This window comes from Oryza glaberrima, chromosome 12 (assembly GCF_000147395.1).
Source record: "Oryza glaberrima chromosome 12, OglaRS2, whole genome shotgun sequence".
NCBI classification, from domain to species: domain Eukaryota; kingdom Viridiplantae; phylum Streptophyta; class Magnoliopsida; order Poales; family Poaceae; genus Oryza; species Oryza glaberrima.
The window spans coordinates 23,354,601-23,633,774 of NC_068337.1; the positions used below are offsets into that span (position 1 = coordinate 23,354,601).

The window sequence follows — 279,174 nt, forward strand, 5'->3', positions numbered from 1 at the left end:
GAGTTCAGTCATTAGGAAAATAAAAGATTTAGCTTGATTAGGGTGAGTATACTATTTATATGACAGTGACTGTGTTAGCTTGATTGTAAGGTTGGAAAATGGAAGCTAACTTTTTTAGCTGAAAAATAATTAGTAGTAGGATATTTGAGCTACGGTGGATCGTTTGAACTATGGCTGATAAGCCATAAAAAAGAATGAAGCAGAAAAAGGAAAGTTCATAGATAATTTTTTATATTTTTTATTGACGGTTCAAAAAGATAATATTGACAATAAACGATGATTCAAGATAACTTAAAACTAAGTTTAAAAATTTTATTTTTTTGATGTGCTTGATAAGCTAACAAACAAGCAATGAGTAATATGCTAAGTATATGATTGTCAACGGGAGAACAACGGGATTTGCAGAGAGTTCATTTAGTAGCCCTAACCTTAAGTTTTGAGTTACTTGCACGGGATAGTACGGATTATGCATTGCAGTTAATGAGAAAAGAGAGAGATTGGAGTAATTGCAAGTAGTTAGTAGTAGTACTTCTGTATACTGATTAAGAGCATGTTCCTGCCATAATCACAGTCTCTCCTCCCCATTCTTGGCATCTTACTTGTATGGATTATGCTACACCCCACTTGCATCAATTGCAACACACACCTTAGTACAAAAACTAGACAATATTATAATATATCACATGTTGCTTCTTACTTTCTCCAGATAATTTAGACCTTGCTTTTAACAAAGTGGTTTTAGTTCTATAATACTTAATTAATTGTTGCATGTTTGATTCTGGTATATACTAAAACATTTGTTTTGTCCTTGTAAATATAGCTATAGGGCAACATTTTATCCCACTGATAAAAGAAGAGCAGTTCAATAAAGAAACCTAAGATCAGGAAGCTGTCAAAATTCTCAAATATCTCTTCCTATGACTAAAAATATAGTGTGATCATGATATTGTGTGCAAGAGAAAGGGGGAGAGAGAGAGGGGGGGGGGGGCAGTCTGATATCTCTTTTATTCTTTATGACACAATATACTACTGATATGGAGTATAATCTATGAAAAAAGATGAGCATATTAGCCTTTTCTTCCTTTCCTTTTCTTTTTGTACTCTCTCTTTCTCTCTTGCTTGTGGGCCCCACACATATATGCAGCTTGTTTCTCCCATCTTCTTTGTTTTTCCTAAGCCTATTTTGGTGCTTCTACCTTTGAAGAGAACCTGCAAGTGATCAAAAAGGGGAAATTTAGGAAAGAAACTTCAGAGGTTAGCACTCACTTCTTCTTGTTCTTTTTCACTGATCTGGAGGCTCACCTTCATGTTCTTGGTTGTTACAGTTTGGTGTGAAAGTGCTGGCTCAAAGGAGGCAATGGTGTCTGAACCACTGCCAATGTGCCAATGAGGGAGATGAACCACCATAGCTAATATACATCACAAGAAAAAAAGCTCTTCATCTTGTCTTCATCTATCAAATGGGACATGCAAGTATCCTAAAAGTAGTTAGCGGCATATATCATCCTCTCCAGTATTGTTGGTGTAGTAACAGTCACTGACATATGGGTCCAGGTCCACACGTCAGTAGCTACTATTACATCATTAGTAATACAGAAAATCCCAGATTGGTAATCAGCGATATATTGCACTTTCTTGTCCTCCTCACGTTGTTGCAAGCCTGCATTTTTAGAACATTCTTAGACTGCTCCTCCCTTAACTCTTACTAATTCTGAATTTAGCTGTCTAATAATGACATTTCTGGAGGATCAGTCTGCTAAATGAGGTTCTGTCACATGCTAACCACATGCCTAATTATTGGGCAAGGTGCTAACAAATTATAGGTGCTGCATGGTAAAGATAAAAGAGAAGCAGCCTCTCCTAGTTGACCTGTTATGAGAGATTAGAGATGCTACTACTATTAGGTCAAGAAACGTCTGCATGACACTTAGCTGGAGTTTGTTTTTGGCTCAAGCAAAGCAGATTGGCATTTTCTTTTCCTCTTTTCCTCCTTTTTCTTCTCCTTTTCTTTTTTCGCCGCATACTCATCAATGGGGAAGGGGGGTGATGCATCAGAGATTGCATCATGGATCTGAGATCAGATTTAGGATATGGTTTTCTTTGCTTTTGCTTCTCAACAATTGCCATCAGTGTACCATGCCTCAGTATTAGCAACAGAGATGCTGTTGGGATCTTGACTAGGCATTTATATTCTTGCATCCAGATTTGCAGGGGTTTTTTAATCCTTGACTGCAATGGAAGAATTAGTTCACCAAACTAACTTAATGTTAAGTTCCTATCTTGACTTGGTTTCCTTAATTCATATTGTCATTCTATATCATCTCAAAAGGAGAAGGTCAAACCATGCCACATTGACCTCCAACTTGTAGAAATGTTTTTCCTTTTCTTGATCTTGTGCTTGATGTTACTTAATTAGACTAGAGATTAAACATCACTCTCTACTAGTAATATATTTGTTAATTACAACCTCTCCTATTCTTGGCCGAGCCATACTCCCAACTGCCCACTCTTATGATATAATACACAATCATCAACATCACAAAACCGCGTATTTTCGATGTCGAAAAATTCATCTTACAAATAATGCAACCACAGTTGGCAGATCAACTCCAAAAATCCTCTTTTGTTTGTAATCATGTGGTATACAATATTGCATGAGCATTTTGCCAGGTCTCAAATTGTTGGACAAACAAAGCCAGAACATAGCATAACAGCTTAGTTTGATGGACAATGATGGGTAGATGAAAAGAGACAACCACTCCACATGCTATCAGCTTGGCCACACACACTACCTAATCAAGCACTAAAAATTCTCATTCACATATAATCACATCTCTCTAGATCATGTGGTCAAGGAGTTGGCCTAATTGGCAGGTGTAGGAGTCTACTACTGTTGAGTTGCATCATCAATAGATTTGAGAAGATGAGATAGCATCTATAGTGTGACTCCGACATTCCTTTACAGTGACAAGTGTACTTTAATCCTTCCATGTCACATCTGATGATTTTTAACCTTGACCATCTTTTTATCATGGAGGATCAACAAGAGCACGGTTTTCTAAAATGCTTTGATTAAAATCATCAGCCTATCAAATTTACATCATAGACAGCCAAGGGACTAAATAGAGGGAAATATTAGTAGCCTTCAGAAACATGTAGTGATAGTTTCTCATGAAAAATGTCAGTCAGCATAGTGAAGCACTACACCCTTCCTTTTCTTTTTGTGAATACAAATTACTTTTCAGTTCTGAAAAGATCTTTCCTCTGTTTCGATTTTTTCTGGTAACCAAAAAAAAAAAAAGAAACAGTAATCCAGTTGCTAGAAAGCTTGGTAAGGAGGCATTTTCCGTAGAATTTACATGGAGATGATGGACTCATAGGGAGACTAAGAACGTTAAATTTTGTCCCAAAATATAGCCATTTCTCCATATACTTCTGCATCTCAACCAATAACAATCATATCCCATTTAATTTCAGTCTCCTTAATCTTCACAAAAAACTCAAGAAATACTTATATTTTGGGATGAAAGAGTACACAAATTCCATATGATTTGTACATAGAGATGGATTCAGAGTGAGACAAGGACAACCAAAAAAATCACAGGGGGCAACACAGCCCACAGCACTAATAATTAAGCAAGCAAGGTGGCGTGTGGACGGCGGAATAATTTTGGACGCTGCAAAAAGCCCTCCCCTTTGAACCACAATCATATCCCAACACGCCACAAAAAACACAAGTGGCCAAAGAAGATACAATTTTGTACACAAACTACTACAAAGACTCATGTCGACCGTGTAGAGCTTCTCTGGACCACCACCGGTTGCGGACTCGGCGAAAATTATCATCTCACAAACACACAGAAAATGATTGACTTTGCACTATAAAATTCCCAGCTAGGACTCTAGCTAGGAGGCTTAAATCACAAGTGATAAGCTCTGGCTGCTGTGCAGAGGAATTTTGTAATGAGTTGGTTCGCTTGTTTCTGAAGCCAGACCGGATTACCAGGATGTTAGTCTCCTCCTCCAAATGGCAAGGATCTGAAAAGCAGAAGGAAGTGAATAGCGTGGTTAAATGTTGCAAATGTGAGCACAGATTTACCTGGTACAGGAAAGCATTGAGATTGCATAACACAGTTCTGACAAACAATGGTACATTGCCTGGAAATTTTGGATAACTATTTAGAAAAACCTGTAGAAAAGAGTAATGGAGTTGTATGTAAAACCATGCTTGATAATAGGATGACTGCTGTACAGCACATCCTACATATTTTGGTCCTATGATCAGTATACACAAGGGTAGTTTAGGTGCAGGTTCATGCGAACTTTGCCAATGAATCATTGTCACTGCTACTATACTGTCCTCAAATTTTCATCGTGATTATCTGGATAGTGTCATAATTATCATCTTGCAAATAAACTTGTGGTGCATACAATTCTATCGAAGATATTCAGCAACAATAGTGAAAATCAACAAATAACTTATGGGGCGAATTATTGTCTAACAGAAGTTTAGGGGCTATTTCTAGGTATTGATCATGAAAATGTCTAACACAAGTATGTTTAATATCATTACTGCAAGGACAAGCAAGGCATTGAATTCATATTCAGCTCATTACCTAAATTACGACTCAAGACTCAAGAGCAAATGATCAGATAGAGGCTCAGTTATTCAATTCTCCTTCTACATCATTTGCCTTTTCTTGAACAAAGTAGAGAACCTACCCCCCACGTAATTACAGAACAACAAGGACATTAGCCTTTTTCCCAAGCGAGTTGGGATAAGCTTATTTCCCAACTTAATTATTGAACATATTTCAAATGCCAAGTTTGCAGACATAACATATACCTGAATTATATCATCCTAATATGCAAGTCACACCAGAGCTAAAAAGAATTTTATCCAAATATCATCGAACATCCAAGATTTTACACATGAACTGAGGTGGCATAATACTATTGCATTGCAACTAAGTCAGATTTTTTTTTTATGCATGAGTATGTGTATCATTTCATTAAGAAGGAAGAAATGACAGGGGAGTGGCTAAAGCGCCTTCCACCCCCAAACAACAACAGCAGATTGCTACACAAATACAACTCACTTGAACTGACCTTACCCAACTGAAGTAAGCGACTTTCTAAGGAACTCGCCGAGCTTAGAGGCCTCGGCCAGAAATGGCATCATTCTTACCCAAAAAACTGTGGGAACAAAATTGGCATCCAACATTGTCTTGAATCCATGTATTACTGATCATCTGCGATATCCTGTCACAAAACGTTTGATGTCTGCAAAGTCTAAAACTGCTTCAACATCACGAAAAGAAGAATCCCACTTAGTCTGTATGAAATCAACAAGAAACTCTGACTGTTTGTTGCCGTTTGTCTGCATCATAGACAAGAGATCTTTGTCATGTTACATCTTTTGGAGCAACATGTCAAAAACTGAACACCAATGCAAGTCCTTCAGGACTTGCAAAGCAACCAAAGCAAAAAGAACAAGGTACATCTGTCCCATGGAAGGAATGTTAGTCAAGGCTCGCTGGGGTCACTCAGGTGGGATAGACAAGAATCTTAATAGATGTAGGATCAATCCTTTTACTGTTTCATGTCATGTGAGATCATAATGAACACCACTCTCTCTAAGAAAATGTACCAAACACTTGTACTGAGTAACCAATTGCGAGTCATAAGAAACAAATTTTTCCCTTCAGCTTAAGATGAAAGCATCTTGGTAGAAAATTAAAGTTTCAAGTAACCGAAACATCTTGAATTTATCTAGTGATATTTGCAGCGGTAAGGTACAATACCCAGCAGTAAACAAACATATATACATAAGCAATAAAAGACTAACAACACAAAATCTAAGACATGCCATCAATAGATATTTTACCTCAAAAACAAAGAAACCACCAGGCTTAAGTACTGATGACAATCCTTCACAAAGATGAAGCAGATGCTCAAGTCCATCTTTGCCTCCATCAAGTGCCAGCTTTGGTTCATGCCACCCAACTTCAGGTTGCAGGCCAGGTAGATCTTCAGTTGGTATATATGGAGGGTTACTAATCACACCCATGAGCTTTCCCTTCAGATCTTCTAGAGGCTCAAACCATGAGCCATGCCTTATCTCAACTTTATCCTAATTATAAACATGGACAAACTCAAGATCACCAATGAGTGTCTTTGCATTTAAAAATTGAAAACTATCAATTCAATTAATTTTTAAAAGAAAACTTTGTCTGTTTCAATTGCAAAGCTCCTCACCTGCATCCCGTATCTCTGAACGTTGAGCCGACCTACGTCAATGGCGACCTCGCTGACATCCGTGGCGAACACCCTCCCCTCCGGGCCGAGCATCCTCGCCACGGCCACGGCGATGGCGCCGCTGCCCGTCCCGAGGTCGGCCCACCACCCGGCCTCGAACCCTTGCACCTTCGCGACCATGTCCACCACCGCCTCCGTCTCGGGGCGCGGGATGAGCACGCCTTCCCGGACGGCGACCACCAGGTCCCTCCAGTGCTCGTTCCCGACGACGTACTGGAACGGGCGGCGGTCCCGGACGTGGCGGAGCCAGAGGGACTCGAGGTCGCCGAGCGGCGCGCGGAGGAAAGCCGGGTCGGCGCCCGCGTCGCGGGCGGCGGCGTCGGCGAGGAGCCAGCGGAGGTGGCGGTGGAGGTGCGGCGCGGAGTCCGGCACGAGCTCCGCCGCGCGGCGCCGGAACGCGGCGAGGGAGGCCGCCGCGACCGGGTGCGCCGCCGGGCGGAGGAAGAGCGGCGTGGTGTCCGCCTCCGCCTCCACCCCCGCGCCGCCGCTCCGGGGGCTCGGCGGCGTCGACGCGGAGGACGAGGCGGTGGCGAGGCGCTTGAGAAGGCGGGGCGTCGGCTTGGGCTTGAGCCGCCCCGGGAGCAACGCGGCGACGCCAGCGGCGGCGGCGGCGGAGGCGAGCATGGCGGCGGCCAGTGAGGAGTGGCCGCCATGTGCAATATAGATGGGCCTCAATTTGGAACGAAATGGGCCGGCCCAATGCAGTACAGATAGGCCTCCATTTGAAGCAAAATGGGCCGGGGCCAACTGCAAAGTGAGTACTTCAGCAAAGAGCATAAATTTTAATACCTATATAGAAGATATAGATTTGCGTATGAAGAATAGGGAGGCTACTAGGAATCGGACGCCGGATTTTTGGGTGAAAAATCGGACTCCCATGTTAGCATGACGTCATCAAGCATGCACGCATGCAAAACTATTTTAAACTATTTCATCTCTTAAATTATTTATCCAAATCATGATCCAATTGCACTATTAAATTCGTTGCAATTAAATCTTAAAAACAAGACCACGCATGGATATATTCCGATAGAAAAAAGTTAGCTTATTATTAAATTATTTTTAAATGTTGCACGCTGTTCCACCGAGTATATCGAAATTGTTTCACTAGGTAGATAAAAAATGTTTCAATCGTTTAAATTAGGCGTTGTTTCACCTTATATAAAAGTAATGTTTCAGTAAATAGCGAAAAAATGTTTCAAGTCATTGTAACATTTGATCCATACAAAGTTTGATCCATACAAAGTGAAACATTAAAAGTACACTAGGAGAAACATTTTGGTGGAACAAAAAATGAAACGAATTCCCTTAAAAAAGGGTTTCCATAATATGTGGGTGATTCATTGCAAAAGATTGTTTCAATTCACTGTAACATTAGATTTATACATAGTGAAACACTGTGAATACACTAGGTGAAATATTTTTAGTGGAAGAAAAAATGAAATGGATTAGGGTTTATAAAATATGTGGGTGATTTGTTTCAACGGAATATGTGGTAGGGACACGTGGCAGCACGAGGGAGCGCGTGGGAGAGACGTGGACGATACAGTATGCGGCGTGGTGGCCCCTGGAAGCAGCAACCCGGCGGCTGGCATTCTCCGTCCGATTTTTACCTCGGGCCCGACGTCCGACAGAAAGCATTCCCGAACAATTATTGTGTAATTACTCAAAAAGAGTAATAACTAGACTAGTACTCCCTCCATTTTTTAATAGATGACGCCGTTGACTTTTTCTCACATGTTTGACCATTCGTCTTATTTAAAAAATTTACATAATTATAATTTATTTTGTTATGAGTTGTTTTATCACTCATATTACTTTAAGTGTGATTTATATCTTATATATTTGTATAAAATTTTTGAATAAGACGAATGGTCAAACATATGAGAAAAAGTCAACGGCGTCATCTATTAAAAAACAGAGGTAGTATAAATTAAAATGATCGAAGCTTAATAATTTATCTAGCTATAGGTAGTAATAAGCTTGGATTTAGCGTAGAAGGTTTCGGCCAGGTTCTTGATGACTAAAACTGCGAACAAAAGTTCAGGACCAGCTTCTCCAATAGCTCCAACGGCGCCGGCGTAGACGGCGAGCCCACCGACGGCGAAGCCACCGACGGCGGCGGCCGCCGGGATGACACGGTCGATCCGACGGCTAGTATCGTCCCACACGAAGTATCCCGTTCCGATCACCCGCGTCCTGAACTCCCTCGCCGACGAGCGCGACGCCTCGGCCCAGGCCATGGAGAGGAGCGTGCACGACGCGACGACGAACACGCTATGGATCAGCAGCTCGTGGATCAGGCCGGGATCCACCAGCAGCTTCGACGGCGGCGTGACGTAGTAGGCGAGGCCGCCCACCGGGTAGGCAGCGCTGCCGCCGGCGTCCTTCCACCTGCCGAGCAGGTTGACGACGAAGCCGCCTGTGGAGATTATGGATACCCCATATCTACATGACAGTTATAATTTAGTCGGATATACGGTACCCAATATAGATATAATATCTTTATGAGAACTCGGGTTAGATTCTAAACTTGTATGTCAAGGAAATACCCGGGATCCTAGTCGGCTACAATTGTATTTTATCTGTAATCCCACATTCCGTTAGGATATGGACTGTATTTTGTAAAGCGGACCTCTTCCCCTATATAAGGAGGGTTCCGTGTGCCTCTCGGGGCGTGATATTTTTTCCAGTTATACAATCAATAACACACTCGGCGGAATCATCCCCGGACAGGAGTAGGGTATTACTTCTTGAATAAGAAGGCTTGAACCTGTATAAAATTCCTTGTCTCCAAACCCATCCACTTTCCTAGCTTGATAGCCACCCCCTTTTATTATTGCCGAAATCTTGTTTCGACAGTTGGCGCGCCAGGTAGGGGTAGCGTCAAGTTCTTCGCCGATTAGTGCGATGGGTTCCCTCTCCGGCATCGACGACCTCGTCTTCCTCCCCGGGCAGGTGTTTCGGTTCGGCAGCCTCGACTTCATCACCAACGACTTCGGCAAGATTTCTCTCCTCGACTCGGATCCAAACCAGTCGGGAGAGAACTAGGTTTCAGCCCCGTTCGGTATTCTGAACTCGGCCAAGATTTGCTCCAAGCTTATCTTGATCGAGTCGGCTTTAAACCACTCGGACGAGATCCAATCTACTTCAACTTCACCAGATCAAGATGATGGGGCCTACCCGCCAATCCTGATGAAACTCCCCGACGATTTGGCTGCCGTCTTCACTACAAGGGCGTCTTCTCCCCGTAGGCCTAGGCGGAAGTCGGCCTCAACACTGATCCCGCCTAGCTTCAGGGAAGTCGGCGTCATACTCCAGCCACTCGGCACGATTTCGATGGACCAACTCGAAGGCTACCTCAGCTCCCCCGGTGTCAATTCACGACCAACAGAGATCGTGGAATACGACGAATTCGGCTACCGCTACGACAACCGCGACCTCGACGACTTCGACGAAAACTTTGAAGACAATTACACCCCTCTCTACTTCGGCGTCTTCATGGCCGATAATGAGACGGAAGAACAACGCCAAACCCGAGAAGCAGAAGCACAACGTGTACAGCAGGAAGCTGAGCGACGCCGACTGGAGGATGAGCGCCAAGCGCAAGAACAAGAACGGCTGTAGCGAGAGCAACAAGAACGCGAACGGGCTGCGAAGGAAGCCGAAGACCGACGACGACGAGCCTTGGACGTAGGGCGACGAGCGCGAGATCTTATCGGACAACAAGACATTGAGGGGACAGTGGTCTTCCGCACCCCCCAACAAAACGCTGTCGCTGCGATCACCCTTCTCGACACCCTCCTCAAGGAAGACGCATTCAATCAAGCCGATCACGTCGTCAACATTTTGAACCAGACCAAGACCATGATCGCCGCTTCAGTTCCGGTTAACTCCGGCAGCGTTCGCACGCCGACTGGAAGCCGGGTTCCCCATCTCCGATATCATGATTATCATCAGCCAAGTCTCAGCATCATCGGCACAGGATCCAGTCGCAGGAGCAGGGGCCACGACGAACGATCTGTTCACTCGCCTCCCGAACGTCACAGGGAGCGCCGGGTCGAACGGCCTCGCTCTCCACCTCGCCAGCGTCACATCGATCTTTGCGACACGACCAACCAGCGCCGGGCAGCATGAGGTCACCGCCATTCACCAGATCGCTATGACGACGACGTGGATGGAGTAGCTGCCTTCACTAATGACCTGCGTCGAGTGGATTGGCCAGCCGGCTTCAAGCCAACTGGAATCGAGAAGTATGATGGCACCACTAATCTGGAGTCTTGGCTCACCGTCTACGGACTCGCAATCCGTGCAGCAGGAGGAGACAGCAAGGCCATGGCAAACTATCTACCTGTGGCCCTAGCGGATTCCGCCCGATCCAGGCTCCACAGACTACCCCGTGGCACGATCGGATCATGGGCGGAACTTCGTGATCACTTCATCGCCAACTTCCAGGTCACCTTTGAACGCCCCGGCACACAGTTTGATCTCTACAACGTCGTTCAGAAGCCTAGAAAATCCCTTCGAGATTACATCCGACGCTTCTCCGAGCAACGCAACAAGATCTCCGACATCACCGATGACGTCATCATCGCCGCCTTTACTAAAGGCATTCGCCACGACGATCTAGTTGGCAAGTTCGGACGTAAACCTCCCAGGACGGTTAAGCAGATGTTTGAAAAAGCCAACGAGTATGCCAAAGCCGAAGACGCTATTACTGCGTCCAAACAGTCGGGCACCACTTGGAAGCCGAAGAAAGACACGCCGGCCGCAGGAGAGAGGGGAAGTAACAATCACAAGGATCGCAAGCGTAAGCCCGAAGAACTTGTGGCGACAACTACTCCATCTTCCCGACAACGTTCCCGCGTCAACACCTTCGACAAGATAATGAACTCCCAATGTCCGCATCATCCCAACTCCAACCATGTGGCCAAAGATTGCTTCGTCTACAAGCAATTTGCGGAACAATATGCCAAGAACGCACGTACGCCTTCAGACGGAGATCAAGGCACATCAAAGAAGAAAGACGATGAAGACGATGCCCCGACTGGTTTTCAAGACCATCGCAAAGAACTCAATCACATCTTCGGCGGACCTCTGGCTTATGAATCTAAGAGAAAGCAGAAGCTAACAGAACGGGAGATCAATGCGGTTCAACCTAACACGCCCCAATACCTTCGGTGTTCAGAGATAGCAATCAAGTTCGACCGCTCGGATCATCCCGACTGAGTGCTCCACCCGGGGCGGTACCCCCTGGTACTAGACCCAGTGGTTCGCAATGTCAAGCTCCGAAGAACTCTCATCAATGGTGGCAGCGCACTCAACATCCTTTTCGCTAAGACCCTGGACAATATGCAGATTCCTCGCACGGAATTAAAGCCGAGTAATGCACCCTTCCACGGTGTTATCCCAGGATTATCAGCTACACCACTCGGCCAGATCACTGTTCCGGTTACCTTCGGCACTCGGGAGAATTTTCGCACAGAAAACATTTGTTTCGAAGTCGCTGATTTCGAGACAGCGTACCATGCTATACTCGGACGACCGACTCTAGCCAAATTCATGGCCGTCCCACACTACACCTACATGATGATGAAGATGTCTGGTCCTCGAGGAGTCATATCACTACGGAGCGACATCAAGAAAGTTGTGAGATGGCCCAAACCCGCGAGATCACCCTCGCTCGCGAAGAGATCCGACTGGCTGCGACCACGATAAGCGAGGGAGAAGTACCTGCAACCAAGCTGCCGAAGATCGAAGAAAGCGATGCTAAGACAAAAAAGATTCCCTTAGATCCCTCTGATCCTAATAAGACTGCTGTAATAGGCGCTGAGTTAGATTGTAAATAGGAAAGCGCGCTCATCACATTTCTTCAAAATAATAAAGATATCTTTGCATGGAAACCATCTGATATGCCTGGTATTCCTAGAGAGGTGATTGAGCACTCTTTACATGTTAAAGAAAACGCCAAACCCATCAAGCAACGACTCCGCCGTTTTGCACAGGATAGGAAGGATGCGATCAAGGAGGAATTAACCAAGCTGTTAGCAGCAGGCTTTATTAAGGAAGTCCTTCATCCCGACTGGCTGGCTAACCCAGTCTTGGTTCCGAAAAAGACGGGGCAATGGCGCATGTGTGTCGATTACACCGACCTCAACAAGTCTTGCCCTAAAGACCCTTTTGGGTTACCTCGCATTGACCAGGTGGTTGACTCAACGGCCGGCTGCGAGTTACTCAGTTTCTTGGACTGCTACTCGGGATATCATCAGATCCGACTAAAAGAATCCGACTGCTTGAAGACCTCGTTTATTACGCCCTTTGGGGCCTACTGCTACATCACCATGCCCTTTGGATTGAAGAACGCACGAGCAACTTATCAACGCATGATTCAAAGATGTTTCTCAACTCAGATCGACCGTAATGTTGAAGCTTATGTTGATGATGTAGTCGTCAAGACCAAGCAGAAGGATGACCTGATCGCGGATTTAGAAGAAACTTTTGCAAGTATTCGTGCTTTCAGGATGAAACTAAACCCTGAAAAGTGCATCTTCGGAGTACCGTCAGGGAAGTTGCTCGGATTTATGGTATCTCAAAGAGGCATACAGGCCAACCCGGAGAAAATCAACGCCATCCTCAACATGAAACCGCCAAGCTCCCAAAAAGACGTTCAAAAGCTGACTGGTTGCATGGCGGCGCTCAGCCGGTTCGTCTCACGACTCGGCGAGCGGGGGATGCCCTTTTTCAAGCTGCTGAAGAAGACTGACAATTTCCAGTGGGGACCCGAAGCACAAAAAGCCTTTAAAGACTTCAAGAAACTTCGTACTACTCCACCAGTTTTGGCCTCACCACATCCACAAGAGCCGCTACTATTATATGTGTCGGCGACCTCCCAGGTTGTGAGCACGGTCCTGGTTGTCGAGCGTGAAGAGGAAGGCCATATTCAAAAAGTCCAATGACCAATTTATTTGTTAGCGAGGTTTTGGCCGACTCCAAGACAAGATATCCTCAGGTTCAAAAGTTATTATATGGTGTCTTAATTACCGTCAGGAAATTATCTCACTACTTTCAAAGTCACTCAGTCACGGTGGTCACATCGTTTCCACTCGGGGATATACTTCATAACCGCGAAGCAAACGGACGGATTGCGAAGTGGGCCTTAGAATTGATGTCTTTGGACATATCGTTCAAGCCACGAACTTCGATCAAGTCACAAGCTTTAGCTGATTTCCTCGCCGAGTGGACTGAGTGCCAAGAAGACATGCCAGAGGAAAAGATGGAATATTGGACTATGCATTTTGATGGATCGAAGAGGCTTACAGGCACTGGAGCTGGGGTTGTTTTAATCTCCCCGACTGGAAGATGGAATATTGGACTATGCATTTTGATGGATTGTTTTAATCGAAGAGGCTTATTGGACTATGTATTGTGGATACATTTTTCTGCGTCCCATAACGTGGCGGAATACGAGGCGCTACTCCATGGATTAAGGATTGCCATCTCTCTAGGCATTCGCCGATTAATCGTCCGTGGAGACTCTCAGTTGGTTGTTAATCAAGTCATGAAAGAGTGGTCCTGTCTAGATGATAATATGACCGCTTATCGACAAGAGATACGCAGGTTGGAAGATAAATTCGATGGACTCGAGCTCACCCATGTCCTCCGACATAACAATGAGGCAGTCGACAGACTGGCCAATTTTGGTTCAAAACGAGAAGCAGCCCCTTCTGATGTGTTCGTTGAGCATCTTTATGAACCAACCGTGCCCAGAAAAGAAGCAATTGAAGCCATGGATACTCAAGGCGTAAGCATGATTGAAGCCGACTGGGGGGAACCTCTCATAAGATTTTTGACCAAACAAGAACTCCCTCAAGACAAAAACGAAGCCGAGCAGATTTCCAGGCGCAGCAGACTCTATGTCATTCACGAGGCCGAGTTGTACAAGAAAAGTCCATCAGGAATCCTGCAACGCTGCGTATCTTTGGAAGAGGGAAGACAGTTGCTAAAAGATATTCATTCAGGCATCTATGGTAATCACGCTGCTGCACGAACTATTGTTGGCAAGGCTTATCGGCAAGGTTTCTTCTGGCCCACAGCTGTTTCCGACGCTGACAAAATGGTACGAACATGCGAGGGTTGTCAATTCTTTGCCCGACAAACTCACTTACCAGCTCAGGAGTTGCAAACCATCCTGCTGTCGTGGCCGTTCGCGGTTTGGGGGCTTGATATGGTCGGTCCATTCAAAAAGGCAGTCGGCGGTTAAACCCATCTCTTTGTAGCTGTGGATAAGTTTTCCAAGTGGATTGAAGCCAAACCGGTCGTCACAATCACTGCAGACAAAGCTAGAGATTTCTTCATCAATATCGTACATCGGTTTGGGGTACCGAATCGCATCATTACTGATAACGGCACTCAATTCACCGGCGAGGTATTTAAAGACTTTTGTGAAGACTTTGGCATTAAAATTTGTTACGCCTCCGTAGCACACCCCATGAGTAACGGACAAGTCGAGCGCGCTAATGGCATGATACTTCAAGGGATCAAAGCACGAGTTTTCGACCGACTGCGTCCCTATGCGGCAAGTGGGCAGAACAGCTGTCGTCCGTACTTTGGTCTTTGCGCACCACTCCTAGTCGGGCTACTGGCCAGACGCCGTTCTTATTGGTTTACGGCGCAGAAGCAATGCTGCCGAGTGAGGTAGAATTTGAATCGCTACGATTTCGGAACTTCAACGAGGAGCGCTATGAAGATGACATCAACCGACTAGAAGAAGCCCGTGAAGCAGCTTTAATTCAGTCGACTCGGTATTTGCAAGGGTTGCGCCGTTATCACAATCGCAACATTCGATCACGAGCTTTCTTAGTCGGAGAACTGGTTTTGAGGAAAATTCAAACTACACAGGATCGGCACAAGTTATCTCCTTTATGGGAAGGGCCATTTATAATCTCTGAAATCACCCGGCCAGGTTCCTATCGACTAAAGCGTGAAGATGGTACACCTATCGACAATTCTTGGAATATTGAACACCTTCGTCGATTTTATGCTTAGGCATTTCGTTTGTATCTTTCCTCTTTGACTGCTAACTTCAAGTTTTTCCTTGAAGTTTTTAGTCGGGGGGCTACTATGATAATAATGGAGTGTGATTTTTATCAATTTAATTTGCTTACTTGATTTATCATTGCCCTGCTTGGTCTTTCGACTTAGTCAATGAGGACTGAAAGTTTTTAATAGCTTTTGTGGGTTTTAGGCTCAATAAGGCTTGACAAAGGCTTTTAAGAAATCAGAAGCTAAGTATGGAACACCAAGCATAGCATAAATTCATCAGTATTGTACAAATTGTGCCTCCATCATCATTAATCATCAAAATCATCATTACATCAATCAGTATCAGTTTTTTCATCATCGGAATTATCAGACCCAGTCGGCCGAAGGTCGACATCTTGGAATCTCTCAACCACGTCAGCAGCAATCTTGTCAGCGGCTTTTTGCGCATCATTGATGAGGTCGAGGGCTGTTTCTTCACTTGTCCCGTCTGCAAACCCATCAATGGCATTGACATCGATTTTGGGGTATAAAGATTTGGTCATAGCTAATGCCATGCTTGCTCCCATACTCCCAGCTTCCCTGATATTCTTGAAGTAAGTATCCGGAGCGACTCTCAGCTTGTCGAAGATCTCGGAAGCGTCAAGTGTACTCGGACCGGCGTTATTGAAGAACATGGCTTGGATGAGTGGAGTAGCGGCATTAGCGACTTTATCCCTGGCCCCTTCAAGCCTGTTGATCTTGTCAACTAAGACATCAAACTGTGCCTAGGACTTGATCTTGCGGTCTATATTAACAAATTCACATTAATGAATTGGCATATAGAAGATAATGGCTTTTGAGGTATTGATTATTGGTACCTTCAACCTCCTTTAAAGCCGAGTCCCTCTGTCTTGCCAGTTCTGTCTTCTCATTTTCCAGAGTTTGAATCCGCTTCTCCAGTTGAGATATCTTGGCAGCTTGCACTACATTGACTTTGATTAATCAAGATTACAAAGATAACAGCATAAGTCAGTTGGGTAGAGTTTGTGCGTACCTTTTGATGAGCCGCTCAGTTCAAAATTGGATTCCTGGAGCTCAGCAATCCGATCCCTCAGATCATGTTCATTCTTCCTGGCAAGTTCTTTTGTCTCGTGCAGTTGAGTCCTGGTGGCTTCGAGGGTTCCGAGATGAGGAACTAACCTTTCTAAGGTTGTCGTTTTAGCTTCGTTCCTAAGATGAATCCTCTGCAAGATAGTTTGATTAGCGCTTGAACTAAATAGCAAACGAGATGGTTGAGATCAGGCGCCAACGAGCTTACATTTACAATGCGGGTGGCCTGACCAAGCGCCTTTTTCAGTAGGCATAACTCTTCGTCCTCTTTTTGCTTATTTATTATGATTCCTTGAGGCTGCATGTCGTCATCCCACCACTTGACCAGAATAGGAGGGCGCGAATCCTCAGCTGCTCGTATCCGGAAGATCTCTTCTTCATCACCAATCATTGGCCCTAATGTATCCATGAATAAAGATGAAGCAATCAAATAAAGTCTGTTGGATCGAAATGATTTCAAATAGCGTGTTTACCTGTGATGATTCCCGGTCGGGGACGAGTGGACTCTTGTGTCTTCACATGAGATCTGGTTTCTGAGTCATTGCCAGCATCCTTTCCGGGAGGACTGTTTGTTTGAGCTTCAACCTCGGGAATCTTTTGGCTTGGCCCTGTATCCGACTGGTTTCTAGTCGGGGGCTCCTGGTTAACTCCGACTCCAGCTTCGGCCGACTGGCTTGCAGTCGTGGGTTCGTCGCTGGGTTCTACATTGTCGCTAGCCTACGGATTATCACTCGGGTGATCTTTTGCAGTCGGTCCGGTTTCTTTTGAGGAATCCGCTTCCATGTTAGTCGGGTCAGAGTCTTTCTCAGAAGGATCTATGTCAGATGGTTTCCTACAAGTTTTGCCATCGGTGTTATTTTCATGATGGGAGAATATTAATACAAGGAAGGTTGTTATATGATTTGTACCTGGAAGACTTTCTGATTTTTGGTACAGGACGACTGGAGGTTTTCTTCTTCGGATTAGTTGGCTCCGGAGGTTTTCCGGTCGCCCCTTTATCTCTGAGCTTTCCGGTATCATCGCCTTCGTCGTCACTTAGAACCAGCTTTCTCTTGCGAGAATCTGACTGGCCGACTGGATCAGAAGCCTGAACCTGTATAAAATTCCTTGTCTCCAAACCCATCCACTTTCCTAGCTTGATAGCCACCCCTTTTTATTCTTGCCGAAATCTTGTTTCGACATCGCCGCCGCTACCGCCGCCGCCGCCGCCGCTGTGGAGGTGGAGCTGGTGCGAGACGTACGACGCAGAACGCCGAGACGGCGGCAGCGTGCAGCATGATGGGCATCGCGGAGGTGTAGAGCAGCTTGATTGGGACGAACTCGTCGGTGCCGCGGCGCGGTCTGGAGCGGTACAGCCGCCGGAGGTGGGTCTCGTCGAGGCGCACGGCGAGGACGAACATAACGCAGGTGGTCATGTAGTTGGAGAGGTTGGGGAGGTCCAGGAGGAGCAGCGTGAAGAGGAGCGCCCCGGCCTTGTGCCGCCACGACGGCGGCGCGGCGGCCACGCGGTGGGTGACGGCGAACACGGGCCCCTCGAACTCCGGGCCGGCGCCGGCGAGGCGGAGCTTCACGGGGCTGAACAGGTGCGACACCGCACGCTCGCAGGCGTTGGTGGCGATGAGCAAGGAGGCGGCGGAGACGCCCTCCACGCCGTAGCCCGTCTCGTGGAGGAGGTCGGCCAGCACGACGACCACGCCACCTGCGAAGAGCTGGAGCACGACGAGCGCCGCATTGCCCGCTCCGCCGCTCCCGCACATCCCAAGCGCCGCCGCGATCCCGATCACCAACCGCGACGCGTTCCTACGAGAGACCGTGACGTGTGTCAAGCCGGAGAGAACGTAACGTGACGTAAGCGAGGCATCGAGCTAGTAACTCACAGGAGGCCACGGTGGTTGAGGAGTCGGAGTCGAAGAGGAGGGCGGCGAGGAGGCGCACCACCACCCACGACGTGACGACGGGGGCGACGCCGAGCTCCATCATGGTGCCGCGGGGCGCGGCGAGGAGGGGCCGCGCCCAGAACAGCGGGTCGGGGTCGGCGTCGGCGTAGAGCGGGACGTGGCTCAGCGAGAGTAGGAGCAGCAGCGACGCCGCCGTGGTGTTCCGCACCTGGCCGCGGAACGGCACCGCCACCTCCCTCCTCCTCTGCATCCGCGGCCCCAGCACGGCAAGCGGCCGGAGCAGCCGCCACAGCGCCGTGCCGCGAGCCCGTGACTTCTCCTCCGCCATGCGAGCCATATCCGCCGCCGCGATGGCTCGCCGGCGATCTCTTCTGCCTCGTCGTTGATTCGGACTGTTCGATCGATAGGCCAAGTTGATATAACATGACATCCGCGCATGTGCGTAGGCCGAGTTGGGCTGCAATTGGGCCCAAGGAGGGGAATAAGTTCAATTTTTGACCCTCAAAAGTGGTCGAAATCTAATTCGTGACCCCAAACTACAAAACCGGATATCTCGACCCCCTAACTCTTGAAACCGGTGCAATTTGACTCCCTGGGTGGTTTTAGAGCGCGGTTTCACTGACGTGGCACCTACGTAACGGTGTTGACTCGGTCTTCTTTCCACGTGGCGCTTACGTGGCATTAGAAATAAATAATATGTGTGGGACCCATTTGTCATACACACAGAAAAAATGTGGGAGCCACTGTTATGTGGAGCCCACATAATCCTCTCCTCCCGTCTTCCTCCTCCCTTCTCTCCTCTCCACGGACGATGGAGTCTGCGCCGACTCGCCGCCGGCCACCGCCTTGCCCGCTGCCACAGACGGCATCACCAACGCCCCTCCCCCGCGGGTTGTCGTCGGCCTCCCCCACCCCTCCCCGCGGAGCCGTTGCCAGCGCACCCGGCGGCGGGCGGGAGGGTGGGCGCTGGAGCTGCTGCGACGACGACCCCTTCTCTCTTGCTCTCCTTCCTTCTTCAAGCGGTGTGGCGACGAGGAGCAGCCGCGGAGCATGATTCCTGCGGCGGAGATGGCGATGACGCGGTGGAGGCCGGTCGGCCTCGAGGTAGCGCGCCGTGGCGGCGCACGGGGTGAGGCAGGCGTGGAGGACGCGGTGGACCGGGTGGAGGAAGAGGTGGAACGCGTGCGGAGGCGCAGGAGGAAGCGACCGGCATCAATTATCACGACGAGCTGCTTTGGGTGTCCGTCCACGCCGACATCGGCTACTACTTTTCTGACTCGCGCCGCCACAGCCTGCCATAACTCCAATCCAACATCCAGGTACAGCTCTTACTATACAATTAAATTAAATCTGCCATTAGTTAGTAACTAAGCTTGATTATATTTGATAATCAGCGAGATGTATAGCGGATCTTGGCCATCTCCGAGATATACAGCGGTGACGCCTGCATGACAATCACCGGTGAGATGAATCAAGAACTGATATAGAATTTCTCCGGTATCTGCGCCACGGCTCAGAGAAAGGCACCCGCCCACCGCCGCCGGAATCATGCTCCGCGGCTGCTCCTCGTCGCCACACCGCTCCTACTCGTCGTTTCTGTTTCACCGGAACATCTCCGCTGCTGACCCCCGTCCCACGGCCGCCGCTCGCCAACGGAAGAGAGAGAGGGGAGAGGATGATTTACGTGGGCCCCACATATCAGTGGGTTCCACCCATACTTTTGGTGAATGACAAATGAGTCCCACGTATATTTTTTTATTTCTAATGTCACCTAAGCGCCACGTCAACGCCACGTGGAAAGAAATCTGAGTCAATACCACCACGTAGGCTATCAGCGAAACCGCCCTCCAAAACCACCAAGGGAGTCAAATTGCACCGGTTTCGAGAGTTAGGGGGTCGAGATATCCGGTTTTGTGATTTAGGGTCACGGATTAGATTCGATCACTTTTGAGGGTCACGAAGTAAACTTATTCCCCAAGGAGGATGCGACCGTTGGATCCTATTCGCAACCCAGCTCGGCGAAGCAAATGGATTATTTATTTATTTATTTATTTATTTTTATTATTACTACAATAAAAATACCTGTGCGTTGCAATGGATGAATGCTATTTTAATTTTATTATTGTTGTATGGTTTAGCTAGAATGAAATTCACTTTGGCAATTCGCCTGGATATTTGATGAACTGCAAGTATGAGTCTGATTTTTATCTTAAGTTAGCAGTATTTTTAAAGAGATTTCTCATATGACTTCTTTTTATATTTCCAAAAGTAAACGAATTTAAAATCCGACTCAAACACGGATCTGTATTTTTAAAAGCGAACGAAATTAAAAACCGACTCAAATACGGATAACGTACGAAAATACCGGCAAAAACATATTCAATTTTTATAACAGTAGAGATAGAGATTGGATTGTAATGAGAAACGTAAAGCTATTCTTTTGTTATCTGAAAACAACGTATTCGTCTCATATTTTCATTGCTCGTTGGCTTATTAATTGCAGCCCAATTTTAAAATATGAAACTTAATTTTAGAGTTGTTTTTCTCATTGTAATTTGTTTTTCAACGTTGGCTTTAAATTATTAAGAACACGACATAAAATTGTACTAATAAATTATTTTCGATTGATTATCTATTAATTGCCGCCTCCGCCTCCACGCCCTCGGCGAAGCGCTCCACCACCTTCTCCTCCTCCTCGCTGCTGCTCATGTCTTCTTCTTCTTGGCATTCTTCCTCCTCCAGCTGCTGATCTGTGTCCATGGCAGAGATCGCCGGAGAAGAGATCGCTCGACTTGAGGCCCGCGGCGTCGGCGTCAGCGCCGGCTGCGAGGCAGGAGGTGGTGGATCGACAGACATCCGCGCACGTGCGTGGGCCGGTGATAGGCTGAGTTGGGCTGCAACTGGGCCCAAACAAGACACGATTCTATTCGTGGCCGAGATCAGTGAGCAGGACGTAGCACTGAGAAAAGTCTATTTGGGCTCCCTCAACAATGTACTACAATCAGCAAAGGATAATGGTTTAAGCTGAGAGCATAATGAGCCGGTTTTGATAGCTAGAAACGCTTTTGTTTTAGTTTAACGGTCGAGGAATACGAATCACATTCAGCAAATACTTCCTTCAGCTACATATGCATCAACAATGGTTCAGCACGGCATAAACCAACCAAGGTAACTCAATACCGATTGCTCAAAGCATACACACATCACACAATTCATAGCATTAGCATATAGATAGATAGAGATACATAGGTCCTCAAACTTGTTCATCCACACAGCAGCAGAAAAAAAAACCAGGGTTCTAAAATTTTAAGCTTCAAACATGGAGAGACCATACACACAGGTGCTAGCACTAGCTAGGATAAAGCAAGCACCATGCATGTATGGACGCATATGTTTAATACAATACGGTGGTGGTATTCAGGTCTTTGTTCAGTTTGCCACAATGGCACAAAAGCAAAAGCACTAGCTGGAAGCTGGAAACCATGGATGGTGGATCACATGAAGGTCCAGTTGACGAGCATGAAGGCGAGGCAGTGCGGCGCGTCGTCGTCGCTAAGAACCTTCCACGCCACCGCCTGCTCATACGATGCCTGCCGCCCCATGCTCGACTTGCAGACGCCTCCAGGGAGATAGGTGAAACCCTGAAAGAAGATAGACAGACCCCAAACAGGCTTGATCAGGAACATTGCTCATGGTCTGGTAGTACTCTGATGGATGCGTCACCGATTGTCGCGAGGCAGGGACACGGTGGTTTTACCTGCTGCATGATCTTGGGGAACTCCGAGCACAGCGCCTTCCGGCCCTCATCGTCCAGGATCATCTCGAGCGAGATGTCCTGGAGGTTGACCAGCGTCGTCTCGAGGATGTCGAGGCCGGCATTGTTGGCGAAGGTGAACATAGGAGCAGGCTGCCAGTAGATAACCAAACTGACCATTAGCAAGGTTTCCAGAACATGCATGTGATGAAATGAGCATAAAATTAGTGGGCAGCACTACTAACCTTCAGAGAACAGCACAGTATTGCGTCGCTGTGCTTCCACAGGAGCGCCAGGGGAGAATCGGCATCTTCAGTATCAGACCAACGGATATCTGCTCCGGTGTGAGCCCTGAAAGATCCACAGAAATAACTAGTGCATTAACATCATTGATCACAACTTCAGATGTGGCAATGTGTAGGTCGTTCTGATGATGAAGAACCTGAGATAGACTTTTGCTAAAAATAAGGATTTTACTTACCTATAGCTCCTACCAATCCAGCTAGCAAGTGTAAGCGCCTCAGGAGAGGCTGGAGGGTGCTTCATTCCGATCTGGGGTCCAAGTCGAGAAGGAGCTATTGCCACAGCCACCCTCTGCACGGATGCCATCACAGCTCTGACATAACTCCTAGCCATTGCCGCCACGCTCTCACGAAGGTGGTTCTCGTATGAGAATTGGAAGGCAATGGTCAGGACTGATCTGTTGCATGTGCCAGATGCATCAGTTGAAGCACGCGAAGCTCCACCTGGTCCAACCTCAAGGGCGGATGCAAGGTCGAGCGTGCGTGTTGCAGATGGCCCATCCTGCAGGTTTGAGTGCATAACGGTTAATTGGTGAGCCAACATGGGAAAGACAAGGCCTCTGGAATAAGATTATGGACCAGTCATACCATTTTTGTATCTAGTGGTATCACACGGAATCCTGAGGGTAAAAGTGGTGCATCATCAGCAAAAGATTCGTCAATAGGAGCAAAGACAAGCTGTGCAGATGCACTAGTAGCATTCTCATCAACCCCGCTGCAAAGCTGCATAGAAAGCAATCTCTCAGAACCAGGAAAATGCAACAAACAGGTACAACTTAAGGCAATTGTCACGAGCAAGGATTATGTGGAGAAGAATCGGGATGAATGGGGATAGATTGGATTATAGTAGATGAAATAACAAGGAATACGGTCCTGAACCTAAACGGCGCGACGCTCTCCGTCGCACTGAGAAGGCAGGCCGATGGGCACTAAGATAAATCTTGATCTAATGCCTAATTGACCTGAGATAGGATCCCTCCTTATATAGATGGAGGACTCCTTAATCTAATCCTAACAAACCTTATCTAATTCTAACAAACCCTAATCCTATCCAACGGACCTAGGACACCCGGCCCAAAGCCCATGACATTACTCCCCCCTTTTTGAGCAGCTCGTCCTCGAGCTGCAGCACACCCTGCTAGACTTAACGAAGCACCATAACCTAAACTAAGACTCTTAAACCTTTTACATCTCAGCTTTTATTATGAACAAAAATAAAAAATAATTCATGCGCAGGAGGACCTGATCCACCAGAAACCCTGAGCAGAAGGTTAGGCCCATACGGTGGCCAAGAACAGCAGCATGCCTCCCACCGAAGCCCACTTGTCCAGCCCAACAGCAAAGGAATAAATAGTTGACTCGGATGGTCCACAATACCTGTAGAAGGTACATATCCCGTGATAGAAGCACCTCATCATGGCTGAAACCATGTCCTTCGAGCCTAATAACCTCCAAGAACTGCAATTCAGAATGCCAGGTTGATGCATTAATATTTGCCATTCATCGTGGAAAAGGAGCTACAAGCCTACAAGGACTCAATTACAACATTACCTCTTCATGCTCTAAGGTATGAGCAAGGGGTAGTATAACCTGACTGCCCATAAACCCGCTGGTCCTTAAGCCTGGAACTGCATATGGGCTGGCTCGCAAAGAAGAAGCAGAATAAGCATCAACACCAGGATCAGCCCATTCAGAACGATGCTCCCTCAGAAATCGCACAAGTAGAGCAGGAGGTACATTCTACATTATAAAAAAAATGACATTTTGTAAAGCTTAATTCTTTTATTTGGAACAATTTTGGTCAAAGTGAAACAAAGATAGAGACAATCTATAATTAGCTGAGTAACTAAATAGAGCCTATGTCAACCTGAAGTAGCATTGATGCCTTTGCGCACAAGATGCCACCTCCAACAGTAGAAAACAGAGGGTTCGGGCTGACATGGGATCCAACAAGCTTGTTTGGAGACGAGTTTACTGAAATTGTAATGTCCTCACTACCATCACTGCTCAACAAAGACCACCCATCATCTGGAAATCCACTAACAGCATCATTGAAACCTCTGCAAATTAGAGTATGGAGTTCAGATGTGTGAGCAATGAGACATGCATGGAACTGTGTCATATGACAGTATGCCAATTGGTTCTAATACATGGGAACCCTCAAATAGCTACAGACCTGCTGAGCCTTTGACTGAAGGTCCTGAAAACAGCAGGCTGGCGACCAGCACCGTAGGGGATTTCACCGCTTGACTCATGCGCAATTTGCCTAATGTGTCGCAATGCCTGAACAGAATGAACCATGTCATTGGTGATCAGAAAAGTTATGCACTCACAATCACCATGAGGTGACCAAGTGCTCTTCAACAACAGAATAAAACAGTGCACATACTGCAATGGTCATCTTCTGTGCAAGGATCTTTGGAGATTCATAGAGCGGTCGAAGAACCTCAGGCACACTCCAAGCCTGTAAAATACACAGGATTAATAAGATATGTATCTCAAAACTATTCAATATTACACTAGTTAATGTGAAAACACTATTGTTACTTACATCCAAATCAACATGATCAACAATGTAAATCATGGAGCCACCTCCCTCACATGGTCGAATCAGATAACCACTGGGAAGTACCTCGGCTCTGATAAAATTCGGAGTGTTAGGCCCAGATGGGCCACCAGTGGACTGAGTCAATGACCTTTCACAGATCTACAGAACAGGAATGGTGTCAAACAATATTTAATACAACAGAAACTACACTTCAGTTGAAAACCATGATGATGTGGTATGATCCAAACAGAACAAGTCCGATCATAACATGACGAATAGACCATACAAGAAAATGAAAGGAAGCATTTTGTTTAATGAGCTGACAGCATGCAATTAAAGATCAAAGTAATACCACAAGACTCCCATCTTCAAGTCCACTCGTGTAGCGGAGAGTCCAAAAGTCGCGTGGTGCCGCCAAAGTTGTCGGTGCATATGTCTAAGGAATTGAAAAGGGCAATGGTTATTACCAAAAACAAAGAGTAGCTAGTGATGCTTGAGAAAAATGCAACACATGAGTCACGATTGGGTATATTTACCTGCATGTAGATTAGCTCAATGGTTCCGCCGTTACCCGTAGGGATAACATGGATGATATCGACGCATCGGCAATCACGGTACCAAGAGGGGCGATCCTTGAGGATCTCGGCAACCTAAAATGAAGCTTATCAGGGTCTGTAGCATGCCAGTTAATGGGAAATGTAACACAATATCAAGGAAAACAAATCATACCTTTGTGGGCTCAAGGCTCACAAGGCCGCAAGCTCGTGCTGCTACGCCACTGCAATTGTGCGAAACAGCGATGATTCCAATGGAATCCGGACCAGGCTGTAATCAAATTTTCATTTCAGTTGATTTGAAAAAAAAAACATGAATGGAAAGAGAAAATCAACATACTGCACAGTTTTCTTGTACAACGAATACATTACCTTCATCCCAACCATTTGCACCCATTCGACAGCAGTTCCTGTCGCCTTCGACATGAACTCTGCCAAGGTCTCCTCAGCAATAGCGAGAAGACTGCGCAAATAAAAGCATCTCAGCAATCTTTCATACCAAAAAGCACGGCCTAACAAAAGAAGAAAATAGACCAGGTTTTGTGGATACCCTGCTGGGTTGTTCGCATCCCTTTGCGGATGCAGAACTGCTGGGTTTTGCTGTTGATGGTGCTGACCACTTGTCACCACAGACTCACAGCTTGTATCTGTGGTGGCTGCAGAAGGCTACAAAGTACATACAAACATTACTGATTAAGAAAACAGGATGATCAAAATATGAAGCAATTGTAAGAACAAAAGCCTGTAAGCACAGGGAGCTCACATTGTGCAGTTGAGTCCGCATGTAACCGTTCTCGTAGACGAGACGGGACACCTGCTTCTGCAGCCGGTCATTTTCCTCCATCAACAGCTTGTTCATCGCATTCAGCTTCCGGTTCACAGTTTGCAGCCGGGAGGCCTCCTTGCGCTGCTTCTCCCGGCATCTGCCAATTACAAGGAAGCCACAATTTCAGTGGCAAAAGTACATGAATAAACTATCTAAAGGATGGTGTCTTCTAATACACAAGATTCCAATATTTGTTAATGGATACTGATTGGCACAGCCCAAATGAGCACAAAGGAAGTTAGGCAAAGGCATTTTAGCAAATATTCCCCAAGGTTAAAAGGGGGATCATTGAACAGGAACAAGCAAAAGGTCATTTGCAAAAGAGACAAATGACTATATACTATGCAATAACAGTTAGTATTCCATATGTGAAAATCATTGCCTAATTGACAGTGATGTTTCTGTCTGCATCTGTGAACTCAACTCTAAACAAGAGCATCCTCTACCTAAAAAGGATTCTTGATTTATATTTGGCCTTCATGAGTACAGTAATAGTATATACCAAACTTGCTCAAAATGTTGCCCTTCACATTCTTCCACAGTGACACCACTAGTGACAAAACTATTGCCCTACTTGTGATCCACTGAAAAAAGAAAGCGAGATGATAACCAGGAGGTGATGCTTATGGAGGCCTATAGCAAGAAAACATGAACACTACCACAGCCCACAACACAGGGTTAAAAAGATGGCCCTTAAAATGGCAAGCACAGGAAACAAGAAATGACCTAAGGCAATTTTGCTCCAACCAATCATTGGTCACCACAAGCAACAAAACAAACAGAGAGCAAATATTTACAATTTAAACCAAACAAAATTAACTGTAAAGTCTGTACAGAGATCCAGGATATTTGGCTATTCACATCACCACAAAATCCAAGAGGAAACCAACGAATGATGCTGCCATTTCGCTCCCTACCCACCACACAACCCAGCAGAATAATGCAGCGAAGAACAGTGTGGGCACAGGAACTCAAATCATTGCCGCAAAGTTTTATAAAAGAAAATATCCTGATAAATTTCAAGCAAACAGATTGCGCTTCATTACTGCACAGGACGAACTAAAAAAACAAAACCCATCATATAGGATGCAAATCCCAGAAATGAACCTTCTCGTCACCAATCCAACACATTGCAAGCCCTAAAATCAACACCCAAAAAGTTACAGACATCTACAAATCAAACAGAAAAAAAAAAACTCATCTCAAGAACCCAAATATTCCTCACAAAGGATCCCCCATTCCCACAAGAACATGAAAAAAAACTGCAAACAACAAAGCAATCAATCTCATCACATTACACAAAACCAAGAAAAGAAACCGAAGAACACACGCCATGGCTGCTGAACAAACCCGAGCAGAAACAGATCGAAGAGAGAGAAGGAGATGAGACTGACCTGCGATTCTGGAACCAGACCTTGATCTGCTTGGGCTCGATGTTGCTGAGGATGGGGCACTCCCGGATGAGCTGCTGGCGGCGGAGCGAGCTGGGCTTGGGGCACTCGGTGTACACCCGCTCCAGCGCCTCCACCTGCTCGGGCGTGTACCGGACGTACTTCCCGGCGTCCACCTGCGGCGCCGCCGCCGTCGGGGAGGAGGACGACAGCCTCTCCCCCCTTCCCCCCACCGCCGCCGCTGCCATCCCTCCGCCTCCTCCTCCTCTGCTCCCCTCCTCCTCGTCGCTGCTTGTACAACAACAACCCAGCAAGAACTCGCCGCAGTCATGGCCCGTAGCTCGCAGTTGCAGCTCCCTCTGCCGCCGCCATGGTTGCTCGTGCTCGTGCTCGTGGTGGGGGTGGTTTCTTGGAGGAGGAAGTGGTTGGTGGCCTCTCTCTCGCTTGCTGCTGGTTTTAATACTGCTAGTACTTCACTCCACTCCACTGCGATCGCCTCTCGTCTTCTCTCTGGTCTTCACATGAAGATATCCACTCTCTCTCGACCTTTTCTGAGAGAAAGAGAGAGAAAGATTGAATTTTTCTGATCAGAATAGGGTCGTTTCCTTTTTCTGAACTCTCTCTCTTTTCTCTTCTTCAGACTCGGCTTGGTACATCAAGCGTCTCGTTGTTTCTTATTTATATGTTTATCCCAATCGTTTATTATCATGGCCGAGTTTAGGCTGTGTTTAGTTCAGTGTAAAGTTTAGATTTTATTTAAAATTAGAGATAATGTGACTGAAAAATTGTATGTATGACAGGTTGATGTGATCATTGTGATGGAAAAAGGACTGAAGTTTGGATCCAAACTTTGGATCTAAACACAGCCTTAGTTTCAAACTTTTTGTTTAAATTTCCAACTTTTCCATCACATCAAAACTTTCCTATACACACAAACTTTCAACTTTTCCATCACATTGTTTCAATTTCAATCAAACTTCCAATTTTTACGTGAACTAAACACACCCCATATAAAAGATTATTTGTGGGTGAAGTTTTTATATACATGTCATTAGTGTCTAAAAGACAGATACAGTAAAATAAACTACGACGAGAAAACCAAAAGGTCAAATTTAAATTAAGCTGTAAAATTTAAATTTTGACTTATATAAGTATAAGCATTAAGTCAAACAATGAAGTCGGTCTCTTTTTCTGAATCCCTTTGTAAAAAGAAAAGGGTGTTTTTTTAGTTCTTTTTTTTTCTTCAGACTTGGCAAGGTACAGCAAATCTCTTTCCTGAAATGATAGTACTACTTTTTTTCAGAATTGGCTATAGCAAGTTTGAACTGACTGAGTAATTTGCAGGATTTTGCATTAATCTTGAACAGATCACTTCTGCACTTCCAATGCGCATGCACACTCTCTTTTTTAGGTTTAAAACAGGGATGAGCTGTCCAAAACTGAAAGGTTTTTTGGGGGTAAGTGGCAGCTTTGAACAGTGTAAAGCTGTCTCTCAAGAGAGAGAGAGAGAGAGATTCTACTGTAGGCGTGGAGGCAATGCAAGATTAGTTTTTTATTTCTCTGAAATGTACTGCTGCTTTTGAGAACTCTGTGAGGTTTTTTTTTTTTTTAGTTTTCGATTGAAGCATGGTTTCTATTCTTTCCAAGTGTTTGTGTGTGTGTGGCTTTTTCTGCTATAAAAACTATTTTCAGTGCTGGATATACTCCTACATGAACTCTCTGAAAATACAGCGGTGCAGCTGGCCTGCCACCTGCTCAGCTCAGCTCCTCTGTACTCGTGTGGTTGAAAAGTTTATCGCCATTTCAAACTAAACTTAATTATCTTGGTTTTCAAAAATTCCGGACTAATAAAGCTTGAGAGATAACTGAAAAAGAGAGATCTACACAATCTTCAGTCATTTTCTCCCTCAGTAAATGAACAAGATGTCGGTGCTAAAATATTTGAATATTAGTAGTAGGATATATTTGAATATTAGTAGTAGAATAGTGTATGAAACTCTGTGTACACTCCAGTGTCACCCCATCGTCCACGATCGATTATACTCTGGATACAGTCCAGTATCACCCTATAGGCTGGAGAAGATAGTACTTTCTCCGTTTCATAATATAATATAAGTTATTCTAACATTTCTCACATCTAGATTCATTAATATCAATATAAATGTAAAAAATGTTAGAATAACTTATATTGTGAAACGAAGAGAGTAACACTTATTAGCGTTTAGGATAAAGCAATTTTTTAAAATTTCTCTAGAACTTTGACATAGCGTTCTTAGCATCTTAAAAACCAATGCTAAAAATAAACTACCATGATGAACTCTAAAATTAAGTTAAATTTTAATTTTGTTATGGTTGATAAGATGAAGAGCAAACGATAGAGCAATCTGTTTGTAGATAATAAATAATATTTAACCTTTTTATGTCTGAATTATTTAAAATTAAGCCTTGGCTGCAGATAATAAAGCCAACTAAGACAACATTTTTGCACAATGGCTCATTGAAGATGAAGAGGCAAACCACACTAGCTAAGTCCTCCATGTCAAAATAAATCGAACAATCTTAAAATAAAGCAAAAGGCTGATATGATATATATCATATTTCGTATTAGGCCCTGTGTAGTTTCTATTTTTTTCCCAGAAACATCACAACGAATCTTTGGATACATGCGTAAAGTATTAAATATAGATAAAAAGAAAAACTAATTGCACAGTTTGCATAGAAATCGCGAGACGAATCTTTTGAGCCTAATTAGTCTTATAATTAGCTATAAGTGTTACAGTAAAATACAACGTATGCTAATGACGGATTAATTAGGCTTAATAAATTCGTCTCGTAGTTTACATGCGAGTTATGAAATTAGTTTTTTATTCATATCCGAAAACCCCTTCCGATATCCGGTAAAATGTCCGATGTGACACCAAAATTTTTTTTTTCACGAAATAAACATGGACTGAATTTATTTCGAATCGGAGGTAGTACGAAAAATCAAATGATGCGGTAGCTTGCATCACCGATCGCTCAAGCTCAACTTTAGGCCATGTCACTGTTCCTGTGCAGCTTGCAAATCCAAACAGCGTCTCTCTCTCTCTCTCTCACTGTGCCTCACCTCACCAGCTCACCTAGATCTTCTGAGTTCTGTCTGATACACCGCAATGAGTAGCAGCAGCAGCAGGAGTATACTCCAAGTCGATAGCATCACAAGCCAAGCTGCCAAACACAAGCATCCAAACATTACAATCAGATATACTCCTCCTACTACTGGTACGTACTAGTAGTAGAAGTAACATTGCAATATCATTTTCTTTTAGGCCCCTTGATTTGTAGGAAAAATGTAGAAATTTCGATGATTTAGGAAAAGAAAATCCTATGAAGGCATTTGAAACAAAGGATTAAATCATATCTAATCCTTTAAAATTCCTATGGAATGGGTAATCCTATACACATTTTGAAGGAAAGTTAGCAAGAGGTCTAACCTCTTGGAACATTTTCTCTGAGTCTATCTCTCTCATCTGATTTCTGTGTTTTTCCTGTGGTCCAATCAAACGATCATTCCTGTGTTTTGCAATCCTCTGTTTTACAGTTATATTCCTGTTAGAATTCTGTGTTTTTCCTATTCCTCTGTTTTTTTCATTCCTACGATTTAAAGGGGCCCTTACAAAAGAAATATGCTTCGTACATAAAATCAGAAATTTGAAGTTTGTCCAACACATTATAATGTACATCTGCAAATACTCATCGCTACGGCTATTTCATTGTCATGACATGGTTTTCCACCGGTAGGAGCGGTCGACCACAAGGCTAATAACAAATATGTAGATGATGCTACACATTAGCCGTAGCGTCCGAAATAAGCAGACGGGATTGTAGTTTACTTCCTATAAAGAAATTCTATCGTAAATCAATGAACCTTATATTTTCCCTCCTAATATCAATCAAATAAGGTGGAAATTAACTCCTAAAATCCCTGGTGATCAGTCCAAAAAACAACGCTTTCAACTTGTGACCTTTTTGCCAAAAAAAAACATTTATCAGAATGTGTTGCTGCATTCTAAGGGTCTGTTGGCATGCCCTTGTTCTCAACCCCCCTCTCCTTTATTTTCCGCGCGCACGTTTTTCAAACTACTAAACAATGTGTTTTTTACAAAAAATTTTTACACGAAAGTTGCTTAAAAAAATCTAATTAATCTATTTTTGAAAAAAAAAATAGTTAATACTTAATTAATAACGCGCTAATGGACCGCTCTGTTTTTCGTGCAAAGGGAATGAGTTCCCATCCACAACATACAAACACAGCCTAATTTGACAAACTATCAAGCTTCCATTCATCGCAAAATTAAACAATGTCGAATATTTGCAAAAGGTTTAAGTATTTGGGATGTGAAGCTGTTGCTGCTGCTGCAGAGCAGCCACAGAAGATCCGGAGAACAGTGACAGTGGCCGCAGTGCGCGTGCGCCGTACGGTCGAAGAGAGACGGGCTACGTGGACCGGGCAATCGGGCATTGACCGATCGTGAGCCGCAGGATCAGGCGTGGCCGTTAGGGATGGACGGTTCAGATGCGGCCTCGTGTGGGGATTAATTAATATGATAATAATAACTGGGACGCGACGCGATTCGTCCTCCCCGACGGCGGATCTCGCCCGGGATCTCCTCTGTCGCTTTCCTCTTTTCTTCCTTTCCCCGCTACTCCCTCTGTTAATAATACTTGTTATCGTTCTGAATAATGATACGATCTTTAAAATATAACTTTAATTATTATTTTATATTATAATATATATATAATATTAACAAATATATGATTTTATTAAAGTATTTTTAAGACTAACTATACATGTAGTCACAATATTTAAAAGATAAATATTTTAAAAACGATTCACAATCAAAGATTCTAAAGTTTAACATCACTCTTATCTAAGACGACAAGTATTATTAGTTAAGAGGGAGTAGTATTTTTTTCTCAAGTAGGAGTAATGTTATAGTATGTACTATCCAATTTTATAACCCATATATAATTAGAGACATGTACTAAACCATAAATCAATTAAAGAAGAATATGTCATATGCACTGCAACCGTTTACAAATGTTGATCAAATTCAGTTCTACGTGAGATGGATAGTTGGGTCGTATGCATAGTAAATTTCTTTTTTTTCTTTTCTTTCTTGCTCCATGAGTAGCCCAGTGAAAGAAATCATTTTCATATTTTTAAAAGTGTTAGGTAATAAGATATTTAATTAATGACTAAAATGGTTCATAAGGTGTTTGTTTCATTTTTTTTTGTTTCATAGGTAGTACATGTAAGAGATAAATTGTAAGAAAACAATGTTAACATGGTTTCATAAAAAAATACTGGTATGACACTTTATTATTTTTTTATCACATCATCAAAAATACTTTCATGTCACCTAAATACAACTTCATTTTAGTTCTCCATTAAAAAGTCCAACATAACTTGGCTCTTTGTCTCTATTCTCTCCCTGACTCCCTCTTTAATCCATTTAAGCTCTCTTTGATGTATAAATAAGTCGTATGAAATTTGGAGTATTTAATATTGCAAGGAAATTTTGTATGAAATACTTTGAAACAGATGATTGATAGTACTATGAATTTCAAAGTTGAACATGAAGAAATAAAACAAAATAAAAAGCAGCAGCGGCGAAATACTGGTACAGTGGCAGTGCACTGTGCAGCATATGAGAGACAGTATGACAGCACTGTATCCATGTCGTCTCTGCTTTTGCATTGCACTGCATCTGTCTGTTGACGTGACATTCAACTGCACACTCCGCCGTATCATTTCGGGTATACGAGAACTGTTACTGTGGGCTCATCCATCCTGATTCGGTTTGATTCGTACTCCCTCCGTAAAAAAAGAAAAAAAGAAAAAGACAAATCTGTGTTTTTCTGTGTCCAACGTTTGACTGTCCGTCTTATATGAAATTTTTTATAATTATTATTTTATACGTGATTAATACTTTATGCGTGACTTGTCTTTTTATTTTTTTTATATTTTTTTCAAATAAGATGAACGGTCAAACTTTGGACACGAAAGTCTAGGGTTTGTCTTTTTTTAGATGGAGGGAGTACGACTGTGCTTCATGTACATAATGAAAAGTATATATCACATGTAACTATAATTAAGAATTTTGTTAGGTTTTACTCTTAGCAAAATTTCTACTCATAATTAAATCTAAGATTATTAAGAGTGCTCTTAACAAAGAAATCTAAATTTTTTAATCCTTTGATAGATTTTAAGTTTACAAGTCCTCTATACTACATTTCATTTTATAAACTCCACCAGACCGTTTTAGATGGGATTACCATCACCTCACGGTTTGACGGTAAGCGGTTACCATAAAAATCATATGGGTACCATGAGATACGATATGGTTCTAAAAATTGAAAATATTACTGCACGTGGTAACCGTACGTACGGTTTTGTCAACCTACTATATATATGCATTGTAGTGCTCCACCTATATATAGCCCGTGAGCCCTGATTAATCTACATTCACGAGTAATCAACAGCATCATTTTGATTCTGCATATTACTATTGTACTATACAAAAGAACTTCAGATCAGATCGCAGATTAATTGATGGGTAATACGTTTTCTCGGTTGAAAAGTTTATGTTTTGCTCGGGCTCAGGACTTCAACCAAACACAGATCTCATAGGCTTGCCTGGTTAGGCATAAATCATCGAATTCTCAGGCTTGCATTTTTCTCAGACATTACTCAGGGCGCCAATCAAACATGTCGTAGGGTATAATGGTAGTTAATATTCGTTCTTTTTGCTAATGAATGTTTGGATTTGTTGTGCCATACATGCGTATGATTTTCTCAATAGTCTATAGAATTGTATTAATTAACTTTATATTCTACTCCCTCTATCTTTTTTTAAGATGTTCAACTAACCGGCGTCAAAAAAACAACAACATGGAGTATAATATTTAGTAAATTCATGTATTAATTTATCAGCTGATAAGTATAATCAAACGGGACCTCCTGTAGCAAGGTCCCGTTTGATATAGCTGACATTGATGGATAATCTGATTTTGTGTTAGCTAGTAATATTAATCTGGGGATATGCACAAATGAGTAGGAAAGTTGCTTTAGAAAAAGCATTCGGAGAAAAATTAACATAGAAATATTTTTGCATGAAACATGTGGCTTATGCACCCAATTTAGTTCTCCTTTAGTTCTCCTATATGAAGTGTCCCTAACTCTCCATGTAGGAGCCGATCCCCTTTTCGAGTCGGGACCATGGTCTTACGAGGGAGCGCATCGCTCTACGGGGGTCCCCTTGTGCCTCGGCTCCACACATTGGGCGAGCCATGCCTCTACCTTGTGGTAGTCCATCCCCATACCCTCTTGCACAAGCGACAGTTGATCTAAGAGGAAGCGGCAACATGGGACAGGTGAAGAGAACAAGCGCGGTGGAGGAAGACGGGAAGAGGGAGCCTATTGTAATAGATGCAAGCAAGCTCACCCCCCTCATCTGCATGATCGACGGTCGCCATGGCCGTATCCAGTGCTACTCGCGGCAAGCCTATAGGATTGAGGAGTTGCGCTGTGTGTAGACTGCTCGCAGCCCTAGAGCTCGGTGCCGGAGGAGCTAGGAGGGGGCCTTCTCGACCACCATCACAATCGATCGTAGCCTCGTCGACCGAGCTGCATGAAAGAGGAGGAGGAGGATGAGGGGCAGTGGCCACGACCTCCTCGAATGAGCCATTGCCACTCCTGACCCATCCGCCACGAGACGAGCAGATCTGAGGCAGGGTCCGTTTGATCTAACATCGACGGTGTGAAGCTCGTGGTCATCATTGAGTAGAGCTTGAGGTAGAGGGAGGGGAGAGTGCGAGGAGCCCGGGATTGCCATCGTCATTGGGGAGCTTAGGGTTTGCCATCGTTGTCAACCATATAAATTGAAAAAAAAACAATGACTAAAATAAAACAAAACCAAGATCGTACGTAAAGAATTAGGCTTGCCAACTGAAACAACTTGCAATGTGAAAAAAAATAGCCTTTTGCGGGTAGTGTTATCTTATCCTAAATAGCACTTGAGGGTGAGGTAGCCACGTCCTTAGAAGCTTGGGAATCGTGTAAGCGAAAAATGATAAAAGGCGCAATCAACGATTATCTCTGTTTCTAGCGGGAATAGTACTGGGAATAGTGGAATAGGACGTACTAGCCATGTACAGGAAGGAATTATCACAGGGAGGAGCAATATTCAGTTATTGCTCCTCTCCATGAAATGAAGTCAGAGACAATGGGCCTGTTCACTTTGATGCCAAAAAAACCTTACCAAATTTTGGCAAATGCCAAAATTTTAGTATAGTTGCTAAAATTTTGGCAGAATTTCTTATATAATTACCAAAATTTGGCAACAAACTAAATGTAGCCACTTTTTTGGTAACTTTACCAAAATTTGGTAAGGTTGAAAATGGCATCAAAGTGAACATGCCCAATGTTCTCCTTCTGTTAAAAAAAGTTTATTTTTCACCCATACATCCTATACATAACAGTAAAAAGTCATAATACTTCCACTTTATCAATCATAATACAATTAATCCTCGTTTTATTTACTTCCATTGCATTCATCATCTACTTTTATAAATCTGATATTAATAATTATTTAAAAATAGATTTACTTTAAAATAAACGAACGAAGTTAAAACTTAACTTAGAGCTTGTTTGGGGGAGTTTCCAACAACCGAAGATTCTTTTAAAACCTACTGTTGCCAAAAACTCCCCCAAACAGTCTAGATTTTCATACAGGTTTTAAGAAACTCCTCCAAACAGTCCAGATTTTCACACAGGTTTTAAGAGGTTGTTTCTCAAAAAAATTAAGCTTTCCAAACAGCATCTTATTTTAAAATTGAGGAAATACTCCTATATACTGTACGGTACTCGAGAGATGCTCCATGTCAGTACTGTACAGTACTTGTTTAGGCCGTGTTTAGTTTCAAAGTTTTTCTTCAAACTTTTAACTTTTCCATCACATCAAAACTTTTCTACATACATAAACTTCCAACTTTTCCGTCACATCGTTCCAATTTCAACCAAACTTTCAATTTTGGCGTGAACTAAACACAGTCTTAGTTCACACCGAAATTAAAAGTTTGGTTGAAATTGGAACGATGTGACGAAAAAGTTGAAAGTTTGTGTGTGTATGAAAATTTTGATGTGACGAAAAAGTTAGAGGTTTGAAGAAAAATTTTAGAACTAAACACGGCTCAACTACTACTACTTACATGCAAGGCAGGGCAAAGGCAGCAGAGTTAAGCCTGCACAGTAACGTACTCACAAGTAGCAACAGATATGTTGACCACCACCCATAGCCATAGCCATAGCTAAGCTGCATGCGCGCGTGAGCCAATCTGTTTCAGGCTGGAGACACCACCACGACGACGACGACGACGACGACGACGAAGAGCTCGATCACTGCCATAGCCATGGCTGGCTCATGCAGCTACTACTCCGATGCAGACGTATAGATAGGTTGGAGTAGATAGGATAGCATGATAGCAGTGAGCCATGGCTGCTCTGATCTGAATCTTCTGTTGTTCGCAGCTGCTTTTGTGCCTGCGTCGTTGTAACTTCCATCCCTTTTGCCCCCCCTTCTGCTGCTGTCTGAATTCTGATCGATGCCATCAATATATGCTTCTGTCTCGTGATCGATTCATCCTTGTATACACATTGAATGGCTGGCCTGATCGAGGACGATCGACGCATTCATATGCATAGCCCGCTGCTGCAGGGCCATTCCAGTATGCTATGCTCATCGGTCAATTGCTGGTATAGCATGCAGCTGCATATACACTGCTCGACAGATTAAGTCCTGTTTGGATCATTGAAGGGTGTGTTTAGTTCACGCCAAAATTAAAAGTTTGATTAAAATTAAAACGATGTGACGGAAAAATTAGAAGTTTGTGTGTATAGGAAAGTTTTGATGTGATGAAAAAGTTGGAAATTTGAAGAAAAAATTTGGAACTAAACTCGGCTGAATTATACTACTCCCCTTATATTAAAATAGTACCCCTCCATTCTAAACTATAGTGATATGAAAGGTATTAGTAAGACATAAGCTAGTACAATAAATTAATTTAAAATTCTGAACAAAAGTTGCAATAGGTTGCCAGTATATTCTAGGACAGAGGAAAGTACATGAAACTGGTAACTCTATTCGGTTGAACTTTTGAAACTTTAACATCAGTAGATCTAAATCAGAAGTCATAAGTACTTGTAAAATATTATAGAATATTTAGTACTTAAATAGACCAAATAGTTTTGTTATATATTATCGTTATATGCGAATAGGAAAATAGTGATCGAAGTTGCACACCATAGACCAAATGAAGTGAGCAGCATTATTATATATTTAAATACGGAGATAGTAATACAAAGTACTGTAATTTTTTTGGGTAATGTTACGAGGTACTCCTATACGACATGCATAAAAAGTGTGACAAAGTTTTTTGCTGCATTAGAAGCCTGTCAGGACGGGGCTAGCTGTTTGGATGTAGAGCTAGCAAGCAATAATCCCTGCATGTTGGTCTCATTACATCATAATTAGGCTATGCTTAAGCGTGCAGTAGCAATGCACGGCCTGTGCCCTAGCACTTAATTGATCTTTTCCGTAGCTTAATTTTTACACTGCTGCTCCTGCTTAGCTGAACATGCATCAACAGACAGAAAGACAGACAGATCTCACTCTACACATCTCTAGACAACATCAACCTAAATTTCACTCCATGCTTGGTAATCTAATTAACTGTTGGTCTCTCTCCACTATGATACTGACAGTAACCAGTGATTAGCAGTAAGTAAGGGCGTGTTTTGTTCTTTTCCAAACTCAACCATACCAAAATTTTGTCGATAGCAAAGGTTTAGCCACTGCCAAAAAATTGATAAGGTTGATCATTTGATTTCTAATTTCTTGCCAAAATTTTTGAAATGTGTGTGCTTTACTTGGTTTTGGTTGCTAAATTTTTGGCAAAGCCTGTTTTGGCAACAAAGCAAATGGAACCATCATTCATTGTCATTACCATTTTTTTTTGACATGGTTGAATTGGACAATGAACCAGAATCCAAATTCTAAAATTGAATTTTCCATTTGCTCTTCAGCTTATCCGCCACAGCCAAAATTTAAATTTCAAAACTTAATTTTAGATTTGATTCTGATGTTTCTTGCTCAACGTAGTTTATTTATATTACTGCCTTTTTAAGTCGCTAATAGTTGTTTCGGTTTATAATCGGCTATAGGAGAAGCAACGAGGTTCAAACTTCAAACTAACCACAAACTCTTGTGTTGTGTGGTGCATGTAGCCATGTAGGGCAAGTTTGGGGAGTTTCTGGCAGATGCGGTTTCTTTCAGAATCAAAAGTTCCCTAAAATAGTTCGGGTTTTCATTCATATTTCGAGAAGCTAGACTTACATAATTTCAAAAAATAAACTACAAGTCAGGAGTTATGCTTTCTTCTTCAGATTTCAAAAGCCGGCTACCTATCACCCGCTTCTTAAAATCGTAAAGTTCACCAAACAGAATCCATGGTAGCCTGAAGAATGAAAAGAGAGTGAAGAGAGGATGCTGATGCTACAGGCAATGCTTGGATAATTGGATTCCCTTTGGCATTTTATAGCATTAGCGTTGGGAGGAGTGGTGAGGTAGCACCACCATGTGTCGTGCTCGCTGCTGATGCTGATACCAGGGTTCGCCATACCGCGGGTATCCGCGCGGTTACCGCGGTTACGGGTTTACCGTGGGGATACGGTAATGTAAATACCACGGTAACCTCCTTAAATTCAAATAAATTTTAAAAATAATTTAAATTTTTAATGAATTTTGCACGATTTTGTACGGTTTTTCACAGTTACCGTGGTTACCACGCGGTAACCGTGCTTACCGCCGGGGCGCGGTAACCCCGGCCCATCGGTTTGGGAAACCCTGGCTGATACTGCTGCTAGCTTAAGCTAGTAGTACTAGCTGTAGCTGGAATCGATCAGTAGCAGCAAGCAGCATGTAGTAGAGGCGCATCGAGAGGCGAGAGGGTCCAGATGCAGATGAGATGAGGTTTTGGAGCAGAGATGTGTGCATCGGGCGGGCGGGGGTCAGGCTTTGCTACAGCCTCAGGCGACAGGTCGCAGCGCACGCCGCATCTCCCCCCTCCACGTCCCATCCATCGCCCACCATCCACTTCTTCTTCCTCTCATCAGTTTTTGTTTCCACTTTGCATATTTCTGCAGCTCGGATCTTGCAAAAGAGATTCATACCACGGGTGTGTTTAGTTCACGATAAAATTGGAAGTTTGATTGAAATTGGAACGATGTGACGGAAAAGTTGAAAGTTTATGTGTGTAGGAAAGTTTTGATGTAATGAAAAAGTTGGAAGTTTGAAGAAAAAGTTTGGAACTAAACTCGGCCCATTTCTTGTAGTACTACCTAATAATCTACTCTCAGCAGAAGTACAGAGTAGTAGTTACTACCTTGTTAAGATAATTCATTCTCATCAGAAGTTTCAGCAGGATTTTTTACTGCAAGTTCAGTTTCAGCAGAAAATTTTAGTTCAGTTTCATAAGAGAATTTCAGCTCAGTTTCAGCAGAAAATTTTAGTTCAGTTTCATAAGAGAATTTCAGCTCAGTTTCAGCAGAAATTTTTAGCTCAGTTTCAGCAGAGAGTTTTACTTCAGTTTCAGCAGAAAATTTTAGTACAGTTTCATAAGAAGATTTCAGCTCAGTATCAGCAGAAATTTGTAACTCAGTTTCAGAACACATTTTAGTTCAGTTAAGGTTTCAGCACAAGTTTCTAGTTCAGTTTCACTACAAATTCTTAGTTCAGTTTTAGTACAAATTTTTAGTACAATTTTAGCAGAAATTTTTAGTTCAGTCTCAGAAAAAAGTTTAGTTCAGCTTCAACAGAAAATTTTTGGTTCAGTTTCAGAGCAAATTTCGGGAAATAAATCCTGCATTTGAAACGGTGCCTTTGCTGCATATGATCTTGTTGTTGATGGTGTCAGCGAGAGGGGCTGTGAATGCCCGTATGGATGGATTATCCAGAGTTCAGAGAGAGAGAGAGAGAGAGAGAGAAAGAGAGATAGTGTTTGCTGGTGGTATGCGACGATATGGTTTCAGACTTTTGATCCCTTTATTCTTGTGGACTGTGGTGTGGTGCAAATGTGCAATACTTCAGAATGTCAGAATGGGCATGCTCAGGACCACTTGGCAAGAGGAATATTTGCATACAGGGCATCATCATGCTTTCTTGTGGGGTTGCCTCCCTTCATGCTCCTCCCAGTCATTTTCTGTTTCTGTTTTACTATCCATTTTTTCTTTGTTTTACTCACATCCTGCTCTTGTTTGTGCACAATTTATTCAGTTACAAACTTACAATCTAGGTAGCATTCAGCAACAAAGCATACTTCTTATATTGATGCGTAGCTCTCCTACGTGTTCGAGAAAAAAAAAAGAAACAAACCATCCAAACTTCTCAAATTGTTATAGTGTTGAGTGAGATGATGTTCTTCTGGTCTTCCTATCAAAATCCAGTGTGCATTGCAAATGAGACTAGAATACATAAAGTTGTACAAATTCCAAGATGAAATGGTGAGAGAGAAAACAAAACAAGCTTTTTATTAGAGCCTCAAGTGCCAAATGGGGGTAATTAGTGGGGTGCTTCTTGGGATATGATAGTTTTTAATCCACACATTGCAGTTGTCAGTGGAGCACCCAGCCTACTGCCCTGGTGTTAGGGGCAAGGCAATGGCATGCATGATACATGAGTGAGTTTAGTGAGATAATGTTCATCGGGAGAGATTAAATAAAGAGATTAGTATACATTAGCACCTTCCTATTGGGCTTTGCTGGTGTGCCTTGCATCCAAAGTGATGCCACTATCTCCACAAATGCAGGCTTTACCCCATGATCACCAAATATGCTTATGGGAAAAGGAATTAAAGGAGAAGATTTTGGCCAGTTGAATGAGTTTAATTGCACTGTTTATTCTTTCAGTGTTGGAATGAAATGTGAGGTCAAAATTGTTCTGGTGATGTATTCAGTAGTAGAAGATTTTTACTCTGAAATTGACCGTTGTCCTGAAGATAAATGACTGTGAACAGTAAATTTTTTACACTTCTGTAATAACTGTTGCTGACTTGCTGTACCTGTACATCATTAACCTGTCTAAAATTTTTTCAAATCTTTACACAAGCAGAACAATTGATGCTTCGTGGCCGTAAAATTGTCTCTCTTGTCTGATTCCTGCAATCTTTGGACATTCAATCCAGATCTGAAATTCTTGCTGTTTCTACACAAACAAGGAGTATACTATTATGCAGTTGCCAGTGGATTTCACCATCTTAAAATTGTTTGCATTTACATCAGCACAATAGACAGAAACATTTCTATGCTGTACTACAAAGATGACAAGATCTAGCATTGCATCAAGAAGGATCTAGGAAGAACAGAAAACAGGAAACTGTTCTTAGATCTTCTCCTCATCAGGTTTCCTCACTGAAGAAACTTGCAATGCTCATCTCTGCAAAAGGTTGATGCATATGCATTGAAACAGCTCTCCAAAATGCTACAAGCATTATCTATATTGACCAAAGATCTGTTCTTTGCATCTGTACCTCACAGAAGAGATTGCTTGGAACATAAAAAGAGCTAAGGGTGAAATAATTTCCATGGAAAGTGTCATGCTCTTGTTGCTTCAGAATGGCAGGCAAGGGTGGTAAAAGCTGATGGGTGCAAGATCCTGCATTTAAGCACCTGGGTGCAGTTAATGGCATTACTCATGAGATTGTGTAGATGGATGTGAGGCAGTTCAAGTGCCTCTGCTGGGTTTGAAATGGCATGGCAAGCTTCTGGCTGACAGAGTGACAGAGTGCATTCAATTGGTTGTCATTGCTGCATATACTCCTCTCTCTACATGCAGGGTACTAGGGGTTGAAAATGTGCAATTTTTTATAGACTTTGAGATGATGCTAACAATAACAGTAACACCTGATGTTTTTTGGGGTTTTAGGATAGATTCATGATCAAAGAGTTGCAGGCTATTCATTGACTTGAGTTTCAACTGGTTAACCACCAATTGGCATGTGTAGTCACATTCAGAGATATCACTGTCTTTTTATTGTTTTTGAGAACTCATTGAGTTACTTTTGGGTGGTCAGCTTTTTCTTAGAGGGTAACAAAAAGGAGGGACTACTGGCTGGCTGAGTGAGTGGCATGAAAATAAGAGAAAAAAAAGAAAGGCAAAGCATGCACTCCTGCACCTTGCTACTACATTACAAACATAGCCTTTCAAATCCAGAGCAAAAGCAGTGTGTCAAGATCATGCAGTCAGCCAAATGGACATCACATTTCTTCAGTGTTTGTTGATCACACACAGATCTAAGCTAGTGATGGAGTACTATCAACAGCCTTAACCCCTAAAAACCCTAGCAGGACCCCTACTTTGTCCTGAAAGCCACTTTCTTGGCATGAAGAGAGTGAGGCACCAACCTTCACTTTCCAATAAATTTCTTTCTCCTCTCTTTCACTCTCATCTTCCATCTCTTTTTCATTTTTTCTCTTCCATGGGTGACAAGTGAGGATGTTGGCCACCCATCTCCCTTCACTCCCAAGCTTGTCATTGTCTTTATGCATTCATCAAAAGGACATAGGACTAGAGAGAGAAAGAAAAGCACCATACTTTCTATACATGCTTGAGGGCAACATTTTCAGTTTTTTCTTTTCTTTTCTAAGGTTGACATGCACACCATGGCTTTGCTTTTTGTGCCTTTCATAACCCAAAAAAAAATTGCAGTATTTTGTTGCCCCTCTTTCTTCCATAGTTGGGACAATCATGCATGCTCTTCTCAGTACTAGACATACTCTCATGTCTTGTCGCTTTTACAAATGTGTTTGCTTGCAATGGAGTGTAGTAGTACCATGGAACAGAGAAGGACCAAAGCCACATAAACACCGGAGAATGGTACTAGCATTGACATGACTTGAGAGAGATGTTGTAGCCGCTTTAATGCCTTCATTTAGTTACTCTCTCCGTCCTAGTAAAAATCAACGTACGAGGGGATGTAGTACAACCTAGTACAGTAAATCTGGATAAAATGTTACAATTCAGGTTCATTGTACTAGATTATGTTACCTCCCGTTCTAGGTTAGTTATTTTTGGAATAGAGGGAGTACAAATGTTTCATGTCAGATTGTTTAACATTTTATTTGTAATCTACCATTGGTACAGGAGTGTTGTACATATTCACTAATTAGTTAACTGTAAGGTGTTTGGTCTCATTGTTGTCAAACTAAATGATGGCTATGGAGACACTGTTGGAATTGTAGGTGCTGGTGCAGTAGTGCAGTGCAAGAACATGGCAGGCACAAGGGAGGAGAAAAAAAAAAGGAGCCTCTTTGGAGTACTAATCTAATTGATGCAGGAAAGAAAAGAACAAGAATGGTAACTAGTACCAACCATAACAACACAATTAATGGGTCATGATGGATATTGGGTAAGTGTGGGAGGTCAAATGGGCCTAAAGGGCCTGTCTGTCTGTCTTACACCAATGTTGTGTTTCTGTCCCCCTGCCATGGCATGATAAGAGCTCATGTCACTTTTGCCATCCCTCCATGTCCTTCTCTCCTGAATTTCTTCTTGCATGGCTTGTTCTTTCACAACAATTTACAGATGCACCAGTTAGATAATGGAAACAAAATGCACCAGTTAGAAGTCACATTGAATTTTTAAGATAAAATGAAGCTTTATTGATTTCAGCCGATTACATCAAAGTGATAGAATCATACCGAGAACCATATAGATCGCATTTTTAGATAATGAAAGTAATTTCCAGCCTCTGCACCGGTTACGGATGCACGATAGGTTTTTAATTGTGGGCACCAAGATTTGAACTCTGCACGCACAACTTCACAACAACAAATATGCTTCCCACCGTAGAGAGATGCATGGTAGTATAAATAAAAACTATTCTTGTCCATGGAGGAGGAATGGGGCCTGGCTTTGTAGTGCAAGCAAAGCATGTCAAGCATCCCTTTCACTGTTCTCTGAGGAGGTAGCTCATGCATGCCTCCTCCTCCTTTTTGTGTTCTTTTTAGGGGGGGTGTCATCAACATCTTGATCATCCCACTCACTGTTCCATCAAAAGATTAACATGAACTAGATCTTGATTCAGTAACAACACTGAAGCTCACTTCACTTGATCACCCAATTTCTGATTGGTCAGTTGCATTTTGAAGAACAGATTGTTACAAAGATTGCTTCATGTGCAGGCAGATTCAGGCTAATGGATGAAGAATAATTAGCCATCCAAAACTGCTTCATGTGCAGGCAGATTCAAACTAATGCATGAGGAATAATTAGCCATCCAAAACTAGTCTTTATCAAGTTCCTTTTTTGTGCCCTTTTTAAATCTGAATAGATGGATCAATCTAGCCAAGAAATGATTATAAGATTGACCTAAATTTGCATTCCGTAACTACATGCAGGAATACATGATTAATGTTCGGTACGTACACACAGAACCTGTGTGGATTCTGGCAATTCTGCAACTGCAAATATGCAAATACCCTCTGGGTTCTTGTCTGCATGCCTGCTGTGCCTCACTCATAATTCTTCAGAAGAGGGTCCCAATTAACAAGCATTATCATTTGCTTTCTGCCTCAATTGATTATTAATTCGTTCATCTCTCTCTCTATCTCATATCCATGTTTATGTGTGAGCTGATTTGTTTAAGGATTCAGATGAGGAGATCTATGCTTTTGTTAGTAACTTGTGTGCTAAGGGAGAAGAAGTATGGTGACTTGGCAGTGTTGTGTCTGGACTTTGGTAAGCACCTGACATAATCACAGAGTGTTGCCTAAGATAATCACGTGGGTCACCAATGTCTGCAAAAGTTTTCAATTGCAGAGAGGGTGTGCATGCGAGTTTTGGTTCAGATTTTCAGAAAGCTCATGCTTGAGATTAGCTGGATTTATGACACAAAGTTCAGAGCTCAACCAGTCAAAGAAGAAGTTCAGAACTACTGTATCCTTCAGAGAAAAAGTTCAGAAACTATTTTCTAGAAAAACAACGAGAGGAAATTTTGTGCCCAGCTTCCCAGAAGCCAAACAGAAGTTCAGAATTGTTCACGTTAAGTTCAGAACCCTACCATTCAAAGAAGTTCAGAACCTTTGAAGAAAGTTGAGATTCAGAAGTTCAGAATTGTTCACATTAAGTTCAGAACCCTTACCATTCAAAGTAAGTTCAGAACCTTTGAAGAAAGTCGAGATTCAGATTATCCTTTCTTCCTCAGTATTATCCTTTATCCTTGTGGTCTTTCTAAGCAAAAAAGCGAGATGTGCTCGTGCGAGAAAAGGTACAAATTAAAATGTTTCAGTGTTCTCGAGAAAGTATATTCTTCTTGGTAATGGCTGCTAATTTCCATCTTCTCGAGAAAAGCATATGCTCATGTGATGGCAACATGATGGAGAAGACATGCCTGGATTGTAATAGGCCTATCAAAATCAGGTTCAGAGAAATGTTCTTAGTCTCACATAATCATCAGGCAACTCAACGGAGAACATGCATTACAGGTATGCATGCAAGCATCATATCAACAAGCCAAAGAGGCGAAGACATAACCTAAGATCATGGATTGCCATAACAGCTGTTAAGATCACATGAATACATGATATTCCAAGAGAAAGATGGGAATATCATTTGGCATCTGGAGTGTGTGCAGAAGAGATAAAGCTCCAGATGAAGTCACTGCTTGTCCTACATTTAAGGTTTATTGTCATGAACATACACATAGCCAATGTTTTACTCTGTGCACTGCAGATGATGATGCAAAGGCAGTAAGAGACCAATCCAATCCAAAGCAAACAATTGGCAAGCTAATGAACTCTTTAAAACTACAAGACTTCCTGAAGAAATTCAGCTATCCCCATGACAAAGCACAACTGACGAAAACTACTCATTGTACAAGAAGGTAAAGAAACTGAGCAGACCGAACCAAAGGCTGCAAAATCTGTTGCCCTGTCTATATATTCTATATGGAGCATTATCCTACAACACCCAATGACACCATTCTTTGTCGATCACTAGCATGTACTGTACAAAACTGTTTCCATGTTTCACACCATGTGCTTAAATCCCGTTTAGTTACTGGTTTTTGACTTCTTATTTTGTTTAGCTGATGATGCACCCTTTGAAGACGGAGAGGTAGACGGTTGGCCACTATCACGGGGTGCAACTCCATCCTGTTTATCTCTGGAACTGGAATCAGAATGCTCTTCCTTGTCATCCGATTTTGAATTAAGAAATCGGCCTCCAGCTCCCCTAGCCCTTTTCAGGGCATGTTGATGCCGTGACTCATGGAGATATGGCTGCACAGTGCAGACGAATCAAAATCTTTAGAAGATACAGAAACATAGGTACAAGGAACTTGACAGCTGCAAGAACTGTACATTCCTGATAGTGAGAAACACCTATAAGAACACCCAGAGATGGTATAATTTTGTGGAAGTCCTAACTTAACTTCTGACAGAAAGTGCGAACCTTAAACTCTGTCAAGATTAGAACCAATGCAGTGATCCAAGTAACAAGAGTTTGTATTATTTTGGTACAAAAAGAAGTGAAAAAGGAACAGCTTGAACTTACAAATTTACATGGAAATAGAGAGCAAAATCAACCCACATCCATATTTGACACAAATTTCTTGTTGTGTGGTATCCAATTCCCAGATCCTTAATGTTTTACAATGAGCAATAGCCAGAAGACGTTGGAAACTTGGTATGCTAGACATGATAAAAGATTGGATGTATATTCACCATAGGATTTACAGTAGAGCAGATTGATCTTAGTATGGAAGTGGGATATGTAGATTGGAGAATTTAGTCAACTACTTGAAGCAAGTTGTTGTTCACTTGTGCTTCTGACCAACTCGAACTATAATGAAGCATCAGGAAAAGGATAACTAATTAATATTCCATGTTATATGGTTTCGTAGAAGGTGCTAATAAGATTTACCTTACGGCCCTTGACAAGCTTCTTTTCAGACTCAGCTTTGGCTCGAGATTGTCGACGCCTTAATATGGCATTGTACTGTTTTGCATTAACATAGACAGGCTCTTCAATTGCATCGGTAGGCAGTGGTAGTCCAGCTGGATGCATCCCGACCAATGGTGGATGCATCTGAAAAAAGGAACATCACAAAAACATTTTAACAGAGAGTGGAAGTAGCATACAAAGACCCAGAATTACGTAATTGTTTTTTTTTTTTGTCCGGATGCGACGGATCAGGTTATAAAAGGCTATGAGATACTGGCCTACCCTCCCCACGCAAAGTACATGCAGCTATAATAATTTGTACATGAGAGCTTACCATAGGCTGTCCACCATAAGCTGCATAAAGGCTTCCGTAATATGGATCAATATTTGCATAAGCAATTTGGCCCTGCTGAAAAAAAATGCAGAATTAGACAATAAACATTACAAATGGAATTTGGCGTTATGCATGAACTGTGATCAGGAAATCCAAGCAAAGAAGCAACTCATGGTGCAACCACCAACGCTCTCTTTGGTTAAGGTTAGTAACAAAGAAATTTGGCTATCTGTGGTCGTGTGGAGACTTGTGTTATGGACTGGTGAACATTTGTTGACAACGTATCAAGGAAACGTGGCATAGCAGTATAAATGGGATATGGTATAACTGTCATGGAAATCATGTGCACCTGTTTGACAATCAAGGTGTGATGCATGGTTTTCATAAGAGGGTCACCTCAAAAGGAAGTAAATTGGTCCTCCACTATGCAAGAGTTTTTCTCTCTGTATATCTGTTAGTTTTAGTATGAAGAGGTGGTTATCAGCCCAAGAATCCAAATCCAAATTCAAACTTGAATCTCCATAGTGATTCTACAAGCCTGCCATGTTTCTCCCATATTTCACTATGATCAGTTGGCTAAATATCCTTAGACTAGGGCTCAAACTGAAAGAACAGAAGTTATACTACTTGCTCATAACTAAAAAAGGGAAAAAATACATGTAATGTACCATTGCATGGGCCATATCGTGATGGGCATAGGGTGTCGCATAATCTGTTGAAGGTGTTGCTACCATTGTATGGCTATCTGTACTAGTAACTGAGGCTTCTTGCTGGTCCTCAGGTTCACCTTGCCTTTGCTGTTTTTGCCGCTCATCAGCTCCATGGTTGCCTACATAGGAAAGAAAACAAAAATGAAAAGGCTTAAAGTATTGCCATTTTTAAAAAGGGGAAATAACTGAAATTATATCTGCCAGCACTTAGCAAGCATCGATGGATGTTCCATCAACACTTCAGCACGTCCTTTTTACATGTAGTAATTGATCTAAACACTGCAGAGTGTATGCCAACTTAATGGAACAACTAATATTTCCATAATCCCACCAGCTATAAATTCAGTGTGACAGGCTGCATCTGGAATAATAATATACCTTAATAAATTCAAATTGCCTTCTATACCTGGTTACTAATTGTCCACGTAAATGCCACTGTCTGCTAATACAAATGCCACTGTTTGCTTGGAAAAATCCATAACCATCATGCGTGCTCAATACACTCCCAATGGAATTTACAGTTGAGCAATCATTGTTGTGATTACAATTTATAACCAGACACTACCCCACTATTTAAACATGAGTAAATATACAAGGCAAACATTGGTGGATGAAACAGACATACCTGAAACATCATGAACTACAGACGTCATGGCTTGGTTGTTTTTGCAGACAGAAGCAGAATCAGGATGATTGTAGTCAAAAGAAACAGACGTTAATCACCCCAGCTTTCCGTGTGCTTCAGGCATATTTTGGTTTTGAAACCTTGTAGGAGAGACAGGAGCTTGCAGCACACCACACTTCCTGCCAATGAACAAAGTTAAATTGAAGCTTCAGTGATCCTAAGAACCAACATAAACCGCATCATTTGATCCTAAACACAAAAAAACTTCCATTCAAACTACAACAAAGCTGATAAAATAGTCCTTTAAGAAAGGCAGGGATCGTGCATGCATATCTAGGTCTTGAGACTTGAGGCAACACAGTGATGAGTGACACATAACCTCCACCATTATCTATAATTTCGACAAAATTATTCAGACTGCATTAACATTAATGTCTCATTGTAGGTGTGAAAAGTACAGCGACAATTGGTAGGCGAAGATTTTTTTCAGACTCGTGTGAAAATCATTAACGAATACCGGATATATCAAGACAGGATTATCTGATGATTGCTTAGCCCTTTGACCTCCCACCTTCCAAACCTCACCAACGCAAACAAGAACCGCACATCACAGGGATAGATATTGTTTGTCGAATTCTACCCGAAATTCTTGCTGCCGTGGGGAAACGAGTGTGGGTTCACGGATTCGGAGGGGGAAACGGGAATTCTCCTCGCAAACTTCCTCCCTCCAGAAAAGCAAAAGGAGCAGAGCAGAGCAGAACAGAAAGCGAGAGGGAGAAGGCGGGCTTACTGACCGGGAGGAAGAGGCCAGGCGAGCGGAGGTGCGGGATGGTGAGGGAACTGTCCCGGCGAGGCGATCCCGGCGAACTCTATCCCCGCCGGCGGCGAGCGGCGGCGACGGCGACGGCGACGGCGACGGCGAGAGGAGAGGAGAGGGAGATGAGATGAGAAGAGAAGGAGAGGAATTATTTTTTTTTGTTTTTATTTTTTTTGGGTTCGTTTCGGAAAAGGAAAGCGGAGGAGCGCGCGTGATCTGGGCCGTCGGATGGATGGGCTGGGGTGGATTGGATGGCCCGGATGTGGCCCACGCGTTGGGCGTGGTGGGCCCGGGCGCATCCGCGTGTGTGGCTGCCGAGGTGTCTGTCTCTCCCGGCCTCTTGCACACCTCACCCTCTCCTGCCTAACGTCACTACTACTGTTCATGACTTGAAACCGTCAAAATGGCCCATAATTCACTATTACTAAATATATTTATATCATTATAATAAGTAAATTATACTCCCCGTTCATTCTAAGTGTAGTTGTGGGTTTCTATGTCCAACGTTTGACGATCCGCCTTATTTGAATTTTTTTATGATTAATAATAATATTATTATTATTATTAGATAATAAACATTAATAGTATTTTATATATAACTTATCTTTTTAATTTTTTCAAATAAGACGGGACGGCAGTCAAACGTTGGACATAAACCCCCCACAACCGCACTTAAAATAAGTCGAAGGGAGTAAATTTTGGTCATATTTATCGTTTTATTATTCAATGCTTTTTTTATTTGTTCCACACTACAAGACGTTTTGGGTTTTTAATAGATTCATGCATGAATTTATGTGTGTGCTTCATATATGCGTCCAAATTTATAGTTAATCTACACGAGGGATAGAAAGACGAAAATAACTTATAATGTGGAATGGAGCGAGTACCGCCTCCGTCTCAAAATAAATTTATTTTTCATATATCTCACACATACCAATACAAAATCAAAAAGACTATAAAATACATACTTTAATTATCAAATCTCAATGTAACTATTTTTCACTTTATCTACTCTTAATATATTCCATATTTTTATAAACTCTGATGCAATAATTACTCTAAAAATGAACTTGTGTCGGCACAAATGTAAGGAGCTAAATTGAGGGCCTGTTTAGTTCGTGGAAAGAAATTTTTTTAGATGTTACATCGGATATTTGGCCGGATATCAGAAGGGGTTTTTGGACACGAATGAAAAACTAATTTCATAACTCGCCTGGAAACCGCGAGACGAATCTTTTGAGCCTAATTAATCCGTCATTACCACATGTGGGTTACTATAGCATTTATGCTAATCATGGACTAATTAGGCTCAAACGGTTTGTCTCGCGATTTCCCCCCTAACTGTGAAATTAGTTTCTTTTAATCTATATTAATGCTATATGCATGTGTCCAAAGATTCGATAAGATATTTTTGGAAAAATAATTGGGAAACTAAACCAGGCTTGAACTTATTATAGGACAAAGAGAGATTTTACCGCAATCATTGCATCGGGGTTTGTGAAAGTAAAAAATAATTACTGGGAGTACATAAAGTGAGAAATATTTGTATCGGGATTTGATAAAATATGTGTATTTTGTTTTTTTATTGGCATGTGTGGGATAGTAGGATGTGTGAAAAATAAACTGAGATTAGTAAATATTTGGATCTATTTATAGTCTAAGTTGTATAAAATCATAAATTTTTTGATATATGAGTATCACGGTTCTAAAATTTTACAAAACCATACCGTTAACTACACGCAACACAGAGTCTCACAAGCTTCCAGCAGAGTAGCTACGCACTATGTGACCCAACAATCCACCATATAATTCCAAGAACGAGAACGACCTTCTCTATCAATATATAAAAAAAAAAGGGGGTAAAGGGCCTTCTCTTAGGGGGGAAAAAAAGAACGAGGATTTAACCCAACACTGTCTTTTTCTTATCCAAACCGAGAGTCTGGTTAACCTCGATTTCCACATAAAAATTAGATTTCTACAATACGATGGGACCTGAATTATGAAAAAGAAACTGAGCTAGTTATATTCCTTGAATTGGTTCTTGCTAATTTTATTGCATGCAATGACAAGGGTTCCCGGTCATCATATTTCCTGTATTTACAGTCAAATAAACTTATTGGCGGTATGCTGTCGTGGATGTAATACGTTTCTATTGTCTAAAAGTATCTCACATTCTATGTTATCTGTTACTAGTAGGGTATGCAAGGATTTGCAACATAATAATAATAATAATAATAATAATAATAATAATAATAATAATAATAATAATAATAATAATAATAATAATAATAATAATAATAATAAAGCTGCAACATAATATTATTGCGACTATCTTCAATTTAACCAGCCGCAAAGCGCGTGGGTAAAGTGGTAAACAACTAGTTGGAAATAAAGCTTCTGCCAGAAAAAGAGTATCAAACAAACCACAAGCCTGAAACAGTTCAAGCTGTTTTTAAAAAATAAAAAATAAAAAGAAGAAAGGAACAGTTCAAGCTCAGCATCTGTCTACAAACATCTTGGCCCATTATAACGAGCCCATGAACTGTATGGCCCATCATTGAGGCCCCGGCAGGATCAAAACCTAACCTGGAGGCCCAATAACAAAATTTGGTCAACTCTACGGCACATCAGAGAAAAATGTGGTCAAATAGGCTATCACAACAAAAGTCCAGTTTCTTCATCTCGTAATCTCGTCAGGTCCAAATTCCAATAGCACAAATTTCTCCTTTTCATTTATGGCCTGTTTAGTTCACGAAAAGAGAATTTTTAGGTGTTACATCGGATATTTGACCGGATGTCGGAATGGCTTTTCGGATACGAATGAAAAAAATAATTTCATAACTCGCCTGAAAAGCACGAGTCGAATATTTTGAGCATAATTAATCCGTCATTAGCATATGTGGGTTACTATAGCACTTATAACTAATCATGGACTAATTAGGCTCAGAAGATTCGTCTCACGATTCCCCCCTAAATATGACCAATGCGAATTCTTCTGCTACAGTGCTACGTGCCTACGTTAGAGTAAGAGGAGAAAGGAGAAGATATGTAAAACTGGATAAGCTAGGCATTAGCTTATTATTAATTAATTATTAATTACTTTAAATTTGAATAATTAATTAATATGTGTTTTAAAATAATTTTACCATTTAAAAGTTAGAAAGCGTACGTGCAGATAACGAGGGAGCTTTCTACTCAATGTGATAGTATTGCCGAACACAGCTTTTAGACCAGGATATTTAATTTGGATGAAATTACTTATGAACATAAACTAAAGGAAAAGGATAAATCACTCCACAATTTGCCACATGATGACATAAATTACTACTATTAAACTATAAAACCAACCGCAAAAGATAATGGGATAGATCATATTTACATACAGGAGAGATGACAATCACACGAGGGAAAAAAAACAACTGAAAGTAAAAAAATGTAGCGCCATAATTTTAGCAATCCCGATGATAATTAACAATGACAATGCAAATATTACTAATTCTCTATCTACACATAAATAACTTCAGTGGATAGTAATAGTATAATAGTAACTTTTTTTTTTTTCAGTTGCCGGCGGCGCCGCCGACCGCCGGCTTGCTGCCGCCTTCCTCCACCTTGCCGGCGGCGACCTCGGCGGCGAGCGCCTTGGCGGTGTCGTAGGAGGCGTGGAGGCCGAAGAAGAAGTAGTAGGCGAGCAGCGCCGCCGTCCAGACCCCGAACCGCATGAACGACCTGCCGTCGATGGAGCCGAGGAGGAAGATGTTGATGAAGATGGACGCCGACGGCAGCCATGGCACCAGCGGCACCCCCCACTTCTCCGGCGTCCTCGCCATCGGCACCCTCAGCTGCAGGAACAGCGTCGCCGCGAGCCACGCCGGCACGGCCACCGCGTACGCCGCCCACCCGCCGCCGTCGCCGCCCAGCCCCCAGTACGCCGCCGTCGCGACCGACGAAGCCACGATCACGGCGAGGCAGCCGGCGAGCCTGTTCCGGTCTCCGCGCGCCGTCTCGCCGGTGGCGTAGTAGCGGCGGACGAGCAGCGCGACGGCGACGAGCATGAAGATGAAGAGCGTGGAGATGGAGAGGAGGTTGGCGAGGACGCCGAGGTCGGTGAACAGCGCGATGGCCGCCGTCGCGGCGAGCATGGCCACCGTGGCGTTCACCGGCGTCCCCAGCCTCGGGTGCACCCGGGCGAGGCACGGCGGCGCCATGTGCGCCCTCGCGATGTGCGTCAGGTACCTCGCCTGCCCAACGGCGCTGACGAGCAGCACGGTGGTCATCCCCTTGAGCGCGCCGAACGCCACCACGTACCTTGCCCACCCCATGCCGGCGGCGGAGAACGCGACGGAGAAGGGCGCGTCGGGGTCGATCTCGCGGTAGGGCTGCATGAGGCAGAGCGTGGCGGCGAGGGCGCAGTACGCCGCCGTGGTGACCGCCATGGCGCCGACGAGCCCCGCGGGGATGTCCCTCGCCGGGTCCCGGGTCTCCTCCGCCATGGTGCTGACGGCGTCGAACCCCACGTACGCGAAGAAGAGCACCGCCGACGCCGCGAACACGCCGCGGAAGCCGAAGGGGGCGAAGTCGGCGGTGAGGTTGGAGAGCCTGGCCCTGGAGATAGGGGTGCAAGGGGGCCCGACCCGCGAGTTTAAATAAATAATAATTTATGGGTTTTCGCGTCGCGGTCTGGCTTGCCGCATTAAATATAACCGGACCTAAATATATAAGTGGATCAATTTATAAATCTATTTATAAGTCAAATTCATAATTAACCCGCTAGTTCAATCGACGGGTTACACTGTTTTTGTCTATAAACAGGTTCGCGGGTAAACCCTCTTGCACCCCCACCTTGAGAGGCCGGCGGCGACGATGAAGACGAGGACGGCGAGGTGGGCGATGGAGAGGGCGTAGTTGAAGCGGGAGGAGGCCTTGGTGCTGAGGACGGCGATGACGGCGACGACGATGGGGTCGAGGCGGGAGTAGTCGGCGGCGAGGGAGGCGGCGTGGATGCGGAAGTCGTTGGGGCGGTGGTTGAGGAGGGTGGCGAAGTAGGACGTCCACGCGCGCGCCACCGCCGTGCCGCCGATGCAGTACTCGAGGAGGATGTTGCCGGCGGCGATGAACGCCACGAAGTCGCCCAGCTCCACTCGCAGGTAAGCGAACGACCCACCTGTCAAACGTATGTGACACAGTGATATAGTATACACACATCGTGTGTCAATAAATTACTCCATCCATTTCCAAAATATAAGCGTTATTAGGATAATACTAAGTCAAATATTTTTAACTTTAACTATTAATAATAAAAAAAGATCAATCATGTAAAATTAATGTTACTAAATTTATCATTAAAAAATTATCATATTGTGCAACCATTTTCATCTAAAACATATTGTTTTTAGGGCGACTAGCTAAGGTGGTCCTCCAAGTATTATCTGAGGCTCAGTTTAGTCCCTGATGTTTCAATTTATCCATATTAGTCCTTCAAGTTTTTATTTTAGTTCAAACTTATTAATAACCAACAATTCTCTCGATAAATGACACTTATACCCCCTCATCATTCACATATATAAGAGAAAATTGCATGCTTGAATTTTTTTTATAGATAATGCATAGTAAATTAGTAAATTATATAAAACAAAAATAAATTATGTCCTAGCAAGTGTATACGATAGTAATTGCTTAAGTTTTATGTGCACATGTTGAAATAATGGAAAGTACATTTGTAATGTTGTTTATTCATCTTGGGTTTATAGTTGTATACAAATTAAGGGCAAAAGGGACATTTTCTAATAGAAATATTGACTAGAAATAGCTATAAGGCATATTAAGTGGGTCCAAGGATGATTTCAAGCCAAAGCAAATATTTAAAGGAGCTATGTGGACAAAATGAAACGTGAAGGACTAAATTGAGCCTTCGGTAAAACTTGAGGGACTAAATTAGCTATTCACCCTTGTTTTTATAGATATTGTTGGTCAAAATATTATCTCAAAAATTGTGTTAAAGTCCCAAAATGCTTATATTTTGAGATGGACGGAGTAATATAATTAATTTAGTTTCTCACATAAAAAAGTTGTTCTTTATATAAAAAAATGTTTTAGTGTTTACTTGTGATCTAGCATTCTTTTTTATACTCAGATGCATGCCACCTTAAAATATATAGTATTATCATAATTTCCTTATCTCCCCAAGGATAAAACACAAAAAAAAAATCTGATAATTAGAAAGTTTGATGAGAATTAATTCGATTAATTAATGGCCTACAGAAGCAGTGCATGTGAGAGAGAGTATCGATCACGTTCTAAAAAGGCCCTAATTAATTCATCAATCTCCTTTATTCTGTTTGAATATTCACCACCACCAGGACGTATTCCTGACCAGATTAAACATGAATACTAAATCGGATATTACATAGTGTATTAATCAACGTCGTATAATTAAGGCATAATCATCCAGAAATGGTGACGTCATTGCATGCAGAGGCGGAGATGATCATATCACTGACCGGCGTCGGGGATCTCGATGGCGAACTCGGTGTAGCACAAGACGGAGAGCATGGCGGAGACGCCGGAGACGGCGTAGGAGAGCACGACGGCGGGGCCGGCGGCGTCCCTGGCCTCCTGCCCCGTGAGCACGAAGATGCCGGCGCCGATGACGGCGCCGACGCCGAACCAGGCGAGGTCCCACCACGTCAGGTTCCTCTTCATCTCCGCGCCGCTCCGCCCCCTCACCTCGTTCACCTCCACCGCCGCCGCCGACCTCGCCGTCGCCCGCTCCACCAGCCGCGGCCCCGTCTCCATCAGCGCCCTCCCGTACGCGCCCCAGCTCGCGAACGACTCCTCCGGGAACAACCCCCCGCCGCCTCCCCCGCCGCCGCAGCACCCCCCTCGCCGCCGGCCACCGCCTCCGCCATGGCTGCCATTTCAGAGGAAGGTAGCTGCGCGCCTGCGCCTAGGTTTAGCCAGCGAGATCGCGGCTGCGAGTGTGCGTATATATAGCTGATGAGTAGGGAGGGGGGTTTACCTGCGGGAATCTCGGCCGTTCGATTCAGATCCGACGGTCAGGAATCTTCGTCTGCCTGATACCAGTCCACACACAGCCCCGGAGGGAATCTCGGCCGTCCGATTCAGATCTGCACCTGCCTTGATTCCAGGTCAAGTCTGTGGTGAATCTGTTGGGCGTCAAGATTCGTGCTGGGGTGAATATTGAATATTCCCTGGGCCCACCGTTCGCAGCTGTAAAACAGCACAGACGAGACAGGCTAGCAGATTCTGGCACCGGGCGGTTGCATCAGTTTCCTTTTTTGTTTGTTTTTATTTTATTTTGGGTTAATTACGAGGGGAAGACGGGTACAAAATTAGTAAGCAGTTTGTGGGAGAAGCCACACGGCACGGCCAATATTTGAAAAACAGAAGGTTTTTAGGCTGTGTTTAGTTCCACGCTAAAATTAAAAGTTGGAAGAAATTGAAATGATGTGACGGAAAAATTGGAAGTTTGTATATGTAGAAAAGTTCGATGTGACAGAAAATTTGAAATTTAAACATGGCCTTAATCGAGGATTATATTATCAAGGATTATATTTGAAAAACTGGATTTCGCTCATATAATATACGAAAATTTCACTACAATGATTCAGCCTTTTTTTGGGAATAGCTGAATCATTTTGTGATAACTATTCAACGACACAAACGGATAAATTAACTAGAATTAAAAAGTTGTAAAATATATTTAATATATAGTTCTTTATAAGGAATTTATATATAGAATGATTATGTGAAAATCGAACCGTTTACGAACTGAATGGAATAGTTCTACTTCTATGTCCTTAGAAAGAGCACACAGTGGAGATACAGGAATCAGCCGGAGAAACAAAAATATTGCAGTGTAGCTGTGTGCACAATGCGGTCTAAACTTGACTCCAAGTTAACATTGCTGAAAGTCGTAGAAAACCAAGCCTTGTATGCACGGACTGTTTGCACAAGGCCTCGCTACACTTGCATACAACAAAAAGAGAACTGCTTTGGTAACGTGCAACTTATTTTTCCTTCTTTTTCGACTGTCTTTACAATACATCTTCACAAGACAAAAGCACAAAAATTGCATGAATTATATAGACTTCTTTTTTGTTGAAACAATAACGACGACTATTGACTAGTCCATCCTTTCAAAACATAAGAGATTTTGGTTCGATTTCTGTGAAGATTCGTAGTACTATCATGTATTATATCCAATCAAAATATCTTATATCTTGGGATGAAATGAGTAATACTCCTACTTACACATGTCCTTTGTCGCCAAAAAGAATAAAAAATGAGCTATCCGAATGCTATTGACCTAACTATAACCTACGGATAACTTTGAAAAAATAATAACAAATCAGAATTAGCAATGACATAAATATAGCCATGCATATGACGGCCTGCCGGATTCGAACCGACCACCAAAAAGTGATTAGGTGAGCATGGAATTTCACCTCCATCCCATGCATATCCCCTTTGTATGCTCTTCCGACCGAGCACAAGGCCGTTGACACCTTATTGACACACATGAACCATACTTTTCCATTATTATTTTCTCCTTTTATTTTCAATTTAGTAACAAGCATTCACTTGTGATCTCACTGGACATGTATGCTATGGGCTAACACAAACATAGAGAATTTTCTAGTCACCCTTGAACTATTTCGTCAGATCCATTATTAGTTTAAACAGTTTTTTGGACCGCTTTACTATTGACCCACTGAAAATGGCTCATAAGTGGCATTTCCCTTTGTACAAAACACATTTTAAATTTAAATTGTATAACAGTAATTTGACAATGTATTGTAGCCCACTCTAAAAACAAGTACTGCACCGAAGTATATTTGGGCTCATCGTTCTTTTCTGTCCAAGGATTTTGGGCTTAGGAAGAAAGGGTCATAGCTTTGTGCCAATAATACGTTACGTACCCCCAAGTTGGCATTGTAGTGCTTAATATATATGGTTTCTGCGGTCATGAAGTGAGGCATCTTTTCTCTTTCTCACTCTCTAAACACTTCCATTCTTCCACAGTGAAAACCCTTTCTAACATACAGCAACAATTGGTATCAGGTGAACAGCAATATTACCGTGGACTCTCGTGCAGCCAGTTCGCTCGTCCAATCAAGGAGCACTGTTGCCAAAAAAAAACGTGGTAGCTATTCCAAATAGCCAAAAAAAAAAGAATAAAGAAACCGCAAAAAACAGTGAGGGAAGGGATGTTATCGACTGGTGATTTGCTTGGGACGGTCTAGACGCCTAGTTTCCTCCTGAGCTGAAGATGATTATGCGACGTATATCATGCTGGTCTACGAGTGCACCTTCGGTTCCCACTAGGCAAACAAGCTAATAACAATATAGTACTCGCTAACTAATTAACATATCTAAGAATGTGTTCATTTTCTGTCGGTTGATATAACAAAATCCAGGACCTTTGTTTTTTTTTTCTTTTCTTTTTGGAACGGGTTGGTTGTTAGTGGCTTGCTTTTGCCCTGTTGTTAGCCTGCACAAAGTACATATAAGCTGGTAAAATACTTGAATTCATACTTACGATTGTGATATCAGATATTCATGCACGTCTGTATCCACCTGACCTGCCAATGGTAATTCTGTGGCTGATTAATGCATGAGCAGTCCAAATAAAAAAGGCATGGGCGCATGGCCCCGTACTTAACAGTTAAAGAATCCGGACAAGCAAAGTAATGGAACACATACCACATGATTCGGATGCTTTTTTTTTCTGGACGAAATACATACACATACACCACGGATGATAGATTAAATGTATCCATGTACCTGCAGCAACAACAGGAGTAGGTCCATGAACATTGATTGGCTCACACAAACAAGTGTGATTTATAGCATACAAGTGGTGTAAAATCTGCTTGCATGGAAATGTGATTTAGCATGACATTAATTGAAAATGAAATGGTCTCATCAAGAATGGTCTCAAAAGCAGTAGACTTGCCCTGCTGAAACTAAAACCACATCTTGGGTACTGTATGATTATAAATAAATGATATATATACAAACAGAAGCCCAAACTGCACTCATGTTGACTCTGGATGTTGGCACATGCAGAAGAGGCCCATGAAGCAGGACTGCAAATTTCTTATGTGCAAACGAGATGGCTAATCCGGTCGCTATATTCACAGAATGGCAAGGCATCAGAGTGACTTACTTCAGTGCAAACAGCACACATCTCAAAAGGTGAAGACAGATATTATTATGGTCATTGTTATTGTTATAGGGTTTATTTTAACTTTACAGCTAATTAGATGCTTCAAAAAAAATTAAAAATGACCAGGGGTTCATTCAAATGTACCCCCGGGAAGAAATCACCGTGTAAACTCTATATCCTCAATCCAGTCAATGTAATAATGTTGTTGGCCTGTACAAGAAGGGGCAGTATTAACCTTGTCAGCAAGTAAACATGAACCTCGTTCAGGAGACACACTAAGGCAACCAACAAGTCCATCAGTCCACACTTGAGCGCTTTACCTTCCTCTGGATAGCCCGAATTAGTCCATCTAACCTAAATAAATAACGTGTTCAAATTCTTCTGCGCCAGAAAGCTCAGCAACTTTATGATCTTTTTGCAGTACAGTATGTTCCACGATCCCATACCTTGCTACACAATTACCATCCTGAAAAATGGACAAAAGAAAGAATAAAGAACTCCATCTCCATGAAGTCATTTTAAAGTCAACAAGCCGTACAGAATTTTATGATTGAAACAGCATTGAAGGTTGGCCAGAAGATCAGGTATTGTCATGCACAGTACATTTTTCTCATAGTCCTCACATGTTGAAGGAACTGGAGATACCGACATAAGGTTTCTGCAGTAAATTTACATCGCTTTAATAAATCTAAGGTAAATTTATATCCATTACTCATGATTGCTTTAATAAATCTAAGTAAATTTATATCCATTACCCATGATTGTTTTAATAAATCTAACTGTGAGTGCAATAATTTTGTTCTTGAACACCATCGCTATATTAAACCCTGGAATCACTTCTCCATGCCCAAGTGATCAAATTCACTGTATGGATATTAATCTTTAAACAATTTTCTTCAGTTCAATTGATTTGGATAAAATCCACAAAAATCTTAGCAAACAAAAGGTGCTAACCTTCAGCGAAATTTGGATGAAAAATACAGTGTATCTATTTAGGGTAGGTAGCAAATGTTAAGTAAGCAACGACCTAGTAGGGATCTTATGTCACTAGAAACAAACAATAGTAAATTGTGCTTTCGGTTATGTATTCTTGCCAAAGTTTCAATTTGGACCGCCTTGGGAACATTCTTTGGCAAAAGTTGCACTTTGGACTGGGTGGCCCACATGTCAATGAGACTAACCATCTCTGTTGTCCATGTCTCATTTGCATGTGGGTCACCCGGTCCAAAATGTCTGATTAACATTTGCCAACAATACCTAGCCCAAAGTGAAAAAATAACACTTAAGGGTGATCCAAAGTGAAACTTTGGCAAGAATACCTAGCCCAAAGCGCAATTTACTCAACAAATAATGACCTTCAGTTTTTGTTTCCCTTTTGGTGCATAATGATAGCATGAGCTGCAGATTGCACAGGTACCTGTCAGTAAATCCGAGAACATTTCTGCAGTGAACTTCTGCCCAGTACAATCGACAAGCACGCATGACACATACATACTGGGGTAGCACCCAATTGCAGTTACCTCCTGCCAAAGATAACAAGTGATCAGAATACACAATGGAAGGAATTCAACGAATTTTGGTCCATATGAGGCAAATTTACATATGTTGTTTAATGTTGGCAGAATTTTCGCTTACTGTAAAAATGAACACTATAAATTTACTGAACCAAACAACAATTCTAGTTTCCAACACAAGTTTTTTTATGCTCAGATCAGGAGAGACGGACAAGCATATGAAAAGGAATGATCTGAATGCTCATCTATGACTATGAGCTTTACATTGCAAATATTAACTGTAACAATTACCTGACTTATAAACTTTACTTCCTAATTCATTGATCCGCGGCACCTAAACAACCGGAAAATAGTTAGCGGGAGAGGTAAATAAAAATATGTATTGCATCAATAATAGCACAAGTGATTGCATTCGATGAACAAGAAAATGTGTTTATGCAACTCCAAAGATTCAAAATGCTGTACCATGAGAGTAGCAATCTAGGCTAGGCCAAGGCCACAGTTGAGATAATCAATGGTAAATATAAAATATGCAACCTTGGCAACAGCATTTACAAGCTCGTTTCAAACATATATAACAGAATGCTGTCAGCAAAATTTATGAAAAAAGGGGTAACGAACTAAGCATTTAACTTTTAAAAAAAATTGGATTTGGCATGTATGTATACCATAGAAACGTCATACTTCAGACATAGCATAAAATAAAATAACTGTTCTTTCTAAAACTCATTAAGTAGTGACTACTTCAGGACAAGACAACATTATGTTTTGGCACAAGTTTGTCATGCTTGAAAATCTATCACAAGGAGATTTACCTCTGGGAACCACAATGGCATGGAATCTTTTTTTCCTCCAGTGGAAATTTATAATTATAAGTCAATTCCTCGCCAGCATATATACGCCTCTTTGCATAAATGACAATCTTCTTCTGGCCCTCGACAGTAATTACTTTTGTATAGCAATTTGGCTGGTAGGAAAAACAAGACGTCATTTAGCATAGAATAAGCATCACAACTGAAAGTTTCATGTTAAACAGCTTACATCACAAGAATGGTTGATGAATCTTGCTAACCCACCACGCTTAGTAGCATCAACCTTCAAAGATTAAGAAAATAGGCACAATTAATACAGAAGAGCACAAGGTGCACTCATAAAATTTGGTAAAGAAAGAGCACAATATAGAACAGGTTGAGGTTACAAAACAACAGAACTATCCTGACCATACATCAAAACAAACAAAAACCAACTAACTCTGCTGTTGTCTAATAGGCGAACATAAAAAAGAAGTAAAAAAATGTACATAGCATCTTAGATGGATGTAGTTGAAGGAAACTGGCTACACCTACCACATAGTCATCGTCCAAACGGAAAAGGTAACTGCTTCCAATTCCACTTTTCTCGTATTGATCCTCGCGTATGTCCGAGACCTGTGGGATATAAATCAATCTTATAACATGTTGCTCAAATGCAGTAAATCAATGAAGGGATCGTTGTTCATTAAGTCATAATTACCTGTCGGCGGATCAGCTCACCAACATATTCAATTACAAAATCTTCTGCATCAATAGACTCAAGAGCCACCAGACCCCATTCATGGATCTTACTCCTTTGAAAACGTAGCCGCTTCTTCCTTGACTGTATACCATTTTCAAATTTCAAATTTCACAGAATAGAAACATTTGCACTTGACAAAATAAAATATACTGTTTTACCTTCGATTGCATAATTTTTAGTAGGTCAGTGCCTTCAGCGGCTGCTAACAGATTCCGTAGCTTAACCCGGTTTGTTCTTGCAGATGAGCCCTTAACTTGTGAACTTTTCAACACATTATTTTCTGGAGCTGAGAGAATACTCCTCACTCGGTAGCCTCTCACTTGAGCTCTTTCTGATGGAGTGGCATTGCGTGCCCAATCACGCCATTCCCATCCACTCACAGAAGCTCTTGCACAACCATATGATTCAGGACATAAAACCAACGGTTTTTTCTTCAGGTTGGACTCATTGGACAAGTTTTTCTGCTTTCTTTTCTTCGCAGGCATTGTAGATGTAGTTCTATTCTCAATAGGAGCTTCACAAACATACGATTCTGGACTTGTTAACGGTTTTGCCTTCAGTTTGGATTCACCAGACGAGTTTTTCTTTCTTTTGTTTACAGGCATTATAGCTGTAGTTCTTTTCTCAGTAGGCGCTTCACAACCATGTGATTCTGGAGATAAAATTACTGCTTTTGTCTTCAGGTTGGACTCAGTGGCCAAGTTTTTCTGCTTTCTTTTCTTTGCAGGCATTGCTGATGTAGTTCTATCCTCAGTAGGCACTTTGTTACTAACAAGAGGCTTACTGGTAGGATGGGAAGACCTGTTTCCTGGCAACGAAAGATGAATGTTAACTCTGTGAAATGTATTTATATTAAAAAGGAGATGGAGATATGAGGACTGAATGACTCACTCTTTGGCACCTTGTCGGAAAGGAGTTTCAAGTCCTGCTGGATATTCAGATTAATATTATCATTATGTGAAGGTTTGGCACGCTTTTTGGAGGGCTTCTCCACAACAGAAACTCTCTGTGAAATCCCAGCCTTGCTTGATCGATGGATATTTTTCATATTAACCTTGCATTCAACAAGATCACGAAGAGGTCTGGAGAGCTGCTCATCCATTGGTTTTTCTGATGATGATGCTTCACAGTTTTTCCTCAGTTTCCTCTTCCTGTAGTAAGTATATTCTTTGGGTCTCAATGTATCATCCATGGTTTTAGCCACAATATTTTTCCTGGCATACCATGAGTCAAAACAATTGCTGAGAGCACCTGAGAAGAGAGATGCCCACTCTTTCATTACACTCTCATGCAGTATTTGCCTGAAGAATGCCCAACTAGTATATCTATAAATGTCAAGCACTGAGTCTACTGATTTTGAGGGCTGGTATTTGTTTTTCTCCATAATCACCAATGAAGCTAAGCCAGCCTCTGTTCCAGGAGGCACCTCATCAAAACTGTCATCCAATTCAGCTTCTTCATGTGCATCCAACTTTTCAAATATACTTGCATGAGATGCAGAGGGCGATTGATGTTCCACTGCATCCAAATTAAGGAATTAGAATAATTTAATGTTGCTCAGGTAAGGCAATGCAACAGAAGATGTTATTCATTTACCGTAAGGAATGATCAGTTTGTCTGTTGTCACTTCAGGAACAGTTGATGTTCCAGATGCCGCCATATCAGCAGGGCAGGGTATTGTATCTACAGCCATATCCGAAATTTCATCTCGAGCCATTTCAGCCATATCCGAAATTTCATCTCGAGGCATTTCAGCGGTACTGGGCGTTTCATGCACAGATATTCCAGGAGGACTGGATGGTTCTGGTGCGTGAACAGGCGTACGAATTCGTTCCTGCAATACAACACTTAGATGTAAAAATCATGCAAATTCTGAAATATCAACAGCTATCAATAAAAAAGTAGTTATTATTGTCATCTCACTTGATTAATATCATCTTCAAATCCAATGCACAAACAGTTTGTTATCTCCTCTGCAATGACCTCCTCAAAATGCTGGAACAAAGCTTCCTTTGCTGCCACATATAGTTCATTTGCCAGCATTACCTGAACTCGTCCTAAGGGGCCAGAAAACAACGTGATACTTGATCCAGACCTCCCATCTGTTTTTTCAGTAACATACTCAACACACGCAGAGTGGGAATGCTCAGCAGATTCCCGATTTGGTCCAAATCCTGGAGGGAAATCCATGTCACTTTCAGGAGCATCTGAATCACAAATTGCCTGCAAACCATGAAACTGTCAGAAAATCATATCTGCAGCGAAAGAAGGATTTACATCTTAAATGTTAAACCCATCTTTCAAAGAAAGAAATGTGTTTAGTCCTATTGGAGAAACCTTTGGTGACATTTCATCTGTGTCTTGCATCTTTTGGTTATCAGAGGCTCCGGGAACAACTGTAGAGAGAAGATTCGACTCATTTTTTCTTTTAAGCCATGCATCACAGTAGTCCATGACAGGATCATACAGTACTTCATCCCAGATACTCTTCATGGATTTGTTATAAATTGTTTCCCAAACTGCCGATAATATATCAGCAAATTCATACTGCATTGCAGTTGATTGAACAGCCACAGAAGGATCTTCCGGTACTTTATTATTATACGAGTTTAGGCTTTTTGGACGAGTAGATGTTCCATCACCCTTGCCCTTAAGTACCAAAGCATTCTTGTTACTCACATTGTCAGTCTGGAAAAATAAAACCATCTTGGACAGGATTAAAATTTGCAAATGGGTAGGTAATACAAAAGAAGTTCATGTCCCGAAAACCATGACAGATAAAACACACCTTAGCAGCTTGGCTCTTACGTTTTGCAGCCATTTGCTTCTCTGTCTTCCTGCAAGCAATCATTTCTGGAAGTACGCTGCTAAATATTTCATCAATAAAAACTTTGCGGGCTGATTTCATAATTCCAGCATGCAGCTGATGGCTGATATCTTCAACTACATCATCCATTAAAGCGTTCAGTGACCCAGAATCATTGGCTGAAGATTCTGAATGCTCTGTGCCTCCACTCCACCAATCAATTAGTGATACAAGTGTAAATGGGCCAAACTTGCTATCAACATGGTAAATCTGTTAAAAAAAGAAGTGTTATTGTTCAGATCATGTACTAGTGAGAACCAAGAATAATTCACAAATGTAAATCCACTGGAATTGGGGGAGCTGTGTACATAACACGTTATAACTGATCTGTCATCCTGTTACAAGAAGATACTCAAAAAAACCTAACCAACAGAAGTTCCACCATAATCATATATTAGCCTTTACCCATAAGTTGGGTGAACCTAAATGATTTCCATACAGCACATAGCCTATTAATTTATTGATTTATTCCAACTTAATTGAGATACCTTAAAAAAATTCCTCCACCAGGAGGGAAAAAGATATGTATAAGAACAATCACAATATGTATAAGAACAATCACATCAAATATTCTTTTTGTGATGCTATCTACCAAAACCAATAAATGAATTAAGTTTCAAGAGGTTTTTTTTAAAAAAAGAAGACAACAAATCGAATCTAGTCCTAAATGTCAAATAATTAAATTGAATCATAAAAGTTAAACCAACATTTATTATCCATCACTTAAATGATTCCACCAGCTAAAGATTACATGTATTTCATTATTTATGGTGCGGTCAGAAAGTCTTTATTACCTCTTATAGATGGTAATACTAATACTCTTTATTACCTCTTATAGATAGTAATAGTAATACTAACCATTAGATCTCATAGAATGGATGGCTCAATATAGATGTTTGGTTGAAACACCGTAACATTTTCCAATTAAGCTGACAGCTAATGGAAACGGGATGAGGAATAACAAATATTGTTTGGATTGAGTGGGCGATCGCTTTTGCGGTAACACTTTCCAAATGCACTCGATATTCAGTGGTAACGAGATTGTATTGGGCCCGTATTGTATACTGCAGTATCCAATACTAGTGTACGCAAACCAAATAAATTATAACTTAATCAAGTTGCAGTGTTAATGGATTGTGGAGAAAAACAGCCAAACCAAGCAGCACTCTAATTTGGTGCACCGTAAAAATCTCCTGTACTATTTTATCATCTAGTACATAAGAGCATTGTAACAGCCTGATATTCTACATGTAGTGGTTAGTTAGGGCCAAATTGAAACAATATCTTTAATTTATTCTACAACAGCCATTTCATTACTTGTTTAAAAACACTATGCACGTCACATTAATCACATTAACAGTCCAATAAAATAGAACATTTGCAAGCAAAGCGTAAGAGTGGATCCAGAACACATGGTTTCGACTGATGCTTTTCTTACCATTGAAAGGTCATGTAGATAGCTACTGTGATGCCAATAAGAAAGTTCAGCAAGAGAATGCGGCCCATGCCTGCGGCCTTCTGCGTCCTCAAACATCCAACATGATTCTTCACTTGAAAGATTCTGGCAGAGAGAACATGAATCACACAAATAAGGAAGGTAGACAAGCAAGAGGATGATGTGCTAATATGGAAAGAAATAAAAGCCATACATCAGGAAGAATCAATTTGTTAACAGGGGCCATTTTCTTATTCTCCGCCGATTCGTCTCTTGTGGCGACCACAGAATCAGAACTCCATTGTGAAAGAAACTGTTTCAGGGAACCTAAGGAAACAGGGTTGGCCATTTTCCCACCAAAAACGGCATAAATAGCAAGGTCTCGATGCAAGAAACCAGTGGATAATCCATCGTACAGTTGTTCAGGTGGATAAGGGCCGCACATCTGCCCAAGCTGATTCATATACATGCAGCCTTCCAAATTCTGATGCAGCATAGACCCGCCACCACCGTGCGTCCCGTTCTGGCCAGCTGAATACCCTAGCCCGGACTGCGGACACACCACACCTTTGCTGATGGAGCAGGCGTTCTCCTGCATCGCGGCAAACATGCTGGCGCTTTGCGTCTGGTCGCCGCTGCAGGAAGCCACCTGATGCCGGTCCGAACACCTGAGCAACACAACCAACCATGTGAGATGGCGAAGGCCAAAATATCGGTCGATCAACTGTAAAACTGATGACGAATCAGATAAGGAAAGGATCAGTGAAGGCTGTACCATCCAACGAAATCCCCCCGCACATCGCCGCATGCTGGCGCCGAGCACCCCTCCATCCCCGACTCCTCCTCCTCCTCCTCCTCCTCGAGCGTCAACAGCCTCCCGCGCTTCCTCCCACGGCAAGGGTCAGCGCCGCGGGAACCCGACCCCTGAACACCGACAATACCCGCAAAAACAAAATCATCGCGTCAGTACCAGCAGATCTCCTCCTCCTCCACCTCCTCCTCTTCTTAGGGTGAAGAACCAATCAACCCGCGGATCTAAGAGCTCCGATGAACCCTAGAATCTATCTCTGACACGCCGACGACGAGCCGGCCGGAGAGTGTGGGAGGGGAGAGAGGGGGAGCTTACCGAATCGGAGCGCGAGTGCGGCATGGCGACGCCGGGGTCGCGTGGTGCCGGGTCGCCGCGCCCCACCGCCGCCGCCGCCGCCGCCGGTGGGTTGGAGTGGTTGCGTTGGTCGGATTGGCGATGAGCCTCTCTCTCTCTCTCTCTCTTCTCGGGTTCGCGACTCTTGGATGTATGTGTCTTTGATTGGCGTGCGGTTCGCGCTGCATCCACCGTCCATTGCCACCCCAACGGATCCGATCTGGCCTCTAGTAGTAGGAGTACTATACAAGGCAACAATGGATCTGTTTGGAGAGTTTCTATTAGCTGCAGCTTATTCTAAAATCAGAGGCTCTCTTAGATAGTTTAGATTCTAATAATCCATAGTGATAGTATCCATAAAATGAATAGAAACCATAAGTTGAAAAACCCATCTTTTTTATATTTTCAGAAACTGACTACCAACCAGCAGATTATCGTAATATTAAGCTTCCAAGCAAAGCCAAAGTCTGATGAGGCTTCTCTGATTTTGTACAGTTTTGCAGTTGTGCTACTAAGAGCAAGTTTAATACTATCTCTGTCTCATATAATTAATTTTCTATGATTCAAATTTATCCTAAAATAGCTGTCACAATGAAGTATTAATTATCCCATTAATCACTTCTCATTCAAAACTTTCTATGATATATCCTCAACCACCTTTCCACTCTTATCTATACACCATTTAGTGAGGGGCACCATAGTTTTTCTTCCAAAACTTAATATATGCTAAACAAAACTATAATTACTTTGGGACTAAGATAGTAGTAGTATAGTTGGCTACTAGTAGCTCCAAAATGTTTAGAACATTATCTCATAACTTTCTAAGGCCAATCCTAACTCATAAACTTTAAAATAGTTTCCATACTTGCTAAGTCATATAGCACTATGTATGGATAGTGTCATCAAATTAAATTATTATCAATCACCTCTTTTCTCTTTCATTTTTTTACATATTACCTTGTTTTAATTCTTATTTTTTGTGTATAGATGGGTTATTGCATGAGAAATGATTTCTTTATCTATTTACTCCTCTTCTCATTAATTCTCTTACCACATCAGATTTTTACTTATGTAGCAGTGGATTTAATGCTATGGATACTAGTTGAGATGAAGTGTTAAGACTGGCCTAATCTAACCAAGGGTGTGTTTAGTTCACGCTAAAATTGGAAGTTCGATTGAAATTGGAACGATGTGACGGAAAAGTTGGAAGTTTACGTGTGTAGTAGATTTTTGATATGATGGAAAAGTTGGAAGTTTGAAGAAAAAGTTTGAAACTAAACTCGGCCCAACTCTTGCAATTGGCATGGACGGAAAAAAAAATCGAATAAGTCTTATTTTAGACCGGAGGGAGCCTATTTATCGGAACAAACAAGAGTAAATAATAAGTAAACATGCTACTTGTTACGTTAAAATATATTCCCTCCAGATTAATAATACTTGTCGTTTTAGACAAGAGCACGGTCTCCAAAGAGTAACTTTGACAAATATGATTGAAGTATTTTTTTAAGACTAGTCTACACGTATAGTTTTCATATTCTTAAGATATTATTTTAGAAATTATTTATAATCAAATATTTTAAAGTTTGACTTTATCCTTGTTTAAAACGACTAATATTATTAACCTGAAGGGAGTAAAAACTTAGTATAAGATTGGATACTGCAGTATCTGAATTTGGGAGAATAAGAATGGGAGTCATTCGAAATGAAGAACTGTGTACTCCCTGCATGCACGCTTTCAGGAGAAAAGGAGTCAAAGATTGAGAGATGAGAAGTCATTCACAGTCTCACAGGTAAATCACTCGCTCTCACTAGTCACTTAGTCAACTCAAAGAGTTACTTATACTTTTACTAACTACAAACTGATGACGCCATCAATCTCTTCCCTCTTCGGCTCAGTGACACTTCACCTTGACCAACACGATCATGGCGCAGCAACAACAAGAAGAAGAAGAAATCTTTCAGGTTTCAGGCCTCCTCCTTGTCGTCACCGTCGTCCATGGACAGCTGCTTCTTGTTCTTGGCCACCTTCTCCACCTTCTTGTGCTCATTGTTCATCCGCTGCTGCTCGGCGGCGTCATGCTGCGCGCTGCACATCTGCAGCTTCATCATCCTCGGCGTCAGCATCCGCTGCACCCGCGCCGCCCACCCGCCGCCGTCCTTGCCACCGGCGACGATGCCACCACCGCCACGGAGGCGGCGGCGGCCGCGGCCGAGCTTGCGGATGTCCTGGCGCATGTCGGAGCACTCCCGCTCGAGCTCCATCAGCCGCAGCCGCATGCTGTCCATGCCGACCCGGAGCGCCTGGTTCTCCCTCACGGCGGCCGTGGCCCAGCACCCGGCCTCGCCGGACGCCGCCACCGCGCCGCCGCCGCGGAGCGTCCTCGACGAGGCCTCCAGGTTGTCGGAGACGAGCAGGCAGCCGGCCACCGACGTCCTCAGCTGCAGCTGCTCGAAGAAGAGCACCTGCACCACCACCCGCAGCGGCAGCCGCTCGTTCTGCGCGGCGTGGGTGCACGCCTCCAGCGACAGCTTCTGGCAGTCGATCAGCCGGCATAGCTGCTCCCGTTCAGCTTCAGGCAGCGTCGGATGCGACTGCCAACAAAAAAAAAAAATGGAAGCAAACAACATCAGCGCCATTGTTGTTCAAGAAATCCAGAATCAAGACAGTGTGGATGACAAACTGACAATTTGTGTGTGTGGCTAGTTTCAGGTGTAAACAAATGCAAATGATGACTTGTCTGAAGAATTTATGTTAGCACTTAGCACATGGCTTTCAGTATGATATGATATGATCAACTGTAATCAAGAACCTCTATCGCGAATTCGGTAATAGTATACACATAGTGATATAGAGTGTCATTTTTTGCCTTTGGAGAAAAGTATCGGATTCAAGAAATATAGCTTTCATTCATATAAAGAGGAGGAAACCATGTAATAGCGTTTTTGACACAAGAATAGCGGGCTCAGAAGGATGCGACTGCCAAAAAAAAAAGAGGAAGCAAACGCATCAGCGCCATCGTTGTTCAAGAATCAAGACAGTGAGGATGGCAATTTTCATGTGGGTTTCAGGTATGAAAGAATGGAAACAAGTGCAAATGATGACTTGTCTGAAGAACTCATGTTAGCACTTGGCACATGGCTTTTCGGTATGATGATATGATCAATTGTCAGCTCAAGAACTTCTATCGCGAATTTGATGATAGTATACACAGTGACATAGAGTGTCATTTTGTCACTGGACTACTGGAGAAGTATCAGATTCAGAAACTATAGCTTTCATTCATATGAAGAGGATGAAATCGCGCAATGGCATTTTTTATGCAAGAATAGCGGCTCGAAAGTGTACCTTCAGGTATACATCAATGGCGCGGTAAAGACCGTCATCCAGTGGCCGAGCATATTCAGGTAAAGCAGCTGCCAGAGACTGGAATTTCAGTGGCTTTAGGTTGATATCAGGTGCAATCTCTGCAAGGTAGCCATCAATCAGCTTCGCGACAGCGGTGATCGGTGCCAACGAAGGAGATGCCATCACATCATCCAAGCATGGGGAGGCGCCACCGCCACCCATGGTCTGATCCATTGCCAAGAAGTGGTCGAGAATCCTGTGAACGCACTCGACGTTGTAGAGCGTGTCCATGGTGTATGAGAAGTTTGGCAGCAGTAGATCCTCCAATGTGGCTTCGTCCAGCTGCATCCCGACCCTTTTCTCCAAGTTTGAAATGCAAGCGCGGTCGACTTTCAGGATCATGGCAGTCCGGAGCAGCCAGAGCAAAACATTTGTGGATATTAAACCTCTCTGAAGTGGCAACATCCTATCAATCTCTTCAAGCAGGCGCCTCTGTTCTTCATCAGACAGGGTAGCAGCCGGCAGGGGCATTGGTCCGGTGCTTTGACGCCTATTCAACCCTGGGAGAAACTTCTTGGCGTAGTATGTGAGCGAACCCGCAATGATCTCCTGTTTGATGCCTCTTGACTCCATGGAAGAAATAAGCCTCTTGTATGTAGGGAAGCTCAGGGAGGAAGCATCATCATACCACCAGTCCGAACTGCAGTTCCTAACCTTCGCACCCGTGCTTATGCCATTCCACAAGACACTTCCCCCGGGGCTTTGCATGGTACTATGTTCCGAGACTGGCCAGCCGAAGAGGTCCGGATCGATGCTAGCTTTGCCAGCCAATGATTCGATGCATCTCTTCACAATGTGAAGGTCTTCAGCATGAGGGAGAAGGCCATCACATGTCCGAAGCGCTTCCAGGGAATCTTTCCAGCTTCGGAGGACTACTTGGTTAAAGAATGACTCTGTCTGATTAATCAGATTATCCCCAGATGTTTCTTCTGTCATCTCAAGATGTTCAGCAGCGCAGCGTAGGTAGACGACATTTTCTGAAGACAGCTCTATCTTCAGCCCATAACAGAACCTTGCCACTAACTCGAACGATTTTGCGCCACCAGGGATGTCAGACAATTTGATGACACATTCATCGCTGTCTGAATTCTCCTCAATCAATCTTCCCAGGATGGCACTCTTTGAAAGCAGGGGGAACTGCAAGCAGATAAAGAACAATTAGAGGAAAGGACAAATTTTCAAATCTCAAGTTCATACCAAGTACAGAGGAAAAAAATCACTTATAAAAGCATTTTTGCCCCTCTTGAGAATCAGCCAGTAACTGTGACTGTAAGAATAACTTTCATCAAAGTTTCTTGAGTAACTGGGGGTGCAAAAAGTAAGTTGTGGTTGTTCATTAAAGCTCATTTCTTCAAAATTCTCCATAATCACAAGCAAAGTTGTACATATTGCTTCATGCATCTACAAATTTACAATGTGTAGCAATTTACCTTGTGAAGGTGGAAAGACATCTCCCCAACCTCAACAAGAACATCGCTGGGAAGCCCTGTTGTGCAGTACCTATGATGATCACAAGAAGAAGACGATTAGTAAAACGAATCATTAATCGTTTACCTCATACAGTCTAAGTTAACCAAGTGAGAAAATGCATTTGCTACAGTGGTGTAAAGATTCTTTTAAGAAACTATAGATTGTTAAAAAAAAAAAGGAAAACAGAGTGATTGTGCTAAATATTTTGATACAGATTGCTGATGAATTAATTAAACAAACCAGTACAGCTCCTGCATAAGCCAGTAGATTAGAATCAGAACCTTGCTGCATGCTAACAATAAACTATTCAAACTGAGATACTTGCACTATCTTTTCCCAACAAAAAATGTACAACCATCCAATTGAGATCAGAGTGAGGTATCATGTCACGTGTATATTACTATATTTTTCATGCACCATACCGAAATATGTGCTATCAGCCTACCAGCATACTAGCTTATTGGCTGGCACATGTGAGTATAATGCAACTTGAACTGATAGATTAGTTTGAAAATCCAGAATCTTTGACTAATATGATGCACAAGAGACACAAAGGAACCCTCCCCAAGCATTTTAACACTACATACTCAAAACAGTCAACCTTATCTTCGTTATTGATGGAATAGTTAAATCCTTCTTACATTTAATATTAACCACACAGTTCATCAGTGATTAGTATGTAGGTGCCCCAAAGCTTCCATTATCGAAAAAAAAGTATGTAGGTGAGCATAGGCATGAGTCTTGAGGCATCTGACTTGTGAACAAGATGCGACATAAGTATTGCTCGTAAATCCTGGAGCTTCACAATGTCCTTATGCCTAAAATTTAGCAGTTTATTCACTGAAGTGTCTTTTCTTAAAACAACTAGAGGGTCACATTTGACAAACATTCGCGCAAATGTATCATGTATGGCATCTGTAACTTCCAACACAACTATAAAAACTAATTTTGACAAGCAAATTTCAGTAAGTAGATTTGAATTACTCCAAAGATCTTGAGCTCCTCCCTCATGGACACAATAGGTACTAAAGTGGTAAACCAATGACAGGAAAAATGCACAAAAGTAGAATGGGAAATCCCCATAGCTTTCAAAAGCAACACAAACAAATTGTTTGGCAAGTATCACAATGTGCACATTGAAGCAGCATAAGCTGCTCACTCACACCAGATTAGACACATAAACTAGATCAAGAAACAAGGGGGGAAACAACCTTCCATTTCTATCCTCCCAAATCCCCATAAAAATGTGTTCTTTTTCCTTAATTCACCCCCAACAAACTAACCACAACAAGAAGAAGACAAGACCATCAAATTTACCAATTCTTTATCCGGCCAAGAAGCATCCATACATGACACTAACCCTAAACAAAAACCAAACTGAACCTGTAACAAAGAGAGAGAGAGAGAGAGCAAAGAGAAAAACCGTACCATGCTTGCCCTCGCCTTGTGAATGCATCCGGCTTGGAGCTTAGCTTCATGGAACCCATCCTGCAAATGGATCTAGGCTGCCTCTCTCTCTCTCTCTCTCTCCGGAGAGGAGAAGAGGAAGAGCCACCACACACACACACACACCAAGAGAGCACACAAGAACAGAGTACACTCCACTTCACTTCACTCCAAAGCTCAGCAATGGCCACCCCCCCTGGCCATCTAATCAATCTCCCCGGAGCAGCCAAGAAGACACCATCATTTCAATGGGGTCCAGAGACAGAAGAGAAGAACAAACTGGTGTGGGGGCTCTCTTGCTGATGAACAACAAAGCCCTAGCTTCCTCTCTGTGAATGAATGAATGAACTCAGTAAAAAAAAAAGAAAAAACAAGTTAGTAGAAATCTCCTAAGATTCGGGCTAGCAGCTTAGCTGCATTCTTGGCAGTGTGTTCTTGACTGCAATTTGGAGGGTTGTGACTCAAATGCGGCAGCAATGGAGAAGGCAACAAAACGCAATGAAAAGGGGGGTTTGCTTTGCCAAGAAACCGAAAGCCAGCGACTTGCAAGAAAAAGACTAACTGGGGACAAGAGAGTGACGGCGAGTGGCGACGACGACGAGAGCCTGCAAGATTTGTCCGCATGCAGAGAGGGTGAAGAGAAGAAAAAAAAACTGAAAGTGAGAGTGTGGCCGGTTCTTGTAGGGGCTCAAAGCTCAAAAGCTCAAAAAGCTCTGTGTGTGTGTGTGTTCTGGAAATCTGGGGCCAAGTGCACAGAGATCCTCTCCTACTCCTATCCTCTCTACTAGTCCTATCCTGGTTTTCATTTCTCAGTATTTCACCATGGGAGTGAAATAAAATCATGGAGAGTGGCTGAGCTGAGTGAGAGTGTGGGGGACCTGTGCACTTGCGCAGGAGCAAGGACAGTGCATTACTGCATACAGTACAGTACAGTTCCACAGCATTATTTATGCTTAAATCTGAATCCTGTTCTAGTAGTTAACTTTGCTCATTATGAAAAGGGAGTAATTAGCAGCTTCTTTCTCTTCCCTTAGGAGTTAGGACCTCTTTGGCACAGCTCAATGCAGCTAGAGCCCAAATCCAGCTCCATTCAGAGTGAATTGGTTGGAGTTCTCACAAAATACATTAGAGGGGTGAAAATGTGTTTATGCTGCTCCATTTTCACTCCAGACCTAACTTGCTAGAGTTAAATTTGATAAAACCCTACTAAGCATGCTCTTATTTATTGTAGTACTCTATTAGTCCTAAAATATATAAAAAAATGTCTACGGGATTACATGAGCAAAATCTACTTTGGGAGAGGGAGCACTACTACTCTTGGAGAGAGCTTTGGTGAATTGCTGCTACTGCTGTGACTTGTGAGTACATGGAAGTAGTACAGGGAGTGAAGCCAGCATCTGCCATGGCCACATGGTTGAAGCTTTGGGGTTGCAGACTTGCAGTGCTAGAGGCAGCAAAACGGGACAAAAAATTTCTCAGTTTTCATGAAAAACGTTGACTTCCGGTCAGATTTTGTCAACAATTTAGGGTCCCTTTGAATCAAAAGATTTATGTAGAAATTTCATAGGATTTAAATCCTATAGGAAATTTTTTTATTTGGCCTTTTGATTCAAAGGATTGAAGCTTTCCAAATCCTATAAAATTCCTATGGAATGGCACATTGCATGTGGATTTTAGAGGAAATGTAGCAAGAGCTCTAACCTCTTGGGAAATTTACTTTGAGTCTATCTCTCTCATCTGATTCCTGCGTTTTTCCTGCGCTCCAATCAAACGACCATTCATGTGTTTTTCCTGTGTTTTGCAATCCTCTGTTTTACACTCTAATTCCTATCAGAATCTTATGTTTTTCATATTCCTCTATTTTTTCCAACCCTACGATTCAAAGGGGCCTTTAAATTTTAGCTTGGTTTTTAAAAACCTGACTGGAAAACCAAGGGATGTCCGGTTTTGGTTGGTTTTGTAAACCCTATAAACATAGGAGTATACTAGGTCAGAATTATGGAGTACTAGGATGGACACTTGCAGCATCCACCGACAGAAAGACACTTGTTGCAGCAGACCAGTGTTCACATTTTTGCCGCCATGGATGATGATTTCGACAGACCTGCCGAAATTTGTTTATCTTTTTGTACATCCACCATTGATTCCTCTCCCTCCTTTTGGTCAAAGGCATGCGTACCAATCCTAGTACTACTTCTGCACCCAAAAAGTAGGATGCACGGTCCTTTCAACGATTTTGAGTTAAACAGGAGCCAAACAAGATTGAATACATCACGCTGCAGCATTACCATATTATCCATGAGAAAGAGCTTAAAAAAAAAGCCAGTTGATATACACAATGAAGTGAACCAGTCAACCAGACAGACACTGTTACATCTGTACATGCAACAACAACGCAATACTCTGATTATTTGACGCCAAAACCGATTACAAGGTGAATTACAATCACCCAAGGAGGAGGAATGGGGATAACCATGATGTACTTCTACTGGTCACTCCCTGATTATCCCAGCATATGTGGGTTACTACCATGAGCGAGTCAAAAGATGCCGTAGCCGCAATGCCTGTGCAGATCCAGGCGTAACAAAATTGTTGGCAAATTCAGCAGATGCGGTGCAATTCCAGTTTGGGGCTTTGGGCAATTTGGTTCTGTAATAAGCTTGCATAAGTTAAGGATGGAATAGGGTCGTCCCTAGCCCAACTGGAGTAGCAATTGCATTGCATTGGAACGCGGGACAAGTGTACATACAACAAGGTCGGAGGAAACTGATGCTGCACCAGCTCCCACAGGTAGCTTCAAGCTCGAATGATCTGCAAGCGAATGGAGGCATTCAGAATTTGCAGAAAGAAATAAGACAGATAGTCCTACAGTTCTCCACTTCCCCATTCCTAGATAACTTTCTTGATGAGAAGTGTCTACCTGGAATGCTCATAGTCTATGTACATCTATACCTTTCATTAGTATGAAGGACTAACTATTTGTAGAGGGATCTTTAAGGCAGGTATAGACAGTGTACGGTCAAAGTGAATGACTTGTTGAGATTGAAATATACAAAATGAGGAAGCAAGGAATTTAAAGTGCAAATATGCAAAAGTAAAACGTTTGAACCATTTGAAACTAGAACTGAGGTACTTAGAGCAATTACCAATTTTGCTGAACTTCTGTTTTTAAATGTTGCCATTGCTGCCTCCGCGAAAGCTTGTGCAGCTACAGCATCAGCTTCTGCAGCCTCTGCTTCTCTTACTGCGGCTTCGGCTTCAGCCATGATAGCTTCTGCCTCTGCAACTGCACGAGCAGCAGCAGCAGCAGCCTCTTCTGCAGTCATGGTTCTCATCCGAGCTAATTCAGCATCGATTTGAGATTTAGTGAGGACTGCAACATCTTCCCTATCTAACTTTGTTGGTTCTTTTTTTATATCTTCGAGCAGCACTACTTTGGAGCTTCGCCCTTCTGACAAAGATGAACTAGGGGCTATCCTGTACTTTCGATTCACCTAAAATAGTTGAACATGAGTAATGAGTTGCGTGCCATAATGCTATAAAGTCATGATGTGTGTAATGGTAGTCCTAGGATCCTAGCGCCTAGCTATACGTGTCAATGCTTAAATAATAAAGAAAGATTATCCATCTTGGCCCTTACATGCCAACAAAATCCATAATACTTTTTTCTACAGTTTTCATTTAGAACAAAGCCTGTAAGCCGGGGAATTTGAAGGTGGACAAGACAAGAATTTAAGGATTGAGAATACACCATGAGACACCAAAAAGGACTAACAACAACTTAACAAGTACAAAAGAATATTTTTCTACAAAATATGGGATGGCATTTTGGATTCAACTGCTGCGTCCACAGGTGCAGTAGATATGTTACAACACTGAAAGAATGAATGAAGGAGGAATTGCTGCTAGCCTGCTAGAATGTGTTAGTTGGAGGGCGCATTATATTTTAGTACACAACAAAAGTTTAACATGTCATAGCAATGATAATTGGTAACATTTTACTGAATTTGCTACCGTATCAGAGCACAACATCCTGGTTCACCTCTTTGCATGAAAATTGTATCAGCTGCCATTACTCGAAATGAATAATAAAACATGCCCAAACAGAAGGGATTATAACCTTTATCAATTTCCCAGATGCTGTCAGATCATTCAGTTTTGAAGACAGGACATGATCAAAATCAGCAGGAGGCCAGTATTGCTCCTACAAAGGTTAAGGAGGTCGAACAGCAAATTAGATCAAGTGAAACTCAGCTATATTGAAATAGAACCCACTGGTTTTCATGAGATCATTTCAAGGCTATCATTATCACAGAATCTCATATGCACTTGATGCAAAATACCTGAATATCAATGCATTGCGCTCATCAATTTAGGTCTCCAATTCTACGCAATATAGTACCGTAGAAGAGTGTGTGGATCAACAGGATAACAATAACTGACTTTAGATATGTATACACAAATGAAATGTTGGTTCGGCAGAACGTTGCGCAAAGGATGAAAGGAATTTCCAATGATGGGTTATTATTGGTACCTCACAATCATAATACACAGAAAAACTTATAAGATGAAAACAGACCTCTATGTAATTAGCTATGGCTGTCTTGTATGACCCTGTAGGCTCATTCAAGCTCCTTACTGCCTCTACTATGATATTGTCTAGCCTGCAGGAATGCCACACGAAAGTAAACGAACTGGCTTAACAAAAAGAAGGAAATACCACCATTATCCATACATTAGACTGAGGCCAGTACCAGAGCATTGGGGGCATTTACCTCGAGAGGGATCTCTTGGATGAAGTAGACGTTGCAAGAGGCACAGGCTCCGCAACATCATCATCACCATCTGAAGTTACCGCGGCAATAGCTGTAGAGGTAGAGTGGCCTTCATGCTTAGGAGCGGATCTTGGCTTCTTAACGACGGGCGCTTTCACCCTGTCGCGGGCACCGGACGCGTTCACGGTTACGTTCATGTTCCGCCATTTGTCCTGCAACCAAAACCAATCAATCCATCAGGAACAAGTTACTATAAAACTTCGTTTCCCTGAAGCAACCGGACTCATTCAGCTGTAATAAACCTTGAGGTCAACATTGGAGCGGTAGCGCAGGACGTTGCTGAAGTCTGGGTCTTTGAGTATGGTGCGCCATTTCCCAGCCCCGTGCTTTGCGATCCCGGCCTTGAGGGCGGACTCCTCCTCCGCGGTCCATTTCTGCTTCGGGGCACCCATATTATGCTCAAATCAACACTAAGCTACTTCTTCTTCTTCCAGGGGCGGGTCCAGCTTGGGGAATTTTACGGGGAAACAGACAAACGAACTGTTTGTTACTTCCACAGATCTACAAGAGAAGCTAGGGTTCACGCGAGCAAGCAAATTCGAGACAAAACTACTCGATAGAGAGAGAGATGAATCGGAAACAGATGCGGATCCTCCTCACCAGGATGCAGCAGGATGACGGCGGCGACGGCAAGCTCGGCGAGAGAGGAGGAGGGCGAGAGGAGGGGCTTGGCGGAGCAGCCGCTTCGAGCCCCTCTTCACCCGCAACTCGAGCCCCCCGATGGGGAGGACGGGGAAGGCGACGATGGACGGCGGTGCTGGGCGGGCGGCCTGGGAGGACGGCGGCGGCGGCGGCGGCGGCGGCGCTGGGTGGGCGGGAGTACGACGACGGGTCGACGGCGGCGTTGGGCGGGGAGGGATGGGGAGAGGGTGAGAGAGAGAGGGGGCGGGACCCACGCCGATGGCCAGCCGTCCTCCGTCCTCCTCATCTTTTCGATTATAATTATCATCCAAATTTAAATTTTTCAACTTTTAAATTTAGAGGTGATTTTGGAAAAAATTTTTGCCGTAGTTTATTTTTCAGTCAGTACGTTTATAACGTTAAGAATACGTATATAAAACTTTTATTCATAGAATATTTCATTTGCAAAATTGACATTACGGTTTTTTCTCCAATATACCAAATAGTGGGGGCCATTCTATTGAATATGCTACCTAAACATAGCAATTGAATATGAAGTTCACTTAAAGTTTTAAAACAGCCATATGAAATTCCAATTCTTGGGTTCAAAATGGCTTCGGGCAGACATTGTTTAAGTATTTGATCGAACATTTTAGACTATACAACTTGTTGACGTGAAATTCGTCGTTCACGCGAAGGCCTGGGAGATTCGTGGAGCTTCAATAAAGTTCCTATCAATCGAGCGTGCCCATTAGTTCGATCCTACAATTAACAGCATGTAAATAAACTTTTTAGTAACAATCTAAGAGCAAAGCCAATAGCGAAAGTAAGTAGTACGAAATATTGGCTTTAGGGAAGCATGAATAGGTTTAATTGTTGCATACATATGTGATCAAAACTAGACTCCATCTAGTGGCCCATCCTGCTTAAGCATAAAAATAATCCGTGCATGGAGCCACACAGTATGCATATGTACAAAAGATCAACTAAACTAAACTAAAATATTTCATCTTGCCTAGTTTACCGTATCATCATCCGACACTTGCAGAAGCACTTGCTCTGTTATTTCTCATGTTTCCTCCATCCTCCACGTATGACAATACCCATGCGATGATTCTTGTTGCCGACTGAATCAATATTATTATACATGATCTAATAGATCAGATCTAATTGAGACAATATAGGATTGAAGATAATAGGAAAAACCTATTTAGCCGATAGATCTACACAGTTAGATCTATGAAATTGATAAGTAATATCACTTAGTCAGGAAGCAAACCTAACCGAGAAAGTCGTAACTAAGCTAATACGACTCTAAACAATGATGCAGTTAAGGACGAAATCTATATATTAGATAGACAACCCATGCATTAACTTGAATAGAATATTGGAATTCACTGATAAAGTTCTAGCCACACTAATACAAGCGAAGTTAGCGGAACTTAATTCTCGCCGAAGATCGAACTTAACTAATGCAACGTCGCTCGAAACTATGAACTCTCCGGAATAGATGGTAGCGATGCACCGAAAGTTATGTATTAGTCGAGAGATAGATTACAAATATCCCGGGAAATACATATTTATACCCTCGGGTTGATAAAGGCCCTGATCAGACATGAGAATACTTTAACTGTCATCCTTGTCAGCCTCACCGATTTGCTGTTGCTGAGGCTATTTTCAGCAAAAGCCCATCAATTAGCTTATTGGGCTGAATAAGCACTAGCCATTGGTAGCGGACACAATCTTTCCGGACACCTTTCTACGCCTGATGGAAATGCTTATGCTGATAAGCATCAGGCTGCTTATGCTGATAAGCATCATCAGCATAAGCTAATCTATGGATTTACTCCCTCCGTCCCAAAAAGAATCAAACTAGGAGGGGATGTGAGGACCCCTCCTAGGTTGATGTATGTGGACACCCCCATGTCCACATACATTATCGTAGGTTGATTCTTTCTGGGACGGAGGGAGTATACATTATCGAGGTCTTCATGATTCCTCTTTAAATTTAGCTTGATCTAGATATGCTCTTATCTACCAATCAGCTTATTTTCTTAACCGAATCCCCTAGCGAATCGTACCCAATTTTAACGTTTGACACCACTATACCGCAGACACTGACGAGTCTGGGGCCGATCAGTCCATCAATCAGTCGTCTTCTAGCACCTTCCTTCTTCCCCTTCCAGAAGCTTCCACGCCCAGACGAACAGTCAACACCCACACTGCCACTGACAACCGGGCCCCACCACACACCCGGCCCCACATGTCATCCACCCATCCACCCACCTTCTTACCGTAGCCCGCCCCTCGCGGCGTATAAACCCCGACCCCTCCAAACCCTAGCCTCCCCCCCTCTTTATGCTCTTCCTCCCGCGCCAACTCGCCCTCTCCGCCGCCGCCGCCGCCGCCGCCATGGCCAAGGAGGAGTCGAGGAAGGAGAAGAAGGCCAAGACCAAGGCGGCGTCCTCCGCCGCCGCCGTCCCCGACGCGAGGAGGGCCGCCGTGGTGGCCGCGGTCGCCGCCTTCCTCGAGTCCAGCGGCTTCCCCCGCGCGCTCGCCGCGCTCCAGTCCGAGGCCAACCTCGAGGTAACGGCCCCGCAATTGGCTCGTGATGTGCTTGTCATTTCGGATTTTCGGTTGTGTTGGAGTGGGTGAATGAGGATTTTTGCGCGTTCGCAGGCGGGTTCTTGGCGGTCGTCGCCGGTGAGCCTGGAAGAGTTGGTTTCCGGATTCTTGGAGGACTCGAGGTACTCCTACTTAGAATCAACGGCACGATGCTCAAATCTCGTGTTAAGAACTTAAGATAGATTTCGTAGGTGATCCATATCCCTGTGCCATGATTGGTTTCTTATTGGAATTTGGTTGTGGAATGCAGCAATTATGCTCCAGGAGCCAGCATCAATGGGAGTATCGAGCACGGTTAGCGTTGATGTTCATTATTACGTCGCGTAATGATTTGGCGTAGGCTCGCGTAATTGGCGCTGACTTGAAGCTTAATCGTGTGCAGAGAAAACAGCCGCCGTTGTCGCGGAAGATGCTGGCAAGAAGAAGAAAAAGAAAGGCAGTGACACGAAAGTGAGTGAAGCTGAGAACAAGGTGGCTGAGCCTTCTGCCGTGGAAAAGCCCAGTGAAAATGCGGATGTCAAGACCAAAGAAAAGAAACAGAAGAAGAAGAAAAGCAAGAAACAAGAAAACGACGAGGATGTCGAAGCTAGGCTGGAAAAGGCAGAATCGGCTATCATTAACAAATTTGAGACCGTGGACACATTGAAGGAGGATAGCAAGAATGGTTTGGTTGATGTTGCTCCTGTGGAGAAAGGGAAGAAAAAGAAGAAAGGAAAATCAACTCCTGAGACATCAGATAAGGTTGACACAGGAAGTACAGATGCTGGGGCTGATTGTGCCAAGGGAAAGGGTGATGCTGCAGAGATGGAGAAAGACAACAATGAAAAGAAAAGTAAAAAGAAGCTGAAGAAGTCCAAGGAAAACGTTGAGGTGGTTGAAAACAAAGAAGTTGCAGGGAAAGATTCAGCTCCTAAATCAAATGATGAGAACAATAGTGGAATGGAGACTGAGAAGGGGGAAAATGGAATGCCTCCAAGTGATAATGCGGTAGTTGGCAAAAAGCGGAAACTAGAAGAAGTCGAAGGAAGCAACCTCCCTGCTAAAGAAGATAACACAGCTAGCCAGAAGCTCAGCAATGGTTCTTCAGAGGATGATGGTGCCAAACCGAATAAAAGGCAGAAAAAATCATCTGAAGTATGTTATAGTCTGTTTCTTTCGTTGCCTTGTGTTATTTCCTACTTTAGTGCAATTTGTTCCTGTTATGTTTATGAACCACAAAGCCTGTCATCTAGAAATTTTAGGCAAACTATGACATGATCAGTAAGTATATGTTTTGTGTTAGTCATGGATCAACTTCTTTCTTTTCTGACATTTACTAGTATTTCAGAATAACCAAATAATGTTGTATCGGACAGTGGATATTTGTAGTTAGTTTGTTACTATCATTGCGATGGTGATTTCCTCATACGTTCTGGTGATGCCCTGACATTAAGGTGGTTTATCATTTCCATGTCTTGTATATTGACTAACAATAACATCATTTTGATCTTACTATTTAGCATTCACTTCTGATAATAGTTTTATAGATGTCTCGGTTATGGATATCTTTGATGTCTGGGAAATGCTTGTAATCTGATTGTCCATGCCATCTCTGTCCACTGCAGCCCAAAACTGTGAATGCATTTCAACGGGTGAAACTAGAGGATGTTAAATTTGCTGATGATAGGCTTCAGGATAACTCATATTGGGCTAAGGTAATGTACATTTCTTTTGCGTTGCACTGACCATATCTATACTCCTATAAAAGACACCAATGGTGGTGGTGGCACCTACCCACTGTTATATGGGCCCACATACAGTCAATGGTCTTATAATAAAGGACAAAATAAAGATAAATTTGTTTGGACTAGCTGGTAAAAAGATGTTCTTTGATCTTTGTCCATTCTTCATTAGGAGCAACAGTCGTATCTGCACAACTTTATTAGATTAACGTTTGATTTTTAAGAAAAATTACTTAGATATTTTACATGTCCTTTTCGTATTTATGTAAAGAGAACTAGGCTATGAAAGTAAAAAAAATCCATAAGAAAAATTAATATCACCTTAGATTATGATCATGATTAGAAATCATTTTGTACATGATGCCAGCTAACCAATAGAATTTGATTGATGCAAGTATAGTCTCGGGAGTAGACAATGGGGAATGATTTTAGAAAGATGTTCTCTTTTAGAACTCCGTTACAACACACGTCACACGGGCATTTAGCTAGTAATATGTAGAAATTTCAACTGTTCTTGACAATAACCGAGTGGTGAACCCATCTTATGACAGGGTGGTGCAGACTCTGGGTATGGTGCAAAGGCACAAGAGGTTCTTGGGCAAGTTAGAGGAAGGTTAGATGCTCTTCTTTCCTTCTGACCTTCATACTCCTTGCTAATCGAGTCATTTGTTCTTTCCCACTTGTGATCATCTTAGTGCCGAACATAATTTCATCATTGTTCAATTTTGCCTTTGCAGGGGCTTTAGACATGAGAAGACCAAGAAGAAGCGTGGAACCTACAGGGGTGGGCAGATCGATTTACAAACCCACTCGATCAAGTTCAACGATTCAGATGACGAGTGATCGCTTCAATTTTGCGAGTCGCTCACAGTTTACCATTCTTGCCATCGTTTACATGATGATCAGCCTTCAGAAAGAATGAACTGGAGGGAATGCTGCGTGTGTGGCGAATTCAGGAGGAACATGAAATTGCTGTATTATGCCCATTTTGTTAGTGCTGGGTGCCCTGCTAAATCATCAAAATTTTGTATTGATACTGAGATGTATCATTTTGCCACTGCTAATACAAAGTGCAAGAGTATTAGTACATCACATCTTACTTTCTTTTGGGCTTGCTGTTGTGCCTCCAGCTGATAAATATGTCAGCACTAGGCTTCTCCCTTGTTTACTGCTGTACAGTGTGCTCTTCCTTTTGGCCTGTTGCATTGAAAGAATGCATATAGCATGTGTACATAGTACATTGTGATTATATACATACTGGGCTGGGCCAGATTGCTCTCTGCATTTCCAAAGTACATGTCCTATGACTGTGTTTTTCTTGGGCTTTACAGGTGCCCAGTTTGCACAAGGATAGAAGAAGTTCTCAAGGAGCAGCAGGTGCTGCTTTGTGGAGTGCCTTCTGTGACTGCCATCATGATTCATGACCACAGCAACACTTCATGATGATGATGAACAAGATGATGATAGCACCATCATTTTTGAGTGGATGCTCACTCCTTTGAACTTGGTCCATTCAAAATGCAGTCAAAAACATGGACTGATTCCAGTCTGCTACAGGCTACAGCTGCTGCTCCTCCTTCCAACTTTCTTCATGCCTTTGAAGTGGTAGTCAAGATCCTCACAGACCAAAACCAGGCCAGGAGATGTGCCACTGCAGTAACCTAGTAAAGCCTAGGAGTACTATATAACCTAGACAGGTCACTTCCAAGTGATGTGTGTGTATTGTGTATTGACATGTTGCATGCACTGTAGCCATACCTGACCCTTGGAAGAATTGCCTTTCTGGCTGGCTACCTGCATCCATCCATGTTGATGCATGCAATGCATATGTTTGTCTTCTGTATATTTTCGTTCACAAATCACAATGCAGGGGAGGATTTCCTTTTGTTTCGTCAGAGTTTCAGGTTACAGTAGCAGCAGATAATCAACAGGAAGAAAGCATTTGCTTTGTGAAGCATGCATGCAGACTGCAGAGAGGCAGAGAGCTGATGATCATGTCAAAACATGAAAGGAGCGAGACCAGCAGCATCTACAGTGCTTGCTCTGGCTTAGCTGCATCTTGGTCCGTGAGTGCTCCTCGTCTCCTTTCAACTGTTCGAAATCTCCTTTGGTTTTGGCGATGACAATGGCTCATATAGATGGCCACTGTTGGCTGTCAAACTCTGAACATACTATGACAATGACTCAAATCTCCTTTGATTCTCTTGTAGCACAAACAACCAAGTTTAAGGTAATTGCAGGACCACTTGGTAGTAGTACAAATCAATGAACCCAGGAGCAGTAGTAAAAATCAATAGGTATCATCTTTTCGCTTATACTTATCAACCAAAATTTAAAATTTCAAATTAAAATTTGAAGCTAATTTTGGGGTTTTTTCGTCAATTTATTTTCCACACTTTGCTTTTAGGTCGTTAAGAACACGTATATAAAAGTTTTATTTACAAATTATTTTTTGTTTGCAAATATACCATTTGGCTTATTCCATAAATAAGCCAAACGAAACGAAGGGGCTGTGCTCCACTACTTGCATCCATAGCCATGAGTGCACAAACATAACTTTCATTCAAATTCAGGAGGAAGGTATTTTTTTGCAAGAACAAAAAGAAATGGTGATTTGATCATGCTGCTGCCTTGTACTGCCTCACATCACAATAACTGCCACAGTACAATGAGGATGAGCCACCTGCTGCTGCTCTTGCTACCAGTAGATTGGGGTTTCCAAAATGTACAATGAAAGGTGTAGACTTTTGCAGGATCTTTTCCCTTGGATTGCAAGCAAACCAAAACCCTAGCCAGTGGTAGTAGTAGTAGCAGTACTTGCTGGCCAGTGGTGACCCTAGGCATTTTTCTTTCTCATGTGTGATGACTGGTGATAGTACACAAATGATGCATGCTCCCATTGAAAACAACTTTGTGACCCAAAAGTCATGATCACATCTAGTACTATCATTTGTTAGTGTAAAAGGACACCCTTCACATATTAGGGCATGGCACAATTGAAATGATTAACATTCTTAAAAGCATAGCATCCTATATACAAGATCTTTTATAATGATCTATGTATATTCCCCTATAGTGCCATAGTTCCATAGCAGAAGAATCAATTCATGGCACCATTTGGACTTTTGGAGTAGCACTACACAAGAATACAACATTACTATAGTATGTATAGGATAATAGGAGTATCCTCTTATTAATTTTAATTTAAGTATGCAAGTTGCCGCCATCTCTTTTGAAGAAAATTTGCCGCCAAAAAATTTATGCCACAAGACAAACTGGATTCTTCTTGGCACATCAACTGTTGAAGCTAATCACCCTGGCTGAGTTAGACAAGCACATAATTTAGATGTATATTTGCATAAGTGTGACATCAAGCATTGGATAATGTGGCCTCAAAAACCTAAACCAGAACGGTCAGATTAAATTACATGCTGGTGGAACTAACTAGAAACATCAAGACAAGAAATCACCTAAAAAAGGGTAATTAACAAAAATTGGTTTGGTGGACTGATGCTGTGCTTGAGGAACATGAGCTGATGGCATTGCCAAACCCTAGAAGGAAAAAGGGTTTAAGGGGCAGCTGATGGTGTGGCTTTGTGTCCTCTAAGGAGGAGCAAGCTAAACAATTAGGAAATTAAGCAGGGTTATGTCCTTTCTTTTGTTGTGGTGTGCTCCTCCTCTTGTTGGGTTTTGGGCTTTGGAGTCTTCTCTCCCTCCCCTTTCTTTGTGGCTTTATCTTTGGGTGTACATGGGGTCTAGTGTTGGATAGGGCCATAGGGGTTGGGTGAAGAGAAAATTTTTGAAAAATCATTAAACAACTCAGATGTTCTTCGCTTCCTTCTTGCAATGGGCATTTTGAGAGTAGGAAATTTCACTTCTTTCAAAACACAAAGTCAAGGACTTTTGTAAGCTAAAGTATTGTACCATCATGGACTATATGGTTATGCGAAAGCGAGAAAGGCGTAAACGATACCACGCTGAAGAATTATCCAAAATAAATTGTGCTGTGTGGGAGAAGATTAGAAAAGCCTCCATCCTAATTTCACATAACATTTCTCATCACACATTAAAAAAAATTGAAAATAACGAGACTAGAGAAACTTTGGACATGTAATAAAGGATACATGTAATAAAGGATTTGTGTTTGACCTTGGTAAATTTTACAAAACTACATATACTTTGATCAAACTATTATAGAACTACATATTTAAGATGTTTTTAATCATAAAACTAAAAACTTAATAATAATTTTATCATGAAACTACATATTTAGAATAGAGTTTTATAAAACTATAGATTAAGTATTAAATTCATAAAACTATAGGTTTACTGCTAATTTAATCATAAAACTACATCACATTGTCCTTTGCAAAATAAAAGTGAGGGGAAAATTATTTTTTTTCATGCACAAATGTGTAAAATATTGTACTCCAATCAACAGTGTAGTCCTAGAGAACTTTTGGACCAGTTGGGCACAATACAGAAAGGGAGAAAAAGTGTTCAACTACACGTAGCTACTTGCCATAGGCCACTCTGGAATTCACACTGATACTTCTACCAGTACTAGCATATGCAGAGGTAAAAATTTGGTACTAGTGCTCATGCATTCATGTGATGTGGTTTCGTGTGAGGTGAGCTCATCAGCTCATTCAGTTCTCGGGAAGAACAACGAGCAAACAACACACTCGTTTGCCTCTCCTCTCAGAGCAGAGCTTTAAATCTGAATGAAATTCGTAGAATTTTTTTTTTGTTAAAGGCCGAGTTTAGTTTTAAAGTTTTTATTTAAACTTCCAACTTTTCCATCACATCAAAACTTTCCTACACACACAAACTTCCAACTTTTCCGCCACATCATTCCAATTTCAACCAAGCTTTCAATTTTGACGTGACATAAACACACCCAAAACCAAGAAACTTTGTAATAACATAAGGACTTGTTGGTTAGTCCCTTCTCAAATACTACTAAGATTGAATAGGATTTAGAGAGGATAATTAATCCCTTTCAATCTTTTGCATATAGGGATTAACCGAATAAGCCATAACAAAGTTTTTATTATGTTTTAACGGTAAAATTTATCAAAGCCCTGTTTTTGATTAAGATACAATTTTTAGTTTGGTTTCTGTTAGCACGTTTTTTTAAACTGTTAAACGGTGTATTTCATATGAATTTTTTTTATAGAAGTTGCTTTAAAATATCATATAAGTCCATTTTCAAGTTTAAAAATAATTAAAACACCATTAATCATATGCTAATGGTTTTTTCATCTTCATTAAATTCGAACGGGTCAAAACTGTTTAATTTGTTACTAAGTACTACTCCATCCATCTACTTTTGATAGTTATATTTCATCTTGGCATACAGACTAAGGATAAGTAATTCTACTTATCATCCATTTAAACATGCTACTAGTCATTCCTCGTAAACAATCGATTCATTAATATTTACATTTCTCAATGTCCATGTAGCCAATCATGTGTGGAAGAATGGAGAGTCATGCATTAAATCCGAGAAAGTTATTAAGATGATAGGTTGTTGGATTAAAATATGCCTATCAAAAATAAAATTTTCAGATTTGGAAATATGACTATAAAAAATAGAAGGAGTATTTTTGTAGCGGTTATACGAGAGATGCACACCATTATTACACATGCACACACCACAATTACATGCTCGTGAATACGCCTCCTAACACACACGCTAACCTTGATTAGAAAACTTTGATGATGTTTTGTCATGTCTGAATGAAAACAACAAACAAATAGACAATGCCCTGGAAAATTTCATACTTGTACTGCATTAATTTACTTAATTTAGGAGATGCACTTAATAGTATATTAACAAGGAGGGCTTACTTTTTAATCCTGAGATCATGTGTTTAATTCGCAGGATATTCACAACTTCTTCTTAAAATCTTTTTAAAGTATCTCTTCCTCCAAATCTCGTTTATTTAAAGTTGAATTTAGCTCGGATACGTCCCGAAATTTTCGCGCGCTCGCTGTAGAATGCCTTAGCCGAGCCGTTGGGCCCCACCTGCCAGTCGGAGCGATGATATCTCCGCCGTCCGATCAGGCGATCACGCGTGGATCGGACGGCTCGTGGAGCAGCAAGAGGAGCCACACCGATGAGCGCGCCGGCGAGTGGTCCTCCACACGGATTCCACGCACGCACGCCCACCCGCACGCACGATTGCTCGCTCTCTGAATTTCTCTCTCTCTCTTTCTGAATACTAGTATTTCTATCTCTCTCTGAATTTTTCTCTCTTCAGAGTTGCAAGTGCACCAATGCTACAATGCTACGTGTCTCCTTCCTCTAGTATTTATCGTCTTCCCCATCAGAGCCAAAGCAAAGCACAACACTCTCAGCCATTCTGCTTTGCTTTGCTGCTTCTTCCTCCTCCCTCCCTGCTTCTTTGCTTTCTTGCTAATTTGCAGGTAACTAGAGGTAGTACAGTTTAGCAAGCTCAAAGCTGAGAGAGAGAGAGGGGTTATAATCTGTCATGGAGTACGAGAGGATACACAAAGTTCAGGTAACAAACTCACTATCCGAGTATTCCATTACAGTAGTAGTCGTGGTGGTGGTAGTTCATTCCTCCATATGCTTGTTTCTTAGCTACTATTTCAACCTTAGTTTGTTTAGGTTGTGTTTGATTTGTAGAATTAAGTTCATGCTCATGTCTGTAGGTATGTCATTTTCATTTTTCATGTATCATCCAATATCCATGTACTACTATGCTTGATCCATCTCTCTTTTTTAACCCCTTCTTGAAGCTAAGTACTGCTATAATGCAATGTGACTACTCCCCTTTCTCATCTATCATGAACATTTTTGGTGGGTCAAGATAGTAGTGGCATAGTGCCACTAATTATTTTACTTTCCAATATTGAACTCTCTAGCCATGTCCATTTATGGTGCTTTTGATTTATTATTGCTACTACCGCAACAGGGTTCCTATACATGTTTCTCTCTCTCTCTCTCTTGGACTTTTTGGTTGTGGATCCTACCTTGCTCTCTCAAGCTCAAAGTAGCCAACATTCATGGCTGCTCTATTCAAAGCTGTGGCTGCTCTCCAATGGCAACTGCAGTATGAGCAGTTAAAAATCTCTCTCTTCTTTGCAGCAGGAAGCCAGAGTCAATTCTTGTAGTAAATTTTTTGCCCCAATTTACCAAGCCATTAATTAAACTAGTACTACTCCTGAATCTTGGATACTAGTAATGACAGTTTGAAATTTGTCCTGAATCTTGGGTGATTGATTTTCCTTGGAAACCATCAAATTGGTTAAGGTTTACTATGTATTTAGTGATAATTTTGTTGCAATGCAGATGGGAGTGATGTCTCCAACCAAGCTGAGGATGAAGCTGCTGGGATCCCATGGCGGCAGCATCGGCAGGGTTGACGAGGCAAAGAAGTCGCCGCGAGCGTCGCCGGCGAGGCTCGACGCCGACGAGGACGACGACGACCACCCCAAGAACAGCCTCCTGCCCCAAGAACTCGACGAAGGTTCGCTTCCTCTTCGATTCCATTGTGGAGTTTGCAATGGCAATGGTGATGTGTGTTTGATTCCGGTGATTTCTTCGTCAGATTATCCCAAGGACCAGTCGGATTCTTCTCGCTCGCGCTCCGACGCGAGCCATGGGAGAGCTGGCAATGGCTACGACAGCGGCGGCTTCGAGTTCTACAGGGAGGAGAGGCCACCGCCGCCGCCGGCGGTGGCGGTGGTCGGCGGGACGTTCTTCAGGCAGGTGCCGTCAAAGTGGAACGACGCCGAGAAGTGGCTCGCCGGGAGACACGTCGTGCACTCCAACCCAATCTTCTCCAAGAAGGCCGCCGCCGCAGCAGCGGCCGTGTCCGGCCGCGTTGCGCCGGAGGCCTCGGCGTCGTCGTCGCCGCCGTCGGTGGCGAGCAGGCAGCGCCAGCAAAAGAGGCTCCGCGTGTCGTCGGAGGCGGCGGCGGTGTCGATGCGGGACGTGGGGACGGAGATGACGCCGATGGCGAGCAAGGAGCAGTCGCGGAGCGGCACGCCCGCCGGCGCCGCCACGCCGTCGCTGAGCCCGCTCTGCTCGGTGCCGACGAGCCCGAGGGGCGCCGCGTCCGCGTCGTCGGCGTCGTCGGAGCGGGAGCTCCAGATCAGGACGCGCCGCGAGATCGCCGCGCTCGGGCTGCAGCTGGGCAAGATGAACATCGCGTCGTGGGCCAGCAAGGACGACGACGACTTGCTCCCCCACGCCTCGCCGGAGAAGAGACCGAGACCGAGACCGAGACCTCACTCCGGCGACGGCGGCGGCGAGGCCAAGAAGAGGGAGTTCGAGGCGCGCGCCATGGCGTGGCAGGAGACGCACAAGTGCAAGCTCGCGTTGAGGTGCAGCAAATATCACTCTCTTTTTCTTTTTTTGGTTCTCTGAACTTTTGTTTTTTTGTTGTTTTTTTGGTCTGGAATTTGATTATTGAATCGAAAATTTGGACGAGAATTCGTCAGGTTTCAGAGGAAGGAGGTGAAGATTCAGGAATGGGAGAGCTGCCAGAAGGCCAAATTCGAAGCCAAGATGAGGCACGCAGAGGTAAACTTACATCGAATTCAAAAACTTAAACCTTTATTATTGGGCGTTCTAATCAGCTATGAGAATACAGATTATTCGTGCCATGCTTCTAAAAGTATGGTTTTTCATAAATTAAAAATAAAAACTTTCTATACATGCTTAGATATCTTTTCTAAGCTATTTTTAGCCCTATAATATAGTAATCCCTCCGGGCTGATAATATTAGTCGTTTTGGACAAGGGTAAAGTCGAACTTTAAAATCTTTGACTACAAATAATTTCTAAAATATTTATCTTAAAAATATAAAAACCATATGTGTATATTCGCCTTAAAATGTACTTCAATAAAACCATATATTTTTTGATATTTTCATATATATTATAATAGAAAATAGTTGTCAAAGTTACTTTTGGGAAACCGTGCCCTTGTCCAAAACGACAAGTATTATCAACCCGGAGGGAGTATGCATAATGTTTATTCATCCCTCAAGCAATTATGGCTAATTTGTTGAATCATTAGTTAGAAGTATGGCTAAACCCAAACCTATATATAAACTTAGACCGTCTGTCCAAATTCATTATACTATGTGTTACATCCACCCATTATCCTTTATATTATGGAACGGAGGGACGACAAGTTTAGGTTTGCCCGTGTACTTCTGATTTGATGTAGAGGCTGGGTTTTATAAATCTATTATCTAAAAACCAAGTTTGGATAGAATTCTTTAGAGAATGAATGAATGATACAGATGCCTGTATGTTATCATCAGGTGCAGGCAGAGCAGATGAAGGCGAGGGCGAAGCAGAAGCTGAGCAGGAGGCTGTCGGCGTTGAGCCACAAGGCGGAGGGGAAGCAGGCGAGGGTGGAGGCTCGCCGGAGCCGGCAGGCGGCGCGGCTGGCCCGCCAGGTGCACCGCATCCGGGAGACCGGCGCCGCGCCGTCGCGCCTCCGCCGCTGCTGCAGCTGGCTGTTCCTCTGAACATCTGAAGAAAAACAAAAAAGAAAGAAAAAATTCTCAAGATGGATCATGATCATGATCATCATGCTGTCACTCAAAATGCCATGGGAGCTCTGTATATGAAATGGAACTAAGCTGCAATGGTTTGTTTGGAGCAAATGTGCTGTAGACTAGAATTGTTGATGTTTAGCTGCTGCTTGCCTTGTGTGATCTGAATTTGGGTCTGGTAGTATTTGACATTGATCACCTGGATTTGCAGCAACCTTGCTCTGCTGACTTGAAAATCCTACTTGTCTTTTTAACTGATGAACATTTCAAGAGAGGAGAGATTTTTAGTCAGTTGCATTGTTACGAAAAGAACAAAGCTTCAGGCCCCCTTCTGATGCTTGGCTGGCACAGGAAAGCCTCCAAGAAACCCAAAAGGAAAATTTTAGACCACTCTGTTAAAAACAGGCATAATTATGTCTTAAAGTTCATGGCATGGTGAAATCTTTGAATAAGTATGTAATAAGTAGGGAGTCCAACAGTATTAATGTCACCACATGGAGCTACTAGGATTCCTCTAAAAGTTCCTCCTATCAACTATATAGACCACACTTTGGAAATTTGCAGCATGGAATCATGATTTTGTCCAGCAAAATTGATCCTGCGTGAATCATGCACAATGGCATATAAGTAGGCAGGCAGGTCAGAGCCTACAAACCAGGACAAAATGTTGACTCAGTAGCATGAAACAAGATCATCTAGCCACAATTTATGGCAAAAACATGAAGAAGGCGACAAATGATTGATTTTAATATGTTCCGGGCTCCATTTGGAAATTGGAATCATCAGTTCTAGACATCATATTATAGCTACAGAATAAGGTCAATTCTACAGCGACTGCCATCATTCATCATAGAACTGTTCTTGCCTAGTTGCCTGCCATTAGAGATTTAATAGAGCTAAAGCAGCTATCATACAGCATGTCCATGATCAGATGGAATACAACGGATCATCTAGCTATATTATTGACTGAGTTGCTACTGATTCGGACAGGACTAGTGAAGATCGCATGGAATGCAGGCGATCACGAATGGTGACCCTGCAGTCTTAAGGGTGCTTAGTTTGGATTCTGGTCTACATCTCAGTAGTCCAGAGGCGCTACAGATGCAATGTTTCCGGCGATATTCTGCATGTTGTGGCTTGCAGAATAGTCGTCGCAGGCATTGCTCTGCTGCATCCTTGCTCCAGGTGAGGACAGAAGGCCGTCTCCACCACGAACCAACTGCTGCACCTCCTGTGGCGAGAGTATTTTGATGCACCATACGCTATTTGCAAACTCCCTGAAAAAAAAAAGACGGCATAGAATATCATGTTTGTTTGCTTTGAACATTGAAAAATATTGTGTTTGCATACGAAACATTTTAGGTTTGTAAGTGCTTACTGCCATGGATCGTCGCCGACGAGAAGAATGTCATTTTCCCGGTCGACAAATACAAGCTGCCAGCCTGATCTTACAGGGTCCTCCAGTTGGCCTTCAAGACCAAAGAGACGCTCAAGCTCACTACGTAACTCGCAGTAGCTGCTGAATCTGGAGATGTCAAGTGATCTCCCAAGGGACCCTGATTTGTAAACCTATTGAAGAAAATGCAGAAGATATTAGCCAGATCATATAGAATAAATGAGCAGCTCACACTCACAGACATGTTAAGTAGGGTAGTAAAAAGAAGAGAAACAGGCATTTCCAAACTTCATACAAAACTTTAAAAAATAATTGCCTCCTTTGCTACCATCAACCTACTAAAATGTTTGTTATTTATCTACTTAGTAAAGTACTTTTAGCGACCAATGTTCGCAATCAGTGAAAATTGAAAAAAGAAATGCAGAGAGAAGAACTAACACAAGCTAACACACAAGTTGAAAATGCATACCTTCACAAAGGTTGCTCCTTGTGATGGATTTACAGATATGTTATTAAGAGGATTGAACGTTCCAGATTCACCTAAACAATTGGAGGTTGCTAAGGTGTTTTCAGTTGTCAAATCTGCACCACTATATCTCAACAAAGGTATGGCCATAGTATCAGTTTCTCTGTTAGCATCAGTTATGATGCTTGTCATGCCATCCTGGAGTTCAAATGATGATGAAAGTAGGCGGTTCTCAGCATCTGCCCTGCAATCCTGGACGATGGAACAGCCTCTTGCTGATTGTGGTGGAAAGGCGCCAGGAAAATGAGATATACCCTGGTGATTTACTTTCTCAATCTTGGGGTGCATGGACGGAGCTTCAGGATGAACAGCAGATTCTAAAGCTAATCGCTTTGAAGGCCACCCATCTGATGCCATTAATTGGCTACTTCGAGGCAAACTAAGAAGGTTTGAGGCTTCCTGGTTAGAGAAGTTGTGGAAATTGTTGTGTAGATGTAAAGGGGGATAACTATTTCCTTCTAAGAGGTTCTGATTGTAGAATGATGATCCACTAAGCAATGATGATTGTGCCTGAGGAGCAGATCCAGACTCAGAAGCTACATCAGCAACACGATGATCACTAGATGGGAGCTGCTGTTGCATCTCTTGATTAGATTGCTCTTGTAAAACATGCTGTCTTTGCTGCTGCTGCAACTCTTGCTCCTTTAGCAGCTGCTGAGTGTTATGCAACTGCAGCCGTGGAAGCTGACCTTGAAGGAACCCAGAGTCACCAGTGTTCTGACAATGGCCTTGCTGAACAACTTGCAGGGGTGACTGCTGAGGTTGAAACTGCACCTGCCCTAGAACATGGCTTGCAAACAGAGAATTTAATCCACTGTTCAGATTATGAGTCTGTTGGTATTGCAGAGTAGCTGGATGCTGCTTTGAAGGGTCCCCAGATCGAATTTCTTCCAGTGCTGCTGCAGCCATTTGCTGGTACGTGTCTGGCTTAAGGCCCAGCAATGGAGAATCTATTCTTGGCTGAAGCCATGGTGAGACTCCATGTCCTTGAAAATTCAGGGACTGGGTTCCTCTATTTCCGTCTCGAAGCCACATGAGAGAAGAATAGCGTGCAAAATCGTCATTTCCCCCACCTGCAGAAAAAGAAGTGGTTAAAGGGTATGCTCTTAGAATTATGCGTGCTAGTGTTCCGGCCATCAATCAGCGTACCATTGAACATGCCATGCATAGGCAATCCTGAAGCCCACGGACGCTTAAGTCTTAAAGGAAAAGCACTGGGGTACATCGGAAAGGTTGTCAAAGGCTCAATCTCCCAAAGAGAAACCCTTGGCTGTTTATCACCAGTGGTGGACTCATCCCAACCAACCTAATGCGCCATAAATCCAAAATGAAAAAAAAATCACAAGGAAAACATATCCACAGAAAGGGATCCATGAGGGATGTGATAACAGATTTGACAGACTACTAGATAATGGAACAAGATAACATCATTTCTGTAGAGACCACAAAATATATTTAGCAGATATTACCTTAACAGAACGCCAGTGTGAGTTTGGCCAGCGCACTGAATCTAGATCACTTATGCTGGTGATTGTACCCATGTATCTGAAAGTAAGAGGTAAATATAAGAATTAATGGAGCTTTCACGGTTCATGCTGTGTGCTTAATATCAGCTTACCGCCTGACGCTTGACTCCTCTGTCTCGAAAAGCATTCTAAAACGCATTCCAACAGATACACGTGTGTGGTAAACAGCTTTCACATACTTGGCCAATGGAATCACAAATTCAGAAGGGCTAGCCCTGAAAAAGGATGCCCATGTCAATTAAATATGGAAATAAAATAAAACGTTAAAGGCTCTGCTGTAAGATTGCAGTACATTTACCTGGGGTTATAGAAAATAGTGAAGCGACTATTTGTGGCTGCGGCATGAGCTGCTGCTGCAAGAAGACCTATATGCATGCTATCGCTTGACAGCACGGAAGAGGGCATAACAGTCTGTTGGCGATTTGCACGACGTATTCCCAAAAGAAGTTGATTGTTATCATTCCTGGTAAAAATGATAAAGGTAATTAAGTCTCAGCAATGAGTACAACCTCTAGCAACAGTATACAATTTAAATAAGGAATAAAGTGGGTGGTACCAGATAAATATAACAGAGTCTCCTGCTACTAGTCTTTTCGCACTCACAAACACACTCCAGCCTGTTGTCAGGAGATGCCTTTTAGGCTGACCTGCACGACAAATGCATAGCCAATTGAAAGTTCAATAGAAGAAGATACCCTCACAATATAATTTCATAATTCAACAATTCTGCAAGGCAGGAACAGAAGGAGGCTAGTTGCAGTATTGTCATTATAGCATGTCCAGGTAATTTCTTAGCCAGATAAAAATGCATTAACAGATCTTGGCAACAAAGAAAAAAGAGCAAAACGGATAGATGTCATGTCTAATGGAAATGCTATCTAAAAGGCATAGTACATGATTTTATGTCAATTTTTTTGTGTACACAAACAACTCATAATCAGTTCTATGTGTGTCGGCCATAGTTACATACCACGAAATATATGGCGAAATTTCCATTCATTATCATGCAAATCTCTTGCAATCAGCTCCTGTGCCGGAGGCTGCTGTGAAAAATCCTACAGAGAACTAAAGGAGTCAATTTGAAGAACACATAGCAAATGAACATTTCCTACCAAAAAAAAGACTGAGCTTAAAGGCATACTAGTGGAGGGAAGACTTTCTCAGCTGCCCGGCGGGGAACAGAGAAACCACCATGAGTGCTCGTGTCACTTGCAGTCAATGTCTTGCAGAAGTAATTAGTGGGTTGCTTGCTAGCAGCACCCAGCTCCATTGGAAGGAAAGGCTCCTTTTGCTCTTCCTGTCAACAGGATTACATGACAAATACATAATCCTTGTAACATCTTTGCCCTTTTAAAAGAAATAAGGCTAGAAGTGCAAAGCAGTGGTCAAATACCGGGCTCAATGGTTGCAATGTCATCTGAGCATAAACTTCATCTGTCTCTGCATCAGCCTGCAAAAGCACCAGGTGAATTATCATAAGCTGCTTATTAAGAAGCTACATGATGGTTTCTTTAAGAGTGAACTCACATGCATGGTGACATTATGAAGCTGGCAGATTAACTGAGGAGGTAAGTTTGGATAATTTGGGATTTGAGCATCAACTTCCTTATTAGTTGATGCCGCAACCTGCACAGAACTAAAATTACTTTAGACAGTACAGTTTCAGTTCATTCTTCTGCCATATTAAGTTTAATGATGCACTGAGCAAACAATAAAGACAATCCTCTGCCCTATTATGTACTGATGCACAAATGCAAAAGCAGAGCTGTTCTACCATCTTTTATAAATTCTAGTAAATTCGAGTCAACAAAATCCGGCCATGCCTAGCATAATGAAAGAGATGTGTGCACAGACTACAAACCAAGTGACTGACCTGCTCGCTATGGCCCTGTGGAAAGTAGACGACCCTGCTCCTGACCACTGGCAAAGACACAAGGGGCCCAGCGCATGCATGCCACAGCTCCGAGTTCAGACATCTTTGTTCCCCTGCAACATGCCAAACACACATGAGCTGAACAGCAAACCACCAGAAAGTTGAGTTCATGTGAAGCTACTATTTGTACTTGCCCACAGACAGTAGGAGGTTCACTCAGTATCAAATAATGTTATAACATGAGGGCAATGAACAGAGCCAAGTAATGTAGGAGTAGTTCTTTTTTTTCTTTCTTTTTTCTTTGTGTGTTTATGTGTGGAGTGTGTGCAAGGCAGCAATGGAGACTCATTTATGCATTATGTAATCATGCACAAACAACTCAAAGTGCAGAATCACAAAGCTCCATGATCCATAATCCACTTTACAATGCAGGCATCAACACAAGCTGAGAAAGTGCAGAACTGAAACAATGTCGAAATTGTGAGCAAGGATATATACCGTCGTTCTCCGGCAAGGCCTGCGGCATATCCGCCGACGCCGGCGGAGAGAGCTTCATCTCCAATCACCAGTGCACCCGTCGCCAAAGAGCACGAAACTCCGCCGCACCAGGACACCGGAGAAGCTTCTGGTCAGCTTCCCATCATGCTCCCAGCAGCAGCAGCAAACACCTGCCTTCCTCTCTTGCGCCCAGAAATATCTTCCATTTTTTTCTCCCTCAACAACTAACCAAAACCTGGACCGTCGCAGCAAATCCTCCCCTTCATCTCCCGAAAAAATTCCACACAAACTCTCTAAATCAATCAAACTTGGAAACCAATCACCCCCCTCAGAGCTCGAGTATTTTCACCCTGAAAAACACCCAGGCGACCGCAGCTCGATCCGAAGAGCCGGATTTTCGCCAACGGCGGGAGCAAGTGAGCGGAGAAACCGAAGAACGCCGCCGACCCCGAGTTCATCAGATCAACACGCAGCTCATCCCAAGCACTCAAAACACAGCACCTTCACTCTCGGCGACGGCTAACCCAAACCGCCGCCCTCAAATCGCCACCGACCCTCGCCCGCAGCCGCCGCCGCCGCGGACGAGTCCAGCCTTCCTCTCAGGCGCCGCCGCCGCAACCGCGCACCCCCCGGAGCTCACGAGATCGCCGAATCAGGCGACGACGACCACCACCACCACCAAACGGCGTAGCATTCGGCGCCGGCGGCGGAATCAGGCGGCGCGACAGCGAGGCGGGAGCTGGGGGCGCGCGGTCTCCGAGACGGCGGGGAGGGTGGTGGGGGCGCGAACCCTAGGGGCTAGGGCTAGGCCGCCATGGCCGGATCGAGGTGTGAGTGGTGGAGGTGGTGGTCGAGTTTTTTTTTCTTCTTTTTTTCTTTCCGTTTTGAGGGGTTTAGTAGGAAGAGAAGAAAAACGGAGAGAGAGCTTCTTGGAGGTAGTAAAAAAAATCTGATGAAAAGAAAAAGGTCAGATTTATTTCTTACCACTGCTACAAATTACAAGTCGCCCCTTTTGAAATGGGTTATTTTTGTTTTCGGGTTGTGGTATCTTTGACTAGATTCTTTGGAGTTGGGTTCCTTAGAAACGCGTTAGGGCCTGTTTGGATGGAGGCTAACTTTGCCATAACTCGATTTGCCGTAACTGTGACAAGCCACATAAAGTGTGGCCAATAATTTGTTAGCCACAACTATGGCAAACTTTAGCTAGCAAATGAGAGTATGACGCGTGGGCCAATGTGTTAATAAAGTGTGGCTTGACTCAACTGCGGCACGCAACCAAACACTAGTCTAAAAAATTGTGGCACGCCTAAGGTTTGGTGTGATAAAATGAGGCCACCAACCAAACAGCCCCGTAGGTCACGCGTCGTTTGAATTATGTGTGGAGTGAATTCATAGGAAATTTTAAAATTATTGTTTGATTACACTATATAAAAAATAGACAACGATAAAATCTTACTACTCACCCTGTTTTAGGTTATAAGACATTTTGACTTTGATCAAAGTTAAAATTGTTTCAAGTTTGACTAAATTTATAGACGAATATAGTACTCCCTCCGTATTATAATGTATGACGCTGTTAACTTTTTGACCAATGTTTGACTATTCGTTTTATTCAAAATTCTTGTGCAAATATAAAAATATTTCTGTTATGCTTAAAGAACATTTGATGATGAATCAAGTCATAATAAAAAAATGATAATTATATAATTTTTTTTATAAGACGAATGGTTAAATATTGGAAAAAAGTCAACGGTGTTATACATTAAAATATGGAGGTAGTAATATTTATAATACCAAATTAGTTTCATCAAATTAATAATTGAATATACTTTCATAATAATTTTGTTCTGGGTTAAAATGTTACTATTTTTTTATAAATTTAGCCAAATTTAAAGCAGTTTTATAATCTGAAACGAAGGGAGTACTTGCTAATTTTCCTCTAACCAAGGACATGTCCATTGGGAGAAGATGGGTCAATGATTTTATATGTTTATGGGTCAATGGTGCTCAAAGTGTTTTTTAGTTTTTCTCTATGGGTACTTTTTTGTTTTTTTCGGGGAGAGAGGTTGACGAATGGGAGGGACGGACGGCTAAAATTTGCATAGGAATTTTAAAATATTTAGTAATAGTCACTTCTCTTGACCCATTCATGTACTATTTCAATTCTCCAAGATTTCTCTAATTATCCTATATTCCAAAACAGATGAAACTAGCATGCGGTGCAATTGGACAAGGGGTACTTTGCTTCAAATGTTAATTCTGAAAGAAATTGAGATAGTGTCAACTAATACTCTAGACATGATTTGTTATCACATGTTTTTCACTTGAAGTATCATCTGTGCTAACGGAAGTTCTACCGCCACAGTTTTAAAATTAACACAACAATTTTACAACGAGTAGTTTGTTTCGACAAAACATAGGACCTCATCGTTTGCCCTATGGCTTATAAGACGCTGCCAAAATTTGATTTGGACAAGTGATTCTGGAGTTGATTTTAATGTTCTGTAGTATAATTTTGTTCAACATTGGTTTTTAAGTCACTCGGGATATATAAAAAAAATTTATCCACAGATTGTTTGTTTGTCACTAATAAATCGTTAAGGCTTATAATCAACTGTAGTTAACCGATCAGGACCATATTAGTTTCTTAATCTCACCCGCTTGAAAATTTTAAAAAATTCACTCGAGTGCTTCACTACTACCATAGCGAAATTAATGTTCTGTAGTACTGTTTAGAGTAACAAGTCAGGGTTTATTTGGTAGAGCTCCAACTCCTAAATTTAGTTCTAGGAGTTGGTCTGGAGTGAAGTTGTGAGCTGTATAAACCCAGCTCCACCTCTATAGTTCATTTTGTGAGAGAGCTCCACCCAGCTCCGCTCTCATTTTAGGTGAAGCTGAAATTATTTGGCTGAGCTGAAGCTGTGCCAAACATGCCCTCGGTGTATGCGAGGTATCCAAGGACTCATTCGCAATAAAAAACCTACCTAGGATGCAAGCCAAAAAACCCACCACACGCCACGCTCCTCCTGTACAAGTGACGTTGAAGTAGTACTCCACCAAATTACCACCCCACCCTTGGGCGGCAGTCTCGACGCTCCGCCTCGAGATCCGTGGAACCAACACCACCGCAGTACAATCGGACGGCCCAGACGGCTCGAGCCATCCCGAGGCTCAAGCTGGCGGGGTGGGCACGTGCAGGGGCAGCAGGGTCTTTTCCCCCACCCCCGTGCGTCTCTCGGCGTACGAGGATTCGTCCCTTTCCTTCCCCCACTGGGGGGTCGGGGGTGTGGGGCCCACCACCATGCCGCGCGTGGACTACGATTTAATGCGGTCCTCGCGCCCGTGTCTCGGGGAGTATGCCGACCGTCCGATCGGGAGATGGACGGCGTGGATCGCCTCTGTAGCTCTGCGCAACAGGTGCGAGCTTTCTACTCCGTGCAGTTCGCTTGTGGTGTCTGATTTCAATTTTCAGCTGTTCATACTTCTGATTACGCTTAAAAAACAACTTACGATTACATACGTTGATAAAATTATATCTAAATACAAAGTTAAAAATTGATATATTTTAAAACGGAGGTAGTTTATATATATATATATATATATATATATATATATATATATATATATATATATATATATATATATATATATATATATATATATATATATATTTGTGCAGTTAGTACTTACCGTTTTCAAACATAAACGTTGCCCCTAAACGAAATCAGCCTTGTGCCTTTGATTTACGTTGGTCTTTTTTTTTATTAACATATATTTCTAGCATGCTTTTCAAACTGATATTTTATGTAAAACTTTTTATACAGAAGTTGTTTAAAAAAAAGATAATTCTATTTCTCAAGTAAATAATAATTAAAACTTAATTAATTTTATACTAATATTTTTTAAATTTGCTTTAACTTTATCTTCATTTTCATTTTCAGTATAAACGAATAACACCATTGTTCAAATGTTGTACACACCATGGCTTATCATCAAACGATCAAGTCAAACTTGCATTAGACCTCTCCATGCAAGTTTCACGCTTTGGACGATTGAGGACGTCCTGCCACAGTATAACCCCCTATTCGCAAATAATGAGTACTGTACAGTGCACACCATGGAAGGTTTGTTGCGTCCTCCCAAATCTCACCATTTAATTACCTCGAAAAGACAGTTCTTCAATGTCACTAATGACAAGGACTTCTTGTGTTATTGATTTCCTTAACTGTTCATGCCAAATCCTCCGACTGTATAGTACTCCCAAGGCCTGGGTTTAGATCTCAATTTTTTTTCAAACTTCTAGCTTTTTTATCCCATTAAAATTTTTCTACACACATAAACTTTTAACTTTTCCGTCATATCATTTTAATTTCAATCAAAATTTTAATTTTGATGTGAACTAAAACACCCTAAACACCCTAAATATGTACATGGCTAGTGCTACTACATTTTGTACTCCGAAGTACAGTAGTAATCCTATTTGTACGGAGTACTGAGCAGCAGCAGTGCAGCCAGTCACTCTCTAGGCTTATCTTTTTCAATTAGTTGCGCTGTCTCGTTTACCTATCACTGTTTACCATCGATATCTTAACCTTACTCATTAGTAGGAGTAACTTTTATACGATTAATTTGTTATTGTTGACAAAAGTTGTATTTATGACATGACACATATTGCTAATACAATACTACCTCCATCCCATTATAAGCGCAGTCATGGTTTTACGCGCCCAACTTTGACAGTCCGTCTTATTTGAAAATTTTTTGAAAAAATTTAAAAACATAAGTCACGAGTAAAGTACTATTTATATTTTATCATCTCATAACAATAAAAATACTAATTATAAAAAACTTTCAAATAAGACGAACGATTAAAGTTGGGCGCGGAAACTTATGGTTACACTTATAATGAGACGGAGGGAGTATGTAACAACCTTTTAAGTATATACTATTTCTTTTTTAAAAAAAGGACGAGCAGTCAAAACTAAAAGAACTTATTACTATTGATTGATCTACATCATAAGTCATGGAAAGATAAAGTAAATACATAAAATAATTTGGCAAAATTTGTCAGGGAACCCTTAGAAAAACTGATTTTGCTAGGAGACATCACAACAACAGTGTCTTCAGGTAAATTTATGTTGGTGTAGTGTCTCTTAACAAAGACCATACATTTAAATGCCACATAGTAAGGCCCCCATCGGATGGCCTATTCAGCCAAAGAAAAAGCCAAAATTTAAATTTTCAAACTTAATTTTGACATTGATTTTGAGATATTTTCAACATAGTTTCTTTTTCAGCATTGGCTTTTAAGTCACCGAGAACACATATATAAAAGTTTTACCTACAAATTCATTTTTATTCTCTAATAAGCCGTTTTGGCTTATTACGAAAAAAAGCCAAACGATGAGGCCCTAAATTTTACCAAAATAGATTATAGGCAAACTTTTATATGCGTAGCATGTTCTCTTAGAAGTTATTACTACGGAAAAGCTAATGCAAGAAAATAATCTATAATAAAACCTCGTCATTAAATTTGAAATTAAAATTTAAATTTTGGGCTGTAGCTAATAAAATCAAGCAGATGATTAGAGGCCGAGCACTCCTATTTAAGAGCAGAGGTAGTCAAAATCTTCAGCTGGCACCTGATAGCAAAATGCTCTGAACTACAGTACACTCCTCCCAGTACAACCAGCCCATGCATGCATGGCTGTTCAGTTTTTTCGGCCTTTTGCCTTTTTTTCCTAATAAGCCAAAACAACTTATTAGAAAATAAAAATAGATTTATAGGTAAAATTTTTATATATATGTTCTTGTGACTTAAAAGCTAAAGCTAAAAAAGAAGCTACGTTGAAAATATCTCAAAATCAATCTTAAAATTAAGTTTGAAAATTTAAATTTGTCTTTTTCTTTTGGCTGATTAGGATGGGAGCCTTTTATCTTTTAGGCCTTGTTTGGCTAATGGGTTAGGGAAATAATTTCCCACCCACCAAAAAGCATCTTTAAATCCTAACCATTTATTCTTCCTCTTTCATTTAATCCTAAACCTTTATTTATTTTTTAATTTCAATCCCACTTCTCATTTTCCATTATTCAGACATAGCCTTACAGGTTCACTCCTGCCCCTCCCTTTCTTTTTTACCAAACGCTCCAAGGCCTTTTCAATTTATTTTTTCCTTTCACTTTTTTACGCCCCCCCCCCCCCCCCCGCGATGCCGCTTGGTTCGGCGCCGACACGATGGGACCTGACGGAGCGCACGGCGGCCGGGCCGTCCGATGCGCGTGGGCCCCACCGCCTCGACGGGACGGCTCGTGTTGTGGTGGTCGGCCCGACTGCCAGCGCGGGTCCCGCTGACGCGTGGGGCCCACTGGACCGAGGTGACGTGTCGTGCAGGGGTGGGGGCCTTCTTCGCATGTGTGGGCCGGGCTGGAAGTATCGGTGGGCCCGGCCCAAGCGTGGCCTTTCTGGTGCTCTGATGAGGTGGAACAGCGATGCGTGATGATGAGAGGGAAGGCAACTGCCAGTTGTCGTGGACACGTGGCTGGATCCCATTTGCTGGCTAGGAAAGGACAAGGTCGCAAATTGCAATTCATACTACTATCACCGTATCATCAAACGTTGCTATCTATATGAGATTTTACCTGCTGTACTATATATCAATATTTTAAGACAGAGGAGGTATATCCTTAACTCGTGTTTAGAGAACCCGACAGATGGACACTAATGACATCGTCTTCTATAGTTCAACTAAAAAAAACACGTTTTCATGTATACAATCTTTCAAATGCAATCGCTGCAAGAAATTTAAGCTGGCTGTGGCTACTGCGACAGTACAAGCAGCACAAATTATGCTGCGTGTTTGTTTGTAGTTGTTTGCTGCTATGCAATCACAACATTATGTTCCCAGTAATTAACAGTGAATGCATTATTGAATCTATACTTAGTCATGTATAGAGTTTAGGACTCGTTTGATTAATTAAATAAACGGCATTCTGCACTTTTGATCCACATGATGGTCCAACTTGTATTTATTTTATTTTCCAACTGGATTGATATTGTACTTTGCATGGGAGTGATGTTTTTCTTTCTAATTTTTCTTGAAGAATTCATGCCCATGTCCATTTCATTTTAATAATCCCTATAAAGTATAAACTTCACAGTATAGATATGTATATAAATTCCACATGAATTCTTGCAAACATTTGAAAGAAAAAAAAAATCACCGTCTCAAACCTAGCAAAGTTCGAACAAGTTTGATGTAGGGCAAGAGCCAACCATCAACTTGTTTATATCTTACTTCATCCGTACCAAAAATATAACAATAATATAGTATTAGATTGCGACCAACGGAGTATTGTGTTGCTATATTTTAGACATAGAAAATACCGTGTTTTGACCCATTTTGTGTAATTTTATGTGTTTGAATGAAAAAAAAAACACTAACATCCCCTGTACAATGAAACTAGATAAAGAGTAGTCCAGATTCGTTGTTATAGGAGGGATCACATTTCCTTGTTAAGTTTTTTTTGGACGGAGGGAGTATGGCTGTGTTTAGTTCTTAAAATTGGAGAGAAGTTTGGAAAGAGTTGATAGTTTGGAAAAAAAAGTTGGTAGTTTATGTGAGTAGGAAAGTTTTGGATGTGATGTGATGTGATGAAAAGTTGGGAGTTTAGGGGAAGTTTGGTCTGAGTAAAAACAGGGCCTATAATAACATTGGAAATAATGACATATGAACTCATTACTTAAATAAACTTTAAATTGATCAGAGTAACATCGAAATACATCACTACTAGCAGCATTAATAACGGTAGCACTAGTAGTAATATCCAAACAACTCCACTTTACTACAAAAAAGCACAGAGATAACTCCAAACACAAGCATGACTGCATTAACCACACGAGCAATTAACATCTTATAAGTAACTGCCACGTCAGCACCAATCCCATTAATTAACCGCGAAGGTTACCTCTCCCTTTCCGAATCCCAAACCCGGAAACCGCCACCCCACCCACCCACCTACTCACCTCCATTCCGGATCCCGACCCGCTTCCCGGACCCGGAATCCCACCCACCGCCCACTCCTCGCCGGCGACGCCGCCATGAAGAGGGCGCGAAGCTCCGAGGTCTTCCTGGGCGGCCGCGGGCGCGCGCGCCGCCGCGTGGCGCCTCTGCTCGCCGCGGTGGCCTTCGTGTACCTCCTGTTCGTGTCCGTCAAGCTCTCCGGCCTCGCCGGCATCGCCGACCCGGCTGCTGTCACCCGCCCGGCGAGCGTCGGCAGCGCGGGAGAGGTGATGGTGCAGCGGCGGCTCGAGGATCCGGCGCCCCGCTCGCGGGCTGGGGGGGATGGTGTCGCCGTCGTCCCGGGGTATGGTCGCATCACTGGAGAGATCCTTCGGCGGAGGTGGGAAGCTGGAGGGAGGGGGCGGAGGCGGTGGGGAAGAGGCGGGAACTTCTCCGAGCTCGAGAGGATGGCCGACGAGGCGTGGGAGCTGGGCGGCAAGGCGTGGGAGGAGGCGTGCGCGTTCACGGGCGACGTGGACTCCATCCTCTCCCGCGACGGTGGGGGCGAGACCAAGTGCCCCGCGTCGATCAACATCGGCGGCGGCGACGGCGAGACCGTGGCGTTCCTCCCGTGCGGCCTCGCCGTGGGTTCCGCGGTGACGGTGGTGGGGACGGCGCGTGCGGCGCGGGCGGAGTACGTGGAGGCGCTGGAGCGGCGCGGGGAAGGGAACGGGACGGTGATGGTGGCGCAGTTCGCCGTCGAGCTCCGCGGCCTCCGCGCCGTCGAGGGGGAGGAGCCGCCCAGGATCCTCCACCTCAACCCGCGGCTGCGCGGCGACTGGAGCCACCGCCCCGTGCTGGAGATGAACACCTGCTTCCGCATGCAGTGGGGCAAGGCGCACCGCTGCGACGGCAACCCTTCCAAGAACGATGACCAGGGTATATCCCTTCTTCTACCCACTCTTTACAGTTGATTTTTCAGGTTGCATTGCAATTACTCGTGCTCAAGCTTGCTTAGTTGCTGAATTGATGCTTCAGACATCACTCACAGGTTACAAGTAAGAAAGATTGCTAACTCTTTGATCTAAGAAAAGAAGATTGCTAGGTGTTGGGAAATTGGAAGTAACTAATAGTAGTATTTGTGGATCAAGATAGCATTGCTGGCATTTGGTTACATTTCACATGATTTTTAACCAGTCACCGATTATTTTTTATCTGTCGAGCTAATTCCTAGTGGGGTTTGTTATCCTGTATTTGTTGACTCTGAATGTTGTTAGGGTATTTAGTGAATACACATTGTAAGGTGAAAAGTTGAAACTGTCCCGCATTTATAAATGGAATTGCCTAGCAAGCCAAATGCGCAGTTTCATGGTTGATACTGCAATGTGTTGCCTGTATCATGTTTCTTTTATGCAAATCTGACCCAAAATAGTGCTGTCTTCTAGTTACAACATCGCGGATTCCTTGCCTGTATTTATGTTTGATCTCCCTTAACTTTGTAGTGGATGGATTAATTAAATGTGAGAAATGGGATCGGAGAGACAGTGTTGATTCAAAAGAAACAAAGACAGGCTCATGGTTGAACAGGTTCATCGGCCGAGCAAAGAAACCAGAAATGAGATGGCCATACCCATTTTCAGAGGGGAAGATGTTTGTTCTTACCATCCAAGCTGGTATCGAAGGATATCATGTTAGCGTGGGAGGCCGTCATGTTGCATCATTTCCTCATAGGATGGTAAATTTTCAGTTACTTTGGCCAATATTATGTTACCCTGTACAGAACTCTAGCTTCTTCGAGTGAAAATACTGAGTAACTACTGTCTTGGTTACAAATGTTTCTCAGGGATTCTCTCTTGAAGATGCCACAGGTTTAGCTGTGACAGGCGGCGTAGACGTTCACTCTATATATGCAACCTCTCTTCCAAAGGTCCATCCTAGTTTCTCTCTCCAGCAGGTCTTGGAAATGTCTGATAGGTGGAAGGCTCGCCCAGTATCAGAGGAACCAATTCAGGTTTTTATTGGCATAATCTCTGCTACAAACCATTTTGCTGAGCGCATGGCTATAAGAAAAAGCTGGATGCAGTTCCCTGCCATCCAACTGGGAAATGTGGTTGCTCGGTTCTTTGTTGCACTGGTAAGATAACTTTCATGATTTGGCAATGTTTTTTGGTCGCATTTGTTAACGTACGGTATGTCGTGCTACATTGTAAATTTGTAATCCTCCATATGTTTACTATTACATGAGGAGTTAGGAGTAGTGTGGGGGGGGGGGGGGGGGGGCTTGGGGGCAATGGTTTGTTTTACACTCATCTTTCACTCTAGAAGATCTTTTGTGGCTAGATATATGCAGACATATGTGTTCTTTACAAGGTGTTTTGTATGACATTGCATGCGCTTCACGTGTATATGTAGCTGGGTGGTTGGTTTATCGCATGCAGCAATATACACAATTTTAGATTTGAGGATAATTGCTATTTTTGCATTTTTTAACTTAAGATTGTAGTACATTTATTAGGTATTTGCTGCAAATGCTGTTATACATCATATCTGCATAGCTCATTCAAAATAATTTCCCAAAATAACAATAACAGAAATCTGTGACCATTATGCTTCTGTAGAGTCATAGAAAAGAGATAAATGCAGCACTAAAGACAGAAGCAGAATATTTTGGAGATGTTGTCATTCTGCCATTTATTGACCGGTATGAGCTGGTGGTTCTGAAAACAGTTGCAATATGTGAATTTGGGGTAAGTCATATACATCTCAAAATAGCTCCAAACAATGTTTCTGACAGCACACATGTTTTTCCTCAAGTAGATACTATTGCAATATGTGTGTAGGTGCAAAATGTAACTGCAGAGTATATCATGAAATGTGATGATGACACCTTTGTGAGGCTGGATGTAGTATTGAAACAGATCTCCGTCTACAACAGAACCATGCCTCTTTATATGGGTAACCTAAACCTGTTACACAGGCCTCTCCGGCATGGTAAATGGGCTGTGACGTACGAGGTATGTTCACTTTTGTAAAATGTAAACTTTCTGGATTGACATGTATTTGGTTACTTTAAACATGCCGGGTACCAACAGGAATGGCCAGAATTTGTGTATCCCCCATATGCCAATGGACCAGGCTATGTTATTTCAATCGACATTGCAAGAGACATCGTATCACGCCATGCAAATCACTCCCTAAGGGTGAGGCTTATTCTGAAACTTCATTGCACCCATTTTCCCTGCACATACCGTTAATGCTATCTGATTGCCACCTGACTGGCACTGCAGTTGTTCAAGATGGAAGATGTGAGCATGGGCATGTGGGTCGAAGACTTCAACAGCACTGCCCCTGTTCAGTACATTCACAGCTGGAGGTTCTGCCAGTTCGGCTGCGTGCATAACTACTTCACGGCACATTACCAGTCACCTTGGCAAATGCTGTGCCTCTGGAACAAACTCTCATCAGGCCGAGCACACTGCTGTAACTACAGATGACTCTCACTCATCCACTCCTTCGATTTCACTTGAACAACTGACAGAAGGCAACGTCGATCGATCCCCATGAAGGCAATATTTTGCGCCGCGCATACATGGACCAGGGTCTCCATTTGCTTGACCTGAATTCGTCTTGCTCGACTGACAGCAGATACCATTTCACAGAAGCTCTTCTACACCAAGATAAGTACTATATCGGTGGGATATTTACTGCTTCACCTCCCGGAGCTCATGTGGTATACATCTAGGAGTACCATACAGCTGTGTTTGGGTGATTGAGGTGAATGCGAATGTGGGTGGGGAAATGAAAGCCTGAGGCAGGGACAGAAATCACATTTGCATTTTAGCTGCTAGAAGTACAGCACAGGGGCAAACCATTTTGAGAGAATCCTTTATATGCCACTAGAATTTGACCAATTCCCTTATATACCACTGAAAATTGGCTTCTCTCTTATATGCCACTAGTTTAAGTTTTTCAACTTTTTTATGCCACTCCCACCACTATAGGGTTAGTTGACTGTTAGTCAAAGGTAATTTTTTTTTCGTAAATGACCAATATGCCCTCTCAACTAAAAAATGTGTAAACTTCAAAAAATCATAACTAATTTTAAATCCTTTTTGAGTGAACAAAATTTTGTCAGAATCAGTGAAAAATGCTCTTTATATTAAAAATATTGTTGGAAAACTACATGTTTCATGCTTACATTGAAAATTTATTTGTGATGGTAATGGCTAAAATTGCATGTGATGTAGAAAAAATCAATTTTCATATGTTGTATCCAGTAGCTATATTAGTACTAAAATACCTATTATTGGTTGTATACTAATTCTCAAGGGCAAATGCGTCTTTTTACAATGAAGTTAATGGTCAACTAACGGTGGACTGACGGCAATAGCATAAAAGGGAGGGGCAATAGCATAAAAGGGAGGAGAAACTTAAACCAGTGGCATAAAAGAGAGAAACCAATTTGAAGTGGCATATAAGGGAGCCGGTTAATTTAGAGTGGCATATAAGAGATTCTCTTGAGCATTTTCTTGTCTGCAATTTATGCACTAACTGGAGGTGGACAGTTTTGGATGAGATTATATCATTTCTTTTGTTGGTTGTATGCCAGTATATGCTTGTTCTTTGATTGTGCCAACTCTATAGCAGTGCAAAGGTTTGAAAAAAAAACAGAAAAGTCAATTATGTCCTGAAATTAGTAATGCATGCTCGGTAGAAAACAGATAGAATTTCACGCAGACGTTATCCTTGGATATATTGCTTCTGTTTAAAATACTAGTGTTGAGTTTTTTGTGTGATGTACTGATGTGTCAGCCAGGTAGCCTGACCATAGAATTCGACGGACTAAAGAACGAGCTATCAACGACAAATGCTATTTTTTTTCTTGTGCAAATTTATTATGTCACTGGTCCTAGTACCATTAACATTGTTTCCAAATCTCCTATACGGTGTGATTTTTGAAAAAAGTACTACCTCTATTTTCAAATGTATGACCGTCTAATTTTGAAATAATCAACGTTAAACAAAATAAAATGGATGGCGTACTTTTCAAAATCCATTTTAAAATTTTTAAATATTGATTTTAATTCATTCGTTGGTGTTCTTATATAATCGACACAAAATCAGAATAATCTACCGTCCATCCTCCACGGTCTTAAACGAACATAGACTTTATAGAATTCACTCAATTACTGTTTATAATTGAATCTGAATTTGGTTTCGGCAAATCCCCTCATCAAAGTAATTACTGTTTATATTCTTATAAGAGTAGAAAGATAGTTGAGGGTAAAATAAAGAGAAATCTGAATGAGAAGTGATTAATGAGATTACTAGTATCGTACTGTGACAATTATTCGGGAACAAATTTAAATTCTAGAAATATAATTATTATATTATCGAGGTAGGGAGAATTTACAATTTGCCACTCTACTAAAATGCAAGTGTTCAAATGTTACTCTCCCAAATTTTCATTCCTAAATACTACCTGGACTCACACGTCAGTCTCACTTTCCATTCAAACAAAACTGATGCAGAACCTGGTCATTTAAACAAAAGTGATGCGGGACCCGGTGCGGGGTGAGGCTGACATGTGGGCCCGGTGATATTTGCGAATGAAAATTTAGGAGAATGACGTTTGCACACTGCATTTTGATAGAGTGGCAAATAGTAAATTCTCCCTAAAAATCCAAGCAGCGAATTTTTATTTCCTTTTTTTTAAAAAAACTGAACCAAATGTATACTGTTCAGTTTCGATTTTATATTTTTCCGGAAAACCCTTCTTTTGTCTCCTCATTGTTTTCTCGCCTATTTACCATAGTGCCCCTCTCCGTGTGCGAAACGGGGGGGCTCGGACGCCGGGTCGCGTCGCACCGCATCAAAAGGAGTCCCCCCACCCGGGTGCGGGCCGACGGTCGGTCGGACTCGCCTCGCCTCTCCCCGAATCCCGCCGCCGCCGCCGCCGCCGCCGCCGACGAGACGCGCCGCCTCCTCTCCTCCCTCCCCGCTCCTCTTCGGGCCCGGAGCTCGGCGGGGGTGGAGCGGAGACACACACGCGACCCGGCGGGCCGGTTCTCTCCCCCTTCTCCGGTGAGGAAGCCCTAGCTTTTGCTTGGGTGGGCGGGTGGGGTGGGTTTGGTTACTTGGTTCCAAAGTTTGACCTAATCTGAGTTGCTACTCTCGCTGTTGCTGCGAGCAATCGAACCCGATTCCGAATCTCTCCGGGGCGCTGCCCCGTCCAATTAGTGTAATTCCAGTTGAGGGTTTGATGGGGGAGCTGTGGAACTAGGGTTTTCGAGTTGCATATACTATGCTCTGCTGGGTTCATTGCACACTTGCAGTAGCAGAGGAGTGCTTTTTTTGGTTATGTGCCGAACTCTAGCAAAGTTCGCATGATCATCAATTTAGTGACGATAGAAACATGCCGCCATATGCTGCGCATTTTCCCCCACAACAAGAATGGCGTGCTAGAAAAATGTTTTGTGTGACTTTTAACTCCAAAAGGGAAAGGAGGAGTAAAAACTGTTGCTCTTTTTTTGTAGGGAGAAGATAAATTTGTTCCTCTGGTCTGGCGAGCATTAATCTTTCAGCTTTTAGTAGTAGGCTCTTGGAGTTTGAGCTGATTTCAAACAATGTAGGTAAAGGTTGTAGGGTTCATACGGTTTATGGCTTGGTCCGTTAGAAATAGAGCATACCAAGCCACCAAGGCTCTACCCGCTAACCCAGAGTTGTGTTGGGCACATTAATCTTTTAGACTTTGGGGTCAATGTCAAAGCTTGTGAGTAGAACTTTAGATCATTTACAAAATGTTGCTTGGATCTGCTAGAAAGTAGATCACACAAAGGTTCTGTCTGCTAACCAAGAGATGTTTTTGGATGCATGCTCCACGTCCTTATGTCTCTCCAGTTTTACTGTATCAATCTTGGGCTATGTTACTGCTTCATTCATGTTCAACAAAGAAATAGAGAGTTAGAGACCCATCTCCCAACTTTGTTACTACTCTGTTATTACTTTGATACTATGTGGAACAAGAGAATTATGTTGTCAGTATAGAAATGTACACAATCTTCAGTTTTCCAGTATCGTAAAAATTGTGAAAGAAAACCAGTTTTAAAACTCATAGTGCCACTTAAGTTTCCTCATTGTGATACTTTGACAGTTCGACAGTAAGTACTAAGAAGTTCAAGAAAACTAAGATATATGTTCCATAACATGAGAATATTTATTGTAAGTGTCTCCCAGGATTGGTGGAGTTTAGCTTATCAATCTGTTTATTAATATTTATGCAGTATTGCAGTCATGGCATTATGTGGTTGAATATATAGATGGATAGTAGATTATCTAATTTGAAATGTGATAAATTGTTTTCAATAAATGGGTCTGCTTTTGGGAAATGAAAATCAATTTTGTTTTGGTAGATATTCTGTTTCCGGGAACAGGGATCGATTAAGCCACAGTGTAAGTTCATACTGTGACCTATTGACTTTGCTTTTGTACGCTAGTTGTAAAATTTTGTTCAATTGAATTTCAGGTGAATATGCACTGTGCTTAGGCTAAGATTCAACCTGATGGATTCTGATGACAAGAAGTTTGGAAAAGGTAGGGTTTTTGTTGGTAAGGATTTTTTTTTTCTGAACATCAAAAGATTTCCAGCAAAAACGTCCCAACTATGTTTAAAGAATAAGCAGGGATAATCTGTGCTTTATTTGGCGTGTAGCTGATGCCACCATAATCATTTGTATTGGTTATCTGATGCAAACATCATGTTGTTGTCCTGAGCTGAGTGAGCTCCATGTACCGGAAACACTGTCAAACATCTTGAAATATTTGTGGTCAATTTTTTTTTGGTGGGGGTGTTATGCAGTGATTTTCTTTTTGCTGTGATTTAAATCAGTGCTGACTTTTGAGCCTACCAGTGCGACAACTGTTCATTATAAGCTATTTTCTCTTTTGTAACATAATTTTTGTTACATGTCCTTTTCCATGTCTTGGTTGCTTGAAATGCTGGTGGTTCTGATATTTCAGGCCCTAGGGAGCTCACTGGTGCTGTTGATTTAATAAGCCACTATAAATTGCTTGCCCACCATGATTTCTTTTGCAAGAAGCCTTTGCCATTGGCAATATCAGATACACATTATCTTCACAATGTTGTTGGGGACACTGAAATTCGTAAAGGAGAAGGAATGGAGCTAGATCAGCTGGTTCAGAACGCATACTTGAGGGACAAGCCTGCTTATATCCAGCCGTTTGACATGGAAACACTGGGGCAAGCATTTCAGCTTCGAGAAACGGCTCCAGTAGATTTGCCCTCTGTAAGATCCATTTATCCTCCTACTTCTGCTATCACAGTGTTCATTTACTCTCTGTCCTCTTTACAACATTGAACCATTCATCAGGCTGAAAAGGGTATACCGACTATATCGGGTAAACCGAAAAGTGAGTCCAAAGACAAAGAGAAGAAGCATAAAAAGCACAAAGACAAAGACAAGGAGCATAAGAAGCACAAACATCGGCATAAAGATCGGAGTAAAGACAAAGACAAAGACAAGGATAAGGACAAGAAAAAGGATAAAAGTGGGCATCATGATTCTGGTGGCGATCATTCAAAGAAACATCATGAGAAGGTTTGTCCATTTAATGTAGGAAATTTCGTATGTTGAGAACTTCTATAGCTAACCATCTTTCCATATGCTGGGCTTTGGACATCTTTCAGAAAAGGAAGCATGAGGGAATGGAGGATTCAGCCGATGTGCATAAGCACAAGAAAAGTAAGGTAGCACACACAGCCATTATGATCCTTGCTGGTATTGCAAATCTCCTCATAGAGTAATTCGTTTTTGTTTGTTAACATGGCTTGTGTATGTCAGCACAAGAGTTCCAGAACAGATGATACAGGGAATGGACTTAGTTAGCTACACTTTCCTTAGTTCGATTGTCAATCCATGTCATATGTCCTTAAAAAGGAGGCTCAGAAGGTTTCTGTCATCAAAACCCACCGCAGTAGTGGTTAGTGCTACTTGAACTTTTTTGTTTGCAGCATTCAAATTTCTTCTGTACTTCCCATAGATCTAGTGATGGGTTGTGGATGCATGAACAACAATCTTGCCAATCTATGAAAAAGAAGTGAATTAACACCAACAAATTTAGTAATGTGTCAGGCAGAATATCTACTTTTTTTAAATATTAAATGATTAATTAATAAATAATTCGAAGTATTAATCAATGAAGAGAATAAGACATTCTGCCTTTTGCTTGGCTCCCTACACAATAGTCTCATTTTGTAATTATTATCCACATCATAGTAAAGTAAATATGTGTAGATGTATTTGCCCTGATTTTTTCTCTGTGGGAAGTCAATTTTGGACCTCGACAAATTTCTGTCTTCCTTTTCACACGATAAAGTGGCAAACCATACTGTAACTGTAGAGTTGTAGACCATCTTCAATTTACCTGATGCTATTCTAGAAAGAGAAAGAAATCAATGCTGCTTTCTGTTTAGATCATAACAGAGGAAGACTTTGATGCAGAAATGTAGTAATGTATCATAAAAATACTTTCTTGCAGCACACTGCATGCTTAATGTTGTTTCTTTGCAAAACATCCAGCATCATTTGCAAATCTTTAGTTATCTGTTCTTGAAATATTCAAGCGTATGACAGAGCTGTTGTTGTAATGCATATCCATTCGCGCTATTCATATATACTACCTCCGTTTTTTTAATAGATGACGCCGTTGACTTTTTCTCACATGTTTGACCATTCGTCTTGTTCAAAAATTTTATGCAAATGTATAAGATATAAATCACACTTAAAGTACTATGAGTGATAAAACAACTCATAACAAAATAAATTATAATTACATAAATTTTTTGAATAAGACGAATGGTCAAACATGTGAGAAAAAGTCAATAGCGTCATCTATTAAAAAAAGGAGGGAGTATATATTACATGTTATGAGATATCAACTGCCATATGAAAATCAATCTACTATGTTTGATGGCAACATTTTGCAATTTGCAAATCAGTGTTCGCTTTCTTTGAATTTTCATCACACCCAACTGTCTAATACTTACTTTATGTGGATGGTGCAGATACCTTGAATATATATTTAGTTGAAGCTGTTTCAGAAGAACACGTCTTGCCTGCTATTTATGTTGGTTTTGCAGCGTCAATCCTGGGGAACATGTAACTCGTAAAATAGGGACTAACCCACTTTATTGTGCAATTCTTTTGTTTCCTGGCCAAATGGTTGTAGGAACACTTGTCGATGACTCCCAACTTGAAATTTCTTAAGATTAGGCGTAGATTATTTCAGATCAGGTTTCTGGTTAGCATTAACAGTGTTGGATAGATCTAGAAATGCGTTTGTCGGAGGGGAATGAGAAATTAACTTGTATTAAAAAAAAACTAATTCATCTGTTATCAAGGAAGATTGTTAATTTTGCAGCCATTGAGAAATGCAATGATCCATTTTGTACAACCCATTATATCCATTTTCTTGTTCTGTCGTGTAAACATTTGTCGTCAGATTGTCATTGACGTGATGGTGGAATTTGACGCTATTAAGGAAAAAAAATCACTGGTAACCATTTAAATGTACATATTTAAATAGCGATAGATGCCATTTTATTCATCTGGATAGTAAACAAAACAGGAGGGGTAAACAAAATACTTAGGATGAACGCAAATACAAATTACAAAAGTAACAGTCCAGAAATCGTACGAAGCATGGCCCAAGTTTGGGAAATTTCAGTCATGGGCTTCAAACTTTGGTCACTTTTTTGGGCTTGGGCCCTCTAGCTTGTCCAGCTCCTCTTTCAGCTTCAAGAACGGCAGCCGCATGTATCCCTCCTCCTCCTTCATATCCTTCCACTCCTCTTTGGCCTGCGGCGGCGCATCGCTGTTCGAATTGCTGAGCACGGAAGCGATGGCGGGGTTACGCAGGGTGATGAGTTGCAGGTACAAGTCCAGGCTGTGCGCCCTGATCAGCTCCAGCGGCGACAGCCAGTTGCCGCCGTCGTCGAGCTTGATGATGTCGTAGTCGCCGTCGCCGGCGTCGACGTACTCCTCCCCCATCGGCAGCTTCGGCACGATGTCCTGCTTGACGATGACGCGGAACACCTCCACGCCGCGCGCGGCGACGGCGCGGCGGAACGCGTCGTCGCCGACGCGCGGCGCGCCGAACGTCACGGCGCGGACACGAACGCCCTCCGCGTCGGCGTCGGCGGCCAGCGCCGCCGCGACGTCGTGGGCGGTCATCACGGCCACTGCGCCGCCGAGGCTGTGCCCCGTCACGGTCACCCGCACCCTGACGGGCTTCTCGCCGGCGGCGCCGGAACGCCGCCGGAGATGGTCTACCAGCCGCTTCACCTCCATGACGGCCTGCTCCTTGGCGCTGACCGTGCCGTGCTTCACCTTCGCGTCCTTGGACGTGTACACGTTGTAGAACCCCTCCGCCACATGGCCGGCGGCGGCGCCGCCGCCGCCGAAATCGACGAGATTCATGACATGCATGTCCATCATCCAGTCGGCGAGCGTCGCCGAGCCGCGCCACGCGACGACGACGTCCCAGCAGTCGCCGCGCCTGGCGACGGCGACGTAGCCGAACCAGTACGTCTTGTCCACGCCGCCGACGAGAGCGTTGACAACTGCCTGGTGTGGCTCAATGGTGGCGAAGAAGTGGGCGGTGACGACGTGCCGGCGCCGCCGCCGGCTGGCATCCTCCACCCCGGCGGTGACAATGAGCTTGTCGAGCTCGTCGGACAAGACGGCTTCGTAGCACTCGCGGCCGTCGGTCTGCTTCTTGACGGCGTCGTAGGTTAGGTAGGCGGCGTCCACCATGAGCCCGTAGCCGAGGAGCTCGGCTCTGTCGCCGTCGCCGGCGGCCATGGCGGAGGAGATCATCCTCGACGTCCTGGCTGGCTTTCGCCATGATGGATGCTCATACACCTTACTCGTGGGCCTCGTGGCAAGCTGCGAAAGAAATCTCGATCTTGTGTGAGTAGAGTCGACTGCTGCAGGGAAACGAACGAATCGGTTGCTGCATTTGGCGGCAACCAAAGAGGCCTTGAGCTTTCCCGCCATGCCATGGAGGAGGCTGCTCTGGTTGACGCTGGCCATGGCAAGGCAAGGCAAAGGCTTGGATTGGAGTGTGTTTTGCATGCATGGGCGTGGGACACACTGCAATGCAGCATCCGTTATATATAGCCGGTCCGTCCTTGCTAAAGTATATAAATTTGTATCATTAAATTTAGGAAAAAGTACGAATTACCCCCATAAACTATCGCGGTCGTCTGAATTACCCCCCTGAACCACAAAACCGGACATTCTTTACCCCCAACTATGTAAACCGGACGAATTACCCCCCTCGACCCAATCCACGGTGTGGTTTTGGTCTACGTGGCGTACACGTGGCAGTCCAGTCAACATTTTTTTAATTAAAAAATTATGGGACCCGCATGTCATACACTTCTTTCTTTCTCTCTCTCTCACTCTCTTTTCTCTCTCACGCAGCGCGCACGCCGCACGGCGAGGACGAGCGCGGGGACGGGCGGTCGGCGAGGTGAGGCGAGCGTGGCGGCGGCGCGGCGCGCCCTTCCTCCCGCCCTTGGGCCTGGTCGGCGTGGGCGGTCGGCGAGGTGAGGCGAGCACGGTAGTGCGGACGGCGCGGACGTCGGCGCGGAGACGGAGGCAGCGGAGGAGCGAGGCGGCGGCGGCGCATCGCCGGCGGACGAGGAGAGCGTGTGCCGGACGGGGAGCGAGGCTGCCGGCCTCTTCTTTTCTTCTCGCCATCCTCGATTCCCCGAGCTCTGAGCTCTGACTTCGCCGCCGACCCGAGCTCCATGCCTCATCACTGAGCTCGTGTTTGGATCTAGGGTGGAGCCCGCCGCCCACCGTGCGTCCCAGCGGCCCACGACGAGGAGGAGGAGCCTGTGGTGGCGGCGCTGTCCCACCGTGCGTCCCTGCGCGCCACTGCCGAGGAGGAGCCCGCCGCGCGTCCCCACGCTCCTCTGGCGCCTCTGCTCCTCCGCTGCCTCCGCCTCTGCGCCGACGTTCGCGCCGTTCATGCCGCCGCGCTCGCCTCACCTCGCCGACCGCCCACGCCGACCGGGCCCAAGGGCGAGAGGAAGAGCGCGCCGCCGCCACCACGCTCGCCTCACCTCACCGACCGCCCGTCCCCGCGCTCGTCCTCGCCGTGCGGCGTGCGCGCTGCGTGAGAGAGAAAAGAGTGAGAGAGAGAGAGAATAGAGAGAGTAAGAAGTGTATGACATGCGGGTCCCACAATTTTTAAATTAAAAAAACGCTGACTGGACTGCCACGTGTACGCCACATAGACCAAAACCACCGTGGATTGGGTCGAGGGGGGGGGGGGTAATTCGTCCGGTTTACATAGTTGGGGGTGAAGAATGTCCGGTTTTGTGGTTTAGGGGGTAATTCAGACGACCGCGATAGTTCGGGGGGGGGGGGGGTAATTCGTACTTTTTCCTTAAATTTAACGTGGAATGTATTTTGGTCATATATTTGTTTTATTTTCAAAATGTTACCATACTTTTCTACAAACTTAAAAAAAATTGACTAAGAAAAAAAATTTAAACAACTTATAATATAAAATAGATGGAGCATTAAGTAGTCAAGTTTTTTTAGATAATAAAAATGGTATACGTTTTGCTGTTGAGTTCATGATAGTCATTACTAAGTCTTTTTTTCGAAGGGTCAGGCCGTTGCTGACGTTTTATATAAAGAAGAAGGTGACTCATTTTAAGGAGAAAACGGAAACAAATTGCACAATGCACAGTTAATTAGGGAAAACTGGACGAAAACCACAACTACAACACACTTAGCTAACCTAAGCTACCAAGACCATAAAAAAAGGACAAAGGCGGAGCCCAAAGTAGCCATCGATAAAAAGCTTGCTGTAAGCGATACAAAGGCTTCGACTTCGCGAGGCAAGTGTTATCGTTGCTGAGCTTGTCGCTTAGCGACACAATAGCTCCAACTCCACGGCTATCACATCATCGTTGCCAAAGGCATCGCAGAAACAAGCAAGACACCGATTGTCCACTTTGAACATCAGCCCAAGCCGCCAGAGCACCACTTCTTGTACACAGCTAACACTAGCACCCCTCGAAAACTGCAATGTGTTATCGTTGCCAAGCTTCATCACACCCAACAAAGCAGCTCCGACTTCACCTAGTAGAAAACGAAGAAAGCTGGACGCTCGCCACATCCAAGAACGAAACCCAGGAGGCGAAGGCTGAATTTTAATCAACTATTCAGAACGACCGCTTCTTCGTTCTTCGTGAGCATACTATTAACCCCACAACGGATTTACTTTTAGTGCCGTTATAACTTACTTTTATTTTGTTTGTTAAGTTACTTTTATAATTGTATAAATTACTTTTGAATTATTGAAGTTACTTTCATAAATGTCTAAAAAGTAATTAATTTAATTAATTCAATTCTAATATATATATATATATATATATATATATATATATGATAAAAGTAATTTATAATATACATATCTTTTTAACCAGAATACTTTTTTTTAGAAATTCTTTCATCGGAATATAATCATGTGAGATCAAATCTTGTTACAAATATTTAATTGCGACGAATATAATGATATAATCATAAAAGTATTACCTCGTTTAAAAGATGTAGGTTGTAAAAAAAACTGAAAAAAACCGTGCAGTAGTTAACGCAAAACATCGCCTACACACTATTTGGATTTTGCCTTAAAAAATGTTAGTATGTTCCATGTGTAAAGCTGCCTAGCACATGATGCATGTAGCAAGTGGAAAGTCGATTGTTGTTCTTTTTTAAAGTAACATTGTATTGACTTATAATCTGATTAATCAGTCATCACATGCATTTGTTGGATTAAGTAATAGTACTTACTAGTACCTATTTCTTCTTATCTAACCGTTCTAATTTCAGGCTTACTCCCGGCAAGATCCACTCATCAACATCCCAGAATTAGGTGGACGGCTGCATCCCTGGCTCCGCACTGGACACACCACATGTGTATAGTTTCTTCGTGCATATATACATGTGGATGTGAGATCCATTCTCAGTTTGTCATTGGTAATGGATAAGATGGAGAAGAATATACCATCATTATTCGGATGCAGCTAGCTTAGAGCTTTCACAGTGTGGTCAGTTCGGTTTTTCTTACGCATGGTTCGATTTTAGCCTTATTCTAGGTGCTCTAAGTACACAAAAATAGGGGAGTGGATTTTGATCCTAAGGGGATATCCCCTTGTTATTTGTATGTCACTCAAATAGTTATGAAAAAAATTGAAAAATTTGAGAAAATATATTAACATGTGATATATCACTCCACAAACATGCAAGTTCAAATTCAACTTCTACATCACGCGACGAAAACAAAAAAAATTGACTGTGAATATAATTTAACTAGGTGAAGTTTAATTTGTTTTTTTTGTTGCGAGATATAGAAGTTGAATTTGAACTTGCATATTTGTGGAGTGATATATCACATGTTAATGCATCTTCTCAATTTTTTTCATATTTTTTTATAATCATTTAAGTAAATGACATGCAAACAACGAGGGGATATCTCCTCGAGAGATCAAAATTGTTTTCTGAAAAATAGATAACATATGCTACCACGTTATACCTTCTAATAAAGAATCAAGATTCATGAGTTTCTTTTATGCACTATCCGAACTATTGTTTTTTTATGTTTTTTAATCTTTTGTTTCACGTCCACTTTTTTACTATACTTCTCTATTTTTTTCTGCTCCCGTGATTTTTATTCCTACGATTCAAATCAGCCCGAACGCTGAAAAAGGCCTTTTTTTTTTCTCCCCTTCGCCTGGCGTGGGGCTTGCTGGGGTGGCGGAGGCAGCCGGGGGTTATGACTTCTGTTTATGTTGCTAATTTTGTTGAAATTATTTCCCTAGTGATCGATTAATTATTCTGTCTCTTGTTCCCCAACTTAGATCTTGTCTCATCTGTAAGTTGTGTTGATTGGCTAAGGATGTTTGACGACCCTAATTATTAACAGCATAATCTTATTTTTTTCTATGCATGCTCATGTACTTTACTAAAATGGAAACCATCCATAGGATATAAAAAAGCATTTCGGGAGGTGTATATATGAACTCATGCACAAGGAATCTTCATATTGAAATTTTGTGATAACAGGGCAATCGTGAGTTGATGCTCTCACACTGCCATTTGCATTTGTTGGAGTAATATAAACTTATGTTCTACTTCCTCCGTTTTACAATGTAAGATTTTTTTAGCATTGTCCATATTCATATGCGTCTAGATTCATTAACATATATATGAATGTGGTTAATGCTAAAAAGTCTTACATTGTGAAACGGAGAGAGTATTTATTAGAAGAGGATTTTTACAATGCAATCCAGATGCACCTACAATGTACATTACATGCTGAGTCATTGGATGCTTTATTGAGATTCATGCTATATCAAAAAGAGGAATATAATGATAAGCTTTATTGAAATCTATACTTACATACATGAATCTTAAAGAAAATGTGACTATAAAGTGTGTAGGTGCACATGCACTTGCAGTTTAAATTGATTTTCCTATACTTAATTATTTAATATTTCTTCCTATTTAATCTTCCAAGACGCAGAATAATGCTTTCTTGGCAAGATCCAATGCAACTACCGAGCTAGTGGTACTGGTTGGGAAATAATTTGGTTGTTTTGAAACGCTAGTCCATTCATAGATGTAGCCACATTTTTATAGGGATCTTATACAAAACACACACGCAGTGTGTGTTAAAAAATAAAAAAAACATAGCGTATATAAAGTTTGTATATGTAAGTATAGATAGATATTAGAAAACCCCCAAAAAGAGAGAAATTGAAAAGAAAAATGCAAACAGCGAGAAACGAAAAAAAGGGCCATGTGCCCTCCTCCCGCGTGCCACGTGGCGCGCCTCGCGGGAGAGGGCGCGCGCGGCTATCCGCCATATAGCCTTTTTGTGCGTGGAGATAGGATAAGGCCGGATGTGGACTGTGATTCGGTGAAAGATGTTAAAAGGATGGGCTTGGTTCAATCAACTTATTTTTTTATAGGTGTCGTTTTTTATAGAATCAACACCCATAATATTAGCATAGGAGCCAATTCTTTAAATCAGAACCTTATAACATAATATAGGTGGTGTTTTTTTTTCGAAAACCACACTAATACCATATGTGCCGGTTCTTTTTTTTTTCATCCCGTGAAGGTGGGAAACGGCTAATAGGTGCTAGTTTTAAATGAACCGGCATCTATGAGCCGATCCTTGTGTGTGGTGATCTATAGTAGTGGATAGATCTAGAAATGCATTTCTCGGCGAGGAATGAGAACATTAAGTTGTATTTCTCATGCCATTAAACTAATTTTTCTCTTCTTCTGTCTGTTCTCAAGGAAAAAATGTTTCCAGCCATTAAGAGATGTACTCCCTCCGTTCTATTTTAAGTGCAGCCATGATTTTCCATACCGAACTTTAATCGTTCGTCTTATTTAAAATTTTTTGAAAAAAATTTAAAACATAAGTCATCCATAAAGTGCTATTCATGTCTTTTTATATAATAAAAATAAAATACTAATAACAAAAAGTTTAAATAAGACGGACGATTAAAGTTGGACACGAAAATTTATGGTTGCCCTTAAAATGAGACAGATGGAGTAGTTATTTAACATGTGTAACAAATTATGTCCGTTATCCTTTTTTATGTCATCAAAAGTGTATGTTGTCAGACTGTTGGTGACATCATGGTCAAATCTAACTTTGTAGTAGAAAAGATCAAACTCATCTTTTCACTTATGCTCATACTTATCAACCAAAACTTGAATTTTTAACCTTAAATTTAGAGTTGATTTTAGGGTTTTTATATATCATGTAGTTTATTTTTTAGCATTTGCTTTTAGATCAAAAGAACACATATATACAAATTTTATTCATAAATTATTTTTTATTTGCAAATATGTCGTTTGACTTATTCCTATAAATCATTTAAAAGTATATCTATGCACTATTCGTAATCAAATTTATTTATTTATTGTTTCTGTTTATATAATTTGAACAATTTGAACTTATTTCATGTTTCGCTCCAAATATGTTTGAGGTTTGTCTATGATCGACGATAGACAAACCTCAAACCCCATGACCAGTGCCGTATACAAAATATATTCATTGCATAACAATAAATAATATAGAGAAATTAAACGTACATGCTGTTTTATTTGCCAAACTTTGATAGTTGCAATTAATAATGTGGAAAAAACAAACAACAATAACAACCCACGAAAGCAATTACTAGTACATGGAAATACAATTGGCAACCAAATTAAAGCGAATGGCGCCATTAATAACTATTTAGAGAGTAAACAAATATAGAATGAATTGACCACGCAGAATAAATTAATTTAAACACACACGTACGTAAGACGACGATAAAATCCGTAACTTTTGGGGTGCTTGACATGATATCACAGACGTGATCTCGCCGCGGGTGTCAAGATCCAGCGCTCCAACTCATGCAGTGGCACCCGCGCGTAGCCGTCGCTCTCCAGCACCATCTTCGGGCCCTTGTCGACGGTGGATGTCGTCGCCGCCGGCGACGACGAGCCGCCGGGCTGTTTCTGCGGCAGGCCAAGCAGGCGCAGGTACAAGCCCAGGCTGTGCGGCGACTGCTTGAGCGGCGACGTGTCGTCCACGAGCTTGATGTTGTAGTCGCCGACGTCGACGAATCCGATGTTCGGCGGCGGCATACTTGGCACAGGGTCCTTGTCGACGACGACGCGGACCACCTTGACGTTGCGATTCTCGAGGGCGTTGCGGAATACCTCGTCGCCGACGCGCGGCGCGCCGAAGGTGACGGCGCGGACTTGGACGTGGTCGTACCTCGCCAGCGCCGCCGCGGCGTCGTGCGCGGACATCAGCGCCAGCGCGCCGCCGAGGCTGTGCCCCGTCATGGTCACGCGGATGCAGGGGTGTTCACGGAAATAGCTTACCAGCCGTGTCACCTCCTTGACGACCTGCTGCTTCGCGCTGAGCACGCCGTGCTTCTGCTTGCTGCTGTCCATGGACGACGTGTACACGTTGTAGAACCCCTCCTCCACCTTGCCGGTGGCGGCAGCGTCGCCGTCGAAGGGCTTGAGCTCGGCATGGACGTCCATCACCAGGTCCATGGGCGTCACCGAGCCGCGCCACGCGACGACGATGTCCAAGCGGTCAGCGCGCGCGGAGACGGCGACGTAGCCGAACCAATACGACTTGTCCAGGGCGCTGTCGAGGAAGGGCAACCCCTCGACTGGCTTGATGGTGGCGTACAGGTAGGTGGTGGCGAAGTAGCGGCTATGGCCGGCGCAAGCCGCGGCGATCTCGTTCTGTCTGGACAAAACGCTGTCGTAGCCGTAGGGCTCGATAGGCTGCTTCTCGTCGGCGGCGAAGCCCTTGTAGGCGGCATCGACCATGAGCCCGTACATGATCAGCTCGGCATTGTTGAGGTCGGTTGGCAGCTGATCTGCCATGTCTATGCTTGGCCTTGGAGACTACTGTCTGTGAGTGAATACGGGTACTATTTTGCATGGGCTGTATGGCTGGCACACCGCAAATATATGCATGCATACAGTATATAAAAAGATCAAGCAAAGTAGGGATGCATGCAAGTGTTTAGTCTCGCTACCTGCATAAAAACCCGTTTGCTAGTTCATTTCCCACATGTTAGTATAAAATTTAGAAGAAAAAATGAACTAGAAGTGAGATAAGCGTGCTAAAAAAACCGCTTGCCCGCCCCGCTTGCATCCCTACAGCTGAGTCACGCATACCCAAAATCTCTCGTTAAGTTCTGATGGTATATTATACACTACCTCTATTCCAAAATATATTAACTTTTGTCTATAAATCTAGACAAACATAACTAAAAATGCTTATATGATAGAGGAGTAAATAACTAGCAGAAATACGACAAAACGGTATACAATTCCAACGGAATAGCCGACATCATAATAACATTAGCATAGTACCTAGCTAGATACCAGATCCACGGGGTATCATGGGTAGCAAAGGTATCAAATACTAATATCTACGATACCATATTGTACCTATGGGGTATCATGATTGGTATCGGAGGTACCAGATTTGGTATATACGATATCGTACTAATATCAACACACACTAGCTATTTTGTTGCATTTGTATACTGTTATATAGTATCATGATATAATTAATTACTACCTCCGTTTCAAGTTATAAGACTTTCTAGCATTGCCTACATTCATATAGATGTTAATGAATCTAGACACACATATATGTCTAGATTCATTAACATATATATAAATGTGGGCAATGGTTGGAAGTCTTATAATATGAAACGGAGGGAGTATTTAACTACTCATCATGGCATATGTTCCATCTACGAAGAGAAGCAGGGTTTACATTACCGGTTGACCACTAAATTTCGAGCCCCATCGGTATCACGGTTTTGAATAAATTTCGATCGGTTTTCGATAAATTTCGACTGGATTTAGACCAAATCTACTGTTTAACCTTCGAAATTCCAATCGAAACTTAATTCCGAGCCATGTCAAAACGTTGAAATTTTGCGGAATTCTATCGGTTTTCGTCGGAATTGTGAACCTTGGAGAGAAGTGTGTACCTACCTTGTGTTGAGAGGGAATTGAGATCACCTGCGGTTGCTAGTATGACTGCAACTTAAGCAGTCATACGACTATTGTTGGAACAAATAAAAAGGACTCAGATCGCACAAAAGTATTGTTTATCAGGTTACTGCAGCAGATGAATCATGTAGCACATACTGTAGCAAGTGTAACAAACAGTACTGCTACTAAATCCGGGCTATTGAAACCTTTGATCTGATGGTAGTGAAGACCTAAGAAGCTAAGACTGCTAAACTTGCAGTCCCTATTCAAACTGCATCTGCATGGGATCCCAATCCACCGAGAGGTTAGGTATCTCCTGGCTGGCTCAAATGGAATCCAAATACGTAGGTCGTGCTGGACTAGGGCACATCTGCATCGATATATGTTGGAGCCAGGGTTTCATGGCATCGGGAAAAAAAAAAGAGGGGAGCTAGCTAGCCAATGTCTCGATGGGCGTGTCTATAAGGAGCTTGAGCGGGTACGCGAGTGCAAATTAAGAGCGCGTCTAAGCCTGAACCAAAGCTTCATAACATTAGAGAAGAAAGTATTTGCAATTGCAGTCTGTTTCACTAGGTGCATCATATTTGATCTCAGTAGTGTTATCCAATTAGTTGAAAAGAGTACACATTAATTTGTACAATACTTTTATATACATTTAGATAAAAGTGAGACAATGAAACTTGGCATGTACAAAGTGGAGATGACTAAAATTACAAGACCTTATTGCTTTGGCCTATAAATAATCACCTTTCTAATTGAGAAATTCAACCTACTGACCTACTGCGTTTGAAGCCATTACTCTTGATTCGGTTTTCTCCTTTTCTTCTTCTTCTTCTTCTTCTTCTTCTTCTTCTTTCTTCTCTTGCGATCGTCAGTGATCATGACGCCCTTTGGGTACGGTCTCCACCGGCACTGCCCCGAGATAGCTACACGAAGCCCTTCTAGTGCGGAGCCGATCGGTGGTGAATTAGGGTTTAGGCTTTAGCGCAAAAGGTTTGAGCATCCTCTCCCCTTTTCTTCTCTCTTCTTGTAATGCACTGGTGGGACTCGGGAGTTTATATCCAATTAGGAATCAAACTTGGTTTTAACCGATCCAAAAACAAACTTATCTCTTATCTTCTTAGTTCGGATTGGGCTCATCCGAAAAATCAACCAACAAACTATTTTTATCATCATATACTTGATACGTTCATTTTGGTGATATAGATGCAAAGAACAATATTATATACACGCTATATTTTGAGACGAATGGAATAGTAGTGGTTTGAGGTACATACATCCATGGGCAACAATAGTTTATGATTGAATCTCATACTTTCTCCGTCCCAAAATGTAGTTATTTTTAGTACAATACCTTGTCCCAGATGAAGCTATTTCTTCACCTACCTCCTCTCAACCAAACACAACCATTCTTCTTTTTTTTTCTTTTTAACAAATCACACATTTTCTCTAATCATTCTCACCTACTTTCTTAATACCCGTGCCAACCTCATAAATACCTTCATTTTGAGACGGATGAAATATATATATCTATTCTTATCATTTTGATACTCCAGCTTTCAGTCAAAAATATACGCCGAGAGGGAGTATTACAGGAATTTGCACTCCCAACATCAAATACTCCCTCCGTTTCGAAATGTTTAACGTCGTTGACTTTTTAGCACATGTTTGACCGTTCGTCTTTTATATATATATATATATATATATATATATATATATATATATATATATGCATGGCCTATTTACAGCATGGCTCTTTTTCTACGATTATAATGAGATAATTAGTAATATGAAAATCATGGGGTGTATATATATCAAAGAAAACAAATATGGCAAAAAAAGGCTTGCACTTCTATGAATGTGATACGTCGGAAAAAGGATTGTTTGGTCGATCACCATAATTAGCCCATGCATCGTTCTTATGTGTTTCGTGTTCTATGCATGCATATATATAGCTGTTATATTAACTAGAAAGGTGGTCCACGCGATGCGTGGGCATCCGTACTATCATGACATAATATTATAGTACCATTCATTGACTTAGAAGATAGATTAAGGTTGGGCATATCTAAAAACCATTCATTGATTTAGAAGGTAGATCATGGTCATATGACTTTTGAATTGACTTTTGAACCGAGTGAGTAAATATCATCTATACCATTTGAACACATACCATACAATATTGCTACAAGTAAAAATTGCAATAGCAAGGAACTCAAAGTTACTGTGGTCGAATTGTCTCATGAAGATGCATGATTTAGTGACAACCAAATTAAGGATAGATTATTGGTTGGATTGTTTTTCCTTACGTAGAAGTTCATATTATTTTCCAAAGTTTTAAAGAATTTTTGTTAGGACACAAATCATTTGCAGAATTGCTTGGTTGGGTAGTGCAAAATATTAGCAATTGTTTGAAGCTATTTTTTTTCTTTTCCGCATGTTTGTTTTCTTCGAAATTTGAAATAATAGTAGAATTATATAAATTTAATTGGTATGTATGGTGTTTATCGGCAATCATGATCACCTTGGCAAATCACCTTAGCTGCCTCAGGTACGATGCTTCGTCATACGTGCAGAAGGCAAACATTTACATGTGCGAGGTCTTTAGAAGTATATGGCGGTCTTGTTAATAGGTCCTTAATAGGTCTAGTTAATAGGTCCATCAGTTTAAGTGAAAACCGATATCAAAATATTTTTATTAAAAATAGTATAAAATAGTGGGTTCATTAATTAATGTAAAAAATTAGTTAATGTAGATCATAAATTGGTATAGAAATAATTGCGTAACATTTATATCAAACAACGTGTTTTAAAAATTTTGATATAAAATAATGGTTTGATATAATAGGTACATAGGTTTAAGTAAAAAAAATAATTATATTGTTAATATGAAGGGTAAAATAATATAGTTTAATAAAATTTATTTTTAAACATTGTGGAGCTAATTTAGACATATATACGATGATATATATAATCTATATTTATAAAGTTATAATTTCTTAAAATTTATTATCACTAATAATAATTACGATTTCGTCTATAAATGGAGAAGAGAAGAAAGAAGAAGCAAATGTCCGTTTTAATGATATAAGTAATTTATATTTTTCCACTTTATATTTTTAAATGTATGTTACAGTTGTATATATATTTTTGGCTTTTTATAAGTCGTACGTACTTACCTTTCTCTCGTCGGTGTGCTGAGGGAGATTAGGAGTGAGATTATTAATAGGATTTGATTTAATGGTCCGAGATAACGGATCCATCAATTTAAATAAAAATTGAAGGCTAGATATTTTAGTTTTTTCTTATTTATTAGAGTGTATTTTTATAACTTAAAATATAGTTAATATGAATATTGATTTTCTATATCATCTAACCAAGAAGGGAAAAAAAGGAAAGAACAAAGAGGGTATACGTATATATGAAAGAAAAAAAAGGTGGGGCACTGATGTTACCTGCGTGCATTCTGGATGAGGGAGGCTACGTGCGCGCTGGTGAGATGAGGGGGAGGATTAATTTTTTTTAAATCTAATCCAATCTAATGATCTAAAATAATGGACCCACCTGTTTAAGTGAAAATCGAGGGCTAGATGTTTCTAATATATTAGAGCGTCACGTGACAATCTAAGAATGTTTATAGCTGTCCCACGTGACGGTTTAAGAGCGTTTGTAGGAAGTTTAATGTACTTTTAGTATAGATAGATAGATTTGTGCTGGGAATACTATTTCTTGAATCCTGAAGCCATTTGCGTACTGATCGATTAATTATTCCGTCTTTCTTCGCCTACTTAGATCTTGTCTGTAATAAGTTGTGTTGATTGGACAAGTATATGTTTAACAATCCTGATTATGAATGTTCTAATCTTATTATTGTTTATGCTTGCATACGTATTTTTTTATGTAAATGACAACTATGCGTACGATATACACGTGCCTTCCGATCGACCATCGCGATTGCTCATGCATAGGAATCTTCATTATATTGTTTAGTTAATTACATTTAGTTAACCTTCATATCGATCGCTAGCTCATGCATATAGGAATCTATCTTGGCTGAAGAAAAATACCCTCTCCCGTATTTTAATATATGACGTCGTTGACTTTTCGACTAACGTTTGACCATTCGTTTTAGTCAAATTTTTTTGTGCAAACAAGAAAATATTTATATCATGCTTAAAAAACATTTGATGATGAATCAAATCACAATAAAATAAATAATAATTACATAAATTTTTTTTTAATAAAACGAATGGTTAAACATTGGAAAAAGATCAACGGCGTCATACATTAAAATATGGAGGTAGTATTTAGTAAAGCTAGCGTAGTTGTTCTGCATAGGTGAGCGCTTGTATATTTTTTTTCACAAATGCAAAAGAAATTATACGTCAGTATATTAGAGAAAGAAATAATAAGTATATTAGAGAAAGAAACAATAAGAGTATAGTTACGTTACGCAAACGGTCAGAAAAAGCCGTTGCCAGGAGACGAGGAAGAAAAGAACCAAAAACAAGTAAAAAAATAGGTAGTTAAGCACCTGTCGTGAGGGAGGGTGGGGTGAGGTTGATGAGCGCTTGTACATAAAAACATCGATTATTTCTAGCTCGTAACTAAAATTCTACATGTTATGTTGGGAGTAATGTCGAAGCTACTACTCTATCCGTTTCACAATGTAAAACTTTTTAACATTATTCATATTTATATAGATGTTAATGAATATAGACATATGTATACGTATAGATTCATTAACATCTATATGAATATGGGTATTGCTAGAAAGTCTTACATTGTGAAACGGAGGAAGTAGCTATTTTCCTACGTATTTTTTTGCCTGCTTTTTCTCTATCGTTCTCAATGTTCGTCTACTTAGATTTCGGTTTCTAAGTTGTACAACATATTGGTTGGCTACGGATGTTTAATTTGATAATTTCTCTGTCGTTCTCAATGTTCGTCTACTTAGATTCCGGTTTTTAAGTTGTACAACATGTTGGTTGGCTACGGATGTTTAATTTGATGGCTTCTCTGCCATTCTCAATGTTTGTCTATTTAGATTTCGGTTTCTAACTTGTACAACATATTGGTTGGCTACGGATGTTTAATTTGATGGTTTATCTGTCCTTCTCAATGTTTGTCTACTTAGATTCCGCTTTCTAAGTTGTACAACATGTTGGTTGGTTACGGATGTTTAATTTGATGGCATTACTACCTAATCAATCAATTAATGGTATGTTAATTGTTTATATATGCTTATATATGTACTTATCATAAAAATGACAACCATCCATGTGATTTATACTAATCCGTCCTTCAGGCAAGTGCCACAAGGAATCTTCAGCAATTGTCGACATTTGTGCAGGACTGCAGGGCAATTATAGTTAGGCCCTGTTTATTTTCCACGCAAAAAATTTTCACGCTGTCACATTAAATATTTGAACACATACACGGAGTATTAAATGAAAAAAAACCAATTACATAGATTGCGTGTAAATTACGAGACGAATCTTTTAAGCCTAATTGCGCCACGATTTGACAATGTGGTGTTATGGTAAACATTTGATAATGACGGATTAATTAGGCTTAATAAATTCGTCTCGTAATTTTCATGCAAAATCTATAATTTGTTTTGTTATTAGACAACGTTTAATACTTCAAATGTGTATTGGTATATCTATCCTATAATTCATCAACTACCTCTTACATCCTTCATACTTCATTCATCAAATCCAACGGACGAAAATCATCTACCACTTGAGATCTAACGATAGCGACGAATCTTCTTCTACCCTATAATTCACAAACTCACTCTTACACCTACATTACTCATTCATCAAATCCAATGGACCAGAATATCTCCCGATCATCTAACGGTCCAGATCACTCCTCCTCCCCCGCGTGCGTGTTCTCTCCCCAAAACCCGCTCCCCTCGCCACCTCGCCCGCTCGCTCCCTTCGCCCAACCGGCGCGCCTCCCCCACGTACTCCCCCGAGCAAACCCTAATCGTTGCACCACCTCTCCGGCGCCTCCATCCCCTCCTCCTCGCCATACTACCTTCACATCGTCGCCGTCGCTCCTCCTCCCCCTACTGCATCCCTCTTGCGGCCGTCACCAACGCACTCTCCACCAAATCCCTACTGCTCAAAGGATGAACAAAAAGAATTAGAGCGAACAAAAAGAATTAGAGAGATGGGGATTGGAATCAAGAGACAGATCAGTAAGGACCGACAAGCCAGATTCGTCGACAGATCACAACCGATTTTTGGGTTTGATGTCTTCCATTTGATTTTTGGCGCTCCTCTCTCCTTGCTCCGATCTAGCCTAAGTGTTGCCGCCCGATTTTCACGGTCGATCCCGGCACCAGCCCCTTCCTCCGGCCGTGTGTGAGTCCGACATTCCAAGTCCCCGCGGTCGGATTTCTCAACCCCGGCATCGGCCTCGCACTGCAACAAGGTAAGTCATTATTGGGATGTTTATATCTGAAAATTCAGAGAATTTCTTTTGAACTTCATTAATTGCTTGGTCAGCAACATAGCCCAGGAAACCAATTAAATTGATATACATGTTGTGTGCTCTTTTTAGAGATCACCATCCAAATTGACATCCAAATTAAAAAGAAGAATTTAATTATCTAAATCATGATGCCAATATTAAGAGCTTCTTTTACTTTCCGTTGTATACATTATTCTGTGATGTGTACCGAAGGTTATATACATAATGAGAATTTACCTCAATTCTGGAATTGTGCTCTATTGAACCACTTGTATTCATACTGTAGTTTACCTTGTGTCATTTAAGTTTGTCTTTGCATATATTAATGAATGGCATGCTTGCACACACACGGAAAGTTCTGATTTGTGCATGCAGTGACAATTTTTCCCTTTAAAAAGTCAAATTTGGTTTACATTTTTATTCATGACACCTGGATATGTAAAATGTCGTGCATTAGTAATGTGCAAGCACTTTCGATGTATTGTCTAAACTCTAAAGGAACAACTTACCAGTTTATTAGTGAATTCCGGTTGCCACAGAGCATGCAAGCCTAGATGAGTACATGGAGAAATGGTTTGGACTGGATCAATACTGGGCATGCAACAAATTACTGCGACAGCACGGGCAAAGGTTAATTAAGCTTGCCTTGCGTTCTTTACTGAATGGTTTATGCATCTGTTTAGGTTTTATGATTACAATTTTGAGTTTGCAAATGTTTCAGTAGTTTTACTCAATGCCCTATAACCAATCCTGTATTTGAACCAATTTAGTAATTTATGCAATTGAGTTTAGAATAGTTTCACAAATCAATTCGGAGTCAAACTATCAATTGTTTTTGGTGTTTCAGGTCTTCAGACTGAAGTTTCAAAGTAGCTTCATCAAATTTTTGAAAGCTTTCAGAGTGATTGAGGAGGTAGCCATCTTTGCCCTCATTGTTTCAGGATTGAGTATATGAGAGACTGAAGTGAAGGAGGATTTGTGCATGAAAAATATTGCAGAATTACTTAGTATAGAATTACATACATAGTAATAAAATTCTCTAAAAGATAAGAGTAATCTGCTTCTCTCTTTCTTGCAGTAGCCTTTGGAACTAACACTACTATCAAACGATTAGCTCTACTAACTTTCTTCCTTGCAGGAGGCACAATTAGCGGTGCATCTCTCATGCTCTATGTTACTTCTTTTGATAAGATAAACTACAGTGAGAAATTATTTTCATGATAAAATGTGCAAAATTCCATATGTAGATTGTATTTTGCTTCATACTGTTTTGCATGTTCAAGAATTAATTGTATTGTTATTTACTTCCTCAAGTCATAGAAAAATCCTTATATGAAAAAGGAATATGACAAATTAAAGAAAGCGTGTTATACCAGACCATATTCATGCTTCTATGTTAATCTTGTCAATATTGGAAAGCCTAGAGGTTAGTGCTAACAAATATAATGCCTTTTTCACCCTTACCGAGTTTTGTGCCCTTGCATCTATTATAGATTACCGAGATATACTGAGCAATCAGTATTAGAGTTTGACCAGTTCAAAGGGCAGTGATGTTAATATTCAAGGTAGAGTATATGGAATTTTATCTGCTTGCTATCTTTGCTTTCCTGTTTGGCATAAGCATCTTTAAATCATTTTCTGCAGCATGGCCTAATTAATAATTTCTTTCGCTGATCAGACAAGGATTGATTACCTCCACATAAAAACGCAGACAAGTCTAGGCTTTATGTGGAGTGCTCCATAATTACTGATAACTCCAATGCTAAGATATCTTCAGAAGATGTTGATTTTTCAAAATGTAAGGTATATTTCAGTCCCCTTACCTCTCCGAGATATGTTGTATGGCACAGTGAAAAAGCATCTGATGAACTCACTTCAGATTGTTTATTTTCAAGATAGCTGAACGCCTGAACCTTCAACTAGACTCAAGTATGAGTCTGTAGTAGGTTTCAAAAGTGAAGGTTTTATTATAGACTAGAAAGAGTTACTTCTTATTTTACAGTATTCTGCTTTGATTGGTATATATTTTCCAGTGCAACAGAAAAGTGCCTCAAACCACAATGTGTTTTGTATATATATAGCTGCAGCTTTGATTTGAGACATTGGAGAGTCATGATAGTTTGATCATTAACCACATTTTAAAAATGTAAAATGTATAAAATATACAACATTGTAATTTTACCCCTTGTGACGCGGGTTCCACGTGCACACAAATGGTTTTTCTTTGTTTATTTGCATATTCCACATAAGTCCTCCATATTTGGTGATTCATTGGTTAATAAATTACAATATATATGCAGAAACTTTAGTCATATATGTGCATATAATTGTAAGTGAAATGACAAGACATGTAATTTTTTGGGCAAATTTTAGCTATATCGGCTGTTTCCCGTTGTTTATTTCTACACATAAATGAAAACACCGATCAACCTGACTTTGATTACGAATGTATTAAATGAGCGTCAATTTTAGTTCAGAGGTTCATTCGTTAGTCATCCAAGCGAGTCCACCTTGCATAGCAAGGGACGGCTTGTTACTAGATGGTATTGTGGATACATGCTGATTAATTTTTTTCTAATAACTCTATCGCTCTTTTAGCCTAACTATCTGTTCAATGTACCATTGATGAAGCATATATTGTGTCGCTGTCAGTTGGTTGTTTCATTTGCTATATTAGTTGTCACCGTAGTGTTAGCACGAGCATGCTACTAGTCTAATGTAACACGCGAGGCAAAAAAAATTTTCCCAACTAAATAGGGCCTTATTCCTTATTTGTTATGACGTCACTATATACTGTAACAGAATGGAATGACCATGGTGAACTAATGAAACGGGCTGGGATGGAACAACCAATGCACCTGTTGGCTAAACGTACTGATTTTGATTTTTTTTAATTTGATATATTACGACAAATTTAGAGACACTTATTGTACTTCCGTTGCATGGCTAACTTTTTATGACTGCTAAAAAGATAATCGAAACCTCTACTTAGAATTATTCCTTAAGTTGAACTGTAGAATTAATTGTTTTATCCGAACAGCAGGACCAAAGTTGTCGAGTCAACAAGTAGGCTTTGTTAGGCTCTGATTGTTCCCAAAACAAAATTTTTCATCTGTCACATCGAATGTTAGGACATATGCATGTAGTATTAAATGTAGACGAAACAAACCCAATTGCGCATATTACGTGTAAATTACGAGACGAATCTTTTAAGCCTAATTGCGCCATGATTTGACAATATGGTGCTGCAGTAAATATTTGCTAATGACGGATTAAATATACTTAATAAATTCGTCTCGCAGTTTCCTGTCAAAATCTATATTTGTTTTGTTATTAAACTATATTTAATACTTCAAATGTTTGTCCGTATGTCTGATGTGACACGCAAGGGTAAAATTTTTTGCCAACTAAATAAGGCCTTAATTTGGGTGTCGAATTTCCTTCCAGAAAAAAAATCCATTTTACATTGGTTAACTAGGGATTGAGTTTCATCTGCGCCCCTCAACTCAACCTGTAAAAAAAGGAAAAAGTACGAATTACACCCCCCCTCGAACTATAGCGATCCTCTGAATTACTGCCCTGAACCACACAACCGGGCATTCTTCACCCCCCAACTATACAAACCGGACGAATTACCCCCCTCGACCCAATCCGCGGTGGTTTTGGTCTACGTGGCAGTCTAGTCAGCAATTCTTTTTTTAAAAAAGTTGTGGGACCCAGCTGCCATACTCCTCGTACTCTTCCTCTCTCTCACGGGCGGTAGGCGGGGGACAGAGCAGCGTCGGTGGCGGCGGCGGGTGACGCGGAGGCGGCGGGCGGCGGGATGGTGGCAGGCGGTGGCGGAGGCCACTCGGGGTGTCGAGGACAGAGACGAGCGGTGGCGGTGGCTGAGGGGTGGGGGCGATGCTGCAGGCGGTGGCGGTGGAGTGGGGACGGCGGCGAGGGGAGGAGGAGCTCTTCCTCGGCCACCGCGCTCGCTTCCTCCGCTGCACCCCGCCGCCGCTCGCCTCGTCACCGCGCTTGCCTCCTCTACCGCCACTCGCCACCCAGCCGCCGCTCGCGCCCACCCCCTGCACCGCCCTTCCTCGCTGCCACCTCGCCTCCTTCGCCGGCACCGCCAGATGCAGACAGCAACGCGCTGGCGCACGGGGGTGGCGGCGCGGAGCATGGTGTCCTCCTTGGCCAGGACGACGACGACGACGCGGAGGCCGTCTCGGTGGCCCCTTCCTCGGTAGCCACGACCGCCACCGTGGCGGCCGACGCGGCGAAGCTCCCTTCCTTCCTCGCCACCGCCTCGCCTCATCCCCCGCCGCCACTGCTCTGTGTCGCCCCCTACGCCGCTCTTCCTCGCCGCCGCCTCGCCTCCTCCGCCGCCTGCCGCCGTGCGTGTTCAGAGAGTGAGAGAGGAATAGTGGAATAGGGGTATGACAGGTGGGTCTCACAATTTTTTAATAAATAAAATGCTGACTGGACTGCCACGCGTACGCCATGTAGACCAAAACCACCGCGGATTGGGTCGAGGGGGGTAATTCGTCCAGTTTGCATAGTTGGGGGGTAAAGAATGTCCGGTTTTATGGTTCAGGGATGTAATTCGGACGACCGCGGTACTTCGAGGGGTAATTCGTACTGTTTCCGTGAAAAAAAAACAAAACGAAAAAGCACAAAGCATCCCTCAAGATCCAGCTGTCCCAATTGTCAAAACCAATGCCACATAGACCGAGTGAGCTAATACCCCTCATTGCTAGTACCAAGGGACCTGAGTTTATAGATGGCCAATTGGGCGTCACAGCCCAGGCCCAGCCATGCCTGTTGAGGTTAGTCGGGCCGGCACGGCCCGACCGACACGTCGGGCCACGTTGAGCCAGCCCACAGGCTACATACACGGCCCAGGCACGGACCAATACGACTCGGGCCGTGCCGGCCCGGCCCAAAGGCACGACAGTCTATTGTGCTTTTCCACAGAAAAAGTCTATTTCTCATCCCTCTACTCTGTGGGCTTTGTTCATATGGCTAGAAAATAAGTCTATTTTGCATTCCTCTTCTCTTCGGGCCTTGTCTTATACTGTTATTTAAGTCTATTTGTATCCCTATATTTTTTTATTCGATCGTGCCGTGCCGGGCCAGCCCACCGTGCCTAGGGTGCAGCCCAGGCACGGTCTGGCTGTCGAGCCAGGCCGGCACAGGCACGACCCCAGTCAGACCGTGCCGTGCTTGGGCCAGGCCAAAACGGCGTGCCTTGATCCGGGACATGGTCCTCAGGCCATAAGACCATCTATACCTGAGTTACACTGGTATTAGAAGTTGGGAGACTTCTCATACCTCGTTTTACATTCGAAATTCAACTCATAGTTAAGGCAAGTGGACTTTTCATAGACCTTTGGACCTATAAGCTATAGATGGGCCAGGACTTCGGCCTTCCCAAAACAGGCCCCAAGAGATGAAGTCCAAAGGCTACGGTTTGTGGAATGAGGTCCATAGAACTCCGCATCTATGGTTGGACCATGCATTCATGCAGGCCTTTTGAAAGGCTTAGGCCCATGATCAGACAAACCTTTTGGACCTGCATAACACCGCCCCCTTAAAAGATATTCCAATGTGCTAACAAATACTCCGTACAAGTACTCCGAGTATGGAGTTGTATGAAAGATGATACATTTGTATGTCTTGCATAATTGGTTTGTCCTAATTTTGCCAGTTCCATTAATTTTAAAAACAAAAGGAATTTTCCGGAAAAGATCTTAATTACCACAACCGTCGAGTTGACATCAAATCCTCTAGCCAAAGTGATAGCATGAAAAATTTGAGATCAAATCCACTGGCCAAACTGACAACATGAAATATCCAACATACGACTTGTTGCAAAACAATTGGCAAATAAAACTGATTGAGAACATTACTTAGAAAGGTAATAACAAAATAGTTTATTAAAGACATGTAATTTTAACCAGAGGATCGGAAGCACAGAAAGATGGCATCTTGTTAGGTGCGGATCTAGGAAGGACTAACAAGAGAGACCGAACAAACCATACAAAACTATAGCGTTCTCTTATAATTGATGTATGACAGAAAATTTTAGTAGGGGTTTAATGGGGGCTCGAGACCCGCCACTGCATCTTGTGTGAACCGCGTGCGTAGAAATAGTTGAGTTAATCAATTTCCTGGGAAAATTGGAGCTTCAAGCCTTTATTTGGTGATGAGCTTGTCCAGCTCGGACAGCGGCAGCCGCTTGTAGCCGTCAGCCTCCTCCTCCATCTCCGGCCACTTGTTCTTCTTCTCCGGCGCCACCTCGCCGCCGGTATGGGGCGCCATGCGGGCCGTGAAGGCTTGCCCGTCGTCGTCGCACAGGCGCCTGAACAGGTGCAGGTACTGTTCCAGGCTGTGCGACGCCGACAGCGACATGGCGACGGCGTCGTCGTCGACGACGAGCTCGACGACTTTCTCGGTGACCTGCACGTACCGGTGGCCCGGCGGCAGCCGCGGCACGACGTCCTGCTTGACGACGAGGGACACCACGTCGACGTGGCGGCCCTTGATCAGGGCGTCGCGGAACGCCCCGTCGCCGACGCGCGGCGCGCCGAAGGTCACGGCGCGGACGGGGACGTCGTCGTCGGCCAGCGCCGCCGCGACGTCGTGCGCGGCCATCAGGGCGAGCGCGCCGCCGAGGCTGTGCCCCGCCATGGTCACGCGCACGCCGACGCCGGGATCCTCTCGCCGGAAATGGCGGACCAACCGCCTCACCTCCTCGACGACCTGCTCCTGCGCGCTGAGCTCGCCGCGCTGACCCTTCCCGGCCTTGTCCTTGGACGTGTACACCTTGTGGAAGCCCTTCTCCACCTCGCCGGCGGCGGCAGCGGCGCCGCCGCCGCCGCCGATCCCCTTGTCCTTCGACGTGTACAGCTTGAACGGCACGAGGGGGAACTGGATGTTCATCGACCAGTCGGCGACGTTCACGGAGCCGCGCCACGGGACGACGACGTCCCAGTAGCCGCCGCGCCACGCGGCGGCGACGTAACCGAACCAGTAGGGCTTGTCGACGCCGCGGAGGACGGGGAGCGCCGCCTCGAGCGGCGCCGGGATGGCGTCGATGGTGGCGTAGAGGTTGGTGGTGGCCAAGTACAAGTAGCCGCCGCCGCCGTAGTAGTGAACCTCCTTCTCGTCGTCGTCGCCGGCGAAGGCCTTGTAGGCGGCCTCCACCATGTCCCCGTACATGAGGATGTCGGCTTTGTGGTCGGGATGGTTGTGATCGATCGGCAGCTGATAGTCCTCGCCACCGCCGCCGCCGCCGCAGATGAGCTGGAGGAAGGTGGCGAAGCCGGCGAGGAGGCTACCCTTGTCGCCGGCGGCCATGTCGTCGTCGATGCTTAGAGTGTAAGATGACTCGGTACACCCATACTCCACCATGCATATATAGGGCTCGACGTCGTCTCTTCTCTGGCAGTAGATGCAGGTGCATGTGGGGAGTGGATTTTGATCCTCGAGAGTAGATATCCCTTCGTTGTTTGCAAGTCGCTTAATAGTAATAAAAAAATTTTAAGAAGATGTATTATCATGTGATATATCATTCCACAAATATACAAATTTAAATTTAATTAACTTATACATCTTGCAACGAAAAAACAAACTTGATTATAAATATACATTAACTAGTTGTAGTTTAATTTGGTTTTTTTTATTACGAGATGTAGAAGTTAAATTTGAACTTGTATATTTGTATAGTGATATATCATATGTTAATATATATTCTTATTTTTTTTATAATTATTTAAGTGATATGTAAATATCTAAGAGACATCCTCGAGAGATAAAAAAAAGTTTCCTATGCATGTGTGCAATAATCACTACTACAAAAAGGCTCTTTACATGCGGACGAAGAGGATCTTTGCATGCGGTTGCCCCAACCGCATGGGGGAGAAGGTCTGCAAAAGTCGCTCTTTTTACATGCGGCCGGCGCAACCGCATGCGAAGATCCTATTTTCGCATGTGGTCGCTTATACCGGCCGCATGCAAAAATAAATTCGGCAAACAAAAAAAATAAAATCCAGAAAACCCCCAAACCCTAGCCCGCCGCCGGATCCGTCGCCCCACCGCACGCTGCCACCGGATCCATCGCCCCCGCCGCACGCCGTCGCCGGATCTGTCGGCGGCGGCACCGAATCAGCGTCGGGCAGCGCCGCCCGAGGCGGCCGAGCCACCCCTGCCGCCGCGGCGTTGAGGAGGGGGGATGTGCCGCGCCGTCGAGGAAGGGAGGCCGCCGCCGCCGGTGCCGAGCCCGTAGCGCGCCCGCCGTCCAGACCCGCCGCCTGCCGCCGTCGTCGTCGTCGTCGCCGTGCCCGCTACCGTTGAGGAAGAGAGCGCCGCACATGGAGGTCGGGGAAGGCCGCTGCCGCCGTTGCAAAGCCCGCCGCGCGCTGCCGCGCTGAATGGGAGATCGGGGAAGGGAGGCCGCCGCCGTTGCCGAGCCCGCCGCCGCCGGTGTCGCGCCACGCCGCCGCTCCTGCATGCTCGGTGCGTTGAGAGAGAGAGGAGAGGAGGAAAGAGTTAGGAAAAGGAGAGGCTGAGAAAAGGATAAGGATGGGGAGTTAAAATATCCGGATAGGAGGAGAGAAAGAAGAGGAGATGAAAAAATTTGAAAGGAGGTGGTGGGAAAAAAATTAATTTTAAAATATTAAAACTTCGAATCAAATTTTATCTATATAAATGAACTCGTGTGAAAAAGTTGTAAAAAATAAAGTTGTAGAACTCATTGAGATCTACCAATTTTGTTTTGGTCATTTCTCCATCCGAGTTTTATTGAACTATATAAAACTTAAATTTTAAAATATAAGAAATTCAAATAATTTTTCAGGGTAGTAAATGATTTCAAATGGAAAAGTTGTCAACAATAAAGTTTTATGACTTATCAAGATCTACAACTTTTGTTTTGGTCATTTTTCTATATGACTTTGTTTGAATAATTTGAATTTGAATTTCAAATTATGACAATTTCAAACAATATTTACTAGTACTAAATGAATTCAACTAAAAAAGTCATCAATAACAAAGTGGTATAACTCATCAAAATCTATAACTTTTATTTGGGTCATTTCTTCATCCGACAAAATGATTTATAACATTGTTCACAAAATGTACATATCTCTTATATAGTTTTATAAACTATAAGAGAGATATGTAAATTTTATGATAATGTTATTATCGCTTTGTCGGATGAAGAAATGATCAAAATAGAAGTTATAAATCTTGATGAGTTATACAACTTTATTGTTGATGACTTTTTCAGTTGAAACCATTTACTGCTTTAAAATATTATTCAAAGATTTGAAATTCAAATTTTTAATTGATAAAACAAAGTCATAAGAAAAAATGACCAAAACAATAGCAGTAAGAACACAATAACATAATAGAGCATGATTTTAGAAACATTTAGGAAAAAGAATCATCCAGTTTGGAGTTCGTATGAGTGAGATACACTAGTTTCAAATTTTCAAGTTTTTCAAATTTTATTTTCGCATGCGGGCGCTTAAGTGAGCCGCATGAAAAAAATCGATTTTTCTATGTAGGCACTTAAGTGAGCCGCATGCAAAAATGAGCTCATTTTTACATACGGCCGTCTTAAAAGGCCCGTATGGGAAAATCGATTTTTCCATACGGGCCACTTAAGGAGCCGTATGGAAAAATGGCCCTCGATTATTGCAGACGGCACTAGTTATGGTCCGTTTGTAAAAATTATGGGTTCTCGTATAGAAAAATCACTTTTATAGTAGTGAATTGTGCATGGTTGCAGTATGGGGCGGGGTAGACCAAGTCAACGTACGACACACGTACATACACCGAACTTTCTTGGGGTTTGGTGTTTAACTTGACTGATCTCGTCATTATTTTATCTAATTACAGGACTCATATGATGACATTATTCCATCTAGACGCAGGCAGGGAGTACAGGTTATTTGTTTTTCTTGACCAGCATAGGCTAGAAACTGGACTAGACTTGACTAACCAATCATCCTGGGCATTTGTTGAGTAGTAACTGTATTTTATTAAGCACTTGTTTATATATACTTCCTTCTTTCCTAAATATTTAACGTCATTAACTTTTTTAAATATGTTTGACCGTTCGTCTTATTTAAAAACTTTTGTGAAATGTGTAAAACTATATGTATATATAAAAGTATATTTAACAATAAATTAAATGATAGGAAAAGAATTACCTAAATTTTTTTAATAAGACGAACGGTCAAACATTCTTAAAAAAATCAACGACGTCAAATATTTTGGGACGGAGTGAGTATATATTTCCAGATGTTTTCTTGACTAACCAAATCGGTGCATCTCTTCACTGTTCATTCACGCATTGCACCGCATTTTGTCCTTCTCATTGCCGCTGGTCGTCGTTGTCCTCCTTCTCGCCGAACTTCGCTCTTCATAGTGCCGATTGCCGTCCACCTCTCTCTCCTCTAGCTCTATCATCACTGTTGCCCCTTGTTCGATCATCCGTTCTCGTCGCCAACTGTTGGGGATTAATTACATGCCATACAAATGTATGAAACGAATGTTTCTTTATTTTTTTCTCTATTATAAGTGATTTAGAATATATTGAAGTTATCTAAAATTTATATTTGAAAGTTTATTGGGATAGTTTTGAAATTTTTTTGGTATGATTTCGTTGTCATTTTATGATTATCTTTTAAATTTCAGTGAAACATTGTAATACAACCTTTTTCAACAAAAAATTTAAGAACTCTACTCAAACTTTGAAATTTTCAACTCAAATACCCATTTATTGTTTTACTATAGAAAGTGATGAACATATATATAATTAATCGTGACACTAAGCGCGTCCGCGAGCATGCGCAAACTAACCCAAAAGGACTGATTCCCGAACGTTGGCACACGGCGAACTCGCAAGAATACCCTACACTTCCCTTTTTTTTTTGGCACTGCTTGGTAAGTTTACATACTGAAAGTTTATACGTGATAGTAATTCAGATTCAGATTTTCTTATGTAAAGTATATAAAGTTTTATGTATAAAGTTTCTACGTAGAAGTATAATCTTTGGAGACCATCGTCTCATGGTGGACCAAACGTGTTCACGCAGGATGCACGTGGACATTCACCCATTAAACTTACCCACAGTAGCCTTCTCCAGGATTTTGGGCTTCCAAAATATTAGGCCCTAAGAGATGAGGCCCAAGAGGCCGTGAACATGCTTGGGCCCTAAAAATCCATGGCTTGTCGAGTAGGATTACTCTACAAGGCCCATAGGTTCCCAGCGTCCAAAGTTTTCAACCCTTGGAGACTTAGACCAATGTACTGTGTTCATCTCTGAGTACAGTATCTGATAAATAATTAAATTTTACCATCTCAGGGATCATTGTATGGCCGAAATCCTGGTCAATCCAGAGTTAGGATTTTAATTCAATTTCATGGTTTATTTCTTTAAACCGGGATTAGGATCCAAAGAAGCTGATTTTTTTTATTTATCGACTCTCTTGGAAATTGAATTGATTTACTAATTACTGATCAAGTACTAGCAAGCATCCACGCATCCATGTTTCTCGCCGTCGAATGCTGCAATTTTTTGACAGTGCACACCTAGCTACGTGCCTGTCTCAAATTAATAAACACTCAGCTTAGTACTCCACCTCTTTAATTAAATTAATAATGCCCTCTAGCTAGTACTGCATCACTCTTACATAACATAATCACGGCCATAATGTGGCCACTAATGCAACATCATCCTTCTCTGAATATTATAAGAATATTCAGTAATCTATACACATTTTTTATATTGTACTATATTATATTTTCAGTGTACTAGTGTTCCAGCCATGCATGCAACCATTGTTTACATTTATATTTTGAAAAGAAACAGCACATTGTTATATAGGCTCATGTGAAAAATTAAACATAAATAAACAATACTATAATCCATATAGGAGTACTTGCCCTAACTAATATTAGTGTCACCCATGTGAGCATGTCAATAGCTGGCCAGGCAAGCAAGCAAGCTCGCTCTGAATGTGTCCTGAAGCACCCAGATTAATTAATTAATCTAATCAAACAAAAGCACAGCAAAAGAGGAGAAAGCTCAAGCTGAGCAACACAAGATTCGTTCCTTAATTAGGGTTCCAGTTCAGCTCGAGACAATGGCGATGCTTTGCTTAGCGGCTGTAGGGTTCTTAGGTGATACGGCCTCTGCCACTGTCCCCCTCTTAATACTATTGATTTAATTTCAGCGAGCAGCGCCTGTCTGTCTGATGACAAGTTAATCAGCTTCTTGTTTAATTAGCTTAGTTTTCTCTTGAGATTCTTCCTGGTTTCTTGGGCTTTGAAACCAAGAAATGCAGTGACGATGCATATGCACACACACTGTGATTAGTTTAATTAAGCTTAGCTTTGATCTTGCTCTCTAGAACAAGTTGACAGTGCATGTGATGCATCGATCTGCAGGTACTGGCTGTCTGTATCTAGATTCTGGAGTCTAGAACACAAATCAAGTTAACAATTGTTACTTCTAGTGTGCTACTTGTAGTTCTTGGAAGTTGAAACTTGTATCTGCAGGTTCAGATATGTTCTTGTATAATTGTATCTTGTCCAAACTGAACATTGTGGTCCATGCTTTAACTATAGTGCTAATTAATGAAGTTTCAACGATGTTTTTTCTAGTGCTACATTAAGGGTCAGTATATGTAGAATCAGCTTCATTGTGATGATTAATTTACTGACTGAATTGGGTTGTCTCTGAACAGACTGGACTGAACTCTGATGCCACCGGAAGAGAAGAAAAAAAGAAGCTCTGAACTTTTGTGAACAAAACAAATGCTCTGAATATGATGGCATGATTACCTCCCTCAACAGATTGGCAGTCATGGCTACAGTTACCAGAGAGGTAATTCAGTTACAGATGCTACTGTTAGCTTCTACCACATGAGCACTAATCAAAAGTGTAATAATCACTGGCGATTCATTCTACCTCAAATTCAGGTTCTTCAGTTCTTGGACATAAGAGTCATTGTATCCTCTGAACTTTCCTGCTACTAGTACTAGTGCATACAGTATATGATGAAGTTTTGAATTATTAGTACTAACAAATTGTTGCTCAACAGTAATGATCATTCATCAAGCCCTAGAACACAAGGGGACACATGAGGGCCAGCATGCATAATTTTGTCCTTTGCTTGTTGATGACCTACTGACCCATGGGCCCGGCCTGCTCTGCTCAGAAAGCAAATTAAATTACTATTAGGTCCCAATAATTACCAACTGATACTCCCTGATTCACTTGCAGCTTCTTATCATCTTCAGCAGCTTTTCATTTCCTTACCTTTTATGCTGCACTAGAATTTGTCCAATGTGTTCATCTCCTCCCTGAAATTAATAAAGCAGTCAAATTGAAAGAACAGACAAAGCCAATCGATCGGTTGATCCACATGGTGATTGTGCACTATAATTGAAAATTGAGAGCTCTAATCTTTGTTTAAGAAAAGGAAACGAGCCCTAAACATATGTTTAATGTTTAAAGAAATGATCTAACTGTACCAAGCTATATTCAGTAGTAGCATAGATTAATCAGGTGAAGGATACATAGGTCGTATCTTTGGTTGCACAACAAGAATCTTCCAGAGTTAAAGAAGATGGAGAGAAAATAAAAATCCAGGTGAGTTCTTGGAGCGACTTGGGAGTACTTTTGGTTGGCATTTGGGCAGACAAATTTGCAGCAAGAGTGTTCCAACTAATGTTAGTTTAATTAGTTTAATCATCCTCTCTAGTCTACACTCTGCACTGATCACTGAAGAACAGCTATCTTTTAAGTTTAGTGTGCAGGTAGTCCTACTTTGTCCGTTTGGCACTGCAGCTTTTTGCTGCAAAATGACAAAATGGAGCAGTAAAAAATGGCCCTAAAATTAGTATATCTATTAAGAGGATAGCTGCAGATTAGTTAATCACCTGAATTTTCAGAGAACACTTTGAAAAAGGAAAAGAATTACACTGAAGAACAAATGGTACTACAGTACTAGTATGTCCGAACTCTGAAATGCACTTCAGTTCTTGTAGTTCTACTCCTACTAATTTAGGCAGATATAATATCACCTGAATTTGCAGAAAACACATTGAAAGAAAAGGAGAAAACAGCAGGGAAGAGAAATAGTTTGTCTGAAATACACTTCAGTTGCTGCACTTGCAATTTTTTGTAGAAAGATCGTGGATAGAACATGCAAGGGGCCCATGCATGCTTAATTTGCTCCAGCTTTAGGACCAGTGGCGCTGATTAAGCTGTCTTAATCTTTCCGAACAGAGATTAAAGTGGGGTTGTGCTAATCGGGTAGGGAGAGATCATGAGCATCAGCAAATTAGTTAAATAATCCTGACCAAAATCATACACATCAGCAAAGCAAAGCCCTTTGATTAATTATCTGCCTTTGTATACATCATGCATGCATGGGCTAGCAAAAGCTAATTCTGACCGAAATCATTAGCTCTAATCTCTGTCATTAAGTATCCATCCATACATGCGTGCCATGTAGTACTATATCTATCAAGTAAGATTGCATATATCTGCAGAAAATCCCAAAAGTTAAGAACACAAAAGTCATGGTGATCCCGGTTTCTTCTCCGAGCATCAAGATACTAACTCTTACTTAATTACACTCTATTACTCTTACTTAATTACTCTCCAAGTTAATTACTATTCATGTCTGTCCGACAATAATTTGGTCCGGCACATGTGGCACGTGATCACAATCTTACTCTCCGTTTCTTCTTGATTATTACTATGAGAATGCTTAGAGTTTAACCTTTTGACACATAGACCTCTGAGTAAGCCTGCATATAAGCAAAAGGCTTGACTAATTAAGCCATTGCCAACTTGTGGTTTCGGTAATTGGAGTTAATTTACAGCCGATCATGTTGACATTGTCGCCTCTACCCGACATGGTTACCAACCCACTGCATAAACTAATCACTTTGCTTACGTATCAAGCAGCCTTCGTCAACTTCTGATCATAATTAGTGGCGTCTAACCTTGACACCGGTTCATACTGTGTTCTTGAGCATTTCATGCATGCAAGAAAGTCGTCAAGATGACATTGAAAGTTGAATCTTTTTCGTATATATAGTACTACCATATGCATTGCCAAACATGGGGAACATACTTGACTCAGTTTTTAGGGCTTGTTCGGATTATAGGATAGGAAAAACATAGGATATAAAAAGTATAGGAATAGAAAAGGAATCTAAGTGTAAAACAGAGAAATGAAAAACAGAGAGGAATGAAAAACAAAGGAATACAAAAGTTGAGAGCATTCGAATCACAGGAAATTGATTGCCTATGATTTGCATGCAGGAAGCAAACAAAAGAGCTCAAGGTGGATGGATTTTTCCTGTACTTTTCCTGTGAAAACAACATCAAAGGAAACTTTCCTTTGGATTTCCTACAACCAGTTTTTATGACCCGAATGATGGGAAAGGGAAAATTTTCTATGCACAGTATTCCTCCAAAAATCCTGTGAAGTTCCTCTCATCCGAATAAGCCCTCAATGTCTTATACTTGTCTGAATAGTTTCAGTTACTGCGCATGCAGCATGGTTTGATGAAAATGGCACTAAAATTGAAACATACGTACATTCGCCATTCGTCCACTTGTTAGCTTAATTAATTACCAGCCACGGTAGGAATTGAAACTCTAAAACTCAACTTTAGTTGATTTTGGTTTTTGTTCATCACAATCCACTTACTAGCATTGGCTTTTAAACTGTTAATAACAAAAATATAAAGTTTTACTCATAAATTATTTTATTTCTTTGTTCATTTTTTCATAGTTTATCGGCTGTATCTCAAACAATTAGATTTATCGTGTAGGGACCTTTGTATGGACCCTTCAGAACTGAAGGAACATCATGGGATTTTTTTTAGGAAAGAAAAAGGACTATTTTCAAAGATAACTCTACAAAACTCCTATGTTCTTTTCAAGGAAAAACTGTAGAGAAGGATCTTACAGTGTATACATATATTAATATTATATAACTACATATTTTCATACAAATTATCTAGCCATTTTGTCATCAGAGGTTGTAAACTATTTCTTGCTCTATGGAAAACCAAGCCAAGTTCTTTTCGGAATCAGTCTTTTATGAACAAAAAAGAAGAATAGGTGGAAAACAAAACTCCTGTATTTCAAAGGAGTTGGCATCGTGCGTAGTGGTATGTGCGCGTGTCCCACCCATGTAATATTCCATGTACAACTCTAGAAAACACATATGAGTAAGGAAACAACGTTACATGGGGTCCGAGGCCGTGCAATATTCTGTCACAGGTGAAGGCAGCACAATTGAGCAAGTTGTCGCCTGTGGTACCGAACAAGCGTCCGATCTGCATGAAAACAGTACACGCACTACACTCTTTGCAAACGATGGCTGAACATGCAAGGTTTCTTGGAAGAAATTCGGAGAAAACTTTGGTCTTGTGCGGCAATCCACAGATCTAGGATGGTGACATTGTCTCATGTAGATGATGCATCTCCATGACAAAAACAAAATGCACTAGTGTGGCTTGCACAGTAGTGGTGGACTGGTGGTAGAGTACTCATGTGACAAGGCCAAGAAATTCCACAAGAATTGAACTACTTATGTCAGATAAATTTATATCACCACAGCAACATTAATTCTTATTTATCTGGTTTGTATAGTTGAGGGGATAAAATATCTGGTTTTTAAATTTAGGAGGGTAATTTAATTTAATTGATCACGATAGTTGAGAGGGTAATTCGTATTTTTTCCTTAATTCAATGTTACTACTACTTTTTGAAGCATTTGTTGAAGTTTGTTCAGTGCACTCGTGCTCGTCGCGTGTTTTTGGTGGCTTATCAACAGCAACCAAGATTTGAATTTTGAAAAGTAGAATTGATTCAGGAGCTTTTTTTTATCGTAGTCTATTATCTAGCCTTGGCTTTTGAATGCTTGTAAACTTCGACAATGGATTAAAAACTTTTGAAGCACAAATTATATAAAACTGATAATAAATTTTAAAAAAACGAATGATGTAATAAAAAGTTTTTTTTGTTACAACGGATGTTTTTCTTCAGATTGTTAGCCGTAACTCAGCTTATCAGAGCGAAGCATATGTCAGGTGAGACCAAAGGATAGGTCAGATTTGATCAAACTAAGCAAATATGTTCGAACGGATCTGAACGTGAACCCCATCAAACTATTGAAATTCATAAATTCAGCTCGAATTTATCGAATTTTCAATTATACTATCGATTTAAACTAAGTAATGGGAATTGATGGGTAAAAGCACGAGACAACATTGGAGTAGAGGAGAAAAGAGACCGTAGCGTTCAACAGTGCACTTTTGCCTCCAGTGAGCAGCAGTAAAACCCAAAAGTTACTGTCCTCTCTTTTTTCACCCTGATGTCACAGCCACAGCAGCAGTAGTACAAAAGTTGCAGTAAAAAAAAAAAGTCTACGGCGCCGTAGAATGACGGATCTACCCCTACCCAACCAGGAGACAAGCTCACGAGCCTATGCGGATCCCGCACACGCCTCCTCCCCCCGCCACACACTATTTACGATTCTGCCACTCATCCCCGCCACGTGGCACCGCCACGTTTCAGATGACGTGGCCTCTCCCCGCCGGTATAAATCGCCCGGGAAACCGCTCCTGCCACTTCACCACCGCACAGCGAGCTCGCCGCGGAGAGCTTTCGCCGGAGAGGTAGACGACGACGGCGACGACAGTGTCACGTGCTCACGTTCATGGTGGCGGCGGTGCGCGCGCCGGTGAAGCCGGAGATGGTGGAGCTCTCGCCGGCGGCGATGGAGAGGTACTCCTCCGACGCCGACACGACGGCGCCGAACTCGAGCCTTAGCTCGGCGGCGAGCAGCACGGGGAGCCTCGCGCGGTGCTCGAGCCTGTCGCGCCTGTCGTTCGACTGCTCGCCGTCGGCCGCCGTGGCGGCGGCGGCGACGTCGTGCTCGCCGCCGCGGGCGTCGGTGCTGTTGCGGCCGCACAGGTCCGGCGACGTCGCGTGGGCGGCCATCCGCGCGGCGTCGACGACCTCCGCGGCGCCGCTAGGCCCGCGGGACTTCAAGCTCGTGCGGCGCATCGGCGGCGGCGACATCGGGACGGTGTACCTGTGCCGCCTCCGGAGCTCGCCGGAGAGGGAGAGCCCGTGCATGTACGCGATGAAGGTGGTGGACCGGAGGGCGGTGGCGAGGAAGCAGAAGCTGGGGCGCGCGGCGGCGGAGAAGCGGATCCTGCGGCAGCTGGACCACCCCTTCCTCCCCACCCTCTTCGCCGACTTCGACGCCACGCCGCACTTCTCCTGCGCCGTCATGGAGTTCTGCCCCGGCGGCGACCTCCACTCCCTCCGCCACCGCATGCCGTCCCGCCGCTTCCCGCTCCCCTCCGCCCGCTTCTACGCCGCCGAGGTGCTCCTCGCCATCGAGTACCTCCACATGATGGGCATCGTCTACCGCGACCTCAAGCCCGAGAACGTCCTCATCCGCGCCGACGGCCACATCATGCTCACCGACTTCGACCTCTCGCTGCAGTCCACCACCTCGCCGTCTCTCGACGGCGACACCGACGACGAGGCCAGCGGTGGCGCGTCCTGCTTCCCGGACCACCTCCTCCGGTTCAAGCGGCGGCGGAACGCGGTGGCGGCGCCGCGCCCGCGGTTCGTGGCGGAGCCGGTGGATGCGAGGTCGTGCTCGTTCGTGGGGACGCACGAGTACGTGGCCCCCGAGGTGGCGAGCGGCGGCGCGCATGGCGCGGCCGTGGACTGGTGGGCGTACGGGGTGTTCCTCTACGAGCTCATCTACGGCCGCACGCCGTTCGCCGGCGCTACCAACGAGGCGACGCTCCGCAACATCGTCCGCCGCCCGCTCGCCTTCCCCTCCGGCTCCGGCTCGTGCGGCCCCGCCGACGCCGACGCGCGCGACCTCATCGCCCGCCTCCTCGCCAAGGACCCCGCCGCCCGCCTCGGCTCCCGCCGCGGCGCCGCCGACGTCAAGTCCCACCCCTTCTTCAAGTCCCTCAACCTCGCCCTCCTCCGTTCGTCGCGCCCGCCCGTCGTCCCCGGCGCCGGCGCCGGCGCCGCGCCGCTGCACCGGTCGCAGTCGTGCAAGGCGGCGCCGACAACGCCGCCGCCGCCGACGACGACGAAGCCGGCGAACGCCACCGCGCGGTTCGACCTCTTCTGAGCATATTGACCGTTGCTGTCTGCTACTACCTACCCGCGTCGTCGCCGACATCGCCGGCGGGAGACACGCTCCGGCCACCGTGACATTAATTTCTCGTTGACCCTTAGCTACCACGTTGAATGTACACACTGTTAATTAATTACTACTCCTAGTTAATCACTGCTAATCACCTTGCTGTTAGTCCTACTAAACTAATATAATCTAGTGGCTTAATTAATCAGCTTGCTTTGAGTGATATGATCACTGGTGATGAGTGCAACTGTTTCTGAATCAACTGAGCATCCATTTTCTACCACTTCGGTCCTTAATATACTACGAATCTGGATACGATGTTTATTTAAATTTATAATATTATATATTCTATTCAACTAAATTTTCTTATATTTTTAATTGAAGGGAGTAACAAACATTGGAGTAAATAGAAGTAAATAAATAATTATGGGGGTGGGTGATGTTGGTCGGGTGGTAATTAAGCAGGGGATCACATGGATGCTGGAATTGGGTGGGATGCAGGTTAGCGCGGTTCATGGATTAGGGGGTTATGGTTGGTGATTACATTAATGGTCGGAGTTGACCTGTCTCGTCTCCTTGTCTGCTCTGCTCTCATCTTCTCGTCTTCTTTTCTTCCAAATAGTGGAGTGGTTTTGGTTGCTGGGAAGAGAGGTGACATTCCAGCCAGGTTGATGTCCATTTTAATATTTATTTTTGGATGCATTGCATTTTGCAAACAATAGCGTAGGGTGAGGATAAAAAGGGTCGGAAGAGATGTATGGTACTAGTATTTCTTTTATATTTCTTATCACAGAAATGTAGAAATGTTTTTGGTATGGTAGGATATTTTTTTTATAATTTTTGAATTTAACTATTTAGTGGTGGCATTGATACGACGCTGACATGACAGAAATTAAGATAAACTGAATTTTATATACAGCTAGGAACGAAAAGGGCAGAAACGATATACTAGTAAATTTTGTTCTACTTTACGGGGGAAACGGATCGATACAGTCGGGAAATTGATTAAAAATGTTTAAAAGTTCTTTGAAAAAAAAAAACTCCAACGTTGTTATTCTTTAGACAAACCTGCATCGTTTATGAGATTTTGAAGCACACCCCGTAATAATCCATTAGCAAGTTAAGTAGTATAACCGCTGAACACATGTGTATAATGTTTCATTTGGAAAATATCTGACACGTGTATATCTGCTACGAACATTTATGTTGCGTTCTTTATTCCTTCTGAACTCATACACCCTCGTTTTCTGAATCACTAAACGGTATATATTTTTTTTAAAAAAATATTTAGAGTTTGCTTTATAAATTATATTAATATATTTTTCTAGTTTTTTAATCTAACATTTAACTAAGAATATGCTAATCCCTCCTTCCAAACTCAATCTTACTCTCTATGTAGTTTGTCCCATAAAAAATTAATCTAATACCAGATGTTACACATCTTACTATTATAAATTTAGATATACATATGTTCAGATTCTAGATTCATAGTATTAGAATATATTATATTCGGCTCTAAATTTATTTTCTATGCGACAGGGAGTATTTGTTTACACTTGATGCACGGAAGACGTGCAGTATATAAAAGTACTGCTTGAACTCTCAATAGAGTATGCCCTTTTATAATTTCGAACATTTCAATGTAGGGTATGCCCTTTTAAAAGCAGAACCGCAAAATTAAGATTCAAAACATCTCCTTGCATTGCATGGCATTGCATTGCTGGGACACGAAATCATGATGATGAAGGTGTCGAGCTTTGGTGTTTGACCAGGAGGTCCCACAAGGCAGGCAGAGATCGATCGAGACGGTGGCTGCCATGGGTTGGGCCCATGCACGCGTGCTGCTGTTTCTTTGTTCGTTCGTTGTCGTTGCTCTCCATCACCTTCCTTCTCGTAGATTGGTAGCTAGCCTTGCTATGGATCGGGGATCATGGCTGGAGGAGCATGCAAACTCACGGGATCGCCAGCTACTCTAGCTTTAACTTGGACCGGCCAGTGTCTTTCAAGTTTAATTGTCAAGTTTAATTGTTTAGTTGACCCCAGAGTTTACATTACCGGTTGACCACTAAATTTCGAGTCCTATCATTATCACGGTTTTCGATAAATTTCGACCAAATTTTGATCAAATCTATTGTTTAACCTTCGAAATTCCAATTGAAACTTAATTCCAAGCCGTGTCGAAACATTGAAATTTCACGAAATTCGACCAGTTTTCATCGAAATTGTGAACCCTGTTGACCCAATGACAAAGCTAGAATTTTTTTTGGGCCGAACAAACTTCAATATAATTAGTAGTATTTGTTATAGAAATTTTATCACCAATTCATAAATATCGAGCTCGGGTGGTGGCTCCGCCACTAAGCTGACCTTAAACTTTGCAATTTGAGAAGATATACTACAATACGTACACACCTGGTTTATTTTTCCTATATACCTATACAATTCATTCCCGCTAACTCTAATTCTCTCATCTCACAGCTTGCCACGTCACTCTAAATTAGTCTGACCATTAGATTTGCAATGGATGTCTTAGATTTTCACTGATTAGGATCTGCAGCAAAAACATCTAGCTCTACTTGAGTACCTCCACGTCTCCCAAGCGCTTTATCTTTCGAAACTGCCAGTTTTATTACCCACTATGACTACTTCTTAATGTCTGATGTGTTCACAGAATTAACTGGTAGCATTTGTTTCCTCTTTTCTTGCTTTTCCTTTGCCTCTTCCGATCGTTCTCCTTTCTATTCCTAATCTTGGTTTCCTTCGGGATATGTTTCCCCTCGCTAACACTCTTCAGATGAATGCAGAAATCTTCTCGATTCAAGATTGAATGGTGAACTCTCGAGCATGAGAAAAAAGCCCATAAAGGATAGTTCTACTAATCTCTTTGTTTATTAATTTTGCATTGTTTTAGACATGGTAAGCGTAATATAGGTCTATCCATGTTCTCATTTTCTTCAAGTCCTATTTGATAAAATAGACATACTTTATCATCTTCCCTGTTTTAGAAGAGCTCTTCAAACAAAGGGAAAAAGACTACTAAAGGTAACTCCTTGCCTGGCTTCATGAAATTTCTGCTTTCCCTAGAATCTCACTTTGGGATAATTACGTCTACGCATCAACATGTAAATCAGGCCATTAGTATTAAATTATATTCATATATGTGCCACGTGTTGCTATATTATTTCTTAAATGTATCGTCTGATTCCATAGATTCTGTTAACACTGACACTTCGATGCAAATGATAATACAAAGTGACCGTTATTTTGCGTGCTTTTGCTATATAACACATTCTCTTCGGATGAATATGTGTTAGGCTTTGTCTAATATTTTTAGATAATGCTATAGGCAAATCATCGAACTGAGAGATACAAGCACCATATTTAATCTTGAGTCAATATATGTTTAATGTTTAGAACAGAGCATGAGAGCATCAACTATTTGGATATTCATGCAGCACATTCACAACAAACTAGCATCTACGTCAAAGAGCAATTGCCAGACCGTACTTTTTTTTTTAATATACGACGCTGTTGACTTTTTAAATATGTTTGGTTATTTGTTTTATTAAAAATTACGTAGTTATCATTTATTTTTTATGGCTTGATTTATCATTAAATGTTTTGTAAGCATGACTTATATTTTAATACGTTTGCACAAACAAATTGAATAAAATGAGTAGTGAAACGCATATAAAAAGTCAAATGTGTCATATATTTAAAAACATATATAGTTATTTTTAGCACATTAGTATTTTTCTTCTGTAATTTAGTTAATAAGCCATCTTACATTTTCATAAGTTCTTGCTGCAACGCGCGGGGTATTTTTCTAGTTTTAATATGGAAGGAGTACCACATATTATATTTAGACTACTAATTTTGTTTATAACATGATATCAACAACTAGTACTATGAAATTAACATAGTGTGATATTAATTTCTTTCAAACACGGATATAATGATATAGCTAGGAGTAATATGCATGCAGGGGGTGAAAACGGTTGGAATCGGTTGCATCTCTTTGAAAATAACACTTGATCAGTCATTGATCATTGGCCATATTTATCATTTAAACTATTCAGTGTTGATATTAATACGACGTAGAAAGGAATTAGAATAAATGGAATTTATGTATAGCCAAAATCGATAACTTAATAACCATGCTATAAATTTAATTATTTGGGTGGCAGTAAATTATGGTGGCAGCTATAACCTGGCATGCTGCTAGGTGTGAAAATGGTCACGAAAATTTCGGATCGAGTGAGTATCATTTTCGTATAAAGGGTATCGTTTTCCAACAGTTACCATTTTAGCTATATATAATTTTTTTCTATTTCGTTTTCTCAAAAACATCATATCGAATCTTTAAACACATGCATAGAGCATTAAATATAAATAAAAACAAAAACTAATTGCACAGTTTGTATGGAAATCACGAGACGAATCCTTTGAGCCTAATTAGTCCATGATTAGCTATAAGTGCTGCAGTAACCCACATGTGCTAATGACGGCTTAATTAGGCTTAAAAGATTCGTCTCGCAGTTTCTAGACGAGTTATGAAATTAGTTTTTTCATTCGTGTCTGAAAACCCCTTTCGATATCCGGTCAAATATCCGATGTATAACACAATTTTTTTTCGCAAACCAAACATACCCAAAGGCACATATGGTATACAGTACCCAGGCCCTGCAGGCTGCAAGTAGAGACAACAGTTTACTCGTACTCCCTCCATAAAAAAAGACAAATACTAGGTTTTCGTGTCTAACGTTTGACCGTCCGTCTTATTTAAAAAATTACAAAAAAATAAAAAGACAAGTCATGCATAAAGTATTAATCATGTTTTATCATCTAACAATAATAAAAATACTAATTATAAAAAAATTTCATATAAAACACATAGCTAAACATTGGACACGGAAATCAGGGTTTGTTTTTTTACGGTGGGACCTCTGTGGATCGGCACCGTCGATTCTGGATCCAACGGGCCTGCAGTCAGCAATGGCGTCATCACAGGCGCGGTACGTGGAGATCGAGGTGAAAAGGGTTGACGTTGATCTGACCGTCGGGCAGGCAGGGGTAGGCATACACGGCAAGTCAGCGTCTGTCTCAACCCCTCAAAGCTGACACTCGCCGGCCGGCGTTTGCACTGGAACCCAAATTTCCCAATGGAAACTGCATCTCTGCGTGCATTCGATCCCCTCAACTCACCATCAGCATCTTTCCAACTAAGGCTCTCATCGTATGGCTTATTCAGAAAAAAATAATTAAAAATTGAATTTTTAAATTTAATTTTGATACTAATTTTAAGATATTTTCAACGTAGTTTCTTTTTCAGCATTGGTTTTTAAGTCATCGAGAATATATATATATAAGTTTTACCTATAAATTTATTTTTATTCTCTAATAAACCGTTTTGGCTTATTAGAAAAAAGACAAACGATGGGGCCCTAAGGCTGTGTTTAGATTGGCCCAAAGTTTGGAATTTGGTTGAAATTGGAGACGATGTGACTGAAAAGTTGTGTGTGTATGAAAGGTTTGATGTGATGAAAAGTTGGAAGTTTGGAAAAAAAACTTTGAAACTAAAAGCCCGTTTAGTTCCCCAAATTTTTTTCCAAAAACATCACATCGAATCTTTAGACACATGCATGAAACATTAAATATAGATAAAAAGAAAAACTAATTGCACAGTTATGGGGGAAATCGCGAGACGAATCTTTTAAGCCTAATTAGTCCGTGATTAACCATAAGTGCTACAGTACAGCACATGTGCTAATGACGGCTTAATTAGTCTTAAAAGATTCGTCTCGCGGTTTCCAGGCGAGTTCTGAAATTAGTTTTTTCATTCGTGTTCGAAAACCCCTTCCGACATCCGGTCAAACGTTCGATGTGACACCCAAAAATTTCCTTTTCCCCAACTAAACACACCCTATATAAAATATAGAAAAATTACTTTAAAAAAATCATATTATTATACTATCTTTTAAGTAACTTTAAACTAATACATAATTGCCCTACTTAATTAATCATATGCTAATAAGGTACTTTTAAAAAAAGAGTACTTTTTTTATGTGTGGAGGAAATATGCATCCAAGTCCCAACCTAAACCTTCAAACGCACCCTTAACATAAATTTTACTCCTGTGATCCACTCCACCTCTCATTTTTTTCTCCCAACCCCCCTCAATCTATGACTTTGTTTTCATGCACTATGCACCACGCCACTAGCTGACCTCCCCTACTTCTCCTCGATAGCACCACCGACGTCCCCTACTCTTTGGCTGTGTTTAGATCCATAGTTTGGATCCAAACTTCAGTACTTTTCCATCACATCAACCTGTCATACACACACAACTTTTCAGTCACATTATCTCCAATTTCAACCAAAATCCAAACTTTACGCTGAACTAAACACAGCCTTTATCGTTGTGGCCGTCTCATCCTCCTTGTTGTCAGAGACCACCACATCATCGAGCATCGCCGCCTTTTCTTCTCTTAGGGCCTGTTTAGTTTCCAAAAACATCACATCGAATCTTTGGACACATGCATGAAGTATTAAATATAGATAAAAACAAAAACTAATTGCACAGTTAGGGGGGAAATTGCGAGACGAATCTTTTGAGTCTAATTAGTCCATGATTAGCCATAAGTGCTACAGTAACCAACATGTCATAATGATGGATTAATTAGGCTCAAAAGATTTGTCTCGCGGTTTCCAGGCGAGTCATAAAATTAGTCTTTTTATTAGTGTCCGAAAAACCCTTCCGACATCCGGTCAAACGTCCGATGTGACATCCAAAAATTTTTATTTCGGGAACTAAACAGGGACGCCCACGAGCTTGCCGACGGCGACCAGTTTTGCTCGGACTCGTTGTCATGCTTATTATGTCGCCTCAAGTTCGCTATTGCTACCCCATCGAGCTTGTTGGATCCAGTGGCAGATCGAGTGTTTGATGATAGCAGGGACGAGGAATACTGGTTCAGATCGGACAACAACTGATGACCGACATAGCAGGGGGCGAGGAGCTTGGCGGGACGGCGACAACCTTATACTCCTCCGTTCCTCGTCTCTGTCCTGATAATCCACTTATTCTGACAATTAATCTGGTTTGCACCGGCCTATCGTAGATCTATTAGACATATATATGGTGCGACGGGGCGTTACACAATACGGTTCCTTGACCATTAAGTTTTACTCCCTCCATCCTAAAAAAAGACAAACCCTAGATTTTCGTGTCCAACTTTGACTGTCCGTCTTATATGAATTTTTTTTATAATTCATATTTTCATTGTTGTTAGATGATAAAACATGATTAATATTTTATGCGTGACTTGTATTTTTAATTTTTTTCATAATTTTTTTAAATAAGATAGACGGTCAAACGTTGGATACGGGAACTAGAGTTTGTCTTTTTTTTTTTTTAAGACGAAGGGAGTACATGGTAGAGGTGAGGTAGGCGTGCCTTGCAGAAGGCGAAGGGAGCCATGTGAAGCCAGTGGCAAAGATGAGCTGGCAGCCACGGTCCGACTTGGAACGAAACGTGGCGACAAGTACGTTCTCTCGTTGTTCATGCCCTAATCAACTCGGACAGTAAGTACTAATTCGTAAAGACACCTAATGATCGTGTCATTTCATTTGAGCAGCTGGTTACTGCTGTACGACTACTACCATGGAATGATTAGTCATTTCATTGAGCCGTTGGTGTCTGTGGATCTGCGATTTGTCCTACCTGACGATGATTTTAACCCTCTCCAGCCGAATCTTGCACTGTTTCCTACAGTAAGTTGAGCCTGCCTGCACGGGCACTACAATCTACTGCTCCTACAGTGCAGGGGAATCTGAAGAAAAATTTAATTGGCCGCACTACTCCTCAGACGGCTTTTCAGTTCTTGCAGCTACAGATAGAGGCCAACCTCTCTCTCTCTCTCTCTCCTCCCCCATCACTGCACGCGTCTGCGAGAAGCAAGAAGAAGCAGAAGCTATTCCTACTACTGATCCGTAGCTGGAGGAGGAGTAGATGGTGATGTCATGGCCATGGCCGCGTGCCTGCATGCATCGAGGAAGCTAGGGCTACTACTATTGTTACCAGCACCATGCAGTGCAAAGACCAGCATCCTGCGGATGATCAGCTACAGCGAGTACAGCCAGTAGCCATGGCCGCATGCAGTGAGCTACCCCACTATACTACTCCAGCTAGCGAAGCAGAGAAATGGAGGAAAATTTACAGTAATCAAGGTAGTGGTGTCAGATGGTTCGGCCTATTGGAGAGATCAGCTGCTTCTCTCTGATCGATGGATCAGATCACTGTACTGTGCTATAGCAACACTTTACAGGATAGGACACATCTAGTATAACGAATCTGAACAGATATATTCTATCCAATAAAAGGTTATTATACTTTAGGACGGACGGAGCAGCTTGTTGTGATCGTCGTGTTGCTCCTCCTAATCGTCGCCATCACGTCGATCGTCGCCGGCCGCCACAGAAAGCTGCTCGCACACATTTATGGTTGATGCAGGGCTACGCATAAGTCCTGAAGTAGGAGGACTCCGTAGGCGTAGTGTGGTGTTGATGCGATGAATCGATGACACAAGCCATGAACCCGGCACAACTTCTTCGTGCCAAATATGCCAATCCCAATGCATCCCATATGCCAAGATCGGTTACTTTTGTACCCAAGGGATTTCGGAATATTTTAACATAGGCTAAACGAGAAACGAGAAAGCTACTCCCTCCGTCACATAATATAATACTCCCTTCGTTTCAAAATGTTTGACACCGTGACTTTTTAAGTACGTGTTTAACCGTTCGTCTTATTCAAAAAGTTTAAGTAATTATTTATTCTTTTCCTATCATTGGATTCATTGTTAACTATACTTTCATGTACACATATGGTTTTACATATTTCACAAATTTTTCTGAATAAGACGAACGGTCAAACATATGCTAAAAAGTCAATGGTGTCAAACATTTTGAAACGGAGGGAGTAGATTTTAAGTTTTTGCTTGCACTGTTTGACCACTCGTCTTATTCAAAAAATTTGTGCAAATATAAAAAACGAAAAGTTGTGTTTAAAGTACTTTGGATAATAAAGCAAGTCAAAAAAAATAAATAATAATTCCAAATTTTTTTAATAAGACGAGTAATTAAAGAGTGTAAACAAAAACTCAAAATTCCTTATATTATGGGACGGAGGGAGTAGGTACTAACACATGACTAATTATCTATAGATTACTAACTTCGTACTAAAATATAATAAATTTTCTATAAATCTAAAATATAATAAATTTTCTATAAATTTGGATAGATGCTTGTCCATATTCATAGCTGGAAATGATTACATTTTGGGATCGAGAGAGCATTATTAAAAAATATATTTACTCGACTTTTTAAACAACTTAAATTCTATATAGATTTTTTTTTTCATAAACACACCATTTAACAGTTTAAAAAGCATATGCTAATGAAAAACAATTAAGTTAAAGTTTAGAGTTGAAGAAATAACATGATTTTATACTTTGGGATGGAATGAGTAATAATCTTTCTAAGCAATCACATTAAATTAAACAAACTTGCTTATATATGTTGCTTTTCAAATATAGCCACTTAAAGTTTTGAGTATTGATTTGACTTGTACTTAGCAAAAGAATGAAAAATAAGTTCCTGTTGATCTTTAAATTCCCGTGTTTTTATTGTGAAACCTGTAAATAAGGAATTTTTTTCCCACTTTTCCTGTATGCTAATCCTTCATTCCGATGAGCGAATAGTTTCAATTTCTATAGTAATTTAAATACTCCATTTTCCTCTAAAAATCCTTCAATCCGAAGGAGCCTTTGCGACCTATTAACTCCACTGTAACAAGGGATGAAGGGAATATGATTGAGAAAAGTTCTACAGATTTGCTTTCTGTACCCCTTCCAAGAGAAAACAAACATGAACAGCTATATGTTTTTATTTCCTTTAAGAAGTCCCATGCACTCTCCCCTTTCTCTAGTATCTCTCTTCCACAAAATTAATTCCACCAAAATTCCTTTGTTTTGTTTCCATCCAAATGCTCAAAGTCAAGACTCCTAAACATTGAAACCATGTAGAAATATGAAGTGTGTAACATATTATTTATAAGTATTTTTTCTTTCTTGCTTGCAAATGATCGCTTAGTATGGTCTAGATGAGGGGACTTGGGACTGGGAGGAAGACAGATGTGCAATTGTGACCTCTATTCCAGTTCACCGTAGTACAGCACCATTCGGGCCTATTTATGACGGCCCATGTAAGGCCCGCACAAGTGCATCTTAAGCCCATATTCATCACTATTCTAATCTTTGGCTATTGGCTCTCTTGAGACATGTATAATTGCATTTATGTACTCAACGATATAGGTAATCACACCTATATATGCTCAATGACCGATATATAGATGAAGGCTGAAACAGGAATAAATTATCTGAATTTTACTTCTCAATAAAAGGTCATCAAAATCGGGTAACTTCTTTTCCTTCCTGTCACACATATAGATGGTTGGAGATTGGTCATGCATATATGATGAGCTTTGTTTATTTCCAAACAAAAAAGTGCTTAATCTCATCCATTTCTTATTTTCTCCCAGAGGTTATAGACAACTATTTAGAGTGGTTCATCGATTAAGTTGGATTCCACTATGTGAGCCTGACAAACTATATCGGTGTGATTAAGCCGCTGCTCCACTTCGTGGCCGCTGCGCTTTGCACCAATAATTAAAAAGGAGCATCCGTGCAAGCCACATTCAAAAATTAGTCAACCATTACATACAATTTTAGCTGTTATTTTATTTGTAATTAAATAAATATTTCACGATTCATATTGCCCAGATTTTGCTACACAGAAAGTAACAATTTGAGCATAGATCATGTTCTTTGCATGGTAAACCTAATGGAAATATACGAAGAATTGTAGAAAAATCAACACATCACACATTGAGTTATCGTAAATCATTCTACAAACATGCTGTCAGGGTTATAGATACCATATATCTAATAGTAGTCGACTAAATCTCGGCAGGACCCACTATATACCATGTCTTATACGAATACAACCTTCGGATATAGGAGGAGTTCCGCATAAGGAAGGATGAATAGGGTTCTACATGGAAACCACAAGGACTACTCGGATTGTATCCATATTGGTTTCCCTAGTTCTACTTGGATAAAGGGACATATGGGTATAAATACAAGACTCCATAGGAGGAGAGGGGACACGGAACAATAGATCAAGACACAAGATCAACATACAAGCCAACATACGCCAAGACAAGACGCCGAATATCGACTTTAGAGATAGACTAGCCAGTCCTCTACGGTGCCTACGGATACCGTCAGGAGAGATATAGCGCTAGCGCTGTCTCTGATCTCGCCGGATGCGGATTCGAGGAGGGAGGCTACCTTGTTGTCGACTACGAGTCAGACCTTCAGACCGCCATGTCGACAACAGTTAGATAGGCTACCCCAAATATTGTACTGGTGTGATTATGATGAATAAGAGCAACGACCGGCTTCGGCCAACAAGTTGTATACACATGCATAGCTAAACTTTATTGACAATGCCTTGAAAAAATTATAAATTCAGTTGTGAATGATATTTCCACGTGAAAGAGTAATTTATTTAGTGATCATACTCCTACACCTTGTTGTCTAAATTGCCATTAAAATATGAAATAATTTGACAACATAAGCTATATCATAATACATTTTTTTTGGCAAACATGCACTGTTAATTAGATACTATACAATATCTCGGTAAAAATAACAAATTTAACTCAGAATAACATCACAATAGTTACGAGAAAAAATATAAATGATATTTTTAGTTATACTCAACAATCCAATTAAGTGGCTTGGAATGTGCTCAAATGACAAACCAAGCTGGATAATCTTAGCATGTGAGTACTCCAAAATATTTTACATTACCATTAAATGGAATTTGGAGATTAGCACGTATTCCGTTTATTCATCTATAAGGAGGCATATGAACATTATGTGTAAGCAGATTAGTTAGCTAGCAACTATATCAGTCGGATAAATGAGTAGCAAACCAGATGATATTTCTAATCACCTGGGTTCGATTTTGATCATATTGTCCCTTTGTCTCTCTCCAATGTCTCACATAATAAAAACATAAAGTAAATCAGTAGAATCCACTAATTTTATGTACTCCACGATGTGGAGGAGTCTCACCTATATATGCTCAATCATACTGCACATTTATAGTCTCACCTATGCTCCATCATACTGCACATATATATAGGTGATATGGGGTGCAACAGAATAAACTAATCTACTTAATTTATAAAAATCATGCACGATTCTTTCTTATTCCTTCGATGTCATTCCATTTATATGTGGCTGTATTTAAAACAACAACAGATACAGATGAAGAGATTGATGGTCATGCATGTATTATGCACTTTATTTATCTCCAAACAAATAAGTGCTTAATCTCATCCATTGCTTGTTTTCTCCCGGCCGGAGAGGCCACATTAAAGGACTGCCCTCTCATCCAAGCACACATGTTACATACAAGAAGACAACGACTCGACATAGTTACAGATGGGGCTTCCATATATATGATCAGAAGTCTCTATTAGGGTATTAGGAATGCGTCCCGGTTTCATCGAGGAGCCAAAGCGTCCAGGTAGGAAAAAGCAAACGAGGCTCCTATCCCCACAGTGCGTGTAACTTCAGATGGGGCCCACCACCTTCTCTGGCGACGAGTGTGTGTCGGCCCTGACGATTCTGGCAAATTTCTGTCGAAGAACGAGTGTCTCAGTTTGGTCACGCCTTCTTGCTTTGGTCAGGAGAAATGCAAACGTGGATGAGAATCTCCGACGTATAAGGTGGAGACTGAATGCCACACAAGAGCATTGTGAATGGCCTTATTGGTTAAATGATGGTTTTGAACCGTTATAGATGAGGAGAGCAGTACTGTTTCTTTGAAGAAAAACAGAAAGCAACTCTTTTAGTACATATAACATGTTAGTAGTTAGAATAGTAGTGTTGGTTCAGCATTGCATTGATCGGAAAATATTTGTTCAGAAAATTCATTTTCAGTGGCTCCAGGTAGCTCGAACATGCTGATGTGATAATTTCGTGCAGACGCGAGGATGAGAAAAACCAGAAAATGGTGATGTGATAAGTGTTTTTAGAGAAAAGGTCACAAGACCCAGCTTATATAGAAAGCAAACATTTGTTCTGCCGGGGTTTCCAGCTTACAAAGATCGTACACATCCAACAGATGAAACTCCTCAAGCAGCATCACCAAATGATAAGTGTGCATGCCTTAGCGTCATATAATGTGTTTCAAAAAAATAATGTAAAATTTACTTTGGGCCACGTTTAATTTTATTACCGATGTTTCATTTTGACGTCCCCATGCCCCCCCGCCCCCGGTGTGGTGTGGCGGCATGGAGATGTCAAAAGGAAAGGGATGGAGTTTTTCTCGCTTTTGGCGTAGCAGGCCTCCCAAAGAGAGGCCCGCGCGACGGGCTATTAGCTCAGTGGTAGAGCACTTTGGATTACCTTTTAACCAACATTTTCACCTTGGACCGAGTAATCTTACCTTTGTTTCACTTTGAATCACCCTGATTCTCTTCTCAAGCATATGAATGATGTCGAGAACATCGGCTAGCTCCTATTCATCAATAAACTCTCACAACTATATTTAAAACTATTTCTTTGGCATATGACAAATTGGATGTAGATGGATGAAATAGTTGAGAGTGGTCGAAAGTGCCACAATGATAAAAAAAATACTCGATCCAAAGTGAAAATATTCATTTATAAAAAAGTGAAAATATTAGTTAAATGATAGTTGACAGTAAAATTTAGTCTTTTTTTTAAAAAAAAAAGACGAAGAAGAGAAGAAATAGGTGGCGATGGGTATCGTCCGGCTCTGCGACGGCACTGAGGTTCTGGAATTTCCTCTTTTTTTTTTGTCTTTCTTTCCAACGGAAACTTCTTTGCTGTCTCTGAAATGGTGTGGTATAACATATTAAATAATTTCCAGAATTCTGTATCATTTTCTTTCCGAGGAATTTTTCGTATCTTCTCCGGACGGTACATATCGTCATGAACGTGCCGATTATAGACGGACAACTATATACAAGTAGTTGATTAAACATATATGAGTTGGTCTTATATAATTTAGTAAAAACAAAATTATTTGGAAGTAAGTACATATATTGTTGCAGTGATTGATTGAGAAGATTTGTTTTCTTCATAAAATCAGAGGCGGATACACGAACTCGCGTGCCCCATATCAGTGTGTTTAGATTACGGGTTATATATTTTGCACATTGCAGTGTGCACAATTTTTTAAAGATCGATAGGGAGATGCAATTAAATCAAAGAAAACAACCAAACAACCACATTGTTTCTGTTCTGATGTTCTGGATAAATATGTGAGTTGGTCTAAATTCAGAAAGGGAAAAAATATATTTGCATCAAGTTAAAAGAAAAAAAAAAGGCAAAATTGGTTATATAGCATCGAAAGTTCACGCTTTTGATTTTATAGCACCGAAAGTTACCGGTTCACTTTAATAGCACCCAAAGTTCACCATGTTCCCATTTTTAACACTTCCGTCAATTCTCGATCGTTTTCCGTCTTGATCCAGCCACACACACGATATGACGTTTCTACCCCTCACAAGTACAAGTATAATGCATGTCAATGAGGGGTAGAAATGTCATATCATGCGTGTGGCTGGATCAATAACGATCAAGACGGACGGAAAAATTGACGGAAGTGCTAAAAATGGGAACAGGGTGAACTTTGGATGTTATTAAAGTGAACCGGTAACTTTCGGTGCTATAAAACCAAAAACATGAACTTTCGATGCTATATAACCAATTTTGCCAAAAAAATATGTACGGAATAGAAGTGAGTAGTGAATAGTGAGTAGTGAGAAGTGAATATATATTTGCTTCTGATCTTTGTTAGAAGTATACAAGTGAAGGGAAAAAAAATCAAAGGAAGATATTCATCACAGAAGTCATGCCCAACTCCAGAGTTCAGACTAATGTACTAGGACAGTAGCACAATGCAAAGTATAAGAATTTCATACAGCTTCAAATAGCTAGATGGATAACTTCTCTCTTCTTTTTCTTTTTTACTTTGTCGAGATCAATTCATTCCTGACAAAATTTTTATTCTTCCATATGTTTGTTTGTTTGTTTGGATCAACTTGTTTTCTCATGATTTTTCATATAATAAATGATTGTATTAGAAAACTATCAAGAAACGATATACATAGTATCAATAAAACTATCACTTATTCAAACATAACATATTTATGCATTATGAATCTATGGTGCTTCAGATCGAACAAATTGATCATACAAGGATCAGATCATGTTACAAAGATTAAGGCTTCATCATAACATTGTTAATATGAAAAGCTTAAACAGTTAGCACCCCCATCAAGTTCTGTTTGAATCCACAGTGGAGGTTTTACCTTAAAACATATCAACTTGCTGCAAGTAACTTGACACTTTCAGTTTGCTGCAGCTGATGCAATGCCTCTTTCAGAACACCCAACACATTCTGTAGCAGTTGTGCTTGCCACAGCTGATCCAAATTAACAATTCTCACACTATCACATTCAAAGATAGCAACATTGACCATGGATCGGTAGCGCAGGTTTGAATTGAATTTCTTCTCCTACATGTCACCGAAAAAATATTTAGTTCCTGCAACGAAATAAAAACGATGGAAATCTTTACAAAATAAACTGCTGATTTGCAATATATGATAAAGAATAAGAAGACCATTGACCAAACCAAGGGTTGCTTGTTGCATGATTTAATTCTTGACAAAACTGCATTTAAAAGTTAGATTCTTATTTGTCGAAAGCGCGTTTTTGTTTTCTTGGAAGAAGAGAGACGAATCCCTCAGTTTCAGATAGTTAAACCAAAACAAAATTGCATGAAAGTCACTGTACATGTTTGCTTACGCTGATCCCATATATATGAACATGCTTGGAAACAGCATCTCTACATATAACTAAATCCAACTAGTATTATACTCCAAATTTGCATTGACTTGGGTGGCAAGAAATGACCAAGATAAACCAGTATTATCCTGTTGATTTAAGACTGAGCCTGTGAGGTATATATGCAATTTTAATATTCCCTAAAAAATAGGTATAAATATGCAGTTTTCATACCAGTACACTGAGTAAATGGCAAAGCCAGTGACCACAAAGCACCCAGCCATGCAAGAAGCATTAGTCCTTGCAATGAAGGTCATACCAAGCATCATCTTCCTCGCAGTGGCAGTGCAGGATGCAGCTTCTTCTGGGTACAGTCTGTCGTTGCCAGGATGCCCTGATAAGTGCGGAAATGTTTCCATCCCCTACCCTTTTGGCGTCGGCCCCAGCTGTGCTGCAACCAGCATCAGCAGCTACTTCAATCTCACCTGCAACAACACCTTCAACCCACCACGGCCTATGGTTGGGGACTCTGAAGCACTCGTCGAGGTCACTGACATCTCACTGGAGCACGGCGAGATGCGGGTGCTCAGCCCTGTCTACTACATCTGCTTCACGGCAAATACCACGTTCACCAAGTTCACTGAAGGGTATGAGCTGAAGCACACACCCTTCCTCCCCTCCCCGTCGCGCAACCGCTTCACAGTCATCGGTTGCAACACCCTGGGGCTCATCGGTGGCTACAAGGGAACCGTGAGCCACTATGTGACTGGTTGCTACTCCTATTGTGAGAGCATCAACAGCACATCTGATGGGGCGCCATGTGCAGGGATGGGCTGCTGTGAGGCCGCCATACCGACTGACCTCACCGCCTGGGGGGCGATGTTTGAGATGAACCAGAGCAAGGTATGGAGCTTCAACCCGTGTTTCTATGCCATGGTCAGTGAGGTTGGGTGGTACAGCTTCCAGCAGAAGGACCTTGTTGGCCACCTTGGGTTCATAGATGACAGAGCTCAGAGGGGAGCACCTGTTGTGGCTGATTGGGCCATTAGGAATGGCTCATGCCCGGAAGAGGGGAAAGGCATACCTGGTGATTATGCGTGCATCAGCGCAAACAGCTACTGCATGGACGCGAACAATGGTCCAGGGTACTTATGCCAGTGCTCCAAAGGGTATGAGGGCAACCCTTATCTTCTGAACGGCTGCCAAGGTTAGGTTCATACTTAAACTGGTAGAATTCTATACCATGCACAGTGTTAATTCAGGTAGAGTTTGTAAGCTATACTTCTACAAAATCATATGAACATTCATCAATAGACAGCAGTTCTACATGGTTTCCACCATAATTCAGCATGGGACTGGAAAAAGAAACAGTCAGCTTCATTTGTGGGGTAGATTTTTAATTACAAAGTGAAAAGGTCATTTTGGAACAAGTATTGAAAGGGGAGTTATAGCATTCTTAAGTAAATTGGCTGGTTGACTTTAGCTTACCTATGATAACGAAATTAATATAGATTATATAGTTCATACAAATTTGGTCTGAATTTTATGAATGGATGTTTTTGTTCCTATCTTCAGACGTGGATGAGTGCGCATTGCGTAAGCAAGATCCCAAGTATGAAGATATGTATCCATGCAGAAAAGGAATCTGCCACAACACACCAGGAGGATACTTATGCAAATGCAAGTTAGGGAAAAGATCTGATGGTACAAATTATGGATGCCGGCCTCTGCGCACTACAGCCGAGAAAGTGGTTATTGGTAAGGTCACATCTGCAGATTTTACTTCTGTTTCACCTACATTAGGATGTTCTTCTACTCAAAGTAACACTAATACTATGGCAAGAAGAATACTAATTTTGAACACTACCTAGAATTGTCAATAAAAAATAAATTTAAGAAGTTAGTAGCAGAAAATTATTAGTATCAATATTCTGACAGAGATAATTTTAAAGGCACCAGTGTTTCGGCCATTGCGCTAATGGCTTTGGCATGCGTGTTGGCCATGCAAGTACAAAGGAAAAGGCATAAGAAGGACAAAGATGAGTACTTCAAGCAAAATGGAGGTCTAAAGCTATATGATGAGATGAGATCAAGGAAGGTAGACACAATCCGCATACTCACTGAAAAAGATATAAAAAAGGCCACTGACAACTACAGTGAAGATCGAGTTCTTGGAATTGGAGGTCACGGAATGGTCTACAGAGGAACTTTGGATGACAACAAAGAGGTAGCCATAAAGAAGTCCAAAGTAATTAACGACGAATGGAGGGAAGAATTTGTCAATGAGATAATAATCTTGTCACAGATCAACCACAGAAACATTGTGAGGTTGATAGGATGTTGCCTGGATGTACATGTCCCCATGTTGGTCTACGAGTTTGTCTCCAATGGGACCTTGTCTGAGTTCCTCCATGGCACTGATCGTAGATCATCAATCCCCTTGGACATTCGCCTGAAAATAGCCACACAATCAGCAGAAGCTCTAGCATACCTGCATTCATCAACGTCTCGCGCGATCCTTCATGGAGATTTCAAATCGGCCAATATTCTTTTGGACGATCAGCACAATGCAAAGGTTGCAGATTTTGGGGCATCAGCACTGAAGTCCATGAACGAAAGTGAGTTCATCATGTTTGTCCAAGGAACTTTGGGTTACCTTGACCCGGAGAGCTTCATTAGCCACCGTCTAACTGACAAAAGCGACGTCTACAGTTTTGGGGTGGTTCTGCTGGAGCTGATGACAAGAAAGAGGGCAATCTATGCCAATAGCATCAATGAAAAGGAATCATTGTCCTATTCTTTTCTCCTGATGTTTGATCAGAACATTCACCGGAATATGCTGGACAGAGAAATTATGGATAAAGAAACCATGGTTGTGCTCGAGAAACTTTCCATTCTTGCCGCCAACTGCCTGCGACCAAGAGGAGATGACCGGCCAACAATGAAGGAAGTTTTAGAGTGCCTACAGATGATAAGGAGACACCCAATGCACGGCGCTAGTGATCACAAAGGAGACAGCTATGCACATCACAACTATGAAGGATCGCCATCAATGGTTGTTCACTTGAATGAGACCATATACGAGAGCATTGAAACGTCCAGATTGGTTGATGATCTTGTGAGATGATGAAGAAGCTTGTACCAGCACGTTAATTCTTGTGTTGGCGAATGTCATAGTAAATACTACTTGGTTTAGCCAACTGCTGTAATTATTGTTTAAGCAATTTGTTCCTTGTTTGTGGCAATGATGATCTCTTCTATTCTGAATAAATATTCAATTGTATACAGCCAAGTTGATCAGATTTCAGAAGCAAAGTTACCTGAAAAATAAAATGCTTTGAATTGCTCCCCTTAGCCTGCAGCCACGATGCTTTGATCTTGTAAGATGATGACGAAGAATAACTAATCTTGGGGATCATGAATTGATTCCATTCCGAATAGAACGAATAAATAAATAAAAATATTCAGTTGTGCAGTCCGATTTGATCAGAACTAGAGTAGAGTTACCTGATAACCTCGCCTGAGGTCGCAATGCTTTGGAGCTGGAGCGCCCGCGTCCTCTCCCACCACAGGCCGCGGCGGCGTCTCTTCCTCCCGCCGCCGATTCAAACTGCGACCGCCGCCACCAATCGCGACTGCCAAGAAATGCTGGTCCTCCGGTGATCTCCGCCGCCGCCGCCACGAAGGAGGGAGCCGCCACCTGAGGCACACCACTGGACCCATGCCCGTGGCTTCGTCTTGGAAGGGCCGGACCGGGGGGCCGCTTTCCGCCGGCGGCGACTCCACCTCTCCACGCCGCCGCGGTGTGTGGCCGGCGGTGTGGGCGAGAGACTCCATTCCGTCACCCGAGCGGATTACGAGAATACCCTGAGCGTATTCTAGTTTTCAAAGCGTAATCTAGTTTGACGCTTTCAACAGGCCCAACGAAAATGGGCCTCAATGACGAGCCATGGGCAATTTGGGGCCTCATCGGTTACTAACGGTTTATTTATTAGCGATAAAAATAATTTATACGAAAATTTTTATATACATGTATTCTTAGCGAATTAAAGTCAATAAAAAACTATGTTAGAATATTTTAAAATCATCTTTTAAATTGAATTTTAAAATATAAATTTGGCATAATTTGTCTTAATTCTTTTTAGGTGGTGTTCTTTTTTTTAATATGAAGACGAAGTTTTTTATGCAAAACGAGGTGGTTTTAACGTATGATTAATTGAGTTTTAATTATTACAAACTTGAAAAATAGATTAATATGATATTTTAGAGCAACTTTCATATAGAAAGTTTTCGCACGAAACGGACCGTTTAACAGTTTAAAAAGCGTGCCACAAAAATCTTAATCTTCATCAACTCTTGTTAGAAAAAAGGATGGGACCTTAGTACAACCGATGGGACTCCTGAAGTTATAGTTCCAGAGACTTCTAAACTCCACGGTAGGACAATATCAATATGGAGTACTGTAGTCCAAGAGCCTCATCCGTTCCATCCTGAAAAGCAACTTCAAATCGACGACAGTAAATTTTACGTCCTAATTGACTATCACAAATTGTGCAAATGCCGTTGTGAAGATCAGTTTAACAAACCCCATTGAGTAATTTTGGATCCAGTAAAACATTTCAACTTGCTGCAAATAGCTTTGAGTTCCCACTTCCAATTTGCTGCAGCTGATGCAAATGCCTCTCTCAGAACTTACCAGTGGTGCTTGCAACAATTCACCAAATTATCAGTCAGATTATCCTTGCCGTAGCAGATTCCTATTTAACAATTCACACCTCCTACCTAAAATATGATTGGAGGGCACGTAGACTACTGCTACTGCTTGATTAGTTGCGACTATGCTAAAGTTTCTAGTTCTATAAAGGCATCACCTGTCCTCTCCCAAGATAAGTTACTTTTTTGGTCGGTTTAAATTTAATTTATATGGCTTTCTTTCTACACACATCTCTCATCTGAGTGAGACATGTTTTAACGCGGTGGTTGTGAGAGTTTCAGATTAGAAGTTCACATCGAAAACCACATTGATTCTCAACGTGATTCTAATAAAAAGGTTGCACTGATACTCCGCATATTGTAAGCTTGTATTCTCACCGTTACACAAAATGAAATCTAAATTTATGTATAAATACTAAGAAAAAATTGAGAAGTAAAAATATATTAAACATACATTTTAATAACTTAACTCAAAATTCAGGTATTAATATAATATGATAACTTCAACTTCTCCCAAAATTCAGTATTAATATGACCATCTAGATCTAACAACTTCCCTTTCCACTTCTCCTTACCAGGATAAAGGAACAACTTCCACCCCTCCAGAATTAGAGTATCTATATTGATCTGATTAGAGTGATAATGTCCTCCCAATTGAAACATGGTGCTACTTTGCATTTCTCCAATGTCTCCAAACAACTAAATAACTATTTACATTGTCTGAAAAACAACTAAACAATTATTGATCTTATTAGTTGATTGACCCTCTATGTTTATTTATTTACTTCGATGCACTATTTATATAAGCATAGGCTGAACCGAAATTAAGCGCTGCAATATAGTTTCAGCGAGAGGGTCATCCAGATTTTGTTCTTCCATATCATCCCGATTACATGCAAGTGGCCGAGATGACCTTTCAGAAAGAGTTGAGAGATGGAAACGATTAGAAATGATTATATTCTTGGGCATGCATGTATGATGGGCAAGGTTTTTTCCAAACAAAAAAATGCTACTGTGTCTTTCACTTTTTCGTAATACTTAGCACTAAGCTGTTGAGATGATTCCTGTCATGTTATAAGTGTTTTACTGAACCTTACGATCTCCTAGGGCAGCATGGATTAGAATTTAGGCTTGCAGCACCTGATTCTAACTTAAAAATCCACCTTCTCATATTGAAAATTAGAGTGCATTAATCATAGAGGAGTAGTTTCCAGTCGACTTTTTATTTCAGTATTTAATCAACTACAATACATGTCAAAGTTAGGTACTAAAACTTTACACATTTATGCGGAGTGGATTTTAATCCCTTGATGAGATATCCCCTCGTTGTTTGCATGTCACTTAAATTGTTATGAAAAAAATTGAGAATATGTATTAACATGTGATATATCACTCCACAAACATGCAAGTTCAAATTTAACTTCTACATCTCGCAACGAAAAAAACAAATTAACGGATAAACAAATTCAACTTCATAAATATAGAAATTTACGTACAATTTTCAGAAGAAATAAAAAAAATGGCAAAATTTATCCCAGAACAACAAAATTTGTGTAATTGGCTAGGAGACATCGTAAAATCGTGTCGCTGCTGATGGACGCCACAAAATTCGTATAATTTGTTGTAGGACACTCGAGACAATATTTTATCATTTCCATGCAAAAATAGGAGAGATAAAATTCAAATATACTTTTGTCCAGCCCTATCTAACCCCATTGGCATGAATGGTGGTGGTAGCGATGGTGGCTTGGACGGCGGCTGGCGAGGCCGGTGGCGTTTGCGACGGTGGTCGGCAAGTCCGGCAGTGGCAACAGCTTCGACGGCGACGGGTAAGCCCCGCAACAGCTTCAACGGCAATTGGCAAGCTCTGTGACGACAGCTTTGACGGTGACTAGCAAGCCCAGTGTCGATGGCTTCGACGGTGACTGATAAGCCCGCAACGGCATTGACGACAGCTGGCAAGCCCGGTGGTGGCAGCTTCGACTGTGGCTGTCAGCGGCTTCGATAACGACAGGTGAGCCCTGCGGCGGCGGCTTCTATGGCGGCTAGCGAGCGGCACTGTAAAACAGGTGATGTCACCTGTTTAGGGCGATTTTGTCTTTTTTAAATTTCTTTCCTCTCTTTTTACCTAGAAATGATAAAATATTGCCTTGGATGTCTTATAACAAATTATATGATTTTGTGGTGTCCATCGGTAATAACGCTGCTAATTACACAAATTTTGGGTGTAGGGACAGGGGGCAAGAACATAAGAGATTGTTCATGTATATGTGATGCGCTTGTTATTTATTTACAAATCTCGCACCATGATCTAATTTTTCATCCTTTTCTTCATCAGAAGACTCGTTTGTTTTTAGTGTGCTCCACTCCAGGTAGTTAGGTACCAGGTACAGGTTGAATAATGAGCAGTGAGTAACTTACGGAAGTACGAGGACCAAATTCGAATCCATGGCTCGTAATTCAAACTAAAAAATTCACATCAAGCTCTTGATCACTGCTAGAAGTATAATATCCATATGAAGGCAGAAAAAGAAATTATCAGAGGCGAATATATATCTTAGAATTTGCACCATATCTAAATGTTTAGGTTGCAGGTTATATCTTTTGCACATTACAGCATCGTGCACTGCTAGAAAAGATCGACGGTAAGGAGATGTAAATCAAAGAAAAGAACCACCATTGTTTTGTTCTCATTCTAAATTTAAAAGGGAAAAATATTTGAATATGAACGGAATATAAGTAGAAAAACACCAGATTGGTAAGAGAGAGAACTTATAGTTGTCTCAGATGTATGTTGGCATAATCCCGCTAATCTGTTTGTTATACTTTTATTCTCTCATTAACCAGTGTAAAAAAAAAAAGTAAAAAACTAGAACACAAACCTATCTTAAGACTGCATTGTTATCCATTAATTTAACTTCGAATATGCCAACCTAACATAATAACTCTTACTATGTATGGGAAGAAATAAATCAGTTCAAAAACAGAAAATAAACTAGTTTTATTGCTTCTAATTCGACTTTTATTATTAGATGAGAGAATTTGAAGCCACACTATGCTTCTAATTCGACTTTTTTTTATTAGACTATGTATGGGAAGAAATAAATCAGTTCAAAAACAGAAAATAAACTAGTTTTATTGCTTCTAATTCGACTTTTTTTTATTAGACGAGAGAATTTGAAGCCACACTATGCTTCTAATTCGACTTTTTTTATTAGACAAGAGAGAATTTGAAGCCACACTAGCACATACAAAGTTACATCTAGAATTGAATAGAAAAACCGCCAAGTTGCATCTTTAATTGAATAGAAAAACAGTTGGAAAAATAATAATGTTACATTTGGTTTTCTGCAATCCCTCGAAAAACTTCTACGTATATTTATTTGCTTCCATGTACTATAGTACCATGCCATTTATATGCCTGGGTCGAACAGGCTGCATATGTATCTATCTAAATATTAAAACAGAAATTAAACTGCAGTCTAGTTTCAGTAAGGTCATCAACGTTGTGCAGCTTGATTTCTTCCATGTCCCATATGCATGTTTAAACCACAGAGATCGAGATGATTAATGAGAGATCGGGTCATGCACTTGTTATATATTTCCAAACGTTCTAGTGTGATTTAATTTCATCCATCCCTAGTTCAGAAGCCTCATTTTTAGTGTGCTGCACCCCAGATAGTCAGGTCAGGTACCTGGTACAGGTTGATTTCCATTATTAATTAGTGAGTACTTGCTGTGCCGCATATAGTACGAGGATCAAATTCAAATCCATGGCTAGTAATCCAAAGTAAGAAATTTACAGCGCTCCTGATCACTGTTAGAAGTATAATCTATAAATTGCAAGTGGAGGAAAAAAATTCAGAGGAAGATATACACCTCAGAACTCATACCCAACTTCAGAGTTCATACGCTAATTGTCTGAGATATTCAGGCATCGGTGTTAATTGGAGTCGGACGATGACTATTTGTGGAAATGAAATCTTCTTTCTGGTCCAATACAAATAAATAATGTGCAAGTCATTGGTATACATTGGAAAAACAACGGCTTATGAACGTTAAATTTTCGAAACTTTGGTAATCAGAGAGTGGGTTGGCTTTATATGTGCTCAGAATTTAGGAGCTGATTAATTAGCTGAAGCTTTCATCGTTTTCTCCTTAACTAAGTCAGCCTTAAATAGAGCATCAGTGGTTCCAACTTCCGAGAAAACTCCATATGTAGGAAGCTGGGAAGAACCTATATATCAAAGTGAAATTATAATTACTAAAAGATAATGCAAAGTCAGAGAATTCACTATTCATTCAGCCATGATAAGAATGTAAGATTGTGCTACAGCTAATGCAAAGAATCATCAGATCAGTTCATAGAATAATTCTTGACACAACACGCAACATAGCGGAAGGAAGAGAACTGATTGATTAGTCACCACACCACAGTGCCACACACGTAGTCTAAAGTCTAGCAAATTCAGGTCAAGGCTATCAAATTTAGTCAAGAGTTGACTTCAACTACATAAAGAAAAGAAAACCTTAACATCACCTTTGAAATCACTCAACTCAAATAAACATCAACTTTCTTGCCGGCTAAGGAACCAAAATGTCTGATTTACTAAACTTTTAAACACAAAATGATGTAGTAGTACTTACCAACCGCACCAGCTGAGCTTTTCAATCCAGGTGAATGCATAAATTTTTCACATTAAGGAAATGTACGGGGTAATTGTTGCCTGCATAGCTTTTTTAATCCGAAAACGCGTACGGGAAGTAGTCAACCTCTTGTTTCAATTGATTATGATACCCATCCTATTTTCAGTTGCAGAATGCACTTCTTAATTAAAGCAAAACAGAATGCAAGGTAAAGTTTCCTGTCAAATGCTGATCTCACCAAAGCTAGTTAAGTAACAATCGTTGAAATCAACTCATATGTAACAATATCCATTTGATCAGCATAAGAAAACACTACATCTGCAATGGAATAACGGAGTTGACCTTACTTCTTTAAAACCCTATTACCTGTCTCAATCTAGTATAGATAATCACATAATAAAGCAACGTGGAGGTTGCATAAGCATGAACGTATTACATGTCCAAGTCTAGTATAGTTAATCACATAATAGAGATACATGGAAGTTGCAGAAGCATGAACTAGTATCACCTGTCCCAGTCTAGTACTCTAGTATATAATCACATAATAAAGAGACATGGAAGATGCAGAAGTATGAACTAGTAGGTTCAAAAATAGTGACATACCTCCAACAACGCAACCATGCAACTCATGCAAGAAGCATCCGTTCTTCTCATGCTCATCGTCTTCCATGCAATGGCGATATCAACCACCACCTCTGAACCTGCAATTTCATTGCCAGGCTGCCCTGACAAGTGTGGTAACGTATCCATCCCTTACCCATTTGGCATCGGCGCTGGTTGTTCTGCGACCAGCCTGAGCAGCTACTTCACCATCACCTGCAACGACACCTTCCAGCCACCACGGCCTATGGTTAGAGACCTCCTATCAGAAACAGAGGTCATCGACATCTCCCTGGAGCGTGGCGAGGTGCGCGTTTACGGTCCAGTCAGTTACATCTGTTTCTCATCAAACACCACCATACCAGAGAACCATACCACAGGGTTCACCCTGGAGGGTACGCCGTTCGTCCCCTCCACCACCCGCAACCGCTTCATGGCCATCGGCTGCCATACCCTCGGCATCATCGGTGGCTACATGCACAGCAACTCTAATCTGTATGTGGCTGGCTGCTACTCCTACTGCCAGAGCATCAACAGCACATCCAACGGTGCTCCCTGCACTGGGATGGGCTGCTGCGAGACCACCATCATCCCAGACCTAAAGGACTTCGCAGCGATCTTGGTGATGAACCAGAGCGCGGTGTGGGAATTCAACCCATGCTTCTACGCCATGCTTGTGGAGGCCGGATGGTACAGCTTCAGGCAGCAAGACCTCGTTGGGCACCTCAGGTTTGTCAATGGGAGGGCCAGCAGAGGTGTGCCTGTCATCCATGACTGGGCCATCAGGAATGGCTCCTGCCCAGAGGGGAAGAAGGTGCCCAAAGACTATGCCTGTGTCAGTTCAAACAGCAAGTGTGTGCAAGCAAGTAATAGCCAAGGGTACCTGTGCAAATGCTCTGAAGGATATGAAGGGAATCCTTATCTTCCCGAAGGCTGTCAAGGTAAAGTACAAATAAACTTGCTCTAGATTATGATTTGGAGATCAAGATAAACAACTCCAGGAATAACAACATAACCAGAACATAATTATAGCCAGCTTCAATGCTGCTGCGTAATAGTTATTCTTTTTCTTTTATGAAAACACAGTGAGGGAGTCTCCCACGGTATATATTAAATTCCAGAAGTTTATATACAAAAGGAAAAAGAGGAAAAGCAAAAACAAAATCGAAAACAAATTACAGATGATCAATCCATGATTGAACTAAAGGTCTATGAATCTCTCTGAGCCTAGATAAATGAATCAAGTCCAGCTTTAGATTTCTCTTCCAAGAAGCAACGGAAGGCTGAATACCATGAAAGATCAGTCCATTTCTTTCCTTCCAAAAATTCAATAGTTATTCTTTTTGTTACTTGATCAACCTTTTTTCAGCTCCCGTAATAAGCCAAAATAGTTTATGCTTTGATTGTATTATCCCAAATACATACTTGTCTGTTTCAATTATATTCAGACATAGATGAGTGCAAGCTGCGTAAGGAGGATCCCAAGTATAAAGAGCTATATCCCTGCAGACATGGGATGTGCCAGAACATACCAGGAGGCTATTTGTGCAAATGCGGGGTAGGTAAAAGACAAGATGGAACAAACTATGGATGTCAACCTGTGCTTAACTATGTTGAACTAGTGGTAGCAGGTAAGGACTTCATCTGAGACTCAGAGTGTATACCTTTGGGTGAAACTAATGAGCTTTTTCAGGTTTATGATGAGTTGATTCATCTTGAAAAATCATTCTGCAGGCCTCAGTGTTTCCGCAATTGTGGTGATGGCTTTGATATGCTTCCTGGTCATGAAATTACAAAGAAGAAAATATAGGAAAGAAAAGGAGGAGTATTTCAAACAAAATGGAGGTCTTAGACTATTTGATGAGATGAGGTCAAGACAAGTTGACACCATTCTTATACTTACAGAGAGGGAAATCAAGAAAGCCACAGAGAACTATAGCGATGATCGAGTTCTAGGATGTGGTGGTCATGGAATGGTCTACAGAGGAACTTTGGATGGTGACAAAGAAGTTGCCATAAAGAAGTCCAAAGTAATTGACAATGACTGCCGAGAAGAATTCGTAAATGAGATAATAATATTGTCACAAATTAATCATAGGAACATTGTGAGGTTACTTGGTTGCTGTTTGGAGGTAGATGTACCGATGTTGGTGTATGAGTTCGTTTCCAACGGAACCCTCTCTGAGTTCCTTCATGGCAATGATCACCGAACACCAATCCCACTGGATCTTCGACTGAATATTGCTACACAATCAGCAGAGGCTCTTGCTTACATTCATTCATCAACGTCTCGCACAATTCTGCATGGGGATGTTAAATCACTCAATATCCTACTGGATGATGAATATAATGCAAAAGTTGCAGACTTTGGAGCATCAGCACTGAAATCCATGGATAGAAATGATTTTATCATGTTCATCCAAGGAACTCTTGGGTACCTTGACCCTGAGACTTTTGTCAGTCACCATCTTACTGACAAAAGCGATACCTACAGTTTCGGAGTCGTTCTTTTAGAGATCATGACCAGAAAGAAGGCTCTGTACAATGATAATTTGAATGGAAATAAGGCGTTATCTCATATTTTTCCCTTGATGTTCCACCAGAAAAGGCACTGTGATATGTTGGATTTTGACATGATAGACGATAAAGTTATGGTAGTACTGCAGAAACTAGCTGAACTCGCCATGCATTGCCTGAACCCAAGAGGAGATGATAGACCAATGATGAAAGAAGTTGCAGAGCGCCTACAAATGTTGAGGAGACTCCACATGCAGCTTGTCTCAAAATCGAGTCCTACCAGAGTGTCTTGCTCGTATGAAGGATCATCAATGTCTATTCCATCAGACCCGATGAAATACCAGAGCATGGAGACAGCCAAGCTGGTACTGGATGCAGATATTGCAAGATGAGAACAGTATATTCCTTTCATCGAGTAGAGTAATAAGTTTCTTCTGGTGTTGCAAAGTCACTCTTTATATATATTAATTCTTTCTTATGGCTAACACAGCTGTAGTATGTAGCATGTAATTGCACATCAATTCTCATCAACTATGATGTACCATGCGAAGTGAGGTTTTGGTTTTCAGTCATAATGATGAACTATTAAAAATAGAACATTTTGATATTTTTTTTCACTATCAGTTAACCAGATCAAACTACACCATCAAAGTAGCAAACCATATCCAAGAATGCCTGTTTCAACAGATTCCACATGTCCAGGTAACACATGAATAACCAATTAAAAAACATTGTGTCTATGGCAAAAGGAAATGCTACTAGTGTAATCTACTAACTCAAATATCTAGATTATCTCAGCCATTCTGGAATCTGGATAAGATTCCCTTTGCATATCGATCCAATTGTTGATTGATTAACATTGGCCCTGAAATGTAAAGGTGGTGACACATCTGAAGCAGGTTTTTACCTGATCTGAACTCCGGAGTTCGCATCCGGTGCCCGAAAGAAACTTGCTTCGCTTGCTTGCTTGATCTCAACCACCGACTCCCCCCTCCTTCCCTCCGTCAATCCATCCAACCGTGGGCGCGACCAGCCACCCACCGGAGACCCCGATCGCGTCGCCGTCGCGAGCCAGTCGATTTCCCAAAGGAAGATCCTGATACCCGAAGAAAGATCTCCACGATCTGGATGAGGAGGAGGCAGCAACGGAGCGAGTCCCAGTAAAGGGGAGAGCTGAGAGCAGCTGCGGCGAGCGGGAGGAGGGAGGAGAGTGGCCGGCGGCGGCGCGCCGGCGCCGGGAGAGCCACTCGCCGCCGTGACGGCCGAGGCCTATAGAGAAGGAATTTTTTTCATTTTTATTTTTTTTTCTTTTAATATTTACAGAAATAATCTATGGGCGTAAAAAATTACAAAAATAGACCCTGCCGCTCTAGTGGTGGGCGGCAAGCTGACGTGGCAGACGGCGGCTCGACGGCGCCGTCTGCTGCCATCTGCGAAAATTGCATTTAGCCCCTTGCCGGCGGCAAGGGGCTAAATGCAATTTTCGCAGCATTTGGCTCGTAAGTTTTGCATTTGGATCCCTTGCCACCCTACTAGAGGGCGGCAAGGGACCCAGATGCAAAAAGTACCAGCCAAAAAGTATTAGGCCCGGGCTGGCTTTTTTGCATGGGGGCCCAGGTGGCAAGGGTTTTCGTGCAAAAAAAAACCCTCTCTCTCTTGTCTGCCGTCACCGCCCGTCCCTCCCTCGTTTGCCACGTCAGCTTGCCGCTCTAGTGGAGGGCGGCAGGGTCTATTTTTGTAATTTTTTGCGCCGATGGATTATTTCTGTAAATATTAAAAGAAAAAATTTAAAAATGAAAAAAATTCTATAGAGAAGAAACAAAAGGCCCATAAATTAACCGGCCCAACAAAAATGGGCTGCACGCATAGGTCTCAATCCCATTAATTGGGCCGCACGTGATCGTAATATCCAATTACGGCCCATAAAATGGGCCGCACGATAGTCGAAAAATGAAAAAACGTCTATTTTGACTCCCTCCGACTTTTTCCTTCGAAATATAGCCCGCACCTGAGGTGTAATCCTGTTATTGGGCCGCACGTGATCGAGATCTCGTTCTGGGACTAACTAGTACGAGGCCGCACGTGCGGAAGCCACAATCCCCATTGAAGCCGGCAATCCTCGCCGCCGCCGTCAAATGTGGCGCAGGTGCAGCCGGGGGCCTTCGTCCCCATCGCCGGCGAAGCTTCCGGTGGGCTTCCACGATGCCACGGCGACGTACGGCGGCGCACAATCAGGGGCGAAGCAGGATTTGAGATTAGGAGGGTGGAGTGAAGATAAACCATGAGACCGAATAACTAATATTGATAGCAAATGAGGTCAAATAGTCACCGTCAATAACAAGCGATGCATAAACTAGTCTTATAAGAAAAACTTAAATTTTAGCTGTTTAATAATATCATTGGAAGTTTGAAACTAGTCTTTATTGCTAAATTCATTTAGAGACCTCTTACGGTACTTGGGAGGTATGACCGGTACCTCCCAACATTCTTCACATCAACCGTTTATTTTTTGAGGGGTAATTTAGGAAAAAATAATGTAAACAAGGTCAGTTTAGTAATTGTTTAAGCCAAACCATCCCTAACTAACTTCTCAACTCGATCCTATTTTACCGCTATCCTACATCTAACTCCTCTGCTAGCCATGATCTGCTGCTCGTAATTCTCATCTCTAGCTCCTTGTTTGGGCACCTTATTTATCAATTTTGCCGTCTACATACATATACGTACGGACTACTGCCACTAATCTAAAACTAATATTCCCATCTAATCTAAAATTTGATTCTGTGTAATGATTCCCCTCCTGTAATCCATACGTATGCGAGCGAGAGGTAGAGAATTTTTAATCCATCTTCCTTCCGCATCATCGGTAACTATGATGGAAGTAAATCACTCAGTTTTACGTCCTAACCCAGCTCGTCTTTTTTCTTCCACCTCCGATCGAAATGATTTTAAATACCCTAGTGCGCTACAATAAGGTGATCATAACAACGCAGAAATAATTAACAAACCCTGGAATATGTACTGGAATAGCGATGATTCAAAGTGATGATAAAAGCCAATTACCATTATAGTCTCCTAGCTTTTATACCTGGCCCACACTTTTAAGTACCTTTGCACCAGTACCTTCCATCTTAGTTTGTTAGATTAAGAGCCATCAACGGCTCTAATATATGCCAAGCATAGTAGAAAGTCTCTTTTACTCTATATTAAGGTTAGCTAAGATAAGTATTTATTTATTTTATTTTGTGTAGCTTGAAAATATTATCAGTTTAGTTAGTTAGCAAGTCTAAAAATATTAGCAAGAAACATGATCTACAAAATTAGTTTGTGATTTCTCATCTTTTTCAAAGTAAAAATAGATGATATTTATTTGTGAGATTATTCAATAGTTTACATTAAATGAATGAGACTTTCTACGATGCTTGGCATATATTAGAGCCGTTGATGGCTCTTAATCTAACGAACATGGGGGTGTAGTGGTGGTAGTGTTTGCATAGGGGGTGTTGGCACCCTTTGGCACCCCCCATTGCTGCGCCACCGGCACATCATCAGCTGGTTTGGTTTGGTTTGCTTCCCTCTCCCTCTCTGCACTGTGTAGGAAATTTTATATTCAACTCGGGCAATTTCCACCAAGCTAGTACTAATTTTCCATGCGTAGGAAACTTCAAGGTTGAAAATCTCTGCAACTGAGCGCGTATTATCGTACAGGCTGATGTGTTTGCCAAAAAGTTGGGAAACATCAAGGTTGAAATCTCTGAACCTGAGTGCGTATTTAGCGTACGGATGATAACACTAGTCATAGATACTTGTAGGGTTTGAATTTCTCTAGCCAATCACAATTTACAAATGGGGACTAGAGCAAATTATTAAGAGTCAACTCAGCCCATTTTTCAATTCCAAGTTTGCAGCTGGATATATCTGCTTGCATCTTGACTTGCTTGGATTGTGATGGATGACTAATAACAGATTAAAGAGAACCACACCTAATTCATACATCTATTTAAACTATTCTAGTGTGCATACATCAGTTCATCTCAAGAAGAACATAACACGATAGTGAAACAAGGGATAGCCATAGATTCTTGTTGCTAGGTAAGCCAGCTATGGCGCATGCACAGTTGCTTGTGTTTCTGGTACCAATGGCCTTCTTCCTGAAGCTGGCAACGCCGGTGGACGGTGCCATGGCGATGCCGGGCTGCCCGGACAAGTGCGGCGATGTGGCTATCCCCTACCCTTTTGGCATCGGAGAAAACTGCTCCGCAATCAACCTGAACAGCTACTTCAACCTCATGTGCAATGGCACCTTTCATCCACCAAGGCCACAAATCCGGGAACCGGAAGCACACATCGAGGTCACCGGCATCTCACTGGAGCGAGGCGAGATGCGTGTGCTCAGCCCTGTCAACCACATCTGCTTCACATCGAACACCACATCCACCAAGTCCAGCGGCGTCGGGTATGACCTGAGCAAAACTCCCTTCCTCCCATCGCCGTCGCGCAACCGCTTCACGGTCATCGGTTGCAACACCCTGGGGCTCATCACTGGGTACAGGGGTGCCTCGGGACAATACGTGACTGGGTGCTACTCCTACTGTGAGGGTATCAACAGCACCTCTGATGGAGCACCGTGTGCCGGGATGGGGTGCTGTGAGGCTTCCATACCTGCCAACCTCACTGCCTTCGCCGTGACATTTGATCTGAACCACAGCAAGGTATGGACCTTCAATCCTTGCTTCTACTCCGTCGTCAGCGAGGTCGGGTGGTACAATTTCAAGAAGCAGGATCTTGTTGGTCACCTCGGATTCATCAAGGACAGAGCCCAGAATGGTGTTCCTATTGTGGCTGACTGGGCCATTAGGAATGGCTCATGCCCGGAGAAGGGGGAAAAAGAACCTAGCAGCTATGCCTGCGTTAGTGCAAACAGCTATTGCACGGCCGTGATAAATAGTCCAGGGTATTTGTGCAACTGCTCAGAAGGATATGGGGGAAATCCTTATCTTTCAGATGGCTGCCAAGGTTCAGCAATTACTCAAATTTACTTGAATTTTGTTACTTATTAAACATTGATTTAGTAGGCTGAACTGAACTCGTATTTTGTTTGATTTTATTGAGTGGTTATATTGTTCTTGGTATCTTCAGACATAGATGAGTGTGAGATGCGTAAGCTGGACCCCAAGTATGAAGAATTATATCCATGCAGAAAAGGGGTCTGTCAGAACACACCAGGAAGCTACCTATGCAAATGCAAGAAAGGAAAAAAATCTGATGGTACAGGTTATGGATGCCAACCTGCGGATTCTCCAGACTATAGAATGGTTGTAGGTGAGCGCCGTGTATATAACAGTTCATCGTTGTTTCATCTTCATAAATAAGTGTCTGCAGAGTCTCGTAAGTGAAACATCTAAAGATCAGCTTCTTGTGATGACAAACAAATTATATAAATTGACTTCCTACTGGATAAGTAAACTAATAGTGAATGCTCTAGTGCAGTTTTGTTTGCAGCTCTGTATAATCTAACATTTTTTTTTAATTTTATAATCTAACATCTTTAATATGCAATGCATGTCCCATCTGTTTAAGATATTCTAAATATTCAAGTCGCCTTCTCAATTTGTTTAAATTAAATTATGTCCTATGCATGAATATGAAATAAGACGAACTCAAACTTAGTATATATTTTTTCAGGTTTAAGTGTTTCTGCCATTGTGGTAACGGCTATGGCATGCTTGTTGATTATGCAATTACAAAGGAGAATGCACAAGAAAGAGAAAAATGCATATTTCAAACAAAATGGAGGACTCAGGTTGTATGATGAGATGAGATCAAGGCAGGTTGACACAATCCGTATACTTACAGAAAGAGAGATAAAGAGAGCCACTGAAAACTACAACGAAGATCGAGTTCTTGGATCTGGTGGCCGTGGAATGGTCTACAGAGGAACTCTGGATGACAACAAAGAGGTTGCCATAAAGAAGTCCAGAGTAATCAATGATGATTGCAGGGAAGAATTTGTCAACGAGATAATAATTTTGTCTCAAATCAATCACAGGAACATTGTGAGGTTACTAGGCTGTTGCTTGGATGTGGATGTCCCGATGTTGGTGTATGAGTTTGCGCACAATGGGACCTTATCTGAGTTCCTTCATGGTACTGACCACAGATCACCAATCCCCTTGGATCTACGCCTGAAGATTGCCACTCAAGCAGCAGAAGCTTTAGCTTACTTACATTCATCAACATCTCGCACAATCCTACACGGGGATGTAAAATCAGCCAATATCCTGATGGACGATCAGTACAATGCAAAGGTTGCAGACTTTGGAGCTTCAACCCTCAAGTCCATGGATGAAAGAGAGTTCATCTTGTTCGTCCAAGGGACGATGGGCTACCTTGACCCCGAGAGCTTTACCAGCCATCAGCTGACCGAGAGGAGCGATGTCTACAGCTTCGGTGTGGTTCTTCTGGAGCTCTTGACAAGAAAGAAAGCCTTATACACCAATGATTTCAACAAGAATGAATCTCTGTCGTACAGATTTCTGTCGATGTTTCGGCAGAACAAGCACCAAGCCATGCTAGACCCTGAAATTGTGGATGGCTCCAATGTGGTGGCGATCGAGAAGCTTACCAAAGTCGCTGTGCAATGCATGAGCCCGAGAGGAGATGACCGGCCAACGATGAAGGAAGTCGCGGAGAGACTACAGATGCTGAGGAGGCTCCAGATGCAGGCAACCTGTGATGGCGAAAACGATTGCAACATCCATGACAATTTTGGAGGATCGCCGTCAGTGACCCTCCATTTTGATGAGATGACAGATAGCAGCATAGAGACGTCTAACCTTATTCTGAGCGAATGACAGTACATCTTGCAACATGCCGCAACTTCACTTGAAGTTGCCTGTGTAATGAGGTAGTAGGATGTAGTTCTGTTGATGTTATAGTCATTCTTTCCATTTTTATTGAAACTGAAGTGTTTTAGAGCATACAGTTTCAGCCATTCGGCTTGTGTTGTACTAACCATTTGTTTCTGTCAATCATGCTAATTTCTTCGAGAGGCAGTCGTGCTAATTCTTTTGCTTTCTTCACATTTTTTTTTTGTTTTCTTTGGAGTGCTGTTCCTCACCATTTACCAAACACCCCCTCACCAAACATGGACATATACGAACGTGAGTTGCACTGCAGTCCCTTTTCGTCGGAAACAAATTCCTGTAGCTGTCTCTTTTCGACAGAAAAAAAATCTTCCAACTTTGTTTTCGTCACGATGCTCAAATTATCATACTAATCTCAATATCAATTCCATCATCTAAACTCTCGAACAAGCCGTCACACTTTATTCTCTTTTGCAGTTCTCCTCCTGTTTTTACAAGTATCGAAAACGCGGAAAGAGGGCAGGCTCTTCGAAGCCATGGCGGGTGACGGCTGGTTGAGTCGCAGAACTAAGGTGACTAACCGTGAACTAATTTATAGTCTAAAATAAATCGTAAAAACCATTTATTTTAGGAAATGCTATAGAATGGTATCCTGTTCGAACGTGATGATACTTTTATACAGGACAAGATAATACCTCAGAGGTATCAACCCATCCAAATGAGATACCATCTTGTACCTAGGGGTGGACAAAAAGCTTGGGCTCGTAAGCTTGGCTCAGGCCTGGCTTAGGCTCGCATAGCTTGGCTCGGCTTGAAAGCCAAAAGAGCCGAGCCCAAGCCTCCTTCCTAGCTTGTTTCCGAAACGAGCCAAGCCCGAGCTGGCTCACGAGCCGCTCGTGAGCTCGCTTGGCTCAGTACAATAGGGACATATGCAAAAATTTTATACCTTTTCTAACTATTTATTTGTTGAAAATGATAGCTTTGATTGTCATATTATCTATTTATGTGTTGTGGTGACATATTAAAGAAAAATATCACTTTATTACATATTCTATGTGGTAAAATATTGCTCGATTTCTCTTAGACCTGCTTAAGATTTACTTGATGCCAAGCTCGTGAGCCAGCTCGAGCTGGCTCGAGCCCATAAACGAGCCGAGCCAAGCTGCAGTTTTAGGGGGGCTCCTAGCGCGCGCGTACGCACCAGCAGTTTAGCTGGCGCGCACGTCAACTAGGCCCATCCCCACGCGCCCTTTTTTGTTGCACTTTTTTTTCGATTTTGGTTCCTCTAACGAATTTTCTCTTTTTTTTTGTTTCTTCTCAAATTTTTTTCAATCTTTCGCACACTTCTTTACAAATGTAGAATTGAAAGTTTTTAATTTTGACTTGAAAGTTTTCAAATCTTGAATTGAAAGTTTTAAAATTTTGTGTTGAAAATTTTCAAATTTAAGTTGAAAGTTTTCAAATTTTGAGTTGAAAGTTTTTAAATTTGACTTGAAATTTTTCAAATTTGAGTTGAAAGCTTTCAAATCTGGATTGAAAATTTTAAATTTGAGTTGAAAGTTTTCAATTTTATGTTAAAAGTTTTCAAATTTGAGTTGAAAGTTTTCAAATCTGCGTTGAAAGTTTTCAAATTTAGGGTGAAAGTTTTCAAAATGACTTGACGTATATATTTTTTTTAACCTGTTACTTAAAAAAATCGTGAAAAATTTCATCCGTGCTTGATCATTTCCACTACTTTTGGGAGTGTTATGATCAGCCAAGCTTGACAATTCTCACCTCGTTTTCATCTAAAACACTGCTTAAATAGAAAATACGAAAAAACTAACTCACGCGAGTAGAAATATACTCTAATCCTTTCACACGGTAGCACACATGTAAGTTCAAGTGACTTAATTTGGTTTTGGTGATTAATGACAAATCTAACTATATGAGACTAATCATTTTTATGAGCCTTTCTTTGACTAGTCTCATTTGGATATGAAAGTAAAAATGATGAGAGGTATGTATTAAACTTCACATATTCTAACTTGGTCTTTCTTGTGGATCCAAAATATAGTGTGAGCTTCCTATTTGATCTTTATTGATTATGTGCATATGCGTTCCTTCATATCCATATGTATGCACATCTTGAGGGGGAGCTTATTCTATATTTTGTTTATTATAAGATTTCTATCTTGAATTGAAATCATTTTTCATCTCATCTCTCTATATTGTTTATATCGGGTTATTATCCATCACCAAAGAGAGAAAATATTGAAAGATCTTGGATTAAACAATTTGTGTAATTGTTACTTTGGTAATAGATGATAAACCGATGTTTATGGGATTAACCTCTCTTTTGCATAAGTTGTCTACTAGGTTATTTCCCGATAATGAGATGTGGAAGACTTGCATTCTTTTGTGATGGACCTTAATCATGACAAGGATGGAATGCATGGAGATAAAATGATATGTACCACTTCTTATCTCCTACTTTTTGATAGGTTCATATATATGATTTCCATGTTATTGATATACAAGTGTGAGACTAATGTTTACTTGAGTCTTATCTTATTTAGTCTCATTTACATTGAGAACATGGAGATCATAAAGGTATATGTTTTATGTTGGTCTACATCATTACTACATATGCCTTCTCTATGTGTATAGGATAAACCCCCATTGGTCATTCTCTAATTATGCATACACTTGCATCTCTTGTATATTTATTTGTATGCATATATTTAGGGGGAGCAAATCCTATACATTTATTGTGCATGTTCTAGATCCATGCTGTTCATCTATTATTTATATTGGATATTTGCAGTTGAGCTTGCATACGAGTATATGATACTTGTGATGTTAATGAATACTCAACAAATATATCCATATCTTTCATATGCAACCGGTTGGTCATCAAGTGAAGGATGACAACCGATTTGTTGAGACTAATGTTCTCCTTTGAGGTGTGAAAAGGAATAGGTCCCACTACGATGAGGCTAATGAATGACACCATGGGTTAGTGGTCACCAAGCCAAGGACATCGTCATGTTGGCAAGAATGAAGTCAAGCTTGTGATGAGAATAAAGTCTTGACAAAGGATGGACAAGACCTCGGCATAAACATGGTTCAACCGGATGGTCACAAGTGTTGATCTCGGCTTAAGCTTGACCCCAAGATGGATGGCGCAAGGCAAAGGTATAATGTAGCTAAGAATGTTTTCTTAGTCTTTTCCCGGTCTTGGTGTTTGGTGTAGACCGGATTTGCTAGATAGGCGCCGTACTATCAAGAAGGGTCTATGAAGCGAGCTTGTGGATGATCTTGTGCCATATTAGTTTATATGCATGTAGGTGCATTTTGTGGGCTTGTCTAGCCAAGTGTGGTGAGTTTTATCAAGTCCCAAACAAAGAGAGAAGTGGGCACATCCTATAGGTTTGGGTAGCCTCATGTGGTTATGTCCGGTGGAGTATCCTTTGGAGTATGAGCCATTTCTCCCTGATAAAAGTTGTGTTTCTTGGATGGATTGTTCATGGATTGGATAGCCCTTTGAATAAGCTTTCCATAGAGTCCGAGAACGCCAAATTCCGAGATCCGAGTCAAGAGATATCGCCGTTTTACTAACGGTTGGTTGTGCTGAAAAGTGACCTGCGGTCTGACCGTGGGCCTTAGGTCGGTCTGACCGGGGCTGTTAGCCGGTCTGACCGGCGTGGTAAGGCCGGTCTGACCGGCCCTACTGGTCTGTTGCACTAGTCTGGTTTTTGGTGGCGATACAGAGCCGCCAGAGCCGCAACCGGTCAGAGCGAGTCGATGGCGGTCTGACCGAGCCGTGGACGGTCTGACCGGCCGCTTCACTATGGTCAGACCGGGCAGGTTGAGTGGGCTCAATGATTGCCCTGTTTTCTAGCCGTTACAAAGTAGTCCGGTCTGACCGGCCACTCTATGGCGGTCTGACCGGCAGAGCACAGAGTTGGGGATTTCGACTCCAACGGCTAGTTTTGGTGGTTGGGGGTATATATACCCACTCCCCAGCAGCAAGGGCAAGGTTTTGGCACTCCATTGCATTATCTTGAACCCTTGCAAGAGCTCTCACACCCTTGTGCACTTAGTTTATCTAGTGAGGTGTTAGAGAGTTAGTTAAGCCAATCCAAGTGCATTGCTTCATTGTTATAGCTAATGTGGCACTTGATCATCCTCGGCAAGCATCCTAGACTTGTTACTCTTGGAGGTTGCCGCCTCCTAGACGGCTTGTGTAGGTGTTACCCGGTGACCTCTCCGAAGAGATTGTGGAGGAGGCCCGGCGCCGTTTGTGAGTGGTTTGGAGTTCACCACCTTCGGAGTGAAGGAAGAACTACCCCGAGTGATCGAGGCTTGGGTAGTCCTCTCCGTGGGCCGGCTCCCGCCTTGCCCACCCCTTGACGAAGGGGGCGTGCGGTGGCTTCGTGGTTGAGCGGGTGGAGTTGGGCTCGCCTCAACAGGGATTAGGAAACCGGCGAGTTTCCGAACCTCGTGAAAAATTCTTTGTCTCTTGTCTCATTTATTTGTTGCATTTACATTTGTGCTATTTACATTCATAGAGACATATTTGAGCCCATATCACCTAGGTTTGCAAAACTTAACTTAGTTGCTTAGTTAACCTTGCACCTTACCTTGCCTAGTAACTTAGGTTAGTTTTGTTTAAGTGCCATTATATTTTAAAACCGCCTATTCACCCCCCCCCCCCTCTAGTAGGCCTCCTTAATTCTACAACACATGCCGGATAGTTGGACACGGGCCAGGGCCTCACGTGGGACGTGGCTTGCCGGAAAGTGCGCGCCGCCAGCCCGTATGCTCAGATTAGTTTTCTCGCTGTTTTAGCTCGTTGTTTGTAGCGAGCCAAGCCAAGCCGAGCTTCCCTTGTACCAAGCTTTCACGAGCCGAGCCGAGCCGAGCCCGTTTCCACCCCTACTTGTACCATTCCCCATAATAAATGGGCCGGATGGAAACATTCCGCACCTAAGGTGTGATCTGTTATTGGGCCGCACGTGATCGAGATCTCGTTCTGGCCCAACTTATATGGGCCTCAGGGAAGTCGGGATCCCCATCGAAGCCATGGCGACCGCGCCGCCGCCGTCGACGGCGATGTCCCGCCGCAGCACCCAGCCGGCGAGCAAGACGGCGCGCCGGCAAGGAGGCGAGCTCCGGTGTGGCCGTGGTCGCGCGGAGGAGCAAGTAGAAGGCTCCGGAGGCGGCGAACCTGACCGAATGCGTCGCAGGCGTAGCTTCCCCCTTCGTCCCATCGCCGGCGAACATCACCAGATCAGATGGTTTGCTTTCTCTCTCCCTCTCCTATCTCCATCCATCCTGCGGCACGAAAGAATGGTATGGATTTAAATCTGATTTCGTTTTTTGTTTCCATTTTCTTAAAGAAACTGTACAAGAGGGGGAATTTTCCTCTGGATTAGTATTCAATTTCCAGTTTCCCACCAAGTAGGGCAATATCAAGGTTGAATTATCCGTCACAACTTGCGCTGTTCACGTACACACTCATGATGGTTACTGGTATGGTTGGAAATTTCTCTAATACATCGTAAGTTTACAACGTGCAATGGGAATCAGAGGAAATAAATCATAAGAGTCAAGTCTGGGTTCATTATTCTCTGCAATTTGCAGATGGATACTCCCTCCGTCCCATAAAAAAGAATCTAGGACCGGATGTGACATAAGAATCTAGGACCGGATGTGACATATTTTAGTACGATGAATCTGGACATATGTATGTCCAGATTCGTAGGACTAGGATGTGTCACATCCGGTACTAGGTTGGTTTGGATGTGTCACATCCGGTACTAGGTTGGTTTTTTATGGAGCGGACGAAGTACATCGTAAATTTACTACTTGCAATGGGGACTAGAGGAAATAAATCATAAGAGGTAAGTCCGGTTCCATTTTTCTCTGCAATTTGCAGATGGATGTATTTTGCACATCTAGATGTATTGCAATCACTACCTACTTAATATTTATGTAATCCATTCTAGTGTGTGCATATATATCAGAATTGAACAGGGATATATCCAATTTTAATATTCCCTAAAAAATAGGTATATATGCAGTTTTTATACAAGTACACTGAGTAAATGGTATTAAGCCAGGTGTAGCTACTTACACAACCCCAGATCAAGTGACCACAAAGCACCCAGCCATGCAAGAAGCATTAGCCCTTGCAATGAAGCTCATACCAAGCATCGTCTTCCTTGCAGTGGCAGTGCAGGCTGCAGCTTCTTCCGGGTACAGTCTGTCGTTGCCAGGTTGCCCTGACAAGTGCGGGAACATTTCCATCCCCTACCCTTTCGGCATCGGCCCCAGCTGTGCTGCAACCAGCATCAGCAGGTACTTCAACCTCACCTGCAACGAGACCTTCCAACCACCACGGCCTATGGTTGGGGACTCACAAGCACTCGTCGAGATCGCTGACATCTCTCTGGAGCGTGGTGAGATGCGGGTGCTCAGCCCCGTCAGCTATATCTGCTTCACGGCAAATAACACGTTCACCAAGTCCACCGAAGACGGAGGGTATGACCTGAGAGCAACTCCCTTCCTCCCCTCCCCGTCGCGGAACCACTTCACGGTCATCGGCTGCAACACCCTAGGGCTCATCGGCGGCTACAAGGGGAACGTGAGCCACTACTTGACTGGTTGTTATTCCTACTGTGAGAGCATTGACAGCACATCGGATGGTGTGCCATGTGCAGGACTGGGCTGTTGCGAGGACGCCATACCGACCGACCTCACTACCTTTGGGGTGATGTTTGAGATGAACCAGAGCAAGGTATGGAGCTTCAACCCGTGTTTCTATGCCATGGTCAGTGAGGTTGGGTGGTACAGCTTCCAGCAGAAGGACCTTGTTGGCCACCTTGGGTTCATAGATGACAGAGCTCAGAGGGGAGCACCTGTTGTGGCTGATTGGGCCATTAGGAATGGCTCATGCCCGGAAGAGGGGAAAGGCATACCTGGTGATTATGCGTGCATCAGCGCAAACAGCTACTGCATGGACGCGAACAATGGTCCAGGGTACTTATGCCAGTGCTCCAAAGGGTATGAGGGCAACCCTTATCTTCTGAACGGATGCCAAGGTTAAGTTCATACTTAAATTTTATCATCGGTCTAGATTTTGAGAAACAGAACTGGTAGAATTCTATACCATGCACAATGTTAGTTCAGGTAGAGTTTGTAAGCTATACTTTTGCAAAATCTTATGAACATTCATCAATAGACAGCACTTCTACTTGGTTTCCACCATAATTCAGCATGGGACTGGAAAAGAAACAGTCAGCTTCATTTGTGGGGTTGATTTTTAATTACAAAGTGAAAAGGTCATTTGGAACAAGTCATGAAAGGGGAGTTATTGCATTCTTAAGTAAATTGGCTGGCTGACTTTAGTTTACCTATGATAACGAAATTAATAAACTATATAGTTCATACATTTTTTTTTTACTTTTATGAATGAATGTTTTTGTTGCTATCTTCAGACGTGGATGAGTGCGCATTGCGTAAGCAAGATCCCAAGTATGAAGATATGTATCCATGCAGAAAAGGAATCTGCCACAACACACCAGGAGGATACTTATGCAAATGCAAGTTAGGAAAAAGATCTGATGGTACAAATTATGGATGCCGACCTCTGCATACTACAGCCGAGCAAGTGGTTATTGGTAAGGTCACATCTGCAGATTTTACTTCTGTTTCACCTACATTAAGATGTTCTTCTACTCAAAGTAACACTAATACTATGGCAAGAAAAAAAATACTAATTTTGAACAGAATTGTCAAAAAAAAAATAAGAAGTTAATAGCAGAAAATTATTAGTATCAATATTCTGAAAGAGATAATTTGACAGGCACCAGTGTTTCGGCCATTGCGCTAATGGCTTTAACATGCGTGTTCGCCATGCAAGTACAAAGGAAAAGGCATAAGAAGGACAAAGATGAGTATTTCAAGCAAAATGGAGGTCTAAAGCTATATGATGAGATGAGATCAAGGAAGGTAGACACAATCCGCATACTTCCTGAAAAAGATATAAAAATTGCCACTGACAACTACAGTGAAGATCGAGTTCTTGGAATTGGAGGTCACGGAATGGTCTACAGAGGAACTTTGGATGACAACAAAGAGGTAGCCATAAAGAAGTCGAAAGTAATTAACGATGAATGGAGGGAAGAATTTGTCAATGAGATAATAATCTTGTCACAGATAAACCACAGAAACATTGTGAGGTTGATAGGATGTTGCCTGGATGTACATGTCCCCATGTTGGTCTACGAGTTTGTCTCCAATGGGACCTTGTCTGAGTTCCTCCATGGCACTGATCATAGATCACCAATCCCCTTGGACATTCGCCTGAAAATAGCCACACAATCAGCAGAAGCTCTAGCGTACCTGCACTCATCAACGTCTCGCACGATCCTTCATGGGGATTTCAAATCGGCCAATATTCTTTTGGATGGTCAGCACAATGCAAAGGTTGCAGATTTTGGGGCATCAGCACTGAAGTCCATGAACGAAAGTGAGTTCATCATGTTTGTCCAAGGAACTTTAGGCTACCTTGACCCGGAGAGCTTCATTAGCCATTGCCTTACCGACAAGAGTGATGTCTACAGTTTTGGGGTGGTTCTGCTGGAGCTGATGACAAGAAAGAGGGCAATCTATGCCAATAGCATCAATGAAAAGGAATCATTGTCCTATTCTTTTCTCCTGATGTTTGATCAGAACATTCACCGGAATATGCTGGACAGAGAAATTATGGATACAGAAACCATGGTTGTTCTTGAGAAACTTTCCATTCTTGCCGCCAACTGCCTGCGACCAAGAGGAGATGACCGGCCAACAATGAAGGAAGTTTCAGAGTGCCTACAGATGATAAGGAGACACCCAATGCACGCAGCTAGTGATCACAAAGGAGACAGCTCTGCGCATCACAACTATGAAGGATCACCATCACCATCAACGGCTGTCCATTTCGACGAAACGATATACAAGAGCATAGAGACATCCAGATTGGTACAAGATCTTGTGAGATGATGATATGCTTGTGCCAGCACTTAATGTGTTAATATCTTGTGTAGATATCATAGTAAATACGGTATAAACCAATTTCTGTAATCCCCTTGTGTGATAAAATTAGCAATTTGTTCCCTGTGGTGATGATTGATGATGAATGCTTCATTCTGAATAAATATTCAGTTGTACAGAGTCCAATTGATCAGATTTCAGAAGCGAAATTACCTGGGATTTCTTAGCCATGCGTCCGTCTCTTCCTTGAGCCGCCGATCCAAAACCGCCAGGCTGCGGCTAACCGCCGCCACCAGTCACGACATCCATGGAAAGTTTGGAGGATCACCCTCGGTGGTCGTCCATTTGGACGAGATGACGGTTATAGCAGTATAATGGACGAGATGGCAGGTAGCATTGAGATGTCTAAACTTGAGCTGAGCGAGTGGCAGACATAGTTCACAAAACCGATGGAATTTCGTAAAAACCGATCAACTTTCGTGAAACCGCTAAGTCTCAGATTACGAAAACCGGTAGGAATTAGCCGGTTTTCGTATGGCGTTGACTGAAAGTCAACAGTTTTTACATTTTTTTCAGTCAAATTTTGGTAAAGCGATGAGAAGCGATTTTTACTTTGAAATAGGTCTTGCTACATGATGCAACATCACTCTTAAGTAGGATGTACTAGTTCTTTCTTGAGACATTTCACTTGATATGTCGGACATATGTTATATAAAAACCTTTATTTTTTGGACACGTCCCCCCAGTTGCATTTTATTGAAACTGAAGTGGCAGCAGCTCAGAGGATACAGTTTCAGCCATTCAATCTGTGTTGTAGTTGTAGCCATTTGTTTCTGTCAATCAAGCTAATTCTTTTGGTTAGTAGGTCTCTCTATCGCTATCATCTTTTGCCTTCCCCTCGTTTGTTTTTCTCGAGTGCTGTTCCCCTCCAATCCACTGATCGACGCACCCTCACCAACCAAGGACGTACGAAACTGAGTTGAATTGCATCGCGGTGTCTCGTTTCGTCAGAAGTAAATTCTTGCAGGCTGCAGCTGTCTCTTTTCGTCAGAAACAAATTTACTGCTACTCTCTTACTATCATTTCCAGTTTTCCTCATCTTTTTACTAGTATCGAAACGCGGAGGTCATTCTTCTTGCCACAATATAATCTACTGTATAATAGAGTTGATGCAATGATTATTTTCAAACCTGCACGAAGAACAAAGATCAAATAATCAAAAACAAAGAGCAGTTTTAGTCAACACATATGGATATTAGCCTAGTTAAGTTTCACATTAGTGTGTCTGCTCAAGCCAAGATTCGCTCAGGCATGCGTTCATGATATTACAGAAGATTTCTACACAAAGACTACAAGAGAAGCAAAAACACCCAACCAACCAGGTGTTCACAGCAATTCAGATCCAAGGAGGAAACAAGTTGTGTGCTACGCTGCTTGGCATAGGAATTTCTCACTTAATGCAAATAATGGTTACAAAGAATCAGCCCCTCCTTCAATTCAGATAAACTTCTTTAACCCAAACGTGTCCAGCAGTAATATTCCTTTCAAAAGTCACAAGGGAGATCTCACCTGCATTCATAATCAACAACAGTCACCAAAATCTTTTGTAGTTTAACAATATCAGATGCATCATCAGCAGTTCAGCAACTATCATCATCTGAAAAGAAAGTCTGAGATACACCTACTTATAACCCATGATATAACCCCAGTTCATAAGGCATAATGACATCACATGATAATAACGAAAAATGAGACTGCTAGCTTAGTTAGCTAAGATAGAAAGAATGGAGTAGCAAGTGACCACCATTACTCCCAACTTCCCAAGTCCCCAGCCATGGAAGAAGCATTGTATGGAAATACAACATGTGCTACTACGTGATGCCTGTTGAGGTGTGCAGTTATAAAGGCAATCCTTATCTTCCCAAAAGATGACAAGGTAGAGTATTACTACAATGAATTTTACCCAGAATAGACAAGAGGGCCAATTATGAAGTTGCGCAACTCTTGCAAGTGTTAAAGAGAATCCAGATGCAACTAGTCACAAAACCGATCATATGATGATGCATTACCATAGTGGAGGGTAATCAATGCATATCCCTCGAATGAGATGAACTACCAAAGCAAGGACATGGCCAAACTGATCTTAGATGTCAAGATAGCAAGACGATTTTCACATACTAGTAGTATTTGAGGGTAGTATCAAATATTTGTGATGCACTAGCAGTCTAGCACATCCTTCATGGTCAATTTGATTTCTTCAGGTTCATTATGTCTAAGCCATCAATGTAACTATGTTATTTTATGTTGAAGCAATTGCATAAAAATGATCATGACTAATGTATTACACAAAGTGGAGAATGTGTGGACAGTTGGGTTCTTAGAATAAATTTCTTCCTATCAGCTCTGATTTTGCCCACTTGTTCAAATAAAATATTTGTTTTGATGCAGGATTTACTTGTCCACATAAAGAGCTATAACTTCTATTTAGCATTTACACATCAACATGGGCAGGATTTCTCCCTAAAACTAATACTTAATGCCTGTTTGTTAAGATAATTATGTGTAAATTCATAAGATGACAATATTGTAGTTTTCAGGCAATGCAAATCCATCTGTACAAATTGGTGAACTCATATAAAGTATTCTTCTCAAGTAAGCCGTTTGATTAATGATATTGGCATATGCAAAAGTTATCCACCAAGATTGGGTTGGATGCGTCTTTTAATATTTCTCATAGAGAGGTTTGCAAGGTCCTGTTTCATTTAAAACAGAGTTTCAGAACAAAGCTAATTAAGCAGCAGAAAAAAGGGGCATATGCAAAACAAAAGAAAAGGCATAATGGGAGATGATTTAAAGTCATGTTCGAATTTGGTATGCTATTGTTTCCAAGACATTAGTAGTAATCAGGGCCAATTAAATGAACCAAGAAGCATAGTTGATCCTTCTACCTCTTCCAAGAAATGAAGGAATGCAAATTCTCACATACCTTTTACTGTACATACATATCAAGTTACATACTCCCTCCGTTTCGAAATGTTTGACACCGTTGACTTTTTAGCACATGTTTGACCGTTCGTCTTATTCAAAAACTTTTGTGAAATATGTAAAATTATATGCCTACATAAAAATATATTTAACAATGAATCAAATGATAGGAAAAAAATTAATAATTACTTAAATTTTTTGAATAAGACGAACAGTCAAACATGTTTCAAAAAGTCAACGGCATCAAACATTTCGAAACGAAGGGAGTACCTTATTGCTGTAGATAAGCACATCATCAAAAGCTGCTTCAATGCCAAATAGGACCTAGTACATCCAAATACGGTTATCCTAAGACTGCAGCAAGTTATGCATAGGTAAGAGCATTACTCCACATAAAAATATGTTCTTGTTAAAAGCATACATTTTTTTTTTGCAGGAAGCCCTACCTTCTGTTCCAGGAATTTTAGCTGCCCCTCCCTGATCCATTTTGGCGTTTCATATGCTGCTCCAGTGAGGAATGCTCTTTTTTGTGGCTGTGGCAGATCTTATTATCAGCGTCAGCAGTGCCATCGGTGCAAATGTTACCGCAATCAGTTGATTGTCCACTAGCAAACCAATCTGAACAGGCCAGTCCTCCCCCAACACCCAATAGAAAAGAAGAAAGTAAGAACTGCACCATGGCAGCCTTCGGTTCACATGCTGAGAGGATGATCGCAATATATTGATGAAAAAAATATTATATAAGCAAACATGGTCAACAAATCCATTGTCCCTATACACTGTACAGTTACCAACAAATTTCACCTAAGTTTCTGAAGAAATCAGCTTTACGTACACATGTTAACATCAATAGAAAATAAAATAGATGCAGAACAATAAATGGGGATCGAACTCAGATATTATTTGTTTGTCTACCATTCAGAATACTTGGAATGCAGAAATGTCACATGTCCATTCTAATTATGCTACACACGATCCATTCCATGCTCAGGAGTTCGGATGAGCTTAATCAAGGTCTCATAATATTATTTCCCCACAAACAAGAACCACAGTAAAAGAAGTACATAACAACAGGGACAACAGAAGTAAATACAGAACTGACAGAAAGTGCCTAATATAGAGAAGCCTAATTCAGATATTGGCTATCCTCTCTTGAAGCTCAGTTCATCTCCCTTAGATCGGCATGCCTTTGGGCACAATCTGGTCCTTTATCCACATGTAGATAGGCACCAGAACATAGTATGCAGCACATATTGTTCCCATGAGGAAGCGGAAGAGGAAGGTGATAGGATTCACAGGTTTGCTGACATCCTCAACCTTTGGACCAAGCTGCAGGGGAACAATTGAACTCTTCAGTCTAATCACTACACACCAACATGATAATGTATTTCCAAACGTAAGCTAAACAAAGTCAGGTGTTCACACTTAAAAATTAACTTCAGTTGGAGATGGTTTTTTGAGCTGTCCCATTTATTTGTAATAACCAGGAGAAATAATGTTAAGAGAAGCAAGAAAAAAAGAAGGAAATAAAGAGAAGAAAACATGAAATCAGAAAGATTGGTTTCTTCACAGGAAAGTTTCATGTGCTTACATGCCATCAAGCACTATGATGGGTAAGATGCTATAACCTATAACAGCCTTTTCACATGAACAGAAATATTTAAATTGACTCAGATTATACAAGTAATTATATAATATGCAATTATGTATGTTAGAAAGTGATCCAAACAAATGTATTAGCATCTTATATCCTTCACATAGCACTACATTTGAGCTGAGACTGAGACATGGCACAGGCTAGCTAGGCTACAAGTTTTGTCGAGAGAACATTTAGGCGGCTGAGAATGGCATATTGTCGACACTAATCTCTCCATCCCATCGATAAGAGAGAAAAATGAATACCTACAATGTTCATTAATCTCATGCAAGTGAGAAAAATATTGACATGTTCACTCTTCAACATTTGTCATACCCAGGTGTTGCGTTGCCAATCCATGACTAATAATCAACATATAAATCAGTAAGAAATAAAAGTAACGACAAAAAGAGTCATCCGAACAAAGGAGGCTTATGTGAATTTGCAACTTGCAAGGCAAATTAGCAAAAAATAATACCTGCAAAGGGGAGTCTCCATGTTCTCTTTTGACACCCGTCACAGAGCATCCCATAATCAGGCCATGCCTTCGGACACCACGGTACCATTTTGGTCCAATCCTTTTGAGCTTGACATCCTTGAACCCTGCCTTTTTGAACCACTCAATATACTCCTCTTCCTTGGGGAAGAGCATCCACATGTCAGCGAAAAAGCGAGACAGCCAGAAGGTTGGGTGCACGGGGCCAATCATGCAAGCCACTCCACCAAGCCTCAAAACCCTGTAAGCTTCCTTGATTCCTCGCTGCGGATCAGGCCAATACTCGATGCTGTACAACAATCACACCCCTCATCAATTTTTTTTCCAGGACAGCGGAACCCGCAAAGACTTGACTGAAAATCACTAGTGAAGTAGTGAAATGCATAACTAAACTAGCAAATTGTTCATTGTTCATGTTAGAAATTCACAATGTGCAGAGAGAGAGAGCAAAGTGAACGGGTGAACCTGCCGGCGGAGACGTAGCGGTCGAAGGTGTCGGTGGGGAAGGGGAGGTCCTCGGCGTCGCCCTCCATGATGGTGACGCCCTTGAGGGCCTCCTTCTCCCGGGCCTTCTCGAGCTGGTGCGGGGACTGGTCGAGCAGCGTGACGTTCTCCGGGTCGACGCGCTTGACGATCCCGAGCGTGGTGAACCCGGTCCCGCCGCCGACGTCGACGACCCTGAGCTTGCGGCTGTAGAGGTCGGCGGGCTCGAGGGCGTCGTCCCGCATGTCCTCCGTCCAGTGGCCCGGGTTGATGACGTGGTCGTAGACGATGGAGAGGAAGCGGTAGAACCAGAACGCCTCCTTCTTGTGCTGGATGAACCGCGGCTGCGACATCGGCCTCGCCGCAGCCGACGACGACGACGCCGCGCACCTCAGCCGAGCCCGACCGCCTCCCGCGGCCACGGAGATGATGCCGCCGCCCCGCCTGGTGAGCGCGAGGGGCCTCGACTTGGTGGTGGAGAAGCCGAGGCCGCGCGGCGGCCTGATCCTGCCCGGCGCGGAGTGGGTGCCGACGCCGCCCGCTGGGGCGTAGGCGGAGGAGGCCATCGCCATTGCTCCTCCTCGTCACGCCGCCGCCGCCGCCACGAAGGGGAGAGGAGAGAGTGGAAGAGGATGAGAGGGGGGAGTGGCGAGGAGAGAGGGAGTCACGAGGAGGAGGGGATTAGTGGTGGGTGGTAGGATGGGCTTCGCCTCGTGTCGTCTACCTCCGGACACATGGCTCCCTCCCTCCCGTCCAGTGTGCACGTGGGACCTGACCGAGTGGGGCCCACTGGTCAGTAACTGGGCCTTTGCCTTTGTGTTGGGGCTTGGAGTTGGAGGTGGAGGACGTGGATCCTCTGTGGCTTCAAGCTTTGTGGTTTTTGTGTTTTTTCAAGTTGATACCCTACCCAAGAGACGACGTTTGAATACTTGAACTTCAAGAAAATACTACCCCCTCCGTTTCGAAATGTTTGACACCATTGACTTTTTAAGGACATGTTTGACCGTTCGTCTTATTCAAAAACTTTTGTGAAATATATAAAATTATATACCTACATGGAAATATATCTAACAATGAATCAAATGATAGGAAAAGAATTAATAATTACTTAAATTTTTTGAATAAGACGAACGGTCAAACATGTGCTAAAAAGTCAACGGTGTCAAATATTTCGAAATGCATGGAGTAGTACGAAATGAAACTTCAAAAAAGCTTCTGTTGGAGTTCATTATCATTCGAATCAGGCTTTCTCCAATTGACAAGGGCTACAACACTGGCATTGACAAGAAATCTTCAAGTGGTTCGCACAAGACAAACATACAGGAACTGGGATTCTATGGGGTGCTGCAATGAAGCAGCTGCTTTGCCTTTTATTACTACTACTAAATACTAATATTTGGAACCAGGTTTGATGAATTATTCTACTGTACCTAGTGAGTTTGAACTATGACCAGTACGCTGTCAAAGCAGCAGCATTTGCCGTTTCTCCTTTCAGTTTCTTATCAAGAGGAGCTGAATAGTAACGGCAGCTGGAAGCTTAATGCAGGTTACTGAAGAAGCAAATGCCCTGGTGTACATAGATAAGAAAATGTAAGAATGTGTGAGAACAAAGTTTAGCGATAGAAATAACACATGCACAATAAGCAGCAAGGGAACGAGTCCGATGAACTACTCCCTCCGACTTGAACTTGAACTATAAAGGCAGCTATATTTTGGGACAGAGGTAAGTAGAAGCTAACAAGATCCCATCATACAAGCTAAGAAATATGTTTGATCTGTATAGTGTATTCATCTAAACATCAAATAAATGCATTGGCCCGTACCTTTGTCAAATTTACAGATCAATGTAGACGCGCAATCCATCACGGGCTAACTGCACATCTATCCCCTCCCTGTACTCATAGATAATTACAGTGCATGAGTATGCATATCTTTCAGGAACTTACAATAAAGAGAAATCAGTACTCTACTTCAGTAGTCGAGTAGTACATATTTTGTAATGCAGACAAAATATGTACTGCTCGTGCCAAATTATTTGGGGACACTAGCATGTATGTACGATCATCTAAGTCATCTTGCAGGAAACCCTACCTTCTGGACCACTCTTCCAACGTTTCATTGTCCTTGTGATGGTCCATCTCATGAGTCATCCCAATGAGCAATGCCCTTTTGGGGCAAATCCTCTTAACAGCATCCAGTGTCTGCATGGCATCATAGTATTAATATTTAGCATGAGAAACCAGTTAGTTAGCTTTGAGGAAACAATAAAACAAATTGTTCAAGTCATTCAATAGAAAACCAACCTGATCCCAACAAAGATGGACATTATGAGAACCAGTCTGTTCACATTGAGAGAGAATGTCAGCACACAACATGTTAGTCTGAACAACGATACAACCTATTATGGCTAAATAACGAGAAATTCAAGCAATCAGTGATAATGTTCCCATGAATTGCAACAAAAGTCAGTTTTATACATGTTGAAAACTTGGCATATGCCAGCTCTGACCTTCTCTAGATGAATTGAAATTTGCAATTGGCTGAAACAAGCAACTAAAGGGAAAAACATCCATCACTGACAAATTAAGGAACTGAGGAAACTAACCCTATAAAGGCAGTCCAAGATGAGCAAATCCAGCTGACCCTCTCCAGACTTTGAAATTGCTGAAAGGTAAGCATGTGTGCACAGTAATGAGCTCCTGAATAGACTAAATATTTCCATGGCTAAGTACACAAGTCCATAGATTAATATTGCATTATAGCTATGCTAGAGGGGGCAACGATGTATTATGGTGAGCAACAAGCCACTAATCAGTACCAGCACGCGTGCATTGCAGCCAATGCAAAATGAAACATACTATATGACCTAGAACTAAAAATGCATAAAATGATTGTCCTCAATAGTCAATTCAGAAAACTATATTCATGACTAGATGAGATCAAGCACTTCTTTACTAAATGGATCATATTACATACAGCTCACGCATGTCTGCATATGTCTAGTCATAATAGATCATGATGAGACAATGGGCATAGAACACACCATCACCCCTAACTCCTAACTTTAACAAGTAAAGATAAAGAAATAAACAGGCTGATACCAGTGGAATTTATCCTGACAAAAATATAGAACAAGCGATTAATGTCCTATGGTCACATGTCAGGATATTTACTCCCAAAAGGTAACCACAGGCACAGTAACTATTAGAGCAGCATTAGGAAGCAAAGGTATACCGTGTTCTGTGCTTGGAGGAAACCGTGAAACGTCTGATATATAAGCAACTTTTGATTTTCTTCCAAAAAGGAAACCCAGACAAACATAGTCCTCGCCATGGATCACCTAAGAGATATACGATACTAAGGCAAATGGAAGGAACAAAATAAAACAGAGATAACCAAAAAATGCAAACCATTTCTTACCGGCAGGGGAACAAACTCTAGCCCTGAGGTCACAAATGGTTTCTGAAGATCACTCTCGATTACTCTCCAATCAAGCTGAGCAACTCGCCGAACCTCTTCCCCTTCCTTTAGTTTCTTTCTGACCAAGTAAGGAAACTTTTGGGCAATGCTGTTCCAAAATAAATGCATAAGTATAGTACAAATCATCACTTACATTCTCAATTAATGACTGTTCGCAGGTGCAAAACAATGATGAAACATGAGGAGCGAATTGTCAACAAATTTCCATAACGTTATAAATTGACAAGTTTTATATTCGCTGTTCTAATTTTATGGTTATTAGTTTCATGCATTACTTATCATATCACAGATACGTGTTGCCAATTAATCGAATATTTATGATTGGTACACAAGCAGATCTGCACTTCACACAACACAAGAAAAAGGATTACTGTGGGTGGCAATTATAGTGTAATACTTTAGTTCAAAGAATAAAACAAAACAAAGAGCAAACAACGCTAATAGTTAACGTGGCACAAATCACAAGGTAATTAAATTTTAACATAGCAAGACCCGAAAAGTGCACGGCATGTACACTTGACAAAGTTCAATTATAACTGAACAATATAAAAGCCTAAAAGCCAAGGTAAGCTAAAACTCAAATACCTGTTCATAGCAAATTGGGATATATAAATTGGAGTTGGCTCAATATCATTCGTAGGACTAAATGGCTGTACAATCCGAACATCATCAAGACCCAAGATTGCATCGGCATGCTCATGAGTCAGAATAATCTGTAATGAATAACTAAAATGTGTTAGTGTAGGCATAAACATTGAGCATTTTTTTTATTATTTTACAGTAGATTCATCTATCATAGCAGCTCTTGTTCGCAGAAGTGAGAAGCTAAAGGAAAAAGAAAAAAAAAACAAGGATAAGAACTCACAGAATCAACACAAGGGATTTTATGATGGATAAACCACCGTAGAACTTGTTCTCGGAATGTCTTCCCAACATCAATTACAATATATTTGTGTGTGACTTCATCTTGGCAATAATCAATCAGAAGAGAAGTATTGCACCTGTAGGAACCCCAAGTATTAATCTAGTCCCAGAAAAACGACACACAAGCATAATGTTGCCATCAAGCTTGTTTGTGCAATAATATTCCAAAACATTTGGGAAACAAGCATGGTGAGCAACTAAATGTTAAGGCTGACAATCACCAAAAGGGGAAGGAAGAAGCTAAGAATCGGTTGGCTAGTTGGCTACAAATGGACATAAATATGCATGATATAATCTAAGCCAACCAAGAAGATAAATCTAGTTATATAGAAGGCATTGATTAAGAGTATTAAATGCAGATATGAGCACAGATGAAGTGCCTTTTACTTTCAATGATAAGTATGTATATATGACTCTTAAGACTGATTAGTTGGTGCAACCGTGCAAGTAACATCTCCCAACATCCAGTACAAAATTCCTGGAATTTCATGTTAAGAAAAACACAATACCAGAAAAATAAGTCACTCGCTATGCTTCCATGACATTGCACAGCTGCAACTTGAAACTGTGCCCCTTGTTTCTCAGTTTCCGCATACTGAAATATAGATATACCACCACTGTGAGTCCATCTTATTGATGTTCCAATATATTGTTTAATCTTACAGAGGTCGACCATGACTAACCACTAAGCATACTGATTGATTGTCTGAGCCCAAAATTTTCGATCAATTTCTTGAGCACGCCATAACATGCACTGCAGGTTCTCCTATTCCTCGAAGTACTTTCCAACTTCTAAACAATTTATCGGAATTCACTCTGCATACAGAACATCGCTACCATCTGCTGCCGCAAGCAGCCAAGCAGAAACCAGTGCCCATATTCTGCTCAGAATCAGTGCGTGTGAATCACTGAATCGACAAAGGCACAGCACCAGATACCTATCGCATCAACATTTCTCAGCTCTACTGTAAATCGTACAATCCCATTCCAAAACCCATCTACCAGCCTACCGCACCCAAAAGTAGCAGCAGAGGCAATCGTTCAGATCTCGGCGACTCATAATCACCCGAACAAAAGCATGGCGCCCACGCCCGTGCAATCTATACAAATGCACCGAACTGGAAGCTCCCGATCCATCTCATGCTGAACTCAGATCATCCACACCGACCTCGTGAAGACACAAGCGCAACCGACACGCCCGATTCCTAGAGGATAGAGGTGAGGACGAGGAGGAAGAATGATGTATACCTGTAGTTAGGGTTTAGCTCGGGGGGCACGGAGAGGGACTGGGAGCAGACGGCGCAGGGCGGGTCGGGGGGCTGGATCAGGCACCGCGCGTTGGGCACGGCGCTGGAGCAGCCCGTCCCGAGGAACACCAGCGAGGAGGAGGACGGCGGCGGCGCGGGCGTCCCTCCTTCGCCGGCGATGGAGTGGCCGTTGGGGACGGAGGCGGCCATTGGCGGCTAAGACGAGGCCTCTCTCCTCTCCGCCGGCGACCGTGGCGACGACGACGACGGCGAGTCGGTGAGGGGAGGGAAGAGAAACGGAAACGGAATCAGGGGGAGAAGAGAAGATGCGGAAATGGTTTGGGAGGTCGTTTTGCAGATAGGTACCTGATGTGGATGTTATTTCTGGCTGGGTGGTTTTTATTCATTCAAAAAGACCCAAATGGCTTCTCAAAAAAAAATTGACCCAAAAGACTTCAGAATGGAGACCTATAAGACTATAAAAGCAAGTTTAATGGTATAGCCGACTACTAGCTCTAAATCATCTATAATCAATTTAACGTCAATTCTTACCATAGTTACCTATAAATATATACTACACTATTAGTTCAACCTGTCATACATACATTGCATCTTGGAGTCTGTACTATAGCTGACTATAAATCTGTAGCCCGCTGTTTCTCTCTCTTTTTTAATCTCCTGGATATGTGTTTATAGCAGACTTATAGTCTATTATTGTATCTGCTCTGAGAAAAAGGAAGCCCATAAGATTTGCCACATGGATAAGTATTTGATTGTTTGCATCTAAAAGCAATGTTCTTTGATTAGAAAATTATCTTTGATTGGCTTCTTTGACGTTTGTGCCAGCCAATTGATTTTATATTACATACTCGATGTGCTAATTGTAACCAATTGCAACTTTATACTTCCTTTACCTTTCTTGTGTGTGTTTTCATGAATCAAATTTGACGGCGTCTTGCTCTTCCAAAAGCAAGGTTAGGTGTTAAGAAAGGCATAGTGTGGTAATGCACATGAATATTCGCTTTCAATGGCATATGCCACGCTTGTTTTTTTATTTAAGTCCTTTTTGTAGCGTGGTTTGTACTTTAGATTACCATGGTGTGAACTAATATATTTGTGTTTGTGTATTTTACGAGGAAAGCGTTCGCTACGACCTGAGCATTTATCTAACTGAAACAAATTCACCTACGAGGTTGCCTTTTGTAAACGGTTCTTATCAGGCTATGCATGAACATGGCATTTTACCATGTACTACTTAATAACTCATCAATTTAGTGAACTTAACTTACTAAACATATAAAATGTTGTACGTACTCTTGCCACCTTTGAACAATGTGGGAGCATGAGAAGCTAACAAAATAGGATTAGATAAGAACAATAGATGTAACATATTTGGATGGTTCACAAGAATTCAAATACATGAATTTTAGAAGAAATCCTATGTAGAAAAGAAAGCAGAGAGAGAAAGGAAAAATAAAAAAAATAAAACAAGAGATATGAGCTCATGTTATACTTCTTATGGAATGAAGTGTATAGGGAAGCAATCCATAGTAACCTTGCAATACTATTCCTTTGGTACAAAGGGTGTCACAGTAATTTTTTTCACCAAGGATTCCAATACTTGAAAATAATTACATGGGCTCCTTTGAATCACAGGATTGAAAAAAATGGAGAAATAGGAAAAATATAGGATTCTGATAGGAATATAAGTATAAAATAGAGGATTGCAAAATACATGAAAAAATATAGGAATGACCGCTTGGTTGGGCCGCAATAAAAACACATGAATTTAGGGAGAGATAGAGTCAAAGGATTCTTTCCATGATGTTCTACCTTATGTTAAATTTCCTCCAAAAACTTATGGGAAGAGGCATCCCATATGAATTTCATAGGATTTATTTCTTTGATTCAAAAGCTATATACGAAAAGTTCCTATAAGAATGAAATCCTTTAAAATTCATATAAATTTCCTTTCAATCAAAGGGGCTAAGAATTTCTTCTATCCAAAAGATCTTGTAATACTTCTACATTTGCACAATCCTTTTTCATAAATTTGTATTAACTACTGGACCTAAGTGGAAAAAAGTCCATAGGGGTGAGACCGTGAGAGTACACCCCTGCCCTGACGTCCTGACCCCACCACGGCTTTCATCAAAAACCCGCCGCCGCCGCCGCCGGCACATTCTCCGGCATCCTCCGGCCATTTCCGGTCACTCTCATAGCCTCCAAATATAACTACGGAGGGAGTAGAAGCTAACAAGATTCCATCATACGAACTAAGAAATATGCCTGATCTGTATAGCGCTGTAGTCATCTAAACAACAAATAAAAGCATTGGTCCGTACCTTTGTCAAATTTACAGATCAATGTAGACACGCGATCCATCACGGGCTAACTGCACATCTATCCCCTCCCTGTACTCAATAGATAATTACAGTGCATGAGTATGCATATCTTTCAGGAACTTACAATAAAGAGAAATAAGACTCTATTTCAGTAGTCGAGTAGTACATATTTTGTAATGCAGACAAAATATGTACTGCTCGTGCCAAACTATTTGGGGACACTAGCATGTATGTACGATCATCTAAGTCATCTTGCAGGAAACCCTACCTTCTGGACCACTCTTCCAACGTTCCATTGTCCTTGTGATGGTCCATTTCATCAGTCATCCCAATGAACAATGCCCTTTTGGGGCAAATCCTCTTAACAGCATCCAGTGTCTGCATGGCATCATAGTATTAAAATTTAGCATGAGAAACCAGTTAGCTTTGAGGAGATAATAAAACAAATTGCTCAGGTCATTCAATAGAAATCCAACCTGATCCCAACAAAGATGGACATTATGAGAACCAGTCTGTTCACATAGAGAGATAACGTCAGCCCACAACAGATCAGTACGAACAATGATACAACCTATTTTGCAATTTGCCTAACTAATGCAAATTTCAAGCGATCAGTGACGATGTTCATGTGAATTGCAACAGGCATGACATGTGTTGAAACAAGATTAAAGCAGTATTCATGTTTGGCATATGCCAGCTCTGATCTGCTCTTGATGAATTGCAATTGACAGAATGGTTGTCTAGAAACAAGTATGAAACATGAAATTAAAAGGAAAAACATCCATCACTCACAACTTAAGGAATTAAAGAAACTCACCCTACTAAGGCAATCCAAGATGAGCAAATCCAGCTGACCCCCTCCAGACTTTGAAATTGCTGAAAGGTAGGCATATGTACACAATGATGAGGTCCTGGGTAATGAAAACAAGATAGAAAGGAAATAAACTGACCAGATTCCTAGCTATTTCCAATGCAAACGATGAACAAGTATGCTTGCATGCATCTCCAAGAGAGAAGGGTTTATGGATAAATATTTCCTTACCAATCTCCATGGTTAAGTACACATGTCCATAGACCAAAATTGCATTATAGTATATGCTAGAGGGGGCACCGATGCATTGTGGTGAGCACCAAGCCATCAAGCGGAGAATTACCAATCAGTACCAGCATGCGTGCATTGCAGCCAATGCAAAACAAATATAGTATATGACCTAGAACTAAAAATGTATAAAATGATTGTCCTCAATAGTCCATTCAAACAACTATATGACTAGATGAGATCAAGCACTTCTTTACTAAATATATCATATTACAATATTAGATACAACTGACGCAAGTCTGCATATATCTAGTAATAATAGATCATGATGAGGCAATGGGTGTAGAACACACCATCACCCCTAACTCCTAAATTTAACAAGAAAGATAAAGAAATAAACCAGGCTGGTACTAGTTGAATTTATGACAAAAATATAGAACAGGTGATTATTGCCCTATGGTCTCATGTCAGGATATTTATTCCCAGAAGGTAATCACAGGCACGGTAACTATTCAGCATTAGGAGGCGAAGGTATACCATGTTCTGTGCTTGGAGGAAACCGTGAAACGTCTGATATATAAGCAACTTTTGATTTTCTTCCAAAAAGGAAACCCAGACAAATGTAGTCCTCGCCATGGATCACCTAAGAGATATACAAAAGTAAGGAAAATGGAAGGAGCAAAATAACACAGAGGGTGATAGAAAAATGCAAACATTACTGGAAGGGGAACAAACTCTAGCCCTGAGGTCACAAATGGTATCTGAAGATCACTCTCGATTACTCTCCAGTCAAGCTGAGCAACTCGCCGAACCTCCTCCCCTTCCTTTAGTTTCTTTCTGACCAAGTAAGGAAACTTTTGGGCAATGCTGTTCCAAATTAAACATGTAAGTTAGTACAAATCATCACTTACATTCCCACTTAATGACAGTTGGCAGGTGCGAAACAATGATGAAACACGAGAAGAGCGAGGCAATTCAAACATTATTCATCATGAATACCTCCAGTAGGGAAGAGTTCTGGAAATAAAAAATCAAAAGAAAACAATATATCTTTGGAACACCATTTTAATCAAAGTTTCTCTGACAAGTTAGGCCAGTTCCTTTCCAAATGTTCGGAGCATACCAAACAAGTCAATACTTCTATCAAGCCTAGAAAGGGTTTGCTGTCCCTAAATAACTAGGACAAGAATCCACATGACCACAAAAAGGAGTTTATCAACTATCAACAATAACATATTAAACATGATGTATTTAATATGTTTTACTTTGTTGACCGAATTTCCATAATGCTGTAACTTGACAAGTTTTATATTCACTGTTCTAATTTTATGGTTATTAAGTTGCCAATTAATCTAATATTTCTGACTGGTACACAAGCAGGTCTGCACTGCACACAACACGAGAAAAAAGATAACTGTAGGTTGGCAATTACAGTGTAATACTTTAGTTGAAAGAATAAAACAAAACAAAGAGTAAACAATGCTAAAATAGTTAATGTGGCACAAATCCAAAAGTAATTAAACTTTAGCACAGCAAGAGCTGCAAGACTCAAAAAGTGCACGGCATGTACACTTGGCAAAGCTCAATTATAATTCATTACCTGTCCATAGCAAATTGGGATAGATAAATTGGAGTTGGTTCAATATCATTCGTAGGACTAAATGACTGTACAATCCGAACATCATCAAGACCCAAGATTGCATCAGCATGCTCATGAGTCAGAATAATCTGTAATGAATAATTAAAATGTGTTAGTATAGGCATAAACATTGAGCATTTTTTTTATTATTTTACGGTAGATTCATCCACCGAAGCAGCTCTTATTCATAGAAGTGAGAAGTTGAAGCAAAAAAAACAAAAGAAAAGAAAAGGAACTCACAGAATCAACACAAGGGATTTTATGATGGACAAACCACCGTAGAACTTGTTCTCGGAATGTCTTCCCAACATCAATTAGAATATATTTGTGTGCATTTTCATCTTGGCAATAGTCAATCAGAAGAGAAGTATTGCACCTGTGCGAACCAAAGTATTAATATAGTCCCAGAAAAATGACACATAAGCATAATGTTGCCATCAACCATTGTTTGTGCAATAATATTCCAAAACATCTGAGAAACAAGCATGGTGAGCAACTAACTGTTAAGGCTGACAATTACCAAAAGGGGAAGGAAGAAGCTAAGAATCGGTTGGCTAGTTGGCTCCAAATGAACATAATATGCATGATACAAACTAAGAGGGAGTTGAGATCCAGGGGTGTAAAGTTTTGGCGTGTCATATCGGGTATTATATAGGGTGTCGCATGGGGTGTTCGGGCACTAATAAAAAAAACTAATTACATAATCCGTCAGTAAACCGCGAGATGAATTTATTAAGTCTAATTAATCCGTCATTAGCAAATGTTTACTGTAGCACCACATTGTCAAATCATGGAGCAATTAGGCTTAAAAGATTCGTCTCACAAATTAGTCACAATCTGTGCAATTAATTATTTTTTTAGCTTATATTTAATACTTCATGCAAGTACAATCTGTGCAATTAATTATTTTTTTAGCCTATATTTAATACTTCATGCAGGTGTCCAAACGTTCAATGTGACAGGGTGAAAAGTTTTGGGGTGGGATCTAAACAGCGCCTAAGCCAACTGAGAAATAAATCTAGGCATATAGAAGGCATTGACCAAGAGTATTAAATGCATATATGAGCACAGATGAAGTGCCTTTTACATTTAAAGATAAGTATGTATATATTTCATATTTGACTCTAAGACTGATTGGTTGGTGCAAGTAACATCACCCAATATTCAGTAAAAAAATCCTCGAATTTTTGTTAACATAAACACAAGACAAGAAAAATAAGTCACTTGCTCTGCTTCCATGATATTGCACAGTAGTATCTTGAAATTGTGCCCCTTGTTTCTCAGTTTCTGCATACTGAAATATGGATATCTCACCACTATGAGTCCATCTTATTAAAATTCCAACATATTGTTTACTCTTACAGAGGTTGAGCATGACTACCCACTAAGAGTACTGATTGATTGTCGAGTCCAAAATTTCCGATCAATATCTTGAGCGCGCCATAACACATACTGCAGGTTCTCCTAATTCTCGAAGTATCATTAACTTAAACAATCACTCAGAATTCACTTTGCATACTACTGCTACCATCTGCTGCACAGTTGCAGCAAGCAGTCAAGTAGAAACCAGCGCCCATATTCTGCACAGAATCAGTGCGTGTGAATCTACATTCTACAACAACACAGGCACCTCTCTCATCAACATTTCTCAGCTCTCGAGCGTACCAATCATACAACGCACAAAATCCCATTCCAAAACCCATCCACCGCGCCCAAACCCATCCAGGCGACTCATAACCACCCGAAGAAAAAGCGTGACACGCGCACGCAATCTACACAAATGCGCGGAACCAGAATTCCCAATCCATCCCCACGATGATCTCTGATCCACACCGACCCCGTCAAATCTCTCAAACAAACCCCAAGCCGCAACGCATCAGCAGCAGCAAACGTGACCGACACCGCCCGATTCCCTAGAGGAAGAATGGATGTATACCTGTAGTTAGGGTTTAGCTCGGGGGCCACGGAGAGGGACTGGGAGCAGACGGCGCAGGGCGGGTCGGGGGGCTGGATCAGGCACCGCGCGTTGGGCACGGCGCTGGAGCAGCCCGTCCCGAGGAACACCAGCGAGGAGGAGGAGGACGGCGGCGTCCCTCCTTCGCCGGTGGCGGTGGTGTGGCCGTTGGGGACGGAGGCGGCCATTGGCGGCGAAGACGAGGCCTCTCCTCCTCTCCGCCGGCGACCGTGACGACGACGACGACGAGCGGCGAGTCGGTGAAGGGAGGAAGAGAAACGGAACGGAATCAGGGGGAGAAGAGAAGATGCGGAAATGGTTTTTGGGGGGTCGTTTTGCAGATAGGTACCTGGAGATGTAGGTTATTTCTGGTTGGGTGGTTTTTATTCATTCAAAAAGACCCAAAAGAATTCTAAAAAAAATTGACCCAAATGACCTATAGACCCAAACGACTTATTCCTAAAAGAATTTGACTAAAAGACTTCAAAATGGAGACCCAGAAAACTATAAGAAAATGGGAGGCCCATAGATTTGCCACATGGATAAGTGTTTGATTAGTTGCATCTAAAATCAATGGTTTTTTATTATAAAGTTATCTTTGATTGACTTCTTTGCTGTTTGTGCCGGTCTATTGATTTTATAGTACATACTCCATGTGCTAATAGTAACTAATTGTATCTTTATACTCCCTCCATCCCAAAATGTTTGACGCCGTTGACTTTTTTAAACATGTTTGACCGTTCGTCTTATTCAAAAACTTTTGTTAAATATGTAAAATTATATGTATACATAAAAGTATATTTAACAATAAATCAAATGATAGGAAAAGAATTAATAATTATTTAAATTTTTTTAATAAGACAAACGGTCAAACATGTTTAAAAAAGTCAACGGTGTCAAATATTTTAGAATGGAGGGAGTATTTCCTTTATCTTTCTTGTGTGCGTTTTCATTAATCAAATTTGACGGTGTCTTGCTCTTCCAAAAGCAACGTTAGGTGTTAAGAAAGGCATGGTGTGGTAATGCACATGAATATTCGCTTTCAATGGCATATGCCATGCTTGTTTTTTCATTGAAGTCCTTTTTTAGCATGGCTTATACTTTAGATTACCATGGTGTGAACTAATATCTTTGTGTTTGTGTATTTTACGAGGAAAGCGTTTGCTATGACCTGAGCATTTATCTTACTGAAGCGAATTCACTTACAAAATTATGTCTTTTGTAAACTGTTCTTATTAGGCTATGCATGAACATGGCATTTTACAATGTACTTACTTAATAACTAATATCAATTTATTGAACTTAACTTACTAAACATATACAATTAGTGTTGTAAGTACTCTTGCCACCTTTGAACAATGTGGGAGCATGAGAAGTTAACACTTAGGAATAGATAGGAACAATAGATGTAATATATTTGGATGGTTCACAAGAATTCAAATACATGAATTTTAGAGAGGAAATCCTATGAGGAAAAGAGAGCAGAGAGAGAAAGGAAATTTTTTTAAAAAAAATAAAACAAGAGATATGAGCTCATGTTAAATTTCTTGTGAAATGAAGGGTATAGAAGCAACCCATAGTAACCTTGCAATACTATTCCTTTGGTACAAAGGGTGTCACAGTAATTTTTTTCACCAAGGATTCCAATACTTAAAAAAAATATTCTAAGGGCTCATTTGAATCACAAGAATAAAAAAATGGATGAATAGAAAAAACATAAGATTCTGATAGGAATATAAGTATAAAATAGAGGATTGCAAAACACAAGAAGAATATAGAAATGGTTGTTTGATTGAGCGACACGAAAAACACAGGAATTTAGAGAGAGATAAAGATTCAAAAGATTCTTTCCATGAGATTTTACCTCATATTAAATTTCCTCCAAAACTTGTATGGGAAGAGATTTTTCCATATGAATTTCATAGGATTCATTTCTTTGATTCAAAGGGCTATATAGAAAAATTTCTTATATGATTGAAATCCTTTAAAATCCATATGAATTTCCTTTAATTAAGGGGGCCTAGGAATTTCTTCTCAGGGCCGGCCCTGACCCGGGGGGGGGGGGGGATCGGTGCAACCGATCTGGGCCCCTAAATTGTAGGGGCCCCTACGCCCGCGACGCAGCCCCTACGGTGGCTGAACAGGAAGCAACAAGCTACAATAGCGTCATACTAGTATATACTCCCTCCGCCCCAAAATAAGTGCAGTTTTGCACTGTTTATGTCTAACGTTTGACCGTTTGTTTTATTTGAAAATTTTTTACGATTAATATTTTTATTGTTATTAGATGATAAAATATGAATAGTACTTTATGTGCCACTAACTTTTTTTTTTAATTTTCTCATAAATTTTCCAAATAAGACAGATAATCAAACGTTGTACATAGATTTCCACGACTGCACTTATTATGGGACGGAAGTAGTAGCGATTTCCAAGTCAACGTTCCCAATTCCTACCTACGCGTACGCGATACACGAAGATGTCGAGATTAACGCCGCCCGCCGCGGCGGCGCGCGTGTGGTGATTTCCTCAGGATCGACGCTATACGTCGCTACTCAGGCTAAGCTACCACTAGCCGTCGTCGATCGCCGGCCGTTCATCCGATCATCCAATCCCATCCACGCACCTGCAGCCTTGCCGGAGCTCATATCTAAAACTGCAACTGCTAATCTGCATTGAAGCCTGACGATCAACAGGAGGTGAGCAGCAATGCCACCATTGTTGCCATTGCCAATTGATTTATTGAATTGTCAATTTCTATGTATTGCCATCTGCGCTGCACCTTGCTATGTTAGATTTTGTCTCTTGTTGGGTGTTCAGATAATCGGAGTTCACATGTTGGGCCTGGAGTTGGACAAAGCTGCGCTGGTGTGTCTGTTGCCAACTCACTGGATGTGCGCATCCGGCCATCCGTGATCAACAAATTGGTAAGGTTTTAATTTTTAATTTATAGCGTAATTTAAACCAATTGTCTCAATTACGAGGCCATATCGTAGAGAAAAAATATTGGATGGTATTGATATCAATACCACATCAATAACTTCGCATCAGTGTATGAACAAATTTAAATAATATACATGATGTTTTTCATATTTCTTATTTCTAAATACAATTTTAGTGTTTATCAATCACAACTCATATATATAACTATCTACTGATAGTACAGGGCCCCTATGTTTTATTTCGCACTAGCCCCCTGAAAACTCAGACCGGCCCCTATGTTTTATTTCGCACTAGCCCGCTGAAAACTCAGACCGGCCCTGTTTCTTCTATCCAGAAAATCTTTTAACACTTCTACATTTGCACAATCCTTTTTCATAAATTTGTTTAACTACTAGCTACTGGGCCTACGCGTTCGGTAGGGCATTTTTCCAACTCCTCCTCTCCTTCTCCTCGTTTTCCACGCGCACGCCATTCAAACTGCTAAACGATATGTTTTTTTTAAAAAGTTTCTATACGAAAGTTGCTTAAAAAATCATATTAATCTATTTTTGAAAAAAATTAACAAATACTTAATTAATCACATGCTAATCGCTGCTCCGTTTTCCGTGCCCTCGCTCCCGAACACAGCCTAGTGGAATGGAAAAAAGTCCATGAGGGTGAGAGTACACAGTACACCCCTGACCTGACGTCCTGACCCCACCACGGCTTCCATCAAAAACCCGCCGCCACCGCCGCCGCCGCCGGCACATTCTCCGGCATCCTCCGGCCATTTCCGGTGACCCTCATAGCCGCCGAAAGCTCTCGCGCGCGATGTCTAGGCGGCACCTCACCAAGAACCCATCGCCCCTGTTGCATCGCCATCTCCATCTCCATCTCCTCCTGCAGCCCCGCCGCCTCTGCAGCAGCGCCACCGCCGGCGAACTCGCCTCGGAATCCGCGTCCGTCGGACGGGAGGTTCACCGGGTGGACGACGACCTCGCGGAGGAGTCGAGGAGCCGGCTCGTGCGCGACACCTGCAGGCTGCTCGAGCTCCGGGAGTCGTGGAGCCCGAAGCTGGAGGCCCAGCTCCGCCACCTCCTCCGCGTGCTCTCGCCGCCGCAGGTCCGCGCCGTGCTGCGCGCGCAGGCGCGGGGGGACGTCCGCCGCGCGTTCGAGTTCTTCCGGTGGGCCGATCGCCAGTGGCGGTACCGCCACGCCCCGGAGGTGTTCGACGAAATGCTGAGCCTCCTCAGCAACACCAGGCTCCACGACCCCGCCCGCCGCGTCGTGCGTCTCATGATCCGCCGTGGCGTGCGGCGTGGGACCGAGCAGTTCGCGCAGCTCATGCTCTCGTACAGCCGCGCGGGGAAGCTCCGCTCCGCCATGCGCGTGCTCCACCTCATGCAGAAGGACGGGTGCGCGCCTGACATATCGATATGCAACATGGCGGTGAATGTCCTCGTGGTGGCCGGGCGTGTCGACAAGGCGCTTGAGTTCGCCGAACGGATACGCCGCGTTGGGGTTGAGCCAGATGTGTACACATACAATTGCCTTATCAAGGGATTGTGCGGGGCTCGGCGGGTTGTTGATGCCCTGGAGATGATTGGTGTAATGCTGCAAAATGGGTGCCCTCCTGATAAGATTAGCTACTATACAGTGATGAGCTTCTTGTGTAAGGAGAAGAGGGTGGAAGAGGTCCGAGGTTTGCTTCAAAGGATGAGGAATGATGCAGGTCTATTTCCAGATCAAGTCACTTATAATGTGCTCATCCATGGGCTTGCAAAGCATGGCCATGCAGATGAGGCATTGGAGTTCTTGAGGGAATCAGAGGGGAAAAGATTTAGAGTGGATGAGGTTGGATACAGTGCAATTGTGCACTCATTTTGTTTGAATGGGAGGATGGCGGAGGCAAAAGAGATTGTAGGTGAGATGATCTCAAAGGGGTGTCAACCTGATGTTGTGACATATAGCGCGGTAGTTGATGGGTTTTGCCGCATTGGGGAACTTGATCAAGCAAGAAAGATGATGAAGCATATGTATAAGAATGATTGCAAGCCAAATACAGTCACACATACTGCTCTGTTAAATGGGCTCTGCAAAGTTGGGAAAACTTCGGAGGCTTGGGAATTGCTAAACAAGAGCGAAGAGGAGTGGTGGACTCCAAGTGACATCACGTACAGCGTTGTAATGCATGGATTTAGAAGAGAAGGGAAACTAAAAGAATCATGTGATGTGGTAGTGCAGATGTTGCAGAAGGGTTTCTTCCCCACAACTGTGGAGATTAACTTACTGATCCATGCTCTATGTAAGGACGGAAAACCGGCAGAGGCCAAAGACTTCATGGAACAGTGCCAGAGCAAAGGCTGTACAATTAATGTTGTTAATTTCACTACTGTGATTCATGGATTTTCTCGACAGGGTGATTTGGAATCAGCACTCTCTTTGATGGACGACATGTATCTGAGCAACAGGCATCCTGATGTTGTAACTTATACTGTTGTTGTTGATGCTTTGGGAAAGAAAGGTAGATTAAAAGAAGCTACAGGGCTTGTGGAGAAAATGCTTAACAGAGGCTTGCTCCCTACACCTGTTACATACAGGACAGTGATACATAGATACTGTGAGAAGGGCAATTTGGAAGACTTGCTCAATCTACTGGAAAAAATGCTAGCAAGACAAGAGATGAAGAGCGCATACAATCAGGTCGTTGAGAAGCTATGTGCTTTCGGTAAACTTAATGAGGCTTACAGTCTCCTCTACAAGATACTGAGAACTGCTTCAGTGAGAGATGCTCAAACATGCCACATTCTGATGGAGAGTTTTCTGAATAGAGGCCTCGGACTTCAAGCCTACAACGTGGCCTGTCGTATGTTCCGGAGAAATTTAATTCCTGATGTTAAATTATGCCAAAAAGTTGATAATCAACTGGCCTCAGAGAAAAACAAACCAGTTCCTGGAAAACTCATGGTTAAGTTTGCTGAAAGAGGTCTTCTGAAACAAGTAAAATAAGATAGCAATTGATTTACAGCGTATCGATCTATTTGTATTTCTTCATCCAATATTTAAGATTCGAAAAACAAGCAATTGTGATGGTTAGAGTCAGAGGCAATACGATACTACATGCTGTAAAGCTTGTTCTTTTGCTTTCTGGATGCAATGCAATCTGCAATTCATCTATCCTAATTCCTAAACTGGCAGCTTCCTAGTTGTCTATGTTCAGCTGGATTGCAAACTCCATGGTTAATTGGTCATGCCTTACTACTGCACCTACTTCTTCACAGCAACCAACTTATTCACAGCAGCAAACGGACTGGTAGGTCTGGCACTTGAAGGTTAGTTAGCTGCTACTGAAAATTCAAAAGAGCTATGAATCTTTGGCAGGTCTATAAATGCCTTGGTCCATTATGAATTATGTTGAGCAAAGCACTTAAGGGAAGGAGACAATGGCGGAAACAAGCAGTGCACGGTCGCCATTGCTGGACGTCGATGAGTCTTCGGGTGCGTCGGAGGAGCTGCTGCGCCGGGATCCCGTGCCGCGGAGCGTTCTGTCACGGCTGGCGGCATGGGAGGCCGGCAACCTGTGGCGCATCTCGTGGGCGTCCATCCTCATCACGCTCCTCAGCTTCACTCTCAGCCTTGTCACCCAGATGTTCGTCGGCCACCTCGGTGAGCTCGAGCTCGCCGGCGCCTCCATCACCAACATTGGCATTCAGGGCCTAGCCTACGGAATCATGGTAACTTTGATTTCTTGCATGCACTCTGGTTGTTTGGGAATGTAAAGCATTATGATGTGTGTGTTGCTTGCATGCAATGCTGCAGATTGGCATGGCGAGCGCGGTGCAGACGGTGTGCGGCCAGGCGTACGGCGCCAGGAAGTTCAGGGCCATGGGCATTGTGTGCCAGAGGGCGCTGGTGCTCCAGTTCGCGACAGCCATCGTCATCGCATTCCTTTACTGGTACGCTGGCCCGTTCCTGCGGCTCATTGGGCAGGCCGCGGATGTGGCGGCAGCGGGGCAGCTGTACGCGCGCGGCCTGGTGCCACAGCTGCTCGCGTTCGCACTCTTCTGCCCGATGCAGAGATTCCTGCAGGCCCAGAATATCGTCAACCCCGTTGCCTACATCACCATGGCCGTGCTGATCTTCCACATCCTCATATCGTGGCTGACCGAGTTCGTGCTCGGCTTTGGCCTCCTCGGCGCGGCACTGACGCTGAGCTTCTCTTGGTGGGTGCTCGTGGCATTGACATGGGGGCTCATGGTCTGGACTCCGGCTTGTAAGGAGACGTGGACTGGATTGTCCGTGCTCGCGTTCAGAGGCCTCTGGGGATATGCCAAGCTTGCCTTCGCGTCAGCCGTCATGCTAGCGTGAGTGATCTACTTATCTTGAGCTATGAGCCATAGTTCTTGCGTGTTTATGCCTTGTTTTCATGTGTTCTTGGTCAGGTTGGAGATTTGGTATGTGCAAGGATTTGTGCTTCTTACTGGCTTCCTCCCCGACCCAGAGATTGCACTTGATTCGCTCTCTATCTGGTATGCCACCCACACCCTGTTTACCTCATGATACTCATTGGTCTTGCAGTTTCAAATGTCTGCTTATACACTACTGCAGTATTCATATATATGTAACTCACATTGCTATGTCTTTTACGCATGTCAGCATCAATTACTGGAATTGGGACTTCCAGATCATGCTTGGTTTGAGCTATGCGGCCAGGTGAGTGCAAATGAAAGATATACACTTCTGAATCCCGCTTCATTATTCAAACTTTTGCATGAACTTATTATGCAGTATTCGTGTCGGTAATGAGCTTGGAGCTGGCCATCCAAATGTGGCAAGGTTCTCGGTCTTCGTGGTTATCACAGCAAGCGTTGCCTTCAGCATCCTGGCTACAATTCTAGTCCTAGTTCTCAGGTATCCCCTGAGCACGCTCTACACAAGCAGCACCACCGTGATCGAGGCTGTCATCAAACTGACACCGTTGCTGTCCATCAGCATCTTCTTGAATGGAATTCAGCCAATCCTCTCAGGTGCATTTCACATAGCACAAACGCTTTGCATTTCGCATTTCTCGGCTGCCAAGTAGTAGTATGATTGTAACTGAAGAATTACTTGGTTACCTTTGAGAAATCTGCAGGAGTGGCCGTTGGTAGTGGATGGCAGGTTGTGGTTGCCTATGTCAATGTTGGTGCCTACTACCTGATTGGGCTGCCAATTGGATGCGTCCTTGGATACAAAACAAGCCTGGGGGCAGCTGTAAATACTACTGCTCTCTCCTAATTTCTTTCCAGTTTACTTTTCTATGTTACAGTTTTTCACACAGATTTCATCAGTTGCAACTCATAACATCTTGTTTATGTTAATCAGGGGATCTGGTGGGGCTTGATCATAGGAGTATCTGTGCAAACGGTAGCTCTGATCATCATCACTGCCAGGACTAACTGGGACAATGAGGTGTGCTCTTTAAGTTCATCCTTGTGATCTCTCCATGGAAGCTTTGATCAACTGTGGTGGTGCTCATGGTGATGCTTCTTTGACAGGTGATGAAGGCGATTCAGCGACTGCGGCAAACTGCCGTGGATGATGGCACGGTTCCCATCGTCGACGACATCGAGTGATATGCCTGAATGGAGCTGAACAGGATTACAGGGCTGATCTAGAGCTCCGCTTGACCATCCTAGAAGCTCCAAGCTGGACATGGCAAATATTTTCTTGGGTTGTTTACCCTTTCGGCTTCAGTTTATGTAGCATCTCAGTAACTCAGTTCCAATTTGATTAGTGGACGAGAAAATTTGGTTTAGTTTCGTACAACTAAGATGCTTTTCTAGTGTGTTCTTGCTCCGAATTGGTTGATATTCATGAATATTTTCCAATTTCTGAAAGCAAATCAAATTCCACATATATTAGTGAAGAAGCAAGATAGCAAATTCCAGCAATCAGTAGTCAGTAACACACTGCTCAGACGCATCTCGAGATTTTTCAGTTTCATTCAGTACCTATTGCAAAGTTATTCATATTTTACAAAACTAGTTAGGTGCCCGTACGTTGCAACGGAAAAAAATAATACGTTAATTTCAAATCACACTGGCTTATTTAAATCATATTTCACTGTTTTACAAATATTGATAGTAAGCCACCCCAATATAAAGAGACCGTATAAAATATATCCAGATCGTACGAGTTTAGGTAAAAAGGAAGCGGATAAGTGCAATATTCATTTTTCATGGGTGATTTACGTACCAAAAAAAAAAAGATAGCATGGAGGACCATGGCATATGCAGAATAGAGCAGAGAAAAGGTTGTATCTTTATTCAGTTGTACATGCATCATCTCACAATCTTGAGTTAAATTTGCTCTGTGCTTGAATAGATGACTGGCAATGGCACAGTAAGATTGTGCCCGATCAATCTGCTTGGATAGTTCTACATCTGCATTTGCTAAAATCTGATTCTACATCTGCATTTGCTAAATCTGATTCTACTTCCGCTTCAGACTAACAGGTCATGAATATTCGCCTAATATAGTTTCTTTGTCTGATCAAGTTCAAGAAAATCACTTGACATTTCATTTAATTAACAGCTCATCGAGAACAGCCTGAAGACACGTCAAAAATCCCCAACTGCATGTTGTGCACCAAAGTCAGGTGTGAACATAAGTTTGAAGCCAAAACAAAATGGATACAATTCAGGTTTCAGTTGAGCACCTGTGCTGCGATCAACACATCCTACCTCTGCACCATTGCCGATGCGACGTCCTTCCCTGAGCACTCTGCGCAGAGCATGCCGTCGTCGCTCGCGCCCTCTCCCCTGAGCACTCTGCGCAGAGCATGCCATCGTCGCCCGTGCCCTTCTCTGCAGAGTGGGGAGGGCGGAGCATGGGGCAGAGCGGGTGGAGGGAATCGGCGCCCCTCCTATTATTTTATTCCTGCATCAAGTGAAACACATTTATCGTCTTGATAAGTAGAAATAAGCAGGATTTTACAATAGGTCAATATCTGAAATAGCATTATATGTCTTTCTTGGTAATGGCATGTAGAAGATAGGCTCATCAATAATTTTGAATTTGTATTTTCTGTACTATTATTATCTAAAAAAATTCTTTACTATTGGTCATCAACACATAAAGCAAAAACTTAAAGTCTGAAGGCTGAAGCTGCGTGATATAAATATACTTATAACGAATATTACCATGATCTGATAATCGTTGAGACATGACTCATGAGAATTCTCCTTTTCTTTCTCTGCAACTCAGAAATAGAGTAATTTATATATTTCGAATATATGCAGCCCATTGGATGTGTTAAGCTGTAGAACCTTAGATCTGCAATTTCCATTTGCATTTGGAAGGTGTAACATCCAGAGATGGTCTATTTTACAAGGAAAACACAATTGTAGTGCAAGAAAGAGTCAAAATCCACAGTGCCCAACTATACATGTTCAAGTTTACAGGAGAATCTAGTTTTCCCAAATCGATCTTAAACCTAATAACAAACTGCAGCCATGTCATATCGGACCAACATCAGCGAGCTTAATACCATAAATTAACTAATTTCTTTCAGTGGCGGCATAGAATTTGACATTTTTATTGGCCTCTAGTGAGTCTATGCGTAAGCCGCCATAGTTCTTGGCCAAAAATTAGTTATATGCAGCCAGTACATAGTGACCAAAAACACATAATCCATTGTGCATAATAGTACCACAACCTGCTACATATATATATATATATATATAACAAATCCTATATATATATTATTAATACATGTTTGGTAGGATCAAAAGCAATCAAAAAATGTAGAATTCAGATAATGGGCATGGAGTTGCGTGGGTTCAGAGATGGGCGTGGAGGTGGACCAGCGATCGACGATGTATCTACAATATATGAAATACTCTATTTGTATCAACAATAGATATGTGCACTAATTCATGAAAAATATTTTAAATATGTTTTGACATATTATTGCATTGTTTAATCACCAAAGACTTCCAGAGATTAAAGGTACTTGAAATCAACAGATCAGGAGCCAGGTTGGTGGATTCCTCATTCACCTCAAGCTTTGATGTCAATATTTTTTTTCGAAGATCTGACCTTTCCCGCAATATACTCATGTGAGAATCTCGATTGAAGAATCGAACACACGCCCAACGATTTTGCAATTTCCTCCCTATATTTCTATTTGCATTTGGGATTTGTGGAGAAGAGGGACCAAAAACTGACCTGTATCTGTGGTCGGCGTAGTAGGGGAGGTTGGAGAGCAGCGTCTCATTGACATCGAACATCCGCATGCTGCGCCGTCACTCGTAGCCCGTGCTAGGCGGTCGCCTCCCGTGCAACGACCTCAACGTTGGAACAGTAGGCCAGGTCGGTGAGGAACTCCCGCATGTGGCCGGCGCACTCCTCAGACACGGACTTCCACGTCGCTGGGTTGTTTTCCTCCCCCTGTGTAACGGATTAATTTTCATATCCTAGCGGTAAAAATATTCAAAAGTTTTCGATAAATGTAAAATTTTTCTCACTTTAGATTTTGCCTGCGTTTGTTCAAGCTCCTTTGCATGGATCTTCTCTTCAGATTTTTGGTAGAACTGAAAACAAGACAGCACTAAACCTGGTCAGCATAAGGGGGAAAAAATGTAAATGAACATATGGATTAGCGCAATGCATTTTTGGGTATAATATACCTTCTTCCTCTTCTCAGCACGCTCCTGCAACCTGAAACTAAAACCAGTGGCAGCAGCATTCTAGTATTGAGCCACTGCTCAGGGAGTATTAGTACTCCTGCAAGTATAAATGAGCATGTTTAATTTCTTATTAACAATAACACAGGAGATAAAAAGGAGCAACTATGAAGAAAATAAGAATGCTTTACGATGTGGTGGAGTGCACATCATCCTCCATTCTCTGGCAGAATCTGTTGCAAAGCATTCGTGGTGTTCTCGTTTGACCTGATATGAAAGATCAACCATTTCAGGCCACGCAAACACCAAACAGCGCCATTATGAACTATCAGCGGAGCGGCAATACCATTTTCTTTTTGGCAAGCATCACAACTTGGATGCACATTAATTGTGTTGTGCTAACTAAACAACAACTGAAATTGCAATCCAGAAGAAAGAAAAGGACGGCCAAAATTGGTTGGTGACAGATTGACACTCGCTCTTGGGCTTCAGAAGAAGCATCATATTGAGGTGTGCCCAGTGATCCAGATTTAACAGGCTATATCACATCACAGAAATCTGTAATTAATTTTTACTAAATTGCAACTAAAAATTGACAAAATTGTAACTTGTAGAATATCATTGAACTTGATGTCTAGACTAGATTATGTTCAGGATCAGGATGAAACAACAAAACAAAAAGGGAGCACACAAATCCGTATTATTTCCATGCCAAATTCCGAAATTGGCTTCAAAAAATCAAGGAAAAGGAATAATTTGGTAGGTCACCATCGATGTCGTAGGAGATTCAGGATCAGCGATGTTGATAGACGCTGGGATAGCCTCGTCGCCTCCTATTTACCCTCATCATGGTTGGGGAGGATGGCCGACATTGGTTGGTATGGCCTAGATGCCGCCTAGGTCAGTTCGTCCTGGGAGCAGCGGTGCGAGCAGCGGTGGTGGCGACGGGGAAGCGGCATGGCGAGGAGGAGGAGGACGGGACGGGCAACGGCTGGGAAGCGGGGGGCGCTGGGATGGAGGCGTAAATGGGGAGGCGGCGCGGTGGATGCGAGCGCAGCAGCGACTGAGGGATGGTGGGCGGCGATGGGGTCTCGCTGGACTCCGGTGGAGATGTGGTGGGAGGATCGTGGGACGAGTCATGCGCGTGGATGGTGAACCGTGTGATCTGCAGGTGGATCCTGGAAGAGATGTGAGCCGTCGCAGCCCTCCTCATAACCCGAACAGAAGCTAGACATCAAGACAATGACGGCGACGAGGACCTCGACCTCGCCCATCCAGATATGCGCCTTGGCAGGAGCTCGCCACCTCGACCGCCCACCACCGTGGACCTCGCCTCCTCGACCGCTGCCACCCTCGATCTGCTCCATCCACAGCTTCCCGCGACAAGCAACCGCGGCGTCGCCTGAGAGCGATTCACGGCGGTGACGACGCAGTGGCGCGGTGGCGGCGCGACGGTAGCCAGGGGCGACTCACCTCCCCACACTGCCGTCGCTCCCGCCCCTCAGATCCGACATCGACGCGGTGGGGGAGGACGGCGCTGGGTCGGCGACGTGGTGGGGGAGGACGGCGATGGCGGCGTGGTGGGGGAGCGACGCGGTGGGGGAGCGACGGCGATGGCGGCGCTGGGGTCGGCGGCGTGGTGGGCGAGGACGGCGATGGGCGACGCGGTGGAGGAGGCCGGCGATGGCGGCGCTGGGGTCGACGGCGTGGTGGGGGAGCGATGCGGTGGGGGAGCGACAGCGATGGCGGCGCTGGGGTCGGCGGCGTGGTGGGGGAGCGACGGCGATGGCGGCGCTGTGTCGGCGACGCGGTGGGGGAGGACGGGGATGGGCGACGGCGGTGGATGCGATGGATGCGGGCGCTATCCCCCGATGCGTGAGGATGAGCCGAGCAGTTGGGTGCGGACCGTTGCACCGTTGGATTTAGCGAACCGGCTCATACTCCACGTGTCTGTCATGTTGGAGTCACCACCACCACTACAGAATTTTAAAGTAGTAGAGATATTGAATAAAAAAAACTTTACTTGACACCTTTTTTTTATATAATAACAGCATTTGATCCGAAAGATTACAAAAGGCTGCAGCTCTAGAGAAATAAATAAGCCCACACTCCCGTCAGGCCGACAAAATAAATACTCCCTCCTTTTCTAAATGTTTGACACCGTTGACTTTTTTAAACATGTTTGACTGTTCGTTTTATTCAAAAACTTTTGTAATATGTGTAAAACTATATGTATACATAAAAGTATATTTAACAATAAATCAAATGATAGAAAAAGAATTAACAATTACATAAATTTTTTGAATAAGACGAACGGTCAAATATTTTTAAAAAAATCAACGGCGTCAAACATTTTAGGACGGAGGTAGTAGAATTCGACCAAAACCCAAACTCACCGAACAACGGCAACTGGAGTTGATAAATTACACCAGGAGAAGCCTCAAATGCCTGAAAAACAAAAACCGCCCCAAAAATCATGGGAACCGAGAAGATTCCATAAATTCGCAGAATGAACAATTTATAAAACCACCATAACTTCAGTTACATTTACATGTACATATCATAACATGAGATCACACCTCCCACATCCACAACAAATTGACATACATTTTCACTCATTCCTATAGCATGCCATACAGGTTATCTAAATATGATCTAATAAAGAAGCAACATTCATCAAGCTTTTGAGTTTCCTTGACAATGAACAATGGCAGCAGCTATCTTCTTGGAGAAAATAAAGAATCCCATGTCCATCAAATGATTTTACCTGCATATCGAAGGTAAGCAAAAAGAATGATATATCTCAAGATATACATACTGTGTGAGTATCTTACTATAGTAGGTAAGGATACAAAATATCACACCTTCTCTATACTACTGTTCTTGCTTGACCAAGCATTTCTTTACCGCAACACTAGGCAAGACTGCTGAAATGTCCTGAAGAACAAGGAAGAACTGAGTGCAATGCTCACTACATCCACCACAGCTAATTCGTCTGAATTGCGGAGCACAGTATAACTCTTTACAGTATTGTCCTGAGCTTTATGCACATACAGAAGATACAATTCAACTATCCACCCTGAGCCCAACCTCATTTTCTATTTTTTCAAATCTAACTGAATGATTCAAAGGAAGCACATATCAACAAATTGTACAGTCATTGATGACACAACGAAATAGAATTGTCATAGTGATAACTAATAGCAAATAAATCATTTGTTCATTCTATGGCAAGAAAAATGGCACCACAGTGCATATTAAAGCATGAATATAAATACTATGAAGTTACTAGGCCAAACAACAACCTGTTCAGATACATCATTAAACCATCTGCTCTTGAGAAAGATTCTACAATGATGATCAAAACTGACACCTTTTAGTACTTGTACACAATAGGATGATCTATTAGCGTTGCCTCGCCTTCCGGTTCATTTCTATCAATTGTGTAAGAGAGACAGCACTCCATCTCTCAATTCCTTCTTGAAGTTGTGCATAGAGTAGGCGCTTCACAGAGTCAATGCAAATACTCACGGTGCCAAACTCATACACTGGCATACCGTTGTAGAATTTACCAACTCTGGGCATAAACAATAAGCCTTGGTCCATTGCATATGCCTGGATAGACTCCTTAAAGCTCAAAGCCGCCATGGCTGCTCCTGGCACCGCATGGTGAGTCGTGTATTGTGATGCTTGCTGTGCTGCATCAAATTGCCTCTTCTCTGTTGCTCTCAAGTAGCCCACGTTTTCCCTGGCGCCAGGTTGCACCACCTCAAGGCCTTCAGCAGCTCGGTTCATCATGTCAAGGCCAGCTGTTAAAAGCATCCGTATGCGCTCATTGGCAAGCAATTCTGGTGGGAAAAGGCCCTTCCAGCCCTTGTACCAGTTCATGATTTCATTGAAATCAGGATTTGGTGAACACAGCCAATGGTAGAGGACCTGCTGCCACTTGCTGAAGAAATCTACTTCCAACATATGGACCATATGGTGTACTGGGATTGCAGAAGCCCAAATCATTACCCAGTTGAACTGATCGAGTTTCTGGTTTGCAGGGTTGATCTGAAACTCTTGCAGTGCCATTTTCAATTTTGGTACGATATAACGCACAATCAAGTCTTCCCAGCTTGCGGCATCAAATACATCCTTCCATGGAGACAACACAGCATAGGCTGATGCATCGTGAGCTTGCCAAACATGGAGAACACTACTCAGTTTGTATCGAATAGAATGGCACAAGGTATCTATCCTCTGTCCTAGCATTGGCAACCATGGATGCACCCATACATGGATTGGTACCTTCTCCCTGCGTGGGTCCCAAGAATCTACTGCAGCCGAAAGCTTTGGCATTATGACATGCTCCAATATTGACTGGAGCACGATAGGGGGCAGCAACCGTTCCCATGATTCAAGAAACCGAAGCATTGGTTCTGGATCCCTAGCCTCCCATGAATTGGTTCCTGATATCCTCACAGCGGGTAGGATGACCTCGCTAACCAATTGTGCATATGGAGCCATCGATTCAACATCACCTGAGAAGTCATATGCTTGATCCCCCTGCAGCAAATCTTTCCATGATGACATGATCTCCAAGCCAAACAATGGATTTTGCAGTGGTTGCCACCCCTGGAAGACTCGGATTAGTAGCGGATGAGCAAACCGGCAGGCAATCCATGCAACACTACACATCTTGAACTCCTCCACATAGCATGCCTTCAATTCCTGAAAGGTCTTAAGCAACCCTTCCAGAGAGAGAACACCTGCAGTATCATCCACTCGGACCTGCTCCAGCACTCCTGCTATCTTCTCCATAACTTGTAGTTGGCATTTCTGCAAAGCCTCCTGTTTTGCCACTTTCTCCTTCTCCCGCACCAAGCTTGCCACCTTCTCCTGCTCCCGTTGCAGCTGCCCATCCAGCCTCACAATATCAGCCTTGGCCTCATCGACAAGCAGCCTCACATTGTATTGCAACTCTGGCATCGGCAGATCGTTCGCCTCCATCTCCTGCTCCACGTTGAGCCCCTTCAAGTCCGTTAGCACGCGTGCCTGAGGCCCTCGCATGTCGATCACCTTCTGGACAACCGTAGGCTGCTCATCCTGCTCCTGCTCGCTGCGCATCGCAAGCAACTCATTCTTCGTCAGCACGGGGCCTTTCTTCGCACCGGCCTTCTTCGACCACCTCTGCTGCTCCTTCTTGGCGGGCGCCGGCGGAGGCGGAGGCGGCAAATTCTCCTTGGTAAAGAAGGGCTTGGGCTCCTTGAACCCCTCGACGCTTCCGAGACCGGCGTTCTTGGGGCGCAGAGTGGTCTCCACCGGCGCGACTATACCTTGCTCGTTCTTGCCGAGCCCCATCCCATCCTTGTACCCCATCATGGCCATCATCTTGGCCACCTTCGTGTTGGACCCCAGGCTCCCCAGAGCCGGCGCCGGCTTCCCGGCGGCCACCCCCGACGCCTGCCTGCGCCGCGCGGCCGTCTCCCGCTCCCGCGCCCTCTCCTCCCGCCTCGCCCTCGCGCCCTCCGCGATCCGCTGCCCGAACGCCGTGGGCAGGTCGAGATCCTCCTCCTCCACCGCATCATCCGCACCCGCCGCGGAGGCGGAGGCGGAGGCGGGGGCGGCGCCAAGGCCGGGCCTCTCCTCGGGCTCGGGCTCGGGCTCCTTGCTGGGCATGAACTTGCCGGCGGACTGGAAGTGGACGGGGCGGGAGAGGTCGGGCTCGGCCTCGTCCCTGCGGCGCTTGCGGCGGCTGCGGCGGCGGCCGTCGTCGGAGTCGTAGTCGGAGTCGCCTTCGGCGAAGACGCCGTAGAGCGCGTCGTCGCGCGTCTGCGGCGCGCGCTCGCGGCGGCGCTCGTAGTAGAACTCGCCGTCCCTGCCGAACCGGCCGCCCTCGAAGTCGCCTTCCATGTCGAACCGGTCCATCCCCTCCGCGTCCTCCTCCATCGCGCCGCCTCCGCCTCCGCCGCCGGCCGCCGCTGCGATTTAGGGTTAGTGTTGGATTCGGGGGAAGAGTGCGGCGAGAGGAGAGAGAGAGTAAAAAAAAAAAGAAAAAGGAAAAGTTTCTTGTTAAGTCGGTGATGAGATCAGAAGGGTGACATCCTGGCCGTTGATGTGGGGAACAACGGTTTGGATTGTGGCGATGGGCTTTCCTCCCCTTCGTATTCTGATTAGAACACATGTTCGGAGTACTTGGTTAAGCTAGTACTGCTTCAACTTGTAAAGGTAATTATCAGTAAGTACGATTGCTGATAGCCGTGAATTAGTGATAAAAAAAGGATTCATTTCCCGAACAATTAGATATTTTCAGATAATAAGCATAGGGCACGTAAATTTATATAGTATTATTTTTTTCCATTACATGAAGAAACTTATTACAAGCTTTCATATCATCGTGCTTGATTTTACAATAGAGTATCCCCTCCAGCTCCATAATTCTTGATGTTTCGGACAATGGTATAGTCTCTAAAATATGTTTTTATTATGTTTCGTAATTGAACATCAACTCCACCACACTCTATACCTATAAATAGCTGGTAGCATTGTGGTATAAGAGAGCCCCCGATAAAAAATTTATGGAAAGTTATATTCAGGGAAAATAAGCTTTCCAGTTAGAAATAAAATGAAAACGTTAGTTGTCGATTGAAACAGATATTGAAAGAAGCAAAAATGATCTCTCTTTTTTTTTTTTTGTCTTTGTAGTTTTCTTAGGTAGATATATTGTGCAAATATTTGTTTGTGTATTACACTTGAGATTGATTATCACCAGCTAAATAAAATCTTGATGTTTATACTAGTCCTTAAAATCTTGATGTTTATACTAGTCCTTCATTAAGGCTTACAAGTTTTGGGTCCGCTATTTTGCTAGATTTTATTAGAAACAATTCAATTCCTACAACAAACACGAAAGATTTATATAACTCAAATGAATCCTTCATTGCAAATCCAGAGGTTTTTCACTAGGCTCACAAGTTCATTGTGACAACTAACATTTGTTATTCTATAGTCTTTGACGGCGAGGCCTATGCCAAACATATCAATTATTCCAACTCATATTTCATATTTCATAGAGGCCGATTAAGCTGTTGCACATTCTTATTGGTGTAGTGGCTGAATTCTTAATCATTCATGTTTTATATAAAAAAAGCATATTGCATGTTTGCATTACACACCTAGGTTTTGTTCGTTCCCTGATGTTGGGAGCTTCTCTCCTCCACACGCAAAATAAGATTGCTCATTACCACGATTACTTAAAAAAACTAGGTGAAACCCCGCACATTGCTGCGGGAATTTAGGATGATAACAATAAAAAAAATAACGTGTAAGATAGCTAGATAACATCAGATTAGGTAAATTAATATGGTCTATGATAATTTAAATTCAAATAGTATGTAGAACGGTGATTCAAACGTAAAAATTAAGGTGGTATGACTTTATGGAAAAAGAAAAGTAGAGAGATAGTTTAGACCGTAGATTAATCATCTAAAGGCTAACAATAATTGATGCGATATGACTTAATTAGAAGAAAAAAGGAAAGATAATTTGGACAATAGATTAATCATTTAAGCACTAACTAAGTGAGGATGAACTATATAAGTATATATGATATTATGAAACATAATAAATATATACATTGAAACATTATGTGAATTATGTTGGACGATAATTTCACATGTTTGTATTTGAAAAGCTCTTAAATTATAAAAACTATAAAGATATAGCATGTTTGCATGATATTTAAATGTGATGATTGTTATTGGATAATGATGTGGCATCTTGTTAATTAGTGGATGATGATGTGACATCTTGTTAGCGGATAATGATGTGGCATCTTTGCATGTTAAGCTTAAGGAGTTAGTGGGGGATAACTTTATAGTAAAATAGAATTAGCCTGAAAAAAACTTAAAATAAATTAATATGATTTTTTTAACCAATTTTTATATAGAAAAGTTTACGCGCGATGAAGAGCCGAGAAGGCGAAGAAAGCAACACAACCCCATGTCGGTCTCAGAAACGAGTACTTAGCTTCCATGTTACTACTACTACTACTAGCCATCTGATGATCGTCAAGATTCGTGCAGCACTCAAGCACCGGGTCCGTGGGCCTGAGCCTGGCCCCACATGTCAGCGTATTCAATTAACCCAACAAAGAACCCCAAACCCTTCGTCTCCTCTCCTCTCTCTTCCCCCAACCCCCTCCTCTCACCGGCGGCGGCGGCGCGTTCTCCCGGATGGCTCTCATCGCCGGCTCATACGAGCGCTTCATCTGGGGCTTCTCCCTCAAAACCCTAACCTCCTCCTCCTCCTCCTCCTCCGAAACCCTAGCCCTCGCTCCGCTCTTCTCCTACCCGGCCCACGCGGGGCCCATCCGCTGCGCCGCCGCGGCGCCGCGCGCGGGGCTCGCGGCGTCGGGCGGCTCCGACGACACCGTCCGCCTCTACGACCTCCCCGCCGCCGCCGACCTCGGCCCGCTCCTCGACCCCGCCGCGCCGGTCTCCGCCCTCGCCATCCACTCCCTCGGCCCCGTCCCGCGCAACCTCCTCGCCGCCTCCGACGACGGCCTCCTCCACCTCTACGACGCCGGCGAGGGGTTCCCGCTCCTCGCCTCGCTCCGCGTCTTCCCGCGCCACCGCGAGCCCGCCGACGCCCTCGCCGTGCACCCCACGGGCCGGGTCGCGCTCGCCGTCGGCCGCTCGGGGGGACTCGCCATGCTCAACCTCGTCCGCGGCCGCCGCAGCTTCTCCTGCCGCCTCGAGCGCCCGGCCACGGCGATCTCCTACGCCGAGGATGGCGCCGGCGGCGACCGGTTCGTGATGGCCGCCGAGGAGAAGGTGACCGTGCACGATTCCGAGGATGCGAGGATCATCCATGAGATCGATTGCGGCAAAAGGGTGCTCGCCTTCGCGCCTGCAAAGGTATCCATTCACCACCGATAGTTGCTTATGAGTTGTGGTTGCTAAATGGTTAGGCATAAATGCTAGTAGTTTACAGTGCAGGTGCTGAGTAATTGATGAAATTTGTCATATTGTTCAATGCGTCGGCTTTTGGTTGATTATATTGTTACCGGTATTGTGGTGAATTAGCTATCATTTAGAGCTCCATGCTATGGTTTTAGCTATCTGGAGCTGACCATTTCACTTTATGCATGTGGATTGAGGTTAATATTTGGATACTATATGTCATAACACTTAAGGCCATCGCCTTTGCCTTTCCACTATAGATCTTATAGAAACACTAAGGCTGCGTTCGTTCTAGATACATTGAGTTAGAAAGTACATCGTTTTCCACGTGCACGCTTCCCAAACTACTAAACGATGCGTTTTTTGCAAAAATTTTCTATAGGAAAGTTGTTTTAAAAAATCATATTAATCCATTTTTGAAATTTAAAATAGTTTATACTCAATTAATCATGCGCTAATGGTTTACCTCGTTTTACGTATCTTCCCAATCTTCTCAATCTCCTATCCCTCAAACACACCCTAAGTGAATATATTGTGTTGCCTTTTGTATACTGCTCACTTGTTTATGATTTAATTTGTTAGAAGGGAATACTTTACACTGGAGGAGAGGAACGCGGTATTACTGCTTGGGATCTTTCCAGTGGCAAGGTTACATCACGCATTGAGGATGCTCATTCAACTCGTGTGAAAGGGATTGTTATATTCGACGACAAGAACGATGGATCTGAACTGTGCAACCTAATTGCTTCTGCCTCATCAGATGGTATAATAAGGATCTGGGATGCTCGGATGATTGCAAAAGAGAAGCCTACTCCATTAGCAGAGGCTAAGACAAAAGCAAGGCTGACTTGTCTTGCGGGATCATCATTGAATTGTAAGTCCACAGAATACTACATCCTGTCATAGTGTCATCTATCAATGTCCAATGGAGGCTAACATTGCTTATTGCTATTGACTGAAAAGAACTAACCATGATGGTTATACATGCTTTTTCCTCAGTCAATGATTTAATTAAATTGACATTTTGTTGAATTAAATCAATCTATTTGGAGTGCATCTTGTAGCCATACATCAAATGTCTTCTTTTTTTATGAGATGGATGGGCAACCGTCTTCTGAAGTTCTGATATTATATATTTTTTTACTTTGGTTACTAGATTTTTGTTCATAATTTATTTTTTTAGAAACAATTGTTCGCTGGTACATGCACTCTCTCATTAATCCTGCTTAAGATAATTCATTCCTTTTCCTCAAACCCAACTTTGTGTTCTATGTTGCCTGAACAAAATTCTTCCATAACCTTGATGTATTTAATTTACCAACAAAATTTTAGCTATGATCTGACATTTGAGCTCTCTCTCAAATTTCAGGAGCTGGAAAGCAGAAATGAAGCGGATGTGGAGCTAAATTGAAGTGAGGCCGTGGTACCAATTTTGTAATCTTTAGTTTTTAGTCTAGTCCCTATAACATATTTGTGTTGGAGAAACAAACCGAGGAGCTCGATGTATGGGAAGTGTATGATAGCCATAAGTTATACATCACCATAGTCTGGCTTGAGGCCCTAAACTGCTTAATGTTTATGCAAGCGCATGGTTCTATTGTATCACCAGTTTTCTATACCTAAGCGTGCAGATTGCAACAATTTTTTCTTTAACCTAAGCATGAATTTTCACATTTTTTTCTCCCGTCATGTTCTAATTCCTTTTTGTCATGAATGAAAGAAAATGAGATCATTACAGAACTTGATCAAACTCGAACTTAATTCCTCTCTGTCGCGAAGGAAAGAAAATGAGATCATTACAGAATTTGATCAAACTTGAACTGGAAAACACTTGTAAACCTGATCCGAGAAGAAACAGTTTCGTAAATAGAATCTGACAGCCAGATCAAACACTCCAGCAATCTAAGATCTGGCAGCCAGATCAACCAATCCAAATCATCATCAATCTATGAACACAAAGAAACAGCAGCAAAGAGTTCTCTCACAATACTCGAGAACTCAAGCACACCCACGACATGACACAATCTAATGAGGTATCAACACCTGAAACCCTCCTAAAACTACTCCCAATCTACAAGTCTCCTTCACTCACCTGTCTGAGCTGAGCGACGATGCATATTATTTGCCACTCTTACAAGGATTTAGCACTGGGTCAACATGTCATAGCCGTATGAGGACCTACATGTTATGGACAGCGAGTGGTAGAATCCTTAATTGCCGCATCTTAAAAGTGGCAAATAGTTAAGTGCCCCATTATCACCCTAGTTGAGCTGCCTGAGGCTGGTCCCATTGTTCCACCCTCTCTCCTTCTCCCTGTTGTGCTGCACCCCCCCTCCTCCCCGGCCGCCGCTCACCGGCACACGCCGCGCCCTCATCACCACCCCGCTGCCGCCATGGGTGGTGGTACCCGCCACGCCGGCGCCGGCCCTCCTCCCTGACTGATGAGCTGCCATTAGTGGCGGCCTGATGATCACCTTCTTCTGCAGGCTGCGCCGCAGGATGCTGTTGATGATCCTCTTGTTCCGTCCGCCGCCGCACCTGTTGTCGTTGGGGGCGATCACCGGCGGCGAGGAGCACTGCTCGGTGATCATGTCCAGCGGCGACGCCGCCGCCGCGGGTGTTGCGGGCTTGGGCAATGGTAGAGGCAGCATCAGTGAGTTCCGCCGCGGCAGCGGGATCAGCGAGCCACGGCGGGGAGGAGCAGCCGGCTGCTGGTGAGCTCCGCCGCAGAGTGAGACTCTTCTGGCTTTTGTAGGCTGCGCGCCGCCGGCAGGGTTGTTCTCCTTCTCCGACGACATGGACATCAGGTGGTTGATGCTGTAGGTGTCCGTGTTGCTGTCGGAGAACATCTGCCTCGCGATTCCGAGGTCTTTAAGCAACGTTGCTGGCTTCTCTGCTGTGGAGTTGAGGTTCCTCTCTGCCATGGGGCTTCTCGTCGGGTACGGCGAGTTTTCTGGCTTCATGCCTTGCTGCTGCTGATGCAGGTGATCTTGGGCGATCTTGTTGTCGACGTGCTGCCTCGCTATCTTCCTTTCAACCAGCAGCTGTGCTTCCAGCTCTTTGATCTGGATATAATGGGAAAGTAAGTAAATAACTGTAAGCATGAGAATTCTTCATTCATGAAAGTATGAAGACAACATCTTTATTAGAAAGTTATTGTGAATTGGTGATTAACTGATTAAGGTGTTTATATTGCAAAGGCGCTGGAGGAACCAATTAAGCAGCCGAAGATAAAAGATGCTTGAAGTACCTTCTCTTGGAGATTCATAGTGAGTAGGTCTTTGGCCTTGTTATTTGCTTCAAGCGATTGGATTGTTTCTTCCATGCTCTTAATCTGAGCATCTTTATTCTTACTGTCCTGTTTGGCTCTCCCAGCCTAGCAAAACGAGCAGTATGAATTCAGATTTAAAAAAAAAAAAGATGGAATCTAAGATCTTACTAAAAGTATATATATTGACATAATACTACTGTACCATCAGCTTATATCTTGACAGTTCACCAATATCAACTTGTTTTCTTGCTTGTCCAAGCTCTATTCCCCGCACTCTGCTTGCAAAGTTTAGCGAGCAAAGAGTTTCACCCACATCGTTCTCATTTGGACTGATCTGAACAAACATCAAAGTCTTGGAGTCTCCACCTGTTTTGTTTGCAAACATTATTACCAAAATATAAAGGATAGATGTAAATCCTACCACTCAAGGAAAAAGTTCTACAGTACATACTTAGTGAGTCCTGCAGCAAGTGCGTTAGCTTTGAGTTCCTGTCAATTTGGGACAATAAATATGTCAGTGGGCACTGGGCTCATAAGACAGTACTAATGAAAAATTAGACTTAAAGGACAGTAATTCACAACCTGAACGGTATATGCTGGCTCTTGGTTGCAAGAGCAGATATGACATCTCCAAGTGCAGAAAGGGACTTGTTAATATTTTGAGCTTCTTTCAGCCGTTCTCCTTGAGCATCTGTCTTTGCCACTCGCTCACTCCCGGCAAGGTCAATTAACCACAATTTACTTTTTGTTTGTTCCCCATTCATCAAGTTTTCTCCTTTGACCATTACACAATGCATACTGATACAGAATTAAGGAGGTTAGGATTTAATAATTACAACTTCAGCATAAATGGATGAAAAATGTGTCAAAGAAAAGTACGAATTTAAGGGACTGACCAGTGTGACCGGCTGCTATGCTCATTAGCATTCGTTGAACCGACAACCCTAGCTTTGCTTCCAGTTTGGAGGACCTCCCAGGCCTCATTCATATTAGTAACGCGTGCTTCAACCAGTCCTGGTACATGATGAACTCCTTCTGCAACTTGCCTTACTTCTAGCCTGTGAAGTAAGTGCCATGATAAATTGGTTCTTGCATGTTGCTGATTAGAATTCACAAGAAACATACCTTTTGGCTGTTGCACCAGGCTGAGTCCCTGTCAGCAGCAAATCATGAATTTGTTCATTGTACACCTCCAAAACGCTGACAGTAATCTCATACTGAAAAAGGCCTTGTCTTTCTTTAGTAATTCGAAAGAGTTCCTCTAGAGTTCTGTAGTTAACCCCTCGAGCACCTTCAATTCCTTCCATTGTAAATGTTTTACCAGTGCCCGTTTGTCCATAAGCAAATATGCAAACATTGTACCCATCCAGCACTGAAGTTGCAAAAGGCGCAGTTTTCTCAAACACCTTTTCTGTAGAGAAACCGGAGAACATTACATCGTTAAAAACTTGAGCAAGGATACAGGTTGATAAACTGTACTAGTTATGAAGGGATTTACCTTGATCTTCTTCAGGGCTGAAAACAGAATCAAATTTGAAAACCTTTTTTGAAGATACATGCCCTCTGACAATTAGTTCACCGTCTTTTGCAGATTCAAAATCAACTGCCATCGAAGCCCCTTCTTCAATTTCTTCACCATTTAATGGCCGGCACCGGCAAAAAACTCTTATGTTTCCTGATCAAATCACAAGACATAGTAATTTGTAAATCTATTATTATCACCATCTGTTGCAGTAGCAATTAATCAAACCAACCTTTGACCTCTATAAGCTTGTTGTAAAGATCTTTTCTTTCTTTTGTCTCCTCAGTGAACCTCTCTTTGAGATCCTTAAACTCACATTCCAAACTTGCATATTGGTTCACTGTTCCATTTAAGATATTAGTGTTGCCAACTCTAGGAAGTGGAGAAACATATACACGCAACAAACTATAGGGTGTACAACTAGTTGAAATGCCACACTTATACCATGTTGTTGGATTGTCGTAGTCATTTGTGTAGCATCTGCCACAAATTTTTTGCATTCAAGCGATTCTTGTAGTAAAATCTGGTGCTCTGCCTTCAACGCCTGTTGTTTTTTGAAAATAAAATAAAATATGCTGCTTTGACTTCCCAGACAATTGTGCTATTTGTACATGAGTAGTAAACAAACTTTGAATATGAAACCAGTTACCTTAAATTTCTCACTCAAATCGTTCAGCAACTGACACCAACGACTCTTCTCTTTCACTTGCCCCTCCACTGCAAATGCTGCATGATGAAAAAGAAAGCTTGCATTCAGCCACTCAGCAAGCATGCTGACATTTTTTTATGACATACTCAAACAGCTACTGCACAACTACTGGTTACACAAAAAGCGAATTCCTATTTGAGCTGACATTTTTACATCCAACTATTCATTTCCCCGATCACAGCACAGCGGAACTTAATTTTCCGCTACGCCTACTACCATTGGAAAGCAGGAGTAGATTAGCCACACAGATTTTGAGTTCTTACCCAAGGAGCCAACATGCATTGACTTTCGCATCAGCTCCATCCTCAGCTCGTGCAGGGACGCCTGAGCCTCGTGGCATTCCCTGCTCTTGAGCTCGTTCTCCCTCATCAAGTCCTCCAAAACTCTCCTGCACTCTTCCTTCTCCCTCAAAAGCAGAGAGTATTCCTGCTTGAGCTGTCCACAGCAGCTGCATTTTCCCTGCAACAAATACATCACCTTCCATTAGGCACCAAGAACAGCAGTAACTAGCACCTCCTTGTTTCTTAGTACTCCCTCCGTCCCAAAATATAAGAATATGGTAACATCAATTTTACATGATTGATCAATTGTTTTTCTATTAATAGTCAAAATTAAAAATGTTTGAATTTGCACTGTTCTAAAAATTCTTATATTTTGGGATAGAGGGAGTACAAATTTTTCGAAGCATCACCTCATTTTCCTCAATGTGCAGTGTTTCATGCACGCTTTGTGAACCCAAGGTGGTGGTCTCCTGCTCTCCACCACCTGTGCCTTCGGGAGGATGAACCTGCGGCGCGGCCACGCCATCGTTGGAGGTGGCTTCCAGGGCGGCACCGCCGTTGGCCGGAGAAGGAGAAGGCGGGCCCTGCGGCGGCGAGGGGTCCGAGAAGAGCTCGAGCGGCGCGATCCTGTGCCTGGCGGCCGCGGCGCCCCTCCTGATGTAGTCGGGCGTGTCGTGCTGCATCCCGTCGCACGGGAGGACCCCCGACGAGGCGGAATTCTCCTCTGGTGGTCACCGCGCAGTCCAACGACAAAAAATTCAGACAAATTCAAAAAAATCCAGCGCGATGGATCGAGAATTCGAGATCTAGAAATGGCGCGGCGCGCGCGAACCTTCGCTGTTGCCGCCGTCGTCGTCGTCGTCGACGTAGGGGATGAAGTCGCAGGTCTCGGACATCTTCACCGTCTTCCTGACCGACGCCGACGACACCATCACCGGCGAGTCGCCGCCTGCAAGCAAATCGAATCGAGACCATGTCAGAAACCAAACCAAACCCAACCCAAAACACCCACACCCGCACGCACGCACGAAGCACCAAGCGAAGCCGTGTCACCTATCCGGCCATGAGCGGCGGCGCGATCCCCTCCCCTCCCGCTCCCTTCCTCCTCCATCTCCATCGACCACCGCGCCCCGAAATGAAATCAAATCCACGCCCAATCTCCTCCGCCGCGCCAAACCCCCACTTCGAATCCGAGCCGCGCCAAGCCCCAGAAGGCGATCGATCGATCCCGCGTCGAGAGGGATGGAGAGATGCGTGGAGGCGGTGAGGATGGCGGCGATGGCGAGGAATCGGAGGAGGGCGATGGGGGAAAATGGAGGGGGGAGCCGACCGTTGCAACTGCGGGGGGATTTTTTTTTCTCTTTTCGAATTCGAAATGCGTGCGTGCGTTTTGTTCGTTGATGATGATGATGATTAAATTAGGGTTTACATTAGAGCAGTTCCAATATCAGGCTATAAGCTAGCTGCAAATATATTTTAAGAAGATAAATGAGAAGAGAAAAAAGCAGCGTGCTATAGATTTATAGCCAGCTGTAGCACAGATTGCAAGACGCAGTGTGTGTATGACAAGTGAGACCAGGTATTAATAGTGTAGTATGTAACTATTGTATGAATGCACTATTAGATTAGTTATAGATGAATTGGAGCTGTTGGATATAGTATTAAACTTGCTCTTAGATTGGGGGGTTTGGATGGACGGCCCAGATGCGTCGCCCTGAGGATAATTTAAGAGGAAAATAAAACGGAAATTTGTCTCGTATCGTTTGTGCGATACTGTAGTAAGGTGATGGATGGATGTCATGATTTCATTGATCGTCAATGGCCTTTTCTGTTTGAACTTTGAAATCAAATCACAATGGCGGTTTGTTCGATCGTCTAATGTAGAGCTAGGTTGGTCTAGCTGAACCTTCTTAAAGATGGGTAGGGTAGGGTAGGGTCAAGGGGCTTGTAAACTGTACTACTCCCCTGACATCAAGGTTACACTTGCAATCTCTCAATGGTGCAAAAAAAAAAAAAATCACTAGTGGTTTAGTTTTTTTTTTTTCTGGAGGGGGGAGGGCATTTGCAAATTCACCATTGTTTTGATCAATTTTGCAGGAATGCTACTCGAATGACCATTCTGGTATTTTTATAATTTTCTAGTGGTAATCTTGCAATAACTATTCAAATGAGTAGGAAATTTGCAATTTTCTTTTTATGGATTTAATTTTAGAAAAGGTTAACAATATCAATGTCTTACATCATCTGCGACAAATCTTGGCAAAGCTATGTTCAATTGTTCATTACTCATTAGTGTGAGACTAAATATATTTCTAAAAAGAAAAAAAAAAGCCTTAGCCAAGAATCCTCACAAAGATATTTCACAAACTATACTCGACAGATAAGTTATGGACTTAAGGGATTGTTTGGTTCTATACGCTACCAAAATGTTGGTAGCGTCAAAATCTTGAACAAAAAAGCTTTGAGTAATATAAGAAAACCTTTCTAATTCATTGGTAGAGTTGTATCAAAACTTTGATTAATATCAATACAATATTTTGGTAGTATTTGGTTCCATTCCAATTTAGGACTAAGCTTTAAGTAGAATATAAAAAGCATCACATTGGACATTGGTAATGCTAATTAATAATTTGGCTTCAAACCACATGCACTATTTAAACTACTAAAATATTGATAGGGACATTTTTTTTAACGCGAAAGGTAGAGAGTGATAGGGACATTTCGACGCTAACCCAAAATGGGCCTTATTGTTTCTAGTATACACTTATGTACGTGGTACCAAATTATTGACACTTGTGCAGTCAAAATATACAAACAATACACATACATTGCTAAAGTCCAGAACTTAACTAGGTTTTGACATTACCTAGTATATTTTGGCATTATAGCAAACTGAACCGACCAATTTATCTCACCATACTAATATATTGAGATGTGCCAAAAAAATATCTTCATTTCTTACTTTACTACAAAAGTAGAAGCTTTACGTAGAGATTACATAATTATAGATTAATAGCAAAATTACATCCACTGATCTTAATTACTTGCCAAATTTCTCTAACAAAGTAAAAAAACAAAAAAAAATCAAGTAGTAAATCAGTAATCAGCTTTTTTTTTTGGAAGAAATGTAATATAATATATATTTTTTGTGTCTGCCTCTCCTAATAATGTAGTGTAGTTACGTGCTATTCTTCTGCAGTAATAGTAGCAGCAAAAGACGAGATCACGAGAAGAATCCGTGGGCGCGCGCGCGGCGAGCGGCGGCGCGGCGCGGCGAGGCTAGTCTAGGCCCAGATGCCGGCAAGGAAGGCGGCGATGCGCCGCGCCGAGCGCGCGACGAACGAGGCGCAGAGCTCGGCGGGGTCGTCGACGCAGCCCTGCCACGAGCACGCCCGCAGGAGCACGCGGCCGCGGCCGCGCCCCCGCGCTCCCCCGTCGCCGCCGCCAACGCCAACGCCGCCGCCGCCGCCGCCGCGGGCGGCGCGCAGCCGGACGACGTGGCGCCACAGGCGGGCGAGGCACCCCTGCTCCCGCGGCGGCACGACGACGGCGGACTGCAGGTACGCCGACGCGGCGTGCTTCAGCAGGTGGTTCCTGATCCCGATGTTGGACGCGTCGAACTCGTGGATGTCGTGGCTCGAGTACTCGCGCCAGCTCCCTCCTCCTCCACCTCCACCTCCGCCGCCGCCGCCTCCTCCTCCTCCGCCTCCGCCTCCTCCTCCTCCTCCTCCTCCGCCGCCGCCGCCCTCCACCAGCACGTCGCGGAGGCTGATGTACTCGGCGCTGGCGCCGCCGCTCCCACTACCGCTCCAGCCGCCGATGCTGCTGCTCCGGCTCGCCGGCCTCGACCGCCGCCCCGCCGCCGCCACTGCCCCCCGCAGCGGCGGCGATGAGAACGGCGCGTATGGCTCCATCGTCGCCAAGATCCATGCAATGGCGACGCCTCACTTCTTGCGTGTGATGCTGCAACAACAAGAACAAGAACAAGAACAAGATGATCTCATACTCTCATGCAATGGCCATCTCCATGGACTGCATTGCTTCTTGTTTTTTTTTTTTCTTCTTTTTTCTGGTCAGGATGCAGTTTGAGTCTGAGAGATGAGGAGAGAAACAAGGTGAGCATTTGTTACCAGTGTGCCATGTTTATCTCCATAGGTGCAGCTTAATTATAGGAGAGGTAATGACTCTGACCATGACAAATTTGGCAACAACAAATTACAAACTCAACACATTCCTTCAAACTCTGCATGCTTCTTCCAAGACCAAGATCAAGGACAAACAGATATCTGATCATCCGCAGTTGATGTACAGAGTAAAATACTCATATTTGATTGGGAGATTAAGGTGAAATCAGACGCAAAGAGAAATATGTGGGTAGATGAAGCTTTATAACTTCTGCATGTCCCAGCAGGATAATGGTAGGAAACTAGGAATAGGATGGCATGATCACACAATGTAACACATGAACCGAAACACTTTGAGATCAGAAAGCACAAGAGTTCAGTTGCAGTTTCAGGTTTAACAAGAGAACATAAGCAATGTATGCGTTTCCATCTGAATGGAATGCAATACTACAGAGGTTAAATAGTAGTACAGAATCTGATTTGTCTAGGACTGACTACAGGGCATCAGCTCATTTAATCTTTTGAGGGTACATTATTGCAAACAGAACTGATCAAAACAACGGTGGAATACTCTTGAGACAGCACCATGCTCATTTCATTCTGCAGAACTAACAGGTAGGTTGCCAGGTATGTAAACATCTCAAACTATGTGTTCCGCTAACGCTAGGATCTTGAGATGCTTCTTTTTCCTGAGTTCGTGGGGAACAGGACCAAATACACGAGTGCCAATCAGCTCGCCTTTGTTGTTCACAAGGACAATCGCGTTGTCATCAAACTGGATCTCGCTGCCATCGTTGCGTCCTCGCTTCATAGCAGCACGGACAACCACTCCATAGACCACGTCTCCTTTCTTCACCTTACCACGAGGCTGTGCTTCCTTGACAGATCCAATTATAGTGTCCCCGAGCCTCGCTCCTTTCTTCCCCCTCAAGGACTGGATGCACATAACGCGCTTGGCACCAGAGTTGTCTACCACCTTTAGGTTTGTTCTCATCTGGATGAATGTTCTGATTTGCTGAAACCAGAATGAGAACACGAGTTAAAGTTTTATTCCACATGGAAAACATCCATGATGAGATAACTAACTTCAAAGAACTACATATGCCGGCACCCAGCAACAATCCTATTATCATCGCACGAATAGCAGGGCACATAAAATTTATTTTAAAATACCAAGACATGGAGTCCCTGCTGTTTTGAGACAAGAACAATAAAAATTCCTCCTAAAGATTGGCTAAAAGAGTACGACAAAAAAGAAACGTATAAGATACTAAGATGGAGTCCAATCTGCCAAACAATCTAGTTTGACAACTGAGCAAATCCCTGATGTCGATCGTAAAAAAAATAATAAAAGGTATTCAATCATATCAACAAAACCACATCATAGTGGAATAAATATATGCTTGTCTACTGTGCCATGGGTTCTCTAGTGAAAAGAACAAGACGTTTATCCATTAATTAATTTTAGACTTTTCAAGTTGCTATAAGAAGTGATGTCAAGATGTTTCTGCTAGATAGAAGAAGTCATACCTGAAAGATAGGATCACAATGAGATGGTCTTGACACCGTTTCAACAGATGAGTTAACGGCTCCAAATAGATTGTTCCCAAGGCCTCCCATCAAGGTACGTCCAACTAAAAAGATGAAGAACAACCATGAGCAATATGCAAATTAGATCAGCATCATACCACAGCACCATAAGCTAAAAATATTAAGCCATCAGGCAGAGGCAAAAAAATCTAACTAGAGGTAAGAGCACTTGTAAGGTATAAGATACTGTTTTATTATGGTTAAAGGCCATCAGTCGCACAGAATCAACAATTTTAATTGTGCACGTGTTTGAATGCTATGAATTAATCATCATTTCACACTAGATCAAATCCCAAAAGTAATCAACAATTGGTTAATTTAGGCTAAAAGCCAATCTAAACTGGTTTAGGTCCAACCAACAGCTATCGTTAGAAGCCATAACTTTGTCCATGGTTTGTTTATGGAGTAGAACATATATCCTAACTTTGCACAAGCCAAATGTGTCTAGTAGGCATTTGCAAACCTATCCGTACAATCATATAAACGTTGAGGCATTCTCAAATCTCAATACCTGACGAACATTTTGACCTCAGGAATGCTGCCATTTCTTGTTGCCCTGCGCTTTACCCACACTTTCCTGCAAGGAGAATATGGTTCATAAGCCCTCAAAGTCACAGCAATAAACCTCTGCAAGCAGGGGCGGATCCAACTTGGGACATGAGGGTTCAATTGAACCCCCAAATATTTCGGGGAACAAACAAACTGTTACTTGTATTAAGGTTAAGGCTATGAAATTAAAAGAAGAGCTTCTTCCAGATCTAGAAGAGAAGCTAGGACTAACGAACGAACGCAAGCAAATTCCAGTCCCGATGGGAGAGAGATGAATCAGAAAGAGGCTGACCAGGTGAGGATCCCCTCCCCTCCCCTGCTCTGCTCGCCAGATGGAGATGGAGATGGAGATGGAGAGGGAGATCGCCGCCCCTCCCCTGTTATGTTCAGCCGCGACTCGTCTTGGCGGCGCAAGGAGCGGAGCGGAGGAGACAGAGATGGGAGATTTTCCTTCTTTTACGCCGCCACGGGGAAGTATTTGGTAAATTTGCCACTCGGTGCAGTGCATCTAGGGCCTTTCACTTTGATGTCATTTTTCAACTAATACTAAAATTTTAGCATAGTTACCATAATATTTTAGTAATTTGTCAAAATTTTGGTAGAATTTTTTATATCTATAACTAATATAAATATTCGTATTTTTCCGGTCGTCACTTCATCTGTACACCAATTTTTTGTCCATCACCTCCCCCTAGAATCCCAATCGAAATTCAATCACCCCCACCCCAAAAAAATTCCCAATCGGAATTCAATCACACAATTAAAATCGGAGGAAGCATATTCACACAAATATATCAAAAAAAAAATAGATCGAAGGGGAGGTCGCTGTCGAACAGCCGCCGCCGCCGCCGAACCGCCGCTGCCATCACAGGTCGCTACCAGCTCCCCTCCCACTAGATCCGGTGTAGGGGAGGGGCGCCGCCGCCGCCTCCCCTCCCGCTGGATCCGGCGGAGAGGAGGGGCGCCGCTGCCGCTGGGACGCCGGCGAGCCGCCGGCGCCTCCCCTCCCGCTGGATCCGGCGGAGGAAAGGGCACCGGCGACCCTGTCCGCCGCCTCCCCTCCCGCCGGAAGGGAGGCGCCGCCGCTCGCCACGGTCGAGCCCTCCCGGGGCCCCATGGCGAGAGAGAGGAGGCCGGCCGCTGCTCCACGCCGCCGCCTGTCGCCGCTCGAGGTGGGGAGGGGGGGCGCCGCGCCGCCGTCGTCGATCGGGGGGGGGGGGGGGGGCGCCGCCGCCGTCTTCGCTCGGGGTGGGGGGCGCGTGGGGCCGGGGGAGTGAATGGTTAGGGTTAGGGTTTAGGTATATTTATTTAGGTTAAGATTAATCTGAAGCATCCATTCGATCGGACGGCTCCAGCAGCTCCCGCGTCGGGCCGCCGGCCTATTGGGCCACCGAATGGAGGACGCAAAATGGACTTCAATGGAGAAAGAAAACAGGCCAGACATATAGAATAGACAAAAGGGAGGGGATATAAACTTTGCTATATTCGGCCCAAACATAGAAAGGAGGATTTTGATTTTATTTTTTCCAATTAAATAATTGTTAAATGATGTTTGTATTATTAAAAATTAGCAATTTAAGCTATGATAATTCCAATAAAATTCCAAAGAGCGTAACTAATAATGGAGAATTTAATAAAATTAAATTTAACCATGTCATTTTATTTTGCACACTTGCTTTACTTGTAAATTGATTTAATTGTACACCTACCTACTTAAAAATACCAAATATTTTAATTAATTACATAATGTAATTTTTTCTCAATTTTTTTTCTGTACACTTCCCGTTGCAACGTACGGGCACCTTTGCTAGTAATTACCAAAATTTGGTAGCAAACGAAATGTAGCCATTTTTTTAGCAACTTTATTAAAATTTGGTAAGGTTAAAAATGGCAGCAAAGTGAACAGGCCCCTAGTCCGGACTAAATAAAAAGCAACGAGTCGTAATTGCAATTAGCACCGGCCCATTAACCCTCCAATTAGCACTTCTCCAAAGAAATCGTCGCCAAATCCGCCTCTTCCCCATCGCAAAATCCCCGCCCACGTCGTCAAATCCTGCTCCGCCCCTTCCCTCTCGCTCCAAACAGCCACCGGGCGGCACCGACGCCCCTCCCCGCCGGTGCCACCAGCGGCGCCTCCTGCTCAGTCCCAGCCAGCGAGTCGTGTAGGAGGGAAGCGCCACTGGCGGCGAGATGAGTGGCGGGGGAGGCGGCGACGGCGTTGCGAGCGCGGTGTTCTACGCAGGGAAGTACCACCCGATCCAGGTGGGCAGCACCGACGTCGCCACCCACGACAACGCCCCGTCCTCCTGCTCGCCGCCGTCATCCACTACGCTTCCTGTCTCCTCAGCGTCCCCATCCCCTCATCGCCACGCTGTAACATCCTCAAATTCTAAACTAAAATTTGACTGCATCATGCTAGCTTTTAATTAATCTTGTGTGTTTTAAATATTTATTTGATTTCTAATTGGTTCAAGTGTTACTTCCTTAGAACCCTACTAATTTACCCTAAATATCCCCTTTATTCCAAACCTTAGTGAATTTGAGCAAATTCTCTCAAATTTCAAACTATAGATTATTTCCTTAGTTTACCCTAACTTTAGTGAGGATTTGCTTTACTTCAAACCCTAGTGAAACCCTTCTAAAATTCATAGTTTAAATTCAATCTTCTCTAGGAAAATAATCAAAATTTCTGAAATTCACTGTTCTTTGCACATTAGGTGCTCGATGAAATGCCCAGCCCAACTAGAGCAGCCCAACCACCACCCAATCTTGTGCAAAGTCTTGAATTGATCTTAGGGGACCACACCCCACTCAAAACCGTGGCTTTCTTTGCTTCTTCCTCCCCTTCACGCGCACCGCTCGGACATCCGACTTAGCCGCGCGCCGTGCCGCCGCGCGTCGGTCTCGAGATCGATCGCGCGTGCCCGATCGCCTTGGCACGCCGCTAGCCGTTTGATGCCCTCAGACCACCGCCGCCGCACCAATCACGGCGACAACAAAGCCGGGATGAAGACCGCCGCAAGGAATCGCCGCTCGACGCCGTGCGCTCCCGTCCAAGCCGCCGCCGAGTGCGATTTCGCTTCTACCCGGGGTGAATCACGCCAATTCTTGCCGCACGGTTGGATTAAAGTTAGACGGTGGTTTCCCCTCTCACAATTCAAACCATTCACCCCCGAGTCGGCCGTTTCCACCCTCGCCGCCGCCGCGCGTCGCGCCCGGATTGGCGCCAACACGTCGCCAGCCGTTCCTACTCGCGGTCAAGCCAATCCTTCTCCAGTAAGTATTCAAACGTGGCCTCCCGCCACTCAAATTGATCTTGGCCGCCCTCTCACAGCCCTTTCCACCCCAGCCATATCTAAAGTTCGAGCTCATCCAGGGCGATGACGGTGCCCGAGCTCATCCACTTCTTCTAGCCCTATAAATAGGACCCCAATTCCTTCCTTGCCCATCATCGATCATCAACAACCATAGCCCCATAACCCCGAAGCTCTGCTTCACCAATCCATTCCATCAACCACCATCGCCCGTCGGTTGAACACCTTGTGCGTGATCGACTCCACACCCCTCCATTCATCCTCCGCCCTAAATATCCCTTAGAACACCTATATCCTATCATGTTCTAGCATAAGTCCTAACCGAAGCCCTGCGCCAAGTTTTACCTCGCCACACCAAGCCGAGCACCGCCGCTCCCGCGTTGCTTTGTTCTTCACTGCCGCGAAGTTTTTCCGGCCGCAATCCGTCGTTTCAACCGATCTCGGTGAGTTCTTCCGTTTCAACCATCTACATACTCCCTAGATTCCATTTTAGCAATCCCTTTGCACTATCATGCCACCCTCTGGGCTGCCGACGTGAGCTCGGCCGCCGCCTATGGAGGCGCTCGTTGGCAACTACCCTCCGCGCCTTGCCAAAGGTTGGCAAGCTGCCGGAATCCATCTAGGTACCTCGTAGATGCTCTAGGAGCCCTCCCCTAGCCTTGTCTAACTCATATCATCCCAATCGCCTTCATGGCCTAACCATGTCACCGCCGCCCTAGCCGCTAGGCCATCCACACAACAAATTAACCTGTCCGCCGCTGCTCACCGTCGCCGGAGAACCCTAGCTCCCTCCCCTCCTCGGCCGCAACCCCTTTCCCCCTCCATCGCCGCCGCAATCACCAACCCTAGCGCCGCCGGCCGCCTTTGGGGAACGGCTGGAGGTAGAAGAAGAGAAGAGAGAGAGAGAGAGAGAGACTGACAGGTGGGACCCGCACATAGTAACATTTCACATTTAATTGATTTTCAAACTTTAGAAGCCCATATCTTTTAAAATATAGATCCAATTCCAGTGAAACTTGGACCAATATTCTTCTAAAATCATTCTCTATCTTTTGAGCCCCTTTTTGTTATTTTTTCTATTTTATTTTATTTTCCCTATTTTTCTTATTTTGGATTTCATTTGAATTACTTTTTGAATTTGAATTTTATATGTCTAACCCTAGGTCTTGAGGGTTCTTCTGACTCAATAGATAATATCAATCAATCTCAGGACATCGAGCAAGGCAAGTTACCATATACCTTTGATCATTTAAGCCTATATTCTACAAATTATTTATTTATAGCCTTCTATTCAATATTCTATTTTATATGCATAAATCAACCATAGAAACCCAGATAATTTAGTATTGCTTACTTTGCTTACAATCTGGTTAAAATACCTTATACTTAGATTGGGACAGTACGTAAGATTTGGTTGATTTCCGGGTGGCTAGTACTGTCTCGATCGATATAGTTATTACCAGGTACTTATGTCGAACGAACGGGTACGACCGCAGTTTCTAGAATGGGGACAGACCTAGTTATTATGTTAATTAGCAATATGGCACCTTTGTATAGTGGTTCTTATTTTTAAGTCCTCGTGCAGGAGGCAACTATAGCCGTGAAGGGCAACTTTAACCATTACCATGTACAGGTAAATTGTTTGTGATACTCGAGTATAAATTATATGGTATATTTCTAAACCCTGATCGAGATGACGTGGTGTCATACGATCAGTTCCCCTTAAATACCTCGGGAACGCCATAACTCCTCTTGCTGCTGTTAACAATACGTTCAGGGCATATGAGGATATAAGTTCATGGAACAGGTGCCACAATTGTTAATGACTTAATACTAGGCCATGACTAAAGCCGATGATTATCAGCAAGTCGTGGACTGCGGGTAAAGCGTACATCTGCTGCAGTAGAATATCCTTGAAACTATTCGAATAGCCGTACTCATGGAGTTGAGTACCAGGACTCATATGGTACCCTGGTTAGAAATCTAAAGTCTATATGTTTATAAATTCTTGCTATAACTCTCCCAGATTGTTTATTACTGCTTTTTGCAAAGAACCCTACTATATGTCAATGCATAACATATTTCCATGATAATTTGCTGAGTATTGTGAATACTCATCCTTGCTGTTATAACCCCTTTTTCAGATCTGGGTCAAGAGGAGGACCCTTATGACTATTACTACGATGACCCCGATAATTTAGAGAATCCCTAAAGGTTATACCTCCCTAGTCAGAATGTATAGAAACTTCCGCTGTGTATTAATTATTAATTAATTAGTTAGGTGAGTACCTATTATTGTAAAACCCTTAGTATTGTAAAACTTTAACGTATACGATGAATAACCAGTTATATTGTATGTATCAATATTTACTGATCCAGGGATTGATACATTATCTTAGTCGGATCCAAGTTGTTAATTCCGGGTTCCGACACACGCCCTCTGCATCACCACCGGCCCGCTGCACGCCGTCGCGCTCCCACCCGCTTCTCAGATCACTTCTTTCTCATCCAGTCCACTTCTCTCTCAATCACTCCATAGATTAGGGTTGGAGCCTTGGGGGATTGAGGCATTGGGGCGTCTTGGCAAGTGGCAACAACGACCCAGCCATGTTGCAGGCTTCTGCAACGAACAGCGGCAATAGACCTGCGGCGACAACGAGTAGTAAGCGGAGGTGGGCCGTGGGCGTGGAGCCGCGCATCAGATGCCGAGTGTGAGCCGGCAGAGGCAGACGGTGGCGGCACATCAGCGAGCACCTAAGCAAGGGCACTGGGCGACAATATCGCTAGTGCAGTGGTGCCGATTGCCAAGCAACTAGCAGATCAGGACTTCCGCCATTGGGGCATCAGGGCATCAGGAGGCGAGCAGCAGTAGCTAGCAGAGGAAGAGCCAAGGTGAGTCAATACTAATTACTTCCTCCGTTTCACAATGTAAGACTTTATAGCATTGCCCACATACATATAGATGTTAATATCTAGATTCATTAACATCTATATGTATGTGGGCAATACTATAAAGTCTTACATTATGAAACAGAGGGAGTAAGTAGTCAAGTAGATACTGAATCAATGAGTCATGGTCTTGCTATATTAGTACTTTCTCAAAGCATCTGAAAAAGAAATGGTTTACACATGCCTTTCACGTTTCTACCATGTTTAGTTTTCAATCTTGATGTTATGTCCATGTCTGTTTGTTTGCTCCTGGCTCCTGCTTACAGGTTACAATTAACAAAGCCTTCTTTCATTTACAGATTTCAGAGCAATTTCAAAAACTGAATTGAAACGGTGTGATTTTGTGTGAGTGAGCAAACAACTCTTCATGATGATCAGGTATCTGAACTGTTAAACTAGCATATGTTAAGCTTGAGGAGGCAACTAGAGAAGACCTGCCATTGGTGGTCACAATGGATGAGCTTAGCCAGCTACAGCTGCAGCTCGAGTCAGCTCTGAGCAAAGCCTGTGAAAGACTAGGTGGCTCAGTGCAAATCTATATGAAATAATATACAAGTTCAGCACAAATTTGGTTGAAATCTGTATGGGAGTGCTGTAAAAATCATCAGCGTTTTATACACTGATAAGTTGGTTGAAATTGTGATTCAGTATATTCATAATCCCCTTTCATATTGCAGAATGGCCACCATTTCTTTTGTTTGAGAATTTTCATATTGCTCTGGTCTATGTAATGGCCACCACCAGTCCAAGGAATGGCATTAGCGAGCTGCAGGCTGCAGCATGTCAACTGTATGTATTTCTTGTTTTGGTGAATTTAATTTGTTGCGTAGAAATGGAAGTTAGTGGTGGTGGTCCTAAGGATGAATTTAGTACTATAATCATAAGGTTAGGGTTTGTGGACCAAAGTTAGAAGGGAATAAAAAAACATCATTACAGGCTTGAAGCAGTTCTACAATTTGCTCACCTCGGAACTTAACATTAAACTTAAGAATGTTGCTCTGTCTTGGCACAAATATACTTGTATCCATTTGAACCATCTGAGTTGCTTCCATTGATCTTTGCTTCGCCTTGCAACATGGCCACATTCAGTGACCGTCATGCTTCCATGGCCATTGCCAGTGTTACCTGCACAGCAGTGTCCAATTTTTTTTCCCCAAATTGGCCTAATGCGCTACACTGGCCATTTATCTGTTGCAACGTTCCAAACCTTTGTTTAATTTGTCTGTCCACCTTTGATACACCACCTCTATAATGGAGGACATTGTAAGGGGCTTCACACCAATTTCATCAACAAGATCCGTTGAACTTTTCTGCTTCTGATGTTAATTGTTTTTTTTAAAAAAAATCATCTCTGTTGCTAATATATATATATATATATATATATATATATATGCATGCTTTGATCCTATGATCATTTCTACTTTGAACATAGTGCCCTCTCTATCATGACTTGCTTGATTAGAGACATTATTTGTGACCAATCATGAACCCCTAGAGCACAAGTTTAGGGCTTGTTTAGTTAATTTGGAGCCAACTTTTGCCCAATTGAATTGATTTTTGGTAGTGCCAATCCGGTACTCCATATGTTCTAAATTATAAGGATTTTTAATATTTAAATTTTGTAGCATAATATTAGCATTCTTGCATCGATTCCCATGAGTTACCATCATTTTAATATTTTCACAACCAATCAGATGCTTGGAAAGAGAATCTTAACAATTCAAAATTCAAAATTTGACAAATGAATTAACTGAAAAGAAATATTTTGCATAACATTAGTAATTGCTAGACAATCTAGAAATACTTATTTTTTTCTAACGATAGGAGTAGTATAGAATTTGAACTCATTTGGGCAAAAATTTTAGTAGCAAACCAAAGGGTTTAGGGTTTATGGTAAACATCCTTTTGATACTATTGAAGCTAGCACACAAATTAGTATCAATCTAAACAAGCACTTAATATCAAGGTGATAATATCAATGAGTGTACGCATAATTATGCGCATGCATATTTTACTCATTGTTAGTATATAAATATTAATCCAAAATTTGATTTTTGAAAGTAATATTGCCTTGCATTTTAGGATGGGGAGTATTTGGCTACCCAAGCCATAATATCCCGCCACTATATCCACCATTGCGTTAATTATATCCCTTTCTTTCTATTTCAAATAAGAAAGAGGGCAGTAAAACACCAATGATTTGACATGCTCTTAACTTTTTTTTGACGGGTTTCGTGACGTCCAGGCAGGCGTGCCCTCGGCCGGATGGCCTCAGGACAAGCTCGCAACTTACAATGGGCACTTGCTGCTCCCGAAGGTCGCTATCTCGTTCTATATGGCAGGAGGATTTCCTAACCAAATCACATGCGAAAAATGCTTTCACGAGCAGTTGTTTTAAAAAATAGCCCGTGAAAAATGTATTTTTCTTGCAACGGAAACTTAAAGATATTTGCATTTGTAAATGTATTTTCACGTACGGTTCTTTTTTGTGCGCCCGTAAAAATACTTGATTTGTGCAGGCCATCGGCTAGAGGCAGGTCAGGAATCACCCGTGTAAACGGATTATACGCCGCCTAGAAAAATGATTTCTGCACTGATTTCTGTCTATAAAAGCTCCTTCGACTCCAGCCCCATAAGCTATTTTTCCACCAGGACCTGCATATCATATCAGTGCATGCATGGATTATACAGGGATGCAGGTGTGCTATCTTTTACGTAGGCTTTTGCAAGCACCGATAAATCAAATGCTGATACTATATAATAAAGCTAGCACCCATATGCATGTTACTAGCGATGGAGTATATTATGTTATTGTCGATCGAGAGGACGCGCATGCTACAACTCTTCAACTCCACAAAAGCTAATTCAGCTTTAGGCTCATGAATGCAAGCACGAATGTAAGGACCAATCGTCCAATTAAAAGCTAATTCAGTTCAGTTTGTTTGCCCCCCTTTTTTTTTTGATCGAGATGAGCATGCACCAATTGGGGATCAACCACATTCCCAAATCAGTATGCTTCGATTCGCAGGAAAGTACACCAGATCGATGAAACGATTCATCGATAAAACATTGTATATTTTTGCATCGATCGATCCCAGTTCAGTCCTTGTCCAGATCATGAGAATGAAAAGGCTGAAGAACACGCATAGCAAATTAATTAAGCTGGTCAAATGCAAGTACAGTTGATCGAGATTTTTAGTACAAGTGTTGTAATCACATTAATTTTACCCATTATATCGATGTGCATATATGTAACTAATAAACATCATTTTATCTATTCCCTCCATCTTAAACTATAGCAACACTGTAACTTCGTATATACTCTTTTTCCTGAAGGGAGTAGCTAGCATTCTACTCCATCTGTCCCATAATATAAGAGATTTTAGATGGATGTATGACACATCCTAGTACAAGTTTATTAAAATTCATTATACTAGGATGCGTCACATTCACCTAAAATTTTTTTATATTATGGGATGGAGGGAGTAGCTTCCCTAATCTGAAAGCATTTTTTGTTTGAATGACCAATTGACCACTTGATAAATAATACAATTGCATTTGCAGCTGGCAACTCAACATGCATGCTAGCTCTGATGAAGATTGAGGGGGTGTTTAGATCTATGGGAGTAAAGTTTTGGCATGTCACATCAGATATATGGATACATATTTGAAGTATTAAACATAGTCTAATAACGAAACAAATTACAGATTCCGCATGTAAACTGCGAGACGAATTTATTAAGTCTAATTAATCCATCATTAGCAAATATTTACTCTAGCACCACATTGTTAAATCATGGAGTAATTAGGTTTAAAACATTCGTCTCGCAATTTACACGCAATATATGTAATTAGTTATTTTTTATTTATATTTAATACTTATTCAAATATTCGATGTGACAGGGTGAAAAATTTTGCCACGACAGGCCCTGAACAATTAATCCGATGAAGCAGCTACTAGTAGCTAGCACATACTCCGTATACGTCTTAGTCGGGTCTTAATTTCCAAAGCAAATATAGACAAGTACACTGCATCCCGTACGGTGCGTACGGAGAAGAGAGGATTAAAGCTCTAGAAAAAGATCGGTCAATTCGCCTATATATACTGTACTTAATTAAGTGTGTTGCTTAAGTTTGAAATATATACTGTGGGAGCTAGCAGAGAATTCAGCAGGCGCACGTCAGTACATCACTGAAATGAGCTTCATATATAGTAGGAGTACTCACTTTGTCCAGGGATGTAAAGATTTTAGGTTGATTAGCAGAGTTCTTAAGGTGAAATTACTTTGATGCTAGCTGACGGTTAAATTTTCGAGAAAAAAAAAAACCTGTCAACCAGGTCCCTACAAGTTTACTTGATTAGGAAAGATCATGTCTAGCTATGTACCCACCGGCGAACACAATGGTTGAATGGACTGAAAAATCATTACTTCCAAATTCCTTATATCTACGGATAAAATTTTAATAATCAAAAACCCCATATATTCGTGGACAGAGAGTATACCGAGTTACCGACTACTTCCTCCGTTTCACAATGTAAGTCATTCTAGCATTTTCCATATTCATATTAATGTTAATGAATCTAGAATATGAATGTGGAAAATACTATAATAACTTACATTGTGAAACGGAGAGAGTACTTTGGTTAGCCCTTACTAACATGTGTAGCACAGTATTAATCTACTTAAGAAAACAAAATTAGCGCGCTTCTACAGAACGCATGAATTTTACATATATTTCATTCATGATTTACTTACTTCGATTCCTCCAAAATCTGTTTGAAAATTTTATCCATTGCAAGGAGGCCTTTTTGGTAGCATTGTCAAGTATATACTCGCAGCTTGGCTATATGCAGACAGGGCCGGCCCTAGGGGGTCAGGCCGTGCGGCCGCCCAAGGCCCCTAAAATTTAGGGGCCTCCTATATACACATATAGTATATATATTACGTACTGTATAATTTTAGTTCATAAGCTATGGGTCTATATTAAGTTAGACAGCTAAATAGCCTAATATAGAAAATGAATTTTAGTCCATCGTCAGGCATGTTTCAGCGAAGCCGAAGCGATCTTCATCTGACTCCCGTCGCTTCGCCTCGATCACATCACACCACTCACGTCGTGCCGCCTCGATCACGTCACGTCGCTCACTGCTCCTGCGCTCTCGGCAACTTCTTGACTTCTTGGCATCTCGCAAACGGAAACAGCAAGTCGACAAATCGTGGCTCGCTAGTAGCCACGCTCGTGTCGATCGTCCGCCGATCACCTTCTCTGCTCGCTACTGCTATTTGTTTCTATTTGAAGTTTTAAAATTTTATATATAGATAATTTTATCACATCGAATATTAAATGTTGTGTGTTTATATGACTATATATATATATATTTATATGACTATATATATATATATATATATATATATATATATATATATATATATATAAAAGTTTTGCCCTGGCCCCAAAAACCCAGGACCGGCCCTGTATGCAGAGTTGCTGACCCAAATGTAAGTGGCTTGTAGCTTAGCCCCTGTTTAGTTTTCACCCTAAAATTTTTCACTTTGTCATATCGAACGTTTAAATACCTGCATAAAGTATTAAATATAAGCTAAAAAATAACTAATTGTACATATTGCGACTAATTTGCGAGACGAATCTTTTAAGCCTAATTGCTTCATGATTTAACAATGTGGTGCTACAGTAAACATTTGCTAATTACGAATTAATTAGGCTTAATAAATTTGTCTCGCGGTTTACTGACGGATTCTGTAATTAGTTTTTTTATTAATGCCAAAACACCTCGTATGACACCGTATATAACACTTGGTGTGACCATAGTTATTGAGACCGGACCGGTAATTGAACCGGTGAGGCTCTTGGTTCGATGGTTTATTGGTTCAACCGGTCGAACCGGTGGTTTAACCCGGTTCAATAGTTACTAAATATATTACTTATTCTTTTCTAACACAACAAGGATGCTAGCCCAGTGGTTACTTAGTTTCCTCCCTCCCACGTGGTTTATACCGGTTTGATTGCATGTCCGGTCTTTTAACTGGACCGAACCGGCGGAGGCGCTGGTTCCGGTTTTTTCCGGTCCGACCGCCGGTCCGGTCCGGTTTTAATAACTATGGGTGTGACACGCCAAAATTTTACATCATTTGATAAACATCCCCTTAGTAATACTAGTAGAACTGTAGCAGTCTACGACGACTAGTACGTAGAAAGTGGACTAGTAGTAGTATGTAGGTACATTTAACAAATGCAGTAGTGTACAGCACGCACAGCCTGTAAAGGAAAGGCTACTCCTCTTTACACCGTCTCTAAAGTGGAAAGCCGTACCCCTACTGTCAACTGTTTCCGGTTGACCGTCCACGTCACCTGCCAGATCTCATCATCTTCCTCTTCATTTCACTAGCTTAGCCTAGCTAGCTCCATTCATCACCATCGGGCTGCTGTTAATTAGCGCTTAATTGCCACCCCCACCACAATGGTAGGAAAAACACTCATGAAAGAAATAATCTACTCCGTAGGGCTCCATCCTTTGGCTTATTCTAGAAATAAGCTAAACATTAACGAAAAATAATTTATAAATAAAACTTTTATATATGTGTTCTTAGCAATTCAAAAGCAAAGACTAAAAAATAAACTTCGATGAAAAAAACCTCAAAATCAACTTCAAATTTAAAGTTGAAAATTCAAATTTTGGCTGATAAATATAAGCATAAGTGAAAAGATAAGGTTATACCATAAATCTTTTTACGTTTTGGACAATATCGAGATTAAAGACACTAAAAAGTCTTTTAAAAACAAACTAGCACTTTAATACAATTAAATATTTACTTATTTTATAAATATATTAGAATAATCGATAGTTAAATATATATTTTTAAAATCGAAACGCAATCGAGAAAAATCTTATTCATCCACATTATTTTACTAATTATTGTTCGTAGGAGGGGATTACTAAACCCTTTTTTTTTCGTCGAATCCCTTTGTACTTATCCCTTTCCAATCCCTTTGAAGAAATATTTCTATATTAAGGGTAGAATGACAAAGTTGGCCTAATTTATTAGTTTTCACTAACCCTAGATTCTTTCCCTTGATAAAAAATAAATTCTGTCCTCTCGAGCTCCATCGTGTACTATTTACTTAGCTTACTTACAAACAACCCAGCGAAAATTCGGTTCGGGACGAATAGAACAGACTATGTCGAGCCAAGAGCATTTTCATTACTATGGAAAATGGTGGATAGCAAAATCCACAATCGATCGTGTCCTTCAAGTCGCACGTTGCTTTCTACCACATCGTAATGCTTTTATCTCTATTCTATGGACCAGTCGACTGTATCGGTTCCGGTTCTTTGGTTGGCTTTTGGTTTAATGAAAATCTCTCCTTTCCTCCTTTATTAGAGGAAGTCTTCCCCTTTCCTTTGTATTCAAAACATTAAAAACATATGAAACCAGGGGAGTAATGTACAAGTCAAGAAAGAATAGTTTTCTTTTTTTTTTTTGTTAATGCGAATCACAAGATTTCAACCACCTGATATCCTAAAAAAAAATTCAGTCAAATTTACATATCGTAGGATCACGTCAAGATTCATGCTCCGACAATAACATCCGCATCTTCTTGCATAGTGGCTTATTTTTCCTTGACCTGAAAAACGTTTTAAACAATAACACAAAATCAATGATTAACTACTTATTTCCCTACCTCATGTCAGTCTTTATTACAAAATTACACTGCAATCGAATCGATTCATGGTCACCCAAATCAACCACAATGGTTAACCACCCATTTCCGCCTAACTCATGTGGTCACACTTGTTAAAAACATAAGATCTCTTCGACATAATCTATTCATTTTATCCCCAAATAGTCCTCTTAAATGTACTGCACGGCTAAATGGTTGTAGAGCAGTACATGGTACAAAGCACGACCGTAATAAATCCGAAACGTGAACCTGACTTTTTTTTTGCAGTCAAGCCCCTGCATGGTACTGTGCGCGGGGCACATCCACGAAGTATGGAAAATCCGAGGTCTTTTCTGCAAAATGTGCTCCTCTATATATGTGCTGAGCTTGCAGAGAGTTGCTGAGCTCAGCTTGCGCAGAGGCGATAAGACCAGCTAGCAACAGCAGCAGCTGCAGCTGCAGCTTGCAGGGCGCCCAGCTCACAGCATCAGAGAGATTCAGAGTAGCTCAGAGTGAGCTTTTGCTCGTTGGTCCCTCGAATTCTGGAGCTAGTTCGCCCGGGTCCTCGGTTTCGATCGATCCCCTTCAGGTGAGCGGCTTTGATTCCTCTCTGGGGCGGCTGAATTTGAGCCGGGGATTGATTTGGGGTTTTTCTTGGAAGGATAGGAGGTGAAATATCTCGATTTGGATTGATCTTCAGGTGTGTGTGTGTTTTGGTCTGGTGTTGATGTGTTTTGGGAGCAAGACTTGATGCATTCTGTTCGGTTGAATTCGATTTTCGTCTGTTGGATGGATGCAGTTTTGAAAAATTTCCCCCCTTGGAGGGAAATTTGGGTGGTGTTTCTTCAGAGATTTGTTTCCTTTAAGTAATGCAGGAAAATGGTGATGAACTGATGAAAGATAGTGGTTTGAGAGTTTCAGTTAAAGCTATTTTTCCCCCATTTTTTCTTGGAATTATTTTGTCCAGACATTTCTTGATTTGCTTGCCAGATTTGACTCTGGGAAGATGGGAGCTTCAGATACATGGCCTCAAATTACAAATTCTTTAATCAACTCGACGTTTTGATTATTCTTCTTGTTGTTAGCCCTAATTGAAGTTCGTTTTGACAAGAAAAGTTGTCACAGCAAAGTTGGCACCATAAATAATTCTGCAAGAACAGCCGCAAAAGGTTCAGATTTATGTTTGCTTTTAGTAGATTCTTCCACAAAGCTCCTACTTTTTCATAAATTGCAATGTACAATCCATTTACAAATCAAGGGAGAGCAAATGGGCTACCAAATTTTACTAGATTTGCAAATTGCAACCTCTCAGAAGATTTTGTGGACAATTTGAACTCCCACAAATCTTTTTTTTTTTTTTGCAATCTTTGCCACCTCTAAAGCTATCATTTCGTAAAGAATTTTTTTTACAAATTTTATCCCCTTTATTCCCCCAAATTCGAGCAGACGAAGCGGAGGCGGATTTCGCATGAGCTAGCGCAAGCGTCAGCCATGGAGGAGGTCGTCGGCGGCGGCAAGGAGCGCAAGCGCCCGCGCGGCGCGCTCGTCGGCGTAGGCGGCGGGGGCGCGTCGGCGGCGACGGCGGCGGCGTGGCGGACGAGCCGGGTGGCGCGGGCGGCGGCGGGGGGGAAGGACAGGCACAGCAAGGTGGTGACGTCGCGGGGGCTCCGCGACCGCCGCGTGAGGCTGTCGGTGCCGACGGCCATCGCGTTCTACGACATCCAGGACCGCCTCGGCGTCGACCAGCCGAGCAAGGCCATCGAGTGGCTCATCCGCGCCGCCGCGGCCGCCATCGACGCGCTCCCGTCGCTCGACTGCTCCTTCGCCCTCCCCGCCGCCGCCTCCTCGCCGCCGCCGCCGGCCGCCGACGACGCCGAGGTCAGCACATCCGAGACCAGCAAGAGCTCCGTGCTCTCCCTCGCCAACGCCCCCTGCGACAACGGCGGCGGCGCGTTCGCCGAGCTCCTCCACTGCTCGAACACCAACGGCAGCAAGCCATTGCAGCAACAGCAGCAGGCGACGCTTGCGTACTACGCGGCGGCGCAGAGCGCGCACATGGCGGCGCCCATGTCTTTCGAGATGATGGCGATGCCGCCCCACCTCGCGTTCTCGCAGGAGCAGCAGCAGCACGCCACGGTGGCCGCCTTCGATCGGGGCACACTTCAGTCCAATGCGTCGCTGTGGCCGCCGCCGCCGCAGCCGCCGCCGTCGCAGCACCCGTTCCTGCTGCAGAGGTTCGCCGCCGCTCCGGCTGAGGTCGCCGGCCTCCCGTTCTTCCTTGCAGGCGGCGTCGGCGGCGCTGCTGCTGCTGCTCCGGCGGCGACGACCAATGGTGGGGAGCGGAGGCTGCAGCTCTGGGACTTCAAGGAGGAGAGGAAGACATGACTAAGTAAGTAACATTTTTGTTAAAATTTTCGCATGTTTTTAATCTTTCGATTTGCTAGATGAACCTGTTCCATTGACAACATTCAGATAATAAAATCTTGCGTATTTTATTTTAAATTTTTTAAAGAAGGCATTTTTTTACCTAGTTTTTACATCCAACCAGATATATGCAACTTATTAAAATTAGAAACTTAGTCTCTCAAAAAACCTGATATGAAATTTGCTCATATGGAGATTTGAACTTAAGATTTTAGGGTGCTACTCCTACTCAGGTAGCATTTGATGTATTGGTCGTCAAGGATAGGTGGTAGATTACGATAGCTTCGCTTGTTGGTAAACATCTATATGTGCAGATGAAACCATTAGATTGTTTTGTTCTTGATGGCCAAAATGCAGTGTTGTTCTTATTCAGCATCCATGTGTAGCACTAATTTGCTTAAGCACTTTGCAAGACCATTGTGGTGAACATGCTAGCTAGAGATACTGAGATATTTCAGTGCCAAGCTGCTATTGGTTAATTTGGAGTTGTCATCTAGAACAAGTAAATGCAGTTAGCTAGTTTTTCCCTGATGAGGAGCAGTAGCACCATAATTATAGCAGAAGTTATCATGAAGTTAACTCGTCGAATTGAGAATAGTGAACTGTTGTGCCAGTTAAAATTATTTAGCATTATTATGTACCAGGCTTGAAAAAAAAAGAGAGCTGTATTTCTCAAACTATGGACGAGCACATCATTGAATCCAGATAACTTTATGCAACAGAGTGTCCTGGACTACAAAATACTAAACTATGCCCCATAGAGACTGTAGTGTACATGAAACATGGTTTGGTCTCAATTCATTTCAGTCATGGGGTTTAGTCTTCACTGTTGCAATATGAGTCCAGATTCCAAAGTGTCAATGTCTTCTTTGGACCATGTGTGCTTCATCTTGACCATGATTTATATTTCAGTCCCATTTGCCATTGATTGTAAACTGAACACTAGTCTGTTCTCCTATTTCTATTGAATCTATCATGAAACTCTGTCTTCTGCAAGTGGTTCAAATGGACTGGTTATAACTCATAACCAGTTCCTTGCCAAGTTAATGTTTAAACTACCTAATTGCTTTCAGCAATTTGTAGGGACCATCTAAAAAAAACTGTATGAAAAATATTCAATGGAGACCTAGCTAATGACCTAGTGTGCTAGACATACATCAAAGTTCTAATTTGCACTATACTTTGATCACATTCCAAGGCTTTCTGCACTATTTAAGATTATCTACTGCTACCATTATACTATCAAGTAGTAGGGTAACATGAATCTCACTTAATCTGATTGGAGCACATTCTTTCATGCCTCAACTACTTTTTGAAAACCTTGTTTTACATTATGTATGCAATCTCATTTACTAATATTCTCTTATCGTCCTAATTTCATCAATTCAGAATTGCCTGGTGTTATGTCTGGTGTTGTGCCACAAGTCAAAGCCGATCAGCATGAAGAAAAATTCAGAACAAGAAAAAGTATTCAGGAACTGAAGATGATGTCAGCACCAGGAAAAAAAATTAAACACCAGAAGAATGGATGTAATTCCAGATCTATGATTCTTCCGGCTCATGATTTCCATTTCGCTATTCTCTAACAATGTGCGATTTAATTGTAACCTTGACTGTGTTGTGATTCAGAAACCATGTCATTCTGCTGCCTGTACTCCGATAATTTTGGCACATACTGCTTAATCAGAGATGCCTGACATTTTTCTAGAGACCCTACTAATACATCTCAGTGATCTAACCTTCTGCTTAATTATCGAATGACACTATATCCGGCTTTTTGCTGGGCCGGAAGCCCGGAACTGGATTAGGACTTGCGTGCGGGCCATTTTGGTGGGCCGGGGATAAATTGAGGCCTATTAATATTTTAATGGGCTATCTCTCAACCAGCACAACCCCATCTTGGCTGATCTTTTTGGGCCAAGAACCACATACTTATCTATCCCCGGCCAAAACTCAAAATTAAACTCACCGTTTCCTCGCTCCCCGCCTCTCCGCTTCTTGCACCGCAACTCGCGGCCAGAGTTGGGCGGCTGTGCCTGCGTGCGGCGTGAGTGAATCCAGTGGTGGCGGTGTGCTCGTCGTTGCGGTGGCGAGGTCCCAGAGATAACAGCAGGACGACAAGGATAGAAATTAACAGGGATGATAGAAAAGTGGACGGAAAACGCGAGGGAGTGGCATGGAATCAATTTCTCCAAATTCCAGTGACATATAGCCGATATCGTGAATAGTACTGCCCTTATATTGCACATTTGTAGAGGCATGGATCCAATTAACCCTTATATTTCAGGATTTGCTATGTCACTCGAACGACATGGGCTTGCAGAACATTTTCGGTTTCTACTACTTTGTGCGACATATAAAATCCTCTACCAGTGTAGAAAAATTCAGACGAATTAATTTTGTGCAACCAACTACTACTACACAGTGACTGAATTTCTACTACTTATGCAGACCAGATACAGAAACGACTAGATTTATACATTATTTTTTGTTGTTGTTTGGGATTCATCGCTAATAATCCAAGACAACGATACATACGACAATCTGCAGAACCAATAAAGCAAGCAAGCAAGCACAGAGGCATGCAGGCTGACTAGGGTAGGGGTCGGAGTTTTAATCTCCGACCCCAAGAGTGGATTGTTTTCTTTTTTCTTCTTCTTCTAATTTTTCTTCCGAAAGCAACGTGATCAGAGATTAATCACCTTTTACGCACACTACTGATTGCGACTTGATCAGTTTCGATCGTGCCTAGAACTGGTTTTTCTTTCCCGTTTTGCGTGAGAGCTGGATTGCTCAGCTGAATATCCTACGGCATGGAGCAGAGAGAAAGTTTCTGCCAATTATCAAAGGGATAATCAGATAAATTACAGACGTATATGTGCGGTCCATGGATCAAAGCCTACACTATTTCAAAGCTTTGGTGGTGCAAATTCAACAACCTGCAAAGCATCTTCTGAATTCTGAACATTACTAATGCGTCCTCTTTCATAATTTTTTGCTTGAACATGTTCTGAATTCGAATTCCATCCTGTTTTGTAATCAAAGCCACAGATAAGAACATCTCACCTTTGGGTTCAGAAATACTGTATATCGAATCTTCGGCCGAGTCCCTGCATTCCAGTCCTTTGAGAAGTGCAGTATGCATCGAATTTTAGGCGATGCAGAAATTCAGACGATCTCCCAGCAAGGCTGTGCCAACTACTATAGTAACTGAATTTCTACTTGTGCAGATGTGCCAGAGTATTGCAAACTGTGATTGCAGGATAGTACAAGAGTAGATGAACTTTTGTGTTTTGGATTCAACTTTAGCAATCCAATATAGCAATACATACAGTGATCTGCAGAACCAATAAAGCAAGCAAGCAATCAACTTTTGTTTTTCTTAAGCGAGAGAGGGCAAGGGGGTTCAGAATTTTATTTTGGCTTGATTTTTGCCCTATCTGAAGATATTTCTGAACTTTTTTTTTGACCTGATTTCTCAACTCGGTGAAAGGTTGATACTTGAGAAGCAAAGATGCGTATCTCAATTTTCAAGTTCCAGGATTTAGCATCTCATACAAACATCCAAAAAAAATCATTCTTTTCATTTGTCTGCCTTACACTAAAGAGGATAGCTCTACTTGGAACAGCCATGGCAGACGAGACGACGCTAACAAAAGAGTAATTCCCTGCACACGCAGGTCCCAACATTTTCGATGTTAAAATGCCACAACATAATTAATGAGGAATTTTCCTTCTGTGATCTGAAGTAACCGTTGTTTATAGGAAAAGATGCTCGGAGAAAATTAACCTAAAAAACTTGAGCGCTCACAATTTCAGACCTTTTTTTTTTTTGCCAGGAAGAAGTCAAAATGGGCTTCAATTATGGACCTCAAGGAAGGTCAAATAGACCTTTTTCCTCTAGGGAAGTTGCACATTTGCTACTGGTTTAAATCGTTATTGCAAGACTGACACTAATAAACTGTCATTCAAGTGGCATCCTTACAAAATTTAAAAAAACAGTGGCAAATTTGTAAATGCCCATAATGGGTGTAAACCTGGCCTTTGCTTCAACCGAGTTAAAACTAGGAAAAAGTACACCAAAGGTCCCTCAACTTGTAGTTGAGTTACAAAATCGTCTCCGAAGCGCAATACCAGATATATGACATCCTTTAATCTACAGAACCGTTCACTTTAGGTCCCTCAGTTGTTTTTACCCCGGTTTTGTCTGACGTGGCGGCTAAGTTGGCGTGGGCCCCACATGTCAGGACGCCACATCATCATCCTCTTCTTATTTCTTTTTTTTTTCTCTTTTCTTTTATTTCTTCTCTTCTCCTCTCTTCTCGACACAGCCGGCAGCGGATGGGGAGAGGCGGCCGTCGAGCCCGGCCCCAGCCGAGCTCTGCCGCCACCACCGCTCGCTGGGCTCGATCAAGGGAGGGGCCGGTGAGCCCGTTTGGAAGTAGAGCAGCAGCAGGACGGTGAGAGGCGCGCCGCAGGACTGCACCACCGTCGCCAGCCACAAGCTGTCGCCGCCCCTGGTCGTAGTATATCCGGCCGAGAAGCATCGCCACGCTCTGCCCGCCGAGGACGAACACGGTGTTGGCAAGGACCACCGCCCACCACCGCAGCCGCTTGCTGGACACATGCGGCGGCGCCGCCGCAGTTGCATCTGCTCGAGACGTGCCCTTGTCAGACTCTGCTACCACGTCTTCTTGGCCTCGAACACCTGCACATACGAATCATCCGTCTCATCAGTATAAAAACTGGACTAGTTTTGATCGATCTCACACCACATCTCATTCTAAACCGTGATCGATTTGGCAGTTCATGACCGAGACAGAGACCTGTAATCTGCAGCTGAATTTCAGCAGCATTGCTCATTGTGAGGTTCAGAAAAAAGGATAAACAACAAGATGCGCCTAGTGCTCGTCGTCCACAGGTCTAGCAGCAGTGAAGGCTGGAACTTGCCAACTTGGGGTCGTCATCAATCAGTGAAACGATAAAATGGTTGATAGCGCATGTGCAAGGGGCTAATTTTGCCGTCAAACATTGCAGAAGTACCAAATTATTCGTGCCCACCAGCGACCACGATAAACCTGACACCTTGCACGCGAACGACGACGACCTTCTCTTGGGCGGATTGCGAGCACCACCTCGTCGCCGTCTTCTTCTTCGCCGCCACCGGCGTCGAGCTTGCGTTGGAGGAGCGCGGCCTCATCAGAGACATGGCGCCGCCACGAGGATTACGGCCACGAGGCAGCTGCTGCCGCCGCCTCCGCATGTCGGTGTCGTCGCCCATGAAGCCGCTCCCCCGCCGCCTGCGCCCGCCCACGCGCGGCTCCGCCGCCCGCAAACACACGGCTCCTTCCCCCGCCACCTGCGCCCGCCGGCTGCTGCCCGTGCAGCTGCTCCCCCACCAGCGCCCGTGAAGAAGAGAGGAGAGAGGAGAGAGGAAGAGAGATGGAGAGGGGAGAGGAAGAAGAGGCTGACGCGTGGGTCCCACGCTGAGTCAGCTGCCACATTGGACAAAACCGGAGTCAAAACCGCCGAGGGACCTAATTTGCACTGTTTTGTAAGTTGGGGGACGCCGAATATTAGTTTTGCGGTTAAGGGACGATTTTGTATCTCGATGACAAGTTGAGGGACCTTCGGTGTACTTTTTCCTTAAAACTACAGCCACTTGTTACATAATTGTCTGAATGGGCTTAAATTGGGTTCAGTTCATTGTTGTCTTTGGGCTTGATCTCTTCCTTGTTGCCAAATGGGTCCAGAATCCATAGTGTTGTACTCTTCTTTCATTCCGTTCAGACTTCCTGCTTTGTCTAGGCCATAATTCAGATTTTAATTGTAAACTGTGGTTGAACACCTGTCTCTTCTCCTATATCTTGTTCTGAAGAATCTACCTTTTTTTTTCAAGTGATTAAAAAAACTGGTTAAGTAGTTTTTGCTAAAATAATTTCAAAATCAGCTAGTTGCTTTCAGATATTTGTTTAGTCCCTCTAAAAAAATTTGTTACATACAATGTACCTGGGGACCTACTGACCCAGCATGCTAGATAGTATACATCAGAATTCTAAGCTGTATACTTTAATCACAATATCCTGAACTTTCTGCACTATTGAAGATCACCTACTTTAATCACAAAGTAAGGTACTAGCAGACAGGCATGCATCACTCTTATGACTTATCACATAGTATATTCTTTCGACAGTTTTTTGATGCTCTGTTTGACATTATCTATGAAGTATATCATGCACTACATTCTTTGTTTTGAACTCCTATCTCAGGGCAATTAACCTTTCCAAAATTTTGCAACGCCAAAATTTTAACAAACTGACAACATTATCAAATTTTAGTACGATAGGTTCAATGTGGTGTTGTTAAAATTTTCTAGGTATTACCAATGTTTGGTAACAAACTAAATGTATCAACATGTTTGTTAATTTTACCCAAAAAATAATATGATTCAAAATGACACCAATTTGAACGGGCTCTCAATCAAAGTTGCCTGGTTGTGCCAAAAGTCATGGCTGATCAGCATGAAGAAAACCTGAACAACTGAACGACAGAAGTTTTCAGGAACTGAATATCGAAAATGGACGGTGTACGATTTGTCTGTAACCTCAGAGGCTCAGACTGCTGTGATCAGAAACCACGCATATCCTCTGCTCATTATCTAAAAAAAATGCATATCATCTGCTGTTGTACTCTGATAATTTGAATCAAATTAAACTGATTAGGTGCCTGACATTTCGTAGAGATCTTGCATATTATCACCTTCCGAATTGAGCTGTATTATCTTTGTGCTTGTGAAGAGAAACTCTGAAACTGTCCTAATAAGTAAATAGTTTTTTTAAACGACAATAGGTAAATAGTTGAGAAACAAAGATGATTAACTGAAACCCAAGAGTCAGGACTCAGGATTATCATCTCATACAAGTATCCAACAAAGGTTTTTTTTTTTCCTTTGTATATTTTATATTACCAGAAGTCAACTCTGCACCTTGCAAGTATGCATTTGTCAGAGTTGTCACTGTGACACTTGTCCAAGGAACAAGATATTCAGCTGCAAGAGTTGTCAAGTAATCAATTATCTGTGTAGTATAGCATCATCCATCTCAAAGAAAGAACAAAAGAGTTTGACATCTTTTCATTTTTTATGAACTTGCATGCATCTTAAAAAAGGTAAAGACTGAGGATAGAGTAATTGAAAAAAAGGACAGGTCAGAAGTGAATTTATCTGTCATAATAGCTACAGTACTACACAACGGTGTCATTTTCTGAAACAAGTGACATTTCTTGACACTGTGCAAACTTTATTCAGCAACAGTCAAACTGGCGATGCATCCATGCACAACAAAGAGTTCAGAAAGCAACCTGTAACAGAGTTGAACTGGTAAATTGAAAGCTAGCAGACTTTGATGCAAGAACAGATAAAAGGATGTGCAAGAACTGCTGCAATAAAAGAAGAAGAAGAAGAACAAGCAGGATTAACAGAGTTGAAATCCAAGTAAGATATGATTGTTATGTTCAGACCTTGATGCCTACGTCCGTTGAGACATGTCTCTGTTCATAGCTCATCAGCATCTCCAGAAGTCCATAGGAAAGTAGGACGTAGATAGATTAAGAACCAACTGAAAGCACAGGTCATTATCAGTTGGTCACTAACTGTCTAATTGTGTTTCAGTTGTCATTGTTGATGAAACTGAACATTAAGGATCATGGAAGTTAATGAAGACTTAAGCTAAGCCTGTCCGGTTGGTAAGGCACCGCTAATTTCAGGGAAAAAAAACAAAGACGAAATTTACCCGTCTCCTACACTTGCTAACCAAAAGAGGAAAAAAAAATCAAAGCACAGAGAAGAAGAACAAACGGAACTAACAGTCGAGTAAATTACTATCACATAATCTGGCTAAGATCAGGCCAGAGCATACTTTGACCTCTCAGGGCAAAAAACTATGACGATTGATCTGGACTTCTTGGAGTCCTAAAACATTCAGGAATCTGACAGAAATTCGCATGATTTCCATACGTTCTGTATGAAGTATGACCACTCACAAACGAGAAAGGCATGTGCTAATCAGTAATATTTTGTAAAAATTCCTGTGGTTGCCAAATTGTGTAGAACATGGAAAAGTATCATACTATTTTTTTAGTTAGTTGTTGATTTCCACAAGCAAGTAATCCAGAGTGGACAGATATACTCCATATGTTCCAAAAATTCTGTACCACAATATAAACATTGCTAACTGATTTTTATGATTCCTATCATTACAATGATTCCAAAGTTAATCAAATACTTGGAAAGGGAATCCAAAAAATTCAAAATTACAAAATTGACAACTGAAATAAGTAAAAGATAATATTTTGATCTAACCTTAGTATTTGCTAAATAACCAAGAAATCTTTATATTTTGAGACGGATTGAGTAATTAATATAGCAATGGGATCAAGAGTTCATAGCTTCTCTGCAAGTACAAACATGCATCATCCATGGTAGAGTACATTCGGCTCTAACAAGGTCTAATCAGATTAGGATGGCCTGAGAAAGTCAGAGGTAGAAGGTTCAGAAATGCTGCTATTTACCTGGCTTTATGTGCATATGAATAGGATAATGTGCTTGCACTTGTCACTGCAACGCTACTCCTACCTGTCATCCAACTGTCCAAGTACAACTGAAACTTTTTATTCAGAAAAAAAGTACAACTCAAAATGAAATGTAAGCAGATCAAGAATATAGTACTGATGTAGTACTGAAAAACAGGACAAATCGATCATTAGCAGAGATTCTTGGAGGGAAAACAGGACAAATAGATCGCTAGCTAGAAAATAATGGAACTTCTAAGGGCTAGAAAATGGATTACAAGACATGGGATTTGGATAGAAAAATGAGTGAAAGTTTAGGATAAAATAAGGCGTAAAGAATGGATGGCCAAACTTATCAGAGGCGACCTAAATTTTCAGTCAAGCCTAAGCTGCCTCGCACCTGGCTCTGCCCCTGGTTTTCACCATATATTTTCCCACCCAACAAAATGTAAGAATTTATTTTAGCCATCCATTCTTTACGCCTTATTTTATCATAGGCGACCTAAATTTCCAGTCTTTCGTTTGTGTAGTAAAAATAGGACACCAGCAAAAATGAAAAGAATTTCAAGCTACCCATAGCCGGTTTATATAATATGAGTGCATATACTATCGCTATGTTTATCCATTGAGACGTTGACATTGCACGCTCTTCGATAAGCAGTCACTAGTGTTTCAATTTGATTTGGTTTACCTAGCTCCATAGAGACAATAATTCAATTAACAAGCTACAGGTACAGAATTTTAAATTCAAACGAACTATACAATTTATTTTTAATTAAAAACTCATTATTGCACGACTGATCCGATCGACTTAGACACGCCGACTATAAAACTACCCGTCTCCAACCACTGATCAAGCAAATTATTTGGGATCAGCCAATGAAACCAAGTCAATTGCTTGTGTGCAACCGATCGAGTCAGGACACGTAAGTTAAGCATCATCTCGGAACGCACCGGCCGGTGACATGTTGATGCAAATCATGGATGGATAATTTCATCCACCAAGATTTAAATCCTGTTTACTATGAATTATAATTTGCAGATACGTTTTCAATATAATTTTAATGAGGTTATGGACTTACCACTTGTGCGTGTGAGTCTTAGTGTGTACCGTGGTATGCATGTGCATGCATTTTTCATGTAATCGAAAAGGTTACTACGGAGTACATCATAACTTTTGGTTAAAAATTAATCTAGACAACCTATTCAGATTCGATGCTAAAATTTACTATATTTTAATATAAAGGTACTCATAGTAAATACTCCATCCGTATTAGACTATAAGTCGTTTTAACTTTGATCAAAGTCAAATTACTCTAATTAAGTTTGTAGATAAATGTAATAATATTTACAACATTAAATTATTTTTATTAAATTTATAATTGAATATATTTTCATGATATATTTGTGTTGGGTTGAAAATGTTATAATTTTTTCTACAAACTTGATAAAATTTAGAGATGTTTAACTTTGACTAGAGTCAACACGACCTGTAATACAAAGCGGAGGGTGTAATTAAACCGCGAGAGAGACGGAGCTGGACCACCATTGAAAAGTCAGAGGACAGGTAGGACGTCATCAGACCCTCGGAGAAAAGTCAGAGCAACACGTCAGGCGAAAAATAGAAAAAAAAAGTCAGAGCTAGCTAGCGTATCATCGGTGCCGGATGATGAGCTAGTTGCGTCGTCACGTGTGATGCAAACCCAAATTGTGTCCGTACATGTGTCCGGCCTGCACCATTTTGATTTGATAAGCTAAGAGAGCTGATTAAATTATAAAAGCCCACTAATAAGCAAGGTTACGTGTAATACGCGAGGGTGTGTACGTGTTGACCTGGATAGATACGTTCCCTTTCCTCCCGCGCTTTTCCTACGTGGAGAGCGTGGACGTTCTTCGGCGGTGGTGTTCTTTTCTATCGAAGATAAAGATTACGCAAAACGAAATAATATTAACGTATGATTGATTGAGTGTTTTAATTATTATATACTTGAAAAATATATTAATATGATATTTTGGAGTAACTATTATATAGAAAGTTTTTGTACAAAACACACAGTTTAGCAGTTTGAAAAGCGTGCTATAAAAATCTTAATCTTCATCTAACTCTTATTAATCTTCATCCAACTCTTGTTGGAGAAAAGAACGGGACCTTCGTGTGATAAGATTTCTGGATAAGTGATGGGTTGATTGTAAGGGGGATCCATAGCAATATTAATTAAATGCTATTTTATATATTTTTAAAAAAGAACTCCATAGCAAATACTTTATTTAATAAGAATTTTCTCGATTTCTTGAGATGTCACTGAGCTAGTTAGCTCGTGTATATATAAAAATGGATAAAATTTACTGCATGACATCTAAAGTTTATGGTTTTTTTTTGTTAGGGGACATCGTAAAAATGTGTCATGGCCGGAGAACATCTCAGAAAACTGATAATTCGCTGAATGGCATTTTCGGTCAGATTGAAGACAAAAATTATTCAACAAGACAATAACATCTCTAGGGCCATATGCCTCTACTCTAATACGGGTTGGAGTGAAAATTTTAAATTATGCAACTATCAATTTTTCCCAGGCCATTGCCTAAGTATATTGCTAGCATACATCATATTCAATATTTACTCCAGCGTTAGGTTACAATCTCGTGGCTAGCACCAAGGGTATTCCCGTCTTTCTAAAAAATTATCTCTTCAATCAGATCAGAAATGTCTTCCAATAAATTACCATTTTTAGGTGTCTTTCAACCATGATATATTTTTACAATGTTCATCGACAAATTAATTACATAAACTTGGAGTGTTCTTTAGAAAAATTTACCATAAAAAAGTAACTGAAAATATGCCAAAGCTAAGGAAGACTCGTATGATCGTCATTATTTTTGTTCTAAAAAAAAAGATCGATCCTGATCTGGCCGCCAACAATTAGATGTTCAGATTAAGCTTATTAGATTCATGGGATGATAATTTACAAGGTCAAACTAACAGCACATCTTGTACAGTGCATCATTGGAGTATGTTAATGATGTAGCTTCGTAACCGGACGGAGCATTAATTACACACCACTAGTTCCAGAATAAGATAATATAAATTGAAATTAAATAAAGGACATAATATTGTCATCAACTTTTCATATGCATTATTTGGCTGAATTAGTCAAGTCTCATGCACATATGCATATTATTTTCGAGGCTTTTGTCGATGTACATTGACACTTGACGACACATCCCTAACTTAAACAGCATGATATATATGACCGGCCAGGCACTGTACTTTAATTTGTCCTATGCATTTGCAGAACTGCGTAGGACGAATAACGTACTTCCAGGACAAAAAAGTACTGAAGTTCATAACGCTTTCAAGTAATTAAATTAAATAGGAGAAGTCTCTGATTGGTTGTGAACAAAACGCATGTAAAAAAAGCTACATTTTGAGATGAATGAAGTACTCAACTTCGGTTGCATATCGTACGGTCGGAAACGTACGGTACCCTCATACAAAAACGACGCTCGTTGATCAGGAATTTCCGTGATCGTTTTCACCCCTACACGTGAGGACGTGATGGGGAGGCCGTCAAGGAGGTGTACATTATCGTCACCAGCTTCATCGCATACACCATATTGCTCGAGGTAGTACGCACATGGTGTTGGTTTTGCTAGATTATTCCATTCACCTAAAAATTTTCAATTACCAAAAAAATGCAATTAATTAAGTCTACACCAAAATCATTGTGGTGCAAAATAGTGCACGCAACGCAAACACAGACAATGACACAATCTCGTAAAACCTCATTACTTCCAAGTTTTTATCTATATATATATCCTGCTTGCTTTTGTATATTTACCTTACTCTTGGTAGGATAACCTTTTCTTCTCCAATTATTGGTAGTTTGTCACCGAATTCCTTTTTTCTTCCATCTATATTACCACAACAACATGGTGGCAATTGGCACATATATGTTCCTTAATTTAATAAAAACGATCGAGATACGACAAATATAAACTTTTGACCTCAAAGCACACCAATAATTAAGAGACAGGGTTGGACCCACAGGTTATCTAGCTACTGGAGCCAGCCAATCGACGCTAGTGGCCTTTGACAAAATCCTTTGTTTAATTACGCACGAAAAGAGAAATTAAGATGTTATATATTACTCCCTCCTTTTTAAAATGTTTGACACCATTAACTTTTTAAGCGTATGTTTGACCGTTCGTCTTATTAAAAAAAATTGTAAAATATGTAAAACTATATGTGTATATGAAAGTATATCTAACAATGAATCAAATGATATGAAAATAATAAATAATTACTTAAATTTTTTAAATA

At 42.3% G+C, this 279,174-nt stretch overlaps 31 protein-coding genes, 1 long non-coding RNA gene and 3 pseudogenes across 62 annotated transcripts; 13 read left to right on the forward strand and 22 right to left on the reverse strand.

Moving 5' to 3' along the window:
• Window positions 1-3,359: 3,359 nt before the first annotated feature.
• On the reverse strand, window positions 3,360-7,095 carry LOC127756531 (uncharacterized). 3 transcript variants are annotated; one of them, XM_052281877.1, is made up of 4 exons: window positions 6,259-7,095; window positions 5,888-6,133; window positions 5,115-5,380; window positions 3,360-4,038 (listed from the first exon to the last, which is right to left on the reverse strand). In XM_052281877.1, the coding sequence occupies exons 1-3, from the start codon at window positions 7,093-7,095 to the stop codon at window positions 5,249-5,251; spliced, it is 1,215 nt and encodes a 404-aa protein (XP_052137837.1). In that variant the 3' UTR covers window positions 3,360-4,038; window positions 5,115-5,248. The 3 variants fall into 3 exon arrangements, with proteins under 3 accessions (XP_052137837.1, XP_052137836.1, XP_052137834.1); XM_052281876.1 differs by having other exon boundaries at window positions 3,362-4,038; window positions 5,110-5,380; XM_052281874.1 differs by having other exon boundaries at window positions 3,388-4,038; window positions 5,189-5,380.
• Window positions 7,096-8,595: 1,500 nt separating this feature from the next.
• LOC127756971 (protein transport protein SEC61 subunit alpha-like) lies at window positions 8,596-18,206 on the reverse strand. The gene is made up of 2 exons (XM_052282361.1): window positions 17,644-18,206; window positions 8,596-8,740 (listed from the first exon to the last, which is right to left on the reverse strand). The coding sequence occupies exons 1-2, from the start codon at window positions 18,204-18,206 to the stop codon at window positions 8,596-8,598; spliced, it is 708 nt and encodes a 235-aa protein (XP_052138321.1).
• Window positions 18,207-21,550: 3,344 nt separating this feature from the next.
• Window positions 21,551-28,342, reverse strand: LOC127757251 (homeobox-leucine zipper protein HOX33). The gene is made up of 18 exons (XM_052282734.1): window positions 27,726-28,342; window positions 26,269-26,428; window positions 26,056-26,171; window positions 25,878-25,968; window positions 25,681-25,776; window positions 25,488-25,601; window positions 25,304-25,387; window positions 24,955-25,110; window positions 24,793-24,867; window positions 24,580-24,686; window positions 24,271-24,463; window positions 23,955-24,143; window positions 23,781-23,861; window positions 22,992-23,126; window positions 22,583-22,905; window positions 22,347-22,452; window positions 22,105-22,254; window positions 21,551-21,988 (listed from the first exon to the last, which is right to left on the reverse strand). Exons 1-18 carry the CDS (start codon window positions 27,968-27,970, stop codon window positions 21,842-21,844), a joined length of 2,568 nt encoding a protein of 855 aa, XP_052138694.1. The 5' UTR covers window positions 27,971-28,342; the 3' UTR covers window positions 21,551-21,841.
• An 18,013-nt stretch (window positions 28,343-46,355) lies between these two features.
• LOC127756570 (nuclear transcription factor Y subunit A-7) lies at window positions 46,356-50,416 on the reverse strand. 2 transcript variants are annotated; one of them, XM_052281924.1, is made up of 6 exons: window positions 50,225-50,416; window positions 49,431-49,609; window positions 48,764-48,924; window positions 48,096-48,170; window positions 47,741-47,905; window positions 46,356-47,097 (listed from the first exon to the last, which is right to left on the reverse strand). In XM_052281924.1, the coding sequence occupies exons 2-6, from the start codon at window positions 49,456-49,458 to the stop codon at window positions 46,870-46,872; spliced, it is 657 nt and encodes a 218-aa protein (XP_052137884.1). In that variant the 5' UTR covers window positions 49,459-49,609; window positions 50,225-50,416; the 3' UTR covers window positions 46,356-46,869. The 2 variants fall into 2 exon arrangements, with proteins under 2 accessions (XP_052137884.1, XP_052137885.1); XM_052281925.1 differs by having other exon boundaries at window positions 46,357-47,097; window positions 48,096-48,167; window positions 50,225-50,415.
• A 3,323-nt stretch (window positions 50,417-53,739) lies between these two features.
• LOC127756413 (cationic amino acid transporter 1-like) lies at window positions 53,740-54,905 on the reverse strand (the record flags this gene model as incomplete). Its single annotated transcript, XM_052281747.1, has 2 exons — window positions 53,740-53,751; window positions 53,832-54,905. Coding segments are annotated over 2 exons (1,086 nt in total), but the record flags the coding sequence as incomplete, so codon positions are not given.
• Window positions 54,823-57,042, reverse strand: LOC127756414 (cationic amino acid transporter 1-like). Its single transcript, XM_052281748.1, has 2 exons — window positions 56,748-57,042; window positions 54,823-55,411 (listed from the first exon to the last, which is right to left on the reverse strand). Exons 1-2 carry the CDS (start codon window positions 57,040-57,042, stop codon window positions 55,050-55,052), a joined length of 657 nt encoding a protein of 218 aa, XP_052137708.1. The 3' UTR covers window positions 54,823-55,049.
• A 3,417-nt stretch (window positions 57,043-60,459) lies between these two features.
• LOC127756415 (histone-lysine N-methyltransferase ATXR7-like) lies at window positions 60,460-76,064 on the reverse strand. The gene is made up of 21 exons (XM_052281750.1): window positions 75,257-76,064; window positions 73,789-73,858; window positions 72,299-73,495; window positions 70,921-71,544; window positions 68,935-69,078; window positions 68,584-68,732; window positions 68,023-68,476; window positions 67,812-67,934; window positions 66,296-66,583; window positions 65,845-66,195; window positions 65,431-65,730; window positions 65,104-65,341; window positions 64,399-65,025; window positions 63,666-64,315; window positions 63,466-63,588; window positions 63,300-63,380; window positions 62,995-63,048; window positions 62,769-62,920; window positions 62,245-62,287; window positions 61,857-61,962; window positions 60,460-60,905 (listed from the first exon to the last, which is right to left on the reverse strand). The coding sequence occupies exons 1-19, from the start codon at window positions 75,313-75,315 to the stop codon at window positions 62,266-62,268; spliced, it is 5,706 nt and encodes a 1,901-aa protein (XP_052137710.1). The 5' UTR covers window positions 75,316-76,064; the 3' UTR covers window positions 60,460-60,905; window positions 61,857-61,962; window positions 62,245-62,265.
• Window positions 76,065-77,541: 1,477 nt separating this feature from the next.
• On the reverse strand, window positions 77,542-81,000 carry LOC127757997 (single myb histone 6-like). 3 transcript variants are annotated; one of them, XM_052283595.1, is made up of 8 exons: window positions 80,710-81,000; window positions 80,352-80,610; window positions 80,050-80,261; window positions 79,854-79,938; window positions 79,395-79,478; window positions 78,421-78,768; window positions 78,024-78,085; window positions 77,542-77,923 (listed from the first exon to the last, which is right to left on the reverse strand). In XM_052283595.1, the coding sequence occupies exons 2-7, from the start codon at window positions 80,499-80,501 to the stop codon at window positions 78,071-78,073; spliced, it is 894 nt and encodes a 297-aa protein (XP_052139555.1). In that variant the 5' UTR covers window positions 80,502-80,610; window positions 80,710-81,000; the 3' UTR covers window positions 77,542-77,923; window positions 78,024-78,070. The 3 variants fall into 3 exon arrangements, with proteins under 3 accessions (XP_052139555.1, XP_052139553.1, XP_052139552.1); XM_052283593.1 differs by having other exon boundaries at window positions 77,542-78,085; window positions 80,352-80,555; window positions 80,710-80,999; XM_052283592.1 differs by having other exon boundaries at window positions 77,542-78,085; window positions 80,710-80,999.
• A 2,068-nt stretch (window positions 81,001-83,068) lies between these two features.
• On the forward strand, window positions 83,069-86,371 carry LOC127757996 (uncharacterized). Its single transcript, XM_052283591.1, has 7 exons — window positions 83,069-83,316; window positions 83,410-83,477; window positions 83,606-83,649; window positions 83,738-84,489; window positions 84,960-85,049; window positions 85,628-85,689; window positions 85,814-86,371. Exons 1-7 carry the CDS (start codon window positions 83,089-83,091, stop codon window positions 85,917-85,919), a joined length of 1,350 nt encoding a protein of 449 aa, XP_052139551.1. The 5' UTR covers window positions 83,069-83,088; the 3' UTR covers window positions 85,920-86,371.
• A 4,961-nt stretch (window positions 86,372-91,332) lies between these two features.
• On the forward strand, window positions 91,333-95,323 carry LOC127756837 (remorin 4.1-like). 6 transcript variants are annotated; one of them, XM_052282220.1, is made up of 5 exons: window positions 91,333-91,603; window positions 92,398-92,575; window positions 92,657-93,434; window positions 93,552-93,633; window positions 94,382-95,323. In XM_052282220.1, the coding sequence occupies exons 1-5, from the start codon at window positions 91,574-91,576 to the stop codon at window positions 94,589-94,591; spliced, it is 1,278 nt and encodes a 425-aa protein (XP_052138180.1). In that variant the 5' UTR covers window positions 91,333-91,573; the 3' UTR covers window positions 94,592-95,323. The 6 variants fall into 6 exon arrangements, with proteins under 6 accessions (XP_052138180.1, XP_052138185.1, XP_052138182.1 ...); XM_052282225.1 differs by lacking the exon at window positions 91,333-91,603 and adding an exon at window positions 91,629-91,757; XM_052282222.1 differs by lacking the exon at window positions 91,333-91,603 and adding an exon at window positions 92,011-92,167.
• A 9-nt stretch (window positions 95,324-95,332) lies between these two features.
• On the reverse strand, window positions 95,333-101,368 carry LOC127756836 (auxin response factor 25). Of its 2 annotated transcripts, none has more exons than XM_052282219.1 (14): window positions 100,438-101,368; window positions 99,940-100,052; window positions 99,594-99,702; window positions 99,460-99,516; window positions 99,208-99,363; window positions 99,037-99,121; window positions 98,623-98,713; window positions 98,365-98,529; window positions 98,159-98,281; window positions 98,010-98,085; window positions 97,690-97,846; window positions 96,484-97,613; window positions 95,997-96,187; window positions 95,333-95,895 (listed from the first exon to the last, which is right to left on the reverse strand). In XM_052282219.1, the coding sequence occupies exons 2-14, from the start codon at window positions 100,017-100,019 to the stop codon at window positions 95,697-95,699; spliced, it is 2,619 nt and encodes an 872-aa protein (XP_052138179.1). In that variant the 5' UTR covers window positions 100,020-100,052; window positions 100,438-101,368; the 3' UTR covers window positions 95,333-95,696. The 2 variants fall into 2 exon arrangements, with proteins under 2 accessions (XP_052138179.1, XP_052138178.1); XM_052282218.1 differs by having other exon boundaries at window positions 99,594-99,692; window positions 100,438-101,367.
• Window positions 101,369-108,453: 7,085 nt separating this feature from the next.
• LOC127757010 (hydroxyproline O-galactosyltransferase GALT2-like) lies at window positions 108,454-113,048 on the forward strand. Its single transcript, XM_052282415.1, has 7 exons — window positions 108,454-109,376; window positions 109,940-110,172; window positions 110,281-110,571; window positions 111,056-111,184; window positions 111,278-111,451; window positions 111,530-111,637; window positions 111,725-113,048. The coding sequence occupies exons 1-7, from the start codon at window positions 108,536-108,538 to the stop codon at window positions 111,929-111,931; spliced, it is 1,983 nt and encodes a 660-aa protein (XP_052138375.1). The 5' UTR covers window positions 108,454-108,535; the 3' UTR covers window positions 111,932-113,048.
• A 1,211-nt stretch (window positions 113,049-114,259) lies between these two features.
• LOC127757012 (mediator of RNA polymerase II transcription subunit 19a-like) lies at window positions 114,260-118,890 on the forward strand. 2 transcript variants are annotated; one of them, XM_052282419.1, is made up of 7 exons: window positions 114,260-114,521; window positions 115,963-116,030; window positions 116,457-116,743; window positions 116,828-117,055; window positions 117,145-117,199; window positions 117,299-117,437; window positions 118,522-118,890. In XM_052282419.1, exons 2-6 carry the CDS (start codon window positions 116,000-116,002, stop codon window positions 117,319-117,321), a joined length of 624 nt encoding a protein of 207 aa, XP_052138379.1. In that variant the 5' UTR covers window positions 114,260-114,521; window positions 115,963-115,999; the 3' UTR covers window positions 117,322-117,437; window positions 118,522-118,890. The 2 variants fall into 2 exon arrangements, with proteins under 2 accessions (XP_052138379.1, XP_052138378.1); XM_052282418.1 differs by having other exon boundaries at window positions 114,263-114,521; window positions 117,145-117,204; window positions 118,522-118,889.
• Window positions 118,891-119,151: 261 nt separating this feature from the next.
• LOC127757011 (phospholipase A1-Igamma1, chloroplastic-like) lies at window positions 119,152-120,574 on the reverse strand. Its single transcript, XM_052282416.1, has one exon. It carries the CDS (start codon window positions 120,548-120,550, stop codon window positions 119,204-119,206), a length of 1,347 nt encoding a protein of 448 aa, XP_052138376.1. The 5' UTR covers window positions 120,551-120,574; the 3' UTR covers window positions 119,152-119,203.
• A 6,155-nt stretch (window positions 120,575-126,729) lies between these two features.
• On the reverse strand, window positions 126,730-127,954 carry LOC127756416 (phospholipase A1-Igamma1, chloroplastic-like). The gene has a single exon (XM_052281751.1). It carries the CDS (start codon window positions 127,952-127,954, stop codon window positions 126,911-126,913), a length of 1,044 nt encoding a protein of 347 aa, XP_052137711.1. The 3' UTR covers window positions 126,730-126,910.
• Window positions 127,955-141,725: 13,771 nt separating this feature from the next.
• On the reverse strand, window positions 141,726-142,959 carry LOC127756505 (phospholipase A1-II 7-like; annotated as a pseudogene).
• Window positions 142,960-153,249: 10,290 nt separating this feature from the next.
• On the forward strand, window positions 153,250-155,061 carry LOC127756886 (protein kinase PINOID). Its single transcript, XM_052282273.1, has one exon. It carries the CDS (start codon window positions 153,320-153,322, stop codon window positions 154,766-154,768), a length of 1,449 nt encoding a protein of 482 aa, XP_052138233.1. The 5' UTR covers window positions 153,250-153,319; the 3' UTR covers window positions 154,769-155,061.
• A 14,452-nt stretch (window positions 155,062-169,513) lies between these two features.
• LOC127758244 (uncharacterized) lies at window positions 169,514-174,589 on the reverse strand. Its single transcript, XM_052283869.1, has 3 exons — window positions 174,243-174,589; window positions 174,056-174,112; window positions 169,514-170,464 (listed from the first exon to the last, which is right to left on the reverse strand). The coding sequence occupies exons 1-3, from the start codon at window positions 174,570-174,572 to the stop codon at window positions 170,270-170,272; spliced, it is 582 nt and encodes a 193-aa protein (XP_052139829.1). The 5' UTR covers window positions 174,573-174,589; the 3' UTR covers window positions 169,514-170,269.
• Window positions 170,985-173,862, forward strand: LOC127758245 (wall-associated receptor kinase 2-like). The gene is made up of 3 exons (XM_052283870.1): window positions 170,985-171,942; window positions 172,311-172,493; window positions 172,688-173,862. The coding sequence occupies exons 1-3, from the start codon at window positions 170,985-170,987 to the stop codon at window positions 173,860-173,862; spliced, it is 2,316 nt and encodes a 771-aa protein (XP_052139830.1).
• Window positions 174,590-178,695: 4,106 nt separating the features above from the next.
• LOC127757723 (uncharacterized) lies at window positions 178,696-184,514 on the reverse strand. 4 transcript variants are annotated; one of them, XR_008013521.1, is made up of 5 exons: window positions 184,120-184,514; window positions 182,599-182,995; window positions 182,360-182,473; window positions 180,699-181,628; window positions 178,696-179,685 (listed from the first exon to the last, which is right to left on the reverse strand). It is a non-coding gene; the product is annotated as an uncharacterized LOC127757723 (long non-coding RNA). The 4 variants fall into 4 exon arrangements; XR_008013522.1 differs by having other exon boundaries at window positions 180,699-181,456; window positions 181,579-181,628; window positions 182,360-182,995; XR_008013520.1 differs by having other exon boundaries at window positions 180,699-181,490; window positions 181,579-181,628; window positions 182,360-182,995.
• On the forward strand, window positions 180,657-183,775 carry LOC127757722 (wall-associated receptor kinase 5-like; annotated as a pseudogene).
• Window positions 184,515-187,284: 2,770 nt separating the features above from the next.
• LOC127757873 (wall-associated receptor kinase 5-like) lies at window positions 187,285-190,211 on the forward strand. The gene is made up of 3 exons (XM_052283463.1): window positions 187,285-188,228; window positions 188,352-188,534; window positions 188,898-190,211. The coding sequence occupies exons 1-3, from the start codon at window positions 187,316-187,318 to the stop codon at window positions 190,064-190,066; spliced, it is 2,265 nt and encodes a 754-aa protein (XP_052139423.1). The 5' UTR covers window positions 187,285-187,315; the 3' UTR covers window positions 190,067-190,211.
• A 4,866-nt stretch (window positions 190,212-195,077) lies between these two features.
• LOC127757792 (wall-associated receptor kinase 2-like) lies at window positions 195,078-199,282 on the forward strand. Of its 2 annotated transcripts, XM_052283369.1 has the most exons (4): window positions 195,078-195,360; window positions 195,463-197,166; window positions 197,563-197,745; window positions 197,931-199,282. In XM_052283369.1, exons 2-4 carry the CDS (start codon window positions 196,236-196,238, stop codon window positions 199,109-199,111), a joined length of 2,295 nt encoding a protein of 764 aa, XP_052139329.1. In that variant the 5' UTR covers window positions 195,078-195,360; window positions 195,463-196,235; the 3' UTR covers window positions 199,112-199,282. The 2 variants fall into 2 exon arrangements, with proteins under 2 accessions (XP_052139329.1, XP_052139328.1); XM_052283368.1 differs by having other exon boundaries at window positions 195,078-197,166.
• A 3,685-nt stretch (window positions 199,283-202,967) lies between these two features.
• LOC127758026 (2-methyl-6-phytyl-1,4-hydroquinone methyltransferase 2, chloroplastic) lies at window positions 202,968-205,375 on the reverse strand. 2 transcript variants are annotated; one of them, XM_052283631.1, is made up of 3 exons: window positions 204,685-205,367; window positions 204,202-204,508; window positions 202,968-203,416 (listed from the first exon to the last, which is right to left on the reverse strand). In XM_052283631.1, exons 1-3 carry the CDS (start codon window positions 205,272-205,274, stop codon window positions 203,261-203,263), a joined length of 1,053 nt encoding a protein of 350 aa, XP_052139591.1. In that variant the 5' UTR covers window positions 205,275-205,367; the 3' UTR covers window positions 202,968-203,260. The 2 variants fall into 2 exon arrangements, with proteins under 2 accessions (XP_052139591.1, XP_052139590.1); XM_052283630.1 differs by lacking the exon at window positions 202,968-203,416 and having other exon boundaries at window positions 204,022-204,508; window positions 204,685-205,375.
• Window positions 205,376-205,637: 262 nt separating this feature from the next.
• LOC127758027 (putative hydrolase C777.06c) lies at window positions 205,638-217,656 on the reverse strand. 11 transcript variants are annotated; one of them, XM_052283639.1, is made up of 10 exons: window positions 217,313-217,656; window positions 215,617-215,752; window positions 215,338-215,465; window positions 214,457-214,604; window positions 214,275-214,380; window positions 213,516-213,574; window positions 213,175-213,210; window positions 212,967-213,076; window positions 206,526-206,594; window positions 205,638-206,269 (listed from the first exon to the last, which is right to left on the reverse strand). In XM_052283639.1, the coding sequence occupies exons 1-9, from the start codon at window positions 217,516-217,518 to the stop codon at window positions 206,537-206,539; spliced, it is 987 nt and encodes a 328-aa protein (XP_052139599.1). In that variant the 5' UTR covers window positions 217,519-217,656; the 3' UTR covers window positions 205,638-206,269; window positions 206,526-206,536. The 11 variants fall into 11 exon arrangements, with proteins under 11 accessions (XP_052139599.1, XP_052139601.1, XP_052139596.1 ...); XM_052283641.1 differs by lacking the exon at window positions 206,526-206,594 and adding an exon at window positions 212,699-212,767; XM_052283636.1 differs by lacking the exons at window positions 212,967-213,076; window positions 213,175-213,210 and adding exons at window positions 206,794-206,903; window positions 207,006-207,041 and having other exon boundaries at window positions 217,313-217,655.
• Window positions 217,657-220,943: 3,287 nt separating this feature from the next.
• LOC127757139 (pentatricopeptide repeat-containing protein At1g09900) lies at window positions 220,944-223,262 on the forward strand. The gene has a single exon (XM_052282571.1). It carries the CDS (start codon window positions 221,084-221,086, stop codon window positions 223,259-223,261), a length of 2,178 nt encoding a protein of 725 aa, XP_052138531.1. The 5' UTR covers window positions 220,944-221,083; the 3' UTR covers window position 223,262.
• A 420-nt stretch (window positions 223,263-223,682) lies between these two features.
• Window positions 223,683-226,891, forward strand: LOC127757140 (protein DETOXIFICATION 41). The gene is made up of 8 exons (XM_052282572.1): window positions 223,683-223,986; window positions 224,072-224,616; window positions 224,695-224,781; window positions 224,909-224,965; window positions 225,041-225,279; window positions 225,387-225,505; window positions 225,617-225,703; window positions 225,790-226,891. Exons 1-8 carry the CDS (start codon window positions 223,696-223,698, stop codon window positions 225,865-225,867), a joined length of 1,503 nt encoding a protein of 500 aa, XP_052138532.1. The 5' UTR covers window positions 223,683-223,695; the 3' UTR covers window positions 225,868-226,891.
• A 544-nt stretch (window positions 226,892-227,435) lies between these two features.
• LOC127757141 (uncharacterized) lies at window positions 227,436-230,820 on the reverse strand. Of its 2 annotated transcripts, XR_008013377.1 has the most exons (7): window positions 229,690-230,820; window positions 229,268-229,459; window positions 229,113-229,188; window positions 228,925-229,021; window positions 228,763-228,828; window positions 228,464-228,685; window positions 227,436-227,489 (listed from the first exon to the last, which is right to left on the reverse strand). XR_008013377.1 is itself a non-coding variant. In XM_052282573.1 (6 exons), the coding sequence occupies exons 1-6, from the start codon at window positions 229,690-229,692 to the stop codon at window positions 228,541-228,543; spliced, it is 579 nt and encodes a 192-aa protein (XP_052138533.1). In that variant the 5' UTR covers window positions 229,693-230,820; the 3' UTR covers window positions 227,436-228,540. The 2 variants fall into 2 exon arrangements, 1 of the variants encoding a protein (XP_052138533.1); XM_052282573.1 differs by having other exon boundaries at window positions 227,436-228,685.
• Window positions 230,821-231,393: 573 nt separating this feature from the next.
• Window positions 231,394-234,930, reverse strand: LOC127757539 (septin and tuftelin-interacting protein 1 homolog 1). 3 transcript variants are annotated; one of them, XR_008013485.1, is made up of 3 exons: window positions 232,227-234,930; window positions 231,786-231,858; window positions 231,394-231,688 (listed from the first exon to the last, which is right to left on the reverse strand). XR_008013485.1 is itself a non-coding variant. In XM_052283072.1 (1 exon), exon 1 carries the CDS (start codon window positions 234,853-234,855, stop codon window positions 232,327-232,329), a length of 2,529 nt encoding a protein of 842 aa, XP_052139032.1. In that variant the 5' UTR covers window positions 234,856-234,930; the 3' UTR covers window positions 232,179-232,326. The 3 variants fall into 3 exon arrangements, 1 of the variants encoding a protein (XP_052139032.1); XR_008013484.1 differs by lacking the exon at window positions 231,786-231,858 and having other exon boundaries at window positions 231,395-231,688; XM_052283072.1 differs by lacking the exons at window positions 231,394-231,688; window positions 231,786-231,858 and having other exon boundaries at window positions 232,179-234,930.
• A 2,137-nt stretch (window positions 234,931-237,067) lies between these two features.
• On the forward strand, window positions 237,068-239,522 carry LOC127757463 (uncharacterized). The gene is made up of 3 exons (XM_052282969.1): window positions 237,068-237,824; window positions 238,452-238,743; window positions 239,239-239,522. Coding segments are annotated over exons 1-3 (978 nt in total). The 5' UTR covers window positions 237,068-237,140; the 3' UTR covers window positions 239,241-239,522.
• Window positions 239,523-239,671: 149 nt separating this feature from the next.
• On the reverse strand, window positions 239,672-245,002 carry LOC127757462 (kinesin-like protein KIN-14R). The gene is made up of 15 exons (XM_052282967.1): window positions 244,706-245,002; window positions 244,485-244,601; window positions 244,063-244,376; window positions 243,635-243,830; window positions 243,312-243,388; window positions 243,107-243,206; window positions 242,895-243,002; window positions 242,639-242,815; window positions 242,266-242,551; window positions 242,037-242,198; window positions 241,723-241,938; window positions 241,592-241,629; window positions 241,343-241,506; window positions 241,120-241,245; window positions 239,672-240,934 (listed from the first exon to the last, which is right to left on the reverse strand). Exons 1-15 carry the CDS (start codon window positions 244,767-244,769, stop codon window positions 240,131-240,133), a joined length of 2,949 nt encoding a protein of 982 aa, XP_052138927.1. The 5' UTR covers window positions 244,770-245,002; the 3' UTR covers window positions 239,672-240,130.
• A 1,381-nt stretch (window positions 245,003-246,383) lies between these two features.
• On the reverse strand, window positions 246,384-247,993 carry LOC127758226 (glycine-rich protein DOT1-like). The gene has a single exon (XM_052283853.1). The coding sequence runs from the start codon at window positions 247,564-247,566 to the stop codon at window positions 246,937-246,939; it is 630 nt and encodes a 209-aa protein (XP_052139813.1). The 5' UTR covers window positions 247,567-247,993; the 3' UTR covers window positions 246,384-246,936.
• Window positions 247,994-248,108: 115 nt separating this feature from the next.
• On the reverse strand, window positions 248,109-250,366 carry LOC127758228 (50S ribosomal protein HLP, mitochondrial-like). The gene is made up of 4 exons (XM_052283854.1): window positions 250,208-250,366; window positions 249,878-249,943; window positions 249,307-249,410; window positions 248,109-248,791 (listed from the first exon to the last, which is right to left on the reverse strand). The coding sequence occupies exons 2-4, from the start codon at window positions 249,909-249,911 to the stop codon at window positions 248,417-248,419; spliced, it is 513 nt and encodes a 170-aa protein (XP_052139814.1). The 5' UTR covers window positions 249,912-249,943; window positions 250,208-250,366; the 3' UTR covers window positions 248,109-248,416.
• Window positions 250,367-264,161: 13,795 nt separating this feature from the next.
• On the forward strand, window positions 264,162-267,992 carry LOC127756417 (transcription factor PCF8). The gene is made up of 4 exons (XM_052281752.1): window positions 264,162-264,169; window positions 264,255-264,450; window positions 265,308-266,250; window positions 267,675-267,992. Exons 1-3 carry the CDS (start codon window positions 264,162-264,164, stop codon window positions 266,244-266,246), a joined length of 1,143 nt encoding a protein of 380 aa, XP_052137712.1. The 3' UTR covers window positions 266,247-266,250; window positions 267,675-267,992.
• Window positions 267,993-270,279: 2,287 nt separating this feature from the next.
• Window positions 270,280-271,741, reverse strand: LOC127757850 (probable purine permease 13; annotated as a pseudogene).
• Window positions 271,742-279,174: the final 7,433 nt, after the last annotated feature.

Bases quoted from the DNA above. Each gene is read 5' to 3' on its own strand.
- LOC127758026 (XM_052283630.1), bottom strand. From the start codon at position 205,274: ATGGCGATGGCCTCCTCCGCCTACGCCCCAGCGGGCGGCGTCGGCACC. The intron at 204,509-204,684 runs GTTCACCCGTTC...ATTGTTGTACAG, and splicing joins CGCTACGTCTCCGCCGGCAG to CATCGAGTATTGGCCTGATC.
- LOC127757792 (XM_052283368.1), top strand. From the start codon at position 196,236: ATGCAAGAAGCATTAGCCCTTGCAATGAAGCTCATACCAAGCATCGTC. The intron at 197,167-197,562 runs GTTAAGTTCATA...TGCTATCTTCAG, and splicing joins TCTTCTGAACGGATGCCAAG to ACGTGGATGAGTGCGCATTG. The intron at 197,746-197,930 runs GTAAGGTCACAT...ATAATTTGACAG, and splicing joins AGCCGAGCAAGTGGTTATTG to GCACCAGTGTTTCGGCCATT.
- LOC127757996 (XM_052283591.1), top strand. From the start codon at position 83,089: ATGCTCTTCCTCCCGCGCCAACTCGCCCTCTCCGCCGCCGCCGCCGCC. The intron at 83,478-83,605 runs GTACTCCTACTT...TGTGGAATGCAG, and splicing joins GGATTCTTGGAGGACTCGAG to CAATTATGCTCCAGGAGCCA. The intron at 85,690-85,813 runs GTTAGATGCTCT...TTGCCTTTGCAG, and splicing joins CTTGGGCAAGTTAGAGGAAG to GGGCTTTAGACATGAGAAGA.
- LOC127757140 (XM_052282572.1), top strand. From the start codon at position 223,696: ATGGCGGAAACAAGCAGTGCACGGTCGCCATTGCTGGACGTCGATGAG. The intron at 224,966-225,040 runs GTGAGTGCAAAT...CTTATTATGCAG, and splicing joins GGTTTGAGCTATGCGGCCAG to TATTCGTGTCGGTAATGAGC. The intron at 225,280-225,386 runs GTGCATTTCACA...AGAAATCTGCAG, and splicing joins AATTCAGCCAATCCTCTCAG to GAGTGGCCGTTGGTAGTGGA.
- LOC127756570 (XM_052281924.1), bottom strand. From the start codon at position 49,458: ATGACGTCTGTAGTTCATGATGTTTCAG. The intron at 48,171-48,763 runs GTACATTACATG...ATTTTTTTTCAG, and splicing joins ACGATATGGCCCATGCAATG to CAGGGCCAAATTGCTTATGC. The intron at 47,098-47,740 runs GTAAATCTTATT...TGCACTGTGCAG, and splicing joins AGCTTGTCAAGGGCCGTAAG to CCATATCTCCATGAGTCACG.
- LOC127758226 (XM_052283853.1), bottom strand. From the start codon at position 247,566: ATGGAGCCATACGCGCCGTTCTCATCGCCGCCGCTGCGGGGGGCAGTG.
- LOC127757012 (XM_052282418.1), top strand. From the start codon at position 116,000: ATGGATTCTGATGACAAGAAGTTTGGAAAAG. The intron at 116,031-116,456 runs GTAGGGTTTTTG...CTGATATTTCAG, and splicing joins TGACAAGAAGTTTGGAAAAG to GCCCTAGGGAGCTCACTGGT. The intron at 117,205-117,298 runs GTAGCACACACA...TGTGTATGTCAG, and splicing joins ATAAGCACAAGAAAAGTAAG to CACAAGAGTTCCAGAACAGA.
- LOC127757539 (XM_052283072.1), bottom strand. From the start codon at position 234,855: ATGGAGGAGGACGCGGAGGGGATGGACCGGTTCGACATGGAAGGCGAC.
- LOC127758228 (XM_052283854.1), bottom strand. From the start codon at position 249,911: ATGGCAGCATTCCTGAGGTCAAAATGTTCGTCAG. The intron at 249,411-249,877 runs GTATTGAGATTT...TCATCTTTTTAG, and splicing joins GAGGTCAAAATGTTCGTCAG to TTGGACGTACCTTGATGGGA. The intron at 248,792-249,306 runs GTATGACTTCTT...TTCTGGTTTCAG, and splicing joins ATTGTGATCCTATCTTTCAG to CAAATCAGAACATTCATCCA.
- LOC127757873 (XM_052283463.1), top strand. From the start codon at position 187,316: ATGGCGCATGCACAGTTGCTTGTGTTTCTGGTACCAATGGCCTTCTTC. The intron at 188,229-188,351 runs GTTCAGCAATTA...TGGTATCTTCAG, and splicing joins TCTTTCAGATGGCTGCCAAG to ACATAGATGAGTGTGAGATG. The intron at 188,535-188,897 runs GTGAGCGCCGTG...ATATTTTTTCAG, and splicing joins AGACTATAGAATGGTTGTAG to GTTTAAGTGTTTCTGCCATT.
- LOC127757011 (XM_052282416.1), bottom strand. From the start codon at position 120,550: ATGGCCAGCGTCAACCAGAGCAGCCTCCTCCATGGCATGGCGGGAAAG.
- LOC127756837 (XM_052282220.1), top strand. From the start codon at position 91,574: ATGGAGTACGAGAGGATACACAAAGTTCAG. The intron at 92,576-92,656 runs GTTCGCTTCCTC...TTTCTTCGTCAG, and splicing joins GCCCCAAGAACTCGACGAAG to ATTATCCCAAGGACCAGTCG. The intron at 93,634-94,381 runs GTAAACTTACAT...TGTTATCATCAG, and splicing joins CCAAGATGAGGCACGCAGAG to GTGCAGGCAGAGCAGATGAA.
- LOC127756886 (XM_052282273.1), top strand. From the start codon at position 153,320: ATGGTGGCGGCGGTGCGCGCGCCGGTGAAGCCGGAGATGGTGGAGCTC.
- LOC127757139 (XM_052282571.1), top strand. From the start codon at position 221,084: ATGTCTAGGCGGCACCTCACCAAGAACCCATCGCCCCTGTTGCATCGC.
- LOC127758027 (XM_052283632.1), bottom strand. From the start codon at position 210,563: ATGGCCGCCTCCGTCCCCAACGGCCACTCCATCGCCGGCGAAGGAGGG. The intron at 208,043-208,122 runs GTAAGAAATGGT...TATATCTCTTAG, and splicing joins TAGAGTTTGTTCCCCTGCCG to GTGATCCATGGCGAGGACTA. The intron at 206,904-207,005 runs GTTGGTTTTCTA...GATGCCATGCAG, and splicing joins TCCATCTTTGTTGGGATCAG to ACACTGGATGCTGTTAAGAG.
- LOC127758244 (XM_052283869.1), bottom strand. From the start codon at position 174,572: ATGGAGTCTCTCGCCCACACCGCCGGCCACACACCGCGGCGGCGTGGA. The intron at 174,113-174,242 runs GTAACTCTACTC...TCATCTTACAAG, and splicing joins ACCTCAGGCGAGGTTATCAG to ATCAAAGCATCGTGGCTGCA. The intron at 170,465-174,055 runs GTAACTTTGCTT...GGTGACATGTAG, and splicing joins CAAAGCATTTTATTTTTCAG to GAGAAGAAATTCAATTCAAA.
- LOC127756415 (XM_052281750.1), bottom strand. From the start codon at position 75,315: ATGGGTTCCATGAAGCTAAGCTCCAAGCCGGATGCATTCACAAGGCGA. The intron at 66,584-67,811 runs GTAAGAAAAGCA...TTTTTTTAACAG, and splicing joins ATCTACATGACCTTTCAATG to ATTTACCATGTTGATAGCAA. The intron at 63,381-63,465 runs GTAATTATGACT...TATATCCCACAG, and splicing joins GTGAGCTGATCCGCCGACAG to GTCTCGGACATACGCGAGGA.
- LOC127756531 (XM_052281877.1), bottom strand. From the start codon at position 7,095: ATGCTCTTTGCTGAAGTACTCACTTTGCAGTTGGCCCCGGCCCATTTT. The intron at 6,134-6,258 runs GTGAGGAGCTTT...GTTTATAATTAG, and splicing joins TTCAGAGATACGGGATGCAG to GATAAAGTTGAGATAAGGCA. The intron at 5,381-5,887 runs GTAAAATATCTA...TCTATGATGCAG, and splicing joins GTGGTTTCTTTGTTTTTGAG to ACAAACGGCAACAAACAGTC.
- LOC127757141 (XM_052282573.1), bottom strand. The intron at 229,022-229,112 runs GTAAAGCATTCT...TTATACTTGCAG, and splicing joins GATGTGCACTCCACCACATC to GAGTACTAATACTCCCTGAG. The intron at 228,686-228,762 runs GTGAGAAAAATT...TCCGTTACACAG, and splicing joins AAACGCAGGCAAAATCTAAA to GGGGAGGAAAACAACCCAGC.
- LOC127757463 (XM_052282969.1), top strand. From the start codon at position 237,141: ATGGCTCTCATCGCCGGCTCATACGAGCGCTTCATCTGGGGCTTCTCC. The intron at 237,825-238,451 runs GTATCCATTCAC...TTAATTTGTTAG, and splicing joins TCGCCTTCGCGCCTGCAAAG to AAGGGAATACTTTACACTGG.
- LOC127758245 (XM_052283870.1), top strand. From the start codon at position 170,985: ATGGCAAAGCCAGTGACCACAAAGCACCCAGCCATGCAAGAAGCATTA. The intron at 171,943-172,310 runs GTTAGGTTCATA...TCCTATCTTCAG, and splicing joins TCTTCTGAACGGCTGCCAAG to ACGTGGATGAGTGCGCATTG. The intron at 172,494-172,687 runs GTAAGGTCACAT...ATAATTTTAAAG, and splicing joins AGCCGAGAAAGTGGTTATTG to GCACCAGTGTTTCGGCCATT.
- LOC127757462 (XM_052282967.1), bottom strand. From the start codon at position 244,769: ATGGAGATGGAGGAGGAAGGGAGCGGGAGGGGAGGGGATCGCGCCGCC. The intron at 241,246-241,342 runs GTACAGTAGTAT...TCGTTTTGCTAG, and splicing joins TGTCAAGATATAAGCTGATG to GCTGGGAGAGCCAAACAGGA. The intron at 240,935-241,119 runs GTACTTCAAGCA...CATTATATCCAG, and splicing joins CTATGAATCTCCAAGAGAAG to ATCAAAGAGCTGGAAGCACA.
- LOC127757010 (XM_052282415.1), top strand. From the start codon at position 108,536: ATGAAGAGGGCGCGAAGCTCCGAGGTCTTCCTGGGCGGCCGCGGGCGC. The intron at 110,173-110,280 runs GTAAATTTTCAG...AATGTTTCTCAG, and splicing joins CATCATTTCCTCATAGGATG to GGATTCTCTCTTGAAGATGC. The intron at 111,452-111,529 runs GTATGTTCACTT...GGGTACCAACAG, and splicing joins AATGGGCTGTGACGTACGAG to GAATGGCCAGAATTTGTGTA.
- LOC127756416 (XM_052281751.1), bottom strand. From the start codon at position 127,954: ATGGCAGATCAGCTGCCAACCGACCTCAACAATGCCGAGCTGATCATG.
- LOC127756836 (XM_052282218.1), bottom strand. From the start codon at position 100,495: ATGAAGCTCTCTCCGCCGGCGTCGGCGGATATGCCGCAGGCCTTGCCG. The intron at 99,693-99,939 runs GTCAGTCACTTG...AGTTCTGTGCAG, and splicing joins CACAGGGCCATAGCGAGCAG to GTTGCGGCATCAACTAATAA. The intron at 96,188-96,483 runs GTATGCATTTTC...TTTCTTCAATAG, and splicing joins AAGGAGCAACCTTTGTGAAG to GTTTACAAATCAGGGTCCCT.
- LOC127756414 (XM_052281748.1), bottom strand. From the start codon at position 57,042: ATGGAGACGGGGCCGCGGCTGGTGGAGCGGGCGACGGCGAGGTCGGCG. The intron at 55,412-56,747 runs GTCAGTGATATG...TACGTTTGACAG, and splicing joins CATCGAGATCCCCGACGCCG to GTGGGTCGTTCGCTTACCTG.
- LOC127756417 (XM_052281752.1), top strand. The intron at 264,451-265,307 runs GTGAGCGGCTTT...AAATTCGAGCAG, and splicing joins TTTCGATCGATCCCCTTCAG to ACGAAGCGGAGGCGGATTTC.
- LOC127757997 (XM_052283595.1), bottom strand. From the start codon at position 80,501: ATGGGTGCCCCGAAGCAGAAATGGACCGCGGAGGAGGAGTCCGCCCTC. The intron at 80,262-80,351 runs GTTTATTACAGC...TTTTGGTTGCAG, and splicing joins GCTCCAATGTTGACCTCAAG to GACAAATGGCGGAACATGAA. The intron at 79,479-79,853 runs GTCTGTTTTCAT...TAACCTTTGTAG, and splicing joins CCATAGCTAATTACATAGAG to GAGCAATACTGGCCTCCTGC.
- LOC127757251 (XM_052282734.1), bottom strand. From the start codon at position 27,970: ATGGCAGCGGCGGCGGTGGGGGGAAGGGGGGAGAGGCTGTCGTCCTCC. The intron at 25,111-25,303 runs GTATTACTTTGA...CCTGTTCTGTAG, and splicing joins TTGAAGATGGGAGTCTTGTG to ATCTGTGAAAGGTCATTGAC. The intron at 24,464-24,579 runs GTCTGTAGCTAT...TCTAATTTGCAG, and splicing joins TTCAGTCAAAGGCTCAGCAG to AGGTTTCAATGATGCTGTTA.
- LOC127756971 (XM_052282361.1), bottom strand. From the start codon at position 18,206: ATGTGCGGGAGCGGCGGAGCGGGCAATGCGGCGCTCGTCGTGCTCCAG. The intron at 8,741-17,643 runs GTAGCGGCGGCG...TAATCTCCACAG, and splicing joins CAGCGGCGGCGGCGGCGGCG to GCGGCTTCGTCGTCAACCTG.